This window comes from Stenella coeruleoalba (genome assembly GCF_951394435.1).
Source record: "Stenella coeruleoalba genome assembly, chromosome: 13".
NCBI classification, from domain to species: domain Eukaryota; kingdom Metazoa; phylum Chordata; class Mammalia; order Artiodactyla; family Delphinidae; genus Stenella; species Stenella coeruleoalba.
This window is the reverse complement of record NC_137159.1, coordinates 4,799,536-5,048,842: the sequence shown is the minus strand read 5'-3', so window position 1 is coordinate 5,048,842 and position 249,307 is coordinate 4,799,536. Positions and strand designations below refer to the sequence as shown.

Genomic DNA, 249,307 nt, shown 5'->3' with positions numbered 1-249,307 from the left:
CATGCCGCGGAGTGGCTGCGCCCGTGAGCCATGGCCGCTGAGCCTGCGCGTCCGGAGCCTGTGCTCCGCAACGGGAGAGGCCACGACAGTGAGAGGCCCGCGTACCGGAAAAAAAAAAAAAATCGGACACACATAACAAACTTATGGTTGCCAAAGAGGAATGTGGTGGGAGGGGATAAATTAGGAGTTTGGGATTAACATATACACACTACTATATATAAAATAGATAACCAGCAAGGACCTACAGTATAGCACAGGGAACTCTACTCAATACTCTGTAATAACCTATATGGAAAAGAATCTGAAAAAGAATAGATACACGTATATGAATAACTGAATCACTGAGCTGTACACCTGAAACTAACACAACATTGTAAATCAAATATACTCTAACGTAAAATTAAATTAAATTTCAAAAAGAGGAAAATGTTAAAAAAAAATCCTACAGCTCAAAAAAAAAAATCGGACAAACCTATTTCTATTGCTTGCCTGAATGGTCTTGGATTTCAGTGAATTCTGAAGTTGGGTAAAGAGGCATTTCCTTGTATTCATCCTATGCAGAGGCTTTCCACCTTAAAAGGGATTCCACATGTTTTCTGGTGTTTGGGATGTGGTAAATATCCTTATTTATCCTCCCCAAACCTGATGTGATGCCATGGGAGCGCTTCTGTCTTTATTCAACCTGGTAAACGAGAAACGTAGGCTGTAGAAGGGAGTCCGCCATGACAAAGTGCAGATCAGATTCTAGGTACTTTACTGTTCTCCCTTCATGCTTTTCTCTCTCTCATATCAGCCATATACTTCTGTGCTTCTCTTCTTGGAAGAAAATACAGGGTCACAGGCGTTAGAGCTGTAACGACCACCTGAGTTCAGTGATTAGAATGACCCTTCCTACCTAGGGGGTGAGTGCTGTGACGGGTGTGTGGCAAAGCTCAGGTCTTCAGCCTGCAGGGAGGCTTGCAGGATACTCTTCACCTACTCGGGTGCCTACCACTCAAATGATTTGGCTTTTTAAATCAATATAGTTAGTTCAGAGCTCTGGCTCTGAAGCCAGACCACTTTTAGCTGTGGGACCCTGGGCAACTTAATTATCTTCCCTAAGCTGAAATTTGCCAATTGATAAAATAAGGTAATAATTTTATCTACCTCCCAGAATGATCATGAGGATTAAATAAGATAATATCTGTAAAATGCTTAGCTCAGTGTTTGATCATAACGGCTATAATTATTTAGGCTAAAATATATGTGTTCATGAGAGAGGACATACATTGGTTTAATCACATGAAGAGTGATGACAGACATCTGAGACCTTTCTGAGAGGCAGTTTGATGGACATAACAAAGGATACTTCGGGGCACTGGGAAGAAGATGTGACAGAATTAGAGAGCATTGAAAACCATCATCACAGCTCGACCCGGTCGAGTCTCCAGCCATCCGTCAACCAACAGCACAACCAGAAATAAGGTCTGGGTATGCATTCATGTTTTTCAAGCAAAGCTCATTTATGTTTGTGTCATTACCTCAAAATGACTGCATTTCCTTGCTTTGGAGTTACCCTGGTGTCCAATTCTAATCATCGTTGATTCTCAGAAGTCAGTGAGTTGAGAAGCCCTGTCTCTGCATATTACGATAGGCACCCAGTGAGAAAGGGAAAACTCCTCTTTTTGGGGGAAACATCAATGGGCTTTCATTCTTCAACTTGGAATCTTTCCTATACGGGGATCTGTCCTCCAGAAAAGTGATTCCCTTAACTTATAAATATTAACTAGAGAGATAGGTGTTAAAGAATTTTAAGCACGGGGAAAAAAATACCTTCTAGTCATAACTTTCTAAAATTAGGAAAAGTTCGTTTTTAATAAATAAAATCAGTGAACGTATTGATGTTGTCTAAAGTTTTTGCAAGTATATTTTATCCAAGAATAATGCGGGTGGTTTCTTGTAGTTTTTAATTGTTCTTTCCTGACTAAACTCTGTCAAGTATCTTATTTCTAACTCTTCCTGAGAAAACCCAGCCATGCAGACAGAAAGCTCCCCTGTTAGAACATCAGTCACTGTTAATTGTTAATTGGGCCATAAGCCAAGGGGAATAAAAGAGATGCCTGCCTCAGTACTAGCTACTCCTCTAATTAGCAAGGGATATGTTGTTTCATCTGGCCACAGTATTTGATTTAATAAATTCTTTTTCTTTCTGAGACTCTAACCAGCTTCCAAGCCAGGGATGCTCAAGAAGTATGACAGGTGAGAGGTCACAATTTCCACCCCCCAGGCTTCTTACTCAACAAGGTAACTGGAACCATGTTGTAAAATGAACCAAGGGGGTCACTACTCTGTTTCCAGGCAGAGTAATACAGATCGCGAATCAAAATAGTTGGTCCTAAAATCAAGGTACATACTTCGTGTGCTAAGAAATCAGGCTTGACTAGAACAGTCATAACAGGCAGCATTTACAGAGCGCTTACTACACGTCGGGCACTATTCCAAATGCTTTTTATATATAAATGCAGCATCACCCCATCTTTGTTGTGTTGCTGTTGTTTGTTTGTTTTTTGGGCACACCGCGTGGCTGGCGGGATCTGAACCTGTGCCCCCTGCAGTGGAAGCTTGGAATCCTAACCACTGGACCCCCAGGGAATTCCCAGCATCAGCCCATCTTAAGTGAAAGGATACAGGTTTAGAGAGATGCAGTAATTTGTCCAAGGTTTCCCTGCTTCCAAGGAAGACCTTGGAAACCAGGTCTGTCTGGTTTATAGTCATTGACGTAAACTTTTTCCCTGAGAAGAATTGATAAGTGTCTCAAATCCACACATCATGATATTTCTCACTTGGGAAGGATTCAATGGGAAGAAACAGAAACTCCACCCTGCCAGAAAAGAACTTTGCTTTAAAATGGAAATAAATACAGTGGAAGATGATGTGATTTTGAAAATCTGTTTTTACAAATTTAATAGATGATCTAAAAATCAGATGACAAGCAAGATTGATCACTTGTGTCGTTAAGATTATTTTCTGAAGACAAATAAAATGTTTTTGAGTGATTTTAAATTGAGTCTCTTTTGAATATCAATTGTATGTTGTTTCCAAAGACCTTTGTTCTTGGTTCCCAAATGAGGTCCCCAACCAGACAATCTCCACAGCCCTGGGCGGCTCTGAACCACTGCAGTATGCTATTCACTTACGATGGAAATATAATCCGACAACCCACTGAAAGGATGGAAGACGGCAGGGAGAATGACTTTGACTGTATAATATTTAAAGAGGAACATATTCTTGGTAACTGTACCATTTATGGAAAGCGTACTTTGTGCCCTGCTTTTCACTAAGAACAGTACCTACACATTGTTAAACACTGAATTCTTAAAACAATCTTTAGAAGGGGTTATTATGATTGTTATCCCCACTTTGCAGAGAAGACACTCAGTCTCAGTTTTCACCGAGACACGGAGCTGGTCCAAGTTTTCATGGAAGACACACAAATGGCGGTATATCTACGTTGAGAGCTGTCTGCCTCCAGAGCCCCTCCCTCCATCCACTAAGCTGTAGTAACGGCCTCCTAGCTGTTGCAAAGGATACATTGAGTAACCTGAAAAGATGAATATGCCTTCTGCCACCACCATATGAATTCTTAAGATCACTTCACGAAATCAAGTAATAGTTTTGGTCTTGTTTATGGACTGGACTACTGCCACTTCCCCAAGGTTCCTTTCTGTCTTACATGACGCTGAGGTGCTAACTGAAACTGACAGTGGCTATAGCCAAATGATTGATTCGGGAGTCTGCATCTTGGATTCAGCACAGTGAAGTGGAAACGTGAATTATCCTTTAAGCAATTTTTTATTTCAATATTTTTATTCCTATTGGCATATTATCTTTGAACTAATGGAAACACTAGAAATAGAGCCAGTTAGAAACTTTAAAAATAAGGGGTCGGGGCTTCCCTGGTGGCGCAGTGGTTCAGAGTCCGCCTGCCGATGCAGGGGACTCGAGTTTGTGCCCCGGTCCGGGAAGATCCCACATGCCGCGGAGCGGCTGGGCCCGTGAGCCATGGCCGCTGAGCCTGCGCGTCCGGAGCCTGTGCTCCGCAGCGGGAGAGGCCACAGCAGTGAGAGGCCCGCGTACCGCAAAAAAAAAAAAAAAAAAAAAAGGGGTCACCTAGCACCATGGCCCTGGACCAGTTTAAAAGGAAGGAAGGCCTCACAGGGTTTCATTTATTTTGTTTCCTCACAGGAATTTTTCTGGGTAACTAAGAGCAAGTGAAACTCGGATTCTGGGTTTCGCTGGTATACTGTTTCACGGGTGAAGGCTGCCCTTGTTCTGAGTTTGTGCTTGTCCTGGACCTGGTTCAGGAAGCAGCCCTGTTATCTTACTATGCTATCTTCAAAAGGGGCTGTGTGTATGGGGAGGGGGGCGTCGCCAGAGTTATAAATGCAGAAGTTAAAAAAACCCACAACGAATCAGAAAGAGGAAAGGAGGGGAAAATTCTGTCCTCCAAAAAGGGGATATTCTTAAAACAAGAGGACAAAAGGACAGGTCCTCAGCCAGGGACCCACCCACGGGAAAGTCACACAGAGCAGGGCAGTACAAGCCAGCAGTCTTAAGAGCATGGGGTTTAGCAAACAATGCTTGCTGTTCTCCACCCACACCCCCGCAGCTGAATTTCAAGTTCTGAATGTAGACAATACCGCTGGAATTCCTGCAGTCTCACTGCACCACACACACGGGGCTTCAGGCAGCTCTCTGTTAGAAATATCTGGAAAGATTAGGGAGTTTGGGATTGACATGTACACACTGCTATATTTAAAATGGATAACCAACAAGGACCTACCATATAGCACAGGAAACTCTGCTCAATAGTATGTAACAATCTAAGGGGAAAAGAATTTTAAAAAAAGGCTGATTAGGTTGGTGAATAACAACATGTCAAACTTGAAAACACTGGAAATAAAGTCTAGAAAGAATATTCATTACATTTCATTCATTACAAGAATGAAAATGAATATTTTCAAAGTAAAATACATCTATGGTGAATTGAGGTAATTCTTCCAGGTAGAGTGAGAGAAAATAAGCTCTTCGAAGAGGACCTCACAGACAGGGGTTAGGAATCTCATAATGACTTGAGGAAGGAGGATGAATTTGTTGGAGGAGAAAATGTGTCATTGGGATTACATCTCATTAGAGTCTTCCTAGTGCTTAGGGTAGACTCAGGAAAACTTCATACCCAGAAAGAGAGTTTTACATTTGATAAATTATTTTCAAGGCCAGGGATGCTGCCCACTGTCTGCTTTTAGGTTATAAACTCTTTGAATGCCAGATATAAAGAAAGCCCTGGGGAAATGTTCCTGCATTAATGTCTTAATAAGTCCTAAGATCTTTATCCATTCCTCTGTTGATGGACACTTAGGTTGCTTCCATGTCCCGACTATTGTAAATAGTGCTGCAATGAACATTGTGGTACATGACTCTTTTTGAATTATGGTTTTCTCAGGGTATATATATGCCCAGGAGTAGGATTGTAGGATGATATGGTAGTTCTAGTTTTAGTTTTTTAGGGAATCTCCATACTGTTCTCCATAGTGGCTGCACCAATTTACATTCCCACCAACAGTGTACGAAGGTCCCTTTTTCTCCACACCCTCTCCAGCATTTATTATTTTGTAGACTTTTTGATGATGGCCATTCTGATCCATGTGAGGTGGTACCTCATTGTAGTTTTGATTTGCATTTCTCTGATAATTAATGATATTGAGCATCTTTTCATGGCCAAGACATGGAAGCAATCTAAATGTCCATCAACAGAGGAATGGATAAAGATGTGGTATATACATACAACGGGCTATTACTCTGTCATAAAAAAGACTGAAATAATGCAATTTGCAGCAACATGGATGGACCTAGAGATTATCATATTAAGTGAAGTAAGTCAGACAGAGAAAGACAAATACCATATGATATCACTTATATGTGGAATCTAAAATATGATACAAATGAACTTATTTACAGAATAGGAATAGACTCACAGACATTGAAAACAAACTTCTGGTTACCAAAGGAGATAAGGGGGGAGATAAATTAGGAGTTTGGGATTAACATATACACACTACTCTATATAAAATAGATAACCAACAAGGACCTACTGTATAGCACAGGGAACTCTACTCAATATCTTATAATAACCTATAATGGAAAAGAACCTGAATATATACATATGTGTGTGTATACATACATATCTGAATCACTTTGCTGTACACTTGAAACTAATACAACATTGTAAATCAGTTATACTTTAAAATTATACTTTAATTTAAAAAAAGGAAAAAAAATAGTCCTAAGAGCTAAGTGTCTTAGAGAAGTGGTCCAAGCTTGGCATAGCACTCCATGGTCAGTTCTTGCAGAGCTTCGGAACTCTCTCCAGGATGTCATTGAGTGTGGGTACCCGGCGGTAAACCCCTCCTCCCTGGCCTGTCTGGGGGTGACCCCACAGCCTTCTTTTCCAATGGAGCAGCATGGAAGAGTTCGGAATCAGAAGGTCCGGGCTGGAGAAGTAGCTTCATCACTTGGAGTTTGTGAGATGTTGACCGAGTACTTGAACCTCACGAGTTACTCCATGTAAGTAAATTGAGGGTGATGACATCTACTCTCCCTGCGCTCCGAAGGGCTTGTGACTTTGGAATGAGGCCAAGAGATTAGCAAACTCTGAAGTATAGAGCCTGCATCAGTCTTGAGCTAGCAGAAAATTTCTGTGGTTATGAAAGTACTTCAGGAATAAATATAACACAGCGGTTAACAGCTGGGGCCCAGGAGTAAAGCAAACCTGAATTTGAATCCTTTTTTGTGGCTTCGTAAAACTTTACTTGGGCAACTTGTTTTAACGTCTTCAAGCTTTTAGCAGAGCTATTGTGATCTACTCAGTGCACAGTAGACTTTGCCTATTACCACAGTGAAGGTGTTAGTATATTTTTGCAATTAGGGGTGGGCAAATGGAGTCAAACTGCTAGACCCTGTGAAAGGGTAAGGTTTTTTTTTTTTTTTAAGGTAAAATCATGACTCTCAGAAAAAAAGAAGAATTTGTTAAAGATTATATCTAACTTGTTAATTAATGAGGGAACCAATACGGTGTATCAAAAGAAAATTCAAAACCCTCCTCATTTATAGGCAATCAGAAATGCTGAAAAGAAATGACTGATAGATGTAAAATAAGCTTTCAGCACAGAGGAAGAGAAATCAATTGTCTCTCCCCCTGACGGAATCCACTTGCCTGTCTATGGACAAAGAATACTTGCAATGCTATTAGTTTTCTACAATTTAGCGTTGTAATTAGCCGAAAGACTAAAACAGCAGCGCTTATTAGCTGATTAAAGTTAATCTAGAAATAAGAGAAAGTGACCTTTTTGTACTCTAATGTTGTGAATTTAAATTCCCATTTGCTAAAAACCGATGGGAAATACTATAACCCAGAAAGTTTCTGTTTCTCTGGCAAAGGGGATAAACATCATTCAGATTACAACTATCTCTTGCTTTTAGAAAGTTTAAGCCATTTTGCTTTTATGAAAGACCTGTTTTATTAGGTCCTGTTTTAAACAGTCCTGTTTTATTAGGACCTGTTTTCGCTAACCGGAAGAAATCTGAAGAGGATTTTTGCTTTTATGAGAAAAACCATTAAGTGAAAACAGCTTTCAGCGTTGGTTTTGCAGCGATCCCATTACAGAGGCAGCGTGCACCCGGAACACCTTGGAAACACCAAGTTCCTTCCCCAAGAACCACACTCGGCATCTCAGCATCAAGCCCCCATGGCGTTGAACTGTATCTGATCATCTGTGCTTTATCTCGCTTTATTTTAAGCATCCGTTAGCAAGAAGTGTCCTAAGGTAATTGCTTCTTTGCTTTACACCATTTCGGCTTAGGAAAACTTCGTACTGAAGGCTCTATTTTCAGATACCAGGGGAAACCGGTATTGCCTACTCTTCAAATTTGCAACTAATTCTAATTTGACTCCTTTGTCTTTTCAGCAGACTTGACACTGTGATTTCAATAGATTTGATACTTAAAGAATCGATGTAGGACTTCCCTGCTGACGCAGTGGTTAAGAATCCACCTGCCAATGCAGGGGACACGGATTCAATCCCTGGTCAGGGAAGATCCCACATGCTGCGGAGCAACTAAGCCCGTGCACCACAGCTACTGAGCCCTCGCGCCACAACTACTGAAGCCCGTGCGCCTAGAGCCTGTGCTCCGCAACAAGAGAAGCCACTGCAATGAAAAGCCCGCGCACCGCAAAGAAGAGTAGCCCCCACTTGACACAACTAGAGAAAGCTCGCACGCAGCAACGAAGACCCAACGCAGCCAAAAATAAATAAGTAAATAAATAAATAAATTTATAAAATTAAAAAAAAAGAATCCATGTAGTGCACTGATCCAGCTGACCCTCAGATCAGCAGTGCCTTCGTTTGATTGTTGCTGACTTTGTCAGCAAATACCCTAGGATGCACTTCATTTTAGTTGTCTGTTTAAAACTCTTCCTTATCCTATGAATTGTGTTTACGTTTGTTTTTAAGCTACTCCCGACTTTCACAAAGCTGTCCTAAAAATACAAAGTTTTCTCTTATTCCATTATTCAGATTGTTCATTTCATTTGATGTATGGGGTGCAGCAGTGGTTTGGGGTGTAATTGACGTGGTATCAAATTACAGCTGTGTAACCTTCAAACTGTGGGAACTTAGACCAGTTACCATAACACTTTGAACCTTGTTTATTGATATATAAAATGAGAACAATACTATTACCACTAATGTGAGAAATAAATGAATTCATGCGTGTAAAACCCCAGGTAAGGTATCTATCAGGCCCTAATTGAAAACAAACAAACAAAAAAAAGTTACACTTATCCTCTATCCAGGAAGAATATGTGTGTGTGTTTGAGAGAGAAAGGGAGAGAGACAGAGAAGAAGACAGAGAAACTAAGGTACTAACGATGTTTTCTTTGTGTAACTGGTTTTGGGCACTCTGAGCTCTTCCTTGGACAAGAGTTCTGTGCACGCCCATTTGCCCTTTATGGACAATTTTCCCCACACTTCCTAAAGAGAGAGAGCTATTTAATTATTGACAACACTGATAAAACCGAATCAGTATTTTTCAATTTGTTTTTGTTAACTTTCAAAAATAAAAAAATAAAATAAAATATTTTGGTATAAGGCACCATATGACAACACTTAAATGGAACCATTGGCCTGGTGATGTTTGCCTGTGTATACTTTTCTTCTTGTGGTCACACGAGCTCCCAGCTCTGCATCATTTATTAGATGATTTTTTTTCTTTATGATTGGTTATAATTTCTTGTGTGGGTGCTGGGATTAAAAGAAAAAAGTCAAATATCATAAATTGTAATGTATATAGGAGTAGCTAGAAGATTCTGATTATCCCCCATGTGCCCATCACCAACTTCAACAAATACTAATTCATGGCCAAGCTTATTTCACTCTACCCATACATTGACACCACATCCACATCCATTTGATGGAAATTCTCACACATCAACTTATCTGTAAATATTTCAATATTTATTGCTAAAAAATAGTAACGGCAGTATTGTGAAAACAAAACTCTGTTAGCATTTTCTACAAAGATTAACTAGGATTTTATCAGAGTTAAGAAAATTTTAAAGATTAAAATAATAATTCTTATTTTTACTGTATAATAATGGATACATTAAAAATATCTGTAGCTCAATGTAAATTATTAAGCAAAACAGTAAAATAAATATAGATGAACCAACAACTCACTTGAAGAGCTAGAACAATCCTGATGTCATTGCATGTGTTCTTTCTTTATCCCAATCCCTGCCTCTCCACTCTGTCCTGTGGTGACCAATGTTCTAAATTTTACATTTATTTTTCTGTTTGTGGTTTTACCCCAGACGTTTGCCCTGCTGACACCTTGGTTTTAGCCTCATAAGACGTATTTCAGACATATCACCTCAAGTGTTATAAGAGAATAAATTTGTGTTGCTTGAAGTCACTACTTGTGAGATACTTTGTTGCAGCAGCAATAGTAATGTAATTGTTCATTTTTAAACTATAAAGTTGTGGTATAGCATATTATACTCTTTTGAAACTGACATTTGTTAACTATTAGATTTCTGAGTCCTCTAAATTATTGTAGCCAGCCACATTCATTGTTACTGATGCATAATTTTCCATTGTGAAAATATACTATGGTACGTCCACTATATATAAAACCTATCAAACATTCTCTAGGAAAAGCTCCTAAAAATACAATTGTTAAATCACAGAGTACGTTAATGGTAAAATTTAAAGATGTTGCCAAATAGTGTACCAATTTACACCACCACCAAAAGTGTTTTAAATGTTCTTGTTATTTCGTATTTATACCATTCTTTGGTATTATTGAACATTTTTTTCCTCTAAAAAAATAGTGTACAGACTATTTTGGAGAAAATTGTAAAATTTTTTGAGGTGATATTAATGAGGGCCCAGTTCAAGTGAGAGAATGGATTGGAAGACTCAACATACTAAATATATTAATTCTCCCTGAATGTGTCTGTATATTTAATGAAATCTAAATAGAAATATGAACATGTTTAATACAGGATTTGTCAATATTTAAAAACTTTAAGAGTAAAAGGAGACTTTAAAATTTATATGAAAGTGCAAAGTCTCAAGAATAGGCAAGGTGCAGAAGAAGAAGGAGGAGGGGGGGGAGGGAGAAGAGGGGGAAAGGAGGAGGGAAAACAGGGGAAAGGGAAGAGGAAGAAGATTTGGAGGACTAGTTAAATTAGATCTCAAGTCTTTTTATAAATCTACAGTAATTAAGACAGCACAGTCTTGGTGAAGGGGTAAATACATTGACAAATAGAACAATGCTGAAGACTCTAGAAATGGACTCACCCATCTATGTAAACATATTATCAATTAATGTTCATGAGAAAACTGGCTTCCATCAGAAAAAAAAATTGAATTGCCATCTTTCATCCTACATAAAAATCAATTCCTAATTATTTAATACATAAATATGGTAATATGGCAGACTTTTCATTATAAATAAGACCTTTAGGTCTTGTAAAGCCCAATATTAATGTGGTAGGTAGCATTCTAAGGTGGCTCCTGTGCTAGGCTGGCTGGATTGTGACCCCTAAAAGATGTTTATATGCTAATTCTAGGAACCTGTAAATGTGTTACCTTATAGGACAAATGGGATTTTGCAGGTATATTAGCTTAAGGATTTGGAGATGTAGAGGTGATCCTGGGTGACCTGGGTGGGTCCAATGTAATCGCAAGAGTCATTATAAAAGGAGGCAGCAGGGTGGAAGGCAGAGGAGAAGATGCTGTGATGAAGGATGTAGAGATTAGAGTGATATGGTCCTGAGCTAAGGAATGCCAGAGACCTCTAGAAGGCAGAAAAGACAAGGAACAGAGTCTCCCCTGGAGCCTCCGGAAGGAGCCAGCCCTGCTGACCCCTTGACTTTAACCTCATAAGACATATTTCAGATTTATCACCTCACATATTGATACTATAAGAGAATAAATTCGTGTTGTTTTAAGTCACTACATGTGAGATACTTTGTTACAGCAGCAACAGTAAAGCAATTCAATCCCTAAGATTTCCTATTAGTGTAATACCCTGAATAATCCATAGGACTGTGAATAGGTTAGATTTTACTTCTGGGATTTGATTATGTTATATGACACAATTGACTTTAGGAGATTATCTGGGTGGGGCTTATCTAATCATCTTTGAAAGCAGAGTTTTCTCAGTCCGGTCACAGAAAGGATGCAAGAGAGAGGCATTCAACTAGGGTGAAATTCTCCATTGCTGCCTTGATGGTGAAGGGGCCGTGGGATGAAGAAAACGTTGAGGTCCAGAAGCTGAGAGTGGCCCCTGGCTGACAGCTAGCAGGGGAACATGAACCTCTATCCTACAATGGCAAGGAGCTGGATTCTGAAAAATAATAATAATAAAAAATGATAATAGTGGGCTTGAATGCAAATTTTTCGCCAGAGTCTCTAGATGAGAATTCAACTTAGCATGTGTGTATATATATATATATATATATATATATATATATATATATATATATATATATATATATTTTTTTTCCATCCGCAAAGTGGACACCCAGGAAAGCCAATGGTACAGTTCCAGTCTGAGTCCAAAGGCCTAAGAACCAGGAATGCTGATGATGTAAGTCTCAGTCCAAGGGCAAAAGAAAATCAATATCTCAGCTCAAGCTGTCAGACAAAGAGAGAGAATTCAACTTTTCTCTGCCTTTCAGTTCTGTTCAAGCCATCAATGGATTGGATGATGTCCATCCACAGTGGGGAGGGCCATCTGTTTTACTCAGTCCACCAATTCAAATGCGAATGTCTTCCAGAAACAACACCACAAACACACCCAGAAATAATGTTTAGCCAGATATCTGGACATCCTATGGTCCAGTCAAGATGATACATAAAATTAACTATCATACTTCTGACCTCAAAAACTGTGAGATAATAAACTTGTGTTGTTTTAAGTTGCTATGATTGTGGTAATTTGTTACACAGAAGTTGAAAACTGATACACTCTATGTTCCAGTTCTATTTGATGGCTGAGTGCTGTTTGGCTTGGTGGTTCAGGTAAAACCCCATTTATGATGGGCAACTCAGACAGCATGGCCACCTGGTGTCCCATAAACAGGCACTCTCAAAAGAAATGCAGTTACTTGCTTAAAAGTTACTTGCATGGCTTAACTCCAAACTCTTAGGGGGTTCTCCTATGATTTTTCTACTAGGACTTGCCACAGGCTCTAAAGGGCTCTGATCTTTCATAATATTTTGAGCATCATTGAATCTGTGATAGCATAAGAGTCAAGAAGAAGAGCTGCTTGTTTTATAACCTTAATTATCTGAAGAGCCTTCTGTTTCTCTGTGCCTCACTCAAATTTGGCAGTTTTGTGACTCACCAGGTAAATATATCAGAGAAGCACTTAAAAATGCAGCATATGTTACCTCCACCTCCCAGGGTAAATATTATGATGAAGTCCTGGGCCAGCCTGATTGTAGTGTTGCAGAGTTGAAAATCCAGTTAAATGCTCAACCCTATAAGGTCACTTATGCTAAGAACAGAACAAGTGTAGAAACCTGAGGCCTGAGATGGCAAACTCTGGGTAGGCAAAAATGAATCTGAGAACTTGAAGCTGCAGAGCATCTTCTGCATCCATTAATAACAGAAGCAGTCTCTGTATTCTCACTACAAAGAGCCAGCTTTCCCCTGTATAAAAATATGTCAATAACTTTACCAATGTTTATGGTAAACAGAAAAGTGAGGCAGCCACAGCCTTAGAAGGGCATGGTGAGTAGTAACTCAAAGCCATCAGCGATGTGGTATGAGCCATCCCACCAGAAAAGCCACCTAGATGAGCAGAAATGATAGATGACAGTGAGGAGAATCCAGAATGAATAAGGCAGGAGGAAGGTGAGGGTATTAATTACAGCCCCAAGACCAGCTAGAGGGTTGGGGGCCACAGTTCATCCTACTAACCTTCTTCTTTTAAGATTCCCTTGGAATCCTGAATTCGCTGTCCCCAGATAGGGGCAACTTATTTTACAAGGCAAGTGGATTCAAGTGGTGTTAAGGGTGAACTATACTGGATCCTGTGTTAAACTGCCCAGATCCCCCTTCAAAATTTTGTACTCATACTGCCAGCTTTCAGGGGTGTTGCTCATTGATGGCTGAGTCATTCCCCAGAAACTATCCTCAGGTGAAGAGAGCTGCTTTGTGAAAATTTTCTCCCCCTCCATAGGGGCTGACTGCATCCAATGACTCATCTGTATGGAGATAAAAATGCCATCCCTCCTACATAATTCAGGACATTTCTGAATTTTTCAGCATCTGAACACCCTGTGACATCAGCTGAAACTTTGTTGCAACTACATTGAATTTAACTTCTCTCTGTGCCCCGAATGGCCTCCACCTGTTTCTCCAGACACCGCTCTCCAAAAAATTTTCTGCACACAAAGCTCCGTCTCAGAGATTGTTTCCTGAGGAACCTGACATAAGAAAATGGATCTGGGAAAGTAACAGTGGATTATTACAGGCTTAATCGTGTTGTGGCTTAAATTGCAGCTGCTGTTCCAGATCTGGTAGATTTACCGGAAGAAATTAACAGAAGCCCTGATATTTAGTATGCAGTTATGTAATTCAAAAATGCCTTTCTTCTCTATTCCAATAAATAGGGAACACCAGTGGCAGCTTTCTTTTACTTGGAAGGGGTAGTAGTATACTGTCATCATTTTGTTTTAGGTTATAACAACTTCAGTTCTATTCCATAAATTAGACTGTAAGGACTTTGGTTATTTTACCATCCCAGAGGACATGCTTGTCCACCACATTGATGACATTCTGATAAGGTTTGGTGACCAGGAAATAGCAAGGAGTAGTAATGTCTTGCTAAGACATATATGTAAGAAAATGGGTACTTCACTCAGTAAAAAAGCTAAAGGTCATCCAAGTAAGTCACAAGACAGTGATAGTTATAAAAAAGCAGGGTAGGTACACCAAAATAAATAGGCTTAATTTATTTACTTATTTATGTAATTATTGTTTGTTTCTTCTGTCTATAGTGTAAGTTTCATGAGTCCTAGGAGTATCATGTTCATGAATGTATCTTCTAGCCCTGGCTAGGACAGAGTCTAAACCATAATAAATACTCAGGAAATAGCTATTAAATGATTTAAGAAATAAATGAATAAATACCATCTAGCTGGGCTTCTTGATATATGGCCTGCTATGATGCACACCAATGAGTTCAAGGTTTACTATTGTTTTTTCTAGAGTCTAAAATTAGTGTTTGAAATATAGCAGGTACTCAATTAATGGTAATTATTCTTTTGAAGTAGAACAAATACTATCATTTTACTTTTAGGAAAATAACTTATCTGAGACTACCCAGTTAGTGAAAACATGTGATATTGGTGATAAAAATACAGATTCTGTAGTCAGAATATTTTTAGTTGAAAATATGTTTTCATCTCCTCCAGCAGGTGACCCTGAGCAAGTTACTCTACTTTTCTGTGGCTCATTTTCCTTATCTATGAAATGGGGGTAATAATAGTTAATATCTACTTTCTAAGATTGTGGAGAGTTTTTCAAATTCCACTTAAAGATCCTAAAACAATGTCTGCCACATGGTAGGCGGTAGGCATTCAACTGCTTTCTTTTTTTTTTTTTTTTTTTTTTTTTTTTTACAAATGGCCAATTCATTTGATCATATATGGAGATGTGGTTCCTGCAGTCATAGGGTCTCAGTCTGGAAGTCAGACTGGGTTTTCTTCTCTAGCCTTTCTCTCACCCCACACAGGAGTCTACTAACCAGTCTGCCACTGAATCATTCATTAGCTGCTTGAAGGCAATTACCAGGTTTTCTTTATCTTTATTTCTTCAAAGCCTAGTATGGTACCTAACACATTTAGCAAAATGATTTTCACCTCTACCTTACACAAACTCAGATAAAGGAGTCACACATATCAAGTTCTTACTTCAGCAGTGTTGTTTAAATATAACACTTTTGTAAGTTTTCTGAAAGAGTGTTTGGTTTGGTATGAGATAAGGAAATGAGCATGAGTTTCCCTGAAACCCTGAAATCTCATACAAAGGACAATATGGAAACCAAGAAATAAAAATTGTAAATATGACTCAGAAAGAGAGGTAAGGAATCATACTCAGAAAATGTAGCAATTCATCCCTGCACATACTGGTAACATGGAAAACAGGTTGAGCACAGGGTGGGGAAATATTTGTCAAAGGAGGTTGGAAAAAAACGAGACTGGTGCTTTTGATATGAACGTGATATTTAGAGCACTTGTGCCTCGGTATTTTGCCAATAATCCAATCACACACAACCTTTGTAGAATACAAATGGAGAGGACATTTGGTAGAATTTTATGAAAGCTTCCTCAAATACATATACTTCATGGCTGCTAAGGCTTATTTTAAAGTAGTATACCGAGTGGGGAATGAAACAAGAATTGCAAAGATCAAATGTGGGGGAAAATGCCAAGAAAAGGAGGCGTCAAAATGTTCATTTTGGGGGAGTTGATACCAGTGGTTAATTAAGAGTGTAGCTCTGGAGCTTGAATACCTGGTTTTTTATATAAGCTTTTATATTGATTGGTTTTATGATGTTGGGCAAGTAATCTTTGTTTTTCTCATCTCAAAAATGATGATAGTGGTCATGTGAGTTGGGAAATGAATACACTTCTTGGAAAGCATTCAAGATATTCATCAATAGTAACTGCTCAATCCATGTTAATTGCTATGATTATTTTCAAACAAAATATGAACCTCTTTCAAACTTCCTTTGGCCTGTCAATAATACTGATAAACTAGCACACTGTCATTTTTTAAAGTACACTTTAATCTAAACTAGAATGCAATTGACCCCTTTTCTCCAGGAGAATTATAGAACCTCTTCCAGTGAAAGTTGTGGTATCCTGAGCTAGGGAAGGCATCCTCTGTTGAACGAACTCAGAAAACCTTGGCTTTTCTTGCCTCCCTATCTTCCATCCATTACATGTAAAGACACAGTTGCTTGTCACTAAAACATTTTCACACCTACAAATCTCCAGTGCTTGCAGTTTGGGCACAGCTACCGAAAGTCTGCAGCTTTAAATTTTTAAGTCCAGCCATACAGATTCCACATTGACCTACCTGAACTTGAATAGATAAATCAAAAATCACTATGTATGTATGTGTGGGTCTGTACCTGGATCCTATAATGGAAAAGAATCTGAAAAAGAATGCACACACACACGCACACACACACACACACACACAAACATACAGTAAGTCCCTTACATACGAACATGTTCCATTCCGAGAGCGCGTCCGTAAGTCCAATTTATTCGTAAGTCCAGCAAAGTTAGCCTAGGTACCCAACTAACACAATTGGCTATATAGTACTGTACTATAATAGGTTTATAATACTTTTCACACAAATAATACATAAAAAACAAACACAAAAAATAAAGAAAACATTTTTAATCTCACAGTACAGTGCCTTGAAAAAGTACAATAGTACAGTACAGCAGCTGGCATCCAGGGGCTGACATCGAGTGAACAGGCAAGAAGAGCTACTGACGGAAGGAGGGAGAGGAGGTGGGAGATGGTAGAGCTGAAGGATTGTCAGCAAGAGGAGATGGAGGGTGAGCTGCCATTTCACTCACGCCCGACGCTGACGGCACAGGTTCTGGTTCCTTGCTGGATTCAAGTCTATCTACCCTCTTGAAAAATCAATCCAATGATGTCTGAGTAGTAGGTCATTCACATCTTTGAAAGTTCACGATTTGAAGTTTCGTATGTGGGGGACTTACTGTTTATGTAGAACTGAATCACTTTGCTGTACACCTGAAACTAACACAACATTGTAAATCAACTATACTTCAAAAAAAATGGCATGGAAAATTTGTTCATCTCTTAGCAAAGGAGCCCTCTAGTCTGTTGTCCACATATGTTCCAGTGAATGAGCCTGAAATAGCTCTCCAGCCAGGCTCTCAACGCTGCTCTCAACTTGATCTCAATGTTAACAGAACAACTGTGAAAACTGTGATCAAGTATTCAAACGAGTCATGAGAGGAGAGTCAAAATTCAAGCAGGTATTATTTGATATCAGTAAGAGAGAGGAAGTATTTGAAAAAAAAATGGAGATTCCATCAGGTCTAAAGAGCTTCAGGGTTAAATGAAAAAGTATTATGTATCTTCAGATCCAATTAAAACTTTGCATTATGGTGCAACTTCTGAGGCTCTTTCCCAAATAGTTAGTCCTTATATAATTAATTGTAAGTCTGGGACTATCTGATTGCTTCCTTTGAATATTGGATTCATGGACCCAGCCACCACATGTAGGGTCAGGTATAATCCATTAGCATCAGGGACAAGGATTGGTCATGTCCTGAATGAAATCTCTGGTCATTAAGAAACTCGCCAAGTTGAGAAGGCACTCCCTAAAATTGTATAAGAAAGTGACCCCCAAATTGTGTGAAATGCCATAATTTTTTCCTTAATGGATTAACACCTTTCAATGGTGGGAAAGCTTAACACTAAATATAGAAAATATTTGTGAGATCTAATCTGTGATATTGATATCTTGAATTAAGGAAACTGTGCATGTTTGCGACTATATATTTGCATGGTTTGAGATTTTGAATTGATAGAGACAACAGATTGGCCTTAAATTCCAATATAAAATGAATACTTGAGCACTTGAAACAGTCCCATGATTTTTAAATAGGCATCTTAGCAAGACTACAAATAGCAATGGAAAGTTTAAAAGGATTGAAGTTTCTCAGATTTCCCTGGTGGCTCAGTGGTTAAGAATCCGCCTGCCAATGCTAGGGGACACGGGTTCGAGCCCCGGTCCGGAAAGATCCCACATGCCGCGGAGCAACTAAGCCCATGCACCACAACTACTGAGACTGCGCTCTAGAGTCCGCAAGCCACAACTACTGAGCCCACGTGCCGCAACTACTGAACCCCGTGCGCCTAGAGCCGGTGCTCTACAACAAGAGAAGACACTGCAGTGAGAAGCCCGCGCACCACAATGAAGAGTAGCCCCCGCTCGCCACAACTAGAGAAAGCCCGCGCGCAGCAACGAAGACCCAACGCAGCCAAAAATAAACAAAATTTAAAAAAAAAATCTAATGGGTTTAAAAAAAAATGAGGATTGAAGTTTCTCAATAATTATAAGTTTGATTCGTCAGATGAAGGGCAACCTTAAATGTTTAGAGAAATAACTGTTTGAATTTGAAATGTGTAACTTTAGTAAATTTATTATCAACTTTTGAAAAGCAAAGTAAACCTCCAAATAGCTTTTGCATGTACAATACTGCCCTGCAGGGCACCAAAGCCCACATATTTAATATGAACTAATCTCTTGCAATGCTTTCTGCCTGTTTGGCTTTCCATTCGGCTGCTCTGCAGATCCTCCTAGAAAATGCCTTCAGGCTTAAGGATGGCTGTGTGGAGCTGAGGACAGAACCCGGTGACACATCCCAAGACCGCGAAGACTTACCAGGGGTCACCTAACCTGTACCCTAACCCTAACCCTAACCCCTACCCTAACCCTAACCCTAACCCCTACCCTAACCCTAACCCTAACCCCTACCCTAACCCCTACCCTAAACCCTACTCCTTACCAATAATTATTTTTTTGTGTGTGTATTTTAAAAAATATTTTTCTGAGGTTAAAAGAAATTAGCAGAACAACAAAATAAAACAGAAAGTAACCTGAGTGTCCCTCAAAAAGCTAAGTCTGAAATACTTGGTACTTCTGTTCTATGGACTGTTATGTAGCCTATAAAAAGTGTGAGAGCGAAATCTGTTTTTCTGCCGTGAGAAACATGATGTTCCAGATGTAAGGAACACCTGGATAAAATGAGAAAGCTACCCATTATGCTGGTCATTTCAGGGAGTGGGAAAGGATGGCAAGGGGTAAAATATTTTCTTTTCCTTTCATCTGTTTAAATTTCACTTGTTACAAAGAACTTGAATTATAATTGTGCTCAGCACTGTCAGGCTCTAAGCTGAAGAGAACCAGAGGAGGCTTTAGGAAACACTGGAAAGTTTTCAAGAGACTCCAGATGACCTCCGAGTTTTAGTTTGGAGAACACCAACGCGTATGCCTAAGTACGTGCTGTACTCTTCCACCAGAGGGACCCAGTGTTTGGTCTCGGTATCTTCCATGATAAGGGATTAAGGTTTCGAGTGTGTTTCTGAGATTACCTTTTGTTATTCCGTGCGTGTCGGGGTTTCGTCTTTCCCTGAGGGTGAATTCCCTGCATAATGGCCCACTCCCTTCTCTACGTGGATGCTTTCGCTGGCAAAAGAACTGAGGTTGAAACTTGAGATTGGCTTTATGGGTGAGGTTCCTGTTTGTTCAAAGCCACCTCCTATCTTTCCCCTCTGAAGCCACCAAAGAAAACTCAGAAGATCCTGAAGTGACCCTTAATTAGCTCAGCTTGGGGAGAAGGCCCAGAGGAGCTAAAAGAGAATGGCTTTCTTTTTCTGTATGGCAAATATAGTCTGGCTGAAAGGCTTTCAAGGATTAATCCGTTCTCCCCAGTTTGATCTATTATCTGGGTAAAGGGAAACAATCTTTCCTCTGTTCCTTTCAGACCAGGGGCCAGACTTGGAGTTAGTGGTTCCTTTAGCTCCGGTAGCTGTGCTTCTGGTAGTCCCAGACATCACCTTCAAATGGCTGGTCCCTTCCCTTTGGGGGAAAGAAGGGGAAACCAGCAGGGCTGGCCCCCGGGAAAATAAAGGGGGCGATTTTGTCTAAAGCGGTCCAGCCCATTGTTTCTGTGCAGGTCCTTCCGTCCTCTGGGCTTCACCCTGCCCCCTTCACTTTATCTAAATATTCCCTTCTCAGGAAGGCTCTGAATGTGCACCTTCCATTTTGGTGTGTTAGATGTCTCAGAGCCCTAGCATTTGAGCCTCGCTTGAGAAAAATGAATTTCAGGCATCAAAGTGGTTGAGAACAGGTACATCCCTGGCAGTCCAGTGGTTAAGACTCTACGTTCCCAATTCAGGGGGCACAGGTCCGATCCCTGGTCAGGGAACTAAGATCCTGTGTGCCACGTGGTGTGGCTAAAAAAAAAAAAAAAAAAAAAAATGGTTGAAAGGGGTTTTCAAGGGAAAGAGGGACTTCCTTCTCACTCTAAAAACAGCTTCTTAAAAAGAAATGTGATATGCTTAGATCTGTGTACAAATGCAAACCAAAGCAGTGATCTGAATCAGATCATTTGAACTGAACTGACTTGAAGTAACCACTTTAAACCCAATTTATTGCAATAAAAACTAGAAAGCACTTATGAGTCTCTTTAAGCTTAGTTGAAAAGAATATGAAAAGAAAAGAAAATGAAATTGTTTTGCCACACAATTTAAACTGCCTTTTTTTGTGGGGAGGTCTTTCAATAGAGCCAATTGGACAAGTTGAAAGTTTAAAGGTTATTTTCTGGACTTTGGACACAGGAAATATTTTCTTAAGAACAAGGGTAATTACATGTAAAAATAACGCTTGTCATACCAACATTTTATCTTAGTGATTCTCAGACTTTATTGTGCATGAGAGTCACCTGGGGAATGTGTTCAAAGCACAGGTATCTGCACACTCTCCCTCCCATCTCCCCTGAAATGACTCATTAGCTCTGTGCTGGGACCCAGGCATCTGCATTTTGAGAAATACACACAGTGTCGTCTCTTGGGCAAATCAGAGGGTGTCATTAACCTGCAGGGCCACAGAGCCCACCCTTTTTCCTGGCCTTCGCTGTGTGTGGGAGTCCCACAGCCCTTCCTTCTCCACTTGCCTGCTCTGCCCATTGCCCTCGGTGACCAAGCTCCATGCACCATGTATCGAATCCCTGGGCCTGGACCTTATAAGACTAAAATGGTACAGAAGTTTTCATATGAAGCAGAATAAATAGGTTAGCACCTGTTCATCTGGAAAGTCGAAAATTCCCCAGTAAGACCCCAGACTCAGAAGGGCAGAACCAGTTGGTACCATGGGGACGGTGGAGTGCTAGCCTGTTCCTTCAGAATCACTGAAAAAACATATGGGTAAAAGCAATACCACCTGGTCTTGACTCCTAAAGAAAACGTCCTATCACAGTTTGAGAAAGATAGTTTTAGGAAGATAAATGTATTACCCGACAAATGATGGATTAAATATAGACAACTTATTATCAGCAAATAAATCACGTACAAGATTTTAAGAACATTCTGGAGACATTTATGCATGTTGCAAACATGACGAAATACTTAAGGAAAATTAAGTATGTTCAGACTCTTCTCTAACATTCGAGAGAGACCTGTATCATCTCTCCCAAGAGGATTTCTTTTTTCTGTACTTAAAAAAAAAAATCCCTGGTTTGCTGAAAACAGACATTTCTTCTTCAACGAACAGGTGGAATGAAGCCTCAGCGCTCCTGTAAAGTAAGTGTCAATCTTGTAACAGGAAGCGTGGTGTGCAGCTCTCTGGAACATCCAGCATAGATGGGAGATCAAACACATTCATGAACGGAAAATAACCAGGCATGGCACAGCTAATAGCATGCGTTGTAGCTGGGGAGAAGGACCCAGCACTGTGAGAGGTAGAATCATCTACTTAGTCTCTAGCGATAAAAATCAGGATCTGGAGGCACTCTTCTTCATAGCTTTGTGCCTCAGTATCTTCGTCTATAACACAGAAATGATGTTGACAGTAGTCATACCTACTTCATAAGGTTATTCTAACATTTGATGAATGCACATAAAATGTATGACATCCAGTATAAGAGCTTAATAAATAAGAAGACCTTTATTGTCACTGTATCCTTCCTTATTTAATATTTGCTACCATTCCACACCTTCTCTTAACTTGACTAACTCTTAGTAACTCTTCAAAACCCTGCTTAAATCACACCTCCCTCAGGAATCTGGCCCTGATTCCCCCATTTGATTTTGGAGTGCACTCCCATCTGCGCCGATCACCCCATCCTTGGTCTCCTCCACGAGACCCCATGCTCTTCGTGGACAGAGAGCAAGACTTTCTTGACTGTGTCCCCAGGGCCTAAGAGGATGTCCAACATAGAATAAGTACCAAGCAACTATTTCTTCACTAAACGAAATGGCTTTTCTTAAATAAGGAAGAGGTGGGATTTTATCCTAAATCTCAAAACCCAGGTAGAATCCTAAAGGACAGAAATGGGAGGGGGAGAAAGTCTCACGAGTGAAAGACTACTGGCTTACACGCACATTCAAAAATGTTGTAAGGGCTTCCCTGGTGGCGCAGTGGTGGAGAGTGCGCCTGCCGACGCAGGGGACACGGGTTCGTGCCCCGGTCCGGGAAGATCCCACATGCCGCGGAGCGGCTGGGCCCGCGAGCCATGGCCGCTGAGCCTGCGTGTCCGGAGCCTGTGCTCCGCAACGGAAGAGGCCACAACAGTGAGAGGCCCGCGTACCGCAAAAAATAAAAAATAAAAAAATAAAAAATGTTGTAATCCCCTCTTCCTGCTGGTCCTTACCCTCTGGTTGGAAATTTACTTACAAGAGTGCAATTTTAGTTTGAGTGTTGATTTCTACATTGTTACCCTTTTGCCAAACTACAGAGGCCTGACACAGAATTTCCAATTCATAAGTTTATTATTGTCAGTAAATCTAATAATAACTCTTCGGAAGCATAGCCACCCAATACCAGTGTGTTGCACTTCTATTAATCTAACACTTCTTTTCTGTCTTATGCTTTGGAATATGTGCCCCCGGAATGCAGGGATGGTGTCTTCCTCACCACTATAACGTACACCAGGAAGTGTCTGGTCTAAGTAGCTTCTCAATAGACGTTGGCTGATTGAATGAATGAGTGAATTACTGGGTAAGAAGGTATGAATGTTTTTCTCAGCAAATGATTTATTTTCCCTTCCCCACCATGCCTTCTGCATTCGTGTATTTCTCCCTCTGCTTGATCGGCATTCTACAGATGGGTAACCTACTTTACCCAAATATCTGCTTGCTGGTACTGTCATTTTCAGTTTTATTTCAGATGCTCCCTTCTTCATTCTAAAGCCCTACTAAGGCTTTAGGTTGTCAATGTAAGTGACTGATTTAGATTGTCGATTGTAAATGATTTAGATTGTCAATTGTAAATGACTGGTAAGGCTTTCGATTGTCAATGTAAATGATTGTCTCTCCATCTCAAGTCCTGTAATAATGATCCCCTCTGTTATAGCAAAGAGCACATGCCGCTTGATTTTTCTCATCCTTATCCAGATCTTAAGCAACGCATCTTTGTACCTTGAGCTTGGAGTGGACTCATTCATGATCGTATATGTGAATGGCATGACCCTTTTTTATGTTGCTTCACAGGTAATTTTTAAATTATGAAACTAATGGCTTTAACATATTCAGCATATCAATAATACCTTGCATGCAGATTTATAATTCCTTACATAATGTATTGTTAGATATTTATATTGATTTATTTTCCAAATATCTTTATTTGTGAATATTTAAATAAATGTATACTCTTGTTCTATTTTCTGATTTTAATTTTAAGAAAAGGTACTGTTTTTGTGGGTTTCCTCTGCATTTACATTTGGTTCTGTAATTTTTAAACATTTAGTTTTCTTTCATAGTGTTTAAACATAATATTACATATATCATGTATTATATTAATATTACTTGGTTGTTATTACTTAGGATATGAATGTTTAAAGCTCTTAAAAAAGTATTTTCAAATTATTTTTCAAATGTTTTCTACCACTTTATGTGGTCTCCAGCAATGGACAGATACACCAGTTCCATTTATATCTTTACCAGTACTACACACTATAATTTTTTAAATAATTTCATACTGTAACTTCATTATTGCTTTCATTTGAGGTCTTCTACTATAAACGAAGTTGAACAATTTTCAATCGACTTACACTCTTCTTTACTTTCCCATACTTTGTCCATAATGTAGTGGAAAATATTTTAGCAATTTTTATGCATTAAAAATAATCTCCACAGATATCAATAAACTACATTTTCACACAACTTTTTTAACTAAAACCAATTCTCTTCATGCACTTTGCGTTCACATAGCTTAGAGCTCACGTTAATGAAAAGAGTAGTCATTTCACTTAAGGAAGAAGTAAAAATAAAGTTGTGTACCTTTCCCTGTTGGGATGAGAACCAGTGAATATGCTGGGTAGAAAGGTCTCTGTAATCAATGACAGAGCAGGGGCAGAAGCAGGAGGCCCAGTTTCCGTTTGAGACCAAACGAAGGGAAAGGGAACCCTCTTGTCTAGTGACACAAAGCCAGTCAAAATCGCTCCCTTCCCTCTTTTCCCTACCCCACGTTTGTTTGCTTATTTAACCAGGCGAAAGTACTTAACCACACAGAAAACACAGCTTCTACTCTACTGACGTAAATCTCATTTCACGTAACCCAGAGAGCGGTTGGCAGCCTTCGAAAAGGTACTGGCTCACAACCCCACCATTTCCTCCATTTTTGTGAAGTGGGCTTTTTCTTAAATCATTTATAAAATCTCATTTTCAGTGTTGGATGACAACACAATTTGATGACCGCAGCTGAAGCCATCCTTGGGCAGAAGCTGTCCACCCTGGCTGTGCACTGGACTCTCCCGGGGGCTGTAAAAGATACTAATACCCCCAACCTCACCCTCATGGTTCTGATGTAACTGGCCTGGGGATTTCTAAAGGACCCTCAACCAAGGTTGAGAACCCCTCAGCACTCTGGGGCGGGGGGGACGTGGGCATGGATAACGGATATGGGTTGACTGTTCCCCGATGTAGGGACCTCCATTCATAAAAGATGGGTAATAACATATGAGTTTATTTCTCAAAGGAAGAGATTCATGAGGATTATTTGGTCTGTTTACTTGCTTGTTTTGAAGAAATGCCTCCAAGGTATTTTGAAATATAGACAGGATTAAAATGATGCGACTTAATCAAGTCTTTTAAAAAGTAGTCCTTCCTGTTTGAGATGTTACATAAAGCTGTTAAACACAGTGCCTACCAAAGGCAAAGAGGTTATTTGTGCTTTTGCCAGTGATCTGGTCCAAATTCACAGGTTTAGCCTGTTTAACTGTATCCTCTTTTCCTCCTTCTCGACATACCCATGCGATCCAGACCACATCCTTTACCCACCTCTTTACCCCTACTGCCTGGCCATAGTGCCTGATTCCATCCAATACCTGGTTGTTGACTGACTGAGTGACTGCACTTTTCTATTGTTTTGGGAGCTGAAGAGACTGTTATTAGTAGTAGTGCCACAGTGACCTCTCTTGATGAAACCAGAAAGTGCAGTGAGAGAAACTCCAGAAAGGAGTCAAACTGAGGTTGAAATGTGAGCTATTTCCAATCTCAGACGGAAATGCTATCAGAGTTGAACGAGCTTAAGGCAAAAGGGGAGACTGGCACTGTGCTCTGCAGCCCAGCCCAGCATTTTTCTTAACAGCTTGTCTGATCCTGTCTCTCCGTGGCCACGTTCCAGAGGCACGAGCTTAACTTCACTCTTTTAAATGATTTTGCTAGTTTTTCATCATTTAAAGAATTAAATATTTCATACCATGTGTTGGTTTTTTATGAGCTACCCAAGGTATTCTAGTTAAGGAAGATTAAAAACTCCATGCCACATTTTTTAAAAGTCACGGTGCTTTAGAGTAGTTTTAGAAAACTCTTCTTTTAATTTTTATTTGTTCTCGTTGTGTACTGATGCGTGGAGCCATGTATCCAATTCCACATCTCCGACTCCCCCTAACTTCCCACATATTCCTATTACTTGATGTCAACCAAGAGAAAATGGAAATGGAAGAGACAGTCTCCCATGACAGGGTCAAGGTGATAGCTTTTATAAGCCATTTAAGAAATTCAATACAAACCAAGACATGGAAACAACCTAAATGTCCATTGACAGATGAATGGATAAAGATGATGTGGTACATATATACACTGGAAAATTACTCAGCCATAAAAAGAAATGAAATAATGCCATTTGCAGCAACATAGATGGACCTAGAGATTACCATACTAAGTGAAGTAAGTCAGAAAGAGGACAAACATGATATCACTTATATGTGGAATCTGAAATACGACACAAATGAACTTATCTACGAAACAGAAACAGACTCACAGACATAGAGAACAGACTTGTGGTTGCCAAGGCGGGGAGGGGTGAGGCAGGAATGGATTGGGAGTTTGGGATTAGCAGATACAGACTATTATATATAGAATGGATAAACCACAAGGTCCTACTGCATAGCACAGGGATCTATATTCACTATCCTGTGATAAACCATAGTGGAAAAGAATATGAAAAAGAATGTATATATATGTATAACTGAATCACTTTGCTGTAAGGCAGAAATTAGCACATTATAAATCAACTATACTTCAATAAAATAAATAAATATTATTTATTTATTTATTTTTTGCGGTACACGGGCCTGTCACTGTCGTGGCCTCTCCCGTTGCGGAGCACAGGCTCTGGACGCGCAGGCTTAGCGGCCGTGGCGCACGGGCCCAGCCGCTCCGATGCATGTGGGATCTTCCCGGACTGGGGCACGAACCCGTGTCCCCTGAATCGGCAGGCGGACTCTCAACCACTGCTCCACCAGGGAAGCCCTATTTATTTATTTTTAATACATTTTTATTGGTGTATATAGTTGCTTCACAATACTGTGTTAGTTTCTGTTGTACAAACAAAGTGAATCAGCCATATGCATACATATATCCCCATATCCCCTCCCTCTTGCATCTCCCTCCCACCCTCCCTATCCCACCCCTCTAGGTGGTCACAAAGCACCGAGCTGATCTCCCTGTGTTATGCAGCTGCTTCCCACGAGCTATTTTACATTCGGCAGTGTATATATGTTGATGCTACTCTCACTTCGCCCCAGCTTCTCCTCCCTCTGCCGCCCTGTCCTCAAGTCCATTCTCTGTGTCTATGTCTTTATTCCTGCCCCGCCACTAGGTTCATCAGCACCTTTTTTTTACATTCCATATATATAAATATTTTAAAAGAAATTAAATGTAAGACTTTTACTTTAAGCCAGTGAAAGAAGTAAAAACGGGAATGCAAATTATAAACACTTTGCTGTGGGAGATCAGTCAGCCAAGAGTTAACTTGGACTCTGGCTCTAAACTAAGTGCTCCGATTTTAACCTTTGCACTGACTGAATCCCTTAATTTTCTGCCCAATTAACTCGACTTTCAGATGGGACTACACACAAAGCATCCCATATGGACAGCCATCCTGTTTCCCCATCAACAAGGAGGTATAAAATGGCTTATCTGCATACTGATAACTTAGAGGTTAAAGAAAGAAACAGGAGGTCAGGTATTTATTTGGCTGGAAACGTGATATTAATACAAATGTTATTTGAACAAAATGATGATTTTAGAGGTGGTAATGAAGGAAAGAGTCTACAAAACACCGGGTGAAAAATTCAAACATTTTATTTCCTGAATGGAGAATGGAAACGCACTGGATCTTTACTCCATGGCCAACTTTGGGGCTTCAGCTGTGGGACCACCTTCAAAATGGACCAAGGTTGTCAACCTCCTCATAGCTATTCAGTAAATCTTTAGTCACAAAACCATTTTAGATGCAATTCAAAATAAAGCATTCCATGTCAAACTGTCAAACTATTTTTGTAATAAGACTGCAGGTTGAGTTTATTTTTCTTCACACACCCTGTCCCCAAGACTTTTGAAGAGTGCTAAAAATGATACAAAAACTGAGAAAATAACAATAACAAAGTAGAAGCAACAGAAGAAAGGAAACTCAAGATGGGGTCAGAAAATGGAGCCAGAAAAGAAGCTAAAAGTATGCATAAACATGGTACCCACGTGCTCTCTTACACTTGTATGGGCCACAAATGTGGCTCTAAGACTTTCAGAAGCCAGGGTGAAAACAGTAGACTGATCAAGGGCTCCTGTGCAGACCTTCTAAAATAAAAACAAATAGTTTCACAGAAGACAACCAAGGCTTCCTGGCATTAAGACCAGGAGGAAAAAAAAAACACAAACAAACAAACAAACAAAAACCTTATGTTTGGTCTCTGTGAAAAAGAAGCTACACAGTAGAATAAACGATGTCCACAGCAATATATTAATACAAAGTTTCATAGGACTTTTCCTTAAATTACTCCTCAGGGCCCAGTTTAACTTGAATTCCAGATAAACAATCGAGACATACTCTCACAAAACAATTATTCATTGTTTAACTGTGATACAAATTTAGCTGGCACCCAGTATATTATTTGTGAAATCTGGCAACCCTGGATAAAGGCCTCATATAGAAATGCAAATCCCTAGGTCTGTGCACGTTTACAGTATTGATCAAAATATAAAACAGCTTGCAGGAACTGGCAGCAGGAAGGTCAGTGCTATAGCTTAGTGATCTTGAGTATCCAGGGAAACAATATTCACACAAATTCAGAAATTAAAACACCTGATAGGAAAGCACTTTTTGGGGTAGTTGAGAATTAGAAGAGGTTTTATTTTAAAATGCACATAAATCTACTATATGGGCAGGTCATTACTGCTAGCCTACAGTTTGTGGAATACCAGTGTTTTCGCTTGTTTATTTTTTCTGTTTCTGGTACCATATAAAATGATTGGACACCAATGTAGATTAATTTCTTAAAATAGAGCTTCCGATCAATCTAGTGGAGCATGGGAACTTACATAATGGAGCGCGAGACCCTAGTAAGATGTTCCAGATGTATTTTAAAGCATGAATTGCTAACAAAAAGGCATTTGACAAAAATGACATTGCACAAGTTTTTAAAGTATTTTTAACTTTGAATGCATTAGAACTGGCTACATGTAAAATAAAGCTCAAAAATATTTCTAAACACTATTAAACTATTTAGTACCACATTTTAAAACTAAATGTAGATGCTTAGGAAGAATATGCTGTCATCAAAGCCATTTGAGCTCCTCCCCTTTTTTTTCTAGATAGATGGCCCCTATCATGGTTAGCTGTTGTTATCAAGAAGGATCAATGTAGCTCCTTGATTCATTTAATAACTTATTCTATTAATTTTAGTCTGAAAAAATTCAAGCATTGCTTGTTCTCAATGTAACTACTTAAACACATAATCAAGATGGGGGATTGAATTTTCTCTTTCTTCACGTTCAACTCACTAAATATGCTTAAATATAGTTTTCAAAATCTACCTTCTAAAACTTTGTATATGTAATAATAAAATGTACTCTCAGTACTTTAGAATTCAAAATGAATCACTGATTTTGACAATCCAGAATTTTATTGAATTCACAAAACAAAATTTTGAGTATCAAATTTCTTGACGTTTATTAATCTGTTGAGACACTGGTCCATGAAGGGGTCAGTTCTTTCAGGTGGATTACTGGCAGGTTTCTTTACGAAGCTATGTGAACATCAGTTCATCAATATTGAGGGAAACAACACAATTTATCCTAGTTAAGTTTGTATTGAATCTTTGGGAGAAAATAAATTTGCTCTCTCAGATCAGTCCTGTCTTGGGACAAAAAGGGGATTAGCAGTCTGATTAGGAATCTGCAAAGCCCATGAAAATTCTTGACCCACTTTCGCTGGTTCTGATGTTCCAATCACTTAACTTCTCTGATTCCCAGTTTTGGACAGGAAACTCCAACGTGGAGTTTCCTGTCAATAAACATTATATAGGTTATAAATTTTAATTTATATATGTAATATGAAGTACTTATGGTTATTATGGATTTTGCAACAATTTAGCTTTGCTTAAAGAATTTGACTATTCTTCTTTTACCAATTACTGCAGGTATTTCCTTCAGTAAAAGATAAATGTTGGATATTCAGCTTACAAACATATGCAATGTAAAATCCCTTTTATTTTTTAAAGTTAATTGAAAAAGTATTACAATATGTGTTTTAAAAACACTAAATAGCATTTACAATGAAAGGTTTCTTTCCTGCTCCAGACCTATTGTTCACTATCCAGAAGCAAAAGCGACTGAGAGTTTCTCGTGGATCCTTTAAGAAAATGGCCACGTATGTATATAAGCATCGATGTTGTATATGCCTTTCTTTTATCCACTCTTTTGTCTTTAACATATTTACTCTAACACGTGTCCATAGTATACGTGATGTCTTACAACTTGCTTTTTTTAACACAAGAGGTTCTTCGGAGATCTTTCCATATCTACCAAGTTTTTAAAAGCTGTATATTGTTTCATTGTTTGGAGGTCCCATCTTTTGCCTGACAATGTTTCTCTTGATGAACACAATTTAAATTGCTTCCTCTGTCCTCTGCTGTATCAACAATGTTGCCAAGATCACCCTCGTAAGTCCATTTTGCAGGTATGTGTTAGGAGAGCTGTAGGTGAAGCCTTACAAAGTCAACTGTGATTCAAAGAGATAACACAGTTTTAAATGTGTTAGACATTGCCACGCATCCTCTAAATAGATTAAATCCATTTACATGCCAACTCACAGAATAAGAGACTACTTTCCAGCGCTCTTAGTAACTCACTATGGGTGTTGTGGCCTCTCCCGTTGCGGAGCACAGGCTCCGGATGCACAGGCTCAGCGGCCATGGCTCACGGGCCCAGCCGCCCCGCGGCACTCCGGATCTTTCCGGACCGGGGCACGAATCCGCGTCCCCTGCATTGGCAGGCGGACTCTCAACCACTGCGCCACCAGGGAAGCCCACTATGGATATTTTAATCTTACGTGTCTTTTAGTCTTAATAGCTAAAAGAAATTACACCTCCATATTGAGTGGACTTGAAGTTCATCAGCTGTGGATGAAGTTGTAGTTGACGTTTGTCCATTTTGGGCCCGCTCAGCACCCCGCCCTCTTCGCCAGTCCTTTTTCACACGTCGCAGTCACTAAAGTGTCACTCTCTGGAGGACTGTGATTTCCTGTACCTTTGGCTTACGGGGTGGAGTCCAAATCTCCGGAACGTGTGGGGTCCAAATCATCCCTACTCACCATTCATCAAAGCAGGGGGTCCCAGGTAGGGGACAGTCCCTTGGACAGTCGGACCTTCTGGGGGCCTCTGATGCCGGAGAGAATGACCCAAGGGCGAGGGCGCTGGATGAAGCCACAGTCACTCCAGTGGCCGCTGCTGTCTGTGTGCGTGTCCTGTGCCTGCACATGACTTTGGTTGTCGTTCTTGCCACACAGTGCTCTGTGGACGTTATCTGGTTTGGAACATACGCTGTTACTGCTCTGAGCCCCAGATACCTTCCCAATGCATTCACTTCCTCTTTGAAAAACTGAACATATTCCTTCTTTTGTAACCAGGGACACTGCCACAATTCTATAGAGGTTCTGTATAATATTTCTCTAAATAGCAAGTCCTTTAAATAGAGCCTTTCCAGTGCATGAAAATGATTTGACGAATGATTCATACACAATTTCCTCAGAAATTCATCTATGGTATGAAGCAAAGAAAGTGTAAATAATAAAGGAAGAATGATCAGGGCGAACCCATCTGGAGGGCAGTGATATCAACTCTCATTAAGGATTGGGGCATTTTAAACAAAACTATCACACCGTAGTATAAACTGGGGCAGATGTGCGTGCACACACACGCGCGCATACACACGCGTGCGTACACACACACACACAAGGGTTCAGGATTTAGAACATGGAACAGAGTGATGAGAACTAAAGTCTGTGGATCTCTGGGTTCAAAGATTAGTAAACATAAGGACTTGGCCCTAATAGAAGTAGTTTCATTTCACTTCATTGGCTGGCGGAGAGGATCAGAAGGTACCATCCCCAGATATGCCACTTTGGCATATGGATTATTTTGAGCTGGCGGCAAAAGAGAATCAACAGATACAGAAAGAAGCTGTCCCAGAGCTTCTGTTATCTGAATAAAAGCAGCAACTTCTGAGAATGAGCACTGCCATCAGTCCCTCTCCCGGGGAAGCTTTGTGGCCGTAAAGAAGATAGCAAGCAGGCACCCGAATGGACCTTACCAGCCAACCTCGCTCAGATGCCCATTAGTTTCTCCTACATATTTACCTTCCTACAGTTTGCAGCCCCTAGAAACCTGAAAACCATTTTCTTTTGTCTTATCCCTTCCCTACACCTTTATTTCTCTTTGTTAAGATCCTGCATGGGTCCAAGTTCTAACCACCTCTGAGTTACTCATCACTGAGTTTCTTCCGCAGGTATGTGTACTGCGCGTGTTAATAAGCTCTGTTGTTCTCTGGTTAATCTGTCTTTTGTCAGTCTAATTTTCAGGCCCCAGCTGGAGAACGTAGAAGGGCAGGGGGAAAAGTCTTTTTTTCCTTCCTTACACTAACAAGCAGAGGCAAGGTTGCACCAGATAAAAATGCCCAGTAAGAAGATGCAGCTGCTCAGGGTCTGGTGTCTGGTCAGGTGCAGAGCCCTGGAGGAGCCATTCAATTCGAGGAAACTTGAAGTCCTGAGAGTTCTACCTGTGCTCTGCCAGGCAGAGAAGTGTCTGTCGACCTCAAGCCTCTCCCTGCCTCGTGCTACCTTGTACAGTTACGTCTTGTTGAGACAAAATTGTGTGCTACGTGTTGTTTTTCTTCTTGAGGCAATAGGTCTTTGGAAGATCACGCCGTGGCTCCCTCAGGACCATTTGAAGCATTCGCTCATTTCACAAATACCACGTGTACTCTGTAAAAAGTACTATTTCTTTTCGTTATTAAATTTTGTGCAGGGAGAGCACCTTCCCTTATCTTACGGTTCAACTTATGGTAACTATCACCTTGAAGTGTAGTTTTGAATTTCGATGATTTCTTTCTTTCTCCCTGTGTGCCTGTGTGCGTTTCTCTGTCTCTGTCTCTCTCTCTTTCCCATCTATCTGTATATTTTCCCTACCCTCTTTGGCCAGGACAAGCTTTATTGATGTAGGTATATAATTTAAATACAATAAATCATAGAACTTAAATATCGAGTCTAAAGAGTTTTGTCAATTGTATACACCCATTTAACCACCACCCACCAAAGATAGAAAACATTTCCAAAACCCCAGAAAACCCTCTCAAGCCCTTTTCTAGTCAGTTCTGTGCCCCTCCCCACCAAGAGAAAAACCACTACTTTAATTTCTATCACATAAATTCATTTTGCCTATATTGAACTTACATAAATTGAATCGTACTATTTATGGGTTTGTTTTTTTTTTTTTTTTTTGCTTCATATAGTGTTTTTGAAATTGATCCAAATTGTTATGTGTGTCAGGGGTTCATTTCTTTTTACTGAGAAGCATTGCACTAGGAGTATACAATTTGCTTATCCATTCATCTGTTAATGGACGTGTGGGCTGTTTCCAGATTAAGGTAATTATGAATAAGGCTGCAATAAGCATTCTTCTCTAAGTCTTTTTGTGGACAGATAGTCTTTACTTCTGTTGAGTAATACCTAGGAGTGAAAGTTTTGGGTCATGGGGTAAGTTTATCTTTATGAGAAGTGGCAAAGGAGCTCTCCAGTGTGGTCAGGCATTTCTGTACTCCTACCAGCAATAAATGAGTGTTTCAGTTTTTCACAGACTCCCCAACATTTGTTTTGTCAGGTTGTCCGGTTTTGGGGTAATAGCTGCACTAGTGTGTGTGAAGTAGTATCTCATTGTGGTTTTGATTTGCATTTCCCTGGTGGCTAATAGCGTGAGCACCTTTTCATGTGCTGATTGGCCATTTGTATTCCTTCTTTTGTGAAATGTCCCTCCCAGCATGAGGTGGGTTTTGTTTTTTGTGTGTTTTGTTTTGTTTTTGCCATTTTAAATTGTTTGTCTTTTTATTTTTGCTTGCTATGAGTTCTTTTTCTCTTCTCTCTCTCTCTCTTTTTTTTTTTTAATTTTGGCCATGCCTCACGGCTTCTGGGATCTTAGTTCCCCGACCAGGAATCGAACATGTGCCCCCTGCAGTGGAAGCGTGGAGTCCTAACCAGGAAATTCTTGATATATTCTGGATTTAACTCTTTAACGGACATTGTATTGTAAATATTTTTTCTACAACTTCATTATTTTTTAATGAACAACGGCAAGTATATATCATAACCATTCTCTGGAATAGCTGTACCCAAACATTCAAGTGACAGACATATCAGGAAGTTACTGCTGCAAGAATTGGTTGTTAAAAAAAACTACCCCAAAACTCAGTGGCTTAAATCCATAAGCCTTTATAGAGCAACAATGGGTCCAAGTCAGCTGAGGTCAGCTGAGCTAGGCTGGGGTTAGCTGAAGCATCCTGGCTGGGGGACCTCTGATCCATGGGTCTCTTATTCTCTTCTGGAATCAGTGGGTCTGCACAGCCGTATTCTCCTGGCTGAGGCCGAGGCACAAAAGGACCAGCAGAAACACTCAAGGTCTCTTGAGTCTTAGACGCAGAAGGACACAGCATCATCTTCACATCAATCTATTGACCAAAGCTCATGTTATTGTTGAAACCAAAGTCCAGAGGTAGGGAAATGTGCCCTGCCCACAGTTAGAGACCTGTGCAAAATTATGTGACCAATGACACCGATACTGGGAGGAATGGAGAATGAGAATAAATGGAATCTATCATAAACAAGTAAAAGTCATATGTTTATAATGCATTTTAAGAATTTATGGTAGAACATAGACATTAAAAATACTTTATAGACTATTTTGTCCTCATGCATCACTTTACTGAGTGAATGATTTTCTTCCCTCACCCCAACTTATTTCCATTTAGTCTTCAGCTAGTCCTAAAACGATTTGCTTATCTATGAATTCATGAATTTCTTTAAGAATTATTTGGAACATTCCCTCCATGCCAGGCGCTGTATGCCAGGTTCTAGAACCACAACAGTGAACAAGTCAGGCAAGGTTTCTGAAATTCAGAAGTGGATACAGACAACTAAGTAGGAAGTTTCAATTCAGTAGGATGCTACAGGAGCCCACTGGAAGGGCGGTTTACCCAGACTCATAGTGTGAAGGAATTTTTTACAAAGAAAATGACATCTTAGCTAAAGCCTAACCAATAAGTGTGAGTTAAAAAGGCAAAGGTAGAGGGGAATGTGTTAGCATGTGCAAAGGTGTTGGAGGACAGGATGACTTACAAGTTAAATCAGTTGGATGTAGCATAGTCGTTGAGTGGAAAGATCTCCATGGCCACAGAAGGGAGAGTAGATCTCAGACGTGGAAAAACAGGAGGCCGGGAGGCTATTGCAATATGTAGGCTAGAGGTAATGGTGGAACAAGCAGGCGGATGCAACAGGGATGCAGGGATATGAAAGGATTGCAGTGATACTTGGAGTCACAGTGAGAAGTGGTGGAGTTTGATTCTATGCAGGATTAAGGGGGAGTGAGAAATCAAGTAGAATGCCAAAATTTCTTGAGCCATCAACACATGGTTTTGCGTTTAATGAAACAAAGATTAGGGTCACATTGGACGGCTGGGAAGAAATGATAATAAATTTTATTCTAAAAATATTGTTACCTGTGTTAAAAGATAAACTGAGGCATATTAAATATTTTAAGGGTTCATTTGAGCAAAAATTGATTCGAATTAGGCAGCATCCCATCCAACAGAGAGAAAGGAGGTCTGAGGAGCTGTACAAAATGAAGGACTTCTATCCGCAGAAGGGAGCAGGAACAAGGAAGTTACACTGTTGAAGGCAAAACAAAAACAAAAACAAAAACGGATTGCTTATGGCAAGATTACTTTCCTTTAAGGGATAGCAAGGGTCTATCAGGCAGATGACCTCCCTCGTGCTGGTGAGGTGATTCCTGATTGACTGGTTTAAGATTCCATTTCTGGGAGAGCTGAAACTGTAATTAAGTTAAGTCTGGTTTTGCTGACTTGGGACTTAGATAAGTGACTCCATTTGGGGCTGTTTTCTTATCTTTAACAACTGTGAGATACCCTGGAGGCATTGTCCCACAGTAAATGTGAATTTGAGTTCTGTGGAGAATTTAGGGCTGGTGGTCGATTTACATATTACAAGTACTGGCAGATTTGAACACCAGGGGAGAAGGGGAAAATGTTCGTGGAAAATACAAGAATAAGAGGACGGAAGGATGAAGGATGTTGATCAACAGCTCAATAAATAAGGGGCAGGTAGATGAGGGGATCTTGCCAGTGGGGGGCTAGGAATGCGCCTCCAAAGCCACAGAAGGAAAGCTGTGGAGGAAGAGGGGACCCCTGCTTGTACAGAGGGAGGGACTAACTAGCCAAATGTCAGGGAAACACCAGGATAATAACTTCCTGACAAGACCCAAGAGAATGAGATTTGAAGAACAAAATTTAGGTAGGCATTGAGGCCCCCATCAGTAGGGAAAGAGAAGAATACGGGTATGAAAGCAAATAGATGGTTCATCTGGTGTAGGTGACAGAGTTCTTGCTTATGCTTTCTCTATCTTCTTTTTAAAGGAGGGCAGAGTGGTGAGGGGAGGAGGTGAATTACTATTCTTGAGAAAAGCAGAGCAGGTTTGAAAAGAATAAACACTACAAATTGGGTAAGAAAACCTAGCTGTTGTCCTGGCAGCATGAAGGGTCCAGGAGTGGGGGGAGATTGTGAACTGATCATGTCCCAGACCTTAATACCTGTGATGTTTTCCACTGGTGTTTGCGTGTATGTACAGAGAAGCCAGACGTCTGGCTTAATCAAGGTAGGAATTTGCCAAGTGCAGTGCCTGCCGGTAGGACAGTGCAGCACAGGATTTGCGGATGTTGGATTTGCTCAAAACTAACTTCTTATTTTTGTAAAGATTTTCTTAGAATTGATTGAAAAATTCAGAAGTTTAGTTACTTTTGATGCTTCTCAAAAATAATCAACTGTTTAGTCAATGGTAAAGAAATAAAAATGGGTTTTCCCACAATAATTCATGCGTACTTGTTCAATCTCTTGTTGATATTCTTATATTTCTTTTCAGGTGACTTCAGTGGACGCGATGAATTTGTTAGTTTTTCTTATTCTCTATGTCCAAATACCTCGGGACGAAGCCTATATAGTAATATGCTAATTTACCACGATACTTTCAAAATTTTTGAAAAACTTTACATGGATCAACATTTTACATGTTAATACATCTAACTAGAAAATATACCTTTAAATAGGCATCATTTCAACCACAGGCTTTCAGACCAAAGTACAACCATGCCTGATGAAGTATTTTCCCATTTCCAGGAGTATAAACACATCTCAGGATAGAAACACACTGAGATGTTGGTGGAAAACATGAGGATGCCATTACATTCAGAAATTGTGGTGAAGCGTCTTGTGATTAAGTCATGGGCTGCTTAAATGGGAACAATATATACAACAATTACAAAAGGTAGACTGCAGGTACTAGTAGGAGAATATAGGTCTATTTACAGAGACAAATACATAATCTAATAAAAAGATTGATACAAATAGGTTGTTGTCTTCTTGTTACAGCCTAATAGAGGAACTGGTTTTACAGCTTTGTTTGATGTCTGTGAATTAAACAACTGGTCTTAAGAACAGGTTTATAACTGGTTCTTAAATGCTAAGAACTGGATTGCACTGTAGGCATATTTTTCAAAAGTAAACTAACTCTTACCTTGAGTTGAATATACACAAGGTGGGTGAGCCAAATATCCCATATATTTTGGTTGTGTTCATAATCTATGACTCAGGCCGCGAGCCACACCGTTTGTTAAAAAGAACTCAAACGTAAGCCAAATAATTTGTTCTTGTGAATACGGCCTAACCACTATTTTTAGGTTAATGGACATATTCTTTTCTTTTTTTTCTTGAAGTTTAATTTCCAGGTTTTCCTGGTCATTTTACAAGCCTGAATTCTAGAGACCTTCTCTCTGAGACCATAGCAAATGATAGTAATGAAATGAAGAAGCTGAGAGTAATCATAGATCACTCTCTGACCAGCTGAAATATAGTAAAACCCTGGAAAAGGTTAGATTTAGACTGGATTATGAAGAAAAGGAAGCATGCTTCCTTGTTTCGATGTGGAAAAGTTATGGGGGTGGAGATAGATAGGTACATAGTTACATAGATAGATGGATAGATAGATAGGTAGATGATAGATGGATGGATACATAGGTAGATAGATAGATAAATAGATAGAGCAAGCTGGATATTAACATATTATCATCAGAGGAAATCATTTAATTCTCTATACATGGCTTCAAACTAGAGTATGTAAGTATGTATATATAGAGCATGTGTATGTGTGAAAGGAAAGAGAGGTAGAAGGAAGAGGAAAAGGAGAAGGGGGAGGATGGGGGAGCAATGTACAGACAAACCATGAGTAAAACGTGTGAAAAGGGCTTCCCTGGTGGCGCAGTGGTTGAGAGTCCGCCTGCTGATTCAGGGGACACGGGTTCGTGCCCCGGTCCGGGAAGATCCCACATGCCACGGAGCGGCTGGGCCCGTGAGCCATGGCCGCTGAGCCTGCGCGTCCGGAGCCTGTGCTCCGCAACGGGAGAGGCCACAGCAGTGAGAGGCCCGCGTACCGCAAAAAAAAAAAAGTGTGAAAAGCACAGGGCACAGTCCCTGTCCACCCTAAGGGATAATTTTAGTTTCCCTACCCTATTTTGTGAAAATACAAAGGGAAAGACAAAACACATAAACATACAGAAGTGATTTAAAAAATAAATAAATTTAAGAGTGTGTGATATGCATTTAAATGCAATTCATAATATGGACCATACACAGAATGAGAGAGTCATAGAGGAATGGGGAGTGACTGCCTTTGTTGGGGTTATACTGGAGATCAGTTCTTCATCAGAAAAACTACATGGAAAAGAGAACTAATTATACAGGTAATTTTTTTTGGGGGGGAAGTGTGTTAATTGGCATAACCATTTCTTTTCTTTTACTTCATTCATCCAGATAATTAAAATTTTTTCCACTTGTCAATAGACTGGAAGTTTGAAAAACAGTAAGGACATCATTAAGTGGGTAAGTACAGAGTGCGGGGAAAACTGGGTTGAGATTTCTTTTCTAATTTTGTTTCTTCCTCATCCACAGCTATGGAGATTCTTATCACAGCTGACCTTTGTCCCAAGCTTTACCACAGGGGAACTGTTCTGCTTAGTCACCAAAGGCTCCTCTCTGCAGCTGTTTCCCTAAGAGAGGCAGGCAAAGTTGTGGGCGTCTAGAAAATAGGGCACGAAAGGCAGCAGGTGCTGGTGTCAGTAAAGGCCCTGCTTGACTTTCCTGCTGAGAATCCAGGCCACCACCGAGCTAGGGGTGTGTGTGTGTGTGTGTGTGTGTGTTGCCGTATAAAGTTTCTTGAGTTTAGCTTGATTTGGTTTCAACTCCTGAGTGAGCTGTACTTTCATGGAAAATTAACAAGAACTTTCTACAATTCTTTCTTTTCTATAGGTCAGGAGGATGGACTAGGCTATTCTGCATACTGGGGGATCAGAAAATCATTTGCGTTTCTCTTCTCCTAAATCTCATTTACTCTGATAAACTCTTAGCTAATTCTTTCTTCCTAAATCTCATTTTCCTTGATAAACATATAATATTTCAAAATGATAATCTAGTACTGTGGAATCTCATTGTTTGCACAACTTCCATGATTATGCTCTATTCATATTCAAGTGGAAAATTCTCCAGCCAATTCCAGATAGATTCCTGGAAATGTTTAAGGTTCATTAACCTTCTTGGACCATCAACTATAAGGATTATTAAACTGAATGGCAAGAGACCAAGCTACCGAGTCAGGAGGTCAGAATTTCCTACTGGGATGTGGCGCTGATCTTGGATTAAGTCAGTGCATCTTTTAGGACCTTATTCATTCTCTTTGCCTGTAAATGCAAGTGTTGGAATGGAAAAGATTGTTCGTTTGTGTGTGTGCACGTGTGTAAGGGCTCCCCCGTAAGAGGAAGACCCAGCTCTTTTCTTTTCAGCTTCTTCTTTTTCAGTTGCTTCGAGATTAATTTATGAGAGGAGAGGCGTTGAACACGCTATTCCTTAGAACTGGTTTATAGACATTTTGCTTCCTTGTTTCTTCTACTGTTTCGTATTGTGGAGACTGTCACACCCCTCTGTACGTGCTGATGAAAAGGATTCTGAGCCCTTTCGGCTTCAGTGATTCATTGGGTGCTATTTTATAAGCCTGGATTATCTGGTCCCTGCCTGTGATGTAATCAACAAAGCATGAACATCTGGGAAAACAGGGTTCCAGGCCCAGTGTAACTCTTCCCTGGCGGCCCCCCTGATGGCTATAGCTCATATATTCTTAACAAATAGTTGTTGGAAGTCCTTTCTGATAGCCTTTAACGTCAGGGACTACACAGGGTTCCCGGATAATTGAACCATTAACTCCTTAGATTAGTAACTAGGTCAGAGTTTTCAAGTAGTTGGACATGAATCCAAATAAACATGAATTTAATCTAGAACTCAAAGCCTGAATTTAAACCTAAATAGACCTGAAATGAAGTCTAGTAGAACTAAAGTTAATTTTTTATTTGTATAGCCAATAGGGTTTAGCCATTCCTGATGGACAGTGTACCTACAGACTCAAAGGCAAATGGTGGATTGAGTCCATGATAAAGACTGGCGCTTTGGCCTATTATACCCTCCACCTTCATTATTTTTATTTCCATCTGATTGTTTCCATAGTGCCTACATAATTTAAAAAAATAGAAATAAATTACAAGTTAATTTTGAACCATTGACAATCTAAGTCCCTTGGATTCATAAAGGCAAAGAATTGCATTTCCTATTCACACTTGTGAAGGAGGTATATTTCTACCAGTGCAGACTGGCATCCCCTGAGTAAGTGGAATGAGACCTAGTCTGAAAATATATTCTTATGATTTTCTGGGATTCATAGAGGACCCAAGTGTTATTGACCAGTATGGATGGTCACTAGGCATTGCATCATGTGACACAGAGAATCTTGGGGCTGGCAGGGACCTCCAGGGGCCATGTAGGATAGACAGCCATATTCATTTAGTGTGTACTCTTTGCAGATCTGGGCCAGGTGCTTGTACATACATTTTCACAGTCAATCCTGACAGCAGCTCTCTACAGTAGACATTATTACTTCAATTTCATAAATGAAGAAATACAGAAATTGAGACCTGGGAAGCTGCAGAAATGTGCCCACCTAAGGATGCACGTAAGTATCGTGCACCTTCATGATAACTACCATGTCTTCCTTACCATTCATTCATCTGTACCTGTGTATCATTTTTTTCTCAACTAATTCTAGGATAAGAAAGATATTCACACTTATAAAGAACAATTCAAGACAAAAATATAATAAGTATAAAATTTAAGTTGAATCATCAAAGGGGCCGTAACAATAATATGCACTAATAAGTCTAATATTTGCTCAATTATTCCAGAAAAGGGAATATTTACAGAAGGGTCACTTTACTTCCTCAATAGAATTCTCAGAGAGCCTCACTGTATGATGGGAAATTTCATTCCTAGGGCCAGTGGTTGGGCATATTTGAGTTATTTACGTTGAAGATGCCATATTGCCTCTTATAAAGGAACCCTCTTTGGATATTTATAGCCTGTTTATTTTATTGGACATATAATTCTAAAATACAATAAGAGGGTAATATTATCATTCATATCATCATATTATCATCATTATTTCTAATACAGCAAACTAAATTATACTTATCAAAGCTACTGTAGTATTTTTCATAAAATTAAATCTGTATTTTAATCTAGAAGAACTTGAATATATTAAATGCATATCATAAAGCATGCATTTATAAGTAGTTTTAGGGAGTAAAACTTACTTGATATTTGCTTTTACAGCCAGAAGTTTCTTTGAGCTTGAGTTACCATGTAAGACTTATACCAACCCATGAGAAAATGAGTTAGGGGCAATTATAAGCAGCTATTGCAAAGTCTTAAAAAATTCAGTTGAATAATCATGTGTTGAATGAATATGAATATTGAATGAACAAATTTCAAAACTTATTTACATTAACCTTTTGTAACCCTTCTCTCATAAACCAAAGTATATATTAAAATAAATTCAGAAATAAATAAATTCAAACTGTAAACATTCCACTCTCTACTCCTCCTCTTTTTTTTTTTGCGGTATGCGAGCCTCTCACCGTTGTGGCCTCTCCTGTTGCGGAGCACAGGCTCCGGACGCGCAGCGTCAACGGCCCTGGACCACGGGCCCAGCCACTCCGCGGCATGTGGGATCTTCCCGGACCGGGGCACGAACCCGTGTTCTTTGCATCGGCAGGCGGACTCTCAACCGCTGTGCCACCAGGGAAGCCCTCACACGAATGCTTTTTAACAGTGACCTTTGGACAGATAAATGGAAACTCAGAAAGCTTTAAGGAATTACTCATGATTCAAGGAAGTGGGAAGTGGACAGAGATGCTTAGATGAAGATCAGTGTTTTAAACTCTGCTCCTTTTTATCCAGGTTTGGGTTTGGTCATATCTCTGTCTGTTTCCAATATGGTAGACATTGATTAAATTCTAGAACACTAATCAAAATATACATTTGCAAAGATATTCCTCATCTCCAACTCCTGTTTCTAGAAACATCTTTCCCATGATTCTGAAGGGTAGCAGAATATGCCGCCCCCAAATCTGCCACCTTGATATATTGATGATTTTGAGCTGTAGTCACTTGAAAAACAGCCAGTGCAGGGGGAGGCTTTCTCTGAACTTCCCTTTGCTGCCCAAGGACAGATCCTCTGAAAGGAACTCAACTGTCATAAATCTTCTCCCTGGACATTTCCTCAACCAGGAAATATTGGTCACAGGAGAGGAGACTAGAAGTTGACATCAGACAAACTGTGTCACCAACTGTCATATCTCCCATCTCTTCTTCTAAGGGCCCATTCATTTTTCCTGAAAATAATTTATTCTCCTCTAAAAGCCTGCATCCCCACTTCCCTTTCCCTACAAAGATGGTGTTTCATCCTGAATCTCACCCTGGAGAGAGATCATTTCTCCCTGGATATCTCTCATGTATACATGAGATACACATGTTAATAAACTTCTGTTTGTTTTTCCCTTGCTAACCTTTAGGGGTCTCAGCTAAACCCTCAGAAGGGTAGAGGGAAAATTACGTTTCCTCCCCCATAATCCCCTGAAGCGCTCTTACTTACTGGGCTTCCAAAGGTACCAAGAGACTTTTAGTTGCAGGTGCCCAGCAACTGCAGGGACTCTACAAATATATGTTGAATTGATGAATGAGTGTGCCTTAGGTGGAACAGTGGGATACTACTCAGACGGTCCTACGGGTTGTCTTTTTGCTTTCTGGCTGCGTTGCACATCAGAGTTCAGACACAACGTGGCAAAGCTTAAAGGATAGGGCATCTCTCCTCCCACAGGTGACACCAAGGTGCTTGAGGAGGGTGAGGAAGGATTTAGGTGTGTGTCCTCTTCACACAGATGTGTTGGATTCAAATTTTAGATCTGTAAAGTCTTTTATAAGGAAAGAAAGTTTCCTATTCCAAGTCTCTCATTTTGTGAAGGAAAACTGAGCCTCTGAAAAACTTCCTGGTTGAATATCTGAAAACAGAATCTCATCTTAAATAGACTAGGAGATTTTGATGTCAAAAGTGCCACTCATTTATAACCTTGAATTTGCAGAAAGTAGCTTTTCAGATAGTAAAACATTTCTCTGCTGAAATGAAACAAATACCTCTGGCTAAAACGAAAGAGAGAAAAGCATTTAATTCCACGAACAGCAATAAAAACCACCAATAAAAACCAATAAAATACCACTGCATGCTCCTCGATAGGGCTGCTCTCTAAGAAGAGGGCTCCAGCTTTTTGCTGAGGACTAAGTCTTAAAAAAAAAAAAAAAAAAAGGAAGCTAGTTCAGACTTTAAGACCTCAAATATAACCCCAAAAAATCAACAGTACTACAAGCGTCAACTTTTTACAGGCAAAGATTTTTGAATTGAAATATTATTATGAAACCAAGCGTTCGTGGTTGTGCAATGCAGATTTCAAAGAAGGGGGAGTTAAGGTGTGAATATTATAAAAATCTGTAAAGAATAAATAGTGTGGAATATCAGTTCTCACTATCACTAGGTACTCTCCTGACTATTATACTAGTACCCGACGATGGAGGCTTTCCCTGTCTCCTGGTTTCCCGATCAAGCTCACACACAGGGCTGGACGCTCTGGGGGCCGCTGACCCGCGGAGAGGGTGCTGGCGCCACGCAGTGGTGCAGGGGGGCCACTGCCACTTAGGAAGCCACTAACGATTTTAACTTAGTAGAGACGGGATCTTTCAGTCATGGGGCCCTTTGAAGAAATGGCTCAGCCAAGTCCTTGTCAGCAAGCGGGTGCAATTTAACTCTTTCTTATTTGCTTTAGGGGAGAAATGAAAAAAGTGTTTTTTAAACCAAGTTGTTCATCTTCCACGGATAAGAATAAATAAAAGAGCATTTTTCCAAGTGTAAGAAAAGGTTGATAACCTTTAACTGCACTAGCCTAGATTCATAAAGTTAAAGTGATACTGGAGTCTGTAGTCACTACAGCTACCATGGGCAGGGAGGTCCCAGAAACGTCGATTTGTCATTCATCTTCCTGGTTCTGAGGCACAATTATTCTTAAAAGTATTATGTGACCCAAACTTCTAGAAATTATTGTCTGAATGTGCCCTTGTCCTACCATTATTTCACTCGATGTGTAGAACTGGCCTGAGTCACTTACTGGAAATAAGGCTTTATTCTGCTATGGCTTTTGTGGATAATTCCTAAAATTTTCTCCACTATTCTATTTGAAAGCACCTGAGAAACTGACCTGCTCTTTTGGGGTAAATAGTCACAGGGTGGAGGGTGGGATGGAAGGAGTGTTACATGGACAGGCCTGGGCTTGAATTCCTTTTGGACCATTATTTGATCTGTAAACTTGGGTAAGTCTGTTTGCTTTTCTGATGGTTTTCAAACCTTTCTGCATCTATAATTCTTCACTTATAAAATGGGTACAAGAATGTCTATCTCTTTGGCTTTTATGATTAACAACAACAAGAAAAATACAAGCAAAACACCTTGCATAGAGCTTCCCATGTAGAGATGCACATTTTTTTTTAAAGCAGTTGTCATTTGCTGCTCCTTCCTTATGAGGAATGTGACTCTCACCTTTAATACAAATTTCCAGCAGAAAGTTTCCAATAGAGAAGAGGAGGCAGATTTTTGCATGGCTCCATGTTTTTTTGTTTTTAAGAGGATAGAACATCCTTACATTCTGTTCTGTTGCACTTTTGAAACAGTTATGCTTTATAAAGTATTACGTGAAGCGTTCTGTGCCAGCTCCTAGAATCCTCCCATTTTTATTCTGGACTTGTCTCTGCATTACTTTCAAGGTCCGAAGATGGCTGTTCCTTATATGGTTCTGTTTAGGTGGAGGATTATTAATTATTTTTTTTTTTCCTTGTACCTTCTGCTGACATTTCACAAATTCCCTGTGTTAGAACTTTGAAAAGAAAATCTGCTTTGAATGTTGAACTGCAGGGTGTGTAATAGCAGGACCTATGTTTGGACACATTTTAAAAAATGAGAAAAGAGAAGGATTTTATTTCCTAAATATCGAAGGGAAAATGGTTTCAGTTAATTGAGTGACAACTGGTCAGCTTTTAGGGTCCCTTCAGTTCCTGGTGATAAAGATGCTGGGACAGCAGATTGCAGGCAGGTCTAAGACGCCTTGTGCGAACCAGGAGGACGGGCTGCGCTGGCGGATGAGGCTCTTTCGGGTGCAGAAGAACCACGTTTCCTCCCCTCCCCTGCCCTGCCCTCAGACCGTCCTGTAATTAGCGGAGCCGGTCAATCTGAGCTCGGCAAATCACGGGCTTTCCACGAAATAATGGTGGTTCTGCTGCTCGCGGACATGGACACCTCGAAGCCTGAAAACAGAGAGGATGTTTTTCTTTTTCGTGACGGGGGCGGGGAGGAGAAAAGTGGAAGCGACAGGGGCCCGATGAGTGACACCCGTACACGGTGGAAAAGAAAGGGCTTCGATGGGAGCGTGGGAACCGGAGTTCTGCACGGGGAGCTTCAGCGCCCCGAGAGCGTACCCTGTGCGCGACCTGATTAAGCCCAGGAAGGGGAACGACAGGAGGCTTTTCTGAACCTTCCCTACGGGGCACGGAGCTCTGCGGGGCGCGGGCTGGGCCGGCGTCTCCTCCCGGCCCCGCGCCCCGGGTCCCCTGCGCGCGCCGCCTGGGTCGCGACGGCCCCTTCCCTGGATGGACTCCCGCCGCGGCCTCCGGGGCGGGGACAGCTCCGGCCACCGCGCGGCCCCTCCGCCCAGAGCTCGCAGGCTCCGAGGCTGGCGGGTTTCGGCGCGCGTCGTGAGGCCCCTGCGAGCGCGGCCGCCGCCCCCGCGGCTCCGGGCCCCGCGTCGCCCAAGGGCTCGGCCGGTGCGTCGTGCGCCCGCCCCGGGCCCGTCCTCCCGCCCCGCGGCCCCGGCGCCGCGCCCGCCCCGCCCCGCCCCCGCCCGCGGGCCGCGGCGGGCGGCGGACGGGACATGGGCCGGCGGCTGGCGGCGGAGGGCGGCTGAGGGCGCCGAGGCTCCGCGCCGTGGCCTCGCGTCCCGTGCGCCCCCACCAGGCGCCGCGCCCGCTCGCGGCGGGGACCCGGTCGGTGCGCTGCAGACCTCCGGCCCCGCGGCGGCGGCTCTTGCTGCCCGCTCCGTGCCGGGCCCGGCGGGCGGCCCTGCCCGCTCCGGGGCGATGCGCTGAGCGCGCCGAGGGCCGAGCTCGGGGACGACGGCAGTGGGGGGAGCCGAGCTCATGGAGCCGGCGGGTACCCGGCGGAGCCGGCGGACGCCGCCGCCGCCGCCTCAGCCGCTGCTGCTGCTGCTGCTGCTGTTGCTCCTGCAGGTGGCGGGGCCGGCGGGCGCCCTGGCCGAGACCCTGCTGGACGCGCCGCGGGTCATGGGCACCAGCTCCAGCCCGCCCAGCCCCGCGAGCGTGGTGGCTCCGGGCACGACGCCGTTCGAGGAGAGCCGACTGCCCGTGTTCACCCTGGATTACCCCCACGTGCAGATCCCCTTCGAGATCACCCTGTGGATCCTGCTGGCCTCCCTGGCCAAGATCGGTGAGCGAGCTGGACCCGCGGGGTGCGGCGGGGACCAAGGCCGGGAGGGTGCCCGGATCGGCGAGTTGACCTCTGGGTCGTGGCCGCCTCCCCGTGGACCAGGGCAGGGACGACAGAGCAGCTTCAATGAAAGGGACCCTGGGAGGGGCAGTTTCATGCTTTGGCTCTTGAGTGGACCTTGGCCTGGAAATAGCCCCGGAGTTTTAACCCGTACAAATTTAGCGATTTGCGGCTTGCTCTGCCTGGAACGCCGAGTGTGAGAGCCCTCTGCTGAGGCTGAGACCTCTTTACTGAGGAAGGAGGGCAGTGGGCTGAAGTTCATGGGTCTCACCTACTGGGAGAGGGGCGCCAGCAGCACCCAGGCTAGAACGGTGGAAGCCCTGGATGCTTGGGAGAGAGACGTGCCTTGGCAGGGACGCAGACGCTGCCGTGCACCTGACTAGTGAGGTGCCTGGAAGGGGACCAGGGACACCTGAGTGCCTGCAGCACGACGGGGACGCCCTGTCTCCTCCCTTCCTCTGGGCTGAGGCTGTCACTCTCCAGGAAGCATTTTCGTGGTGACTGAGGCCAGTGAAGCCAGATGCATGTTTGAAAGTAATTAACCCACGTTTCCAAACTACATTTTAGTCTCCTTTGGAAAGCAGGAGCCTCCGAATGGATCTTCTCATCTTCATTTATTTTCACCCCGCATAAACTTGTGTTAGGATCGTGGAGCTTGTACTTTATATTTTAAATACTTTTGAATTTAAAATACGGCAACTACTGTTGTTGTAATGATTTCAAAAAGTTATCAGATCGACAGAATTTATGCATTATTGCGTCTGTTTTATACATCTGCTCCTTGAGAGGTCCCATGCTCTAAGGTCTCCATAAAGGATGAAAAGAAACATTGCTGCACCTCCAAGCCTAGAGATTGGTGGGAAAGATGGCATACACCACAGCACTCGTAATCCAGGAAAGTGCTGGGTGGGATAAGACATTCAGAAAAGGTGATACATAGTGTAGGGAGAAGGGAAGCACTTCCTCATGCCGAGGATGCGTTTAAACTAGGTTTTCACGGATGAGCAGAAGATGGTCAATTGGAGATGAAATGGAACAACATTCCAGAGAGGAATAAGCAAAGGCCTAAATTGAGAGGGAAGCGCAAAGCAGGGATGGTTTATAGAAAGTGCAGGGTGCAGGAGGTAAGCCCGAAACAAACCTTCGATGTCAGATTAAATTAACTAGCTTCTGTTCATGGTGACCAAAGGAGGCATGTGCTATTTAAAGGCTTTGCAGCCGGTAATTGCCTGGTTTTGACGTGGCTCTACTAGTTGAGTGTTTTAATTTCGCCTGGGAAATGGGATAAGGGGGAAAGGATGTCCCTGTCTATTATGCACATTTGCATAAACTCATTGCCTGTCATAGTAAACGCAGGTGCCATCTCATGCGGTCCTCACAGCAGCCCTGCCAAGTAGGAAGGGCAGATATTAATACCCACTCGGTAGAGGTGGAAACTGAAACTCAGAGAGTTTGCCCGAGTTGCCCACGGACGCACAAAGCGCGGAGCCAAGCGCAGGCGCTGTCTACTCTTTCTCTCTCTGAGCCTCTGTCACCAAAGGGGTGATTTCATGCCCTGTTTCCATGACTACTTCTCTGTTGCCATTTCTATTCAATTATAGCTCTTTCTTCTGTTCCTCACTCGTGACTATTTTAATCTGATCAATCACACTAATAACAGCCGCTAGTAGTCACTTAAGTTCATTATCTCTAATTTTCACAACCACCCGGGACAGGTATGATGACCGCGTTTCAGATAGGAGGAAACTGAGAGCTAGGGAAGTTACCTTGCTGCCTGATGGTGAGCCAGAATTCCAGCCAGCTCTGCCCGATGTCTCATCTTCCTGTCTACCCTGGAGGCTTGTTTGGTGTCAGGGTTAAATGAGAAGAGATCTGTATACCCTTCTTAGGACAGTGCTGGGCCTGCAGTGAGTGCTGAATATTGTCACCATCAGGAGTGGTGGAAGAGTAGCAGGGCTTACTCCACCAGTTTTCTGGCACTGCGGTTCCTTTTCCCCTGGACTGGGCTGCCTCTTGCATTTTCCTGCTTCTGTTTTAGGCTCTGCCTTTTCCAAGCGTTCTTATTCTGAGCATTGCCTTTTTACACTTGCTTTTTTCCATCACAATCTATTCGTCTTACGTGACGCTATCGTGTTAATTGTATGGTATTTTATTAGAAGGCGTTCTTGCTTGTGTGAGCTCCTAGGTGTATTCATCTGCCTGTGGGCAGTTTTCTCATCCAGATGTGTTTCTGTTCCCTGGCATTTGCTGTCCTGCCTGTCTCTTTGCCTGTACCAAAAGTGGAGCTTCTCTGACTACTGTTTCCTCTTTCCTCCCTGCACCTGAGGTGGTGCCAAGATGGAAACAGACAGACGTTCGTATCTCCCAGCCAGAACGGTCTGAGTGGAGTGGAGACCGCCGTGGTGGGGTGAAGGCTACGGTTCTCAGAGAAATAAGTGTAGGCTTCCAGTACCAAAAGCTAGTGCTTGAGGGTCTTTTCTAGGTGCTGCCTTGATATAATCCAGCCCTGTCCTCCTGCTGCTGCGCTGTTCCTAGAGGAGCTGGGAAATGCCCAGGAATCCCCCCTCTACCTCCCCTAGGCCCTCAACTTTCTCTTTGGCTTTGGAGAAGACTGTGCTGGTACCAAGGGCACTTTTACAGCCCATTAAACTGTGGTCTGGCCATTAAATTCCATTTCAACTCTTGCACTGGAAAAACTGTTGCTTTGGCAGGACTCATATGACTTAATTGGCTCACGTTTGGGTAGGGTGATGAATCGAGCAGTGCAGGGGGATGTGAGGCTATGGGGTAACAGGAGTGTTAACACACGCAAAATGCCATGGTTTCTATTTGGGGTACTTTGATGCTGTGTACCTAATGGACCTGAGCTTACCTGCCCCAGAGAACATGGAGAAACGTTGCTAGTGATTAAGCTGAACGGGGATCACAGATTGCCCGCAACGGAGGCTCCTGATAGCATTTGTAGGAGGTTGAAATCATGCCCGAGGGTGAATTCGGAATCGTTTTCGAGATTGCTGCACAATATAAACTTAGAAATAACTACAGTCAGAAGTGAGAATATGCAATTTTGGCAGTGTATTGAATGATTCAGCTTTTCATTGTTTTACTTGATTATCAGGGGTAATCGACTTTCTAATTTGTTTGGTCAAAAAGAAAGTTCTGTAGAGAAGAAAGTTTCCTAAAATGATGACGATGGTGATGTTGTGTATGTGTGTGTGAAGTAGGTTAAATAAATAGAAGAACATAGCAAATTCAGCCCTCCTTTGAAAAGTTTTTTAAAAAAAATTTTGGCAAGAAACGTCTCCCAATTTGTTTTTCACTTAGATCCTCATGCATGTGAACTCTTATTGTTCTTTCATTTTGAATGTTTATATTTCGAACGAACTGTTGAATTTTTTTTTTTTTTTTTTTTTTTTTTGCGGTACGCGGGCCTCTCACTGTTGTGGCCTCTCCCGTTGCGGAGCACAGGCTCCTGACGCGCAGGCTCAGCGGCCATGGCTCACGGGCCTAGCCGCTCCGCGGCACGTGGGATCTTCCCAGACCGGGGCACGAACCCGTGTCCCCTGCATCGGCAGGCGGACTCTCAACCACTGCGCCACCAGGGAAGCCCTGAACTGTTGATTTTTTTAAGTTATAAATGCTCACTTTGCTTGGTAAATCCTGTATACAGGGATGGAGTTCTACAGCTTGGAATAATAGGTAGCCAAAGAATGAAGAAGAGAAAATTTTCCTAGAGTGTTCTAAGATTGTGTCCTCTGATTTCCTTGCCCATGACGTGGGTCAGTGGGATTTGTCCTAAACTGGGTAAACTTGGGCATGCATTCTACCTCTGTTCAGGGTGCTGGGACAAAGCAGTGGGTCCCCCTGCTGTTGAAAGTAACAAAGCCCCCTTCTGTGTCCTCAGTGGTTCCCCCAGACACTCCCTCATTTATCTTGCAGTCTTGGGAAGCTGGCCTGTTTGCCTCTTCCAGGTGTCAGCTCTCACCTGCCCTTTTCACTTCCTTTACCCTTGAACTTGGGCTTAGGATGCAGCATTTTCCACTTCTCTTCGTCCTGTTGTCTTGAATAAATAACTTGTGTTATTATTTTAAGGGAAAGACAAAGCAATTTGGTCCTCTGGGCTCCAGACTCTGCTGAATTTAAAATAGAAACCAGACTTTCTTTGGTTAATATCCACCTGGTTACTGAGATCCTGATCTCTGGAAAAACCTATCCTTGCCTTTGATCTGTTTCTTTTCGTCATATTTTGTTTTCCTGAAGCATATTTACTGGCTGGTTGGTCAGTGGATGAAGCTCATGGTCTTCACGTATTATTTGAACCACATCTCGCTTTGAACATACGTCTAAAGCCAGGTCCTCCTGATGGCCTGTGTTTGTTCCTAATAGAGCTCAAAGAAGACTTCTAATTTCTTACCGCCTCAAAACCTCCAACTCTTCCTATTGGGCCAACCATACATTTCCTGTTTTCTGTCCAAAGGATGACTTCAGTGGGTCTCTTTCTAAAGACTGTTTCAGGCGCCTTCTAGAATTATCACTGCACTCTACCAAAGACATATTTTGGTACCTTTTAAAATAATAGCAGGTGATTTTCTACCCAAAATATTAGTCTTTGTATCAACTTTAAGAATGAGAATAATATTTATCATTGATAAGATGGTTTATTTTTTACAGAATTCTTTCATATAGCTTGAAGCCCTAAAGAGGTGTACAAAGAACCTTTTGTGTAAACTTATTTGTTCCTTGTAGGGTTTTAAAAACTCACTATAAAACCAAGTGAATTGGATGGTTTGTATATGGGTAGATTTTCACCAATGATTTAATTGCTTTAAAGTTTATAGTTCTGTTTGGCTTATCTATGTCCTCTTAGGTCAGTTTCGGAATCTGTATTTTTATTTTTCTAGAAAGACATTATTTCATTTGTGTTTTTAAATTTATGGGAAGAAATTTATTTTTTATGATTAAAAAAATCTCCACTTTGTATTTAAGTTCTACTTTATTATTCCTAATATTGTTATTTTTATCTTTCTTTACTTTGATCAAAATTCATAGCAGTTTATGAATTTTTCTGGTTGGCTTCTTTTTCAAAGAATTAGATTCTGGTTGGCTTCTAATTTATCAATTTCTGAACTTTATTATTCAGTTACTCCTACTTTATTTGGGTGTATTTAAAATTTTTTTTTATTTTTTTATTTTTTGCGGTACGTGGGCCTTTCACTGTTGTGGCCTCTCCCGTTGTGGGCACAGGCTCCGGACGCGCAGGCTCAACGGCCATGGCTCACGGGCGCAGCCGCTCCGCGGCATGTGGGATCTTCCTGGACCGGGGCACGAACCCGTGTCCCCTGCATCGGCAGGCGGACTCTCAACCACTGCGCCACCAGGGAAGCCTGTATTTTGTTATTTTTTTTAAAAAATTGTTGAATTGCAAGCTTAGCTCATTAATTATTGAATTTACTTGCTTTCCAATATGTTGACCCCCACCTTACAAAGGTAATTAATCCCTGAAAAAACACTTACAGTTGAAAACATATTTAACATTGCTTTCAGTATTTTCAATGATAAATATTTTTATGAACTCATAAGCTCCACAGTTGGCATGGCTAAATGACATTAGTCTTATTAAAATGGACAAAGTTATTTCAGTAGTTTACTTTAGTTGTTATAACTTCTAATAAGCCATTTTCCCTTAATACATTTTTTCAAAATATGACTACTTGTTCTCATTAAATTCAAAGCAATGAAAAACTGACACTTGACTATGTTACAAACAAAACGTATTCGTGATACTCTAAGTTATGTAAATTTATCTTTATTGCAAATTATAATAATAACAATAAACAACATGGCAAAGACTAAAGAATTCAGGGAGATGATGCAACCATCTGTATTCTGAGGAGAACTTAACACAACATATTAGTGATAAAACTGAAAAGATGACTGCGTGATGTATCAGCCACCAATTTAAAGTCTATAAAATCCAATTTGGTCTCTATGAAGTCAAATAACTGCTTTATGAGATGAAATGAAACTCTTCTTAAATATGAATTCTCATGACCCAAATGGGTGTAACTTAGAGGAATGGCAATATATGTATTTAAGGCTAGAAGTATATCCTTCTGATCCTATTTTAGTTGCATTGCATAGATTTGATATAAAGAGTTTTCAGTGTTCAGTTTTCAGTATTTTTAAATTTTCTTGAGATTTTTTTTATTGTAGCCCAGTAATTATTTAGAATTGTAGTAGTTCATTAATAAACACATAGAGATGTGTGGTTATTTTTCATTTTACTCATATGTTAGTCCATTTTGGTTATATAGACCTGATTGATTTTTGATACTGATGGAGATATCCTCTGTGACTTAATAGGTGGCCATTTAAAAGTACATGTCAAGGCTTGCTTGAAAGATTGTGTATTCTCTGTTTATCGTCTGCAGGGACGATACAGGCACGTGTGTACATATACAGACACACATATATACATACCCACAGAGGACTAGATGAAATTTCAAATTACGGTGCTCAACTTTTTAATAGCGTTACTAATTTTGGGGCTACTTTATATCTTAGGTTCTGGGGTACATTAAAATCAACCTCTAAGACTGTGATGTCAGTTGCTGTTGTAATTTTCTCATTTTTTGCTTTCTATAGCAGTATTTTGACGCTATGTTATTAGGTAAATACTCGTTCAATATTGTTATATCTTCTGAGTGGATTCTTCCTTTACTTTTTAAGTTACGTATTAACTTCTCTATTTTAAATAATTTTCTTGTGGCGCAGAGTCTATTTTTTGTTATATTCCTACTGTTGTTCAAAATAAACTTCATTCTGCAAATGTATTTTTTTCTGTATCTATGTTTCTCACATCTATATTTTCCAGACATATCTTTTCCCTTACCATAACTATCAAATCAACTGGATCATTCTCCTTTAACTGTAGCTTATTAAACCACTTGTAGCTGATTTTGTATCTTTAATTTAAATTTTCAAATATCTGTAGTTTAAGGAGACATATAATTACATATATCGTGCGTAACGATATATTTGGACTTTGCTCTCTGTTTACTGTGCTTTTCCTTGGTGTCTTCAGTTTTCTTTTCTTGCCATGTTTTGGCTTAGTCAAATTTTTCCTTCATTTTTTTATACATTATCATACATTGTTTCTATTCCTTTTGTGGTTACACTTCAGTTTTAATATGATTACCTGCTTTAGCAGGAGCCAGGCCAGACTGCCTTGGCTCACATCCCAGGTACGTTTTCCTACATATTTTGCAGGAGTATGATTGTTGGCGCATAACTTAAATTCTGAGATGTTTTCTGGGATGTTTACTTGGTAGTGGTCTGTTTTCCTCATGTTGTGAAAGGTTCTTACAAATTGGTTTTGCGTGTTCTTGCTGGGACCCAGGGTTTCAATGATTGGTTTTTAGTGTTAGCTTGATTTTAGCTTGGTTCTCAGTTTGGCTTTCCTATATGACTCAAGAATTTGGTTTTCCTGAAAGACTCTAGGTAAATAGATCTTATATATATCTTATAAGGTGGGGTAGACCTTGAATTTTATAACTCACAGCTGAATTTTCCCTCTGCCCAAGGCCATAAAAAGTTGACATGTTTCCTACCATTTTTCCTGACTATAGGCCACTTTCACTATTTATTTTTTTATTTAGGACAAAGTAGCTCTTGGAACTCAGGAATTTATGCGTGAGTCCTTCCCTTACTGGTGTGAAGTCACATTTCTTGTCCTCATGTGGGTATTCAAACGCCAGAGCCTAGCACACAGGGCAGGCGTTTTGTCTGGAGTTCCCCCTGGTTCACTGTGGCTTGAAATCCTACTGACATCTCTCGTTTTGATTTCTGTCCTTATTCCTGGCTTCCTACCCATTTTCCTTTATTTTGAGTGTGGCTAGATATCAATATTATATGTTTGTAGTGAGAGGAGGCTCTGTGTCCACATTGTTGGATTACTCAGTGACATTTTACATGGTACTTTTAAAAAAAGTGCTTTCTATGTAATAGTTAAAGTCCATGGATATGTCCTGCTTATGGACTATCATAATGGGTTCTCTTTAATGTAAGGTGAAAATAGTATGCACTTTCCTAGTTTTTCAGTATGAAGGATTTGATTATTCTGCCTTTGTTTTATCTGCTATATTTCCATACTTGGGTAGAAGAGCAATAGCTCAGCAGTTGAAGAAGTGTTGGACCTACATTTTGGAAAAGATATCTCCAGATTAGAAGTAGGAAGACCCTGTTCAGCTCCACTTCTGCCATCAGCTTTGTGTTGTGATCCTGGCAAGTCTTCCCTGCTTGGTTCTTGCATTTAATTAGTAGAAGCAGGGATCTGTATCTGTGTCATCTGTTTAATATTTCCATGGGGATAATATGAGATACTCTGTAGGGAAGGAAAACATTTACAACTAAGATTTTACTTCTATAGCAAAAGAAACTTAGACCAAGAGAAACATGTGTTCGTTACATTAAAGTGTTGTGTGAACAATGGTGTCTTGTCATGCTAAATGAGACACGCACAGTTATAGTTACTCTCTTGCAGTTACATCTCTTAAATGTAATGAATCATAACTGACGTACTTCCTGCAACAATCCTGCACATTGTTCATACTGTCCAAGGGCTTTCTTCATCTTGACTTTTATAGTTTACTCCTGTTTGAAGATGTGTGTATTCCTCTCCCTCTTCAGTAGTTCCAGGGGAGGGCACAGGAATCTCTCTGAAGGCCTTCTTTGTGGTTGTGACAAAATCATATGTTTTAATTTCTTTTAATTTAATTTTTCGATTGGAGTCGAGTTGATTTCCAGTGTTGCGTTAGTTCCAGGTGTACAGCAAAGTGACTCAGTTATTCACATACATATATATGTGTGTGTGTGTATATATATATATATGTATATATATATATATATATATCCTTCGTCAGATTCTTTTCCCTTATAGCTTATTATAAAATATTGAGTATAATTCTCTGTGCTATACAGTTGGTGTAGCCACTGTGGAGGTTCCTTAAAAAACTAAATATAGAGCTACCATATCATCCTGCAATCCCACTCCTGGGCATACATCTGGAGAAAACTGTAATTCAAAAATATACACGTACCCCAGTGTTCATTGCAGCACTATTTATGATAACCAAGACATGGAAGCAACCTAAATGTCCATCAACAGAGGGATGGATAAAGGATATGTGATATATATATATACCACTCCCCCTCCCCTCTTCCTTCATATATATACATATATATGCGTGTATACGTATATGTATGCGTATATATGTGTATATATATATATATGTGTGTACACACACACACACACACACACACACACACAATGGAATATTACTCAGCCATGAAAAAGAATGAAATAATGCCATTTGGAGCAACATGGATGGACCTAGAGATGATCATACTAAGTGAAGTAAACTGGACAAAGGCAAATACCATATGATATTGCTTATATGTGGAATCTAAAAACAAATGATACAAATGAACTTATATACAAAACATAAGCAGACTCACAGACATAGAAAACAAACTTATGGTTACCAAAGGGGAAATCGGGGGAGGGATAAATTAGGAGTTTGGGGTTAACAGATACACACCACTATATATGAAATGGATAACCAGCAAGGACAAAGTCGTATTTTAAAGGTGAATTTCATGTCGTTCCGCAGTGTTGGCATACAAAGGCTCACGTGTTGAAAGACAGAAAAATCGAATTCACCATTACGTTTAGCAATCTCAACTGAAAATGAAAGAGTACACACGCCCACCCTGCATTGGAGGAACTCCTCTAAGGCAGCCTAAAGGTTTTGTTCACCATTGGATGCCCCTTACGGAGGCACAGGGCCGTGAAACACCCCGTTGCCATATTTCTGTGACTCTGCCACTGCCGTTTCTGCTGCTCCCGATTCCTGAGCTTGTTTCCTGTGATGCAAGGGCTGGGAAACCTGAGCGGTGCAATGCGCCCCAGCGCAGTCTTCTACTGTGGCATGGAGGGTGGAGACGGGTGAGGCTGGGTGATCCCTCTATGGTGGCTTCTTTCGTAGAATAACAATAGCAGACAAGGGTGGAGCCTTACTCCACGCCAGGTATTTGGGTCAGGTGCGTTACACCCATTATCTTATTTAATCCTCACAGCAACTCTGGGAGGCAGGCACCATTAGGACCTCCAGTTTTAAAAATTAGGTGAGGAAACAGGTTCAGAGAGCCTAGGTGTCACAGCTGTTAAGTGGAAGGGGTGGGTCCGCGGCAGGTGTACTCGGTCACTCCGCTGTGCCTCACCCTGTCACCCCGCCTTCCGTGGAGACGAATATGAAGTTCTAGACCTCCGTCCGTGGTCTCCAGAGCGCCTCGATGTGCCTTGTCTCGCTCGCCCTTAACCTGGACCCAGGGGCCTGCGCTCGAGTTTCCTGCTGAAGCCTTATTATGTCGTTTGGACCGTCTCAGATTTTCATTGTAAAGTGGGACAAAAATAACGTCCTGCCCGCTTCGTAGGGTCATTGTGTGGACCAACTGAAATAACATGTGAAAGCAAGCTGTGACTGCAGAGTTAAGGTGAGTGTGATCTCACGGTGACTGTGCACCGCGTAGGACAGAAAACGCTACAAGAAGGCAGAGTAACCTAAGTAGTATCAGAGCTAGAACGTGCATCTAGAATGCCTGAATCTTGGTCTGGCCTCTCCACCTCCCTAACTTAGGGAAGGTAGAATTCTAACGCTTTTGAAATATGTTTTTAGCATATTAAGGATTCATAGGTTAGAGGTTCAACCCGTTATAACTTGAGCTACCATGTAAATTTTAATAGGACAAAGTTCTATTTCAACAGATTTACAGGAGAAAAGATGTTAAATCTGTTTCACTGTTGCACATGCATACACACTTACTGAACTGCGCACACACACACTCACATGCACATACACACATATGCACACTTTAGGACGTAAGCTCCACGAAGGAAGGGAATTTATCTGTTTGACCCACTGTCTAGAACAGTGCCTGGCACGTAGTAGGTACTCAATAAACAATCATTGTGTAAATAAATAACTAGATAATGTTTAAAGATACTTTTTGTTTCATCTCACTTAAATCAGGTGGTAGCGAAGGTTACCATCCATCCTGGTTTGTCCATGGTGTTCATGGTTTACATTTCTTGTCCTAGCACATATCTTAATACTGTGCCCTTTCCCTCTGAAATATACTAACTTGTATGATAATTCACTCTGTCCCTTATCATGCATCTGCGTTTATTGCACATGCTTGGAGTGGTGACTTAGGCTCTGTTGCCCCAAAATCTGAGCTCACCCACTTACTAGCTGTGGATCCGGGGGTGAGATAATAAACCTCTATAACCGCAGTTATTTCATCTGTAGGATAATGACAGTCGCTTCCTGATAGGGTTGTTGGGAGGATACAGTTAATCCACTTAGAAAACTTGCTGCCTTACAGCCTTGGAGATTTGGTTAGCCCTTGCGTGAGAACAGATGTCCTGCTTCCTCCTCCAAAGCCTCAGAGCATTATGCCCCCCAGAGTCTCTCGTGTCCAGTGGTTCTGTAGCAAGTCGTCAGATTGTCTAGGTGCTCCTGTCTCCTGCTGTTATGCAAAGGTTTCTCTCTAAATCATGCATATTTCGGTTTCTGATGTTGCACATATTTAAAAATCATCATTCTGCTTTTGTAAGCTAATTTGCAATGGAAAAGAAAATGCTTCGTTTTATCCCAGGTTCCTGTCTTGAAACAGAAGACTCAGAGTCAGGTGAGCCCTTCTCTGCAGGGGCAGCCTCTCTTCCAGACCCTCATCCTGACACCACTGAGCTGCTGAGTCTACTCAGTGTCATTGGGGTCCCCAGACATGTCCACTCACACACAGGCAGGGGAAATGCACTTTTCAGTAGATTTCCAAGTTCCTTTGTGTACAAACGGGGCTCCTTTAGGAATCTGGATGGGAAAGAGTTTTAAAACAAATGCTACCCAAAGTCATTATTGCTATTTTAAAACTGTCCACCGACCTTCTCTATCACCAGTATCCTAAAGCAGCATTACATGTTGGCTGACTGTACATTTTCTTTAACAAAACACTGGAATGGTGAAGAGGAGGGATGATGAGAAATCACAGCCCCCCCTCTCCTATCTGATGGAAGTTTCCCTTCTGCAGGGTTGGGAGTGATACACTGTTGGTATCAGCTGGTCTCCTTAGGAGAATGTGCATCATTCTTTGTGCTTTCTCTGGTGAACTGTCTGGAAGGCCAGGAAGATGCCGCCTCTAGCTTGAGCTCACATTTTTAGGGGAATTAGAAAATACATATGCCTGCCTGCAACAGCTCCAGCCCCAGTCTCTCTGTGCCCTGTAGTCCCGGCCGGGTTTCTGTAGAGCTTTTATCACTATCTGACATGTGGTTGTTTGTTTATTATCCACTCTGTCCCTCCCTCCTCCTGTAGAGGTTTCCGGGATTGATACGTTGTATCTTTTGTGTTTGTCTTTCTCTGTGGAGCTTGGAACGCTGGGTGGTAAAACTACCACGTCTACATTCTCAATACTGTTTTATATTTTCAGTTGTCTGACATCTAGCATCAGTGTTACTTCTCACAGGAGTCTTTATTTTACTTTACCTCATCCTTAACCCGGCTTTTAAGTGCTAATGGTTTTGCCAAAGGTATTGGTTGATTCGATAGCTGATGTATGTATTTAACGACTTTACTCTCTGCAGTGATTTTTGTTTGTTTGTTTTGTATGTTTTTTTCTTTTCATTTGGTCTTGCTGTTTTCAACTTTGTGTTTTGAAGTCACGTGACATCAGGGGAGTTGTTACTTACTGATCCTAAATCTTTGGACAAATGTGCATCATTGGCAGGACTCCGGTCCTCCGTGTTTCCACTAAGTGCGTTAGTAAGTTTGACTATTATCTTGATGAAGCAATACTAAGTCTGATGAAGGTGGAGCCGTTAAGAATCTACATAACGATCCTTAAGATTCATACATTCTGATGTTCCTTGAAACCCTGGTGGTCTTTGCAGTGAAAGGCAAATGGTACGACACGTGGGTGTATGAAGACCACGGAGCTGGTGATCAGAAGCCAGAGAGGAAGCAAAGTGGACAAAAATGTTATGATTCTAGGACGTTTGGAAAGAGTGTCAATTTGCCAAATAGGGCGCATTCTTAGTTTAGCCCGGGGCCCCAGTATGCCCATAGGTCCCCACCATGTAAATCACTGCTGACTAGAGTTGAGTGCAAGCAACCACTTGATTGAAAAATAAAATCAGGTAGCAATTACCGGCAATTGTGGGTTCTTTTCCTATACTTTGATCTGCTTATTTGAAGCAAGTGGTCAATTTGTTTGGAAGGCAGGCTCTTCAAGGACTGAAAACCAAACAGAAAATAAAACTCTGGCACAAGGTGGTTGGGTGGATGGGGTAGGCTCCCTGGATAGCCTCGTACAACTTCACGATGACAGAGGGCAAACAGCAAAACCCAAATTGCCATAACTCATTTACCAACGCATGGGCTGAACGACAAATCCCAGGATTTAACATCTAACCCGGGGCAATAAAAGAAAAATTGCTTTCAACTGTTGCCCTGCATGGAGAATTTTGAATCTAGGTTACAGTTTTATCACCACTCCCCAGCTCAGAGCTTCCTCCCTCCCTGCCCGCCCCCATCTGCCAGCAGGCTCTGCAAAGGGTCTGTTCTGAAACAGTCACCAGAACTTGACTACTCCCTGGATTCTGTAATTCCCCCTAAACAATGCCTATACGCTGGAAAGTTTTTACCCTCTGAACGATCTCTTCCAAACCTAATCCTTTCTTGGTCAAACCCCTTCTGTCACTAAAATGGAAAATGAAGAAAAAAAAGGGGGGGGGGTGGTCTAGAGCCACAAGGAGATGAAACCCAGTAAAATTAAGGATGCTGAGGGCTGCAGGATTCGCTTCATAGTCGTACAATCTAAACCTGCAGTCCGGACGGATGCAGAACAAGTTCTGCGACAGTTCTGAGCTGCAATTTACGTGAAACACAAGCTGGAGACTTTTCTGAATAAGAATACTTAGCGTGGCCAGGGCCGGCGCTCAGCATTTTTCCAGCAAGGATCTTGTTTCCCACCTGGCTGTGTGAGAAACTCCCCCAGATCACTTTACTCCTCCAGATGAGATATGTGTTGGGAGGCACGTCTTTCACGCCCAGGTGTCATATATGCAGAAATACTTCGACAGCTGTCCAGGGTCATTGTTATTTCCTGAGGCAGAGCTGCTGCCTTGGTGAGCTTCGGGGGTGAGTTTTGCCAGGCTGTCTGTCTGGATGGTGTGGGATGTGTATCCCACCTCGGCTGCACTGTGCTCACGGAACATTTTGCAAAATTGATACGATACAAACCTCACGTCGTTCCTCTGTTGGCTGCCCTAGAATCTGAGTGTGCTGATAGCAAGAACTGAACATCCTGGGAACCCATCCCCCGTCCCCTTGCTCCTGTGGCTTCAGGAAGGAGAGTATGACCCGTTACCCGAGTCATCCAAGATGGTCTGTTTGGCAGGAAGTAGCCAAGGCGGTAAAGTACATAACTGGTTTTGGTTTTTTGAAAGCCAGCTAGTGGTAAACAACGGAATAGAAAATTCAAAACCATGAATAACTCTAAGGAAGACGTGAGAAATACGATTACAGAAGAGTACAGTGTGTTTGTTTACTTATTTACTGTTTCTTCACTGGTGTCCCTCAGACTTCAAGCACAGTTTCTTATCTTGGAAAGGAAGAGATTGATTTGCTTTTTACAAGATCGTTATGCAAAATAATTATCATACGTATACTTACATTGATGCTGACTAGCCAGCCCGTCTCTTGCATGTCAATCTCTTGGAAAATCCCTGGACAAATAGTGACCTTGTGGACCACGGACATAGCCCTCTAGTGAAGGGGGCCTGTGCTTGTCCTTCCACTGGAATAGATTTTAAAGAGATATCGGAGGGTTCTAGAAATTCCGTGAGGCACAAGGTGGGGGGCTGTATCAATGGGTTGTTTATCTTGCCATGTGTTCACTGGGCTCGCCGCCCTGGTTCAGCCTCTTTAACAGCCAGGAGAACTTTGCTCGTGACTGGCCTGCCGCGGATTGATTGGGGCAGCAGAAGCCTGGGAGCCCCCTGGGCCTGTCTGCTGGGCCCCAGGACCCCGTGGACCGAGGGATCCAGTGCCAGGAGCATCTTCCCAGACACCCTAGTCCTACTCAGAGCCTGGTTCCTCCCAAACACCTCCATGGGTGGGACCAAAGAACTCTGTCATTTGAAGGGAGAGCTTGTTATTTTTTCGATTTGTGACTTTTCTTGAAATCCAGAGAGATATAGTCTCCCCGCTCCATATGTATGTATGTATGTGTGTGTGTGTGTGTGTGTGTGTGTGTGTGTGTGTGTATATGTATGCATATATATAAAGCAGCATCTCCAGCTGCCTCTGCCTTTTGCCCCAGCAGATGTGTCCTTTTGTGACAGGAAACTCTCCGTCAGCTTTGGATACAGTATCTTACATGAAGCACCGTGAACCTGAAGGGCTTCATGGATGACTCTGTGTGTGTGTGTGTGTGTGTGTCCTTGTCTGCGTGTGTTATGCACACCGCCACACAGGCACACGCACACACACAACTTCTAAGTCTGTCATGAGGCTGCCAGTTAAAAACTAAATATGAAATTTCTAGCTATGGATGTTTGCAGAGTCTACTCAGCAAAAATACTTTTCCTGCTCATTAGATACAGGCTAATTCTTTGCGCCCAACTTCTTATACAGAGGAATATATAATACTGGGAATTGATCTCATCTGACTGATGGCCCAGGAAGAGAAATGACGAGTCTGAGATTGAAGGATGGGTTTAGTGCAGGTGGTGATGAGACCAGGGCGTGAGTCAAATCCGTGCCCAGCCCTGGCTCCAGGATTGGATCAGGATCTGACCTGCCTCCGGTGGACAGGAAACTCCCAGGCCAGTGGCAGTGTACCCTCAGATGTTACGTCCGCCTGCAGAAGTGAACGTCACCACCTCCATGCGCTGGCCGGCACGTGTCAGAGAACTCAGCCCATTGGCAGAAACCAGCCCAGCAGGGACAGGGAGGCCTCTGGCCCCTCACTCACTTGCTTAAGAGATGGGAAGCCACATGTTTAATTCAGGGAATCTCAGTTCCTGAGCTGGGATCTCATTGGCACAGCTGAGACTTGAAGTCAGGAGTCTAAAAAGACTAGTGAGGAGAAATAGAATGGAAGGTTCCCCAGTCTCCACTACAGTCTTAGTAGCACCTGAAGTTTGGCTTTTGGACTTGAGGTCTAGACAGGTAGCACACGGAGTGGGCCTAGTGGTGCGTGAGCAGGTCCCGTGAGATGCTTGTAGCGGGGCCAGGGTCGGGGAAGCAGGCAGGAGAGCTGGAGGACCAACCCTTGTCCTGGCTAAAGCTGGTTGCCCCCCTACACACATTGATATGGAGCGGGGGACAGAGGGCCCAATCTGCTGATTTTTTCAAGATAAACCAGACAAGAGAATTTGTATGTGCAAACTCTGTTTCCATATATTAGCTCAATATTTAAAAACACCAGATGAACACAACAAAACAGGCCTGCTCGCCATGACGGCCTGTGACCTGCCAGTTTGCTAACTCTGGTCCAGACTTTTTTTTTTTTTTTTGCGGTACGCGGGCCTTTCACTGTCGTGGCCTCTCCCGTTGCGGAGCACAGGCTCCGGATGCGCAGGTGCAGCGGCCATGGCTCATGGGCCCAGATGCTCCGTGGCATGTGGGATCCTCCCGGACCGGGGCACGAACCCGTGTCCCCTGCATCGGCAGGCGGACTCCCAACCACTGCGCCACCAGGGAAGCCCTCTGGTCCGGACATTTTCATGTTATTTGAAATTTTGCTTCTCGGATTTATACCTGGTTATACTGAAGGCAGCAGAGTCTGTTGTTTGGGACACTTACACACTCAGGATCACTTGGAATTTGTTACATAGTCCACTTAATAATAATCAAAATAAGTGCCATTCTCAGAGTGGGATCATGTTACGAAAAGAGAAATAAGTACATACAAATGGTGACATACTCTTACCGTTGATAAAAATGCGAAGGCTGTTATGGAATATCTAAGTGAGAGGCTTTCACGTTTTACACCTTGAATAAGGATCCCAGGTGTGGAAACAGCGCTGGGATGGCTGTTAGGAGGCTGGCGGGTCCTTCTCACGTTGCCTCTGATGTTCAGTTGAATCACACAGCAGCTTCATCATCTGTGAAAGGTAAATTCTGTGGGTAAATCAAATGTCACCCTGATAGTTATTCGTACCCTAAGTGAAAGTGTCACTTACCCTTGAGAAAACTTCCTTGTTTTGTCAGTTTAAATAAGAATATCTGTCACTTACATGTGGAATCTAAAATACGACACAAACGAACATAACTGTGAAAACAGAAACAGACTCACGGACATAGAGGACAGACTTGTGGTTGCTGAGGGGGAGGGGGAGGGGGAGGGGGAGGGATGGAGTGGGAGTTTGGGGTTAGCAGATGCAAACTATTATATATGGGATGGGTAAACAAGATCCCTGTAGCACAGGGAACTATATTCAATATCCTGTGATAAACCGTAAAGGAAAAGCATATGAAAAAGAATGTGTATATGTATAACTGAATCACTTTGCTATACAGCAGTAATTAACACAACATTGTAAATCAACTATACAGCAATAAGATTAAAAAAAAAAAAGAATATCTGGTCTTAGAGTCTCAGTAGATTCTCAGGTCCCATGTAAGCACTTTCCTTTAAAATATTTTGATGAATAAAATAAGTGAATTTAACAGTTTTCAAATATAATTAAAACAATATTGTAACTCTTCTCAGCTCAGACTTTGCACATTTTATATCACTGCTCCTAGAGTTGCCTTTCAAAGGCCCAGTTCAGAGGCTGGGGATCAGCTGACCAGTTAATATTTGGGGTGATATGCATGGCGACAGTGCCTATCAGCTGACATCAATTTTAGCAACATCATCTCTTCATGCTTATTTGTGTAGCAGTGCTTATGCAGTTCTGTCAAAATTTCATTTTACTTTGCCATAATTATTTAATAAAAATGAGTAGGAAAGTGAAAAATGAAAGTGAAGATTTTTTTCCATGGCAGTAAAATATATATAACGTAAAACTGACCATTTTAAGTGTACAGTTCAGCAATATTAAGTACATTCACAGTGTTGTGCAACCATCACCACTATCAATTTCCAGAACTTTTGCATCTGCTCAAGCAGAAACTCTGCCCATTAAACAGTAAGTCCCCACACCCCTCCTGCCAATCCCAGGTAACCTCTACTCTGCTTTCTATCTCCGTGAATTTGACTGCTTTAGGTATTTGACAGAAGAAGAATCATGCAATATTTGTTCTTTTGTGTTTGGTTAAAGTGAATATTTTACTTTTATAGTGTAGTTCTTACAACCTTATCAAAATCGAGACAAAGGTGCAAATTGCGAGCAGTGATAAACGCATAAACCTTTAGTGTAATCAGATATAAACCAGTTGGCTATGCATTCCATTGGGAAACAAAAGAACAAACTTAGAGATTAAAGAAGACAGCTAGAAAAGTTGGAAGTAGGAAAGCGAGGGACTATGATAAAAGGTGAGGCACACAGTTTTTAGCTTTCAGGAATCGGAACCTCCACAGAGAACACATGCAGCTCATCCCTTTTCCCTGTGTGTCTCTCCGTAGATGTGGAGTAAGATCCCCGGAAAAGAGCCAGGTCAAAGGCAGGGTCAAGTGCTCTAGTGCAAGAAAGCTCTTCTCAAGACTGTGGCACAGGGTCACTGAGGGCAGAGAGCCCCGTGGGCCAACACTGTCCTCTCAAAACACTTCGTCAATGTCTTGATTGAAAAGTGTACCTGTTTCCTCATATCCTTGACCATGTCGGGTGTTACTACTTCCCACTAGTTCGGGGGTAAATCCAGGCTGTGGACGACAAGGCCAGGACTGGTCATTCTCACCCTCTCTGTTGGATTTCTGGCAGCACCTCCTATGGACCACAGTCATGTCCACTCCAGAGAGTTTTGCATGTGCTGTTCCCGCTGCCGTGGGAGACCCTTCCACCCCTCTTGGCTTGGACAATTCCTGTTCCTCTTCATTTCTCAGGTGAAACTTTGTTTCTTTAAGAAGCCCCTCCCCCATGGGGCAGACAAGATAAGGGGCCCCAGGGACTTTCCCAAAGTGACCTCATTAACATAACAAAAGACACTTAGGAAATACCAAGGGTTTTAGGAGCTCTGTGCCAGGAACTGAGGGTCAAAGACCAAAAACATATTTCTTATTTTAAAATACAGTGTTTGCGGGGCTTCCCTGGTGGCGCAGTGGTTGAGAGTCTGCCTGCTGATGCAGGGGACATGGGTTCGTGCCTCGGTCCGGGAAGATCCCACATGCCGCGGAGCAGCTGGGCCCGTGAGCCGTGACCGCTGAGCCTGCGTGTCCGTAGCCTGTGCTCCGCAATGGGAGAGGCCGCAACACTGAGAGGCCCGCGTACCGCAAATAAATAAATAAATAAAATACAGTATTTGCAATACTCATAAAGGATATTGGTCTCTGGCTTTCCTTTTTGTCCTGTCTTTGGTTTTGATATCAGGGTAGTACTGGCTTCATAAGATGAATTGGGAAATCTTTCCTCCTCTGTTTTTTGGAAGAGATCCTGTAGAATTGGTGTTGTTTTGTAGAATTCACTAGTGAAACCATCTGAGCCAGGAGATTTTTTTCTTTTGATAGTTTTAAATTACAAATTCAATTTATTTTACAGGGCTGTTCAACTGATCTCCTTCATTTTGGGTGAGTTGTGGTTGTTTGTGTTTTTTAGGGAATTGGTCCATTTCATCTAAGGTGTCATATGCGTGTGTAGAGTTGTCCATAGTATTCCTTTGCCATCCTTTTGATGTCCGCCCGCTCTGTAGTGGTACCCTTTTAAATTCCCAATGTTGTCAATTTTTGTCTTCTCTTATCTTGGTAGTCTTTCTGGAGGTTTGTCGATTTCATCACCCTTTGAGAAGATCCAGCTTTTTATGCCACTGATTTCTTTTTTTTCTATTTTTCTGTTTTCGATTTCACTGATATCTGCTCTTATCTTTAGTTTCCTTCTTTCGGATTCTTTTGGGTTTGTTTTGCTCTTCTTTTTCTAGGTTCCTGAAGTGGAAGATTAGATTATTGACTTGAGACTTTTCCTCTTGTCTAATGAATGCATTAGTGCTATCCATTTCTCTCTCAGTGCTATTTTAGCTGTGTCCCACCTTTTGCTATGTTGCATTTTCATTTTCATCCGGTTCAATTTTTTGATTTCCCTTGAGACTTCCTCTTTGACCCATGGATTTTTTTGAATAGTATGATTGAGATGTAATTTACATAGCATGTATTTCACCCATTTAATGTACAACCTGATGGTCTTCAGGATATTCACAGACGTGCAACCATCACTACAATCAAATTTAGAATATTTTCACCACTGCCAAAAGAAATTCCGTATATTTTAGCTATGCCTGGGCCATTTCCCCATCCTGCCCCAGCCCTAGGAAGTCCCTGATCTACCTTGTCTCTGTAGATTTGCCTATTCTGAACATTTCCTATAAATGGAATCATACAGTATGTGGTTTTTTTGTGACTCTGTCTTTCACTTAGCACATTTTCAGGTTCATCCTTGAGGTAGCATGTGACAGTATGCCAGCCTTTTTATGGCCAAATCAGCTTCCATTGTACGGTTTTACCACATTTTGTTTATCCATTTGTCAGTTGATGGGCGTTTGGGTTGTTTTCGCCTTTTGGCTATTAGGAATAATGCTGCTACGGATGTCTGTGTACAGGTTTTTATGTGGCCAGGTTTTCATTTCTTCGGGATATACACCTAATAGTGAATTTCCTAGGTCAAGTGATAAGTCTTTAACTTTTTGAGGAGCTGCCAGACTGTTTTCCAAAATGGCTGCACGCTTCATATTCTCACCAGCCCATGAGGGTTCCGATTTCTCCACATCCACAAAAACATTCGTTATTATCTGTCTTTTTGATTACAGCCATCCTAGTGGGTGTGAAGACCCATAGATTATCTAGAAGTTGAGAGATTTTCCTGTTTTCTGTATGTGAACTGATTTCCAGTTTGACTCTGTTGAGATCAGAGAATGTACTCTGTATGATTCAGTTCTTTGAACTTTGTTGAGATTTGTTTTTATGGCCGAGGAGATGTTCTATCTTGGTATATAATCTGTGGCTTCTTGGAAAGAATGTGTATTCTGCTGTTGTTGGTTGGAGTCTTCTATAGAGTTAGATCCTGTTCGTTGCTGATCTACTTATTTATTTTACCAATTATTGAGAGAGGAGGTGTTGAAGTTTTTAACTGTAATTATGTATTTGCCTATTTCTCCTTTCAATTCTATCAGGTTTTTTTCCATATACTTTATAGTTCTGTTATTTGGCACATACACATTTGGGCTTGCCATAGTTTCTTGGTGGATTTGCCCTTTTATAATTATTTAAGGTCCCTCCCTGTCTCTGGTAATTTTCTTTGCTCTGAAGCTTACTTTATTGGATATTAATATAGCCAATCACACTTTCTTTTGATTAATATTTTAATGATGTAACTTTTTCCATTCTTTAATTTTCAACCTGCCTATATCATTGTATAGAGGTGACATTTTTTTAGACACCATATAGTTGGGTCATGCTTTGTAATCCATTCTACTAACAGCTGTCTTTTAATTGATGCATTTAGACACTTTACATTTTTTGTAACTATTGGTGTGTTTGCGGTGTTCGGGTTTAAATCTGCCACTTTTTCTTTTGTTTTCTGTTTTCTCCCTGTTTTTCATTTCTCTGTTTTCTTTTCCTGTGGGTTACTTGAACACTTTTCAGAACTCCATTTTCATTTATCAGTAGTGTTTTTGAGGGTATCTCTTTGTATAGCAGTTTTTAGTGTTTCCTCCAAGTATTACATCATCAGTATGTGTATATGTATGTGTGTGTGTATATATATATATACCCTCATGTGCTAGTTACATATATATACATATATGTAACTAATGGCAGTTTACTCATGTGGTCATTTACCAGTGTGAGTGAAGTAAAGGAACCTTTCCTCCCTTTATGTTTTTTTACCTTCTCCCACTTATAATATGGTCGTCTTAAAAACATTTTCTCTATGTACATTGAGAACCACATCAAACAGCGTTGTAATTTTGGCTTCAGTGGCCAAGCTTAATTTAGAAAATTCAAGGGAAGAAAGAAAATGTATTGAATTTCTTGTATTTTTACTTTTTTTCTTAATTCCTCATGTTCCAAGATTCCATTGCTTTCCATACTGAGAATTTCCTTTAGCCATTATTTTGGGGCAGGTCTGCTGGCAACACATTTTCTTAGTTTTCCTTCAAATGAGAATGTTTTGATTTCTTCTTCATTACTGAAGGCTGTTTTTGCTGGGTATAGAATTCTGGGTTGGCAGTTCTTTTTTTTCCTGCATGTGAACAATGTTGTGTCACTTATAGCCCCCATGATTTTCGAAGAGAAATCTGCTAAAATTCTGTTTTCTCGTCTGTAGATAAGGTGTCCTTTCTCTATCTGCTGTCAAGATTTTTTTCTTTTTCTGTATTTTCAAAAGTTTGAGTATAGCTCGTCTGGATGTGGATTTCTTTGCGCTTATCCTTTTTGGCGCTCATTCGTATTCTTCATTCTGTAGGTTTATATTTTTTGCAAAATTTTGGAAGTTTTTAGCCATTATTTCTTGAGTACTTTTCCAGCCCCACCCTCTTTCTTTTCTCTTTCTGGGACTCTGATGACATGAATGTTAGATCTTTCACTATAATTTTACAGGTCCCTCACGTTCTAAGCCTGTTTTGTCTCTGTCATTCAGATTGGTTAATTTCTACCATTCTGTCTTCTAATTTAGTAATTCTTTCCTGTTTACTAATTCATACTTCCAGTTTACTAATATTCTGCTGTTGAGCCAATACAATTGAATTTTTAAAACAATAAATTTATTTATTTATTTTTGGCTGTGTTGGATCTTCATTGCTGTGCACAGGCTTTCTCTAGTTGCAGTGAGCAGGGGCTACTCTTCATTGTGGTGCATGGGCTTCTCATTGTGGTGGCTTCTCTTGTCACAGAGCACGGGCTCTAGGCGCATGGGCTTCAGTAGTTGTGGTGTGCGGGCTCAGTAGTTGTGACTTGCAGGCTCTAGAGAACCAGCTCAGTAGTTGTGGTGCACGGGCTTAGTTGCTCCGTGGCATGTGGGATCTTCCCAGACCAGGGCTCGAACCTGTGTCCCCTGCATTGGCCGGTGGATTCTTAACCACCGCGCCACCAGGGAAGTCCCACAATTGAATTTTTAATTTCAGTTGTTGTATTCTTCAGTCCTAAAACTTCCATAGGGTTCTTCTTTGTAGCTTCTGTTTCTTTACTCAGGTTTTAAATTTCTTTGCTCAGGCTTCCTATTTTTTTATTTGTTTCAAGCATGCTGGTAATTGCCCATGAAACATTTTTATCATGGCAGTGTTAAAATTTCTGTTAGATAAATCTAACATCTCTGTCATCATGATGGTGATATCTATTGTGTTTTTATCATTCAGTTTGACATATTCTTGGTTCCTGGTAGGATGAGTGGTTTTCTATTGGAACATGGACATTTGGGGTATTATGTTATGAGACCATGGGTCTTATTTATACCTTCTGTTTTAGGTGACTTCTTATGATACCACTCTCGGGGGGTCGGGGTGGGGAGGAGCTGCCGTATCATTACTTACAGTGGGGTAGATTTTCAAGTTCTCCACTTTGTCTCCATTGCCCACCGAGGGTCTGCTCATTACTGCTATATGGCGATGGCTGTCCCTGGTCCTTACTAGGTCTGCACTGACACCTTGGCTGAGATGGGGTAGGAGTGCCGCCTTGCTGCTCTCCTGGTGGCCTCCACTGACAGCCAGGGGAGTGGTGTCCTCATTACCATCCGGTGGAAGAGGATGTCCTGACTCGCCACCAGGCCACCTCTGGTCCACCTCAGTGAGGAGGACGTGGGGTACCTCATCAATGCAAATTCCAGGTCCCCCATGTAGTGTTCACAGGCACTATGGGGGAGGGGGTGCTCATTTCTACCCGGTGGTGGAGAAAGTCCCACCGCCCTACTTTTTCCTTTCTGACACACCCTAGTAGGGAGGCTGGGGTGTTCCTTACAGTCTAGGAAGGGCGGGATCTAGAATCTCTGCTCGGTCTTTGCTCTGTGGGTTTGGCTGGAATAGAGCAGTTATTATCGAGAAGTATTACGTGTTGTGAGGCTGCCTCTTTCCTGGTCCATTGTCTGGATGGAGTGGGCTTTGTTGGGGCTCTTGCTCTCAGCACCCATGGGCATTTCCAGGTCGCTGGCTTCTTCAGCTCCAAGTCTGGGATACTGGAGGCAAAAAGGAAGCACAGGGAACTCCCTGCTGTATTGTTCTTCAGATCTCGAGGTCCCTAGCCGTCCTCCTTCGTCTCTCCAGCTTTCAGAGTCTCCTTGTGCTTGTTTTGTACATGATACCTAGGCTTTTTAAGTGTCCTAAGTGGGAGGAATAGAGAAGAATACATACTCCATCTTCCCAGAAGCAACAGTTGGATTTTTGTTTTTTTAATCTTCATTTTCTTACTTTTTTTTTTGCAGACTTTACAAAGGTGAATTCAGGCATACCTGGCTTTTATCTTAAAATTCTTTACTTTTTGGCCACTGATTATAATATATCACTTCTTTGTAAATGAGATGATTGCAGCATAGGATTTTTCTTGTTTTCATAGATTTTTAAAATTTTAAACTCTTTGATCTATATGGAATTTTCTACAGTTGTAGAAGCAAAAAAGAAACGTGTGTGTACGGGTGTGTGTATTTATGTGTGTGTGTGATTTCTCTTTATTTATGACCTCTGATACCTCTGATTAAATTATGCTTTCTTTCCCCATTGTTGTACCACTGTTTGACATTATTTGGACTTGCTGTTTCACCCCATTGTCCATTATGGGCTTAATAAGAACACAGGGCAGTATTTTTGACAGTGGTGTGTTATTCAATTAAAATAACATTGAGTATTGTTTTTTATTGTTTTTAATGAAAGTAGTATATGTATGGTATTAAAAAAAATTTTAAGTTATCCTAAAGAGCTTATAACAAATAACAGTTCCCCCAGTTCCTTAAGCCTAGACCTGCTTTTCAGAGGTAAGTGCTTTTAATTTCCTGACGAGTTTTTTGTTGCTGTATCAGTTTTAGCCAATATCTCTCAGTTCCCATTTTCAAAAAATGAGTATATTAAGAACTTTCTCTCTTCCATCCAGTTTTGACCAGATATACCTTTATTTTTATATTTTCAAGGTTGGTAAGACTTACATTCTGGCCTGTAACCATAGTTAACGTCTTTCATCTCTAAGCTGATACTGAAAGTTGAAAACTAATAAAGAGCATTTACAACGTTTTTTTAAAAAAAGAAGTAGCAGCTCATCGCTCATCTATGTTCTATAGAAATCGTCTGCCATTTCTTCTAGCTAGATCTTGCTGTCAACTTGTTAAGCTCCCTTGGGTGTCTTCCAAGGAGATTCTGGTTGGCATTTACAATCTCAATTTTTCTCCCCTGAAATCTCCTCTCTCCCTATTCTCATCTCAGTAAATAACCCCACTCTGTACCCAGATGTTTGAGCCGAAAGCCTTGGATTCACCTTTGATGCAGCTGTCTCACCGAAAGAAAACACACTCCCTGTTTTTCTCTCTTCACTCACAGAAGGCTTCTGGCCACCAAAACGTGCGTGGGTTTTCCACACCACGTAGTTCTCCATCCTCTGTGGACTGTAGCTGGGTGTCCTGCAGTTCAGTTCAGTTCTGATATTATCCCCCTGGACTTGGCATCGGATCCCACTCATCCCGGGCTCAGTCTCACAACACCGCCCCCATTGCTGCTGCCATCTGTGAGTCCCAGGTGGTCACCTGTGCTTCTTACTGGCTGACTATAAACTGGGGTTCTCATGATGCCTTCCATGGGCTCAATAATTTGCTAGCACAGCTCACAGAACTCAGGGAAACAGTTATGTTGACCGGGTTATTGTATAAGAAAGGATACGGATGAACAGCTAGATAGAGAGATACATGGAGTAAGGTCTGGAAGGGTCTTGAGTTCAGGAGCTTCTGTCCCTGTGCAGTTGGCATGTACCACCTTCCCAGTGGGTAGATTTGTTCATCAACCCAGGAGCTCTCTGAACCCCATAGTTGAGGGGCTTTTACTGAGGTTCCATCACATGGGCCAGATCGATTAGTAAGGCCACCGCCAGTGGTGGGGGAGGGGTGGAGCTGAACATTCCAAGCTTCTACTCATAGTTGGTCTTTCTGGTAACGTATCCAGGAGCCTACCAAGATTACAGCAAAAGATGCTCCTATCACCCAGAAAATTCCAAGGAAGTTAAGAACTCTGTGTTGAGACTTGAAGGCAAAGACCAAAGAGTAGAACAAAAGAGGCTCTTAGCACCTTTATCACTTAGGGAGTTAGCAAGGTTTTAGGAGCTCTGTCCAGGAGCTGGGGATGAAGAACAAAATAGCTTTTTTTTTTTTTTTATTATATCACAGTATCACACTCACATCCCTCATCCAGGCCAGCAACACATTCTGTTGGAGCAACTCTCAAAATATATCCAGCATCCAACCTCTTCTCACTCTCCCCACCACGTTCATGAAAGCCACCATCATCTCTTTCCCATGTTGCTGGAAGATTCTTGACTAGTCTTCCTGCTTCTCTTCTTCCACAGCAGCCAGAATGACCCTGTAAAACCGTGAATCTGATCGTGACACTCGTCTGTTCAGAAACCTTTGGTGGCCCCCTGTTGGTCTCAGAGAATGTCCAGAGTCTTTCCCATGGTGACAGGCTTGGCACGCTCTAGCATTTTGCTGCCTCTCTTTCATCATTTCCTACCATGTTCTCCTTACTTCCCGTGCTCCAGCCGCAGTAGCCACCTCGCTCAGGGTGCTCCCAACTCAGGGCCCTTGTTCCTCTCTGTTTTAGAAAGTTCCTCCACCATGTCCCACACCCTCACTTCATGTAGGGTTTTGTTCAGATGTCATCCATCAAAGAGGCTTTCCCTGCCCACACTGATGTCAGATTCTACCCCGTCCTGCCCTCCTGGATACTCTCACCCTTCTCTGCCTTTCTTTGTAGTGTTCATCAGCACCTGTCAACTGTGTATTTATTGTTTGATTTATATATTTTATTGCCCATCACTGAAGGCTTCCAGTGAAAAAAACTTCCTTTTATTCACCACTACATCCCTAGTGCTTTGATATGGTACCCAGCGCATAGTGGGGTCTCCATAAATGTCTATTGTATGAAAAAAAAGATGGAATGAGATGCATACTTTTTATTGCTTGCTTTTTCCCTGTCATATATAATGCTGCAATGTAGTTTTTTCTTTTGTTATATGTAACTGGTATTTTCTGTTTTTCATTGCTAGATAGTAGGATTCTGTCATTAACCCCTCCTTGTGCTGAGTGGCTCTCCTTACAGACAGGACTTTATGAGATCATGTATAGATCCCTTTGGAGTTTGGGCTGTTCTTACACTTTTCAGTCGCATGTTTGCATCAACTTTTTATTTATTTCTACCGATGGTTAATCACATACATCTAGTTTAAAACTCTAACTGGACGGCCTTGACCCTCTCATTTCCAAAGTCTGGTCTCTGGTTTCTTGGGAAGAGCTTGTCCGCTCCATGTGTGGAAGACAAGGATGGTTTGAGACACTCTCACTGGCTCCCCCTCCCCTTGCCCACAGAACAAAGGTGGGTTTTGAAGGATCAGCTCTCCAGGCCTTCTACAGTGTGGCTGCTGCCTGTTTGATGGCCCCTCTCCGTTGACCTGCCCTATACGCTTCATGTTCAGGCCAGCCCTGCCACCCTGTGCTCAGGATGCCCAGCCTTTCCTGCTGTCTTCCTTGTGCTTCATCCCCTCCGAATGGAAATATCCACATCCAGCTATCTCAATGCCACCTGCTCCAGTTCCTTCTTGAATTTCCTCATCTGAATTAATTTCCCTCCTCTCCTTACTTCCCTGGTACTTATTATACCTCTTCTTTTATAGCATGTATCACTTTCTATCTTGTACTATAATTACTTACAGTCTTATCTTATGGGCCAATATAAGCTCACTGAAGACATGGCCCATTTGTGATCCATCTCTGGGCCCCTCAGAGTCTTATACAGGGAAGGTACTCAACAAATACCCTCTTAAGGGTTTAACTCTGCTTGTTCCTTCTCAGGTTCTTCATGGAAAGACTAAACACGTATTGGTTTTCTCTTTTTTGTAAGTGGTCAAGTCATTTGGAAAAATTAAATACCATCTAAGTTCTGCTTTGGGATAATCCCAACAAAATTTTCATGTTTCCTTTATAATTTCATATTTTTCAATTAATCTATTATTATAAGTCCTTTGCAGATCTAATAAGTGGAGCATTTTTAAGACCTCTATCTTCACAGTTGTGCTACTTTTTGATGGAGAGAAATTAGATGTATGTTTCAATCCCAGCATGTGACTAAGTGTTGTGGGAAATCCGTATTCACAGGTTAATGTTACTGACATAGAGCAGTTAATTCTGCTCTATTTACTGACGTCTATTCTTTTTATGTATTTATTTGCTTAGCTTTTTATTAGTTGCTTGTATTATTTATTTACTCAATTTGATTCTACTTATTTTTAGAGTTAAATTTTCTTACTTGGTCTTTGTTGACTAGAGTTATCATGCAGTGATAGTTTGTTTTTATGTATCTGATCAGAGTGGTATTTCTTACTATTTTCTCTCTGCCTCTGTCAATTGCATGTTGCAATTCAATTTTTTTTTTTTTTTTTGCAGTACGTGGGCCTCTCACTGTTGTGGCCTCTGTATATTTGATTACTATGTGAATTGGGATACATAAAGTCAGCATTTTTAGACTTGAACACACTTGTTTATTTCTCTTAAAAACAAGTTTAATGTATTCCATAAATATTTACCTTTTGTTCTCCAACCAAATAGGCATAACTTTCTGAATATTCTTTAATTTAAATCCACAGTTTCCCAGAGTTGCTTCAAGAAGCACCAGCCGGGGAAGCTAGTTCTGGGTCTCACAGCCACAATGGCTGCCCTCACTGACCTTGTCCCCAGGGGTACTTGTCCCCTACTTAACACGGGCTTGGCAAACATTTGTGGATCTAATAAATATCATTATTTTTTTAGGCTCTCTTAAAACATGGAGCATGAGTTAGAACATGTGTGTCTGTATTCACCTCCAGTGAGGAGTTTCTCAACTGAAGGTGTTTCTCTCTTCTTACCTCTGCAGGTTTCCATTGCCCTTGCTGTTGTGCTGCTGGTTAATCAGAACTGTATTTTTTGGGAAACATTTTGTATTTTGTTGTTGGTGGTGGTGGTGGTGGAGGGGTGGTTTTCTCTGATGCAGATTTTTACATTGTTGCTCTTTTATAGATCCTACTGTCTGGAAGCTTCCTGTGTTATTGTTCACTTTGCTTTCTTTCCAGAATTTAACACATGGATTATTTTATGTGTAATGAGAAACTATAGTGAATTAATTGCATTGCACTCAGTTATACCTAGATCTTTAGTTTTTAAGTTCAGTTCATTCCAACACTTATATGCAAAGAGAAATGAAGATAGAGCCACTCGACTATGTATTTGGTATGAGATCCTAATTCTGTTCCCTTTCCCACGAAGTGAATTTCTGTTGCAATTAAAATAAAATAAATTTTAAAGCATCCATCCTCACAGACCTTTATGTTCCAGAAATAAAAAGTGAATGACACAAGTACAATGCCCCAGACAGTCTAAATAGAAGTTAGCAGGAAATACAAGGTACAAACTGAACCAAGGTAAGTAAACCACAGCCCAGGGGCCAGAGAGGGCCCCCAGCAGGGTTCTATATGGTCTGTGGGTCAAGAATGGCTTTGACATTTTTAAATGGTTAAACAAAATCAAAACAAGAATGATATTTGGTGACATATAAAATCGTACTCTAGTTTCAATGCCCATAAATAAACTTTGATCGGAATACACCCACACCGTTGCATTTAGATATTAACTCTGGCTACTTTTGTACTATAATAGCAAAGTATGGCCTGCAAGCTGAAAGCATTTACTATCAGGCCCTTTACAGAAAAGAAGTTAACTGACCCCTGGACTAAATAGTAGATAATCATCAAAAAGTTTTCTCCCGATAACTGATGTATTTGTCAATACTATTAGGTAGGATAATGACCCTGGTCTATTCAAGTTCGTTTTCTCTTCAAGAAATACTTGGTTGTGGCCAGGGGAGCCATAAATATATGCACATGTGTAAATGCTGATTTATTTGTTTTATTCTGTGAACAGTGAAATTTAAGAAGCCTTTATTTTGTTTGGTTTTGCCTAACTGCTTTGCTAGGAGGTTTGACTCCTGTGGTTGGTGCAAGAATAGACACTTCCGCATGGAACCGTTTTTGCCAGGAGGGAGGGTTATAAAATTCAGCGTCTCTGATTATGTTCCCCAAAAAGCACTGGACTCAGATCTCTTGTGACTAGGCTTCATCTCATCCCTTCTTGCCTGTGGAACAACTGGGCAGATTCAGTAACTGCTGTCCTATTTCAAGCAAGGGTCACACAGAGAGGTGCTGAATGGCCTAAGCATTCGGAAAAGAAAGGCGAACAGCCTTTTCGAAATATAAACACCTGTTTTCTTAAACAAGTGCGCTTGGCCTGTTGCCGCTCTCCTCTGATTTTGGCGACCACGGGATTTTCCCCTGCTCCCTCCCCTTCCTCCAGGCCTCCGTTAGCCCTCCATCCTGGTGGCCCTTCTGCCTGACTGCATCCTGGTTTCCCGCTCACCTGGGATCCTGGTCAGGATCAGTCACGTGGCAAGCACGGCAGCCGTTGGTCCCTCCCCGCGATGCATTTAAGCAGGCAGGGTTTCTTCCTTTCTCCCACCTACCTGGTCTCCCACGCTCCGTTCTTAGGAGTAAGGATCTCCTTTCAACACAGTGAAGGACGGCACCCCCGTGTGAGAGCACAGGGTACCAAGGCTGGGTGGCAGAACAGGGAAGAAAAAGGCAGAAGAGGAAGCAGGAGCCCGCCACAGCAGGCTTTGTCCAGTTTCCAGTTGGTCTGCAGAGATCCTGTTCCTTGCTTCTGGGCATTTCTTGAGAACCGTTTTCTCTTGCTTTTTCAAGTAGAAGAGAGACAGAAAACAAAATGTCCGGGCATACGTGACATTGCAGGCCAGTGGTTAGTTACTGTTACCACTCTTTATGGGAAAGGTGTGTGTGTCCCCATTTCACAGCTGAGCACACCTGGCCTGGGCCTGGTGGGAACGCCTCCGAGGCCACACGCAGGGAGGCGGGGAGCTGGATTCCAAGCCAGGGGGCAGCTGTTATGGCCCAGGGCACACAGGGCGCCCTCAGATTGGCCCTTTGTGCTCTGCATTCCACCAAGGAACAGATTGCACTGGACCCCAGGGGGCCGGGGAGGCTGTACCAGGACATCCTTATCTTACAGGGTAAGTTGGTACAGAAGCAGGAGTCAGCGTGCGGAGGGGTTGCAAAGATGTGGTTTTCAGTGGACATATTTTTTTTTTGCTGTACGCGGGCCTCTCACTGTTGTGGCCTCTCCCGTTGCGGAGCACAGGCTCCGGGCGCGCAGGCTCAGCGGCCATGGCTCACGGGCCCAGCCGCTCCGCGGCATGTGGGATCTTCCCGGACCGGGGCACGAACCCGCGTCCCCTGCATCGGCAGGCGGACTCTCAACCACTGCGCCACCAGGGAAGCCCTGTGGACATATTTTTTTTAACTTCTTTGTTTAACACAGAGAGGTCAACAGGCCAGAGGGTCAGGGGTCTGGCGTGGCTGCATCAGCTGAATGCGTTTATTCCCCAATGATGATTGGAGTCTGCTGTAACATGAGTAAGAAAATAATCCAAGCTGGAGGGATGAGTTGAATACCCAATATAAAGAGGTTCGCTTTATTACTTAGAAATTAATTCTTAAAGAAATTTAAAATTTCTTCAAATTATGTTACATTTTGGGGGGCCACACATATTTCATGCTATGACTTCAGTGTGGTTTGTAGGCTTCTAAGCGTTTACTTGTTAAACCTGCGGTGATTGTAAGTTTCTAAGGACTTACTCTGTCATTTTAATACCGTCTTCCTATAATTCAGATAATTTCCATTTGCTGCTTTAATTCTAAAAGGTATGAAATGCCTTCAGGATGGCCCGCTGTTGCCTTGCCAATAAGGGCTGGCCTCACGTAAGCCCTGCCAAGTGACCTCCGTGTGTGAAGTTGCTTCCTGTGTTGCCCACCTGCTGGTACCACCCGCATTTCCCTCCCGTTTCCCTGCTACGGGCCGTCCCCTAACATGGTGTCTGCATTGAAGCCACACTGGGCTCCACCATGAATTAGGAAAAGGTGTTTTCTTCCATTCCTTCACTTCTTAGGAGACTCTTCCTGCCTTCTCTATGTGATTAATGCAAGATGCTGCCTCATGCGTGCCATTCTCAGCAGATTTCCTCTTCTCTGTTCCCTTAGTGATTGACTGGGGCTTTACCATATGATGCCTTGTACTAGAGTAAGTCGTAAACACATCTGTTCCTGCCTTGATTAGAAACTCTGTGACATTGGAGATCATGGCGTGTTTATATGCTTCACTTTTCGGTAGTTATCTGATGGACCTTTGATGTTGATTTGGTTGTCTCCGAAGGAGCAGACATCTGAAAATTAAACGTATTCAGCGTTCCAAATGAAGGAATCTGAAATTAGAAATATAGATATTCAGGAAGTTACAAACTCTTCTCAGTACCAGAGGAGACAGCGGTGATCCAAAACCTGGCCTGTGATGTGGCCACGTTGGCACGACCCCGTATCTTTTTGAGCCTCAGTTTCCACTTAAATAAAAAAAGGGGTGAAAATGCCTCCTTGCTTTACTCCTTCGGGTTTTTATGAGGATGAAATGGTTTGGGACATCTGAAAATGTGTTGGGAATCACAAGATTGCTTCAAATGTAAAATTGCGTTGTCTTCTTTAAGAAAACAGGCATTTAGATGAAAGCTGTGCTGTTTAGGTATCGTGTTCCTATAGTATTCCACTTCTGATTTAAATTGGAATGTGTACCTGAATGTGCTTTGTGAATAGTTTTAAGGGGATCATCTGACTTTTGCATCGTAATATCTACAGCCCGTGTATAGCCAATTACGTTGACCTTGGGAGATTTTGAAACAGGACCTATTGGTTCTGTCAGAGAGAACCAGTTTGCCTTTTCCGTAATTCTCACGTAACCCAAATTTCATCTTTATTTATTTTTTCTTTCATAGGCTTCCATCTGTATCACAAATTACCCACCATAGTGCCTGAGAGCTGCCTTCTCATCATGGTTGGACTTCTGCTGGGTGGGATTATTTTCGGAGTGGATGAGAAATCCCCCCCGGCCATGAAGACGGATGTGTTTTTCCTGTACCTCCTCCCCCCCATCGTGCTGGACGCGGGCTATTTCATGCCCACCCGCCCGTTCTTTGAGAACATCGGCACCATCTTCTGGTACGCCGTGGTCGGGACGCTTTGGAATTCCATTGGCATCGGGGTGTCTCTGTTTGGGATCTGCCAGATCGAAGCCTTCGGCCTGAGTGACATCACTTTGCTCCAGAATCTGCTCTTCGGCAGCCTAATCTCGGCTGTGGACCCCGTGGCCGTGCTCGCTGTCTTCGAGAATATCCACGTCAACGAGCAGCTCTACATCCTGGTCTTTGGGGAGTCCCTGCTGAACGACGCCGTGACAGTGGTGAGTGACGGTTCACACGACATCGCTCTGCCGGGCCGGGGCCACCACCCACCGGCCGCCCAGGGGAGACCCTGTCTGCAGATGAGGCAGCTGAGCGGTCCCCGGCCCTGTGCTGGGAAGGGCCCCTCACTTGGTTCAAGGCTCTGTTCTCGCTGTCTTAAAGTTCTCAGTCAATTTATTATTTGTTATTTATCTGTGATTCTGCAAAGGGCCCCTCACTTCATTTTGCCTGGATCCTGCCAGCTACGTGGCTGGTCCCTGCTTGTACGGCTTTGCTGCTGCCAGAGAAGCATCACAGTGACTGTGACCTGTGTATCCCTGGGGGTTTCTCACTGTGACAGCTTCAGCAGTGATGGTTTTTGATCCGAATTCAAAGGACTCAAGGTCCCAGCGTTCTTTGTGGGAAGTGCTGCCCTCAGGATGTGGCGTGTATAGTACGGGTGAAAGGATCACGCCCACTGAGTTCTCCCTCTGGGAGGGTGTATTTTTTATTTCCAGATCGGAGGCAGATTTTTCGTCACACAACTCACTTCCTCTTCTTGCTCAGCCAGCAGACTCTGGGTCCTCACCATTTCCCCATAAATGGGTATTTATTCAGAAAATGCAAATTATTTTTAATTCTCACTAATTGCCGCATAATTAGAGTCAGAGGCTGTCATGAGCTTAACATTAGGAGGATTGAACTGCTTCCTGAGCTCAGGGGAGAAGCCTCTCCCCGCACCCACATGGCTGTCCAGACCTTCTCCACCAGCCAAGGACACTCAGGTGACCTTGGGCTGGTTAACCAGTCGGCGGGCACTGGTGTTGCTGTTTTTAGGTTAGCCGGGATTCTGTAGTAGTGATGGTGATAGGAATGGTAGCGAACGCATACCTTGTGCTCGGAGTTTCATAACAGCCTATGAAATAGGTATTCTTCCCATTTTGCAAATAAGAAAATTGAAGGAAATGTGAAGTAAAGTGTATTTAAGTAACTTAAGTAATTTATATTATCCCCTCTGTTAGTTAGTTCCTATTATTAAAATGGTATTCCTGATTCATTTAAAAGTTAACATAGATTTCAAGAAAAAAAAGAGTCAATTCGCTTCAGTTTTAGTGTGTATGTGTTACTTAAAGAATGCCTGATGAGGGTCCTTCCTTCGAAGTTGGAGAGAGGATTCTTTTTGTAATTTGTCACTTTTTTTAATTTTCATTTTTGAAAAATTTATTTATTTGGCTGTGCCGTGTCTTAGTTGCGGCACGCAGGATCTTCGTTGCAGCCTGCGGGCTTCTCTCTGTTGTGGCTCGCAGGCTTCAGAGCGTGCGGGCTCAGTAGTTGTGGCCCGCGGGCTTAGTTGCCCCACAGCATGTGGGATCTTAATTCCCCCACCAGGGATCGAACGTACGTCCCCTGCACTGGAAGGTGGATTCTTAACCACTGGACCACCAGGGCAAGTCCCCGAGAAGGTTCTTTGAATGATGTCTTTTCCAGTATGTGTAATGTCCTGTGTGTAGGTCATGGGGCATCTCATCCTTATCCAAAGATAGATTACTGTGATCAGCTTCAGAAACAAGCTTAGAATATCCTTTTAATAATTCAGTTAAACGTTACAATAATGTGACACACAAAAAACGAGTTAACGTAGAAACCAACATTATTCTCTGTTAGCCTGTATTCAGACCCCTGACCTGAATAAAATATCACCTTTAAGGATGTTCGTTAACTCCATGTGGATATTATTACACAAAAATAATTTACTGATAAGGAAATGCCATTTTTTAGTATAGCTAAGAGCTATTTTGAGACAGTGCAGTTACCTCACTCAAGTAACAAAATCCACTTCATTTATTCCATTATTCATTAACGGTACTTAGTCATTAACTCACCAGTATTAAATTTTAACTGGGAAACTGCCATAACAATGAAGATGTTTTATAAACTCATTCTCTTTTCCGGAGGCATGAAGTTTTCCATTGTGACTAATGTTTGATATGTACATTTTTACCTTGGTTCTAGGGAGACTGTGGGAATTTCAATGTGGGAATCTTGGGTCTATTTAGGGTATAGGAAACATTACAAAGAAATAATAGCACCCTGCTGCATTCCTCCTAGGGCAAGGTAGCAACATCAGGTCAGTTTCAGAAGGACCTGCTGTGTCTTTGCACTGCTTTCCCTTCTCTTCTGAGATTTCTCATTCAGTCGCCTCGGTGGTCCATTCTTTGAGCGTGTCAAGAATCAGATCTCAGCAAACGATCTGGCTAAACTACCCTTTAAAGCGTGCCTTCCAGAGGCACATCCTGTGCTTCCTGTCCAGAGGCTCGAAGCCATCAGATGTGGTTTTACGGTCGAGATGGAGGGCTGACCCAGAGAGGGCAGTGAGCCAGGTTGAGGGCCAGCCATTCCACGGCAGGAAATGGGCCAAGGACGGAGAAAGGGCATGGCTGCTCTTCAGATGTGGAGCCCTTGTTTCCAGGCCAAAGCCTGTGAGTCAGAAGGACTCTAGTGGTTTCAAATGAAAGAGGCTTCGTTGGTAGGTTCTTTACCCTGGGCCAAAAGCCATGTGGACCCTTAAAGCCACCTCCCACAGATACCAGGGCATGCTTGGGGGCTTTGCCCACCTAACACTGAAGAATAACCCACCAGGTATTTCCTTCACCAGACTGGCTGAATAGTGGGCTGAATTGCCCAGGTGTTAGGAACAATTAGAAAATGGTATAAAAAATTATAATTTTTGTCTCCTAGTCAGGTGTTCTCAAAGAATAGAGGTAGAGATGTTTTACAGAAGATTCTTTGATTCATTCATCTAGTCTTATCTCTAGGAGGGTTTAAGGAACTCATGGGTTAGGGAAAGGTATGAAAAACATAGACCCTGCTGCATACATGGAGAAGGCTGAGTTACTAAATGCTGCAACTAGAAGGGTAGAGATTAAACAGAGAGAAGTCAGGTTAAAAACATAGGCTGGGGCTTCCCTGGTGGCGCAGTGGTTGGGAGTCCGCCTGCCGATGCAGGGGACACGGGTTCGTGCCCCGGTCCGGGAAGATCCCACATGCCGCGGAGCGGCTGGGCCCGTGAGCCATGGCCGCTGAGCCTGTGCGTCTGGAGCCTGTGCTCCGCAACGGGAGAGGCCACAACAGTTAGAGGCCCGCGTACCGCAAAAAAACAAACAAACAAACAAAAAACATAGGCTGGAGGATGAGCAGAATTGTAGGTCAGGCAATTAACTGGGAAGTTCAATAGTGAGCTTAGAAGATTTGAAAGGGAGAAAATCTGCCATAAAAATGTCTCAAAGCAAAGGGAAATTGATAATATATAATATAAATTGAAGTCAAACTCTTTGTTCTGTGGTCTGGGGCTAGATTGGAATTAACTGGAAAAATGAGAGTCAAAAAAGAAAAAGCTAAGATTTTTAAATGGGATTTTTGTGCTTTCCCTTATAGGAAATATTTTAAGAAAACCTTTCAAACTTTCCCCTGTTGGGTAAAGATTGTTCAGGTTCTCAGCTATCTGAGAAGTACTGCTGTTTCCATTGTGGTCCATGATCGAATGAGTTAGGCTTACATGGTAATTTCTAGAAGGTGTGAAGGCAACCACTGAATATTCTGACACATTTTCCAAGAACACTTAAAGAGTTTCCTCAGTCTACCCTAACTAGAGTTGGTTAAGGAGAGCTGGCTCTTAAGTCAGAAGCTAGGGATACACACTAATGGCCCAGACATTATGTGCCGTGCAGTGGAATTTAACTCAGGAAGCTGGAGGGTAAAGAGGGACCACTTGGTACTTAATTTGGCTTTTGCAAATAGCAGAACAGATTTAAAATTACTTATGCAGAAATGCTTATCCTTTGTGTTTCATATCAGGAAAAGTGACCTGAAAACTTTTTCTGGAACAGAGCTGTGCTGTATTGTTTGCTTCCTTGCAGTACATGATTTCACTGCACTGTTGCACATTTTAAATCAAAGTTCAAAACAGATCCTATCTAATTTTAATATACACAAGTATTTTTTAAAAAAATAATAATGAATAGAAACACTTGAAAGTACTCAGCTGTCACATTAGCCTGTTATGTAGATGGAATCCAGCAAACAGTCACCCCTGGCTTTTCGGTTTGCTAAAGATACAGTTGTCACGTTGAGGTCAACTTTGCACAGACCAACTAGAGACATAATTGTAGCCACATACATAATACATATACATATACTACATATAAATTATAACTTCAGAAGCACCTTTCTATATAGATTCCCTTGTGGTAAAATTAAAGGATGTAACTGGCATGAACTAACTGTGGGGTTATGGCTGGTTGTAACTAAAAGAATTTTATCTTGTGCCCATCCCTAGGTATCAGGTTCAGTGTACAACGGGTGGGAGGTTATGGAAAGCTTTCTGGTTGTCAAGGTAACGTCTCTACCTAAGCTAGTTTCTCGTAAGGTGGCCCCAGCATCCGAGGAAGTGGAATGATGAAACTGGAGCTTCTGACAATGCACTGAAAGTGAAAAGCCAGTGACTCAGCTTTACTCTTTGCAAAGCCTAAAGGGATATTAAACACACAATGTACGTTGGAGAGACGCCATGGCTGGGGCTGCCTGGAAAGCAGCTTGGGAAAGATGACGGTGTATTCCCGTTGTTCCTTTGGAATGAGTGCCTGCGCCTCCTTTGGAGGCCTTATCAGTGTCTAGATGGGGTAGGGAGGGGAGCTGAAACAGAAAGAGGAGAAGACGTGGGTTCTGTGCACAGGGAATTTCTAATTCCTCGGAGGAAATGAGGTTGGCATTCAAGAGGCGACACCAGCGACACAGGATGGCGCGTCCCCAAATGCCGGCTGGTTTGGGGCATCATCTGTGTTGCAGGAGGGGCAGAGGGAAGGACAGCTCGCAGGCGCCGTAGGGATCCAGGAAGGCCGGAGAGGAACAGCGACTTGAGCGGCGCCATGGAAGACAGATAGAGTTTCCCTCGGTTTAGGGGCTGGGTTTCTATCAAGAGAAGCCGGGGACAGGGCTGAATACAAACGGTGTGCTTTGTAGAGCCGTGGTGAGACCCTGTCCTAGACCGCAGGGTGTCACAAAGCATTAAAAAAATGCATCAGGTGTACTGAGCCTTCTTCCCTAAGTCAGGCAGCCAACGATTTTCAACTTGGGAGTGAGGAATGGAATAAAGGAAAGTGAGTCTTGTAGTAGCTGCAGGGGGCACTCAACTGGTGCGGGCGGGAGGCAGGCAAGTGGAAACCAGGGGTCGGAACCCAGAGCCCGAGTGGCCCGGGGAGGCTATCTGTGCAGGGCAGGAGGCTGGAAAATCTGTCCCTCTCCCTGGGCAGCAGGTGATGGGTGACCGTCACCTTTTGGCCTGGGCTCTTTAGAGGCAAGGGGTAAATATAGAACATGTCCGATCCGCTCTCAGGAAGTGATCATGGCGTGTTGATGTGGATGAAACCTGACATGTGCAGCAGTCTCTGGATGCGAGGAAGCAGCACGACCTGAAGCCAGTTCTTTTCTGGCAAATGATGACCCTTCAGGATATTTAAGTCCTCAGGCTTGTGAGTTGCTTTTTTTCTTCTCTTAAACTCAAGTCATTTCTTGGAGGTCCAATACCAAATGCTCTCAACTGTTACACCAACAATCAAGAGAAGGGAAAAGCCCACTGCTTTCTAAGTAATAATCCACTGGTTTTTTTTGTTTTGTTTTTTGTCAAAACCAACAGACATTTATTGTCATCTACTAGGCAACATGGAAGAAGTAAATCATAGTAAGGCGAAATCCTTAATTACAAGGAGTTTATGATCCAGTAGAAAAGAGGAAAAAGTTCCCTGAAACCTGTAATGTGTAGGCTATAAAGGACTGTTAGTGAAGTAGAAAAGGATGAAATGGCTTTTGCCAGGACACACTCTGGTTAGCAGAGTGTCTGATTCATTCTCATGGTTAAAATTGAAGAACTGACCCAGAGGTAGGAGACCTGGATCCTGGTATCGCCTCTGACGTTTTCTGTGCCTGTGGATGGATGGGTTTAATTTTGAGTTTCTCAGAATCCCAAGGAGGGTGTAGCACGGCCTGTACTCCCAAGGTGTTCATCCCAGTGTCCCATTAGCCGGCTTCCCTGGAGATTCCCTCTGCAAATATCACAAGAAGCAGGGCATGTGCCTGACTGTATTTCACTTGCTGGCTTCGTGAAAAAATTACTCCGGAGGAAGGCATCACTTCCCATGCCATTTGCTCAGTGGTCCTTGGAAACATGTTTGAAAGCATCCTGCCCGGCAGGCGTGAATGCCTGACATTTTTGAAGACTTAATTAAACTATGTAAAAGACTGTGTAAATTTTTCAGAAACCAAGCAACAGTGTAGTCTCGTCATTTTAGAAGGACACATGTGCATGAAGTTATAGTAGACACACACACACACACACAAACACACACACACACACACACACTGGTTGCTGTCTCTTGGCTTGAAGAAAACCCCATCAGGTCTTGTGTTTCACCAGAGGTGCATGTGTGGGCGGGGCAAGGACCTCAGTGACCTGGGAGGAGGATGTCTTCAGGGAGGGGACCTGTATGGATGGGTGGGTCCCTTCCATGGTGCAACCCCACAACAGGGGCCTTGAAGTGTCCCTAAATTCACAGCCAGCACTGACAAGCTTTCTCTGTGACATACTCCTTCCCAAGCATCGGCAACGCAAGCAGGGTATGTTGAAGGGCAACCAAGCCGTTTAAAATAATCCTTTAGGATCCGAAAAGTGATGTTTTAGCAGTAGGTCAGGTAAATAACTTTGAAGTTTCCTCTCTCTCACGTCTAGAAATAGTTTTCTTGATGACACACTTTCATCAGTGCTTTTTGTTTGCAGCTATTAAATGCACTGTTAAAATGTGAGATAAAGACGGGCTTCCCTGGTGGCGCAGTGGTTGAGTCCGCCTGCCGATGCAGGGGACAAGGGTTCATGCCCCAGTCCGGGAAGATCCCACATGCCGCGGAGCGGCTGGGCCCGTGAGCCATGGCCGCTGAGCCTGCGCATCCGGAGCCTGTGCTCCGCAACAGGAGAGGCCACAGCAGTGAGAGGCCCGCGTACCGCAAAAAAAAAAAAAAAAAAAAGAGATGCCCAGTCACTTCCACTGATCGTCCACTTTGGGGCACAGAAGACACGCCCTTGTTAGGAGGCAGGAAGATTTCTGGGGCCGTGAGGATGTCGGGGAAGTTGGGGGGTCCTGACGTGCCCTCTGCCTCTCCCACAGGTCTTGTACAACCTGTTCAAGTCCTTCTGTCAGATGAAGACCATCGAGACCATCGACGTGTTTGCCGGAATCGCCAACTTCTTCGTCGTGGGGATCGGCGGCGTGCTGATCGGCGTCTTCCTGGGCTTCATCGCGGCGTTTACCACTCGCTTCACACACAACATCCGCGTGATCGAACCACTCTTCGTCTTCCTGTACAGCTACTTGTCCTACATCACAGCCGAGATGTTCCACCTGTCGGGCATCATGGCGTAAGTATCGAACTCCTTGTTAAAAGCACTTGGTGGCATTTCGTGGAATTCATGTATCCTAAGCTGCGATGTGAAAGTTGAATACGTTATGTAAAAGAGGAGATGTTCTTGAATTCTTTTAAGAAAAATTAAAAGTAGATTTTCGTTACTCTTTGTTTCAAAAAAATGAAAGTATGGATCAGCTAGATCCTAAAGCGGAACTTCCCTGGCGGTCCAGTGGTTGAGACTCCGCGCTTCCACTGCAGGGGGCCCGGGTTCGATGCCTGGTCCGGGAACTAAGATCTCGCATGCGGCCAAAAAAAAAAAAAAAAAGTGTAGGCAAGTGATCTGGTGCTAAAATGGAAGCCTTAAAAGTGACCTCTTGGATCTCATGAAATAAGACAATAAAGTGCTGGGGTGGATGGCCAGGCACCAAGAATTCTCTGAGTCTGATGCCCATTCAGTGTTGCTCAGGTCCACTAACTCCACCCAGGCTGTATCCCCCAAACTTCGTCTGGAATTCTGGAATTGCTTATGTTAGTTCCTTTGAACAATGTTAGTAGTAGAGAACCTTCGCTCTGTATGATAGATTTGATGTGAGATCATAGCTTTACATCATTCAAAGCAAAATTCAGTGAATAAGGCACGCCGTCGTGTACTTTGAGTTCAGCTTCTTAAAGAAAGAGGTATGGTTATAAAGCAAGAAGTAGATAAAGCAAGAAATTATTTATTAACGACACAGTTGTGTATCGTTCACTAACTGATTTGGAAGGATGTTCTCAAAATGTTCTACAAGTGGCCGGTAGCGTTTGGATCCAGTTTTAGCCATTGGAGGGTCACTTTGAAGGAGGGTACTTGTTGGGTGTGGATGTTTCTACAGCTTCCAAGAATAAGCCTGTCATATTATGGTCACACCTTGTATAGGGCCAGTGAGAAATGCTTACTAATGGAATGCCTTTCAAAGTTTTAATTTTGGGGAATTCCCTGGCAGTCCGGTGGCGAGGACTCCACACTTCCACTGTTGGGGGCCTGGGTTCGATCTCTGGTCAGGGAGCTAAGATCCCTCAAGCCTTGTGGCCAAAAAAAAAAAAAAAAGTTTTAATTTTGACAAATATTTATTTACAGCTTAATACATGTTAAGCTCTCCTGCTGGGGCCTGCTACGCTATTTAGAGTTTTGTGTTGTAAATGTAGGTCTAGTTCTTCCTGAAGATTTCTCTTGCGCCCTGATTTAGGTGACGCTTTGATTAAGGATTGCTTTGCTTTTGCCCCGCACCACCACTTTCATAGCAGAAGCAGATGAGGTTTGTCTCCCTCCACGAGGAGAGTGGAACCCACTGTAGTGAAAGCCATGTGTTAGAAGGTTGTGTGGTTTTCTGTATCCCAGGGAACCTAAATAAAGCACTGTATTAATCCAGTCTGACCCAGTAATGAAATGTGCAGTGCCTTCCTGGTGGCTATTCATATCATTTTTGTATGACCTCCAGTTTCCTCACTGTTCTTTGACTGGTGTCATTGAAAGTGTCCGACCAGCTGGTGACAAGGTCTCTGCAAAGATTACAGGGCAGGGACTTTGTGTCTAGTTTCCCAGCAGTATTGTAGCAATGGTTGGTGTAAGAACCTTGAATATATTTCAACCGAGTGCATATGTAAAAGTTCTAGAACCCTCACAGAGTTATCTAAATATGCTTGTCCAGAGTGTGGGGAGGACAGGTGAAGTGTTGGATGGGGTTGGCGTGCTGGGGTGTCTCTGCTTAGAAATGTCTGGGGGGGCCCAGAGTCCACAGAGCTCGTGATGCCTCACGTCCCCGACCTCCTGCAAAGACGGGATCAGGGCTTTCCTTGCTCTGGGAATTAGGACGTCAGGGACAAATGGGGCCACGTATTCCTGGGAAACTGCACGGGTAGTTCTCTACTGTGGTTTGTTGGCAGATGAAAAACCTCACTTTTGTCCACAACTTCAAAGTAAACATTTACCGTACAGCTTAGTGCACAGAAAAGTCCCTTATTGCATTGACACGAATACTGCCATAGCACACAGTGAGTGCACTAAAATTATGTTAACAATTACATGAAATATTCCAGGAGATTTAAACACTTTTGCATTTTACCATGTACCCCTGTTAATGCTGTGAGAGCGAACGAAGGGACAGATTTGCGTCGAAGTGTGTTTGTTCTCAGAAGTCACAACCTTGTTTCCTAGGGTGGGGTGATTAGCGTGGTCTTCAAAACCTGACCGTGTGTGTTGTCTCTGTGTGGGGTACATCACAGACGTGCATGTCCGCCCTTTGGAAAGTGCACTGTGTGCGCTTCCACGCTGTATTCACTGTCCTTGCTGGAGGATGTCGGTCCCGGGCATCGGTGTCCTGATGTAATTAACATTGCACATCCACGGACACCTCTTTTATAGAACTCGTCATTCTTCCGCATTTAACTTGTACCGAGTGTAGAAATTCCTATCGTACTTCACGCTGATGGCATCTTCTTTTACCGTTTAAAAGCAGGTGTTAAGGTTAATGGGAGTGAAGGCACCTGACTTCTGAGCATGCTCAGAAGAGTCTCTTTTTGTTTGTTTGTTTGTTTTTGCGGTACGCGGGCCTCTCCCTGCTGTGGCCTCTCCCATTGCGGAGCACAGGCTCTGGACGCGCAGGCTCAGCGGCCATGGCTCACGGGCCCAGCCGCTCCGCGGCATGTGGGATCTTCCCGGACCGGGGCACGAACCCACGTCCCCTGCATCGGCAGGCGAACGGAAGAGCCCCTTTTTGTTTAAGAGAAATGGGAGCCACAGGGAAAGGGAAGTCGGCAGAGGGGTCAGACAGCTGGGGAGCTGAGAGAAGGGTTGCAGCATGTCTCTCTGAATTTGTAAGAGTGTGGAGCGTGAAACCTGGTCCTCCCAGGGTTTGTCCTCCCCTCTCTCCCACTTCTCCATCCCTCTCGCCTTCTTCCTTCCTCTTCTTAATGCCTTTCCGATGCCCCTGTGCTTCAACTTTGTCCTGGGTGGACTCTTGGGCAGCCTGTCTTAGAATGAGATCATGTAATGAGCAGGTAGTTGATACAAAAGTCTGATGTAAAAGAAACATCTTTCTGTAGAGCAGAAGATGGGTCTGGGTTCAAAATGCAGTGTCGTGTTTTTGTGTGTGTGTGTGAAAGTTTACAGCAGCTTTATTCATAATCACCGAAACCTAGAAACAACTCAGATGTCTTTCATCTGGTGAATGAATAAATTAATTATGGTACATGTGTACAATGGAATCCCACTCAGCAATAAAAAGTAATGAACTATTAACATATGCAACAACATGGATAAATCTCAGATATATATTGCTCAGTGAGAGAACTCAGATTCCGAAGGATAAATTCAGTGTGATTCCAGTTATAAGATATTTTGAGAATGGCAGAACTATAGAGACAAAACAGATAAGTGATTTCCAGAGGATGGACATGAAGAGAAGGGTTGACTAGGAGGGGGCAGAATGAGAGAATTTGTGGGAGTGATAAAACTGTTCTATATCTTGATTGTAGTGAAGGTTCTACAACTGTATGCATTTATCTCACTTCACAGAACTCTATACCAAAGAAAAGTGAATTTTACTCTATGTAAATTAAAAAAAATTTATTGGAGTATAGTTGCTTTACAGTGTTGTGTTAGTTGTAGGTAGGAAAGCACTGGGCAGGATTCCAGCATTTTGATTTCTTTGGAAAGATGTTGGAAGCAGTGTATCCTGGCATCCACAAAGCCTGCTGTCACTGCTGTTGGTTTTTTGTCATGAACTTGTGATCTGATATGATCTTCACTGACAACAAGTAAATTAATAGGAGGTGGAGTTCCACCTGTCTTCTCGTTCTTTGTCTTAGAAGCTGTTTGGAGAGCTGGCTTCTGGACAGTCTTAGGTTTTCTTTCCCCTTTGTGGCCTCTCCTAATAGTTCAATTCTTAATTTAACGTTAAGGAATTATTTGTGTCCACGTGTTCCTGTGTGTTCAGGAGAGTTTTAGCTTCAAACACTAGGGGGTAGATGAAAGTTCCTGTTTTCTAATTTTCTAATATCTTTCTGCTCATTTCTATACTGGGATAAGTTGTTGTAGTAGGGAAAGTGTGTACGTGTGCATGTGTGTGTGTGCGTGTGCGTGCGTCAGAGTGCGTTTCCACAGCTCTAGAGCTAAAGTTAAGGGAAAGTCTCTAGTCTCTCAAACAAGACCCCTCACGCCTCAATAGCATTGGACCCTTCGAGTATCACAGCTCTATAGTTGGGGTTGGAGAGGGGACTCATAGCACTAATTTTAGAAATTTGTGTCTTGGTTCACGTGTTTTGAACTTTATGTTCAGAAAACTGTGCAGGGATAAAACAAAAATGATTCCCACCATCCCCCTTACCCAAGGACACTAACAGACGCCTAAGGGATTCCTAAGTTCAGATCCACACCGACATGAACTGAGCTGGGACTCTGTTCCCTCTTGTGGGCGTCAGGCACCTTTCTGGTCCTCACCTTGTTCATTGCCCTGGGATCCAGGCATGGGATGCTGAAAACCCACCGTCCTGAAGAGGGAGATGCTTGGTCCCCACAGCAGCCGGCAGCCTGCCGGGAAATACTGATTTCTCTTTGCTGTGCTCTACGAATTAAAAAAAAATGGCCACGTCCTCCTGATAGGGCAGCAGGCACCCAATATTCTTTAGTTTTGTTTTCATGGGTTGATAATTCCTTAGTCTTTCGTCTCTAGAGGGCACTTAAAATATTTTCGATTTGCTGTTTCAATTATTCTAGCAGCATTATTGCAAAGAAAGTAGGAAATGGTAATTACCAGTTCCATCTTATGAATGAGCAAAGTGACGCCCTGGTGGGCAAAAACCATGGCTGTAGGGTGAGGCCTGGGCCCTGGGTCTCCAGTTAACAGGCCCGTCCAGGATATGTCCCAGTATCCACTCTAACAATAAAAACAAGCACCGGGCTATTGTAAATAGAACTGCAATGAACATTTTGGTACATGACTCTTTTTGAATTATGGTTTTCTCAGGGTATATGCCCAGTAGTGGGATTGCTGGGTCATATGGTAGTTCTATTTGTAGTTTTTTAAGGAACCTCCATACTGTTCCCATAGTGGCTGTACCAATTCACATTCCCACCAGCAGTGCAAGAGGGTTCCCTTTTCTCCACACCTTCTCCAGCATTTATTGTTTCTAGATTTTTTGATGATGGCCATTCTGACTGGTGTGAGATGATATCTCATTGTACTTTTGATTTGCATTTCTCTAATGATTAATGATGTTGAGCATCCTTTCATGTGTTTGTTGGCAGTCTGTATATCTTCTTCGGAAAAATGTCTATAATGGAATATTACTCAGCCATAAAAAGAAACGAAATTGAGCTATTTGTAATGAGGTGGATAGACCTAGAGTCTGCCATACAGAGTGAAGTAAGTCAGAAAGAGAAAAACAAATACTGTATGCTAACACATATATATGTAATCTAAAAAACAAAAAGGTTCTGATGAGCCTAGGGGCAGGATAGGAATAAAGACACAGACGTAGAGAATGGACTTGAGGACATGGGAAGGGGGAGGGTAAGCTGTGACAAAGTGATAGAGTGGCATGGACATATATACACTACCAAACGTAAAATAGATAGCTAGTGGGAAGCAGCCGCATAGCACAGGGAGATCAGCTAGGTGGTTTGTGACCACCTAGAGGGGTGGGATAGGGAGGGTGGGAGGAAGGGAGATGCAAGAGGGAAGAGATATGGGAACATATGTATATGTATAACTGATTCACTTTGTTATAAAGCAGAAACTGGCACACCATTGTAAAGCAATTATACTCCAATAAAGATGTAAAAAAAATAAAAAAAATAAAGACAAGCACCTTTCAATGACATTTTAAAAATGAGACTTTCACAGGAATTTCCAGAATGCCGGGCTCAGGGATAAAGGAGCAGGGCTGCGCTCTCTGTTCGGAAGCGGTCACTGCTGAGGCTGTGAAGATCATGTCCCCTTTCTTTCCTGTCTTCCTGTGTAGGAATTGGTGATTGTCATCTGTTGAAAACTTTGAGAACAATAAGAAAGCATGCTTTTGCTGGCCATCTTGTAGCTTCTTCTTCTGGTTGCTCCTGGTTTGCCCACCAGGTGTAGCAGTTAGAAGACCATCTCTTCAAGATACAGTTGTACAAAACCAGAGCCCTACAGGCCACGATGACTAGTTCACGTTTACCGGTCTTCTCAAAATATGGGGGGAAAGAAAAGAGCACGTGACATTTCAAGACATTCATAAAACATGATCCAAAGCATGTTTGATCATTTGTTTATTTTGAGCGTAAGACAGGTGCCTTTTATTAATTTTCCCTAGGCTTTTCTCATGTTTACTGGGTGTTTTGCTCCGTGTGAGAAGGTGACCTGGAACTTTAACAAAGCAATCTGGATAACACAACCTGGATAAATGCTAGTCTGCACACAAGTCATCAGTCATCACCTAGTCTCTGGCCTGGCCTCCATGTAAATCGAATTAGTCTTAAAGCCTGAAAAAAACAGAGAGAGAGCAGGCCACATCATCTTATTTCTAGTTGGAGCTTTAAACTTCAAATTCACCCCTAACCTAACATCCACATCTTCCCCTGAAACAAAAAAAAATTTTCTTTTAGAAGAAATGGCTATTAAAGACTGAGTCAGTTGCATAAGAGTTGGCTTAATCCTGCAACCTGCGTGCAGAGTAGCTGTTGGCTTCACTGCAGGCCAGCTGGGGCTCTTGGAGCAGGACAGGTAGAGACGATGCTTTAGACCAGGGCTAAGTCCAGGTGCTGGGGGGTGGCTGTGTATGCCTGCACATCACGTAGAACAGCAGGGAGGTAGAGTTTGGAGGGAAAGGAGAGAGGGGACCATAACGCAGGCTTCCATCTATGGCTCTGGGTCTCGTGCTCTGTTCACCGTCTCTTTGTACCTTATATTGTCTTGACAAATAAAAGCTTTGTTTTTGATGATGCTGTATGCCTTCCCCGATGGCTCTCACTGGTCAGAACTGACCTCTTTAAAATCTTATATGGGGACGTCCCTGGTGATCCGGTGGTTAAGACTCTGTGCTTACACTGCAGGGGGCCCAGGTTTGATCCCTGGTTGGGGAACTAAGATCCTGCACCCCGCATGCTGTGTGGTGCAGCAAAACAACAAAAACAAAAACAAAAGAATGAGTTTTTACAGTGACCAATTCAGTTCTATTTAAGTTAAATCAAATTGTAAAATAACAAACCTATAAAAGTGGAAGAACAGTATGTATTTCAAAACTGCCAAAATAAAATATTTTAAAAAACCCTTATATGACCACCTCAAACACTAAATGGCACGGGGGCAGTGGGTAAGGGAGGAAGATAGTAAACTGAGGCAGGAAATTAGTTAAACAATAGAAAAAAGACAAATCGTATCTCCCTTAATTTTCCGGACACATTCAGGAAAAACGTGAAAAAGAAACAAACAAAACTGTATTATATTTTTAATGGTGACTCACCTATCTTTTGTTTTCTTTTGTATAATTTTGCCTCACCTGCAGGGCAAAACTAGAAAAGTCAGGAAGGAATTTTAAATTATAACCCTTTTTTTTCCCCTAGCTTTATTGAGATGTGATTGACACACCTCATTGTGCAAGTTTAAGGTGTAAAAACGTGATGATTAGATAATATATGTATATTGCAAAAGGATCACCGCCATAAAGTTAGCTGACACGTTCATCACCTCACGTAGCTACCCTTCTTTGTGTGTGTGTGGTGAGAACTTTCAAGTACACAATACAGTATTGTTAACTGCCTGTACTATCGAATGTACCATCACATCCAGGATTTTCCAGTCACCGTGCTGCCCCTTAGATCCCAGAACCTATTCATCTTATAATTGGAAGTTTGTAGCCTGTGACCACTGTTACCTGTTTCCCGTACAACCCCTGCAAGCCCCTGGCAACCACCAGTTGACTCTCTGTTTCTGTGACTTTGCTTTTTTTAGATACCAGATACGTGAGATCACACAGTATTTAACCAGATTAGTGTAAATGATTCGGGAACTTATTTTCATTTATTTTGATGGTTTAAACTTTTAATGAAATAGATTCAGCTGGTAAACTCCAGTATTTGCTTGGTTTTTTGAAGGAGGAACAAAACCGGTGGACGGCCACTTTTTTTGTTTTCCTGAGTGTAGTCCACTCTCGTGGTCATGTGCTACATGTGGCTTTTGAGCGCTTAAAGTGTGGCCAGTCTAACTTGAGGTGTGTTCTAAGTGTAAAATAGACATCAGATTTTTAAGATTTAGTAGGAAGAGATTGTAGAATATCTCACTAATGTTTTTTATATGGCTTGCATGTTGAGATGACAGTGTATTCGATCTGTTGCATTAAGTAAACATATTATGAAAGTTGCCTTCACCAGCATCTTTTTACATTTTTTAACCATGACTATTAGGAACTTGAAGATTACATATATGGCTTGTATCGTGCCTCTGTTAGCTTTGCTCCGTAGAGCTCACCATTCGTTTTTGCTGTTTGATTCTGCCATCACTTTGCTTTTCTGACTGTTTCTTGACTGGTCTTTGTCTTTATCTGAAAATGATTATATTACTGCTGGCCTGTGTTTCAAGCATACTGTAGAAAGTGATTTGATGATCAAGTCATCACTACATTGCTCTTGGTCTAGAGCTTACAATTTAAAGTGGCATGTTCATCTTTCAGACTCTGAAGGCTAAGCAATAATAAGGCTAAAGTTATTTTCTAGTTATATGTAGGCCAAGATGAAAAATAGGATTATAAACAGAAATGTAAATACGGTATAATTTCCAAGAATAATTCCCTTTTCTGGTTTTTTTTTTTTTTTTTTTTGCGGTACGCGGGCCTCTCACTGTGGCCTCTCCCATTGCAGAGCACAAGCTCCGGACGCGCAGGCTCGGCGGCCATGGCTCACGGGCCCAGCCGCCCAGCCGCTCCGCGGCACGTGGGATCCTCCCGGACCGGGGCACGAACCCACGTCCCCTGCATTGGCAGGCGGACTCTCAACCACTGCGCCACCAGGAAAGCCCCAGCTGGAAAACTTTAATTCCATCATCAAGATCTTGGCCCAGTCTTCCTGCCTCTCATGCCTTTGTCAACAGTCCCCAACTAGAGTCAGTGGATGCCGCGGGTCCCTTGATGTCTTGTGTTTCATCACACTTTTGACCCTGAGCTGTGATCTCTTATGTGTTCTTTCCACAAAACCATGCTTGCTTTAGGAGACAGGAAACGAGCTACAAACAGTAGTTGAATTGAAAGCATCTAAAGTAGAAAAAAACACGAGATGTGGAAAATCCATGAAATGGGCAAGACTGCATGAATAATCAAGCATCTATACTTATTTGAATTTATTTCATTTTGGTATTTTAAGAGAGGTTGTTCAGTTTTGGTGGTTGGATATTTCTTTGAAAAAGAATTTATAAAAAAATTTTCTCATATGTCAAACTCACTTTCTCTTGGTTGTCAGGTTTCCTGGAAGAGGCAATCCATTGTATAGTAAATTCGTGCCCTGGAATAATTAATTTACCTCACATGAGTGAGTACTTTATTCTGAGAACATACAGTGTACCCTGAGTCACCACAGACCTGGCTTTAATCAATACAGAGAAAGCTTTTTAATTGTTCTTCATCTTTGCTGATGCTTGGCACTGATTGGTAGAGTATGCTTCTAAGTTTGGCAAAGTCTTTATGGGGAATGTGCAACTGTTATTTGGGCTGTATTTTCCTGCAACTGAATCCATACTTTTTAAGATCACGCACAGGCATGGAGTAGGCATGAAAGAATTTTGCAACATTCTTTCTGTCGGCTCAGTTCTAATTCTTCACAGTTCAGATTACAGAACAGGTCTAACGTGGGAATCGAAATTAGAGAATTGACCACTCTTCAAAAAAATTAAAGTACTAGTATTTATAAACGGAATGAACCGAGTCGTGGCTACACCATAGGTAAGGGAACACAGACAAGGTATGTGTATGTTTTATCTTTACAACCAGAGCTCTGCCTTCACTGCCCGCCATCTTTATGGGTGCCGTTCCCTTTGGTCCTACAGATGCCGACTGCCTAGTGGAGGGCTGTGGATCTCCATTAAGCTGGACTCAGCCAGCATCAGGCGAACATACGCTTGGTACCGCTGCATGCAGGGAGCCATGCTACCTGTGGAAGAAGGGTAGCCCCTGCTCTCTCAGAGTGTGGGTTCTGGTGGAGAGGAAGCGAACATCATAGACGTGAACATCGATTCATTGGCTGCCGGGGTGGAGTCGTGGAGTACTATAGAAAAAAGTGTTAGCTGGAATTTTCTGTTCAGAAGATAGTCCAGTGACATATTATCTGCAGAGAAAGTCTGTTTCCCCCCTGGAAGACCGTTGAGACAGTATTAGCTGGCCTGAATTTTTTGTATGCTGCATTGAGAGTGATACAGTGATGAAGAAAAGCTCAATTGCCGGTGAATGTAAAAACCGCTAATTATAGTGCTTTAGCTTCTCTGTCTCTAAATTGGTGATAATCACCCTACATTTATGTTAAACCACCATGTGAGGCAAGATAATAACAAAGCAGAGGGCCCCAGTGCATTCTATATGAACCTTACCTCCACGTGGGCCCACGGAATGGAACCTAACACCTGTCCAAACATAGACCTTTTCTGGGAGGTTATACGGGCCAGGTGCTGCGATGGATTTTGAAAACCAAACGAAAAACCACTGCGGGAAACAAATTGACTCCAAGCTCTAGGTCTTTCCCCTCCAGATCTGTCCTCCACATGTCCTTCAGAGTTCTCTTTCTAGAATGCAAATCTGTCCATGACACACCACCGTTCCGATGAGTAATCCATCCCTAGATCCATGTCATCATCGATTCAAAACACATTAATGAGGTGCCAGGCACTGTCATAAGCACTGATGACACTTTTCCCCCCATGAAGCTTCCAGTTGGTTTGGGGAGATAAACATTAATTACTTGGTGGAAGATATAATCTCTCATTTTCCCCACCAGCCTATACAATCGACTCCTAAGCATAACACGTAAGAGTTATGTCACATGTCATTACCTGGCCCCTAACTTCCGTGTCCTCACCTGTTAACCTTCTCCTCCTCTCTCCCCCCTGCAGCAGAGTCAGTTCTTCAGGTCCCTGAATATACCAACCTGTTCATGGCTCTGAATGTGTCCTCTTCTTTTTCTGGATCATTTACTTCTTCTTCCTGCTCGGGGAGCTCTCACTTACCCATGAAGATTCTGCTCAAATGTCCCCTCTTTTGTGGCAGGAGCAATGACTTCCTTTCCTGTGCTCCCAAAGCATCCTTCCCCTTCTCCGTTTCTGGCGCTTGCCATGCTGTGTTACAATTACCTTTCCATGACTCTTTCTCCTCTTAGACCACGAACTCTTGGGAGTAGAAGTTGCCTCTTATTTGCTTCCGTCTTCCTAGATCCCAGCCCAGAACTTGACCCAGAGTAGATGCTAAGAAGATATTGCTTGATGTCCAGTTGTTATTCCTGATCATATGAACTAAATTGGAAGATTAGGACAGAGAGACCTACATGGAAAGCGGGGAGAAAGATGATTCAATGACGTGAGCTGTTAAAAGTAAGGTCAGACTGGGAATACTGAAGGCCAGTCGTTTTATGTTTGAAGGAGCTCTAGGGTTAAGAAATTCATCTAGAGTTTTCTAAAACGTCACGAGTTATTTTGGTTATTATTTTGGTGTGGATAGTATCACGCTGATGTTCAGAATGAGGAAGAGAGGCTGTGGGCTTCAGGTGTGAAAGTTTCATGAGTTCTCTTTGGTGGAGAAAGACATCTTCCCTCTCTGTACGTGCTTCAGTGCTACTGGGATTTGCTATGACGTGACTTCCTACCCAAGGCACTCCTGGCCACGAGCTCCAGACCCAGTAAGGCTCCAGTCTGCACCATTCCCCAGCTCCAGAAGCATCTCATAATTCTTTTAGAAAAATGAAGGAGAGTCAAGCTTATGGTGATGGTTAATACTATCAGCTATAGGTGATGATCCAGGAAAGGGGCAGTCTGTCTTCCAGGGAGACTGTAGTATTGTGTGTGCCTCCCTAATTGAAGGGAGACTAACTCATTTGTAGTTTTGTGTACATAGGATGTTACTGAAGGTGAGGTGCTTTGATGGAGGTTAGAGCATCCTACAGCAGAAAAGACCCCTCTTTGCAGTGAAACACCTCCTGGCCTCTGCTTGAGGGGCTGTGTGCACTGAGCTGTACATGACGGACCAGAACGCGACCTTTGAAACATTCGTCCCCAGCCTGTTCTGTGCATCCCCGTCATAGACACCCGCATTTCCTGAACAGGGCATTGCTGGGCTCGGGGGCCTCTGGTACCTGCTGAGGGTGTTTTTCCCCCGGAGGATCGCACCTGTGCTGTTCAGAGGTGGTGTTGAGTTACAGGGAGGTGTCTGGCAGACAGGAGTATCACTCTGGTGTCATGTTAAGGATACAAAGCAATGGAAAATGATCCCGTGAACAGTCATGTATAATTCATGTATTTTTTTATTCCTACATCAAAGCTATAGTTTTCAATAATTTCTGAATAGAAATTTTTGTTTAATCTCTCATTTAATGGGCTGAAGATTACGTTTTGCCTGTATGGTTTATATCTTTCCCAGTGAACGATGTGAACGTGATCTCAGGGGGAAATAATTAGCACATACGCAAAAGCAAGTTTCTTTAGCCCTTTAACGATCACTTTTTGAATGATAAACAAAAAATCCAAATCCAAGAGGGACAGAGGGAAATAGGGGCGATAGGAGAAATGTAGGGGTTTCAACTCTATAGCTGATGCTTTATTGTTAAAAGTAAACGTGATTGGAAAAAGCTGGGTGGTACGTACTTTGGTGTTTGTCATTCTCCATATTTGTCCTTAAGTTTAAATGCCTAATAGTCAAACCATTTTAGAACATCTTTTGCATGGGATAAGAGAATTCAAGAAAGAATGATGGCCCTCATTGGTTCTGTTACAGACGTTCAACTTGGCAACATTTAAGAAGGTTCATTAGTGTGTGCTGCTGTGTATATGTCTTTTCTTCATAAAACATAGTATGATTCAGATTCTTCTGGCTTTTGCCCTCATTACTTAGCATTGGGCAACTTTTACTTTTTAAAGTCTGATTAAAAAAGAATTGAGCCAAAATATGCAAGATGAAAATGTTCAGAAATGCCGTTAACGAGCGGTTTGTATTCAGGGGTGGCTGGCAGTGATGCACCTGCCACTCTGGTCCACAGTGTCTACTGCCCGCTGTACTGGGGGAGGGTCCAGGCTTTCATGTCAGGCCAGTGTGGCAGAGCTCCCGCTAGCTTCGGTCACCAGGCCCACGGGGGACGTGCCCTGGGTCGTGGCCACCACACAAGGGAGGTGAGTGCCAACGACACTGGCCGGCTGAGGGATGGCCCCCAAAAGTCTGAGTCCCCAGAACCTGGGGATATGTTACCCTGCACGGCAGAGGGGACTTCGCCCATGTGATCAAGTTAGGGTCTTGAGATGGGGAGAGAACAGTGGATTATCTGGGTGGGCTGGGTGAAATCACAAGGGTCCTTATGAGAGGAAGGCAGGAGGGTCAGAGTCAGAGGAGATGGGACCAGGCAGGCAGAGGTCAGCATGACAGGGCCACGAGCCACGGGATGTGAGCAGCCTCCAGAGGGTAGAAAAGGCAAGGAACTGATTCTCCCCTAGAGCCTCCTGAAGTAACACAGTCCTGTCGGCACCTTGACATTAGCCCCAGATCAAGAAGAGAATGAAAATGATCTTGGACTTATGACCTCTGGAAGTGTGAGGTGATAAACCTGTGTTATTGTTAAGCCACTAAGTAGGAAACCAGTGAAAGAGCTTGTGATTGGGAGCGGATGCACACGGCCGTGGCAGGGGGGAGGACCTCACTTTCATCAGGGATAATCGAGCCCCGGTCCGGGAAGATCCCACATGCCGCGGAGCGGCTGGGCCCGTGAGCCATGGCCGCTGAGCCTGCGCGTCCGGAGCCTGTGCTCCGCAGCGGGAGAGGCCACAACAGTGAGGGGCCCACGTACCGCAAAAAAAAAAAAAAAAAAAAAGAGCGGGAGTTAGGTCCCTAACAGCTCTGGCTTTGAGTCAGACTGCCTGGGTTAAAATCCTGGCACCACCATCAATTAGCTGTGTGACCGTGAGTCGCTGGACCTCTGTCTGCCTTTGTTCTCTCATCCGTAAAATGGGAACCATGACAGAACTTGCCTCAGAGGCTCCTAAGGAGGTTTGCTGACGTAACTCGTGCAGAGCGTTTGCACCGCCCCTGGCAGAGTGGAGGCTCTGTAGACGTGGACTCATTGGATGAGCCCTCCGCTCTTCGCAGGCTTTGCTGTGTGTTGGTGCTGCTGCATTTTACTGGCCCATTTAATAAGGTTCTCTTTGTTTGGGGAGCCACAGGAATTACGCATTCCTCACGCATATCCATCTGAAAGAAATACCTGCTCATTCTGTGGGCAGCGACGTTGAGGCCAAATGCATGGTCCTTGGGTTGCGGGGGGGGGGGGGGGGGGGGGGTCTTTGTTTTGTTTTCATAGGTGGCGCAGAATAGATATACGAGTTTTCTATGGAAGGAACAGGTCGGTTCCTTGCAATGAGATATATTCGCGGTCACCTGTTCAGGTCTCAACTCAGAAGGCCCTTAGATTTTCATTCTTCTACTTCTCCTCATGCTTAGAGTAGGAAGATTTTGGTAAAACATCAGACATCTCAGGGTAAGGGAGACTAAGTGCAGTGGTTGAAGGGGGTTGGGGGAAAGCTCGTAGGGTCATTGCGGCTCTAGAGCTCTGAGAAGGTGGGAAACTTCACAGATGATGACCAGCGATTAGCTCGTGGCGCAGTTATCGCTCAGTGGAAGGCGGGCAGCTCACTCAGATTCTGTCCTGTTTTATTCTGCAGCACCCTTGGATAATGATGCCTTTTTGGTAATTTCTAGTAACTGTGTCTCCTTAGATGGAGGCGGGTATGAGCTATCACCCAGCTCATACTAAATTTCCCCCTGTGGGTGGCCTTTGAGTTGGCCAGGGGTACATTCCAGCCAAGAAGACAGCACAGAGCAGGGCCCCTTTGGGAAATGACAGACCATTGAGCACGTGCTGGGTGCCCAATGGAGAGAGGGCCGGGGGTCGGGGCACCTGGAATTGTCACTGAGGGGAGAGTGTGAAGGGCTTCGGGCACCCAACCTAGGAGTCTGGGCTGCATCCTGAGCCCTTCCTTCCCCAGACTGTGCAGAGGTGTGGTATTATAATAGATGTGGTACATATAGACAATGGAATATTACCCAGCCATCAAAAAGAATGAAATAATGCCATTTGCAGCAACGTGAATGGACCTAGAGATTATCATACTGAGTGAAGTCAGACAGAAAAGGACAACTATCGTATGATATCGCTTATATGCAGAATCTGAAAAAAAATGATACAAATGAATTTATTTACAAAACAGAAACAGACTCAGAGAAGGAACTTATGGCTAGCAGCGGGGAAAGGTGGGGGAAGGGATAGTTAGGGAGTTTGGGATTGGCATGTACATACTACTATATTTATTTATTTTTTTATAGATTTATTTATTTTTGGCTGCGTTGGGTCTTCGTTGCTGCTTGCGGGCTTTTCTCTAGTTGCAGCGAGTGGGCTCTACTCTTCATTGTGGTGTGTGGGCTTCTCATTGTGGTGGCTTCTCCTGTTGTGGAGCATGGGCTCTAGGCGCACGGGCTTCAGTAGTTGTGGCACATGGGCTCAGTAGTTGCGGCTTGCGGGCTTTAGAGCGCAGGCTCAGTAGTTGTGGTGCATGGGCTTAGCTGCTCCGCGGCATGTGGGATCTTCCTGGACCAGGGCTCGAACCCGTGTCCCCTGCATTGGCAGGCGGATTCTTAACCACTGCACCACCAGGGAAGCTCACACACTACTATATTTAAAATAGATAACCAACAAGGACCTACTGTATAGCACAGGGAACTCTGCTCAATATTCTGTAACAACCTAAATGGGAAGAGAATTTGAAAAAGAATAGATACATATATATGTATAACTGAATCACTTTTCTGTACACCTGAAACTAACACAACATTGTTAATCAACTATGTTCCAATATAAAAGAAAAGTAAAAAAAGATAGATGTCAAGGGAAAGGGACATGAAGACCTCTGTGGTCCCAGAGTTTTGGAAGTGCTGGGAAAACAAGCAAAACCGTTTCTTTCCACTAGGAATTTTCAGAGCCTGTGAATACGTTTTGAATTTCCCAGAAGTGGATATCGTAGATAAGTAGAAATGAGACCCGGAACTAAGGCATCGGGGTAAAAAAGAGTGGGTGGGTCCAAGAGATCCAGGATGAGGGTTAGAAAACAATTGGTGACCAGTAAGATGGTGAGGGGGGCAGCAAGGAGATGCAGAGAGAATTCCAATGTGACCATAATTTCAAGCTTAGCATTTTAAGCGATAGCTTAGCATTTGGGGCCCTAGAGGAATAGAGGAGATGGAACTGGCTTTATAGGAAGATAATGGGTTTTGAATTTATTATGGACTCGTTTATCTATATTTGTGATACTGGCAGTATAGCTGATGATGCCAAAGTCCACATCTCCAGGCTAGAAAGCTGTGTAGAGCCGGGCACTTGGAGCCATGTGTATCGATGAAGACCTCTAGAGACAGTAGGGTTTCCAAGGATGCAAATCACGTTCACTTACCAAACTCAGTCAGTGGTGCTGTAGTCACGGGTGGAAGGGTGGAGTCACCAGTTAGCTAAGTGCTGAGTGTTCTGATTAGGACCCTTGCCCTGTTTAAATTGAGGCTGCCTCTCTTCTTGTAGAATCATAGCCTGTGCAATGACCATGAATAAGTACGTGGAAGAAAACGTGTCCCAGAAATCCTACACGACCATCAAGTATTTCATGAAGATGCTGAGCAGCGTCAGCGAGACCCTGATCTTCATCTTCATGGGCGTGTCCACCGTGGGGAGGAACCACGAGTGGAACTGGGCCTTCGTCTGCTTCACCCTGGCCTTCTGCCTGATCTGGAGGGCGCTGGGTAATGAGCACGTGTCCCCTGCGTGAGCGCTGGTGGTCGCGCGTGGAGAGATGGGCCCTTCCTCCTGCCCCTCCCCTTTGTGGCCGCTGCTGCTACTTCTTTTCTTCATCTTGAGCTCTTGTCTTTCTTATCTCCTTCCTCCACCCCCTCGCTCTCCACGGCCTCTCCCTTCTCCTGTTTCTCCTCCTCTCCCCTCATCCTGACATACTCTTTCCTCCCCGGAGTATTTTCATGCGTTTCCTTTAAGTGGAATTAACCTCTCCTGGCGTCTCTGATTCCAAGAGCCCAGTGATGCGAGGCAGGAGGAGGAATGCGGGCAGGATGGTAGGAAAGGGACCTGTTTGGAAATACTTTACCCTGAAACAGAAGCCCAGAAAATGTGCCTTTACGTTCCTGTGTCCTGGCCTCACACAGTCTGTTTCCTTTGGTTTTGTTTTTCTTCTCAGGTGTCTTTGTCCTGACCCAGGCCATTAACTGGTTCCGGACGATTCCTCTGACCTTCAAGGACCAGTTCATCATTGCCTACGGTGGGCTCCGCGGGGCCATCTGTTTCGCACTGGTGTTTCTCCTTCCTGCTGCCGTGTTTCCCCGGAAAAAGCTGTTCATCACGGCGGCAATAGTGGTCATATTCTTCACTGTCTTCATCCTGGTGAGTGGAGTTCGGTCTCCCGGCAAAGTCTCTCGCTTTATCAGGAGGAAACAAGGTCACTCAGGTGACCATCGCGAACTCCTTTTACATGATGCCAAGGTGCCTTGAGGCTTAGGTAGTTAGGACAGGAGGGAAAATGGTGTTTCCTCACGTCACTGGGGTGTGCAGGGGCCTGAGGGAGTCCAATTTGGTCACTTGGCTGACACAGAAGAATTGCTATTTAAGGAAACTCAGCTGTGTGAGCTGAGCTCTCGCCTGGAAATTTATGAGCTGCACTTGCTAACCCTCGGCATTTGTCTTCCTCTCTGACCTAGTAAGTGTGCTCATTAAATGCTGGTTGTGCGACGACCTCCCAGCAGCTCTTTGACATGGGTTCACTGCTGAGCTGTGCGTCCCTGGAAACGATGCGAGGGGTGACTGCACATTTAATATGGGGAGGTGGACAGCTGTGGTAGGAGGGCGTGGGTCTGGGTCAAGATCCTGACTTTGCAAGTTCATCAGCTCCTTTAAGTTAATTATCCGGCCCTTAGGAGATTCTGTTCTGCGGACAGTCATCTAGAAATTACGTCTGGGGCTCCTCTGCGAGCCAGACAGTGCTCTCGGTGCTTAGGGTCCAAGAGTGAGCAAAACCCAGAAATATCCCCGACCCTGCAAAGCTTCCATTCCAGTGAAAGTAAACAGAGTAAGTGAGGGAGTTAGAGTCTGTTAGAGGGTGAGAGACCCGGACAGCAGGAAGCTGTAGGGCTCAGGCCTGGTGAGGGTGAATGGAATGGATTAGTCGTGGAAGGCAATGGTGAAAAACATACTTGAGTAAAGGTTTGCAGGGGGGAAAAGGATTAGCTGAGCTGAAGAGCATTCCAGGCAAATGGGACTAAAGACAAAGGTCTGGAGGTGGTGTGCACGTAGCCCACGTGGCCGCTGGAGGGCAGTGTGGTTTAGGAGAGAGGAGGTGAGGGAGAGTCCGGAGTCTTAGGTCATGTGGGGCAGCGGGGGCAGTCAGGCCAGTGTCAGCACGTTGGCTCCTGTCCAGGTGAAACGGAAGCATCCAAGTTTGGGGAAGAAGCGTGACGTGTTTTACTTGGTAAAAGGAGCCCCTGGCCGCTGTGAGAAGAGGCTGTTAAGAGGAAAGGATACGAGTGGGAAAGGCAGTGTGGGACCCAGAGCAGTGATCAGGCAAGATGGTAAGAAGGGGCAGAGGCTGGTGAATGATGGAGGCTGGGGGTGAGCCCGGGACCCCGACTCCAGAGGCAAGCTCAGAACTGCAGGGAGCTCTGCTGACCGCCCCCCCGCCCCGCCGAGAGAGAAGACAGTATTACCCGGTTAAGGTTAGGGATAGTTCCAGTTAGAGGAACACATACTAGTTTGGTTCAGACATCCCAGGTTGGTTTGATTTTTCTCAACGCAGGGACACGGCGCCCCAGGGGTGGAGAGGAGAAGCAGACTCCCTGCTTTCATCTTTTCACTGTGTGTTTGCAGGAACCTTGGAACAAGCGTCCAATTAGCTAGTCTCACACGTCTGAGGCAGCGTTGTGAAGGGAATCCATTTTTTTTAACTTTTCATTTTATATTGGAGTAGAGTTGATGAACAATGTTGTGTTAGTTTCGGGTGTGCAGCAAAGTGATTCAGTTCTACACATACAAATATTCTTTATTTTTTTCAACCCAGTTTTTTTAAATTGTGGTAAAATACACATAACATAAAACTTGCCACTGTAACAGTTTTAAAGGGTACAATTCATTGACATTAAATACGTTTACAGTGTTGAGCAACCATCAGGACTATCTAACTCCAGAACTTTTTCATAACCCCAAATGGAAATCCCATACCCCTTAGGCAGTCACGCTCCTCCCTTCCCTTCGCCCAGCCCCTGGCAACCACTAATGTGCTTTTGCTCATTTGCCTGTTTTTCTTCTTCTTTTTGTATTTTTTTGACATTTTAGAAACTTTATTAAGGAAACTTTTCAAACATACATTAAGTGTAAAGAGGTTAGTATAACAAATGCCCTGCGTTAACGACACAAGTTGTTTTTCAAACTCTGCTCAATATTATGTAAAAACCCAACTGGGAAAGAATTCGAAAAAGAAAGTGAATCTATTTTGCCTTGAGCCCTTTAATGTCTCAGGAGCAGCCTGGGGCAGAGTGCTTGAGGGGGACAAGTCAGGCCTGGGAGTCACTCTCCAGCTCTTCCCAAGCTAGCTGTCCTGCCCTAACGCCCCACAGAAAGCCCTGCCCAGCCTGAGTCAATGCTCTGGACTCTTCTCCAGGCTCTCAGAAATCAAGGTGTCACATCTGAGCATCAAATACAAAAAGAGAACCATGGCAGTCTAGAGCACCTAAGAACCAGGTCATTTGGAGATGAATCTATCGGCCGTTATGTCTACACAAGTATCCATGGTGTAAAACCAGCCCCGTACCCCCAACCCCATGGGTCTCTGCCTCGTCATGTGAGATAAAAAAAGACTGAATAAGAAGATGTAATTCCAGAGAGGACACGCAAAAGGCAAGCTCGGGTGGTTTAGTTATTAGATTCGACAGACATAACATTGCACTTCTGCATTCAGAACAAACATCACATAGGAAAAAGAAAAATAGTACAATAAATGTATACTGTTGTTCATTGAACGTATGCGTACAGGTGGTCAATATGAGGTGTCATTTTTACACTCTTCGTATTTTGGCTTTTTGGAATCGTACCTCAGGCATAAGGTCTACGTGACGTTTTGAGTCCCCACATTAAAGGACTACACACCCACTTTGGATGAGCGCTGTGTAGATCAACAGTTGACATTGATTAAGAAAGTTTTTAATGTGACAGATTAACAACAGTAGTGGCAACAAACAAAACAGTTGTGTTGGCTCTGTTTGGTATTGTAAACGTAGCAAGTAAACCCTTCAGTGATGGAGATTTTGGGGGGGGGGTCCATATTCGGCATCTGCAAGCATGCCCCGTGGACAGTCTTCTGCTCTGATTAGGTTTAAGGATGACCCTGCGACACGCACTGTGACGCCCATAGGAAGAGGAATTGTGTGGTCCCACACCTCCTGTTCCCTTCCCTTCGCTGTGCTCTGCCCCATCCCCTCTCTCTGTGCAAAGACTGGAGACTAACGGCTATCACTTGGGTCCTTGACCTGACCCCTTTCCCTCCCATTTCCTATCCCCCCACTGGTCTTTAGGAGACGATGAACACACACGTGCACAAACACACAAATACACACATGCTGCCTTCAGAAAGGTTCTTTTTTCCAGAATACATCCATTATTAGGGGACTCAGGGAAAGGAGCCTGGGAGGAGAGACTTAGTGGGTTCCAAACATAGTAGAAACAACTAATTATCATCCATGCATACAATTTTGCCTTCTGATGAATAGCGATGCATTCTTCTCCAAATGACAACTTTTATGTTGATGGACCTATTATTAAACATTAAAATGCCTTGCCCTCTTATTTTAGTATTTCTTGTAGGAAGTATTTTAATACTTCCATCCTGATACTCTAGAGTTAGCACCATCTTCTAAAGCAGAATTTCCTGTGACGCGTGGCTTATTGTTTGATACTAAGATTTATAATAAGAATTTTAACGTTCCTTGAATCACGTTGATAATTAGAGAAAGTAGCCTCTTGATGAAGCCATTAACATCTTCCCGGAGAACAGTCTTGCTTGGAGAATAGTGAATGAGTAAACGATTCTGATTCCTTGGACGTGTACGTTCGTTTTCATATAAATAAGATTGGTAATGATATAGAAAATATAAGCTGTCTCTCTTGTTTTGAAATGATATTCAAGATTGAGGCAGGGTAGAATCCAGCAGTAGAAAGCACAGACATTGGAGTAGGCCGTTCTGGGCTAGTGTTCTGGCCCAGCTCTTCATAGGATCTGTGAGCCTCAGTTTGCTTTGCTCTAAGGTCTGAATCGTGGTACCTCCCTCCCAGGCAGTAGAGAGGAAACATGTATGAAAACACAATACCTGATGCAAGGTTTTAACCTGATGATTTGCTCTGTTTGCATTATAACATGAAGTAAAATGATAATAGGAGAAAGAAAAACTTAATTCCTTTCAATGTATTTCAGAGCCCAATAATTACTAGTCAGTCAGTCCCTATAATTATAGGGCAGATGGTCACAGTTCTGGAAATTCATTGAGTAGTTAAGGAGAAGTCCATCAAGGAGCACGGTTGACTGGAATTCCAAGGGCAGAGTCTCTTTTTGCCTCCATCATTGGATTAGTGTTGTGATCTGCTGTTAAGTCATTGTCCGAAACTGACGAGTCTGCATTTCACCCTACTTGCAAGGTAGCAAGCTCCTCCTTGAATACTTTTATGGTTCTCATCCCATTTACCCCATTCTAAAATAAACACTGTGTGTACAACCAGATTTACGATCTCTGTGGTCAAGTTTGGAATGTGAAAAAGCCTTATATAGGATAGCATAGCCACGACAGTAATATTTTTTAATGAATGAAAACAGTTTCTTCAAGTCTTTCTGGAAATTGCCTGCCTGTTAAATCAGCAAAGAAATATAAAGCCGTCCCCCACCCCCTGCCCTCAGCCCCGCTTTGTTTTTTGCAAAATTTAATTGCGAAAAAACAAAAACGAAAGAAAGCATTTTCTTCCAAAAGAACAGACCCAAAGATGCTCCTTCTTCAATCAGGCAGCAGTGCCTTTTACTTTCTCACTTTACTGGGAGCAGAAGGGTGAGGGTGGGCAGAAAGCAGAGATGGCGGAGGGAACAAATAAAGCTTACCTCGCTGTCATTCTTCCCGGGCTGCTGTGTAGCAGTTCCCCTCTGCCAGGCCTGACTCTGGGGTGTTGTGTTTATGGCGCTGAAGCCACATGAATGGGTGAAAATTTAACTTGTGCTTTGCAAATACGTTTTTCATTGGTTTGATGGAAAACTAAGCGGTTTCTTTATTTTTTCACCCACATGGATGGTAACAAGCTGTTTTTCTAAGCCTTGTCAGGCTGCTCCCCAGGTGACCAAAATGAGGAATTCTGCAACGTGGTAAAATAAGGTGCATTTTCAAAGGTATCCCTTTTTTTTTTTTTTTTTTTTTTTTTACTGTGTCCCCCAACCAGAGACCCAGGCTCTTAGAATATAACATCCAGCTTGGGGAACTTAATATGACATTCGGATGCCACGTCCCCTCCCTCCAAAATAGATGGATTGAGGAAGGAACGAACAAAGAGAGGGAGAGAAAGTAAGGCAGAACCTATCAAATAATTCCATTTGAGCACAGCATGACAACTGCCAATAATTCTAAGAGAGAATGGGGACTATTAAAAAGACACTGTTTAAACAAATACTTCTTTTTGGGGTTTAATTTAATTAATTAATTTTTTATCAGAGTATAGTGGCTTTGCAGTGTTGTGTTAGTTTGTGCTGTACGATGAAGTGAATCAGCTATGTGTATACCCTCCCTCTTGGACCTCTCTCCCCCCATCCCACCCATCTAGGTCACCACAGAGCACCGAGCCGAGCTCCCTGTGCTGTACAGCAGGTTCCCACTAGCTAGCTATTGTACACATGGTAGTGTATTTATGTCAAATCTAATCTCCCAATTCATCCCGCCCCTCCTTCCCCCCCCCCCGCCCCACCGTGTCTACACGTCCGTTCTCTCTGTCTGTGTCTCTGTTCCTGCCCAGCAAATAGGTTCATCTGTACAAATATGTATTTTTAAATGAGACGTGTCATTGCATCTCATCCACACTTTTATTAATTAGAAACTGAATTATGTTGTAGTTTTAGAAACTTGACTTGACCTGGGCGCTGAGCCACACTTGCTTCCTGTAGTAGATCAGTTTTGTTTTATTTATTCTAGGTTATCCGTCTAGTGGAAGAAATCAGCTTAGTGACTGGGGCAGGCCCCGTGTCCAATCTTTACCTTTATGTCCTATATTTACAAATATAAGGCACTCGCTTATTATTAACTGAATGAATACCTGGTAGAGAAAAGCATGTGAAACAACACTTAGTATCCTCAGAACACATTGTGTCATTTTATAAATAGCACTGACTTTGTTGGGTTTTTTTTTCCTGGAGCTATTATTAACCTAGAGGCTTCATGGAATCTGAAAGTGAAATCACCCATCCCTGTAAACCACATGTTGACACCTATTTTCATTTACATAAGTTAAAAATGACAGAATATGTGTTGATTGGAAAATGGTTATTACCTCCTATGTTATTTCAAAGTGGCAGACTGAACTACAAGTAGAACACAAGGTGCGTCACGCCAAACTTGCTCAAAATCATTCATGTTTTAGAAAGTGAAAGTGAAGCTGAAAAACGCCCAAAGCTGGACTGATGGAACAAAATTAATGACCTCCTTTACAAAATGTGTGTGTGTCACAGTTTACGTTACCAGAAACATTCTTAAAGACTTAAAGACATGCAGAGAGGTGAGCGAGGAACCAGTCGTGTCAGGGAGCATCTCACAACATATCCACCCCTCCCCGAAAATCCAGTAATGCCTCCTGGTCATGAATTCTTCATGCCGAGTGGTGGCAGCCATCGGCCAGCCAGGCAAGAGACTCGGGGATCTTCCTGGACCCCGCATTGGCCTATTTTAGTGCCCGTATCACATAATTTTAAACATAATAGCGATAGTTTGTTTTGGGATCTGTTAGTGCCCCATCATTCTCCTTTCTCTAAATTTTTCTGGTTCCATTTACTCTTCCAGATTAATTTTGAACATTTTCTCAACTTCTAAATATTCACGTTTCTTAAAAATCCTTTGGAATATGTTATCGAAATTGTATTGCACATATATTGAGGTAAAATGACCATCATAATACTGTTAACTAATCCCACCAAGGAACTTTGTGTGGTTTTTCAAACTCAAATCTTTTTAATATCCTTTAATTACATTTTACAGTTCTCTTTGTAAAGGCTTTCTGTGCATTTCATGATAGGATTATATACTGTATTATGTACTTCTGTAGAGAGTATGAAAGTGTGTGTGTGTGTGTGTGTGTGTGTGTGTGTGTATATATATATATATATATATAGTATCCATATAGTATAATATATAATATAGTAGTATAAAGTAGTATTAAGTATATTCTCTCCCGTTCTATCTCTCACTATACATGTGTGTTTCCTTGCTATTTTGTAGGTGTTTATTCTGGTTTTTTTTTTAAATTAGTATATGGGATGGATTTGTGTATGTTCTTTTTATGTTTAGTCACTTTACTAAACTTTCTTGTTACTTTTAAATGAAAAAAGATTGTTGTCGATTTTTTAGGACAAAAACTAGGTCATTCTTGAGCAACAAAACCCTTGTCACTCTATTTTCAGTATCTATGCTTTCCCCTCTGTCTCTTCCTATTTCATTGACCAGGACAAGCATTGTGGAACAGCAGGTCGGGAGTATCCTTGTGTTTTTCCTACTTCTAACGGAAATGCTTTTAATGTTTCATTATTAAGTCAGATGTTCACTAGAGATTTCTGGCAGATATTTTTTATTATATTAAGGATTTTTTTCTCTTCCTGGCTTACTAAATAGCTTATGTTTCTCTCCATTTCCCAAGTGCCCTGTGAACATGCCCAAACCCACACTGGTCCTTTCTCACGGCTGGTCCTATGCTCCTGTTAGGTCTCTGCTAGGTTCTGCTTCCAACAACTTGTAAGACTCTGATCCAGGGTTCCCTTTCTGCAGAGCCTTCCTTGACCCATTCCCTGTGTATCTCTCTCATTCCTCCTGTGCCTACTTTGTAACTGGTTTTGTGCATATCCTTCTCCTCATAAGACTATGAAGTCCTTAAGCTGAGGTCCTTAACTGTCCATCCCTGTGTCCCAAATGCCCGAGCCGCCGACATGTACGCCCTGAACGCTCAATTAAAATTGTTTAATAGATTAGTGAATGAATCATTGAGATGTTTTCTATGAATAATACAAGTAGGTGATTCCTCTGAACTGGATAATACTTTATTATTTTTTAGAATTACTCTCTTTTTCTATTTCTTAGAATTACATAGAATTACGTTTTCAATTCCTTGCATTCTGTCCACTGTTTTGCTTCTAGTAGCAGGTTTGGGGACATGGCCCTCTGAAAATATGCCAGCTGTTAGAGAGGAAGAAGAAAAGTAACAAAATGTTACATATGCTGTGTTAAGTCTTGGGGGCAGGGTATCTTTTGTCAGTTATCAAAGTTTAGGTGAATAGAAGTTATTCTTGAATTTGACAAGAAGTTTCCCCTCTCCTCCTTGTTTTTCTGTGCAGGGAATAACTATCCGACCGCTCGTGGAGTTCCTTGATGTTAAGAGGTCCAATAAGAAACAGCAAGCTGTCAGTGAGGAAATCCATTGTCGGGTAGGTGTTAATGTAACCATAGTGTAACAATTTAAATGGTCAAAGGGAAAATTATTGGATTAAGTCAGACTGCTTGACACCATGGTGCTCATTTCCTGAAGAGGTAACTGGCAGAGGGTGAGGGGGGTGGGGTAGGGTAGAGGGTGGATGGAGAAGGGCGTGAATTGGGGGTAGAATGAACACAGCCCCAAGGAGGCTATACTCCTTCAGGAATACAGGAGTATCACTTCCTTCAACCTGAAATGTTTCTACTGGAAAATTATTACCATATTTCATATTTTCCAAAATTATGAACAGGCTGTTTTATTTGTTTTTAACTTTTTATTTTATATTGTCGTATGTGCGATTAACGTTGTGATAGTTTCAGGTACACAGCAAAGCGACTCAGCCATACATATACATGATAAGAAAAATAATCTATGAATTGCCTGAGATTGATATGACAAACATCTCATCAACTTGTTCGAAGATGAATTGTTGTTTTATTGTTTATTCAAATAAACAAAAAGCAAAAACTGTCAGGGTCTTTGAAGTTTAAGCTTGATATTAAGAGAAATTTCTATAATTAGACTTTCTATAGATAAAATATTTACAACTATAAGTAGAAATAAGAATTAGAATTTCTGTAAATAGAAATTCCTAATTTTTATGAATAGAAATGGAAATGACTGACTTGAGGTAAAATTAATCAGCCTGCTTTTTCTGTTTTAGTTTTTTGATCACGTGAAGACCGGGATTGAAGATGTTTGTGGACACTGGGGTCACAACTTTTGGAGAGACAAGTAAGAAGGCCTTTTGCCATTATTTTATTACGTGGCTCTGAATCAGTCTGGAAGCAGGACCTTTTTTTTTTTTTTGGAACAGGAAAATCAATTCAACAAATATTTATTAAACACTTACTCAGTGCAAGCCATGGTCTGTATATTAAAAAGAAAAATGGTATGGCCTTGAGGTGGTGGAAAAACTATAACATGGTTCAACCAATTTGTAAGTGCCTGGGACAGTACAGGGAGCAAGTGAGGCTCCACAGGAAGCAGGGCATATTGACTTGTGTTATTTTTCAGAGTTTCAAATCTTTCCTGCTGTGCCATAGTATGTCCTTTAAGGTAAAGTTTAGCTGTAATAGAGACCTGGAACAATAGTAGCTTTAACAAGATAGAAGCTTATTTCTCTCTTACGTAAATATCAGGTAGGCAATGTACCTTTTTTTTTTTTTTTTTTTTTTCCGGCACGCAGGCCTCTCACTGCTGTGGCTTCTCCCGTTGCGGAGCACAGGCTCCGGACGCGCAGGCTCAGTGGCCATGGCTCACGGGCCCAGCCGCTCTGCGGCATGTGGGATCCTCCCGGACTGGGGCACAAACCCGCGTCCCCTGCATCGGCAGGCGGACTCTCACTGCTGTGGCTTCTCCCGTTGCGGAGCACAGGCTCCGGACGCGCAGGCTCAGTGGCCATGGCTCACGGGCCCAGCCGCTCCGCGGCATGTGGGATCCTCCCGGACTGGGGCACAAACCCGCGTCCCCTGCATCGGCAGGCGGACTCTCCACCACTGCGCCACCAGGGAAGCCCAGCAGTGTACCTTTAATAGATGAGCTACACTCCACAGATTACTCAGGGTTCCAGAACCCTTCCATCTAGTTGATTCCACCAAGAACCTCCATTTTCAAGGTTGCCTCTTAAACCAAAATGGCTGCTGCAGCATTAGCCATTGTGTACACATTCCAGGAATAAAGTCAATGAAGAGACAAAGAATATGTACTAGCTTCCTCCTAACCAAAGTTATCAGAAATTCCACACAATTTTTCCAGTTGAATCGCATGGCCTGGCCTTGTATGACCCGGACTAATTATATGGGCGGCTGAGGAATGCAGTCTGTTTGGTTAAAAACTGGGGGCTCCATTACTATTTGTTCTCCCATATATGTTGAGGGGCTTTGTCAAATGCAGAACTCCAGAGCACCTGAGGAGGTACATAGACTTGCCAAAATAACAAATATTTTTAAAGCTACACTTCTCTGGAAGATTATGTGCAGTTACATAGATGTGTTTCTCTCTCTCTCTCTATTTACATATGTGTATATATGTATGATAATTAAGATTCAGTGCCTCTCTTCAAGGATCTCATAGTTGAAATACAAGAGGTAGACAGGCCAGGCAGAATTAGGTGCACACTTTAATATATTCTGAAATACAGACTTATGGGATCAAGAAGTAAGGATGGATTCAGACAGCAGGGTTAGGGCCAGTGGGGTGCCGGAGGAGCCAGCTCGCATGGGCTGGTGGGAGCTGACTGTATGTATCTCCTCCCTGATCTAAGTCCAGTGCCATCTGCCTTGGTGGCTTGAATCAGCCATGGTGAGAGTGTGCCAGGTGACTGACAAATGCTGCAAATCAGGGCCTCTTTTTTTCTCAGAAAGTAATTTGTTAACATTCACCGGCACATCACTGGCTGGGAAAGCCTTCTGAAGGCGTGCATTTCAGCTGGTCCCTGAAGAGAGATGGACAGGCTCCAAAGGGTACTTGGTGGTCCTTATCACCCTCTTGTTTTTTCTTTTCTAACTTGCTAACAGATCTTCCCCACTGCTGAAGTTGACCAACCTACCAATTCACGTAATTGAACATAAGTGCATTTTTGAGGGCTTACATGTTCTGACATGATACTGGAGTACATGAAAAGTGCAAGCCATAGACTTGAGCCTTTAAAATTTTGCAATATAATAAAGGCAACAAAACAGTCACACAGGAAACAGGTGTGTGTGTGTGTGTGTGTGTGTGTGTGTGTGTGTGTGTGTGTGTGTGTGTGTGTGTGTGAGAGACATTGGTAAGTAATGAGTTGCAGAGACTATAAGGGAAGGCACAACCTTTGCAAGCCTGACCACATTGTTTACTAATGTAGAGAGGCCCCTTGGATCTAGCCTGACTTCATAACTGAAGGAAAAATATTTTGTATGTATGGACAGAGTACCCAGTTAGCCAGATGGGGGCACATGGTAATAAAATAAAGCAAACTGAATTCTCCATTGTAAAAGTATGAAACAAAAGGCCGTTTATCTTGGGCAGTATTCACTTTCTGGGAGGCAGGAGGTAGAGCAGAGAACCCTAGCTCTCTGCCTCATAACTTTCAATGTTACCCTGTTTTACGTCCCTGGGACCTTCCTTGTCTCCGCCAAGCCTGTGATACAGGCTTTTCTGCCTCTTGTTCTCCGTTGTTTTCACAGACAAGCGTTTATCCATCTTCCGTCTCCCTTTCAACCCAACTGCTTTTCTTTCTCTCGCATCCTGTCAGTCCTTTCCTGAAGTGGTAAGTGAGCATGGTAACCCAGAACAGTTTGTTCTTTTCCTGAGGGAAGATTGGACTAAGGATTTATCCCACTCCTTCTACCTCTACAGGGGAAACCGAGACGTGGTGTAAGAATCAGGTCCCCAGGCCCTGGGGCAGTGGTAGGTGATGGAAGAGGTGAATGCTGTGATCGTGTGGTTTGGTCTGGGACTCAGGTGAAGGACTGAATGTCAGAGAAAGTCCGGCTCCATCCTGTGTTCCCGGCAGAGACACTTTATATGTAAGTCTGTTCCAGGCAGACACCTACAGGCACCAGGCTAATTGGACTACGAATACTGGGTTGGCCAAAAAGTTTGTGTTTTTCCATATGGGAATACCCGAACGAACCTTTTGGCCAACCCAATACTAAATGTCTGAAAGGTAATATTGTTACATGCCTAACATTTTTCTCTGCAGTGTATGTACTTTATTCAGTAATTTTATAGACCCTTCCATATTTCCATGCATGAAGTTTTCCAGGTAAATTTCAAATAATTTCCTGGATTGTCAATCACACTGTATGTGGCAAGTAGAGAAGAGAAGTTACTATGGAGGGATTTGGTGCTGGTACAGGCCATTTTTAAAATCAGTTCTCCGATCTCATTTCTGGTCTGTACGTAACTGTTGATGTTACTAAAAATGGCATAAAAAACAAGTGATTGGTTTAGGTGTGTTGGGTATCTTTCCCTTTCCTCTGAAATCCTTTTATTTTGGATTTTTTTTTAAAAAATAAATTCATTTTATTTATTTATTTGGCTGCATTGGGTCCTGGTCTCTGTGCAAGGGCTTTCTCTGATTGCGGCGAGCAGGGTCCACTCTTCATCACGGTGCGCAGGCCTCTCACTGTCGCGGCCTCTCCTGTTGCGGAGCACAGGCTCCAGATGCGCAGGCTCAGTAGTTGTGGCTCATGGGCCCAGTTGCTCCGCGGCATGTGGGATCTTCCCAGACCAGGGCTCGACCCCGTGGCCCCTGCATTGGCAGGCGGACTCTCAACCACTGCTCCATCAGGGAAGCCCTATTGTGGATTTTTAATGGTCCTGCTAGAGAATTCTTGAGTCATTTGATCCTTTGAGAATGAAATGAAAGGGTCATGCAGTAGGGAAGTTTCTCACATTTGGCAAAAGTTGTCTAATGATAATGAAATAAGTCACCTATGTGTAGCTTGGCACACATGAAAGGTATGGAAATGAAGCAAAGAAAGAAAGTGTACTGGGCTTCCCTGGTGGCACACTGGTTAAGAATCTGCCTGCCAAGGCAGGGGACATGGATTCAAACCCTGGTCCGGGAAGATCCCACATGCCGCGGAGCAACTAAGCCCATGCGCCACAACTACCGAGCCCGTGCTCTAGAGCCCGCGAGCCACAACTACTGAAGCCTGTGCGCCTAGAGCCCAGACTCCGCAACAAGAGAAGCCACCACAATGAGAAGACCGCGCACCACAGTGAAGAGTAGACCCCGCTTGCCGCAACTAGAGAAAAGCCCGTGCACAGCAACAAAGACCCAAGGCAGCCAAGAATAAATAAATTAAATAAATAAATTTTTTTAAAAAGTGCACAATTCCTACACTACATAGATCAGATGTCATTGTCTTTAATGTTTATTCGTCCTTTTGTGGATCTCTAGTGAAAAGCTAAAACAATAATACTAATGATAATAATAATAATAAAAGTTTAAAAAGATGTTGTGTTGTTGCCAGGTGTCCTGGTTCAATGAGCTTCACATGAAATTCAAAATAAACGTAGAAAAAAGTAGACCCAGTGTTTCGTGCAGTGGCCAGTCAGTAGCAAAGCCCTTTCAGGACGAATCTGTAATTATTCTTAGCCCTCCGGTATTTGGAACAAAGGGCTAGCACCAAGGATGTGGGTTAACATTGCTTCCTTTCATAGCACAGGTGTGCCTGTAAACCTCTTTGGGCTTATGGGGATCACTCTGATACATTAATTTTTTTCTCAGCAAATACTTAACTGCATGCTGATTCACTTGAATATTGGCATAACAGTTATGTAACAAACCAACCCAATACTCAGCTGCTCAAAGGAACAGTCACTTGTTATTTAAGTACTTGAGTCAGGAGGCTGAGAGTCAGTTGATCTGGGCTGGGCTTGGCTGATCTGGCCTGGTCTTGCTCCTGCTTCAGAGGGTTGGCCAGTCATCAGCTGATCCCGGCTGGCCTTTTCTGGTGTAGGTGGGGTGACTTAACTCTGCTTCATGCGACATCCACCTTTGTCCTGCGGCTAAGGAGTCACTCTACGTACACATCCTTCTCATGGCGATGTGGCAGCACAAGAAGTGAGCGTCGATGAACAAGCCCATTAATAGCCTCTGGTCTCATCATCGTGTCTGCTAATAGCCCATTGACCAAAGCAGGTGACATTATTCAGCTCAGTGGCAGGAAGCTGGACAGAGCAGGGCACCTCGGCCACGGTGGAAGGACATTGCCAAGTAACTTGATATGTTACAGGGTGTGGATCCAGGGAGGAATTGGGACCAGATGATCCAGTCTGCCTACGTGCTTACGGTGCACCTGGCACTGTTCTAGGCACTGGTGAGACAGGAAAACAAACAAACAAAACAAAAAACTGCCCATATGGATCACTCTAGTGCTAGGAGACAGAAAATAAAATAAATGAGTACATTATATAGCCTGTTAGAAAGTGATGAGTGCTATGGAGAAAAATATGTCTGGGAAGTAGAATAGGGAGTTCTGGGAATGCAATTCTAATGGGATGGATAGGAAAGGCTCTTTTGAGAAAACGACTTTCAAGGAAAGACTTAAAGAAGGTCTGTGAACGAGCCCTGCAAGTGTGCGGGGAAGAGTGTTCTTAGTAGAAGGAATAGTAAGTATAGGGGCCTGGAGGCGGTAGCAGAGCTGGCACATTTCCAGGACAGGAACGACCTCAGAGAGGCTGGACCTGAGTTAGAGCAGCACAGGGCTGAGAGGGGCAGGTCCAAATGGTGCAGGGCCTCCAGGTCATTGTACTTTTACTCAAGTCAGGAGTTGCGTGGTTTGACTTACATTTTAACAGGATCACTCTGGCTTGTGTCGAGAATAGACCATAGGAACACAATGGTGGAAGCACGGAGACCAACTGGGTCCCTGTTGCAGGAACGCATTGAGAGATGATAATGCTGGGACCAGGGTGATGGCAGGAGAAATGGTGAGAAGTGGTTAGATTGTTGTGTGTATTTTAATGGTGGAACCAACAGAAATTGTTGATAGAATGGATGTGGGGTATTACTTTGCTAGAGCTGCTTATGACAAAGTACCACACGGTGGTGGTTTAAGTAGAAATTTATTTTCTCATAGTTCTGTGGGCTAGACGTCCAAGAGCAAAGTGTCAGTAGATTTGGTTCCTTCTAAGGCTGTGAGGGAAGGCTCTGCTCCAGGTCTCCTTCCTTGACTTGTAGTGTCTTTCTTTTTACTGCTTCTTCACATGGTCTTACCCCTGTACATGTCTGTGTTCGAATTTCCTCTTATAATACACACACCAGTCACATTAGATTTGGGCCCACTAATGGCCTCATTTTAACTTAATCGAAATACAGTCACATTCTGAGGTCCTGGGAACTAGGACTGTAACATATGAATTTTTAAGGGGACACAGTTCAGGCCATAACATGGAATAGGGGAGAAGCAGGAGAATCAAAGGTGACATCAGGGTTTTTTACCTGGTGGAGTCGTCACTAGCTGAGATGGGGAGGACTTGGGAGAAGATCCTTCTGAGCACGCCAGGTTTGAGACGCCTATGAGATGTCCAAGTGGAGATGCTGAGCAGGGAGCTGGACACTCATTTCAGGGGCTGGAGTTGCAGACACAAATTTGGGAATTTTGGGTATAGAGATGCTATTAAAATCCACGAGGGGGCTTCCCTGATGGCGCAGTGGTTGACAGTCCGCCTGCCGATGCAGGGGATGCGGGTTCGTGCCCCAGTCTGGGAAGATCCCACATGCCGCGGAGCGGCTGGGCCCGTGAGCCATGGCCGCTGAGCCTGTGCGTCCGGAGCCTGTGCTCCACAATGGGAGAGGCCATGACAGTGAGAGGCCCACGTACCACAAAAAAAAAAAAAAAAATCTACGAAGCTGGACAAGACAGGAGAGTGAGTGGAGGTGGAGAAGGGGACCAGGACTGCACCCACTCCGACATAAGAGGAGAGAAAGAAGGAACAGAACCAACGCAAGAGGCTGAGAAAGCAGTAGGAGGGAACCCAGGGGAGTGTGGTGTCCTGGAAGATACTGTTTTAAGCAGGACAGGTCAGGAAGGACTAGCAGTTGACCACTGGGTTTATTTCGTGGGGGTCACTGATGACCTCAGTATGAGTAGCTTCAATGGACAGTTAGAGGCAAAAGCCTGATCTGTGAATGTTCAAGAGAGAATCAGAGGAGAGCAATTGGAGAAAGGAAGTATTAACAACATTTTTGAATAATTTTGCTGAAGGGGGAAGCAGAGACATAGGAAATGTAGAAATATCTGCATTTTAATCTATAATTAGTGAATATTAGATACATGTATGTTGTGGCTATATACAGAAATATACTAATATGTGCTCTACATATCCATATATATTCAGGTATGCACATATAATGATCAGACTAACTCAACACTGCTATTAAATTTCTTCCCTGGGAGTAGTGGAAATGATTTTATTGGTAAAACCAGGTTTTTCTTCTTAATCCGTGGCATGTTAATTAATCAAAGCTTTGCTTTTGTTTATTTCTAGGTTTAAGAAGTTTGATGACAAGTACCTGCGAAGGCTTTTGATTCGGGAGAACCAACCCAAGTCAAGCATTGTGTCTTTATATAAAAAGCTTGAAATAAAACATGCCATTGAGATGGCAGAGACGGGAATGATAAGTACTGTCCCTTCTTTTGCATCTCTGAAGTAAGTCCTGTTTTGCAAATGAAAGTTAGTATTACTAAGTATGTCTTTATAGTTTTGTGAAACCAGTAATAACAGCAAATTTGACTTATCTCCTAACATGATTCCTTAAGATCTCACAGCAGCACAAGATCCTGGTTAAAACGTGAAAGCCTGGAAGTGTGTCCATTATGTTATGTTCTGTCATGTCACATCACACCATGTTGTGTTATTGCAGAGTGGACCAGTCAGAAAGTACTTTGTCATGTTTAGGATGATTATGCCTTTATGATATTTGCTTTGGGCAATTCAGTGTGTTCTGAAAGTAAAGCCTCTTTAGCAAGCATTTTGAAATGGAATATTTTAAGGTGTGTTATAATTTGCAATTATAAATATGCATGTAATTACAAAGCTATTTCCTCATGGATTATTTGCAGAGTCATAGTTTAAGTCTTGGAAAGATCATCAGTGATCATCTCATGCAGTGGTTCTCAACCCAGGCTGTACATTAGAAAAACTGTAGGAGCATTTCAACAATACGTATGCCTGCCCCCACCCCCGCCCAGACCAATAAAATCAGGATCTCTGGGGTTGAGGCCCAGGTATAGGTTTATTTATAAGTATATAATACGTGTATGGAAGTTTCTAATATGCATCCAGGATTGAGATGCATTGACCTAGTCTGTCTCCCTAATTTTAAAGATGAGGAAATGAAGACCCAGAATGTAGAGACTTAAACGTCTTACAGCAGACTCTTACAGCAAATCCATAGCAGGACAGTAAATACTGTTAGCAGATTAGCAAACGAGTTTATCATGTAAGCATCATTCCTCCTCTACACAAAAATGACAGATTACGGGTTCCACTGATTTCTTCTTTCACCGATGAGCCTGAATGAAGCTCCTTTAAGCTAAATGTCACCTAAATCAAAATGCTATCTATGGGACGGTTGAAATGAGAGAGGAAGCTCCAAATCACACCCGACCTTATAAATTGTGATTTTTACTAGGACTATAGTCCCCTGTAAAAACTGTGGTAGTTTACACAACCCAGAATAAAAAGAAGGTAGTGGTCAGGATGGCTCAGACATAAAGGCATTATACTGAATTGGAAATGGTGGTGCTTGAGCAGAATGACTGCTTTATAGTCCCAGCTCTGCAAGTTACTCACTGTGTGACCTTAAGCTGGTCCATCTGTTTCCCTGATGCTGAGTTTCTTCAAGTAGAAAATGGGGCTAGACTTGATCCTACAGTTTACTCTAGCTTTACAATTTACGATCTTTCTTATGCACTGTTCCTTTTGTGCTTGCAGCAAGCAATAATTCAACTATCCAGCTTCTCAAAAGGGAGCCATTGCCTTTGTGGTCATAGAAGAAGGAAATCTCACTTTTACCTCTGTTCACAGTTCATTTTGAAGCCAGTGGTAGAAGCCAGTAAAGGCAAACGTTTAGGGTTAGGGAAAGTAGGTAACAAAATTAATGGATAGCTACATAGCTGGGTAAATGATTGCCATATTGACCATTCCACCTCTCCTGAAATGTTTTCTTTAGAGGAAGATAGAAGCAAAAAAGGAAGGCAATAGGGAGTCATATTTCTGGCAATAATGAACCGAGGGCCAGACCAACTACCTTCTGAGAAAACTAGAGGTAAAAGGACAAAGTATGTTTCGTCCAAAGTATATTTTAAATATCTGCTTGAAAGCTGGAGAGTACCCTTACAGTGAGGAATTTCTTGGCCAAGAGTCAAAAAAGCGGGAAGTTCAAGAGGATAGAACTGGTATTTGTTGCCATTTTCTCTCTGGAATACAGAGAATGTATCTGAGACTCTAAAAAGCTAAAACAGAGGTTTTGACAGACTAATTGGTCTTAGAGAATAAAATGGGAATTCAGAACCTACGAAGAAGGAGGAGAATTTGTATGTCCTCAGCTCTAGGTTTTCCTTCAAAATCCTACACCTTAACCCTCAAAGGAAAGAAGTCCAGCCTAGAATTATCTCAATTCATGATTGTTTAAATCATCAGAGACTGAGATTGCCTCTATCTCAGCTGCTCAAGGGAAGTACATTTAAATCTTCTCTGGAGGAAATAATATTGTAAAGAGCGTTAAACTATCTTCATGATTTTTTTTATATATAATGTCTAGCACTCAATCCAAAATAACCAAGCATATGAGTAGACAAGGAAATGTGACTGAAAATATTGAGGAAAAGATCAACAAAACATAGAGTAATAATAGGCACAAAGGGGATTCAGATAATTGATTTATCAGACAGTGACTTTAAAATAGAAACAATAACATGTTTAAGGAAAGAAAATGGCATTGACACTTTTGGCATCCTCGTGGAGACTATATAAACAAAAAATATCTAAGTGGAATATTTGAGCTAAAAATAAAGTAACTAAATTTAGGATCTCATTTGGTAGGTAGAAAAACAGATTAGACACAGCTGAAGAGAGAAGTGATTAAATGGAAGATAGGACAGAAGGAAATAACCAGCATGAAGAAAAGATGAAAAAGAAATATATGGGATAATTTCATATATATATAGTGAAAAGTTCCAGAAGGAGATGAGAGAGAAATTGGTAGAAGCAATATTTTAAGAGATAATGACTGAGAACTTCCCCAAATAGATAAAGGATATGAACTGTGACAACCCCAAGCAGATTAGATAGGGAGAGAACCAAATGAGATACCTGCTAGTAAAACCACTAAAAGTAAAAAAATACAAAGAGAACCTCTTAAACATACTCAGAGGGAAAAAGAGACTTATTTTCTTCAAAAGAGAAAAAAACCCTGGCAACCGATTTTTCAGCAAAACCAGTGGACACCATTGGTAGCTTCAAAAATTCTGAAAAAGTGTAACTGAACTTAGAGCTCCATATCCTGCTAAAATATCCTTCAGAAAAAGTAGAGTTAAAACTTGGGAACTTCCTGCGCTTAGGAACACTAGACAGCACTTCAGAGCTATGCTTGGGGACCATTTAGAACAGCAAGATCACCCATAAAAAGCACAAAAATGTGAAAAACATGGCACTAAATAGGCTGTGAAAAGGACATTTTTTTTTACAGCATGAGAGCTGAGACAAGGGGGCAGATGAGTTTGACCTCATTTGGGAACGTGCATGCCCAGCGACTCAAGTTTTTCTCCACTTTGCACATGTCTGTGAATGACTAGGACAGTGCGATGAGTACTGATAATGTGTTTATAAATTTTAGCAAGTAGTTGAGCTTGCAGATACGGAATCCCTGAATAATGAGGATCAATTGTATGTACATACATATTATAAATGGTGTCTTTGTAAATGTTTCTAAGGAGGTATTTAAAAGAATAGACCATAATAGCAAAATGCAGCTAAAGTTTTTGTTGGGGAAAAAAATCCTATATTAATTTATGGAGTATTAGAAATAATAAAGTGATAGTATTGCAAGTTACTCTGGTCTTTCCTCCTTAAATAATTGCATGAATAGACCCTGAAAAAACTTGTGCATGATTAAACTTGTATGAATGATTTTGACACTGAAATCAATATTTTAGATTTTTGAATTACTTAAAAATATTGAATAATTCCTAAGTGTTATTCTTTAAGATCCTTCTTCTTTTTTAAAAAAATTAATTAATTAATATTTTATTTTTGGCTGCGTTGGGTCTTCGTTGCTGCGCGTGGGCTTTCTCTAGTTGCAGCGAGCAGGGGCTACTCTTCGTTGTGGTGTACGGGCTTCTCATTGCGGTGGCTTCTCTTGTTGCACAGCACGGGCTCTAGGCACATGGGCTCAGTAGTTATGGCTTGTGAGCTCTAGAACTCAGGCTCAGTAGTTGTGGCCAATGGGCTTAGTTTCTCTGCGGCACATGGGATCTTCCTGGACCAGGGCTCGAACCTGTGTCCCCTGCATTGGCAGGCAGATTCTGAACCACTGTGCCACCAGGGAAGTCCCAAGATTCTTCTTCTTAAATGATGATATTATATCTCTAAGAAAGAAAATTGATGAATTTGATACATGTTGCATAGTAAAATATTTTTTTCTAAACTTTCACAGTGACTGTCGTGAAGAAAAAATAAGGAAGCTCACACCTGGTGAAATGGATGAAATTCGAGAAATATTATCAAGAAATCTCTATCAGATCCGTCAGCGAGTAAGAATAATTTACTTAGCAAAATATGTATTTGCCTTTGGCTAAAAATATGCCTTCAGATTAGATGCTGTCCAGTTACAGTGGCTGTTGTCCCACCGTCATGCACCCTCAGCAGGTCCCACACCAGACACTTCCTTCCCTCAGACCCACCCCAGGGTCTGTCCTTTTAGGGTACTGCCCTCCTCCCAGACATCTTGGTCAAGGCTCTAGGCTGGAGACCCAGGGAGCTGGGAGTTCTGCTACCAAAGGATTGGAGATTAAAAAAAAAAAAAAAAAAAAAAAAAAGTGTGTTATCTAATGGTGAGGAAAGCAATTGATTGCTCTTTAAAAATTTTTTTAATGAAATAGCTTTATTGCTTAGAAGAAGCCTTTTAAAAATGTATTTAACCTTCTTTGTTGTTCATAAAGTGCGATCGTTTCTTCCTTACCTGTATTGTCTGAGTCACTTCCTTCAAACCATTTCCATTTTTAACACCTCGTTCTCATAGTTTGCTAATAATACAGTTAACAGTGCATACAGTTTGCCGAGCCCCATTTCTCTGCATCGCGTGTATTACCTCTTTTAATCCTCTAACAAGTGGTGTTATTATTGTCTCCATTTTACAGATAAAGAAACTGAGGCACAGTGAGGTGAAGTGGCACAGGGACACAGCAGTTGTCAGGGGTCCCAGTCACTCACATCAGGGTCATTTCCGTGGCTTCTTAGCTGGCCTCCCCACAGACCAGCCCGTTCCATCCGACATTACGGCTGCTCCATTCTTTTCCTCAAGCCCCTCTGAACGCAGCATCCTCCTATTTAAAATGAGACAAAGCAGTCGTGGCTTTCAGGCTAAACTAACTATTCTTTCAGCCTTTGGGATCTATTTTTAAGTTCCCCTTTCTACCTCTCCCTCAGCCACCCAGACACCCACGGAGGACAGGTCTGAATTCATTCCTTGGACTGTGTTGCTCTCCCCTGTGTCTCCACTTGGAATGTCCCACTTCTTCCTGTCAGTCCATCCATATTCTCCAATTTTTAAGGTTTCCCCAACGCCCTCTATGTTGTTCCCAGACCTGTCTTTGAATGGGATAATAGCACTTAGAGCTCCTACGTGCCACACAGTTCTAGTACCTCCTTTCGTGATTTAGTTATTATTTTCTTAGCTTTCAGTGCCCAACTAAGATAGCCAGTTCCTCAAGGCAGGAACTGAGTGCTGTTCTGCATTACTTCTGTTTATCTCTGCTAGGTCTGATATAGTTCTGGGGATAAGGGTATTCCCAAGAAGTACACATTATTTCTATCAGAAAATGAATTTAATTACTAAATACAACTTATTTTAGGAAGTGGATTTCTCTAGAGCTTGTAAAACTAAAAATATTATGCCCTGGACAGCCCTCGTTTATAAATTGTATGGCTTCAAATACCAGGACATGATGATTACTGAGGGAGCCAGCAGCTTTTCTCAACTTGAAAAGAAGAAATGTTCTTGACTTAATAGAGGGTCATGGCGCCACCAAGTGGCCCAAAGTGGTTGGTTTCTGTACTAGCAATTACTATTCAATAGGGAAGGTATGAGTTGACTTGTGTTTTTCCCCAGCCACTACTGATGGGTAAATATAGACAGGGTACTTCAAGGTAGTCGAAGGTGCTTGATGAATGCGATCATTTTCTCATTTATAAAGATCACACTTTTCAATGAAAAAAAAGTATTCACCGACTCTTATTAGAACATGAATTCTTCTTTTTTCTTAAGTAGAGGATTTTATTTGGTTGAATCAAATACATAGTTATTGAATACATGTGTGGATGTATGTATTGACTATATCTATGAGTAGAACAAAGCACTGTACTCCCTGCAGAAGATACAAACGAATAAAGTACAGCTCCTGCTCTGACACATTTAGACAAGACCACCACCATCACCATCTTCATCATAGCTAATAACAGTAGGTAATATCAATTGAGCACTTCTCTAAGTTCTAAGGGTTTCTGTGACACCGATATATCATATATCTCTACAAATAACTTGAAATTACTACCACTGTTACCCTTAAATTGAGATTTGGTAGAACATGAATTCGTTCAAAATTTGAAAGAATGTTAACTTCTATACTTCTTGTTTTTCCCCTCTGCACATTCATTGTTAAGTACCTATCAGAGGTACGAAGCCAAAGAAATGGAGTAAAGTTTTGGAATTTCCGGGCAGTGATCATCGTTTTTGTAATACGTTGCATGTGTTTTCATTTCAGACTTTGTCCTACAATCGACACAATCTGACTGCAGACACGAGTGAGAGGCAAGCCAAGGAGATCCTGATCCGTCGAAGGCACAGCCTTCGGGAGAGCGTTCGGAAGGACAGCAGCTTGAATCGGGAGCACAGGGTAAGGGGGCTTTGTGGCTCTGGGACGCAGAAGGCTCCCAACAGCAAAGCCAGGATGGCCCTGGGGGGCTGATTCACAGGAATCCTGGGATGGAGCTCATCATCACGTCTTTCCAGACGTTGCTCGGACACCTATCACCTTCCAGACACTGTCTAGGCACTTGGAATACGTTGGTGAACAAAATGACAGAGCTCTTTTCCCTTGTGGAATTCACATTCTAGTGGGGGAGAAGGCCACCGGGAATGGACAGAATAAGAAAAGTATCTGTTATGTTAGACGCAGTAAGTGCTGTGGACAAAATAAACCTAAAAGGGCTGAGGAAGGAGATTGGGAGGATGGAGAAGGGTCATACAGGGTACAGTTTTTTCCTTTTTTTAACATCTTTATTGGGGTATAATTGCTTTACAATGGTGTGTTAGTTTCTGCTCTATAACAAAGTGAATCAGTTATACATATATATATGTTCCCATATCTCTTCCCTCTTGCGTCTCCCTCCCTCCCACCCTCCCACCCTCCCTATCCCACCCCTCCAGGTGGTCACAAAGCACGGAGCTGATATCCCTGTCAGGGTACAGTTTTAAACTGAATGGAAGGGCCAGGCTTCATTTGGAGTCTTGACCTTTCCAGGGAGAGGGTGCAGCCTGAAGGGGGGCTGCCGTGCGTGCATGTGTGGAAACTTCTAGGAGGCCGTGTGTGTGTGTGTGTGTGTGTGTGTGCACGTGCGCATGTCAGGGGAGTTTCAGATGCTGTGTGCTCAGCATTCGACTTGGCCCAGGGCATTGCCATAGATAAGGAAGCCACTTTAAAAGGATATTCTGATTGATTGATAGGACATAGCAGGCAGCGCATCTCATTCTCAATAATGTTCTATACTGAGCTGTCAGAGACCAAAACGGTTATGTGTGAACAATATTATTTTTTTTTACATGTGAAATGTGGCAGCATCGATTAAAAGTTAAAGAAACTAGAGACTGTGGCTTTGGATGCCACAAGTGCCAGCACGTTGGCTATAGTAATACTTTCTGTTCTGTCATTTTCAAGACTTGTGAAAGTAAATACAACTTAAACATGCTACATTTTTCATGTATCTTCCTCCCTATCCATGTAGGTTCTAAGTCTTTTTTAGCAATGCTTTTATAAGTGGGTGTTTCTGTAGCTTTTCTTTAAGAAAAGCCGGTGGTTTTCATACCTTGTTCCTAAGGGTCCCACTTCATTTCTGTTTTCCTTAGTAGTACTGATTTCCATGATATTTTAGGAGAGGTTTTACCTATTTTAAATAAAAATGACTATTACTTGGAAATTTATTCCCCATCCCTACAGCTCCTCACCCAGTAGTTTCGGAATCTAGAGCTAACATTTTAATTTTTAACACCAAGGTTAGGTTTGACATAGAATTCTAAGCCCGTAACATACAATAAATGACATGTGTGTCATCTAAACAAGGTTTTCTATTTTTTTTTACAGGTTTCCACCTCAACCTCCCGATATTTATCCTTACCAAAAAATACAAAGCTTCCAGAAAAGCTACAAAAGAAAAAGAATATTTCTAATGCAGGTATTGAATACAGCTGGAGCAAAAAGACTTTAAACTTATTTATTAGTGTTTATAAAATAGAACATTTTTCCTTCTCTTTTAAGGACAATGAATGAGTTCAGTCGTTTGCAAATCTATAGTAATAATTTGGTGACCTTTTATTAGTGTTGCATCCTTTTGGAATGGCGTTATATGTAATTCAATCAGTTATTTGATTCTATTCGATGTAGCAAAAGCAGATGTCACTGTGTGCGGCTGATGAACAGGTAAACAGAAAGCTGTCAGTCTTCAAAGGTTTAAATTTAATTCTGTTACTCTTACAACATTTCTAACTTTAAATGTTCATAATAATTTTAATATATTTTCATAAAGGCAACTATATAATTGACTTCTGGCTGTAATTATTAAAGCTTTGACATGACGGCTAACATCTCTTCATTCGATGGTAATCTTTATGTAGATTGCAAGCCATATTGGTGTTCTGACCATTTTATGAAAATATAAAGGAAATAAAGCTGTGCATGAGATTGTACATCCTAGATCAAGACAAGAGTCTTCATAATAGCAGCTAATTACTGATCTGTTTACCGTGAGCCAGACACTGAACTGAGCCCCCTGGGGCCGTTCTGACAGGGCAGGTGAGCGCACAGCTGCCGCCAGGTGGTCTCAGTTTGACATCCAGCTCCACCACTTACTAATATCTTTTGAACCTCGGTTACTTCATATGTAAAGTGGGTGGTTATGAGGATTCAGTAGGTTAATGCATTTAAAAGCGCTTAGGACAGTGGCTGGCACATGGGAAGCTCTTCAGAATTAGCAAGAGTACACACTTGTGGACATGCGTGCTCATGGGACTTATGCACGCGCCCAGGACTCAGCTGGAGTCGGGGTGAGCCCTCTGGCCTCCCTGCCCGACCCCCAGAGCCCCAGGGAGGGCACAGCAGGTGCCAGACCCACAAATGTATTGGCCAGTCGCCTGTAACACCTTCTCCCTAAAAGGCCCGCCCACGCTGTCCTTCTTTTGCTCTCTGGCAGGTGGCAACAGCAGTGACTCAGACCCAGACGTCGGGACCACCGTCCTCAACCTGCAGCCCCGAGCCAGGCGCTTCTTGCCAGAACAGTTCTCAAAGAAAGCCCCCCAGGCCTATAAAATGGAATGGAAGAACGAGGCAGATGCTGATTCCAGGCAAGCGCAGCCCTGCAGCTCCCCAGCTGCCCACAGCAAAGAGGGGGGCCCCCAGGCCCCAGGCGTGCTCTGCCAGCCCCTCCTCTCCAAAGGCCACTTTAGCTCCATGCGGGGCGACCACATGAACGAAGGCATCCGACCCAAGGCGCCACCTAGGCTGGTCCGAAGGGCATCAGAACCTGGAAACCGGAAAGGTCGATTCGGGATTGAGAAGCCTTAATGGAAATGGCCAAAGCAGACCTGGGGGGACCGGCCCTGCCCAGCTGTGGCTGGTTACCCAGCAGCCTGACACAGCAAGGGAATCCACTTCCAACCCTCTATGCACCTAAATACTGTCCTTGGGCGGTAGAGCCATGCCTTTGATCCATGGGGCGAATGCTTATCCCAAGAAGCAGAAAATCAAAGAAACAAAAGCCCCATAACATGTCTCATAGGACCTGTTGCTAGCAGTTGTATTCTGTGCAAGCCTGAAGAAAAAAAAGCCACGTGTGCCTTTATTGAACTTGAAGGACAGAACTTGAAATTTTTAACACACCCTTGTTGGTGAAAGTTTTAATATATACATATATGCCTCAGATTTTATTTATGAAAAAATATGTATATCTGCAATTAGTTTTTCAGTGAACGGCACTGAAAATACTCAGAACACCTTTCCATGGCATCCAGGGCAGCTCCTAGAGGATGGGGGGCATCAGCTCAGGGTGGAGGTATTTCCTGATCCTGAGCTGACGCCAGTTGGTTAAGGAAGAGCACGGCACGGAGCAGAGACCCCTGAGGATGGCAACAGCCAGAGCATCTAGGCAGAACCTCGTGGCCTGGCTCCCAGACTGTAGCGCCTATGAAATGATGAGAGTCAGCTGGTTTTCAATTTGTTCCTCGTTCTACCGCGTGTTTTGGGTGACATCTAGATTCCATCTCCCCGTCGTGTTTAAATGGTACAAAGAGAAGGGCTGTGTGGGTGACACCAGCTTATGCCAGACTCAGAGCCAGCTTGTGACAAAGTCTGGCCTCACGTGGTGGGTGTGGAGATGACAGGGCAGCGCCTGCACAGCTGGCTGCCGGGTTTTCTCTTGTGCAATACTGGGAGGAGGATGCAGGAGACCCCCTGTCACGCCCACCTGCAGCCACCTGCTTTAGACCTTTTCTGTAGCACATTCTAGAACTTTGAATCCAGGACAGAGGCTCCAAGCAGACAAAGATAAAAGTAGGGATAAACAATATTCCAATGTTTAACCAATTGGTGAGAATTCAGGTTTTGAATTTTATGCAGGAAGCACTTTGGAGAATGTGGGAGTTCTCTTTTTTTTGCACTAGTCTGTAATTTCTTACCTCTCCCCCCTCAAGAAAGTAGTAGCTCAAATTCTTCATCTAAAAACGAATTCTACTCATCTGAGTACTTTTTAAAAGTACAGCAGAAAGACAAGAAGTGGAACATAATCATTAAAGATTAATATTGGAATCTCTCAGACAATAGATTTTATTGGCCTGTCACTCTTCCCAGAAAAACCCCCTCTTTAAAACTTGACTAGAACAAGACTCAAAATTTCTGGGTTTAGATATGAGATGAAGCCACTCATGTAGTCCCTTGGATTCACATTGGAGATACAGCAAAGGAGACAAGCGACCACCTACAATTGCTGGAAAAAGATGAATAAATTAAACAAAAAGATCCGGTACTTAGAAATCCTCAGCCGTAAATCTTATCCCTTCCTTCTTCCTCCACCAATGTGAAGTAAATCTTCTACCTTTTTTTCTCATGTTCTAAAATCTTGGAATACTGCTAGATTGTTGGGCATGAGACAGAGGGAAGGGTAAACACACAAGGTACAAGTTCAAAAAGTGCACGATTTGTTTCCCAAACTCTCCCAGGTTGATCAGTGGAAAGCAGTGTAGACGTAATTTGAAAACTGCAAGTTTAGGACCCTGTGCCAAAATTCTTAATTTTAAATGGAAATATTTATATATAAAAAATATATATGTATTTCATCTGCTGGAAATAAATTAAAACTGACTTTTAATTTAGAATTTTCATTATAGGACTATGATTCACCAAGAGATGTGATGTATATTTTTGAGAGTTTGAAGACTAAGTTACAGTTTATGAAATCTGAAAAGGAAGCTGAGATGTAAAATTATCTTAAAAATGAATTTCCTGATTTTTCTTGGTGTCCTAGATTAATAAATATTAGAAGGAGTCTAACGTTCTGGAACGGAAGGAGAAAAACATGGAAATGTTTATGATGATACTTCTTGTTAAGCACGTAGACCAAATTCAGCTTTCACCAATTAAAAGTCAGGTAAAACACTTGGATGACATTGTGTAAATTTCTAAAAAGGAACACTTATGTCATTTTATCTTTATTATCAGTTTAAATTTTTCCTTATCTGTGGAATGATAAAATCGATGAAAAAGAAATTTGACTTTAGTATTTTCTCTGTACCTTCTTTTTATGAAATTATTAATTTCTAGACACTACAGGAGGAGAGGGTATGGAGTTGAAACCCTTTAGCTAAATGTCACAACAATCTAAATTTCTGCAGTACAGAAACCTCCCTGCCCTTGTAAATAATTCCCTTGTTTCAAACAACACTTGATCCGGCCAGAGTTCCACTGTGATTGTGGAATTTTGATGGGTCTTTCATATTTGTTGTCAAAAAATTGATTTGAACTATTTACAAAGTCAGGGCTTATTTCTTTATATGTGATGCTAAGGCTGGTTATTGGGAGCAGTTCTGTCAGTTAGCAGGCGATTAGAAGTTGGCCCCAAGGTCTGACACTTTTTGGAAACATGTGTTTGCTGTATATGCCCCCAAATATTCAGGGTGAAACTCCCTTCGGCTTTTGCTAAGTTTTGGAGTCGGGGTGTACCGTTTTACCTGGCGGCGGGGGGCGGCATGTTTCTTTATATAAGAAGCGAGAAGCAGTTACTTATTACATGTCTCAGCACATTTTGCATCTGTTGCATTGCCCAAATCATGTTTATGTTAAAACTGGCATTTCACAAACAAGTATGAGAACTAATATTTTATTAGTTCCAAGTGCATACTTTACTCTTTCAAGGGTGATTGAAGGGTTTCTTTGTGCAGTTGATGTAGCTGTGACATTATCTGTTGAGGCCTGAACACTGAACATTGATTCCCTCCGTCAGCTTGAATAAGCCAGGCTCATGAATCAGAACTGTCTGGTGATCTGGGATTTTCTGGTTCGTTTTTTTTTCTCCACTCTTAGAGCAAAATGGGTAGTTTGCTGGGGTTTTTCTGTTTTTTTTTTTTTTTATGTGAACCAATTTTTTTCAGTCTTTATTGAATTTCTTACAATATTGCTTCTGTTTTATATTTTGGTTTTTTGGTGGCAAGGCATGTGGGATCTTAGCTCCCTGACCAGGGATTGAACCCGCACCCTCTGCGTTGGAAGGCAAAGTCTTAACCACAGGACCGCCAGGGAAGTCCCAGCTTGCTGGTACTTTATATCCCACATTTTAACCAGGTCCTTTCTTCAACCTACCTGCAAGGCAAGTGAGAGCCCCAGCTGGTAACTGCTGCCTGGCAGGGACCATAGCTCTCGTCCACGATAAATGACAAGAAATGACAGCTCCCTCTGGAATTTTTCCCAATGTCATTCACTCCCCACGTGGCTGACACCCTCAGACGGTCGGTCAGCAGATGGTGGCCAAATACCCAAATGGTTAGTTAGTTGTCGAGTGTTTTCAGTGTTCTGCTGGCACGTCATTTTCCAATCCCGTTTATATTTCTAGTTTTCTACAATTCTTTTTCAAATAAAATTCTACTTGACTACCTCTAAGAACAGTCAGTAAACCGTGGGTAGTTCTCATACCGGTCTGGTCAGGGAATGAGTTTTTCTGTGTGCAGAGTTAACCTAGCTGCTGTAAATGGACGGTCACGTTTCAACCCGCATGGCCTATTGATTCTTCTGGATGGCTCGGGACCTCTCAGTCTGTCACAGAGGTTTTATGGGGACCCGTCGTCCTCGTATTGTAGGGTGGAGAAAGTCCCTCCGTGAGATGCCCAGCCGACTTTAATGCTGGACATACTGGTGGTGACTTTTCTGATTTTCACTTCTGTAACGGAATACTTTGAATTAAATATTCAAATGTTTTTCCCCCTTTTTATTTCATTGGGTCCTGCTGAGTCATAAGTACTAGTGGTAACTGAATTTCTAATTTAAACGAGGCTTTTTTTCTACTTAAATTTCTAATTTAAATGAGGCCTCCAGTTACAGTATCTGCCAAACAAATTGTATGTGTGTACGCTGACAAAGGAGTGCTTCTCCTGGTTTCTGTGAAATGTCGTACAGAAGTTTAAAGTATTAAGTTACACGGAAATGTTTAATTAGTCACTATGGAGAAAATCATACATCACATGAAACTAGGAAAGCCCCAGAAATTCCAACTTTTATATTTATACATCAAAACCATTCTCATTTGTACTAAATGGGGTCATGAGAGCTGGAATTTGTGAAAGAAGAATTTTTAAGAGTATTAAAGTAGTTTCAGGGCCTTCCCTGCTGGCGCAGTGGTTGAGAATCTGCCTGCCAATGCAGGGGACACGGGTTCGAGCCCTGGTCTGGGAAGATCCCACATGCGGTGGAGAAACTAAGCCCGTGCGCCACAACTACTGAGCCTGTGCTCTAGAGCCCATGAGCCACTACTACTGAGCCTATGTGCCGCAACTACGGATGCCCACGCACCTACAGCCCGTGCTCCACAACAAGAGAAGCCACTGCAATGAGAAATCCGCGCACTGCAACGAAGAGTAGCCCCCGCTCTCCGCAACTAGAGAGAGCCCGTGCGCAGCAACGAACACCCAACACAGCCAAAAATAAACAAATAAATTCATTAACAAAAACAAATAATAAAATATATTTTACACATGAGCCACTCTTCGGGAACATAGTGTTGTATGTACATGGTGTTCACTCACTGTGAGACCAGCTATTTAGACCAAGGTCACAGCTGATCAATCCCTGGGACAAAACTGACCATTCTGTTTGTACTGCACGAATGACTGGACGCCGAGGCCTCAGGACCAGCATGGTGCACTGGAGGGCACACAGGAGCAGGAAAGAAGGGGCGCATCAGTGACAGGTTCTGAACTGCAAACTACTGTGTGGTGAGAAGTGGCAGTGGCGAGGTCAGCTCTGGATCTTTCTACCCCCTGCGGTCGGTGTACAACCCACCACTCCTAGTGGCTCCTCCGTCTATACACTTAAGTTTTATAATTGATAAGCCATGTAGTTCAAAAAGGCCCAACTTCAAATAGAATCCTAAGATCTGAATGGATTTGATGACTGTCAATTAATTGAAACAAACAAAACTGGTAATAACTTCTGTTTACATTCTTTTCTCCTAGTACAAATTTGGTAGGGAATCATGGGAAAAACATGTTACAATTTAAAAAGCAGGCTCTCATTCTGACTCAGCGAGTCCTTTCAGATCCAGCCACGCAATCTCTTCAGGCCTATGTCTTCTCAGAGGTCAACTGAGGGAGAGAGATGACCGAGGGATCCTTCTTGAAATAAGGGCACTGCCGGTCCTCACCATCTGCACACTTCCTTTTTGGTAAACCTCAACCCCCTATTTTACTACAGCCATGATGGGTGGCCTCAGAGGCGTAGGGTTATACTTTCAACATGTGTTGCCAGGTGGAAGAGGACTTACCACCAATGTGCTGGAAAAGAACTGCAAAACGCCGCAGGAGGAGCCTGTAAAAAACATAAGTGATATCTATAAAATCAGCTAGACCCATCACAAAAATGGATGAAATTAACAGAAAAACATTAGGGAAAAAAAGACCATTTTTAAAAAGTAAATTACCCCATAATAATTTTTCAGATGGAAGAGTAAATTAATATAATTTTTAGTAAAAGGCCTTCAGAATAAAATGGAGGGAAAGCAGGAGAGAGACTAGAGGCAAAGGTCACCCTTAGGGACCTTGAGAGAGTCCTTCTCACCCTGCATGAGGCGAGGAGTCATGACTTCTCCATGACTATAACATTAGGCTACAGGTTCCCGCAGGCAGGAGTCCATGCCTAACCAGCTCCCCGGAGAGGCTCAGTAAGTACCTGTGACGTCACAGGCGGTGTGGGGCATGGGGGTGATGCTATACCTGGAAACCTCTCTGAACATACGTAGTCTAGGAAAAGATGAACTACATTTGCTCCAGGGTTGTACTCTGAAATAGTCTGAAATTCATTTTATCCCCTTTTCAGTTCACCGTTGGATATTACTTAGCTAAAAGACTGATGTGTTTTCAGGTACTCAGTTCAGGGGGGTTGAAAATCAGTGCCCTGAAAATGTGCAGGATTGCTCACCTACTATTCCAGCAACTGCTGGACTCGCTCCAAAAGACTTGACACGAAGGCTCAGTAAAGGGATGACCGTGCTCACACCAAACAACTCCTAAGCAACAAAACGCTCATTAACGCAAATTGGAAACTGAGGCCTGGGTGTCTTTAAAGTGGTGATCCTAATTATAAACTGATTTAAAAAACCCCACAGTATCTAAAATTTTGAGCAAACAAGAACTCAAAATTGTATTCTACGGTAAGCTATACTCATCAAATTCAAGGAATCAAGGAATCCAAGTACAATGTGTAACAAGAGCTGCCACCTGTAAATGCCTGGATCGCCCTGAGAATCCATTTTAACTTTAGCTTCTTTGTCACTGATCCTTAATATTCAAGGAGCATGTACTCCATGCATTCCTCCAATTTAGAAAATGGGGAGTAATGAAATGAGCCAAGAGGGAGGGATAATGCGTAGTTCTGAGCAAAGCAGCACCTGTTAAATAATGTGAAATTCCTCCCGGAGTCAAGGAAGGAGACCCATGTGCCGTCTATAGCCTGACGAGGTAAGACCTGAAGGGAAAGTCTCAGTACAGCAGAAAGGAGAGAGAAGGCTGATGTACTAGGGGGTGGCCTGCCGTTCTTCACTAAGGCGCAGAAGGTGCATGGGCCCTGGGGTCAGAGGTTTTCAATTCCAGCTCCATCACTTACTAAGCGTGTGCCCTTGGAAAGTTATTTCATGTTACCAGCGTCGGTGCTGCCATCTGTAAAAAGTGGGGATGACAGTACCTGCGTGGTAGAAACGGGATGAACATTAAGAGACATGATGGCTGAGGGAGGTCTGACACAGCAGAAGTGGAAACGTGTTCTCTTTCCTTCAATTCTGGGGTAAGTACTGATCGTTTGGGCTAATACTCGAGTTAGTAGAAAGACATTTTTTCCTTTAAGTTTTGTTTTCCTTCCTCTGTCACTTGGTTACCTGCTACAACTGGTTCAGGAGAGGAAAAACACATCTTGCACACACACAGAGAGTTTTCTTTATATTCAACCCAAATTCCTTTTCCTGGAATCCTGGTTAAATAGAAATATCTTTTTTCTTCCACAATTAATCCTTTGCTTCCTTCTCTTGGTGGCTGTACATTAACCTAACATAGAAACACGAACTTCCAAATACGCTTCTTAGGGGCCCTTTTCCATGGTTACAGCTTTAGATGGCCATATACTTAATATCCAGTGACCTTAAATAGCTGACACGTTTATAATACCAGAACCATGGCTCATTATTTCAATTTTAAGACTACTTAAAATTTCCTCTGTTTCTGAGCCAGTTTCTTCTGGGCTTTACTATCAGCTTTGCCTCATCAGCCTGCTGATGATTTATAAGACTCAAAATACATCAGCTAGCTGTTGAATTTTCTGGCTTTTTCAGAAAAGGAAACTCAATTGTCCAACAAGATTCTTTTTCCCAAAAAAATTCCCAGTACCACTTGTCATTTATTTCGAATGATTATTCTAAATAAGAAGGGGAGGGGAAGCTGTAAGTAGTCAGGCTGAAATCTATAGGAGGTAAATATGAAAACGGCAACTCATAACAGACTTACTTTAACACTTAGCCTGAAAAATATTATCTTTCTCTAGCCGGCTGCTAGCTCTTTCCTCTCAGGAAGTTCTGTTTTAAAATTGACTTCTCCATGACTATAAAAGGCAGCTTCTCCCTTCTTCTGAAGCCATAGCTTCTTCAAAACCACCCTCTTTTGAGTGCACTTCAAATCTGGCAACTGGTCATGTGCTTATAACCATTTATAAGGAAATCAGGTGAGAGGGGACCACTTAAACCCTTCTCGGGGTACATCTACCTCTCTCAGTGATATCTGATGAACACATTCTAAAGTTTTAGGACCCTTTTCAGGGTAGGAACCCAAATATTTCTTGATTAGTAGATTATCTTTTTTTTAAAAAAGAATTATCACCTGACTAAAGCTGATTAAATGGAATCTAAATCTCTCCGGGTATCTGGAGGAAAGAAAGGACCGCAATCATAGATCTTAGCATCATCTTAGGATGCTAATCAAAAAGTACCTAGAGGGTCATCTTAGTCTTCCTTCCTGAACAAACTAAAACCTGGAAACACAGATAAGAGCTAAAAACAAAACATTTTGGCAAATGCTTTCATCTTATTCCTTTCCTCTTCCAATTGGAAACCATCTTCCTAAAAGTCTTAGGGGTCTTTACATCCCTAGGTATATTAAAAATAACAACTAAATTATGTATAACATTCCTTAGATGTTAGCTAACAAAGAGCCTTTAGATTCTTCAAGGATACCCAAAGTGGCATATATTTTAATTGTTTACAACGTTTTCCATTAAAAAATTCCCTATTCTCTTTTAACTCTGGGAAATCTTACATTTTCTCCTTAAGATATTAGAGACCTAATGCTTCTTTCTAATTATTAAAATTATTAAAACTTTCCATCAGGCTTGCTAGATTAGGCTGTGCCATGTGCACAGCATGTAGCCAACATACGAGAAGCTTGGAATATTTAAATCTGTATCGGAAGGTCATAGTGAATGATCTGCAAATTTATTTTAAAAATCTCACACTATTTTGCCTTCTCGTCATGTTGGTCTCCAAAACTCTCTGAACCCTGGTCTGGACTTTCCAGGTGAGGGTCCTTTTCATCTGGCAGAGCCAGATTCCAGTACCATCTGAGTTAGGGTGGTCCCCATCCCCTACCAGAGCATGGATGACACAGAACTCCCTTTCCAAATTTGAAGAACCACCCACAGGGGACGGTTCTGAATTCTGGGTGACTGGATTGGAAGGCTGAAGAGGCACCACATCCTGAGACTGAACTAAGATTAAAGAAATGGGATCAGAAGGAGAGCCAGGCTCTGAACCCAAGCACTGAGCCTGGGGTGGGGTCTGCCACGGTAACTGGAGACAGAGAGCCTGGTGCAAACGCTGCCCTCCCTGGGTGTCTCATGGTTCTGTGTCTAAGGGATTTGATGAACATGCTTTCATCGTTGTCTTAACAACTACTAGCTCAACATTAAACTTTACAGACTGTTGAACACCTTGCACTGAGGATGGGGAAGGAGGCTGTCTCCCCACTCCTCTCCTAGCTAAGCACAGCTCAGCATCCTAACTCGAGTCAGGCATCAGACTGGGGAGTCGTGATCTTCACCTGCATCTGGGCAGCAAACAGTAATTCCTCTTTGCCAGGACCCAGTGCCCTTGGGGACCATCTTCAAGGCCTCAGAAGGCAGCCTCCTCCCATTGACACTTAAAACTGACCAGCTCCTTTTGTCTTCAAGATGAAGTCCCAGGCCCAGCAAAGAGGAAATCCTCCTGGGTCCTTGTCCCAAGGCTGCCCTAACCCGGATTAGCTCACAACCAGGGCAACTGAACCAGGCCTAGACTTGGGGAAAGAGGGGTGAAGAGGCAGATGTAGGGTTCCCGCATATAATGGCACAGGAATTACCAACACAAGCTCAGTTAGTAATACTGCAGGGTCTTCCCGGTTGGGAATGTGTATTACAGTGCCTGGAGCTCCATGACCCCTACCCCGTAACAGGTTTTCATAAATTCCATGAATAAATGGAGGGCCAGCTGGCTGGATGGCTTACCCTACCATACACTCAGTTTTCTAATCTTCCCATTCTACATGGGAAATTAATAATTGTCCTTATTAAACCAGGACGTGCACACAAGTCGTAACAAAACTGAACCTGCCTTGTGCAATATATGAAGTTTGTGGAAAGGCAGATGTGTATAATTCACTGTGATTTGCATTTTTAAGCATTCCAGTCTACCAGGAACCCTAAGGAAAATGTACCTAATTCTGCCCAAGCGGGGTGACCAACAGAACTTCCCCAGCTGGCCTGGTAAGAAGGACCTGTGTGTTCCTACCGCTCCCCTAGCTACTGCACGGCTGGGCTTCCCCAAGCTTGCCCCGAGCGCCCCTGCTGTCCAGGCTGCAGGTGATGCACCTGCCACAGGATCTAACACCCAGGGTCACCCTCGAGCGCGACTCGGTCACCGAGTCACACCTGAAGCTGGTGCTGGAGCGTCTTAAACGGCGGGGCTGCGGTTGGGGGGCGCGAACTGGACCCAGTGCAGGCGCGATGGGCAGGCCTCATTTGTGGTCAGGTGCAGAGGTAAGGGGGTTACGCGGCAAGAGTGGGACTGAGAGGTAGGGAGGCATCACCAGGCAGACCGCTGCAAGGAAAAGCACCCTTGATCGGGTTCCAGGTCGCGGACGCAGCCGGCACTTCGCGTCCAGCCCCGCACGCACTCACCAGGAATCCCACCAGGTAGAGACAAAGCAGGAAGCGGCAGGCTCCGACGGTACCGGGGCCGGGAGCCCCCGCCTGGGTCCCTGTCCTGGGCTTCTCCCGCGGCCACGGTGTCGCCGAGGCCAGGCCCCGGTCCGGAGCCAAGCCGCCACAGCCCCAGCGTTCCGTAGGCTCACACGCGCTGGGGGCTGAGCTCACCTGACAGGCCCGCGGCGCTGGCCCCGCCCCCAGGCGGAAGCGAGCGGCTGCGCCTGCGCAGAGCTGAACGCCGCGGGCTTGCCTTCTTGGGCTGTGCTTCCTAAGCAGACGCGGCGGGGGGAGTCTGCACGGGTTCCCGCTGGTTCGCGTCCCGCCCGGGGAGTGGACGTGTGTGCACGACGCGCTGGTTTTATGACGGTGATAATGAAGCTCTGCGTATCCTGGGGATAAAGAGCCCGCCGCCCATGCTATTGGAGGACTGGAGGTAATTGAGATAATGAGCTTCACCTGAGGAGTGGTAGGGGTGGGCCTAGGTGGTAGCGCCGGCTTCGGTGGGAAGATGCGCAGACCTAGGGCTCTAGTTGGCTGTGACTGACCTGGAGAAAGTTCCTTTGGCCCCTCCCGGTTTCGGTTTGCCCCCTTGAAACACAGGAGGACATAGTGTGGACCAGCCTCCTGGAGTTGTGAGGATTCTACAAAAGCCGCGAGCGCTTTCTCTGGGGCCCGCGACGGGAACTCACATCTGGAACATTCGCTGTCCTTTAGGCAAGTTGGAGCCGCCTGGTTTTGAGGTTTTCCATCGCAAGAGGGCAGGGCTTCCACCAGGGGCGTAACAAAGGTGCTACTGAGAGGAGAGGAGGCCGTCATATGGACGTTTGGGCCTCCAGGTGCTACCAACCCGTTAGGAAGCAAAAGGGGTACCTCTCCTGGCTGGAGTTATGGAGCCTGGTTAGCGAGGAGAAATTGGGTGATGTACAGTGGAGTGAGGAAGGACTTTATGTGGAAAATTCCAGAAACATAGAAACAAAAGCAGATAGAACTCTGGAAAATCAGTTCCTGAACTCGCGAAGGAAGAGTTTCATCCTTACATGGAGTAAAGACCCCTGCTTATGTTTAGGCTGAGGGCAAGTGAAGGAAGAAATAAGTAGGAAAAAAAAAAAAGAAAAATCTCAGTTTTGGAATCAGTGTCTCTTGTTATTCCTATAATAGCTGTTTCCAGGAATAAATTGGTTAAGGGACACTTAGTTTCAAGCTTCATTTATAGATATGAAATTTTATATGTTAATTGTCATGCTGTTGTCAATTTGAATTAGGTCATTAACATTACTACTGTTTCTGAAATCTCTAGAAAAGTTTTCTCCTTTAGATAAAGAACCTTGGCAAAAAAAAAAAAAAAAAAAAAAAAAGAAATAGGTAGCAAAAGAAGGAAGCCATAGATATCAGCTAGGACCTTGGGCCCGGGCCCAGTACAGAAGTGAGGACTTGTAGAAGCTTTGCATATTTTCTGTCTGTTATACATGTGGGTGTTCGCGTATGCTAATCTTCTTCTGTCTTCTTCCAAGTGTAATTTTACATACAAGCAGTTGGAGCCTAACTTTACAATTTAGTCTTTAGGTAACAGAAAATGTAGTAAGACTGACTGAATTTGAGGAGTAATTGAGTAACGTATAGAGCCAGAATGGGTGCAACGACCGTTGAGACTTTTTTTCTTGTGTTAGGTGGAAAAATAGAGTTGTTTTATGAAAATTGAAATGTGAACAGAAGGGTGCATTTGGAAGCTGAGTACCGAAGAATGGACCATGCCCGTTTTCAGTTTATTGCTCTTAGCTCCAGATACACGCCTTATTGCCTTGCTGTGTGACCCTGGAGCTGGACCCTGTAAACATATCTCCTTTGCTAGGTGGCTTGATGTTAAACTCTGGCAATAGACCGTGCTGAGGGACACTGCATGGGGAAGGAGCTTCTCTTCCAGACTAGTGTGCTGTGTGTGGTAGCCATGAGAATGTGAGATACTTAGTGTTCCTTAGCCCCCAGCAAGGTTCAGTGGCACCCATACAGGTGGCAAGTTCAGTGGGCATCCCAGCTGCTTTCCAGGGGAACCTCCCAGGTGCCCCAGCAAGTAACTTCCTGGCCATTTCCATAGGCACCCCTCTGGTGGCTTCCCAGTGAGTTTCATCAGTTTCCCAGCTGAATGCAGTAGGCAAGCACAAGATATAAAAGACATCTGTATTTGACAGAAAGATATAAAATTGTCCCTATTCATAAGCCACATGGTCATCTATGTAGAAAACACTAAGGAATCTACGAAAAAATGTACTAGAACTAGATCCCAATGGAGTTAAACTAGATAACAGAAAAATAGCTGAAACACTCAGAAATATCTGGAGATTAACAACACAGTTCTAAATAACGCATAGTCAAAGATACACTCTTAAGATAAATTTAAAAAAATATTTTCAACCAAATGAAAGTGAAAATACAACTTATCAAACTTGGCAGATGCAACAAATGTGGCACTTGGAAATTTATAGCGTTGAATGCATATGTTAGAAAAAAGATCTAAAATCAATAATCCAGGATTCCACTGTAGGAAACTAGAAGGAGAGCAATTTTACTTTCTTTGTTTAGAACCAACTTTCTGATCTATATCACATTCCTTCTTCCTGAAGAACTTCTTTTAACATTTCTTATCTTATGTGCTGGCAATGAATTCCCCCTGTTTTTATTGTATGACTAGGCTTGTTTTTTCCTTTACTTTTAAAGGGTATAGAATTCTAGAGTGAGATGTGGGTTTTTTCTTCATTCAGTCCTTAAAAGATTTCACTCTATTGTTTTCATCCTTGTATATTATCTGATGATACCTCTGCTGTGTTCTTCTGTAGGTAATTTGCTTTTTCCCTCTGGCTGCCTCTAAGATTTTATCTTTTTCTTTGATATTCAGCAGTTTGAATATGATAGGCCTACTTGTGTGCTTTTTCTATTTCGGTATTAATCCTGCTTTATACTGTCTGAGTTTCTTTGATCTGTTATTTGCTGTGTTTCTCATTTAGGAACATTTTCAGCCATATTTCTTCAGATATTCCTCTGCCCCATTTTCTGCCTTGTACTTCCGGGACTCCAGTGATGCAGTAGCATGACCTAATGCTATTACCCATTAGACCTTGAATGATGTGTTCTGTTTAGTTTTTTCTTTCACTCTTTTTTTCTTTTCATATTTCAGCTGGGATAATTTCTTTTGATCTATCTTCAAGTTCACTGATTCTTCCCTTGTCTGTGTTTAGTCTGCTGATGAAATTGTCGAAGACAATCACCATCTCTGTTATTGTGTTTTGATATCTAGAATTTGCATTTGATTTTTTCTTACAGTTTACATCTCTGCTGAAGATGCCTATCTGGTCTTAAATATTGTCTACCTTTTCCAACATAATCTTTAACATATTTATCATAATTATTTTAGTTTCATTGTGTGATAATTTCAACATCTGTGTCATATCTGGGTTTGGTTATGACGATTGCTTTGTCTCTTCAGACTGTGTTTTTTCTTTCTTTTTTTTTAAACAACATTACTGAGATATAATTCACATACTACACAATCAACCTGTTTAACATGTGTAATTCAATAACTTTTAAAATATTTACAGAATTGTGCAACCATCACAAAAATCAATTTTCAAATATCTTAATCACTCCAAAAAGAAAACCTGCACATCTTAAGCATAACCCTCCAAACCCCCAGCCCTCCAAAGCTTAGGTAACCACTAATGTACTTTCTGACTCTATATTTGCTTATTCTGGATATTTCAGAATGCATGGAATTTTATAATACGTGTTCCTTTGTGACTTTTTTTTCTCTTAGTATAATGATTTCATAGTTCATCCATATGGTAGCATGGATGCTAAATAACATTCATTGCATGGTTATACCACATATTATTTATTCCTTCATTAGTTGATGGACGTTTGGGTTGTTTCCAATTTTTGGATATTATGAATAATGCTGCTGTGAACATTTGTGTACAAGTTTTTGTGGAGATATGTGTTTTCATTTCTCTCACAGTGGAGCTTCTAGGTCATTTGGTAACTTTACGTTTAAACGTGGAGGAACTGTCAAACTGTTTTCTACCGGCAATATATGAGTGTTCTAATTTCTCGACATCCTCATCAACACTTGTTATCTAATGATTGTGGATTTACATTTCCCTGATGGGCGATAATATTGAGCATCTTTTCATGTGCTAATGGGTCATTTGCATATCTTCTTTGAAGAAATGTCTGTTCAGACACTTTGCCCATTTCTAAACTGGTTGTTTGTCTTTTTATTATTGAGTTGTAAGAGTTCTTTATATATTCTAGATATGAGTCCTTTATCAGATATATATACTTTGCAAATATTTCTCCCAGTCTGAGGGTTATTTTTTCACCTACTTGATAGTGTCCATTAATGAACAAAAGTTTATTTTGATAATGTCCAGTTTATCTAATTTTTGTATTGCTTGTGCTTTTGCTGTGACATATAAGAAATCATTGCCTAATTAATGGTCATGAATATTTATACCCGTGTTTTCTACTAAGAGTTATATGGTTTTAGCTCTTACATTTAGGCCTGTAGTCTATTGTGAATTACTATTTTTTGTAAATTTTGCGAGATAAGGAGGGAGTGGGCCATGGCTAAAATGTCAAGGACTCTTGCTGTTCTTGTCAAAATTTAAGTAGATTTTTTTGAATAAAGGTTTCTTCATTTGCTCTTTGCTTTTAGGACAATTTTCTTAGACTTTAAATGGTCAGATGTTTTAAATAGATTTCACGAGTTATACTAGTTTCACTGGGGAATGGATCCGTGGAACTGCCCTGACTGTCATTCTGGAAGTAGAACTCAGACTGGTTTTTCTTGCTTTTCACGTTCCTGTAATATTTTGTTGAAAGCTTGGCATGTTGTATAGGACAGTAATAGTGAAATTATACTAGTACGTATATATACACACACTTTTCCTCCTGCCAGTCCTTCAGTGTGAGGGTGTGTGTTAATCTGGTCGAGAGTGGTCTGAGACTGTAGTTTGTTGTTGCCGTGGTTGCCCTCCAGACACCATACTCTTGACCTTTCTCTAGTGCAGTGTTTCTCAAGTACGGTGATTTTGCCTCCTGGGGACATTTGGCGCTGCCTGGGACATCTTTGAATTTGGGGTGTGCTACTGGCGTCTAGTGAATAGAGACTAGAGATACTGATGAATAGCCTACAACTCATAGGGCAGCACCCCACCCTCCACAACAGAGTTATCCAGTACCTAATGCCTGCAGTGCCAAATTTCTGTTACAGTTCTAGGTGTATTCCAGTGTTTTTTGTACTTGACGTTGGCATGTTGGTGGCCGGCAGGGGAGGGGAGCATTCTCCGATAACTGTGTCTCAGCCAGGCTCTGTCTTAGACGGGCCCTGCGAACCTGAGTCTTGGGGGTGCAGCCTTCACAAATGCTCCCATCCCTCTTTCAGCTGTAGTGCTGGGCCTGGCATCACATATTCCAGCTCCTCTCTTAGGGACAGAGGTTTTTTTTTGGTTGTTTTCTTTTTAGTAGACTTTATTATTTAGATCAGTTTTAGGTTCACAGAAAAATGGAGCATGAAATACAGAGAGTTCCCATATATCCTCTGTATCCACACACACAAACCCAGCCTCCCTGATTGTCAGCGTCCTGCACCACAGTGGTATTTTTCTTATAGTCAGTGAACCTACACTGACTGGTAGTTATATCCCCCAGAGTCCCTCGTTTACTTAAGGGTTCACTCGCGGTGTTACATGTTCTATGGGTTTGGACAAATGTATCAGGATCTGTATCCACCATTATGGATTCATACAGAGTAGTTTCTGTACAATTCTGCATGCTCTGTGCATAGTCCTGCTTCTCTCTCAGGGGGAGAAAGTTCCTCCTCCCTCCCTTCTTTCCTTCCTTTCTTTCTCTCTCTATCCCTTTCTTTCTTGTTTTATTAACCTCTTGTCTCACTCAGCTACAGAGGGTTTCCACCAGTGCCCTAATGTGACAATTTTGTTGCTCTTCCCCATGCAGATTAAGGCTTTTGTTCCATAGGGGAGGGAGGTCAGTGGTTTGGCAGTGCTTGCTTTTCTGCTCTCCCAGCCAATACCGAGATGGGAAAGGATCTCAAGGATTGTTGAGGAAAAGTAAGCTCATCAAATCCTCCTTTATTGGGACCTGCAGGGTCTTCATGCTGACCACACTTGGCCTGTATTGATTCATTAGACCTTTTTTTTTTAAAAATAGATCTTTATTGGAGTACAACTGCTTCACAATACCGTGTTAGTTTCTGTTGTACAACAAAGTGAATCAGCTATATGCATACACATATCCCCTCCCTCTTGAGCCTCCCTCCCACCCTCCCTATCCCACCCCTCTAGGTGGTCACAAAGCACCGAGCCGATCTCCCTGTGCTATGCAGCTGCTTCCCACCAGCCAACTATTGTACATTCGGTAGTGTATATATGTCGATGCTACTGTCACTTTGCCCCAGCTTCACCTTCCCACCCCATGTCCTCAAGTCCATTCTCTGTGTCTGCCTCTATATTCCTGCCCTGCGACTAGGTTCATCAGTACCTTTTTTTTTTTTTTTAGATTCCATTTATATGCGTTAGCGTACGGTATTTGTTTTTCTCTTTCTGACTTACTTCACTCTGTATGACAGACTCTAGGTCCATCCACCTCACTACAAATAACTCAATTTCGTTTCTTTTTATGGCTGAGTAATATTCCAAAATGGGACTTACTTACTCTTAAAAGCCTTTGCAGAGCAAAGGAAACCATAAACAAGACAAAAAGACAACCCTCAGAATGGGAGAAAATATTTGCAAATGAAACAACAGACAAAGGATTAATCTCCAAAATATACAAACAGCTCATGGAGCTCAATATCAAAAAAACAAGCAATCCAGTTAAAAAATGGGTGGAAGACCTAAATAGACATTTCACCAAGGAAGACAGACAGATGGCCAAGAGGCACATGAGAAGATGCTCAACATCACTAATTATTAGAGAAATGCAAATCATTAGAACTTTTTAGCTGAATATTCTTAGGAACTTACATGCTTGCCATTCTGCATTTCCCCAAAGCTTGGGTCCCTTTTCTTCCCACAGAAGAAAGACAAGTTTTCCTCAGAAACACAAGTTGTTTGATTGTTTACCTGAGACCTTGATTCTCCCATGGGTTCAAGAAAAGTCATGCATTTGAAGTTAGTCTCACCTTTTACTTGCGGAGAAGGTGGCAGAATGCTCTTCCCAGTTCTCTATAAACTCCAGGATGGAAATGGAAGCCTTATTGCTTTTTCCACATTGTAGTATTTCTTTGACAACTGATGCTGAACTGAGATCTGCCTAGAGCATCTAACTCTTGACTTTATCTCCGTGTTCTGGGGTGACACGTTAAGGCCTCACCCTTACAACCTCATTTAACCGGAATTACCTCCTCATGGGTCCTGATTCATATGTAGTCACAGTGGTGGTCAGGGATTCAACAGATGAATTTGGGGACGAGTAACAAATCAGTCCGCAATAACGAACTCTGCCATAGAGAGATTCAGAGTTGCCTTGATTTTCTCGATGATGAAACGGGGGAAACCACAGCACTTATCACAGTGGGTTATTGTGGAGGGTAAATGGCCTAATAAGCCCAAAGCTCTTAGACTAATGCTCAGGACAAAGTGAGTGCTGGGTGTTATTATTTTGTCGCTGTTGTCTTTTTTATTATTTAGCTTTTGTGCTATTTGAGTATGCTGATAAGTCCTCCCTTAACCCCTTACCACACGTGTAATTAAATTAAATAGAACTTAAGGGACTTGGCTGAGCGGGACATGAAGGGAAGTCTGTAGCACCTGCAGCGATCAGACCCTCTGCCTGCATTCTGACTGTAATTTCACACCAATGCAACACCAGCTACTTTCCCCCCGACGAGACCCTCAGGGGGCACTAAGGTCACCCGGGTGTGTCTCTCCCTGCCTCCCACACTCTCTCATGAATTGGATTGTCTTTCCTTTGGGGTCGACCTGTGCTGGCTCACAGACCTGGGGCTCATTTGAGCTTTTCACAAATCCCTTCTTGGAAAAGTCTTAGGAATGGAAATGTAAAAGTCCATCTTCATCTTTACAAATAAAGAAAGATCCAGTGGCAAAGGTATTTAAGGGGAAGGCAACATCCCCAGAGCCAAGGATAAATAAAAGTGTCTTTCTCTAGATTAAGACTCAAGTCATGTGTGCAAGATTCATGCAAAGCACTTTGACAGCCAGGAGACCAGAGAGGGGAACCTTTTCATTCACAGGCTTCTGGTATATGGAATATACGTGTACCCTCAGAAAGAAATACAACGAGACAAAGGGATGAGTAAATTAAATCAAAATTATAATCGTTAAATGTGTATTTGTTTATATAATACATTCCTATGGTTACATAATTTTCATTTCTATTTTTATGTATCAGAAAATTTCCCCTTTGTCCTCAGTTTTGTTTCTGAAATGTTTTTTGGTGTGTTGATTGCAATTGAAGGCAGGTTTTTAAAAAAATAAGTTCCAAGTTTTTTGTGCCTTTCAAGAGTTAATGCACTTAAGTGCACTAAGAGTTCTTTATGGGAATTGAACTTGGAGCTAGGCGTCGGACACTTTTACAAAGTGAAAGATATTTTTGTAATAGAACTCCCTTTGTTTGAGTTACTTGTGTAAGTAGCTCTTAATTTGGTGGAGTGTAAATTGCCCACATTAATGAAGTGAATGAGCCTGTGGATCCTGATACAGTTGTGTTCAGCATAAGTATTTATCAGGGCCTTGGTGCTTTGATGGCATCATCTTAGTTAAGGCTGTTCAGCATCATATCCTGTGAAAATAGGAAATCCTTGCACTACAGTATTTGTGTGATATAAAAATCCCAATAGCAAATCCTTGCTCTACAATATTTGCATTATATAAAAATCCCAGTGGACCATAGTGTACCATGGAATGCAATTTTTTACTGTGGCCAGCAGATGGCAATGTTCAACCCAATTTAATTCAACTCAGTAAGATTGCTGCTTGGTCAGCTAAGTTTTTACTGAGCACGTACATAAAGCATTGTGCTACGTGTTAGGGATGTAGCAGTAAACAAAAACAGAACCTCTTATCACCCCCATAGAGTTTATATGTTGTTCCTGTACTCTGTGTAAGATGAGAAGGCTTGTGAAAATAATCTCTTAAAATTCCAGATTGTGGTCCTATTGTCATATTGTTGGATGGGGGAGGTAGCAGGGAGGATGACACACAAGAACCCAGAACCGTAACACAGAACAGATTTACAAAGGTCATTAGAGTCACAGAGACATATAGTAATGGTTCATGGGCAGGAAAAATCTGTTTCAATCGTGATCACAGGGAAAACAATTAATTTTAGGGTCATCATTTAGTCTATTGCCTTGTGTCTAGGACTGTGGGGCCACTATCCCTTATATGTAACCTTGAGGGCCTTATATGTAACCTTATACGTAACCTTGAGGGCCAGGTGTATTTAGAACTCAGAATTTTGAGGATTTTGAAAAAGTAGCAACATGCATATACCGTACATTACTTAACACCCCCCGTGGAACCTGGCGAGCCCTGTAATCAAACACATTCATGCTTGTGAAGTCAAATATGTAAGAATTCACACGATAGCTTATGTGCACCCTCATGCCAATCAGGTTTGCTTTGCTAAAGCTTTTGGTGTTCAGAAATTTTGCATGTTGGAATGGCAGATAAGTATTGTGGTTCTGCAATATATTATTCCAAGACAAAAAAGAATCTACCCGAAAATCTCCAAAAAACCACTCCAGTTTTCTGAAAGTTTGATTTGTATATTTGTTTACACATTTGTTCAGTACTTTTGGATGGTGAGCCATTCTTGCATTTGTTTTAAACTAAAGTGAACCAGAATTAATTTTTCTGGAGAATGTTTAGATAGTTTCATGAGATATTTTGAGATAATTAAGACTATTACAATATCAGGATTAGAAATTATGACCTTAGAAAAAAATATTTTGCTCCTTGTCACTCACAAATTAAGCATGGCTTGGGATTTCTGCTAAGTTTTAGTGTATTTATCGATAAAAAACACAGTTAACTAAATAAAAAGACATTTAATCAAAATAGGCAAAGCCTTCTATTGTCTATGGTCATCTAGCCTTTGGTTGTCAAGTTTTATTTAATCTGTTAAAAAAAAATTTACCACACCGCCTTGGAATGCTAATGATCTTTGTATCCTCAAGATTTTAAAAGGTTGACTATAGATTTTTTAGATTGAAAAATTAAAAACATTTTTGCCATAATTTCTCTCAATGACAAGAGACTCTAAAGGGGATGCTATTTCCAGGAAGTCGGGAGGATTGCCAAGTGAAATTATGACAGTAGAAATAATCAGAATGACGGGAAAAAAGGCAGGGATGAACAGAGAATTCAAGGATCTTTCAGAATGGAAAAACGCAGCTGATACATGGTGACTTCTCATATCTGATTTCACAAAGTGTCTATGTTTGTTTGCTTCACTGTTTAGTCTTTATGTTGTTCTCAAAAGTATTTGAAGCTGCTTACATAAACACATACAAAATAATAGGTTAAAAACATGTGTGAGAGAGAGAGAAAGTCAGGGGCACACAGAAAGGAAACTGAGGAAGTCGGGGTAGGGGAGGGAAGCAGGAAGCTGGGACATCACCTTTTGCACATTTGCCCCCGAGCTTTCCAGGTACCAAAACGAAGAAAAGTACTCTCAGTGCCATGAGAATTAAGCTCGTTGAGGGTAGAGAGCACATTTTATTCACTGTCACGGTTCTAGGACACAGCACCCTGTCTTAGAACAGGCAAGTCATATGCATTTGTCAAATGAATCAAGTATAGTGTCTCTAAGATGACAAATAACAGTAGTGCTCTGTGGAAACACAACATTTTTTTAGCATCCAGAAATTTCCTCCAGGTCTTCATAATGGGACACTGTAGATGTTGGGACCAGTGTCCCCAGTAACATCTTGAAGGATAATGGGGCAGATTGTCCATGGGACATTTGTTCATTCATTATTAATTTATTCATTGAACAAAATTTCTTGACCCAGTTTTTTTCAAGACACAGGAATTGACAACTGTCTAGAAGGGCAGGAGTGTAGTTAAATATATGGGAAAGTGGTATAGGGTGTATAATGCAGTCTCCTTGGAGAGTGCGGATGGTAACTCAACACTTAGAAGAACATATTGCACACCGCAGCATAATGGTGAATGTTTGTGGAATGGATTAATGAAGAGTTCATCAGCCAGGAGGAAGAGAAGGGACTTCTCATCTGAGGGGAGCAGAATGGGCAGGGATTTGGGGAACTGCTGGTGACCTAGGAGGGAGGATGGTGTGTATGGATGAGAGGAGGGCTGGGAGCCCTTGGTGAGAAGTTAGCCTGTGGGAATAAACCTGAGTCAGATCTGGGATGCTAGCATAGGGAGTTTTCTTTTCTTTTCTTTTTAAAAATATATTTTTTTCATCAAGAATGATCCCCAGCTAAAGGCAGGATAGAAGAGAAGCCTAATGTGTGTGGTGCACCAGCCCCTCTGATGCACGTCCTCTGACTTGATACCCCCAATCATCTTCCGAAGCGTTGTTCCCATTTTCTGTATTAAAAAAACTCAGAGAAACCTGTCCTAAATACCTCCCTGTTCATTCATTAAGACAACACTCAGTGAATGGTAACCACGTGCCAGCCCCACCTCCTGCCTAGGCAACCCTGGGCAGGGGCGTATGTCACTGCGCCTCGGTCTCCTGGCTTGTACACTGGGAGTCGTGAGAATGAACAGGTTAACAGACATAATGTCTCAGAAGAGTGCCATCCTTAGGGATGGTGGGAGGGAGGGAGACGCAAGAGGGAGGGGATATAGGGATATATGTATATGTATAGCTGATTCACTTTGTTATAAAGCAGAAACTAACATACCATTGTAAAGCAATTATACTCCAATAAAAAAAAAAAAAAACCTCAGAGACTCAGAGTTGAACCGTTTGCCCAGTATCAGTCATCTGTGAAAGGAAAGTCCGCCTCTTCTTAATTCAATGAAATACTCGTTCTGAAATACCAGTAACAAGGGAGAACGTGGGAATGAGAGCTGGTCCCTGCAGTTCCTGTTCTTGTCCCAGGTTCACCGGATCCTAGAGGGTCATTTCCTGGTCCTCAGTCAGCCACGTTGCCTTCTCATGGAGCCTCAGGGATCCAGAGGACAGACTGAAAGTTATAAACAAATTATTGTGAATTGCCTTTGGCAGTGGGACCCCATGCAGAGCTCTCTTTGCTTACCTCTGGCCTTCTACATGCGACCAGGAACATCTTTAACTCCTACCAAGAAGACCTTTAGATGCTGAAATTCCCACCCAAGACATGGATTATTTCATATTCTACCTACTGAAGACTTACTTGTACTCAAGGCATCTAATATGCTTGGGATGGTGTCTGCACACAGTAGATGCTCATGAGTATTAGTTATTATCATTCTCCTCCATTTACATTTCTGACCATCAAGGTCTCCCACAGGATTGAACCTGAGACACCATGCTTATGCTTGTGCTCTTGCAGATTCACTGTGACAATCATATCAGCGTAAAACAGATTCAGTATTCACTAAAGGAGTGGGCACGTACAGTAGCCATGGAGTTGTTCTATTATAGGATTACTGTGAGTTGAGGTTGGTGCTAAGGTATGTCTGTCTCCCCTCATCACCTGGTCTAGAAAAGAGGCTGAAAGGGAAAAGATCCAACGTCTGAATTTGTAAAGAGATCATGAGGACACAGCAGCTGTTTAACAATCACCCTGGAGTATAGACAGTTTTTTAAGCTGCCGAGAGAACCTGGGGAAGAGATACTGAATGATTGCTGGGAGCATTTTAGGAATCATGGTAAATTAGGAGTTTCAAATGGTAGACAAATGGTCCAGTTTTCTAAAGAAGAAAGATACTTTTTGACCCCTGGATAGTTCTATTTTATTTCTAAATAAGAGTCTACTATGGATTCTTTTTTTTTTTTACATCTTTATTGGAGTATAATTGCTTTACAATGGTGTGTTAGTTTCTGCTTTATAACAAAGTGAATCAGTTATACATATACATGTGTTCCCATATCTCTTCCCTCTTGCGTCTCCCTCCCTCCCATCCTCCCTATCCCACCCCTCTAGGTGGTCGCAAAGCACTGAGCTGATCTCCCTGTGCTATGCGGCTGCTTCCCACTAGCTATCTATTTTACGTTTGGTAGTGTATATGTGTCCATGCCAATCTCTCACTTTGTCACAGCTTACCCTTCCCCCTCCCCATATGCTCAAGTCCATTCTCTAGTAGGTCTGTGTCTTTATTCCCGTCTTACCCCTAGGTTCTTCATGACTTTTTTTTTTCTTAGATTCCATATATATGTGTTAGCATACGGTATTTGTCTTTCTCTTTCTGACTTACTTTACTCTGTATGACAGACTCTAGGTCTATCCACCTCACTACAAATAACTCAATTTTGTTTCTTTTTATGGCTGAGTAATATTCCATTGTATATATGTGTCACATCTTCTTTATCCATTCATCCGATGATGGACACTTAGGTTGCTTCCATCTCCTGGCTATTGTAAATAGAGCTGCAATGAACATTTTGGTACGTGACTCTTTTTGAATTCTGGTTTTCTCAGGGTATATGCCCAGTAGTGGGATTGCTGGGTCATATGGTAGCTCTATTTGTAGTTTTTTAAGTAACCTCCATACTCTTCTCCATAGTGGCTGTACCAATTCACATTCCCACCAGCAGTGCAAGAGTGTTCCCTTTTCTCCACAGCCTCTCCAGCATTTATTGTTTCTAGATTTTTTGATGATGGCCATTCTGACCAGTGTGAGATGATATCTCATTGTAGTTTTTTTGTTTTTTTTGTTTTTGTTTTTTTTTGCGGTACATGGGCCTCTCACTGTTGTGGCCTCTCCCGTTGTGGAGCACAGGCTCCGGACGCACAGGCTCAGCGGCCGTGGCTCACAGGCCCAGCCGCTCCGTGGCATATGGGATCTTCCCAGACCAGGGCACGAACCTGTGTCCCCTGCATTGGCAGGCGGACTCTCAACCACTGCGCCACCAGGAAGCCCCTCATTGTAGTTTTGATTTGCATTTCTCTAATGATTAATGATGTTGAGCATTCTTTCATGTGTTTGTTGGCAATCTGTATATCTTCTTTGGAGAAATGTCTATTTAGGTCTTCTGCCCATTTTTGGATTGGGTTGTTTGTTTTTTTGTTATTGAGCTGCATGAGCTGCTTGTAAATTTTGTAGATTAATCCTTTGTCAGTTGCTTCATTTACAAATATTTTCTCGTATTCTGAGGGTTGTCTTTTGGTCTTATTTATGGTTTCTTTTGCTGTGCAAAAGCTTTGAAGTTTCATTAGGTCCCATTTGTTTATTTTTGTTTTTATTTCCATTTCTCTAGGAGGTGGGTCAGAAAGGATCTTGCTGTGATTTATGTCATAGAGTGTTCTGCCTATGTTTTCCTCTAAGAGTTTGATAGTTTCTAGCCTTACATTTAGGTCTTTAATCCATTTTGAGCTTATCTTTGTGTATGGTGTTAGGGAGTGTTCTAATCTCATACTTTTACATGTACCTGTCCAGTTTTCCCAGCACCACTTATTGAAGAGGCTGTCCTTTCTCCACTGTACATTCCTGCCTCCTTTATCAAAGATAAGGTGACCATATGTGCGTGGGTTTATCTCTGGGCTTTCTATCCTGTTCCATTGATCTATCTTTCTGTTTTTGTGCCAGTACCATACTGTCTTGATTACTGTAGCTTTGTAGTATAGTGTGACGTCAGGGATCCTGATTCCTCCAGCTCCGTTTTTCTTCCTCAAGATTGCTTTGGCTATTCGGAGTCTTTTGTGTTTCCATACAAATTGTGAAATTTTTTGTTCTAGTTCTGTGAAAAATGCCAGTGGTAGTTTGATAGGGAGGTTATCTACAGAGGAAGCACAGACCCTGCTAAAATCCACTTCTCCAAGTTTCACAAACAGCAGGCCAGATCAGAGCCATTTCTTCTTGATGGATTACCAGTTGGCTAGCTCAGGAAGCTACGTATTTGTATCACAGCCAAGAGTCCTAATACAAATGGATTTTTCTTTTTATCTTAGTGCCCCTTGTGTGTCAAGCACTGTGAGAAGCACTGAGGATAACTGAGCTAAAGAAGTTCAGTTTGATGATGTCGGAAGTAGTCTATGATATCTTTCTCAAATGGATGCCCACGAACGAATGGTTGGAAACAATTAGATTGGTTACATTAGTAGCTGCTTTGATAAATATACGTTTTGATAATGATGCGTATACCTTTTTGGATACACCAAAACATGGTGAAAAAATATTAGTTGATAGATCTCATCCAGAAAGACGATTTTTTGTTTGTGACCGAAACCAAAATTGAGATGAACTGTAGCAATAATAGATCCTGCACTCTTTCTACTTATTTTAAAAATCCAGTTGTTTGTGTATGTGTTTGTGAATGTGTGTGTGTTAAAGATTTAGTATTAATGCATGGATTTTTACATGTCATTACAATATAAATAAAATAAATAAAACCTTCCTAAAAGGATTCCTCTTCCTCTGCAAACAACAGCATTGTCACCTACAGTAAAGCTGCAAAACCACAACCACAGTCGTCTTGGGAGGGGGTGTGGCTGAGCAGGAGGCTGTGACTGGGGCGGCCAGAAGCTTATTACAACCTTAGGCACCTCATTCTGAAGAATCTTTTTTTCTCACTAGCTCATGAACTCCTCAAGGTCAGGCCCTGCGTATCTGATAAAATGCCTGGACCCTCGCAAGTTCTCAGTAAGCACTTCTTGAAGATGCATTCCCCCCCCAAAAACCCCCTTAATTTGATCTTATATTGTATTAATTATAGAACAGCATCTTTGTTAGTTTCCTATTGCTGCTGTAACAGTGTAACAAATTAACACAAAGTCAGTGGCTTAAAAACAACTCAGATTTACTATCCTGCAGTTCCAGAGGTCAGAAATCCCCAAAGTCAAGGTGTTGGTAGGGCAACAGTCCTTCCTGGAGGCTCTTGGAGAGAATCTGTTTTATTCCCTCTTCCATCCTCTAGAAGCTGCCCACAATCCTTGGCGTGTGGTCTCTTTCCCACATTTTTAAACCAGCGACTCTCCAACCCTTTTTCTGTGGTCACATTTCTTTCTCTGAGTACTGTCAGGAAAGAGTCTCTGCTTTTCTTTTAAGGATTTGTGTGATTAGATTGGGTCAACCTGGATAATCCAGGATATTGCTATGTAAGGTAACACATTCACAGGTTACGTGATTATATTTAGGATTAGGGTATGGATATCTTTGGGAACCCATTATTCTGCTCATCACAGCATCCAAATAAGAAAGGTGGTGATATTAACTTTGTTAGATTCTACCCGGAATATTTCGCTATGCCTCACGTCAATCAAGTACTTGCAGATTGTAGCAAAGAATCAGAACAGCAAGGAGATTGGGAGTTGTTCCAGTCTAAGGGATGTTTAAAGGAATGGGATGTTTAGCTTAGAAAAATGAAGACCTATATTAAGGGGTGGAGTGGGGTTGGAGGGAGGCACGAAATGATTGCTTCTTCAAAATATCAGAAAGCTCTGTCATACGACAGAGTTTAAACATGCTGTACAGCCTTGGGGGACAGGATACGATTAAGACTGGAACCTTTAGGGGAGGAGTTTGGGGCAGAAATTAAGGCAGAGCTATGGACATTATTGATGTCCTTAAATGAAACGGCTGAAAATGGCATGGCTTGTTGATCTGCAGAATCTTATAAAGGAGATTTGAGCATTAGATGAGAGATCAGCACAGATGTACTCTCAAATTCCATTTAACCCTCACAGTCACTGATTCTATGACTTAGTGAAGTAAGTCAGAAAGAGAAAAACAAATATCGTATATTAACACATATATGTGGAATCTAGAAATATGGTACAGATGAACGGGTTTGCAAGGCGGAAACAGAGACACAGATGTAGAGAACAAACGTATGGACACCAAGGGGGGAAAGTGTGTGGGGTGGTGGTGGTGGGATGAACTGGGAGAGATTGGGATGGACATACATACACTAATATGTATAAAATAGATAACTAATAAGAACGTGCTGTATAAAAAAATGAAATAAAATTCAAGAAAAAAAGATTCTATGACTTAGAATTCCATTCATGACTCTTGGGCACTTCTGATTGCATATAGCTGGAGCTGGTCAAGGCCCTACATCCTTACTAAGGAGTTGTCTTTTTGCCCTTGCTAATTTCATTATCTAAGGATCTATCCCATGTCAAACAGAAGTGGTGAAGGAAGTCAGTAGAGTTCAGATGCCTCTTGAAAAGATGCAGTGACCTGTGTTACAACTGGGATTATAAAAACCAATAGCTATAGAGACTGAAAGTTTTAAAATATTACACAAATACTTAAAAAAATGCTCTCGGGCATAGTTAGACATGGAACAAAAACAAAGAAGTGAGCTATAGAGGATAGACATGAAGAAAGTATAGATTCATTGCTATTTGGTGACTTGTATGGGTATCAGGTAAGATCCATATTTTGAGGAGGTTGAATATTTAAAATGAAGGAAACAAAAAGTAGACCACATTCTTTCATCCTAATCCAGAAAGTAATATATTTTTGAGACTTTTTTTTCATTAGTGCACTTTTGAGATGATTATTTGGAATAACTTGTGCAAGATCTGGGAGCTGCTATATAAAGTGCTGTTTTTATGTCATAGTGTATGCTACATAAAAGTATTTTTTTCTACTTTAAGTAGGTTATGTTACCATATTCTTGATCTTTTAAATACACTTATGAATGTATAGGTTAAAATCTGAATTGTACTTGCTGTTACGTTAGATCTGTCAACCCACTAATTATGTCATATCCCACAAATATCCAAAAAGGATTAAGATACTAATTACAACCTCAGTTATATCCAAGAGAGGTCTTTGTGGTTCTTTATAGCTGCGGTTTATATATCTTCAAAGAGAGTCTTCAGTGTCTTTGGGTTTGTAATGGTCATTCTGGATTAAGAGGAGCTTGTTCAGACACTTAAGACTTTGGGCCAGTGCCGTCAATGACCTCATACCATTCCGTCTTCTTTCCACTTCTATGGATTACCCAGCAGCAGTAACGATGATTCTGGCCAGCTCCTGATACTGCCCTCCACAGTCAGGGGAAGGTCAGTTATTTTTTGATCCCCATGGGAGAGAGACAGCTCCTCAATCAGTATCCTAAAATAGTCAGCCATTCTCAGCTGCTGGGCTGGAGTCCCTCCAGGGCAGAGCAAAGGCAATACAAATCCACCGGCTGGGTGCGAGTGCGAAGCCACCGAAACAGAAGCTAAGAGACACTTCTCAAGAAGATTCTGCCTGTTCAAAAATCTTTGTTCTTTTTGGTTGAGGAGCTAGGTGTTAGCTATTTTTTATTTTCTTATTTTATTTAAAGGGAAGCCAGTGAATTGAAAATGAGACTAAACATTGCCATCTTCTTTGGGGCTCTCTTTGGTGCTTTGGGGGTTTTACTCTTTTTGGTGGCTTTTGGATCAGATTATTGGCTTCTTGCGACTGAAGTGGGAAAGTGTTCAGGTGAACAGAATGTGCGTTTCTTCTTCAAAATATTGTTGTACTCGATAGTAACGAGCATAGCTTTATGTATCCTCTTGAAATCCGAAAATGGTAGTGGAATGTCTCTTTCTTCATAGAAGAGATATGTAGAAAGCTACTGATCATCATTACTTGGGAAAAAATACATTGCTTAAAAAATTTCCTGGAGGTAACTGTTTAGATTATGTTCCTTGTGTTGATGGCAAGTTACTTCATTTGCGTTCTGTACAGATAGAAAACGTCACTTTCCACCATGAAGGATTCTTCTGGAGATGTTGGTTTAATGGGATTGTGGAAGAGAATGATTCCAATATCTGGCAGTTCTGGTACAGTAAGTGGAATTCAGCTTTATTTTCCCCCTTGGCTTTAAAATAAAAATGAACAGTTTCTCATTTGGTGCATGTCACTTATAAAATAGGATTGGATTCTTAGTTGTAGAATCTCAGTAGGATATCTTCCAAATGTTCATAAAGTGATTCCTTTTTATTAAGTAGAAATGGCTATAGGAATAATTATTTTATTTTCTAACATGAAATTGGAGTCTGAATACTTATGGCAGAATTGAATAATCCGCTGTTTCCTCGCTCAAGTTTAAAATACACCAGCCCTAACAAACAAAACAGATATTATCTATAGTATTTTTTTCGAGTGTCTATTATTGCTATGTTGCAAATAAATGCTTTTATTTCTTTTGGCTATTTTGGGGGGCTTGAAATCCCAAGTTTAAAAATCCAGAATTAAAGATGTATTATTTTATATTAATAGCTTCAAAGTTTAAAAAAATCTTCTTTATAACAAAACAGTGATCAGCAGTGGCAGATGAAAGCTTGCTCTGTTTGGGCTTAAACCAAGTTTGTGGGCAATATTCAGAAATGCTTTGCTTTTGATGTTTCCATTCTCTCATAGAAACTTTAAAGTTCTTTTTTGAAGTAGAATAGCTCCTTAAAAATATGATGCATTCTTTCAACTGCTTTTTCTATATTGTGTTAATCTTTGAAAATCAATTCACTGAAAATAGCTAGCCTTTATCTTATTGCATCCAGCAATGAAAGAACTGTTTATTACCCTCAGACTTATTGTGGGTTGAAATTATCAGTCTTCTTATCAAAATACTCCTGTGATAAATCAAAGTATGGTATTTAAACAATAGTCAAGATCATGGAATATAACATACAAATATGAGATCACAGAAGACGAGTCAACGGTAAATGGCATATGTAAAAGGAACAAAGTAATGATGAAATGGCATTTTGAGAGAAATATTTCATAGAGTTTCTGATTGTCATTTGGGGGAGGAGAATAAGCCTGTGATCTGCCAGTGAAGATTATTTAGACTTTGGTAAAGTGGAGTAGGTCAGACTTTGCAAGAGGAAGAGTTTGCCAAGACTTAGAGAAGGGAAGAGTATTTTACTCCTAAGAGGGTATATGATGAAATCTTCAAGATTTCAAACAACATTAAAGTTCTTTCTTGTGGTTTCTTCAAATGCTAAAAATGTACTTGAATTATTAACTTGTATGGTCTATCATTTACATCTTTTCCCTGAAAATAGAATATAGAAGAAATTTTCTATTAATTAGAACCAATAAAGGTTAAATCGAAATTTATTAGATTTTTAAATGACTGTTTTTGGAATACCTACTATGTGCTGGGCATTATGTTAGGAATTGGAGAATATAGTTGTGAAAACGAATGAAATCTGGTGCTTTCAATCTTGGGGTGATATTAAGGGCGTTCTCTCCCTTGAATTAGGTCATGCGCCAGATGTTTTAAATGAATCCACTTGCCAGGTCCCCTGTGCTTTATTTACCATATGAGGTTTTTAAGGAAGTTTCCTCCCTTACTCAATAATTCTCTGAATTTGTCGATCTAACCTATAGTTTTATTTTGCTTGTGTACCCCCAGATCCTGTATTTCTCTTCTGTTAGGAACAAACCTTCACTCAGCTTCTCAGTAACAAATGCCTTTGTTTTGTTCTCCTTCCTAGCCAATCAGCCACCACTGAAGAACTGCATGCATGCTTACCTGTCGCCATATCCCTTCATGAGAGGAGAGCACAACTCGACCTCCTATGACTCTGCAGTTAGTAAGTACCTCTTTCCTCAAGGCCCCTGAGAGGGGCCTTTCTTTCTGAAAGATGCCCACCACAGCATTTCTGTGGGCGATTAAAAAATAATTTAACATTTTTAATTTCAACATGTTTTTTGATATCAGTCTGTTATATATAAAATAATAAGATGCCGTTTTTAAAACACCATTTATAATCTTAATAAAATACAACTTTGGTCTAAAATTAAAGCCATTGTAATTTGCTTTCTACTTATAAAGATAATTTTTTTTAAAGTGTGTTTTCTGATATGAAAAGTAGTGGTGTACATCAAGAAGAACTGCTCCTTAAGATGTAAAACTGGTCTGACAATGGAAAATATTGTAATATACACCCTGATTTTAAAACATTTTTTTGCAGTTGTTACACATAAGATTATGATTATGCTACTGTATTTCTACAAAATGACTGAACTTTGCTGTGTGTTGTATCCCATAGAAGAAGTAGAGTCTGATGTCATTAACTGGGAGTCATGATTACCTGAATTCTTTCATGTTTTCATACTATTTTTTCTATAGAAAATATAAACTAAGTTTCTATAGAAAGTACACAATATATATTTGTGTACACAAATCTAATTTTAGAAAGTACATAAGCTCAATATGTCAACTTTATTCTCAGCTGGTTTCATGAAGTTTTTAATATTGTTTATCCAAACCTTAAAACTAGGGTTGGCACAGAATTTACCAATGTCATAAACAAAGCCAAAAAATATGTTTTTCAAAGAAGATACTAAATATATTTAACATTCTGAATAAATGTGTATTAGTCAGGATTCTCCGGACAGTCAGTAGGGGATTGTGTGTGTGTGTGTGTGTGTGTGTGTGTGTGTGTGTTTGTGTGTGTGTGTACAGAGAGAGAGATTGAGGTTGATTGATTGATTGATTGATTGATGGGGAAATTTTAAGAATTGGCTCATGCTATTGTGGAGGCTGGCAAGTCTGAAATCTGGGGCAAGCCCGCAGCTGGAGATTCAGATAAGACTTGATGTTGTGGTCTTGAGTCTGAACACTGGAAACTCGGGTAGAATATCTGTGGTGCAGTCTTGGGGAGAGTTCCTTCTTCTTCAGGAAACCTGTCTTTGTTCTTAAGTCCTTCAGCTGATTGGATGAGGCCGACCCCCTCATTCTGGAGGATAATCTACTTTACTTATAGTCTGCTGATAGTAAATGCTCATCACATCTAAAAAAATACCTTTATAGAAGCATCTAGACTACTGTTTGATCAAGCAGCTGGGCACCATAGTCTAACTAAGTGGACACATAAAATTAACCATCACAGAACTTAATGAATTTTTACATCATTCATCCATTTTTTCATCTTTATGTAAAATTTGTATTTCCACACATTATAATTTTGTTCTGAGTTTGTCAAAGGATGTAGCATCTGCTTATATCACAGCATTAACATGACGTTTTCTGGAGCGGGTGTGGGTCCGGATAGGAAAAGGGGTGAGGACGCAGCTGTGCTTGTCCACCAGGCTTGCGTGTGCTCAGAGGGTCTGTGGCTGTCGGCCTTGAAGCATGTGCAGCAGAGATGCTTTTCCCATTGAAAACCTCATGAGGCACCTCATTTACACTAGCCAGACCCTCTTACATCGTGGATGACACGGACCCTCTCACTGACGAGAGAACAGATGGCACGGGAAGAGCAGGATAAACCATTTTTTAAAAAAAATTTATTTATTTATTTATTTATGGCTGCATTGGGTCTTCATTGCTGCGCGCGGGCTTTCTCTAGTTGCGGCGAGCGGGGGCTGCTCTTTGTTGCACTGCGCGGGCTTCTCATTGCAGTGGCTTCTCTTGTTGCAGAGCACAGGCTCTAGATGCGTGGGTTTCAGTAGTTGTGGCACGTGGGCCCAGTAGTTGTGGCTCGCGGGCTCTAGAGCACAGGCTCAGTAGTTGTGGTGCACGGGCTTAGTTGCTCCACAGCATGTGGGGTCTTCCCAGACCAGGGCTCAAACCTGTGTCCCCTGCATTGGCAGGCGGATTCTTAACCACTGCGCCACCAGGGAAGTCCCAAACCATTCTATCATATACTACAAAAAGTTACAAAAAAGTTACATTACAAAAAATTATGAAAATGGTACCCCTTCCTTGTCATTCTTTCTGGAACATTAGGTATTTGCATAAATATTAGTATTGCTGTTGTTGATACTCATATGTTGAGGTCCTGTGATAAGATAGGTATTGTAAGTACCATGTATTTAAAAATGAATCTACATATTTGAAAAGTTTGCACCTCAAGGAGATAGTGGAGAACTTGAAAAACAAGGTAACGTTATCTGTGCATAATAATTACGATGGAGAAGGATAGTAAATGCATGTCAGAAAAATTACACTGCAATTACATTCGGATTATTATGTGGCATTACATATAATTACTGTGTCATTTTTTGAATCTACTGACAAAACCGTATTCCATTTTGTTTAAATTGTCAAACTCCTCTTTGGCACACATATTGTAACTCCTTATTCACTTTAAGCAACTTTATCAAACACTCTAAGTAAAAATGACTGAGGTGGGAAGAGGTATGTCCTACAGCAGAAATACTATATGCAAGTTTCATTTATCTTCATAATACTGTACAGTGATATGTGACATTATATTTGGGTGATTATTTTATTGTTTCCTTTATCCAAGAGAAGGACATAGATTTCATCAAAAAGATTCCACCTGATTGAAAGTGTGTGCTTCCCGTTTAATGAGGCCACATAGACTTCACTAGACTCCAGAACTACTCTTTGGCTGCATAGCTTCTTAATTATCAGACATTATACATTTGCCAGCTTATCTTAGGAAAATTCAGATTATTGTTTGTGAAATCTGATGTATCGTGGCCTGGCAAATTATTGGTAAAATGTCTTTGTATTCTCCTGATTTTTTACAGTTACAATTAGCCAATATTTGAAATCAGTGAAAATGATACAGTGGTGGATGGTTTTTCTGGAAAGTCTATTTTAGAATTATTGGATATTACTGATGAAATTATTCTTTTTCATGATAAGGAGGCTGAGACTCAGAGAAACCATGTGATTCTGTCTTCACACAGCTGATCACTGGCAGAACTAATGTAAGGTCCAAGTCTCTGGGTGTTTATTGATAATCTTATAAACTACAGTGAATGAAAAGGCTGATTTTAGTTCTTAGTATTAAATCTTTTTAAGTGTAAGTCTTTTAGTTGGATCTCAATAAAAGAACAAAGTAAACTTATGTTGGCTTTTTCTGCCTTGCTGTCTGATCCTGACTTGTGTATACAGTCTGGTCTAATTCATTGTTTCCTTTATTTTTGTCTTAATCTCAAATGCATACAATCATGGATCAAATCTAGTCATTTGGATGGTTGACCAAGCTTAGAGGGGGTGATCTAATTCTCACAATTATTTTCTGAGCTAGGACTGTGTGCTTCAAAGACCATTAAACAATTTCATTACTTTTTGATATGTCAGAATTTAGATTTTCTGGTTTGTTTCATGCTTAAATTCAGTCATAGTTCATTAATTTGGTAACATTTGGTGATGATATACTGAATGTGGATTAATTTTCAGGGTAACTCAATCCTTGAGTGACTCAATCATTTCTTTTCGGTGTCCCCATAGCCTTTGATCACACCCATTGGAGTGCTCCTTGTACTTAACTGTAGTTGTTTGTTTACTGGGCTTCTTAGTTATTTATTGCAACTCCCCAAAGGCACAGAATGTAACCTACTCAAATTTATCTCAGCAGAGCTTAGTGTAGCGCCTGGTCCCCCTGTCCCCACTAATACTTGGACTAGACCAGGTTCTCCTTTATAAAAACCATGCTTTAATTTGATAATTTGTAGCACAGATTTTAATCATTTACTTGCATAATTATTTTGTTCATGTATTCCTTCCCGATTCAACTCTAAGCTCCACTGCTGTGACGTCTTTTATGTTTGACTCACCATTGTATCCACTGTAGACTGAATATTTTTGTAGAATTAATATTTCTTGAGAGTCTCCACTAACTGTGCTATACTCTGGTGCTGGTACTGATGCCCTGAGTAACTAATGATGTGTGTAGGAATTTTTTAAACCTTACTAAATGGACTGTGGTTACTCTTAAAAAATTTTTTTTCATACTTTTTGTAATTTTTTAGGTCTTCAACATTGTTTCACGTGTCAGCTGTCCTTTACTTTTATTGTCAATATTTATTTATTTACTTTTCCTTTCTGGTCTGTTCATCCTTCACTCATAAAAATTATAGGGTGATGTGAGTGATGTAAGACTAGAAGCAGGAAAGCAGCTAGGCAAGATATTAGTCAGCAGCACATCAAGCTGGAGTAGCAGAAAACAAACAGCAACTAAAACATAAGGGCTATTTTTCTCCCACAATAAGAAGTTCAGAAGCAGCTGCTATAATGATGCTGTCAGGGACCCAGGCCCTTTCAACCTTTTCTTCCACCATCCTTGGCAGGTGGATAGCCCCTGTCATGTTCTTCCATGTTCAGAAGAGCAAACATGTCCCTAGAATTCTCCAGTAGATTTCTACCAATGCTTTCTTCATTGGAACCATGTCACATGGCTTTGTTGGGCTGGGATGTGGAGTTGTTTACTTTCTAGCCTCTGTGGCAGAGGAGGAGAAGGGAGAAGGGCTGGGAGTGTTGATGGATCAACCTAGAGGAGCCTCCTCAGGGGACCAGCATCGTAATCCTGCCTGGAAGTTATCAGGGCAGGACAAGGGTGAGGCAGCAAAGATGAAAAGGGAGTGATGGATAGCAGTGATATTTAAAGAGTTAAATGTAAAACTTGGTAGCCAAACAAAAGAAAGCTGGAGGAATCTAGGACGATGAAGGAATTGCCTTTTGAACAAGATGTAATTCAGTTTAAACAACATACAATCAAGGTAATATGGTCACTTTCCTCCAGACAATAAATATTATTTTAGTGTATTTCTTTCCAGTCTTTTTTACGTGCGTATTGTACATTGTTTCAATCATTATAAATGCAAATGTATGTCACTTTTCTGTTTTTACGTCAGCACATATGTCTCCATATTTGTGCCTAATAGTTTCTCAGATTTTAAATGCTAGTTGCTACCTCCACATTAAATATAATTTTATGTGTGTTATGTTTGTCATAATTTGTTTTGGTTCTTCGGATTATGTTTTCATAAATGTGAATGGTGGTGAATCAAAAGATAGGAATAAAATTGCATTATCGTTATTGTGCCAAGGTACCAAATTGCTTGCCAACCAGCACTGAACTGTGAATTATTTCAAGAAAATTTGGTAGGGAGGATAGAAATGTGAGAATCAGGAGGAGGTGGCATGTTTTGAAGTGGAGGATGGGGATTTAGTTTGGATTTAGACACAGTAAATTTGGGTTGATGGTGGAATACCAGTTTGAAATAGTTCAACAAGTAGCTTGATGTGCAGAACTGATGATTAATTTAAAAAACATTAACTAGCACAACTGATAATGATCAGGAATTGCAGACATGGTTTTTGATATCAGATATAATCTTCAAGAAAAAATGTCATAGGAGAGAAGATGGTAAAATACCAGTTATACGTAGGAGAAGGAAAGAAGCGAGGACAGTCCAGAAAGGAGAAGCAGAAAGAGGTATTGAGAAGCAAGCCAGTGGGCAGGCTGGTGTGTCGTCAGAGGGGCCTACGCAGGTGAGTCTTGGGAAAGACGTGGTGGTCCTCAGTGCAGGTGTAGAGTGAATGAGAATGAGAAGGGGGCAAAGAGGAATTGGATAGCATGCTGATAATGAAAAAGTTCTGGTGGCCCCTGGTAGCTCCCTCCCCACCAAGGACCCATAAAGAGGCCAATAAAGTCAGCTCCTTTGAAATATATACCCACAGGCCCTGCTGGTTTGGCCTGAGACTTCCAGACCTTCTGCTCTGTGTCCCACTTCTGTGCACGGCCCATCCCCTTGGGTGGAGCCCGAGGGCCCTGCTCTCTCTTCGTGGCAATGCCTTTCCCCTCCATTTTCCTGTGCGTTCTGTCACCTGATCCTCCTGAGAGCCAAGCCCTACCGCAGGCTTCCTCCTCTTCTCCCAGGAGACGTCAGAAGGCTGCGATCCCCCTAAAGGCGGGCAGAGCAGCTTGATGATAGGAATGTGAAACCTCACACTGGGTGTCCACGGGGGGCGAGAAGTGAGGAAGCGAGACCTTTGCAATTAGCCAACACTGGGACTTGGAATAGCAACCAGAAGAGCACAGCCTTGCAGCGAGCACCAGGTGCTCGCAAAACCATCCCGCGCTTCACTCTACAAGGCGAAATAAACCGTAAAAATGAGTGCCCTTATACACCACAGCGTTAAGCAGCAGATAAATGAATTGAGATTTGAGTCAACAGTTAATGTAAATTCTTAAATAATTGCAGAGACACATCAGCATGTCATAGGAATCTAATCACGTCGGGATCCCCGCGTCCCAACTCTACTTACAAATCAATTATGCTAGTGTAGCTGGATCTTATGTTGCAATTTTTTTTGTGTTCGTATATGGTGATTCTGGACATTGTTGTAAATGCACCAAATAGTTTTAAATACTTCTGCTCTGCCTTAGTTGTGTAGGAAAAAAGCATACTCTGCAAAGTTTAATGGAAAATACAATTCGTCTTTTTTTTTTTTGTCACAAGTGTCAAGTACCTAGATATTTGGAAATGCCTTAACATTCACTTAATTTCCTACTGTTCATTCAGACATTTGGGATCATGCAGCCATGATCACAGACACAGAGTGATATTTCAGGGGGGCTGTACTTCCTGGTTTCCTGCTGACTTTTCATCTGTGGCCCCAGTGTGGGCTCTCTTTGCGTTCAGGTTAAAGTGCTGCCCACAGGGCAGCTCGCTCAGGCTTCCCAGGCTGCAGCTCCTGAGGGTACAGTTGGCTTTTCAGTTCCAGGGCCCAGCATCAAAGCTGTAATTAAAAATCACTTTTTCAGAGAGCGCTATTTTGCGTTCTCTACAATTTAGTCACGGGCATCTAAGGATTGGTTGGCAGTTTATGTAAATCCCTCCAATAATGGGGACAATTGCTTTCTATAAACAAGACTGGTTATTTACAACGGTGTGGGTCTGCTTCCCTTCACAGAGGACAGGCTGCAGCCTTGACAGAAGCTTCTGGTAACATCTGTGGAGCTGTCAGCCACACTCAGAAGTAGAAATCCCCTCGAATGATAGGGCACCTCCTGGTGCTTCGACCAGGGTTTCTCAGCCTCAGCATGTCGACATTTGGGGCCAGATGATTGCTGTGGGAGGGATGGTCCTGTGTGTTGTAGGGTGTTCACCAGGAGCCTTGGCCTCCACCCACTAGATGCTGGTGGCATCCCTCAGTGTGACCACCAAAAATGTCTCCAGATGTCCTGGGGTATCTGGATGGGCACAGAATCACCTCTGATGGGAACCACTGGGACGTTCTAGACATTCATCCCCAACACTTCTAACCCAGGGCCCAAGCTCCTCTTCAGAATTATATTATCCACACACTGTGCCGAACTCCAATTCTGGACCCCAAAGCACATAAATAATGGTTAGTTTCCTTCTGCCTTCTTTTACATTGAATGTTTAAACCCAAAGGGAGCAAGGAGACCATCTTGGCCTCGCTTATCTTTAAACAGCATTGCTTCTGCTTCAGACCCTTTTTTAGAAGACAGTATTAACTAGATTTGATGAAAAAAATAGTGTCTGTTGTATGTTGGGCACTGTTCTGGGTGCTCCAGAGTCAGCCCTAAATTCTGACCCTCATGGGGCTTTCACTGTAGTGGGCAGCAGAAGATAAACAAGGCAGTCATGTGCTTGGAGAGGAATAAAAGGAGAAGGAGTGTGTGTGGAGGGAACCTCAGTATTAAATAGGGTGACGGGGAGGCCTTATAGAGAAGGTGACGTTTGTTTTGAGTTGACAGCCCTGGGTTGAATGGGGCTCTGCCACCCAGCTAAGCTGTCCAGTTTCCTGATCCCTCTTTTGGGGACTGGATAGTTGCTGTTCAGAGTGCTTAGCACAGGGACTGGCTCTTGGTAAGGGTTCTATGGGCGTTACAAGCTGGCCTTTCAGTCAGCGGGTCTGCGTGCACTATCTCGAAACATGACTTCCTGTCTCTAGTCTCCCCTCAGATTTACTGCAAAAGGAAGATAAGCTTAGTATCAACCTCATGCGGTTGTTAAAATGAAAGGAGAATACTACAAATGCTTAGCATAGTGGTTGCCATCTAGTTGGTATTCAATAAATGTCAGTTATTCTTAGGATGCTGTACCAATTTAGAACACCAAAAATAAGTCATCCTCAAGGCACATCAATTCATCCTAGCTTCTCCCTAGTGAAATGCTTCCTGCTCTCTGAGTGTGTGTGTGTGTGTGTGTGTGTGTGTGTGTGTGGTGTATGCCCACATCAAGCATTTGGCACAGTTTCTGGCAAAGAGTAGGGGCTTTATAAATAATGCTCACTATTATTATCATGATCCCATCATCCTAGTACATGATACTTAATATCACCATCTGTACTGGCAAAGATTTTCTACTGTTTATGTGATAATATTGATTAAAATTTACTCAATAAATACTGTGTGCTATTCCCTGTTCTAGGTTCTGGGGAACAGCAGTGAACAAAACAGTTGGAAATCCCTGCCCTTGTGGAGCTGCCATTCTAGTGAGGGGAGGCAGACAAAACAACATAAAATAAGCCAATTATATACTACATTGGAAAATGACAAGTGCCCAGAGAAACGTAAAACATGGAAAGAGGCTGGAAACTAAGGGGCCTGGGGTAGCAGAGGCGGGGGAGATATGAGCTCTATTATGTGAGGTGTCTGTTAAGTAAGGTCTTTGGACCATTTTTTAACAATTGAGTTGTTTGTTTTCTTATTGTTGAGTTTTAATAGTTCCTTGTATCCTTTGAATCAGTGTTTTATCAGATGTGTCTTTTGCAGATATTTTCTTCCAGGCTGTAGCTTGTCTTTTCATTCTCTTGACATTGTCTCTTGCAGAGCAGAAGTTTTTAATTTTAATGAAGTCCAGCTTATCAATTATTTCTTTCATGGATTGTTCCTCTGGGGTTGTATCTAAAACGTCATCATCATACCCAAGGTTTTCCCTACATTATTTTTTATAGTTTTACAGTTTACTTTTAAGGCTATGATCCATTTTTTGTTAATTTTTGTGAAGAGTGTAAGGTTGTATCTAGTTTCATTTTCTTTGCACGCAGATGTCCACTTGTTTCAGCAGAATTTTCTTTGCTCCATTTTATTGTCTTTGCTCCTTTGTCAAATATCAGTTGATTATATTTTTGTGGGCCTATTTCTGGGCTCTCTATTCTGTGCCATTGATCTATATATGTCTGCTCTTTTGCCAATACCACACTATCTTGATTACTCTAGCTTTATGGTAAGTCTTTAAGCCAGGTAGTATCAGTCCTCCAACTTTGATTTTCTTCAATATTGTATTAGCTATTCTGGGTCATTTGCTTCTCCGTATAAACTTTAGAATCAGTTTGTTTATATCTACAAAATTACTTGCTGGAATTGTTTTTGGAATTGCATTGAATGTATAGATCAAGTTAAGAAGAACTGACAGCTTGACAATATTAAGTCTTGCTACTCTAGACATGGAACATCTCTCCATTTATTTAATTCTTTGATTTTGTTTATCAGATTTGTAGTTTTCCTCATATAAATCTTGTACATATTTTGTTAGATTTATACCTAAATATTTCTTTCAGGGGGCTCTAATGTAAATGGCATTTGTTTTTAATTTCAAGTTCCACTTGTTTATTGCTGGTATAGAGGAAATCGATTGCCTTTTCTATATTACCCTTGTGTCCTGCAACCTTGTTATAATAACTCATTAGTTCCACGAGTCTTTAATGGATTCTTTCAGAGTTTCTTCCTAGATGATCATGTCATCTACAGACAAAAACAGCTTTATTTCTTCCTTCTCAATATATATAACTTTTATTTCTTTTTCTTATCTAATTGCGTAATTAAGATTTCCGGTGTGGTTGGAAGGGAGTGGTGAGAGGCAACATCCTTGTGTTATTTCTGATGTTAGTGGGAAAGACTTCAAGTTTCTCACCATTAAGAATGGTATTAGCTGTAGGGTTTTTGTAAATATGCATTACCAACTTGAGGAGTTTCCCCTTTATTCTTAGTTTACTGAGAGTTTCTATCCTGAATGGGTGTTGGATTTTGTCAAATGTTTGTTCTACATCTACTGATATATGATCATGTGATTTTTTGTTTTTAGCCTGTTGGTATGATGGTTTATATAAACTGATTTTTGTATGTTGAAGCAGCCATGCATACCTGGGATAAATTCTACTTGATCATGGTGTATAATTCTTTTTATACATTGTTGGAATCAATTAGCTAATATTTTGTTGATGATTTCTGCATCTATGTTCATGAGTGATATTGATTGTAGTTTTCTTTCCTTGTAATGTCTGGTTTTGATATTAGGATAACACTGACCTCATAGGATGAGTTAGGAAATATGACCTCTGCTTCTTTTCCTCTGGGATATTGTAGAGAATTGGTATAATTCCTTCCTTAAATGTTTGATAGAAATTAACAGTAAACCCATCTGGGCCTACTGCTTTCGGTTTAGGAAGTTGATTAATTACTGATTCAGTTTCTGTAATGTATATATGTTAATTCAGATTGTCTGTTTCTTCTTGTTTGAGTTTTGGCAGATTGTGTCTTTCAAGGGATTAGTCCATTTCAACTACATTGTCAGATTTTGGGGCATAGAGCTGTTCACAGTATTCCTTTATTACCTCTTTAATGTCTACAGGGCCTACAGGGCCTGTGATGTCATCTCTTTCATTTCTGATGTTAGCAGTTTGTGTCCTTTCTGTTTTTTCCTTAGAGAGCCTGGCTAGAGACATTGATTTTATTGATCTTTTCAAAGAACTATCTTCTGGTTTTGTTGATTTTCTCTATTGATTTTCTACAGATTCTTGATTTCTGCTCTAATTCATATTATTTCTTTGCTTCTGCTTATTTTGGATTTAATTTACTCTGCTTTTTCTAGTTTCTTAAGGTAGAAACTTAGATTATAGATTTTAGATCTTTCTTCTCTTCTAATATAGGAATTCAGTGCTATAAATTTCCCCCTAAGCACTGCTTTCCCTGCATCCCACATATTTTGATAAATTGTGTTTTCATTTTCATTTAGTTGAAACTATTTTTTAAATTTCTTTTGAGATTTCTTCTTTGATCGATGTGTTATTTAGAAGTGTGTTGTATAATCACTGCGTATTTGGGGATTTATCTGTTATCTTTCTGTTATTTATTTCTAATTTAATTCTGTTGTGGTCTGAGAGCAGACTTTGTTTGATTTCTATTCTTTTAAGTTTGTTACGTTATTTTTTATGGCCCAGAATGTTGTCTATCTTAGTGAATATTTCATGTGAGTTTGAAAAAAAAATGTGTATTCTGCTTTTGTTGGGTGAAGTACTCTATAGATATTTATTACAGTTGTCCCTGGGTATCTGCTGGAGATTGTTTCCAGGATCCACCAGGTATACCAAAATCCATAGATGCTCAAGTCCCACAGTTGGTACTCTGCACCTGCAGGATACACGTCTGTGGATTCAACCATCTGTGGATTGCAAACCTAATACATGATCTGAGGTTAGTCGAATCCATGGATGTGGCCTGGTGGCTACAAAGGGGCAACCATATATTTTTTGAGAAAATTCCACGTTAGTGGACCCATGCAGTTCAAACCTGTGTCATCCAGAGTCGCAACTGTATATCCAGTTGATGGTGTTGTTGAGTCTAGCTATGTCCTTACTGATTTTCTGCCTGATGGATCTGTCCATTCTGATAGAGAGGTGTTGAAGTCTCCCACTGTAATAGTGGATTCATCCTTTTCTCCTTTCAGTTCTATCAGTTTTTGCCTCATGTAGTTTGATACTCTGTTGTTAGCTACATGTACATTAAGGCAAAGTGGACTTTTAATTAGTGTATTGTACCATTTATACTTAATGTTATTATTGATATGTTGGGCCTCAACCCTGCCATTTTAATTTTTGTTTTCTATTTATTCTGCCTGTTTTTCATTTTTGTTTTCTTTATCCTGTCTTTCTATGGGTTACTTGAATTTTTAAAAATTCCATTCCAGGCCATTCCGTTTGATTTATCTAAAGTGTTTTAGAGTATATCTCCTCTCTCTACACTGTTTAGATCATCCACTCAGTTTTTATTTTGGGCTACTATATTTTTCATTTCTAAAATTTCCTTTTATTTCTTCTTTATATCTTTTATTTATTTGCCAGTAACTTTTATTTTCTCTTCAATTTGGGTCAAGCATGTACGTATTTACTCTTTGAGACGTTTTTATCATGATTCACTCAAAATCATTCTTAGATAATTCTAACATCTGTATTCTGTATTGGCATCTATTGAGTGATCTTTTTCATTGAAGTTGAGATTTTTCTGCTTCTTGGATGACTCATCATCTTTTAAAATTAAAACCAGGAATTAGGATGTATTATGTTATGAGACTCTAGATCTTCTGTTTTGGTTGGCTTTTTTTGATACTGCTCCTGCAGGAGAAGGGGTGGGCATTGCCTCAATAAAATCAGGTGGGGTGGAATTCCAGGCTCCCCATTTAGTCTGTGTTGACATAAGGGGAACTCTTCTTGGTACTGCTGGGCAGTAGTGAAAGTTCTGGCTTCCCACTATGTTTCCACTGATACCATCCTGACCAGGAGGGGCAGGATTGAATCATTACAACTTTAACCATGGTTGGCATTGACATGGTAGGTATGCAAAGGTAACCTAATTACCACTGGGTGGTGATGAAAGTCCTGAATCTCCACTAAGCCTCCTCTGATACCACCCCAGGGGGAAAGGATGTCTAATCCACCTTGTAGGGGTGAAAGTCCAGGTTCCCCACATGGTCCCCACTGTCACTGTGAATGGTGGCCTTATTACCCTGCAGAGATCAAAGTCCTGACTCCATATTCAGCTTTCTCTGATCCATCCATGTGTGTGTGTGGAGTTGGGAGAGGGCACCTTACCACAGTCTATCAAGAGTCAAAGACTAGGTTCCCCTCTTGGTCTTTGCCGATCACAGTGGGGTTGGGGCCAACGTTTTATTCTGCAGCCTTTGGTGTCAGGTGGTTATTTTCTAAAAGTTTCCTGCTTTAATAGGTAGCCCCTTACCTGGTTCTTTGGACAAACAGCTTTTGTTGGGAATTTTTTTGACTGTGATTGTTGGCATTTCTGGGTTGCTTGCTTTTCCATCCCCACTGACACCACAGGATGGGAGCTGACCATTACCACCTGTGGTGGTAAAAGTCTCACCTCCCTCCCTTCTCTGGCATTTCCCTAGCAGGGGGGTTGGGCCTGCTGTTGTCTGTGTCCATTGCCATTTCCTAGTTATTGGCTCCCCTAGCTCTAGGTATAGGATGAGTGAGCAAAAACAAAACCCAGGGAACTCACCATCACATCATTCCTTGGGTTCCAAGTTTCCTAGTTGGTCTTCTTCTCTCCCTTCTTTCTGAATCTTCTTCTGTTTGTTTCATAGATAATCGGTAGGGATTTTAGTTGTGATTAAAAGAAACAATAGGGAAAAAGTATGTTTGCTTCATCTTCCTGGAAGCAGAAGCTCAGTTTATCTAGTTACATTCTGAAGGAACAGCTGACCAGATTTGCTGATGGTTCATTGTGAGGTGTAGGGAAAGAGCAGAGTTAATGATGACACTTTTTGTCCTTAGCAACTGGAGGGATGAAGTTGTTATTTTTAGAGATGGGGAAAGCTGAGGTAGAGTTGATTGTTAAGGGGAAGCTTTGGAGTTTTCAGACATGTTAAGTTGAGGACACCTAGTAGAGATGTTATGTAGGCTTTTGGATCGCAGAGTCTAGAGGTAAAGGTTGCTTTTTGAGCAGAAACCGTGCACTTGGCAGTCATTGCATGGAGGTACATTTAAACCATGGGGCAAGATGAGAGCATTTGGAGAGTGAGTGTAGAGAGAAAGGAGGTCAGACCAGGCACAGAGCCCTAGGCTGCTCTGTTGTTCAGAGGTCAGGAAGAAGAGGAGAGACCCACAAAGGAGACTGAGGATGGGCAGCTAGGGAAGCGGGAAGCAAACCAGGAGAGTATGGTGTTCTGGAAACCAGAAAGAGAAAGCTTTTCTCAGAGAAGGGAGTGATAAGCTTGGCCAAATGCTGCTAAGAAGTAGAGTAGGGCGTGGACTGGGATTTGACCCTTGAATTTAGCAAGCTGTCCACAGCAATTTGACTTAGTGTTTTGCAACCTGGATTTCTTTCTTCTTGGGCTCACTACCACTATTTCCCCTTTGACAGATCACATTTTGTGTAATCTCTTTTTTCTCTCTTTTACTTTTAAATGATAATATATGAATTATATTTTAAACATAAGTACTGCTTGATAAATTTCAGTGCTGGCATGAGGGATGAGATCCAGTGAGTTTATGAATAATTGGAACCATTAATTGCACAAAGGCACCATCCTAATTTCTTCAGAGTTGTTCATTTATATCCTTATTTCTTGTTTCTGCGTGTTGAAACCCACTAATCTATTGACAAATATATAAAAAAAGAAAAAATGTTATTTATTTTATAAAAATCATTAATATCACAAGAAAATGACTTATTTTATTTCTTATGATAAGCTCCTATTGTGTGCAGTCATTGGGCTAGCCCACCTACTTTTTATTTTACAAAGATTGCCTCCTTGGGTCTTGATGACAGTGCTGTGAGGTAGAGTTCATTGCTGCCATTTCAAGGCCAAGGAAACTTAGAGCATTTGGGTTTCTCAACTCAAAGTACATGCTCTGCAGTGAGCTGCCTCCGTTTCCATAATCAGCTTCTTGATAACATTGTAAAGGAGATTATGTTTCATCTTTCTAACAAGGAGTATATAGTTTAAAACAAAATCTATAATTAATTAGGGGAGAATTGGTGAGTTCTATTATATTACTTCTTAGTTTTTGTATGGTGACTCGATATGAGTCTTTCTTTTACTATTTATTACTCTTTACAAGCAAATTTGGGGCTATAGAAATAAAATAAAAGTGATTTTTATATATAGTTTTTAAAAAATATGATTGATTTTTATAAAGCACTTTTTCTAGGACTCAAATTCATTGCTTCAAGTCTGCAAGTGGCCGTGGCAATTATTCACATCCACAGAGTGTTGATTTAGTATCGTTAAGGGAAGGGACGCGTTGTACGGAAAGCGAAGCGTTAACTTGTTTCCAGAGCCACAGCTGTTATTACACAATATGAAGGGCATTTGCTCCAACAGCTTGCTATGTTGATTAGCTAGAGAGTGAAGTCTTCCCAAGATGTATCTTATCACTGCAAATAAATAAATACAACCAAATCCCCCACTAGACTGTGTGTAGAGTAGCTATGGGAATGCTACGTTTGATCTTTTCAATGATTTTCTGCTTAAACATGCAGTTTCAGAAGGCTGGTCTTTTCGAGTGGAGACTTGAAGTTCAGTCTATGCAATTCACTATCAAAGGGAAATATTGACTATTCACTTGTTGGGACTCTAACCAGAAGAGTTGGAAGTGACTTCTGAGACTGATAGTCTACCTTTTTATCAAGAACAAGCAGAAAACCAGGGAGGCTGGACAAGTGACCCACTTCTGAAGAACACACAGCAACTAGCGGACAAGTCAGTGAAGACTGAAGGCTGCCGATAGGCATTTCTACCCCATTCCTTCAGATTGAGCCCTGGAAGAGGCCAAGTCAGTGAGAGATGCCCAAGAGGGGTTTAGGTCCTTGGTGAATGCTGACTTTGAACAGCAAAGATCGTGTTTCCTGCTCATTGGAGAAAATGTGACTCTGTTTGTGAATAAGCAAAGTGTGAATGTTTGTTCTGGAGTAAATGAGGCGTGCTTGCCCTGCCAGGGATGGCAGCTATGTCTCAGCTGTCTTGTCTGTCCCCAGGGGATGCTCATTTCACACCGGCTGTGCTAGTACTCCTTGCGTGTGTGGTTCACATCCCAAAGTACGCAGGTCCAGATTCTAAGCTGGCTGAGTATTTTTCCAAGGCATTTGCTGGCTGGGACAGGCCACTGCTTATTGCCTGCACAACCCTCTCACCCCAGCAGCCAATGGTTACTCCCAGCTCTATACCTTTATTTTGTTGCTAGAAACTTTTTAACTTCCTTTCTTTTGTTATTACAATTCCTTGATAAGGTCTCTTGCCCATTTCATTTTACTCACAAGAGAGGCTAGTTTCCATGAAGTACCGCTAGATTTTTTGGTACCTTTATCTCTAAGTATTTTACCCCTAAGAAAAAAATATCAAGAAAATATAAATGCCTGTAATAAAGAAAAGGGAGTAGGTGTTTTACTGCCTTTTTTCCCCCCTCTTTCGCACTGAAAACACCTCCCCGCGCCTCACAAAACCAGACTGCAAACCTTTTGCCTATGGTTTGATTATTAATAGATTGAAGCTCCATGTGGACAAAACACCTATTTTAATTTAAGTTGTTCAGTGATTTTTCATATCGTTTGGAGGGAAAGTTTCATGTAACGTGGGCCAAAATGCTCCCCTGCTAAATGACCATATTCTACAAGGACCGTCATGATGTGCCTCGTACCTTCTCTCTCTCGCCACTTCCCCAGCACCAAAGCTTTCCTCCTCTGTGCCTTCACACTAGGCTGCTTGCACACACCCGCCTTCTTTCTTGTTCATACTTTCTGCTCTCTGCCTTCATTTCCTGCATTACTGCTCTCCTGTTTAAGAATCACCTCCTCCAAAGACTGGGATTGACACATACACCCTCCTATATATAAAATAGATAACTAATAAGGACCTACTGTAGAGCACAGGGAACTCTACTCAGTACTCTGTAATGGCCTATATGGGAAAAGACTCTAAACAAGATTAGATACATGTGTTTGTATAACTGATTCACTTTGCTGTACAGCAGAAACTAACACAACACTGTAAATCAACTGTACTCCAATAAAAATTAAAAAAAAAAGAGAATCAGCTCCTCCAAGACGCCTTCTGCAAATATGCCAAGACTGGGTCAACTACCCTTCCTCTATTCCCGTGTGATACACCTTAGAGTTCTCCCCTTGCCCTTGGTGTAGCTGACAGTCATCTGATGGTGTGTTTCTCTCCCGTTAGACTGCTTGATAGCACATGCTGGACTTTTTTTCATGGCGTATCACCAGTATGTACTTATCTAGCACAGCACCTGATACAAGATAGATTTTTCAATCAATGTTTGAGCATGGGTAAATGAAAGAGTGGGATTCAATTCAGTTGTTTATCACTTCTTTTGTTGATGTTTTATGATCAAAATAGAGGGGACATATCAAATCATCTTAGTGCTATGCAATTCTCAAACTAACTTTTCTGATAAAGAAATATAGAAACTACTTTTGAGCTACATCCCTTAGAGAAAGATTCCTGGATGTATGGTTGCAATGAAAGACCATAAATTCCTCAGAGAAGTGTGATTTCTAAGGTGTTAGAGATTTGTGGAGGCAAATCATCTGAAAGATATGAAAATGAAGGCTCAGGAGTCCTAGAAAACTTACAATCAAGTAAGCAAGGCTTTGCTATAATTATTTTCAATTGTCTGCCAAAAGCTTTGGGTAAACAGGTTCATAGTCAATGTTTAAAAAAAGTATATGAATAAAGGGATCCTAAAAATGTTCCTTTCATGGCTCAGTATAAAAGACAGCAAGTCTTCTCAGGAATAGATCTGATTTTTTAAGAGGGAATCAGTTAATGAGGAAATTTGCCTCTCTTCTGGCAGTTTTAGAGTTGGGCAGGAACATTTACAGAAGTTCCCAATGTTCTTGATTCTTGATTTCTATGTACTGGGTATTCAGCAGCCTGGAAAGGATGGTTACATAGTCCTCGGTAGTCTTACTTAGTATCCAGGTGTTAACATCTCATCACTTGATTCCTCAACTCTTCTCTTTCGAGTGCCTGTTTCTCCCTAGTAGGGATTTAAGTGATCCCTAGCCATTGTGATTATAGGCCAAGACCATCAATTCATTTCCATTTTGAATGAGTTAGCTTCATTCTGTCCCATGGCCATTAAATATCTCACTAACCTTAACTGTATACATTGAGATTTCAGTGGAGACTGAGTGATAAGTTATTGATTATTCACTTATTCATATTTTATTGAGCATCTATTACATGCCAGCCATAAAGATTCCCCTGGGGTTAGAAAGATGGACAAGACTGAGTTTTTGCCCTGCAGGAATGCACAGGCAAGAAGTGGAGGTGGAAATGTAAAGACAGAAGCACAACGCAGAGTGCTGTCTGGTGACGGACATGTGTCAAGACCCTGATGAAGTGCAGAGGCAAGGCACTGCTCAGGGCTGACTCACAGTAACTCTTCCAGTCCTCTTAAGGGCACTATAGGATGGGTATCTTTTTTTTTTTTTTTTTTTTCGGTATGTGGGCCTCTCACTGTTGTGGCCTCTCCCGTTGCGGAGCACAGGCTCCGGACCCTCAGGCTCAGCGGCCATGGCTCACGGGCCCAGCCACTCCGCGGCATGTGGGATCTTCCCGGACCGGGGCACAAACCCGTGTCCCCTGCATTGGCAGACAGACTCTCAACCACTGTGCCACCAGGGAAGCCCTAGGATGGGTATCTTTATCATCACATCTTAGGGAAGGAGAGTGAGGCATGGAGAGCTAAGTAACTTACCCAAGGTCACACAACTGGTAAGAGATATTCCAGCTCTTGAGTCTGATTCTACTCTCTCCTGCCTTTTGGTGGAGATGAGGACATAACTCCACTATGTCCTTTTGGGGCGGGTCGGGGAGGATGTTTGATTGGATCTCAAAGGACAAGTTGGAAAGCTGTGTATTCTAGCTGACAGAGGCAGTATTATGAAAGCCTACAGGTGTGATAACAGCATTTCCCCACCGGAAACTTCCGTATAATTTCAGCATTTCTGGAGGATAAGGTACGAGGAGCCAGAGTGGGAGGATTTGAGCCTAGAAGCCTTAGATGGATCAGTGACAATTTATTGGAAATAAACACCACAGACATTGAGGCTAATGGTGTCTGAGACTGAGCTCAGATAGCCCTGAGTTCAAATCTTGACCTTGTCATTTACTGGCTGTTTCATTTTGGGGACTTTACTTAACCTCTCTGAGCCTCATCTGTAAATCACAAAATAGGGATTTTTGTGATGACAGAGGAGAGAATACCTGCAAAGGCTGAGCAGCACCTTCTCAGTAAAATTCGCAGCTCCAGAGAGACTCAGCAGTCCAGTGGTTCTCATCCTGGCTGTACATCCCACTCTGCTAGGGGGCTTTTAAAAATATGGTCGCTGTGCTCACCCTCAGAGATTCTCACTCAGTTGGTGTGGTTTGGAATCCTAGCTTGGGTATGATGTTAAAACCCTCCAGGGTGGCTCTGGAAGCTGAGCGGGGAGGGGAGCCATCAGTCCAGGCCCCTCAGGCAGCAGGGGTCAGAGGAAGACCCTGGAACTGGGGCTTTACTCTGGATGCTCACCTGGCCCCCTGTGCGAGGATCTGAGTGGCTTTGTACACAGTGCCCCCACAGGGAAGGAAGAAACATTTTCCTCTACCCCCTTAGGTTCAGTAACTGGGCCCTGCAAATTAGGTGATAAAAATGGACATTGACATAGGAGAGGTTTATGATCATGTGTGCATACGGAGGCCTTCATAGAAACGTGAAGACCCAAAGAAGCAGATAGGCCTGGGAACTTACATACCTTTTAGCCAAGAACGATGAACGTGGAGATGCGACAAGACAAGGGAAGAAGAGGTTTGGGCTCGGTGGTAAACTGTGGCAAAGTGACCAGGAAAAGTGTAGGAGAGAAAGCAATGGAACATATGGCTTGTATTTGTAGCTTTGTTTAAAGACCCATGTTGGTGTTGACTTGCTGTCTTTATCGTGGCCATAAAAGTCCCCTGGAAGTCCTCATTTCTCAGAAGTTTCTCCTCCGAGTTAGATAAGGAAAACTCCTAAGAGGTTTCCTTCTGCATTCATTGATTCTCATTTGCTCCCAGCTCAAAATAATCCTTATACCAAACTGGCATATGTGAGGGTGGCCTGTTCTGGTCCCCTTCACCTCACTGCCGAGCGCCTGGGTTCCCTCCCTACTGCGACCTTGAGGGTGCTGCCACCACTCGTACCTGCATTCCTGCAGCGCCCCTCTGCCCAGCTCCCCGGCAAGCCTCCCTTCCGGCCGCTCCCTCCCCGAGACTCTCAGGAAGAGAAACTTGAGAATGATTTCTGGGCCTTTCCCAAGGTCACAGCCAGTGTGGGTGGTGAGGGCCCCGCCCCTCCTTCCTGAGGCGCTTTCTCCCTCTCAGCTCTTCCTTCACTGCCAAGTTTACAAGAGGGAAGTCAATACTCCGTCAGGTCTTTCAGTGTTCTTTTTGTCCTGAAAAATCAGTGGCCCGAGCAGAGCATGTGGCTTGGCTTGGCACGTCCCGGCCTGTGGAGCTCCGACACGGCCGCTCTGTACAGCCTGTCCTTCTGCTCTGGTGCGGGCATTGCTGTATTTTTAGACCCGCCCGACATCGCCAAGACAAGTAGTACGTGGAGATGCAGGACAGGCCTGCTGGCCTGTGTAGCAGAAGCGTCTTGCCTGAAGCTACGGCGACATATGCTGGGGGCTCTCGTTTGCTGCCGAGGATGGTGGAGGGGGTGATGTGTTTTGTTTTGGCTTCATTTAGACCGTTTTACAGCACTTCGCGCCGTGTGTGCTTGAGGATGTGTCGGAATACAGGATTAGCTCTCTGAACTAGCTTTGTGAGGTGTCTGAGGCAAGATAGCAAGTTTTGAAAAATGAATAACACTTAAGTTTATCTTTAAACTGCAAATACAATATTTACATTTTTATATACCCAACAAAATAATTTATCAAAACACTACGAATTTGGAATTGTGATCATTTGGATTGACTTTCCCCCTATGCTCTGTATGAAAGAGGGTTTGTCGTGTAAGTTGAAATGTTACAAAATCAAGACGAGATTTCTTAGTATCTCAACAGAACAAACTGTTTTGATATATAAATGAAATCCATGAAGACAGCCTTTATCTTGCTGGTTTCTCACTACCTGTAACAACAGAATCACTGAAGCTCGTTTCACCTCTCCCCCAACTGCCCGGCATCAGTCCCCACTCGGGGACTGTGATAACTACATAACTTGTTTTCCCTGTTCTGTCTTTTTCCTGCCAGTTCATTCTCTATCCAGTTACAGGAATGATACTCTCATACACATGTGGCCACCAGCTCGGATCACTGACTTCAGGGGCTTCCTAGGACCAGTATGATAAAGCGTCAGCCCTCGAGTGGCATGTGGTTCCTCATTGTCGTTCCCCTCATCCACCTGGGTGGCAGCTTAGGGAAGCTGCTTTCCCTTCCCCCGTCACCTTCCTCCTGCCTTCTGCCTACTGAAATCCTCGGCAAACGTCAAGACCCAGTTCAACTATACCCAGTACAGTAGGCCTTCTCTTACTACCATCCAGCCCTGAAACAGTGGCCTCTCTGTGCAGGAGTCATCTGGCTTCGTGATATTCTGTGCACCCCTCGGCTAGGGCACTTAGCACACAGTGCTAACTGCTTTTCCCTCACTGGACTGAACTCGTGAGGGCAAGGGTTCTGTCTTGCTCTAGCGGCTTTTGGTGCCTGGCACCTGAAGAGCTGTCCAAATACGTTTGCCAAATTAAGTGGCTTCTGGTTACAGCAGCGTGCCCGTTTACCAGGCAAACTTGGCAGGGCCCTGCTCAGAGGTCCCTTGTGAGACATCAGTTTGGAATATTGGATGGATGTGAATGACTTGGAATGGGACTTATTCTAAAATAAATCCACAGTTAAAACTTCAGGTTGCTTTTGCCCATCGTCTAAACTAATGAGGTTTCTGTACGTTTTTATTACATTTTTAGTGGAAAAGAAGTACTGTAGGGTTTTATTTTTTTAACCCCTTACATGGAATTTGGAACAGATGCCACTTCTGCCATTGACTTCCTGTCTGTGGTAATCTGCACAAGCGCACACACACACACACGCACAGTTACATATACATGCGCACATGCACACACACGCACACATATTGATGTGTATAATTAAAAGTCCACTTTATTTCATGGTCTTCACTGTTCTGTCGTTTGGGGTGATTTGTATGTTTCCTACCTGAAGGATTCTTAACAGATGTCTCCCTACACTTCCTAGGTGTGTCACTTGGAATTAGGCCTTTTGGGTACTTTCTGGGACATGAGATCGTTTAGTATTTGTTTGAATCTGAAATTTGAATTTGCAGTACAGTTAAGACTCTTTATGTTATGCAATTTTTTATGAATGAACTGAGACATCATGAATATAGTTTTGCATTCATATACACTCTTAGTTAACAAACTAGACAGTCTCTAATGATTTGATGTCTCTTTTCTCTCATAAAAACAACAGGATAATACTGTAAAGGTAAAAGTTTAATTGATTTAGGAAAATGAACTGAGTACTTCAGGAGAACCATTTCTATAACGTCTGTTGTTAGACTAATTATTCATCATCTTCCTCATTACGACACCCGACCAAGGATCACTTTGTTAGGTCAGTTCACCAATTTATCTAGAATTGACAGAACTTCATTTCTTTGAAAACAGTAGTTAATTTTGGCCTTTCACAGATTCAGATGAAGCTTTCTTTAATTAATCCAAATTGGGATGATATAGATTACATGTAAATCTGTTTACACTGTAAATCTTGCTTCATGTTCTAAGGAATTAATAGAAATTCAGTATTGTTTAAGTTGAGCTTTAAATTGTATTAAATGGTCGAATTGGATTTTTAGAGATGTTTTCACCTGGTACAGTCCAAAGCTTTCAAAGACAAAGCTTTGCAGTTTTTATGGGCCCATATTAAGAACAAGGAAACAAATTAAGTATTCTCAGAGATACATTCAAGATCTAGGAGTCTTAAACAGTATAAACCACTAACCAAACAAGAACATCCTTTAAACCAAACAAGAACATCCTTTAAAATTTTTAAAGTGTCTATATACTAGAACTGAAAGCTTGTCCCCATCCTAAATCCATGAGATAAATAGATATCTTTTAAGTGTCAAGCACATTGTTGACAAGAGTATTTTATTACAAGGCATGTAAAAATAATAGTAATAGCAAATACATTTGATTCCTTACTGCATGCAGCTACTTTTCATATATGTTCTCAATCCTTCCTATAAACTTATTTGAAGGATATTGTGCTTTATGTTAGAAAACTGTGGTCTCTCAGAGTCACCCAGTTAGTAATATCTCAAAACATTCATTTTATTTTGAAAATTCTCTGATTGCCTCAGTTTTACTTCAGACAGTGAAAGAACTACCCAGTTCCAGGAGCTGATTCTTCGTTACAACTGAACATTTCAATTCTGGAATCAAAGTGTGCCACATATGCAAACTAGGTAATATAATTAGCTAAGAAACAGGAAATTCCAAGAAATTTTGAAATAGGCTTAAAGTTGCGCACTTTGGAATGTTGAAGCACAGGCAGAAGATGAAGCCTGTGGTGACTGCAGGAAGGAATTTCACTTGGAAGCTATGTCTGTATGGTCACGACTCTCCAGGCAGCCAGGTGCCCCCTCCTTTAAGTACAGATCTGTTGCTCCTGCCTTTCACTGGGGACTCAGAACCAAAAGTCAGGCTGCTCTGCTAGGGCAGACCAAGGGCAGGAAGCAGCAGGTCTCAGGAACAGCAGTTCTGGGGAGCACTTATCCCCCATTTCCATCTGGCTGTCTTTCTCTCTCACCCTCACCCGGTGTTTTCTCTTTCTGGCAGTCCCCCCGCTTCTGTCTGTGGAGAGGCTCCTCTGCTTTTTCTGCCCTCCCTATGGCCTGAGTCATAATTCCTGCCCTCTTGCTTGGCTATGGCCGTGGCTCACCACAGCTCTTCTGGATCAGCTACCAGTGCTTCCTTGTAGCTTCAACTCTGCTGTGAATCCTCTCCCTTTTGCAGTGTTCCCGTTCTCAAGGGGTCACACTGATTAGCTCAGCTCATCTCTGCATGGGTCAGAGGCCACCATGTTTCGGTCTTTGTGTCAGGTATCTGACCCCGTTTGTTTGTATTTGGGGTAATTAAGAGTAGAGCCGTGTGGTATGAAACGTGGCCAGTGCCTTCTTAGTGGACAGGGAAACTTCCCATGGAAGATAGTGTGAAAGCTCTGTGGAACTGTGTGTATTGGCAAACACAACCTGTACTGTAATCTAAAGGGATTTCCTAATGTCAATGATACATAAGAAACACTGTGCAAGGCTCTCTGGGGGAAGTAATCCACTTTCCTATTACTGACCATAATACCCTCTGCTGTGTCATGTTAATGAAATTTTAACATGCAATAAAAGCAGCCACAAAATAAGTGGCATTCATTGGTCTCTTGTGATATGCCACACACTTCAAATACACTGTTAGTAATTCTTCCAAGAACTCTAAAGGATGGACACAAACATTCTTATTTTACAGAAGTGAAGGTTCAGAAAGCATTCCTATTTTACAGGTTCATAAGTTTAGTAAGTGGTCCAAGGTTACATTGCAGGTAAGAGTGCATACTCAGATCACTCTGATTCTGAAACCTACATTTCTTTACTGTATTATGCTATATATATATATATAACTTTCAACAGTCAAATATATTTTAAAGAAATTAAGATGAGAAAAATAATCTACTATATTTACACAGATATCCACCTTTTCTGTTTTTCTTCCTTCACTTCTGAAATTTCAAAGAAACCCTGGTGTCATTTCCCTTCAGCCTAAAGAAATTTCTTTAGGATTTCTTTGTAGAGCAGGTCTACTGATGACAAAGTCTATATTTTCCTCCTTGAGAAATGCCTTTCTTTTCCCTTCATCCCTCAAAGATATTTTCACTGGAGGCAGAATTTTAGGTTGACAGGTCTTTTTCTGGGGCACTTTTAAGATACTGTTTAACTGTCTTCTGGCCTCAGTCATTTCTTTTTCTGTTTGTTTCTTTGCCATGACTTTTACTGTTGTGTACTTACTCAGGGTCCCCAACCTGAAAGTGGAAGCTGTCAGACCTCCTCTGCCTTCTACTCACACAGGACTGCTCTGTCCCCAGCACGCCCTCAGTCCTCGAGCAGCCCCTCTGATCGAAGGTACACCCTGTGGTCATGAAAGGGGACCACCCAAGTCAGCATCTTTGCCAGCAACCCTTTTCCTCTACTTTGCGGTGATTGTGACAACATGCCCACAGCTCACAATGTCCACTCTGACTTGGGCAGTGGCCTCAGTCACTTCTGATGAGAGACTTGCCATCCGTGGAATTACTGTTCCCGTCCATCTAATGGGTCATCTCCACCCCCACACCCCCAGCTGCTTTCAAGACTTTGCCTGTGGTTTTCAGTAATTTTCTTATTACGTGTCTAGGCTGATTTCTTTGAGTGTGCCCTCTTTGAAGGTTGCTGAGTTTCTTGTATCTGTAAATTTGTCTTTCACCCAGTTTAAGAAGTTTGAAGGCATTATTTCTATAAATGTTCTCTCTGCACCAATATCTTTTCCCTCTGCTTTAGGGACTCCAGTGACACAAATGTGAGATCTTCTGATATTGTCCCACAAGTACCTGAGATTCTAGTCATTTTTCTTTTCAGTCTCTTTTCCTTCTGTGGTTCGGACTAGATAATTCTTACTGTTCTCTCTTCAAGTTTGTTGCTCTTTCCTCTCTCCTCCCTGTTCTCTAGTGAGCCCATGTAAGGGAGTTTTTATTTCACATATTGTATTTTTCAACTCTAAAAGTTCAGCCTAGTTCTCTTTTTTATAGATACTACTTCTATTTTGAGAATTTCTATCTTTCTGTTCATTTCAGGAGTGTTCACCTTAGTTCATAGAAGCTGGTTCTAAAAGCTACTTCAAAGTCTGCCTGCTAACTCACATGTCTGGATGGTGTTTGTGTTGGCATCTACTGATCGCTTGGTCCTTTGAGAATTGGTCAGATTTTCATGGTTGTTGGTATATCAAGAAATTTTGGATTGTATCCTGGACATTTTGAATATTTTGTTGTCAGTCTCCGCATATTGTTAAAATCCTCTGGAGAATACTGATTTGTTGTTTGAATAGGCAACTGGCTGGCATGGTTCTGTCCTTTTCCTCTGTGATGGTAGCTGCATTGTCAATTCGGTTCTCTATGCTATTTGGGTCTGCCTGGGGCATCACTGCTCCGGGCTTGCTCTGGTACTCGGGTGGTTTTTATACTGTAATTCAGTTCTCAGAGCCTTTGCTATACGTCTCTGGGTGTTTTCTGCATGTGTGCAACGTGGAGAGTGAGCCCAATACTTGTACAGATTCAAACACAGAACTGGAGATTCTCTTGTCCAGCCCTCTCTCATCTGTGGGATTTTCTGCCGTGTACACCCTCTGGCTTCCACGGCCCCTTTTTCCCAGTTTCTCTGGGTAGAAAGATGGGGCTCCTTCAGAGTTTTGGTCTCCTGTGCTGTGGCAGAGTTCCCTGCAGCGGCACCAGTGCAGACCAGCAAGAGAAAAGGTGATTCCCCCACTCTTTGAGCAATTGGGTTTCTTTTTCTGATTCTTCTATCCTAAGAGTTGGATCATCTTTGGGATGTTAAACGTCCACTCCCCCATGGGGGTCGCAGTGCAGATCTATGTTTGAAGCTGGCTGTGAAGCAGGGCGAGGAGAATAAAAACATGAGTTCTCCCCATACTCTGGCTTGCAGAGCCCCTCTTCTGCTTCTCTAGCCAGCATGACGGCCTTCTCTAGGGATATTGTGCTCTTTGAACCTTTTTACACAGTTCCCAATTTGGCTTGCCTTGAGGCCAAATCCTGGATGAAAAAAATAGAAAAAACCCAGAAAACCCCTTGCAGCTGAGTTGATCTTTCATTAAGGTTTTACTTCCCTCCTTAATCCACTTGCTGTTGTTTACTTTCCAAACTCCTGTTGTTTGCCGTTTTGTCTAGTCTTAGTTGTGATTGGAGGGTGATCAGAGGGTGATTGGAGAGGTGATAGAAGGGCCCCTTTTCCCCGGACCACCTCTTACGAATGTTTATACCCCAGCACTTGCCACAGCACGACCGCGTGATAGTGCAATAAATGAAGTGAACGAAAGTGTAACATGTGAGGCTCACCAGTTATCTAGCAAACTCTGGGAGGACAGGGATGGCCGACGTTTGGCTCAAAGCCTTTCACTCTCACTTCCCGCACTGAGAGCTGATCAGTGCTTTCCTGCCCTGTGCCTTGAGGAGCCTGAGTACAGCCACAGAATACTTCCTCACCAGCAAGCCTGGCAGCCACTGCCAGATGGATGGCATTGGCCTGTGAGGTGGAAGCCTGCCTTTTGTTTCTGTCTTCAAAACCGAGTTATTCACGCGGAAATGTAAGCCTTCTTTTCTCATTTAACTGCGGTGGTTCCTCTCCTCGATTTTCCATCCTCCCATTCTCTTTTCTCTTAAAGATTCCAGTTGATTGATATATTTCTTCCTCTGCCAGGTGGCTTGTTGAGAAAAATCGTTCTTTGCTTTCTTATAAAGTTTCTGTATTTTTGTAAAAAACTGTAATTTCATGAATGTGTTTCAGTGAGCTTTCCCTCATTTACACACGTAGGAATTTATTTTTGTGTTTGAGCCTTTGGGAAATGATGAATTTGTTTAAGAGATCGGTAATTATCCCACTCAAAAATGCACATTAGAATTCTTCTTTATTTGATCACTGTATGTCACTAAATCCACAATTTATTTATCACCAGCTGCATCCATTAATTCAGACTTACTGGTCCTTGACTAAGAGACCGCTATAGCTTCTCATTTTAAATCTTTCTAGGAACAAATATTAATAGAAAGTAGTAAGCCTTAAATATATCTGATCTTAAATCTCAGTCTGTACAAACCCTTTTTTTTTTCCGCTTTGCTTGTCGTTTTTATTACCTTAAGACTATTTTCCAGTAGAGTCACAATCTAAATAGAAGTGTACTTTTTTGTTAGGAGATTGGGGGGACCATTACCAGCTTCTAAGGGATCACTGTGGTATAAGCTTTATCTTGGCAGGAATGAAGAGGCAGCATTTGTGAACATGAATACCTTTTTATGTCCTTGTCCTCTTGGTGTGAACACCTATGTGTGACCTATCTGGGAACTTTCTCAAGAGGAGTCTTTATAGAACGTTAGGTGTTCCCACTTCTAACATGGATAATCTGGTTAGAAAAATGAGCTCCCAGAGTATATATTAAGCACATATGTGGTGTAAATACCAAGCGCTTGTTGATAGAAGTTCGGCATCATTGAGTCCAAAGTCGTCTGGTGAGGCTTCCTTTTAAAGAGAACTCAGGACCACAGCCTGGGATTCTGTCCAGCAGTGCTGGGGCTGAAATTAGAAAACTGCAGAGAGAAACTTACTGTGTGACAGTCTGCTGCGTTCACAATCTAAGTGTGCCTTTCTCTTGTCCTTTTCTCCGGGGTCTGCAGTTTACCGTGGCTTCTGGGCGGTCCTGATGCTTCTTGGGGTAGTTTCTGTGGTGACTGCGAGCTTTTTGATCATCTGCGCAGCCCCCTTCGCCAGCCATCTTCTCTATAAAGCCGGGGGAGGCTCCTACATCGCCGCAGGTACGTCCATTGTGAAGGGTATGATTTCCAGCTGTGGTTTTCCCCCATATCTTCATATTTTCCACTTCTAGTTTCAGGGGTGAGGCTTCCAGTAGTAATAATATGTTAATATTCACGTACAATATTTCCTGAGTGCTACCTATATGTCACACGCTTTGCCAGGGACTTCCCGTTTTCCATTTGCTCATTGTATCCACATTATATGAATGAAGACAGTAGACAGGAAAGCTCTGCTGTAAGAGCCCTTTAATCTCTCTTATCCTGTTAATTTTCTACCTGTAAAAGGGGGTTATAACACGTCTCTCTGTAACATCTGGGCGTAGGTGAAGCTTTTTGTGTGCTCTTAAGAAGATAGCCCCATTATGATATTACAAACCCTCATGATTTGTTTATTGTAGGTACAAAGCATCTTTTTCTATATCGTCATCCTTCCATTTTAATTGTGGTTCATGTGCATTATCTAAACACCTTCTCTTCTTTGTAAAACCTGTATCTTTTTTAGTCAGCTTTCTAACTAGTCTAATTCCTGCTAAAAGGATCATAGTACAAATAGAAAAATAATTGAATAGGTGAGTCTTGTGAATTTTAAGACTTTTAAATTTAATAAGGAAATAAAAGCCAGAGCACTAACCTGAAAACATAAGCACAAGGATTTTTGTAACATAAACGTTCTGGGAATTTAGACAAACTACACTACGACTAAGACCAAACTGTACCTGAGTTGGGTCTATTGCAGCATCCCATAAAAGGGACCAGTTGTCTCACCTGGGATTGTAGTGACCGTGAAGGAAAGGGACAGAGTGGGGAGCTCTACTGTCTTTCTAATCACTGCAAAGATGGCTCATGCTGTTGCCCAAAATCATGTAATCAATAATCAATTAACAAATAGTTCCTTTAAACACTATTTTTGCATAATATTGCGCTTAATTTTTTTGCAGAGGGAATAAAAGAATAATCACATAAATGCTCTGCTCAGAGAGCTTAAAAACACAAAACAGGGCTTCCCTGGTGGCGCAGTGGTTGAGAGTCCGCCTGCCGATGCAGGGGACACGGGTTCGTGCCCCGGTCCGGGAGGATCCCACATGCCGCGGAGCGGCTGGGCCCGTGAGCCACGGCCGCTGAGCCTGCGCGTCCGGAGGCTGTTGCTCCGCAACGGGAGAGGCCACAGCAGTGAGAAGCCCGCGTACAGCAAAAAAACAAACAAAAAAAACAAAAAAAAAACCCCACAAAACAATAACACTGTGGGAACCAGGGCCCTCTATTTAACTTATTCTGTCTTTATTTTTGTCTTTTATTTAAAACTCTTTTCTTTACTGAGTTTTCAAGGACCCAGATTTAGCCATTTGAGCTCATAATTAAAGAAATAACTTTAACAATTGAGATATAATTCACATACTACAAAATTTACCATTTTAAATGTATATAATGCAGTGTTTTTTGATATATTCCCAGAGTTGGGCAAGGATTACCACTGTCTGATTCCAGAATATTTTTATCACGCCACAAAGAAACCTCATGCTCTGCTCCTGCGCGCCTCCCAGTCCTGAGAGCCACAGACCTGCTTTCTGTCTCTGTGGGTTTCCTGTTCTGGACATTTCATGTATGTGGAGTCACACAATACATGGCCTTTTGTGTCTGGCTTCTTTCACTTAGATCTCGTAATTGATAATCTCTCTTCTTTACTTCATAATGCCATAAGACCAAACCCCTTATATGCCTTAAAACTGAGCATCTTCTTCACCAAATATTTCTTCTCCCCCAAATCACATTCTACTCTCGGTTTATCCAAAGGTCTAGTTAAGGTGTATATTTTTGAATGGTCTTCCCAGAAACAATAGCACTCCACTAAAATGTGTAAATATTAGTTTCTTCTTCTTCTTTGCTTTTTAATCTTTTAAAATCTTTGTCAATAAAGGGAATATGTACTAGCAGTAATTTAGTACTAACATTATGGGCAACATAATTGTTTTAAACTCAGAAATGCTCTGATCCTGAGTTTGGTCTTATTAGAGAATTGTGTGTTTCTGTATGTGTGTGTGTGTGTGTGTGTGTGTAGTGCTTTTGAAAAAAATTGTTGGTCATTTTTTCCATTTTATACTTGTTTTGAGAAAGTAGCAGATCTACATAATTATTTTGGCTGAGGACTCTGAAGGGAGATTAAGCGTCTGACTTGCACCCATGTGCCTCTGACCACTGGATTCCCTTTTTCCAGTGACTCTTTGGCTGCAGTGGGTGTGGGTCTGAAGTCCTCTCGGCTCAGGTCTTTATGCAGAAACGCCTTGGGAGGGGTCCACCGTGTTCTGGGAGCCCATCCTGAAAGCCACTCAACCAGACGATTACGAGGATACTTCTTTTTAAATCTGACTTTTAATTTCCTTCATGGCACTATTCTTTATTGTTTTTATAGGACTGTTTATTTCCCAAGAACAAAGAGATATCCTGTTGGATGAGATTAAAAAATTACTGTTTATTTTTTATCAGTTTGGGCAGTAAAAGTGGTGTTCTCAGGAATAACTAAAATTTACTGTCAGGTAGCAATTTCTACCACGAGACACATCTTTTAAAGCAGTTATGGGGCAAATAAATCATCCTCAGATCTGAGTGTTATTGACAGAAGAATTTTCAAAACCTTCCAATTGTCTATTATTAACATCCCCAGATTTGTTAATAGGCAGCTAATCCTTTCAGATGTGGAGATGGAAACTTACATACTATTCTGTATGGACACTAGGAAAATAATGTGCTAAACACTAGGTTTTTGGGGCAGGCAGCCAAGAGTTTTCTGTACTACGTTTAACATGGAACTGTGCGTGTAGTCTTTCACTGAGTTAGACTGGATTGAATTTGTCATGCTTTCTTTGGTTAGATGTTATGTTTTCAAAGCGAAGACCTCTCTTTCCATGGAACTAGTATTCCAAAATCTCCCCCTTTTAGGGCTTGCCTTGTCATTCCCTGCCTCGCGGTCTTCCTTTGCCAGCACTCTGTGCTCAGCCGGCAGCTGGGAACAGGTGCAGCCTGGGCCCCCAGTTTCTGTGACTACTTTATCAGTGCCACAAACAAGGCTGGACACTCTCTCTTTATTTGGACAGATGGCCTTAACAGAGGGCAGAACCAAATTCCAAGTGGCCATTGCTGGGTGTGTGCACACAGAAAGACTCTTTGGCATCAGCAAGAAGACTATTTTGGGGCATTCCACACATGGCCGTGGCATGCTGATGTCACAGCTGTCCGTGTGAGCAAGGGGTGGGGTCCGTGTTTTTCGTCTTGTTCTGTCAGTGGCTCAAAGGTCTGAAGGCCATATGTTGCCACTCCCTGCACTTGGGCAGATGCCTCCTCAGCTCGGGCCATGTGTCCCCCACGGGAGGTCGGTTCTGGACCAAGCACACGGTAATTGTCAGGACGTTATGACACCCGCGTGTGTTTCAGTGAGTCTCATCCCAATGCCTAAACAGTTGCTGAATTTTCTTTCAACGTGGACTCCAGGAGTACTCAGATGCAAAGGGCCGACTCGTGTTTTCTCCTAACCCTGTGATATTGGATGTGTTAGGAAAGATGCAAGGAGGCGTGACATTACAAAACATTTGAATTATGTGGAGAAGATTACTGTACAGCTGCATATTCCTAATGCCTGGGCAAAGCGACATCCATACAGGAATTGCTACATGGGAGTAAGATCCCTGCGTACACAAGTGAGAATGAGGACGGGGTCTGGATGTTCTGGGACACTGATATTGGGTGAAAAGACATAAAAAAGCTAGATGTTAGTATTTTACCAGCATATCAGGGTAGAAAGATTCTTCTTCCATAATTGAAATCCCCTTTACCTGAATGACAACCTGGGGTTACATTTTTCTGCTGGATGGAGAGCTAGACAGAGTCTCACCTGAGTAGAGGGGCCTGGGAAGCTTCTGGATCTTGGCTAAATTCCTTGTTAGAGTCTCACGTTGGGGAGACTACACAGATGTCTTGTAAGTCGGAGGAACATGGAAGCCCACGCTCCAGGCCCAGGGTGTGTTAGCCGAAGGAAAGGACACCTTTGCTGTGTAATTAGTCCTTTGGAAGGTTGATGGAGGTAAAGTTGTGGCCTGACTCCTGCCCCATTCTGTGACCACAGGGTATGTTTCTTGCCCAGACAGCTGTTTCACCAGCTGTCTCCCCAACCAAGCTGCCGTTGGTCACCAGGAATGTGAGCGGTGTGAGCCGGAGTGAGTTGTATAAACCCTCTGCCAGGTGGGACAAACAGCCTGAGCACGTCCTTGTGGGGCTCCAACCTGCTCCCCTCTGGTCTGGAGGACAGTGCTTTCTAAGAGTGTAGGGATATGAACTCCCTTCAAAACACACTATAGGGAAGGTAAGGGGATACGAAGGGGATATAACATTCTTACATGTAGAGGGCAAAACTGACTCAGAAGTAAACTGGATTTGCGGTTTGTTTTTTTGTTTCTTTAAAAAAGATCCGTGGAGTTTGTATATCTCATGGTAAACATGACTCATTTCTACCTGAGATAAGATAGATGCGATGGATGCATAATACAAGAGACTTTTTTGCCTTCATCCTAGAAAAAATAGCTCACAAAAGCCAAGGGACTTGTTTCAGACGCTCATTTTCCTTCGGCAGCGACTGAACACGTGGCTCACAGGAGGCACTGAGGGTCGTGTCTTGCTCCTCACGTCTCCCTCCAGACAAAGCAGAACACGGCGGCAGTCAGGGCAGGAGAAGAGTATGTGGAGGAAACAGCCCCAAAGCAGGAAGGGATTAGGGGAGAGCTGCTGACAGCCTAGAGGCAGGCATTCTAAACTTACGGGAAGCACACTCATCTCCCCGCTTACACCTGCTGTCCCCATGTCTGTATGCTGAACAATCAGCCTGTAAACAGCTGCTGATCCCCGAGAGGCAAAGGGGGCCTCCTGTGTGAGGGGAACGGGCCAGGAGGGCCAGTGAGTGCTTGCCAGCTTTGCTAAAGCTTCCGTCTTTCTTAGCACGCAAGAAGTAGGCTCTCAGGGGAAAATCAAAAGCATCACTTCCCAGTGCGGAACTGAGTATTTCACCACAGTCCAGGACTTCGGCATTTTATTCAGAGCTCTGGTTTGTTGGAGGTGGGTGGGGGAAAGAAATAGTGATTAATAAAAACTGTGTATTACTGATATCAGCCAGATGTACTTTTGTCGTAGAATTAGTGTCTCTGATTTTCACGAACTGCAGAAGGGCTGCTCGGATTTCCCTTTTGCTCAGGCCAAAGGTTTGGGTATACAGATCTGCTTTCCAAGTAGGAACAGAAGACCCAGTCACTCTTATGTTTCTAAAACTACCTGCTTTATACACTTGCTTTCTGCCTTCAGTTGTCATATTTGGGACTTTATTTGGATAGTATCAGTATCCAACAAAAATTATTGTGTTGGATACTGATACTATTATCATGTGGAATTTTAATGTCCTTGATCTGACATTTTTTATAGATGTCAAGTGCTAGAACAAGTCAACCTTGGTTAATATTAAATAGGAAAGCGCTTAGAAGAGCTTTTATTTACAAAAATACTTTAAAGCCTTATTTTCTTTCTCAGATAGTTCTTTGAGCATTTATTTCTCTCCGTGTTGCTTATTGGTTGAAATATGTGTAACAGGCTGTTAGAATCAGACTTGTCCAGACTTGGTTTTGAATAGGAACCAATATGGTAAGCACAGGTACACCTTGGAGATACTGTGCGTTTGCTTCCAGACCCACTATGCTGTAATTGATTAGTGTGCAATAGCGTTGTCTAAAAAATGTACGGACCTTAATTAAAAAAGACTTCATTGTTAAACAGTGCTAACCATCATCTGAGTCTTCAGCAAGTTGTAATCTTTTTGTAATAGTAACATCAAAGATTACTGATTCCAGATCACCCTAACAAGTATAATAATGAAAAAGGTTGAAATAGTGTGAGGATTACCAAAGTGTGACACAGAGACATGAAATGAACAAATGCTGTTGGGAAATGACACCAACAGACTTGCTTGAAAGCAGGGTTGCCACAAACCTTCAATTTATTAAAAAGTGCAGCATCTGAGAAGCGCAATAAAGCAAAATGCGATAAAACACGGTCTGCCTGTATGTGGCACTAAAGTGAGGACACAAGTTCCCAGAGGAAGAATTCAAAAGGGACACGTCACACCCAGTCCCGTGAGTTTCCAGTGTCTCAACCAGATGAAGGCTGTGGGAAGGAGGGGGAGTGCGAGGGGAGAGAGGAGAGCCACAGCTGGCTCGTTCCTGTGAGTCCCCACCCTAGCCTGAGCTTGTTACACCGTCCTTGCTGGAGACAGTCTGGTTCCTGGTTGACTCCTACCCAGATGAGTCGAGGTGTGAGAGGCTCGCTCAGTAATAGCTTTGGTGGAACTTTTCTGAAGACTTGACTAAATGCTCCCCACCCCCTTTAACAATGTATCTGAGCTGTTTTTCTTTTCTTTTTTAAAAAATTTTATTTATTTATTTTTGGCTGCGTTGGGTCTTCGTTGCTGCGCACGGGCTTTCTCTAGTTGCGGCGAGCGGGGGCTACTCTTCATTGCAGTGCATGGGCTTCACATTGCACTGGCTTCTCTTGTTGCGGAGCACGGGCTCTAGGCACTCGGGCTTCAGTAGTTGTGGTACGTGGGCTCAGTAGTTGTGGCTCATGGGCTCTAGAGCACAGGCTCAGTAGTTGTGGTGCACGGGCTTAGTTGCTCCGCGGCACATGGGATCTTCCCGGACCAGGGCTTGAGCCCGTGTCCCCTGCATTGGCAGGCGGATTCTTAACCACTGAGCCACCAGGGAAGCCCTGAGCTGTTTTTCTGAGAGCTAGAGCAACAGGCCTGGCAAATGAATGCTTTCACTCACATGACATATTACTACGGGGGATAATTAATCTCCACCCTGAAAGGGAGTCTTCAGACGTGTTAGGTGACCAGACTTTCTGGCCTATTTATAGGATCTCTGGTTTGGAATTAATTTGCCGTGGTGGAAGGGCAGAATGAGCTTCCATCTGCTTCATTCTCCTTTTCCAAAGTACGTGTATCATTAACATCTACTATTTACCCAGTACTGTTAAGGCATTTAGTTTGTTTGCAAATATTCTGTTTCATTCCTCACCCTTCCCTCAAACTGTCACTTTGCTCTTTGTTTCCTTTACTAGATTATGTTATGCATTTTCTGAGGCCTTTTTTTTCTCTATACTTTCTCGTGTAGAAGAGAAGCACACGGAGTACAGATTCATCTGAATGATCAGATCAACATAGGCTGGGTTTGTCCTAGGAAGAATTTTTGCTTCCTGTAACGCAGGGGCTGTCGAGGAAGGGCGGGAGGTTTGCTTGACTGGGCAGTGGAAAAAGAAAACGTCCTTAATATGAATAAGCCCCAGTTTGGGTTCACCTGATGTTCTTTCCAGAACGTGCCCTAGTGGGGCTGTGAGGTGGCGTGTGCCACCTGGTGGAGAATTCCAGCGAGACACTGGCAGACACATGTGAAGCGACCTTTCCTTCAGAACGGGAAGGCCCCGTGGCAAGTTTATTCTCTTGCCTCTTGGCCAGCCCTGAAATAGCCTAGTCACATGAGAAGCTCTGACGCTTTAGAAGATTTCAGAGAACAACATTTCTAGCCGTAGCAAGAGCTCATGCCAAAGCCTAACAGTGAAAGTAGCCAGTGCTCGTTATGCGCTAGCCCTGTTCCACGCATCTTGCTGAGTACTTCACCTCCGTTAATTCCTCGTGACTGCTCTCTGCGGTGGGCACTTGAATTATCTCTGTTTTACCAATGAAGAAACGGAGACAAAGAGAAGTAAAAAACTTGCTCAGTGGTACTCAGCTGGTAAAGTTTAAAGTTTTCTGGACAGTAAACCTAGAAGCAGGGCAGACAGATTCCACACCTGTGGTCTTCAACCACTAAATACTTCCTGAAACTCAGTTACCATCAGTAGACACTTCCTTGGCATTAAATGAAACTGCTTTTCAGATTAAGCCCCTAACTATTTGTAGGGATGGATATAACCTCATGATCATTCTCTGTCAATAATTGTTTCTCAAGAGAGTGCAGAGTATTGAATATATAGGATGTTTAATGCCTAAAATTATTATACCAATCTAAGAAAGTAATAAATACTTGAAAAATCTGATATATGATAGATATTACGTAGGTTTGGTTGACTAAATAAAACATGAGGCCAGAAAATGAAAGGGAAGAAGCAACTCATGTATTTGGGAAGTAGTATGAGGAGGTGAGGGCAGCAATGAATATTTGGAAATCAGATAGATGTAATGAAAATGTATAGTCGTGAAGTTATAACTGTTTAAGTTATTCAGGCCATCTCAGAAAATTGGGGAAAAATCAGTGGAAAGTGAGTCAGAAAATGAAGAGTGGAGATAAGCAAAGAATGTTGACGGTTGACCATTGTGCATTGGTAGTTTTACAATTTCTGAAATATGATATGTAAAAGCGAGCATAATTGAATTATAAGAGAAGGCAATGTGTATTAATTTAAAGAAGAACAAGCTGTTACACAAATACAATTTAAATTATTTTTAAGAACTTCTAGTTTATTTTATCAGAAAAGCTAATTTTTTAATGAATGAAATATGTACTATATGCAAGACTGCTTTGGAAGTATATTACAATATAATAACAAGTATTACTCTTTAGAAAATGTAGAATTGGTAAATTTTCCTTTCCCCATTATATAATGATTAGAAAAAAAAAACAGGTATACATTTAGACTTTGGATGGACCTGTGAGAGTAGATTCAGCCTGCACTAATGCTCGTGTTTCCTCCTCTGGAATGACATATAGGGCTTCTTAGAAGTTGAGAAACGCCTCAAACACTGCAATTTTTAAGATTCCTAACATATTAAAAGTTAACACATGTCAAGATTCATTTTCATATATTGTGGAATTTTTAAAATGTTTACATTTGATAAGTCAACGCTCCATGCTTTTAAAATACATACATAAAGGTAGTGGCCCTACACATGACAATTTTCAGATATTATCCAAAGTCTTGTATGAGAGTTGGGCTCAAATCAGATAATCCTAATGGACCCCAACGTCATCCATATCGTGAGGGGGCACATGATTCCATCCCCAAAGGTCAAATCCCTTGCCAGTTCTCAAGGGAGATATCTAAATTTTATCCACTGACTTAGAGCCCAGAGATTCTCTTTAAATATCTGAGGAGCAACTCTCTTTCCAAAGGAGTCCCAGAAAAAACCAGTTCATGGACGGTAGTCTGGTTCCTAGGTTGGGGACCACTTCACAGGGGTTCATTTTATAATGAAACTTCATAACATTCATTTTTATGTCGTATTTTATATGTTTCAAACAATACATCATGAAAGTTTTAAAAAATTAGGGGATTGAAAACAACCGGTTACAGAAAAGTCCTGTGCTTTAAGGCACCTGGAGAGCTTAGACTCTTCGTGAGCACTAGCGCATGACTGTCGAAAGTTTTGTTGGAAAAATTGATGTTTGAGGAGGAGAATGTCAGAAAAACAACTGTGCCCTCGGTAGGGCTTCGTGGGCCTGCTCGGGGTGTGGGGGGAGTCTGGGCAGCTGCGCTCTAGGTCACCGCTGGAACATCGGTAAGCCCGGCGCCATTTTCTCTCTTGGGAAGAAGATCATGTTTTGTAAAAAGGTGGTTTTTTTGCCGATTTTTTTTCAAAACCATTTGCCTAAGGAAATGCTATTCGTCCTTGCAAAACTCAATGTTATTTTCATAGGAGCTTAATTCATAATAGCCAAAACCTAGAAAGAGTCCAAATGTTCGCCAATAGATGAGTGGATACCACGGGATGAATTGGTAGGTTCATACGGTGGAATCCCGCTCAGCCATAAGGAGTAAACTGCTAACACAAGCAACAACATGGATGGATTCTCAGTCATTATGTTGGGAAAAAACAGCCAGAGACAAAAGATGGCACGCTGCTATGATGTCATTTCTATCAAGTTCTAAGGGCAACACTACGCTATAGTGATAGATGCTTTCGGTGGGTGGGTGGTGCATGAAGACCCTCTCTGGAGGGACAGCGATGCATACGTTCTATTTTTAACGGGTTGTGGCTACACTGATGTTTAGATTTACCAAAACTCATCAAACTATACACTTAAAATCCATACATTTTGCTCTATTTAACTTATACCTCAATTAAAAGGCTGAGAAATAATGAGAAACACTAAACAATAAATACATGGAATGCTTTTTACCCATTAGAAAAACCTTCAGACCATTGGAGCTTAACATTATACCTTCAGACATTAGTACGGGCTAATGTAAGAAATGTTTGTATGAAGACTGTTGGTGTCTCTTCCTCAAAAACTCCTTGTGGGGATGTTGTCAGTTATGTCCTTCAGTGTTCCTATGCAGATCTGCAGACTGCATTTTTTATATATTTCTTCATGAATTGCTATGATTCCTTTTAGAAAATGATAGTAAATACATAGCTTATCAAGTGTCCTTTTTGTTCTTTCTTCTGAGCACGTCAGATCTAGGCTTACCATTCCATGAATGCTGCTGTCCTTAGCATTCTTACCCACACTCCAGATTTTTTTTCTTTACTTCTATACTTAGGATGAACTCTTGCCCTGCCTTCCAGGCAGCTCCACCTGGAGAAGTAACCTAGTCTCCTGCTGCCTCCTTGGAATAGTTTCCATATTGTAGGATATTTTGGAATGTCTTCAACCTAATGTGTCACACCTGCTATCAGGGTTTCAGTTTGAGTTATGCCACAGGCTAAACTTTTGATCTCGGTAGACAATTAACTACTGCAGACCTCATTTCCATCCTCTGAAAATAGACACGATGAGTAAGCTGGTGTTATCATCCCTAAAATGTTATGAAGCTTACTTTCTAGTTCTATATAGATGCCCTTGCTGAAAATTGCCCTGTCTCCCCAGTGTGTATGTCCTCTGAACAGAGAAAAGATGAGTTATCCTGATTCTAATTTAGTATTCACTATAACTTCCTTCATGAAGCATTTTTTTTTGACTGTGGAATTCCGCAGCCTTTCCTATGGCCACTGAAAGCCAAAATGAGTTTCCACTGAATATGTGTGGAGGCAAAGAGGCCAGTGAATCATCTGGAATTTATGATTCTTCCCCAAGTAACCAATAACTGTCCATAATTCAATCTGTTTAAGTACATTTCAAAGGCAATTCAGTTACATCTAAGCAGCTAAAGATCAAGTTTATTGTTTTTCAGTAACTCCAAAAGGCTTTTTTTTTTTTTTTTTTAAATATAGGTATATGTACTTCTAGGCAAGAATATAGGGGTTTGGCATTTGCCTGTCTTTTGAAGAAGAAAGTTTTCATTTCTGTGGCTAGCTTTTCCCTAGGAATGCATTTTAAAATCCAGTTTTTATAATACAGTATAAAAGATCTTTCTAGGGAAATCCCTAGATTTCCCTGGCTGTCCAGTAGTTAAGACTCCACGCTTCCAGTGCAGGCGGCATGGGCTCCATCCCTGGTCTGGGCACTAAGGATCCCGCAGGCCCTGTGGCAGCGGCCAATAAATAAATAAATAAATAAATAAATAAATGATCTTTCTAGTATGCTTTCTTTTCTGTTCTTGTATCTGGAATATTGAAGACGTGCAGTTTTATTTCTCAGTCTGTGACTTGGCGTTGGGGAAATCCTTTTGGTTTTATTTCCATGTTTTTTATCATTAGCAATTGCGTCCCTAATTTGTGACTGAATTTTATGTGATCTTTGTTTCAAAAAATGTTTTCCAAATTGAATGTATGACATTTGTGAGAGAAACTGTGCAAAAATCATAAGCTTGAATGGCTCTTCCCCACACTGCCAATAAAAGAGACCCAGCATGTTCTTGATGTGGCAATTATTCGTCCATTGTTTCATTGTGATCACAACTCTCCGTGGGCTTTGGGATCATATCATATTTTGATTATGCCTCCATTGAGCAATTTTATGAATTTTTGTTGGACTTCAAAAGATATAAATTTATAAAATTCAATAGGAAATAAATTATGCTTTTAAAATGTGTGACCTAATTTAAATATAACTTCATTTAAAACAAATTACTACCTGAATATTAGCAATATTTTCTATTCCTGCTAAAATCACCATGGCAAGTGGGTTTGAAATGTAACTCACTTGTCACTCAAGACAGTTACTGCTTATGTTTTTATGAATGAAGGTCTTAAGATATCAAGGGAAAAACATGAAGATTTTTCCATAGTATTGGTATTGCCCCAGAGGAGACTCTTCACTTGGTAGGTGGACCAAATCAATAATACTACTTTTCATTAATAGTCACGATATTCCACAGAAAGGAGATGTGTCTTTCTGGGTGTGTGAAAGAAACACACGCATACTCTCCTCCCACCGCAACATATACACTCTCCAACACACGCAGCCACAGACTTCCCCCACACGTTTTTTTTTTTTGAGTAATTCATTTTGTTTCTTGTTTTGAAATATTTTCAGACTTACACAGAAATTGTAAGTTCCTTCACCCAGAGACTCCATTCAAATTTTGCTAATTTTCCCAATAATGTCTTTAATAGCAAAAGAATCCAGTCCTGGAACATGCTTTGCATTTAGATGTGTCATGTGAGTATCCATCAAACCAGAATAAATCCTTCCTTGACCTTCATGAGCTTGGCTCTTTTGAAGAGTACAGGCCTGTGATTTTCTAGAATGTTCCTGAATTGATTTGTCAGATGCTTCCTCATGATTGGATTTAGGCTCTTCATTTTTTCGCTGCAGTATCATAGCAGTGATGCTGTGTTCTCATTGAATCTCATGAGGTGGTGAGTGACATCAGTTTGTCATGTCCTTGGTGATATTAACTTTGATCACTTGAGTAAGGTGAGATTTGCCAGGTTTCTTTAATGTGAAGTTACTATTTTTTCTTTATGACTAATATGTGTTTTGTGGGAAAAGACTTTGAGCCTGTGTAAATATTTATTTCTCATCTAAATTTCATCCACTAGTTTTAGTATCTGTTTTTGCTTCTTGCCTGAATTAATTATGACTTAAATGATTGCCAAATGGTGGTTTCTAATTCAGCTATTCCTTCTACATTTATAAGTTAGCATTCTGAATGAAAGGCATTCCCTTCTCCCCACTTATTTATTCACTCGCTTATTTATGTCTGTGTGAGCTCATGTATTCCTGTTTCATTTGATGAGATGTAATGGGCCTCTATCACTATTTGTTTGATAATCAAATGTTCTCAGAATTGGCTAGCAGAAGCCCCATGATCTGGCTTCTGAAATGCCCACATTATTCTCTGAGCACATCTGTACTTTTTGGTATAACATGATGTTCCAGATTCGTGGGGTACTTCCTGTCCCAGCCTGGACTCAACTATTCCTTAGAGATGTCCTAATTCCTGGTATTTAGAAGCCAAGGTCTGGACACTTGGTGTCCTCCATGCTACTGGGGATTTGTTGCTCCCAGACCCTCTCAGGAAGCAGAGCCAGAAAATACATCTAGGTACATACACGCACAGAGGTATATTTTAAAACAAACATATACTTTTACTTCTATATTCATTCATTTATCTATCTAAAGCCATAAATTCACACTGATATATTCAATTCTAAAAAAAACACCATAAAGTTCATTCTAGCTTTCCCCCTTTTCAAATTTGTAACTCCCTTTTCAGGCAGTGAAGAACTTGACTCCAATTAACCTCAATATATGTATGTATTTGAATGGTCTAGCTATAAGTACCAGTCTCCTGACTCTTAGCCCCTTACTTCATGCAGGCCCCCATCATCCACTTTTGCTGCCGTAGTAGCTGAACCATTGGCCTTTGGTATAGTTTCTCCATGTTTGTTAGTTCATTTTCCTTCTGTTAATCTGTCAGTCTTTACCTACACACACACACACACACACACACACACACACACACACACACAAACACACACAAACACACATGTATACATATAAAACGCTGGCAATTTAACGGGTAGGGAAAGTAGGGAAGTAACTGTTTTACTCCATGGGTATAATCATAGGCTGATCTGATAGGAATTAAATGGACTATATCTCCAACTAGTGAACAAGTTAAAAAGTTGTAGTGATAGAAACAACTATTATTCATTGCTTTCAGGCTGTAATTGCTCTTCAAGTAACAGCAATAATTAAATATAAGTTAATTCTTCCTTATTAAGAATCATCTACATGATGTCCTGCAATACTTTCAAAAAATACTCTAAATTCAGTAATGGGTTTTACAATTTTTGAAGAAAAGGTGTAGAAATCTACTGGTTTTTCACAAAGTAAATTTTTAAAAATGAAAATACCTGAAAGCACAAGAGATTCACATGATGTAAGGAAGATTAAAAAGAACAGGAGGCTTCCCTGGTGGCGCAGTGGTTGAGAATCTGTCTGCCAATGCAGGGGACACGGGTTCGAGCTGTGGTCTGGGAAGATCCCACATGCCGTGGAGCAGCTAGGCCCGTGAGCCACAACTACTGAGCCTGCGCGTCTGGAGCCTGTGCTCCGCAACGAGAGAGGCCGTGATAGTAAGAGGCCTGCGCACCACAATGAAGAGCGGTCCCCTGCTTGCCACAACTAGAGAAAGCCCTCTCACAGAAACGAAGACCCAACACAGCCAAAACTAAAAATAAATTAATTAATTTAAAAATAAAACATATCAACAAATAATAGAAAAGGTTCGCAATGTGTTGGCATAAGGCAAATGGTATGCAAATAACCAAGCCAAACCTTTACATTAGCAGAGCATACTGTCTGTATATTTTCTGAAAAAATGTTTTGAAATGCTCAGAGTTGCTAGACAACACATGGCCTCACCATATTGTTGTCAAAATCTGAGGCACGGCTCGGCTCTGTGAGGAGTTTGCTCGCGGGCTATGGCTTTACTATGTTTCTGTGATGCAGTTGTCGTTCAGTGGTTAAATTGCTCTATTCTGTGCTCCGGTATTTGCATTTACATTACAGACAACAGAGTGAAGGATGGTTCTTATTAGTGAAGCATCTACAATTGATTCTTCACAGCTTTGTAGTTTGTATCATGATTAGGAGAAAGTTTCAGCTCTGATGCTGACATACTTCAACATACGTATGGGCCCTTCTTCCGTGTTTACTTGTCAAGATTCTTTATGAAATTGATGACGCAAGAGGGAGAGGACATCCTAAATGCTGTAGGAGCACAGTTAACCCCAGAAGAGTGATTGATGGCTAGGTTTGTAAAAGCAACTCCCCCCTGCCCACGTTCCCCAGCCTCTGCTTCTGATCACAGGCTGGTGTTTGCCTTCTAGACAGAATATCAATTAGGATATGGAGATTTTATACCTGATGGTTCAGTTAGTTAATTCAGAGAGTACAGTAGATCCTTGACGAGTTTGGATTGAACTTTTGGACAAATTGCAAGTGTCCTTAAGCATATGTTGCTTTGGGGCAAATTCGTGTGCGGGGACCTCACTCACTAGTGGATCAGCTTAGCAGGCTCTTCTGAATCTGCAGCTCAGTGCAGTGGTATCGCCTCCTTCTGTTGCTACAATAACAGTCACATGGAAAAGCATATGCTTAGTAGTATTCTCAAATTTTAGCATTCATAAAGCCCTTCTGTCATATTGCTTGTTAAGGTCAAGGGTCCAACACCGTGGTACTTCTCTACCCTTATAATTCCAACAATATTTTTGAATAGGTAGATTGCAGTTACATTGAAATGGTTGATAAATTATCTTGCCTTCTAGTTAGTGGTTAAGCATTTTCCATCCCTCCCTCCCTCCTTCCCTCCTTTCTTTTGTTTAATAAGCCTCTTGATCTCAAACCTGAGGTTTTATATTCCACAGAATGTTTCTTAAAGAGTCATGTATATTCTTTTACATTAGTTCAGTGCTTCCATCTCTGTTCTGGTCTGGTACTTACCTTGGCTTCTATTTTCATTGCCACATGTAACTGCCACACCAGTTAGCTGTGTTATAATAATATAACAAAAGTCAGAAAGACCTGAACTGAAAATCAGCTATGAAAACTACCAGCTGAGTCTGCATATACTTAAAACTGTGGGTTAATAGTACCTGTTTCACAAGTTTATTGTACATGTTGAAAGAAATAATGTATAACAGTGCTTGTCACAAACGAGGCATACAGTAAAAATGGATAAATGTTAGAAAATAAATTCCGCTAGGCAGGGATCACAAGCACCTAATACAGTACCTGGCACACAGTAAGCACTCGGTAAATACATGTCATCTGTTGCCATTTTTCTTCTGCAACTATAGCCCTCACCACAGTGCTCTGAAAACTAAAGATCAATGATGTGCCTATAAAGCATACAATAAAAGGTCTGACACGAAGTAGGTGAGTTAGTTAGAATTACATTTTTATAGTTATATCATCAGGCATATGATTGGTCTGATGTAGCATTCTTGGGCAGACGTCTTCAGAAAGGCTAAAGGTCTTTTGTTTTGTCCTTCTCAGGCATCCTGTTTTCCTTGGTGGTGATGCTGTATGTCATCTGGGTCCAGGCAGTGGCTGACATGGAAAGCTACAAAAACACGAAAATGAAAGACTGCTTGGATTTCACCCCTTCTGTGCTGTACGGCTGGTCATTTTTTCTGGCCCCAGCGGGGATATTTTTTTCTTTGCTAGCTGGATTACTATTTCTAGTAGTTGCACGGCATATTCAGTTACATCACTAATCAAACTGTTGCCACCAGTATTTTCTTGAGAGATTTTAAAACAGAGCATTTTTTTTTTTAATTTTGTCTCTGTGATCCTGGCATAGAATGAGTTGATGTAACTTTTTAGTTGCTATGTGAATTATCCATTTTACTTGGGATCTTCTCTAATAAGAGGGTCCTAGAATCTCTCCAGACTCCATCTTGCTTCCATCTTATCTAAGTGCTCTCAAGAATCTAGTTTTTTAGGGAACAGGTAACATGGGCCTTCCCTTCACTGCACTTGTTAGAGTTTGCGGGTAACAAAGGCCTGGCAGTAGCAGAAAACAGTCACCAGGGGCAAATCATGATTTGGGTTAAGCGTCCTCCTTGGCATTCACTTCTGCTGCTCTTAAAAAAATCCTTTGGAATCCCATATCTGATAAGAGGTTAATATCCAGAATATATTAAGAACTCCTACAGCTTAACAACAGTAACAGCAACAACAACAAAGCAAATACCAGATTTAAAAAGGGGCAAAGGACCCGAGCGGATGTTTCTCCAAAGATGATGCGCAAATGGCCAAAAAAAAAAGTCCTTTGGAGATTAATTAAGAACAACAAACACATGTTGTCAGAGAATTTACTCCATTTCTTCTCCACACACATAAATATCCACATACACATGTACTGACACCTGTGAGCAGATTATTCATTATTTAAAAATAGACAGCAGTTGTTCTCGTAGCAGGGGCTGCGTGAACTCACCAGTTACAACGGGTCACAACAAAAACAACATGTACTTATTCCACTTTCTTATGAAAAACAAGTTTGGTCATGTAACGTATTCACTTAATTGTGCATGCTTACATAAATCTTAAACTATATTTAAAAGAAGCAAATGTGTACACCAAATCACATACAATGAAGATTGGATTTTTATGAACTTAAAGTGGGTTAATTGTATATGTAATATGGTTGAAAACATGTAAAAACCAAGCGCCTTCACTTTGTACATAATTCTATTCGATATTTTTAGATTTCATTTAAAAATTATATTGCTAATATGTTCAGCATGTGAAAATTTATTGATGAAATGTGCTTTTAATATGCACTCAGCTATAAACTTTCGAAATAGTTCCAGATGAGGATGATAACAGCCTTGCTTTATTAAAGACCGTGAAATGTGAACTTTTCCCAATATCTTACGGGTTATAGTTCTGATCATTTGATTCCCTTAACGGTCGTCTCTCCCTGTCTTCAGCTTTACAGCAGGTATGTTAACATTTACAGATCTGCTATTTCCTTTAACCTCTTGGAAGATAACGTTTTGGGGATGGTTGTGGGAATTATTCTTTATTATTCACTAGAGTAGACATTTTGCATATCAAAGATTTTTGTTTGGCACTAATTTTGATTGAAATCAAATCCATCTGAGAAGCCTAGGTCGTATTTGCATTTTGGAAGCCTCCTGACAGAGGAGTTCCCTGTTAGTGAAGGAACAGAGGCCCTGCGTGGTGTGCGGCCTGTGTTTCAGGCACAGCATTTTACTCCGCAGCTGTTTGAATACCGAGGGCCTGACTCGGAGGCACATTAAAGGATGACCACCTAGAAGCCGCTGTAGGATAGAGGCGTGTGGCTTTCACTCCGGGCTCCCATGATGGGGAGATTGCCTGAATCTTCTCTGCACATCTTGTACTTTCCATTAAACCTTGTTTCAGTGAGAGGGCGCTCTGGGGGAAGAGCGAAGATCTGAGGTATCTGCAGATCACCAGGGCATTTTAGGGGTTAGTGACAGGGCTTGCGTGTTTAAAAAAAAAAAAAAAAAAGACTTCAGGGCCTTAACTGGTCTCTCAAGCCGTTTCAGTTTTATCATAAACGTTTTCCTGGTCCTTTCCTTTGTCTTTTTCTGTTTCATTTTTATATTGCTTCGTTTATTTCTTTGCTTTTGGCTTGATTATTACAAAAATAATTATGGGTTCTGTTATTCACATTGACTGTGATATTAAGTTGTGGCATGCTATTAAGTTTTCCAGACGATGCTAGATGTATTTGCTTAGTTCATGTCATCTGTAAATACAATTCCTTTTTGTAGAACTTTGGAATGGAGCCTTTTTCTATGTATTATACATCATTTAAATTTCACATGCAAGCTGCTTTTAGTAAAGGTTTGAATATTTGTAGTTTTCAGATGGTTACTCTTACTTTCTAATACTTATGCGACTACCGTTTATTTATCTTAAGGCAATTGGCTGAATATCTGATGTACATGACACTTTCACACAGATCAACACTTTGGAAGTGTTTCATAGGTGTAATGCATCGGTCACACGAGTTCAAACACATTTCCTGACCTATTTCACCAGCAATCCACGGAAGAAAGGAAGGTGAATTGTATTTGCTGTGTCAATGAGTAAAATATACTTTAAAAAAGCAGATATGTTCTCGTTACAGCCTTCTATCTCATTTGGGGTAATATGTTTCCTTTTATTTCTCTATTTGGCGTATTGATTTATTTTCAGAAGCTTTCAAATGAACTGTTAAAAATCTTTTTAAGAGGATTGATTTTGCATCATAAAGTTTCAGTTCAACAAATAAGATATCTTTTTGGTGACACTTCTAGAAAGAGTGAGGAGAGAGGGCAGTGAGTTATGTGCTTGGACTTTGGTGAAGGCTGTGATCTCTCCACACTGTGTTTGCCCAGGGAGTGTAGTTCAGTCATGTGGCAGGGAGCACAGGAAGCTGGCTAGAAAAACCCTCCAGAGACAATGAATGAAGATGTTCCATTTGGGGTTGAGTGTAGGACTTTAAATAATACTGTTAGGTGTGCTCTTACTGGTCACTGGCTGCTTTTATGACTAATCTATGAAATGTATTTACTGAATTTGAAGATTAAATCCACTTATAAGAGTATATTTATATGATGGAAGAGGTGTCAGTGTTTGGTAATTATCTAACTATCATCAACTTTGTGTGTGTGTGTATGTGTGTGTTACATGTATAAGTTTGGATAGAGTTAAAGTGAATAGTGGAAATCAGTACATTTGAGTAGCACATTTTTAAAAAATTCAGTTTCTCAGGGACAGTAACATAGTTGTTTCCCTGGTGGGCTCTACCAGGAATGGCATCTCATACAAAAGAGATGAAATAGAAACTAAATTTGTATGGATTGTCTGAAGGAGTTAAATATATGGAGACATTTTTTCGGTGACGATCAAATATAGGCAGAGAAACTCCAACAAAACCCTAGGAATAAGGTATGTTAGATACGTTAAAAACCAAGGAGGGTGGGGAAATAGTTAGCATCATACATATTATAATAAGCATAAACTAAACAAAGGAACATTTAATCTGATTAGCAGGGAAAGAGGAAAGAAAGAAAGAAAAAGTTAGAGCTTAGAGCTTCTGAACTAGCCACAGCTTAGGCAAGTGGTAGGAGCTCTACCCTCAGGACCGTTACGGTCAGCCTGGGCTGGCTGTGGACGTGGGAGTATTAGAGAGAACAAGTCGGAAATGACAGAGGAGTACAAGAGGCCCCCTCTGGCTTTCGAAGGGTCATTTTTTCCCCTCACTTGCAAAATTGAAGGGGCAATTGGATGGTTGAACTTTGTAAAATGATCCACCTCTGGTTGTAAAGAATCATATGGTATAGCTAGTAATTCTATTGCACATGTATATGTATATATATATGTGTGAGATTGTGTGTGTGTGTGTGTGTGTGTGTGTGTGTGTGTGTATGGAGAGAGGGAGTGTGTGGAGAGAGAGAGAGTGCGTTTTCCCTCAGTACCTCCGTATCCATGGGGGACTGGTTCCAGGACCCCTGCAGATACCAAAATACACGGATGCTCAGTCCCTTATATAAAATGGCATTGTATTTGCATATAACCTATGTATATCCTCCTCTATACTTTAAATCATCTCTAGATTACTTTTAATATCTAATACAATGTAGATGCTATATAAATAGATCCCAGCATGGCAAATTCACGTTTTGTTTTTTGGAACTTCCTGACATTTTTTTCTAGCATTTTAAATCCACAGTTGAATTTGTGGGTGTGGAACTGGTGGATATAGAGGGGAGGGCTGATTACACATCAGGTATCTATAAGTAGCTACAAGGTATCTATAAGTAAGTAAATTAGAATGATTTTTAATTCTTGAAGTGATGATTTTTCTGGTTCACACAAGTGACAGCGATAGTCTAACCTGGCTGTGTGAAGTAAGTATGGTTGGAGCCATTGGCATCCTGCACTGGTCCTGAGCATTGTGCAGGTGATTTAGGGGGGAGAAGGCTCACTGCAATAAAATAAAAACTTTCAATATTCCATTCTTCTGGGAATCCAGGAGTTAATGGTTCTCCCTTTATATGGCAACTCTTTTTTTTTCTTTCCTTAGCACTTCTTTATCCACTAATTCTAACAAGAGACTCTGCCACTGTTAAAAGATTCACCAGTGCGTGCAGACAGCACTGCTATTGCAGACTCTCTAAACAAGTAGATATTTAAACAATGCAGCTTAGAGAAGAGTACAGTACGGCTTAAAGAGTAATGCTTGTTGCCTCATATTTTGCTGTGGGATATGCAAGACACTGTAAGAAATACTGGCATATTGTCTTCACCCCCCAAAAATACAAGAGACATTTTTTTCTCAAGATTTTTATGGGTATGTGTAAATATCTGGAGGGTTGTCAAACAGAAAGTTGGATTAATCTCTGTGTGTGTGTGTTTATGTGTATATACATATGTGGTATGTATGCATATGTATTTGGATACAGATTTGGAGAAAACTGTATATTTGTCAGTAGGTATACGTCTGAATACACGTGTACCTATATACATAATATATGTGTATTTATAAAAATATTTTTACATCTATAATGTATACATGTATATATATATATAAGAAATGCCTACATTTACATCATTGTTTGTGGATTTCCACATAGCTATCCGTCTCAGGCATTCCCAGGCTCTTAAGGTTTGCTGAACAGGAGGACACATGTCATCTTCATGCTATTGCATGCCTGTCCCCATGGAGGGTGAGGGGTATCGGGGAGACTCAGTGAGTGGCGTCATGGCCTCTCTCTCTTGGATCCAGGGCCTATGTGGGGATGCATGTGCAGTGGACTATTCACTCTTACCCTGTGAAGGCCCAAGGGCAGTGACCCTGTCTTGAACATCTTCTAGCAACTGATACCTAGCAATTGATAGCTGTTGGTGAATGTTTAACAGTTATAAACTTTGCTGGATAAAAGGATTCCTTTATAAAGCAGCATGCCTTGCTGATACATTCACTCAGTCCCCCTGCAGAAAATTAAGCCTGGTTGAGCCCCCCATGGATTCTTTATTTGGTTCACCTTAGGGAGAAGCTGATGGTGTGGTGGGGAAGGTGATACATCTGCATCTGGAGACCTGCACTCCGATTCTGGATTTTAAACTTTTGGTTTGGGAAGTTATTCCACCTCATTTTGGTGAGTTCTTCATCTAAAATACTTACTAGTTTATTCAACAGATACACACTCATTGTGTGTACACCCATAATTGTGTACACACTGTACGTGACAAATGGTGCTAGATGTTGGGTATCACTAAACAAAGCAGACATTTAATTGTCACTCTTCAAACTGGGATTCAAGGAAGAAATATAGACAACAAACAAGTGAACAAAAAATAACTATGAATTTATAAATTGTGATAAATCCTCTAAAGAAAAATACACAAGACGTAATGACAGATAAAACCATGACTGTTGGATAGTCCGGGAATTTCTCTCTAAGAAGAGAATTCTGAGTATTCTGATACATAAAAGACGGAGCATCCATCTGGGTGAAAAGCAGCAGTGAAAGGATTTCAGGGAGGGGAACTAGGGGGAGAAAAGGCCTGCAAGTGGAAAAGAGCTTGGCATGTTCTAGGAACAGCAAGGTGGGCTGTGTGGCTGGCATGGAAGGGAGGGTTTGTGATATAGCTGGAGAAGTAGGAAAGGCCCCATGCTTCAGAACCCTTGAGCCAGAGTATAGTCTGAAGGGTAAAACCCAGAGTATAGTCTGAAGGGTAAAACTGAAAAAACTTGCCGGTGGGTTGGCTATGGGTTGAGATAGGGGCAAATTAAGAATCGCTTTCAGATTTCTAGCTTCAGTGAGTGAGTAGATGGAAGAGACTGGAACTGGGAAGACAGGAAGGCAAAGGCTTGGGGGAGAAAGGAATCCCTTGCTCGTTGTGATGCTGTAATAGTTGATAAGCCTGTGAAGGGTGCAAGTTGAGACGGTGGTGGATAATTGGATGTGGCCATCAGGAGCTCAGAGGAACAATCTGTGCTGGAGGCTTACATTTGAGAGTCACCAGGTTGAAAGCCATGGGAAAGGTGAGACCACCAGGGAGGACGGCTAAAGAGAGTGACTCTCTGTGCCCTGGGAACCCAACATCTAGAGACTGAGCCAAAGACTGAGCCTGAAGAGAGGCCAGAAATAGACATGGAAGGATTGGTGGGAAACGTGATACTGAGGAAGCCCAGAGGGGTGACTGTTCTGAGAAGGGACTGCTGAGAAGATGACTAAGACGAGGAAAGAAAGGTGACCTTAGGCTGTGGAAGCATGGAGGTTGTTTGTGACAGGGACAGCAGAAGTCGTGGCATGGTGGTCAGAACAGAAGCCAGATTTGATTGGTAAGAGGAGTTAATGAGAGGTGAGGAAGTAGAGAAAGCTTGTTGTGCAACTTCTAAGAGAAGGTGGTCTTTGAAGGAGAGCAGTCACGGATCTGGGTGGAAGAGGGTATGAGGACCAGAGAAAGCATTCTGAAGACCTGGGAGAATGAGAGCAAGTCTGTGTGTTTTGAAAATTATCCCGTCCAAAGGGAAAGTTGATGATGTGGGAAGGCGTGGTGGCCGGAGTCAAGGAGCTGCCAGTGTGTGTGGAGGGGCAGTGCTACCTGCCGCCCCTCAGAGGGGGTCCATATCTAAAAACACCCAGAATGTGGAGAGCACTCATTCCATTAAATTTGACAAAAACAAACAAACAAAGATCCGGCTGTGCATTTACCACGTCCTTGTTCCAGCATTAGGTGTTGGGGTTACAGAGAGTTTGGCAAGTCCCTTGTCTAGGTCAGATGTGATACTCTTCATTGCTGGTCAGCCAGGCGTGTACAGAGGACCCCAGGGAGTCAACAGCAACGACAGCAGATTCAGTGTCTCAGTATGGATCCGTCAGGATCTTACTGCCTATCTAGACGATTCCATCTTGCTAGTGAAGCTGTAAAGCTCAATACTCCCTGACGTCTCCAGACAAGTGTTTGAGAAGGAGATTTCTTGCTTCCATCTAATGGCATTAGTTTTATTCCTTTCTTGAAGAATCCGGTGACTGTCAGAAAGCCATTCACTGGTGTGGTGGGAATACTCAGCTTTCTCTTTAAGGACAGTCAGAAGACACACCAGATAGTGCACTAGAGCCCTGGATCTGTATTTTTGATCTGGAAAAATACCCTAAGATAAAAGGAAAAGTACAGTATATGGAAGAGGGGTGATCAAATAAAACTATCAGAAAAAGGCTCAGTTTGGATTCTGAGAAATTCTTATATTTCTTAATTCATCAGTAGTAAAATTAGAGGAGTTTATTTTTAAAACAGAATATGTAGAAGAGTTGTGTTCTTGTCTTTTTTTTACTCCTCTCTCTCTCTGCTTGGCCTGACTGACTACGAGCACAATCAGTGGACCAACTCAAGGCTGCTGGGGTACATCTTATGCTCATAGATACTGTAGTTTTTGATTGATCAATAGCGTTATCAATACAGTTTATGATTTCTAATACTTTTGCCTGTCCACATGATAGCACGATGTTTCTCATTAATGTGGTTGTTTCATGACGTTGTTGTTTCAATCATAAAGTGTGAACCCCAAAGCCTACAATTTCACCAACTACCCAGCTTTCAGAAAAATAGTTTCTAAGTTCTGTTACTTCCTATTCACAGACACAATAGGACAGAAAAAAGATATTAAAAATACTGTTTAATTCTCCAAACTGTTTTTCTTTACAAAAGCAATACATATTCATTAAACAATTCAGAAAGTACAAATGAGCAGAAAGAGAGAAATTTCACCCATAATTCGCCCACTAGAGTCAAGCAATATATAAATGGTTCTAATAGGTAACTAAAAGGGTCATACAGAAAAATGTTTTGTAAACTTAGATTTTTACTTAATATGACAGCTTTAACATTTTTGTGTCATTAAATATTTCAAAGATTGTCTACACTCTTTCACTATGAGCCAGGCCAGCACATCTCAGACACAGGCCAGCCTGGTCTGTGTTGGAGTCTCTGACTCTGGAGAGTCTCCTGTTTTTGAGTCACTTTGTTGTTCTCCACGTGGACATATTTTAAAATGGAGGAATGATAGGGAAAGTCCACCCTAGGTTATTGTGAGTTAAATAATTGTGGACAGTTGCAAATCGTATCACAAGAATAATAGATTTCCACTCTAGATTTCCACTGAGTGAAAGTCCAGACAAGATCAACAGTGGGCTGACTCTGATTCTTGAGCGCCTCCTGTGTACCAGTAGCCTTTCATACGTTGTTTGGTGGTGGCATTCCCATAGGGAGTTGAGGGCACTGAAACTGGGGGGGTGTGGAAATTGCCCAAGGCCATGCAGCTAGGAAGGATTGGAGATGGTTTTCTAGCTGTTTGAATCTCCATGCTCTTTCTGTGATACCACTTGGCTTCTCCCTAATAGTGGAGGGAAAATATTTTGAACATATTTCAGTAAAAACAGAACGATTTCTGTGAATGATTAGGGCTACAGCTTGGATTAGTTGCATGAATGAAAAACCACAAATTGAGCTACTTTTAGATCCTCCACTGACTACTCCCTCTACTGCAGTCTTTGGGCTTCAGGCATTAAATGGGATGGTGCAGATGTCAAGGTCCCTATGGCACACTCAGTGACATCAGTCACCTAAGATCTGCTATGAGTCTGAAGCCACTTGAATGGCTTATGCCCCTTGAGTGCAAAACAGAAAGCCCACTATTTAGAAAGCAGATACCGCCTTGCAGGAGTGTCTTCCTTGCCATATTATTGGAGGCCATTGCTCGCAGTGTTGGAGAGCACCTCCAGCTATGTGTAGGGAAAGGCAGTGGACTTGGGTCCCTTAGGCGGGTCACTGAGCCTCTTTACTTTTCTCCAAACGATATCATTGGGCAAAGCCCCCAGAACAGTGTCCAGTCTGTGGTTGGCTCGGAACAGATTTCCCACTGAGCACCAATTAGCAGGGGTGAAGGCCTTCCAGTTAAGAGAGAAGGCCCTGGAGAGAGAGAGAGAGTGAGCGCCAGGCTTGGAATGTGAGTTCAACTATTAGCAGTGTGATTTTGAGCAACTATATATCTTCCCTCTGCCTCAATCTCCTTGTCCACAAAGTAAGGACAGCAAAAATGGTCGTGCAAAGTGTTTAGAACAGTGCCTGCCACAGAGTAATCGCTTAATACATGCTCTCTATCATTGCTATTCATTTTTATTTTATTCTAGTTTTGAATTACCATGTTTCTATAATTTCTGATCCAAGACTTCTTACCTTACTCTTCAAAGATTGTGGATATAATTTTTCTAGGACCAATTCTTTTTCCTCATTCTTGCGCTCATTTTAGGAACATCTTACATCCCACTGACTCTGTGTGTATAAGATTGCCCAGGAGTGTGATGAGAGCTAGAAGAACTTGTGGGGAGGGGGACAACAGTAATATTAGGTCCCTTTTATAGAAAATAGACTGCCAAAGAAAAGTTATCTCAGAAGTTCCTGGGACGGGTTTCCATATGTGGTTGGCTAACCAAAAAAAAAAAAAAAAAAAAATCCAAATTGAATTAGTGCCTTTTAAATGGGGAATACATTTAAGTATATATAAAAAGGAAGGCACAGAAAGGCAATGAAGAACGGCCCCCCGCACACCAGCCCTCCTTGCGCCCTCGTTACGTGGCTTCACTTTGAACCAGATCGCTCTCCAGCCTGCTGCCAGCCACCACGTGGCTGCTGGGCAGTTAGTTAAAGCCCAGCTCATATTACTGCAATGCAGGGCTGGGCACCCGTGTCCCAACTGGTACACAACTGATCTACACAGAAATCAACTTCAGGTCTTCTCTGAAATTAAGTGTGAAGGCGTGATTCCTGTGATCCTCTTTTTCCTTTCTTTTGCTTTATTTCTTTTTGGAACCGTGCCTCTCTTGCACCACAGAGGAACTTCAGTTAGGTTGTCAGTCTGATAGACTGCGTTATCAGATACGTTAGCTTTCCTCCCTCTTCCGCTGGCTTAAGAGCTTCGAAACACAAAGAATAAAAAGTGCTAAATGGGATGAAATGACCTGTCCAGGGTAGACTCAGCATCTGTGAACGACTCAGAAACCCCGCAGCTTCAAGGCCCTCCAGTCTGAGTTGCTTTTTACTTGGCTTTCCTCTCTTCTTCTCTTTTCGAACTGAAGTACTTTGTACATCATTGATCTTGGAAGATTGTTTCTTGAAACGAAACCGTTTTTCCCCAGCCCAAGGAGCCTCAGACCAGATTTGGAAGTGCGGTTGAGTGTTGAGCCTTAGAAGAGGAGATTTAAGCCTCACCTTCATTATGATACAATATTTATATTTCACAGAATGTTCAAGAAAGACAAGCAAGCAACTTCCAAACAGATTTGGCCAATACATACAATGGATAGCAGTGACCTGTGGTTTTAGGATTAGAGAAACAAAAATGTTTTAGAATGTGACTTGGTTAGAAGATACAGCTCTGTGCAGCTGTTAACCAGAGAGGAGGAATCCAGTCCCTGCCCCGTGAATGATCAAAGGGTATTAAACAAGTCTCAGGTCACACGTAATAGAAAGTTATCCCTGGTGGAACAAATTAATAGAATTGCTAGCATTTATGGGAAAGTGGGAGTGAAGACACTGCTTCTACTCATGGCTGTTGTAGGTTGTGATCTCAGGAAAGACATTGCTTATTTTTTCTATCTGTGAAATTGAAAGAGTCATTCTTTGAAAGAGCTTGGAAAAGAAGGTCGCCAGCTCATGTCCCAGGTTGTCACATGTTATCTTTGCAAAAGAGCCATCAGGAAAACTGGTTATGATTTCTTTTTTTTAATTAATTAATTTATTTTGGCTGTGTTGGGTCTTCGTTTCTGTGTGGGGGCTTTCTCTAGTTGTGGCAAGCGGGGGCCACTCTTCATCGCGGTGCCCGGGCCTCTCACTATCGCGGCCTCTCGTAGCGGAGCACAGGCTCCAGACGCGCAGGCTCAGTAGTTGTGGCTCACGGGCCCAGTTGCTCCGCGGCATGTGGGATCTTCCCGGACCGGGGCACGAATCCGTGTCCCCTGCATCGGCAGGCGGACTCTCAACCACTGCGCCACCAGGGAAGCCCCTGGTTATGATTTTGACATCCCTCCTGGTTCTGGTGCAAGATTACCGTCCGTCATAGTAGTTAACTCTCCCCAGCGATGGCCCAGCTAAGGGGTGTTGCTGATATAACCCCTCTGTGATGGAGTCTCCACAGTAGGTACTGAGTAAACACCGCCTGGATGAATGAAGGACTGAGTGAGTGAAGGGAAGTGGTCAGGGTGAGGCGAGCCCAGAGCAAGGTCACTTTTATTGATGACTTAGAAGAAACAGAAGCAGCGTATAAATGTTTATATTAAACAAATATTCTGTGGCTTATTTATGTTCATTTAGGAAAATGAAAGTCATTCTTTAAAGAGTTGGAACAGAGCAGAAGTTAGCAAATATTCTGGATTCTGTCTTTCTCTTTTAATGCGTACTAATTAGCAGGAGGAGTTTAAGTGCAGCTAAAGTTAGGGGTGGCTTACTCAGCAACCAGGTCCTGCTTGCTCTTCACCTATACCAAGCACGACTGCATTAAGAATATCCTATTTCCTTGGAGCACTTTGTTGAAACATACTTCATAAGAAAAGGTAGTAATAATGTCACAGAACTGGCTCCTGTTTTACTTTCTAGGGACCAGGCCCCTAGTTTATGCCACAAAACCAGAACAGGTAGTTGTGTCAAGATGTGGCTCCTGGCCCCAGGACAGCCAGTCCATAGTCTATCCAACTGCTCGTGACTTAGGACCGTAGCCCGGGACAAAAGTTGGGCAGTTGGGTTCTTCTCCTTCTCCCCTTCCTCTTTCTCTCTTCTCCCCCAGCTGCTGCTCTCCCAGAAACTTATACTGGGGACATATGCAGAGGTGTAAGTGAAGCCGGATCTAGCCTTTGTACCCCAACACCAAATTAATTCTCGGAGACAGAGTTTCGGGTGAAGTAGAAAAGAATGGCTTTATTGCTTTGCCAGGCAAAGGGGGCCACAGCGGGCTAATGCCCTCAGAACTCTGTGTCCCAACCTGGAGGGGTCGTGAGGTGTTTCATAGTAATGGTTCCATGATAGCATGTTGGCTCATGGACACTCTTCTGATTGGCTGGTGGTGAGGTCATCGGGAGTCTGCATCATCAACCTTCTGGTTCCAGCAGGTCTGGGGTCTCTGTGCTCCTGGGCAGCAGACAGTTAACTTCTCCCGCCTGGAGGGGGTTTCAGTACCTGCAAAACAGCTCAAAGGTATTGTTCTGTGCATCCCTCGAGGGGGAACCAGGACCCTGCCCCAAGGCTGCACTGTTGTGTCCTGACTGCTCCTCCCTTGTCTCTGCATCCTCTCCCTTCCCTGATTAGTAACTGTTTGAACCTGCTTGTTGGAACTCAGGGTAGGTCCTGGAGGCTGAATGAAGCCTATTTCCTGTAATCAAGAAATGGATGGGGGACACAGAAAGGCTTTCGTGCCCAGGAGCCAGCCCTACAGGGCTCTGCTCGGTATCATAAGGAAGTAGTAGAGACAGAAGCCAGCAGTCGTCATGGGAACAGTCAGAAGGCTTAGGGGGATGGAGACATTAGAAAGCACATGAAGCTTTTTGCCAGCGGGTCAGGAAGTCACCCACATGAGAGTGTAGAGGGGCCCCATGAATACCAGATGGCTGTCGTGAGGTCCGGAAGCTTTTGCTGCTGTGGCCGTTGGTGCCCCCTGGCCTCCAACTCAAGGATCCAGTCAGCCTAGGCCCTTTTGTGTCCTGTTCTTGGCTTCTTGTGAGACTTTCTCTTCTTGTACCATCTGTTTTGGTCGAATATTCCCCTCCCCCATGTACACTAGCTGAGGGAGTCCACATTCTTGGCAACCCAAAGAGCCAAACCAAAACTGGAAAGGAAAATATAGGGGCAGTCGCCCCACGATAGGTCAGTTCGTGTTACCTGTAAGAGTAACAGGGCGAGAGGAGCAGGCAGTGTGTTCGTGTTGCTTACGTACCGTGGAGGGAATCAAGAAGTCTGTATCAGTGGAGGATTGATTATTCACCCAGTTCTATCTCAGGGTTTATGTCTTCTGCAGAGTATTTGGTTTCTAATCTGCCCCCATTCATTGTTATAGTCATATAAATGTCTTATTACTCTTGCTAATTTCAACATCTGAAACTTTACCTATTATTTTTAATACCATGATCCTCAGATTCCATGAGCAATCGATTTTTGACAACCATTCCATACAAATGACCCTTCTTATCCTGTAGACTCAGGATTCAGGATTCAGAAGTGCTGGATTGCTGGCATTAAGCCCTGGTGCTCTATGAATGAATAGGTCTTGAAGCACTTAGGTTTAAAGCATTCTGTGTATAGAGGTGGGCAAGTTCATGATACCAGCTCTGATAAGGAGGCTTTTGTGAGCTACCCTGGGAAGTAGGCTATTGTTTACAACACTGGAGCTTTGGGAGAATGCATTCTAAGTTTCAACCAACTGGCCGACCGTTTATAAACAGGGGCCCATCTGCATACATTTTCCATGCAGTCATGTTAAAAGAAGAGTGATGAAGAATTTCAAACACAGAACTCTGGTTCTTGGGATACGCTTCATATGTGAGTTTCCACCGTGACTTATGACAGACGTGATGTACCCAGCTAACATGGTACTTGTAAAGAAAGGCCAGGCGTGGTTTTTGCTATAATGCTCCTTTTTTCCCATAGTACACAGACCTACATTTTCTTCCATATTATATGTTTAAAGGTGAAATATATGTGCCAAGTAGAGAAAACTCAAGAAAAATGGAAAATATTGACATAATTCATGTTTCTGTGCCCATTTCTGCGTGCCCAGCATGCAAGAGTGGTTGTGATGGACACAGTGGTCACATTTTTCACTGGACTGCATCCACCTTCATCCTTTATTCTGCCAGGTTTCCACTTTGTACATCATCGAAACATAGCCCAAGGATGTATTTCGGAATTAACCCTTAGGTTTCAATGATTCTCTTCAATCTTCCTCCAAGTTCTATCCAATGAAAATACTTCCTGCTTTTGTTATCATAGTTGCTGTTGCCCTTTTCTGCTGGATTTATATGTCCATGTGTACATTTCACGATTGTGATTGGAAAAGGCCACACCCAACTTGATAAGGTACAGACACTTAAGTATCATTCTTTGAAGGTCCTTAGAGCGTTTTGTTGTAGCATTCATTCCTGGGGAATGTTGACACTGGCGCTAGGAGTTCTGAGCCAATGGCAGCCTTACATACAACTGTGTTCAAGTCCAGCACTTAAACATAAGCCAGAAGAAGTTGGAACTATGGCAAACCGCATTTATAATATTGTTTGAGGGACAGCTGGGGTCAGGGCTAAATTTTAATTTATCAGATGCAGAGAGGCAACTCTTGCATAACAATAAGCACAGGCTATCTCACTGAATGGAAAATAACCACATTTTCACCTTGGAAAATATATTCTAAATAGGACAGTAATTGTTTTTAGGAAGCTATTCATGACTTCCTTTTTTCCCCCTCTACTTTCAAGAATCATCCAGGAATAAGGTAAACTTTTTATCATAATTTATACAATGTGGTAATTTTTTGAATAGTTTAGAATTTTTATAGCCTGATGACAGACCTGCCAAATTCCACACAGCCATTGTGCACTGGCAGGGAGATGGGCTGGGATGACCTGCTGGGTCCTCCACATCTCTGACGTCTGAGAGTCTTTGAAATACATCCCAGAGCTTAATTATGACAGCGGTCTTTATTATTCTGAGCCCCTAACGGCATACTTCATGGGAATAATGTAAGGAGAGAAGAGCTGGTGCCTTAGCAGTGGTCGACACAAGAATTGGAGCAGGCGATTTCAGGGAGGAACTTCCCTTTTGCAGGCGGGTGGGAGGTCGGAGGAGGAGTGGTGGGTTAGGGAATAAGAGGGTTGCTGGCAGGAACTTATCAAACTAATTCTCAATCATTTGTCCACAGTCTGCCATAAACTAATTATGGATATACTTTTTGTAGAAATAACAACCATGTTCATTTTGACCCTTTGCATCGATCTAAGCAGGGTAGATGTCATTCCCATCCTGCACCACATGCAATCCCAGTCCCAGTATCTCCTCGGAATTGTTGTGCATGGGGACTGGAACATCAAGCACCAAGCTATTTTCAAAACTTTTTATTTTTAAATAAATGTAAACTTACAGAGCAGTTGCAACTATAGACAGAGAAACCACAGGACAACTCTTAAGAAATTCGCTCTGGTACAATACCTCTAACTAAAACTGCACACTCTTTTCCGTCTCACCAGCCTTTCCTCCAATGTCCTTCACTGTTCCAGGATCCAGTGCAGGTGCCACACTGCATTTAGTTGCAGGGTCTCCATAGCCTCCTCCCATCTGTGACCTTCCCTCGGTCTTTCCTTGTTGTTCACGACCTTGACACTTTTGAAGGGTACCGGTCAATTACCTTGTCAGGTGTCTCTCATTTTGGGATTGTGTGATGTTTTGACAAGTTGGAGCTATGGCTTTTGGGAGAGAATATCACAGAGATGGTGTAGCCTTCCTGGTGCATCGTATCCTGAGATGCAGGGCATCAGTGTCCCACTACTGGTGATGTCACCTTAATCAGGGTGGGGTCTGCTAAGTCAGCAACATAGAACGTATTCCACTTCTGTGAATGGGGCCTGGGTTAGCAAAAGAACTTAGCTAAACTCGTGTTAACTATTAGTTTAGAAGACATACAGTTTAAACTGCATGTATGGGCCTTGAGTAAGTATTCAGTGCTTTGAATCATTGGTTGGGCTTGTGAGATTCATTTCAGTGCTCTGTGATTTGCGGCCAGCATGGTGGATATAGGTCTGAACACATCTCTGGTAATGCTGTGGCTGTGTGTAGCCATCAGTGAGTCAAGCCCTGACCTCCCTTTGCCTTGGTCTTAACTCTGAGGCTGAAGGATAGTCCATTGGTGAGCACTACACACAACAGCCCCCCTAAAGGAAGGAGCACTGATCCAGTTACCACCTCAGGAGTTGTCTTTTTTATCTGCCTGTGCCACATTTATCTTCTTTTCCCCTTAACCCTGCGAGATAGGAAAATCAGAAAGAGTGTCATCTTCATTCCATAAATTGAAAACAAAACCAAACCCACCCAAAACTGATGAACCGATGCTGAGAAAAGTTCAAGGACTTGCCAGGGTTCTGTGGCCGTGGCAGTGCAGCATCAGTGATGGGACCCAGGTTCTCTGATGCTTAGTCCACTGACCTGCCCGGACACTCAGTGCACTCCAGCAGGAGAGGCTGGGCTGCTGCAGGTCCAGAGCCGTCCAGCACATACGCAGGTGGCTCCAACTCTGAATTTGTTACCAAGTTATTATGAAAGCCAAGGAACGTTAGTTAATCACTCGTTTCTCCACTTGGTGATTGTTATTTCAGGAATAAAATATTCCTGGGGTTTACTTCTAATTTAATGCCAAGATGCAAATTGTGCCTCACCTGTTTCACCTGAGGTGTTATTTATGCCCAAATTACACCTCCTAGATGAGGACCCATTGTGCATGTTTCCTCCTTTGGAAATTAAATATAATAATAGTAATCAGCTGCATACAAAGCAATTGTAGGGGGTGGGAAAGGCTCAAAATTTGTAACAGCTCAGGAAAAACCATCATCAGGGAAAAGCGCTATGGAAATGCTCAATGCAGACGTAAGAATTATGACATCTCTGCCAATTCACCACCAGAGGCCAGGGTAACACAAATGCATGGTAAACGTGAACTTCGTTCAACAAATATATATTGGCTACATGTAACGTCAGAGTCTAAAGCTAGAGGGGGTTTTATATAACAATAACCGCAGCTAAAACTTTTGAATAGACAATTTTTTAAGAACAGCTTTAGGTTTATAGCCATATTGAGCAGCAGGTACAGAAATTTCCCGTATGTCCTCTGCCCGCACCCTGATCCCAGCAGCCTCCCGCGTTATCAGCATCCTTCACTAGAGTAGTACATCTGCTGGAACTGATGAGCCTACACTGACGTGTCATCATCACCGGTGGGTTACGTTAGAATTCACTCTTGGTGTGCGTTCTGTGGGTTTGAACAAATGTATAATGACATGCAGCCGCCATTATAGTATCATCCAGAGTCCTTTCACTGCCCTAAATATCCTCTGCTCTGTCTGTTCATCCCTCACTCCCCTAACTCCTGGCCATCACGGGTCTTCTTACTGTCACCACGCTTTTACCTTTTCCAGAACGTCATATCGTTGGAATTACACAGTGTGCAGCCTTTTCACATTGGCTTCTTTCGCTTAGTGATACCCATTTACATTTCTTCTATGTCTTTTCATGGCTTGATAGCTTATTTCCTTTTAGCACTAAATAATATTCCATTATGTGAGTGAACCACAGTTTTTCTTTTTTTAAAAATCTATTCACCTACTGAAGGACATCTTAGCTACTTGCAGATTTCGGCAATTATGAATAAAGCTGTTATAAACCTTCGTGTGCAGGTTTTGTGTGGACATAAGTTTTCAACTCCTTTGGGTAAACACCAGGGAGTGTGACTGCTGAATCGTATGTTAAGAGAACATCCAGCTTCGTAGAAATAGCCAAAGTGTCTCCCACTTTGTGTACCCCCCCAGCAATAAATGAGCGTTCCTGTTGCTCTAATCCTCTCTAGCATTTGGTGCTGTCAGTACTCTGGACTGCGGCCATTCTAATATGTGTGCAGTGGTATCTCATTTTGCTAGAAGCTCTTGAGGGCTTACTATGTACCGGACACTGGACCAAGCACGATAAATGAGGATCTCATTTAATCCTTGCAAAAATCCTAAGAAGTGAGTGCTATGATTTCGTCTTTCCCCCTTACAGAGAAGTAAGGAGAAGCTCAGAGAGGCTACATAACTTACCCATGGTCCCATAAACAGCGAGCACAAAGCCACGTGGGCCGAGGAGCTCCTGTGGAATGTGCAGCAGCTGATCTTGGACAGTGCAGTTCCTCCACACGCCCCTTTTACAAGGACCTTGACTCCAGATCTCTGAAGGGCTCCCTGGAAGTCACAGCTGATTAGGGGCAGGAAGAGAACCGATCTTTGTCTGCCCTGCCCAACTTCTTAGCCATCAGTCATGTGGAGACTGGCCTCCGATATAATGTGTGCAGTTCAGGATACTGATGAATCTTGATATATGACAGCTATTCCAAGGTTCTCAAACCCAGTGCTTATTTTGAATGTATTTAATTTAATGCTCAGATGAGAGACGGAAGACCTCTCTTGACTGCAACATAAACTTAGCATCGCCTTGCTATCTGCTTGCAATATGCTTTCTGCCCCGCACACGAACACCAGGCACAGATGAGCCTCTGTGTTATTACGGGACCTCCCTCCAATGCTAACTGTTTTCTTAGGTAGTTTCCATTCCCAGCTCTATGGTACCCGTGGTGTTTCTGATTTTTTTCATACGTGATAGAGAATTCTTAGAACATCAGTTCCAAGCCAGTTCAATTTTGTAAACAAATGTTAGACATAAGAAGGTGACGTTTGTGGATTTTTTTCAGTTGAGGTGGCTGTAATTCCAAAAATGTCAAGAATCATAGAGTTGCTCATTCAAATAAGGAAAATCATTTGTTTCTAACTTGAATTAGAGAATACTAGAAAAGCACCAACTGACTGACTTCTACAGATTTCCTGTAGAATGCCTTGCTGTTGTCAATAGGATGGAGATTCTGTTCTTGGAAAGAGGAGAACGTGTAAAACTGACGGCAGAGTCAGGGTGAAAGAGGCCAGTGCAGGCCGTTATACTCTTTACGTGCGGAGGTGCTGTGAGCAGGCTCTGTGGGACTCTGGAGCCCTGTGATGCCATCCTGCTGGGACCACTGAACCCCCCGTGCAGCACGGTTCACAGAACAGGGGTGGAGCTGGAGCAGGCGGGGGATGGGCTGGTGCAGGGGCTGAGGGGGGTCGGGGAGGGGTGTGAGCCTCACTCCACCAGGCGGTAGAGGTGGGGCTGACGGGCCCTTAGCACCTCCTGTGGACTTGCTTTAGCTGCATTCTCCTGTTTTCTGTTCATGGGCTACAAACGCCTTCACAGTGACCTTAGTAAGAAATACTCTCCCACAACATTGTAAAGCAACTATATTCCAGTAAAAATTAATTTAAAAAAAGAAATACTGATTCATATTTTTAGATGACCATTTACAAATTCACAAAGCCTTATTCCCTTTACCTTGATGAACTAAATTATCCACTTCCACCCCCATAAATGGTGTTGTATTTCTATTTCCCTACTTTGGGTTAGGTTTCGTGAGTCTTAAATTTCACAACAGAAAACCATGAAGCTCAGTCCTCACTTTCGACAGAAAGCTCAAGTTTGAACCGAGGACCTAACTTTGTTGGTTCAGAAACGTACTGTTTTTTCTCTTAGTTCCACCACTGGGTACAGTGGACCGCAAACACCCTGGACATGGTCCTCCTCTCAAGGGCTCATGTGTTCACGGGGTGTAAAGCACATAACTATGTGGTAAGTGTGTATGACGTGTTAGGATGTGCAGGGGACGGAGGGCTTCATTTACCTGCAGGTGGTTGGGGAAGGTTTTCCGGAGGAAACTACCACGTACTGTCCCTATCTCTCCCCAGCGCCCCCTGGTGATTCACAAGTCACCTTTGTCGTTTCCCGCATGGAGGCCCCTTCTCACTTGTCAGTAGTAACATCCTGAGGCATCAATATCCTCAGCACACTTTGGACACTGGTGCAAAGGACAAGGAGGTCACCGATGGCATTTGCAGTGGGAATGAGATCCGGGGCGCATTTTAGAAACGGGGCTCCGTGGAGAACGGATGCTGGGGCCTGGAGTGAAATGACCGTGAGCGCTTGAACCCATGAGGGTGTCACAGCTGCTCAGGCAGAGAGCCCTGAGAACTCAGCCAAGCCTCTGGCACAGGAGGGGCAGCGAGGGGGTGGATTCAGATACATCTTGGACGTGAGAAGTGAAGGAGAGAAGTCAGGGATGGCTTGTCTCTTACAAGGTGCGTGAACCAAGTCCTGGATTCCATCCGAGGGAACCGCAGGCCTTCTCGTTGGGACCACTCTGTAGAGCATGGAGTAACCCGCAGCGATCGTGCTTGTGTTTAATATTTCTGATGGGCTCAGCTTCCCGGTTGACTTCCACCTGTTTATTTTGCTCTCTTCTTCATTTGACCACAAGCACTTTGGTCACCAGGAGTTTTCTTTTTGCCTTTGTACTTATGTTTGTTTTACATGGCGTAAACAATGGGTGCTAAATACAAGCGACCTGCCATTTTCTGATTGGTCAGGATCCCGAAAAGGACATCAAAGCTGTCCTCTTAAGAGGCTCTGTGGATTTAGTCTGTTGATTTAAATGCTTTAGAAGGAGGGAGAGCAATTTCCGAAAGCCGCAGGACCCATCTGAGTTAGCACTGATTTCAGATTTATTTGCTTTTAGCGGCTTCACGTCATACCCAGCACCCTATCCTAGATAGTCGAAATGTGCCTTTTCCGTTTTTTTTTTGAGACTAGAACAGCACAAGTGTAGGTGTTAGATATGACTGACATGGCAGATGGTGTGACTTTGGGGGTCAATATTGAAACACCTTGAAACTCAAATGCACTGCAGCTGTAGCTCGTGGCCAAACTGTTCAGAGAGAAGTGTTTGCTTACACACTGCCAGTGTGGTGTCATTCTCAGCATGTGGCTCGTGAAGTCAGGAGGCCAGCAATTCTACAGCAGAGAAGGGCACGGGGACGGAGAATCCCAGACTGATGGGTAAGAATGAGTTGCACAGATTACAATGGACAGAAGGAAAGTTTCTCAGGGATGCTGCAAACTGGGGAAAGGAGTGTAGAATTCTTCTGGGGAAAAAAAGTAACAAGGAATGGAAGTCACATCAATTCCTAGTGAGAACCAGCTCTGAGTGTGTCATTAGAAGAAAGAAGAAACTGAACCCACCTCCTCACAAATCGTAAAATAGAGGTTGTAACTTGCAAAATCGCCACTAGAGGGCTTGCTTCATCTATAAAGAAAATTTTCCCTTGGAAACCCGGGGAATTTTCCAAAAGGCTCTTGAGCACATCTCAAAGGGTGGCGGGGATTAGGGTGGCGGGGGGAGGGGAAGAAAAGGGCAGCCTGAGATAAGAGGCTTCTATCCTTGGGTAACAACTGGGGGAGGTGTGGGTCTCAGCATGAAGTCACTGCGGCTTACGAGGCTGGTTTTTCCTGATTGTTGTGGCCTCAGTATACACAGCACATATTCCAGGGACAAATTCAAGACTACTTACTCCAACCTAAGTCTTCTATGGGGGGACACAGATCTGGCGAACGCTCCACTGTGCTCCACAGGGCCTGTCCACCTAAGACGGGGCAGGAACCACAGTGGATACAGGCGTCTTCCTGGGTCGGGAAACTGCTCTTCGGGCACAGAGAATAGGGGGCCACAGAGTTCGTGTCTGGCCAACTCAACATCATAGAGAGGCTAAAATAGAGACCTGAGGGATAAAAGCAAAAATGGAGAGAGATGATTAAAAAAAGAACATTTGACAGACAATGTAAAATTCCAGCTTCTTCCACAGAAAGCAAAATATTCCCAGAAAGGAGCAAATTCCCAGCGATAGGGGGAGTCGGAACTCAAATAAGAGCTGCAATTGTAGGCATTCTTTGTTGGTAATCCCTCCATTCTTATAACATTTTCCAGATCTGCCATTGCATGAACTACGTAACTGACAAATCTTCAACTCACATTATATTTAAGTGGTTTCCCCCATCACTTCTCACAGTTAAAAATACATCACATAAATTACTATCCTGCCTAGTGAAATATGCAATGACTCTGTTGTCTGCCGTTTATTTCTAAAACATTTTGGCACTCTCCGCGGAAGTCTTCTTCTCAGTTACGGCAGGGGACTTTTTTTCAGTTTTACTTTGTTATTAAGTACAGCATCACAGAGACCCACGGATGGTATCATGGCTGGGGTGTGATGGAGGGGACTGATGGCTACATGCAGAGGCAGGAGAGGAAGCTGGGCCAGTCACACAGTGACAACGAGATGTAGGCTTGTCCCCTTCACTTGCCAGTCCCTGGGGATTTTGCTGCTTTGGGACCTGGCTGGAACTCACCCAGCTCAGAGGGCCCCAGAATCTGGGTAGGAATCATCCTGAAGAGCTCCGCACTCACCCGATGAGAAGCAGCAGCTGCTGTAGGAAGGCAGGGGAGAACCTGCCGCCCCCCACCGTCCCTGCCCAGGATCCCCCAGTGAGGACGGGGCTGAGCAGTGCTTTCTTCCCAGCAGGTGTCACTGTGGAATTATTAAAATAGGGAGAAGAAAAGGAGCTGCGTGTTAGCTAGCTGAGCCGCAAATCAAAGACCTTGAACCAAAATTGTACCCAGGCTACGTAGCAATGACACGGAGGAATCAGAAACACTCCCTCCGCTGACTCCGAGGCTGAGAATCTGCAGTGACTGTTGTCTTTGATCTCTTTAGTTCACCTGGCTTTTCAAGTTTTAAGAAACACAATCGTCCATACGGACATTAACAAGGTAGATATCTACATTTCACAGTGTCAGTAACCATATAAGTGTTTCTCCCATTTGCTGGCTGTCTGGAGAGGTGTTTTGTTTGTTTCTTAATGAGGAGGGGTAAGATGTTATAGAAAGAACTCAGGAATCTAAAGCTCTCGGTTCAGATTCTTGCTTCTCCACCCCATGTGTGTGTTACTTTGGACAATTTACATAATTTAGAGCTTTCAAGCTCAGTTCCATGACAGGGTAATTGCGAAGGTTAAATAAAATAATATTCATGAAAGCACCTCTTATGGTTAGTTAAATCTGAATCCAGATGCATCACTGAAATACTCTTTAGATTTCATTATTATCTTAATATTTTAATTTCATTTTGAATAGATTCTGTTCATACATTATTACCCATGTACAAATTATAACCTCTAGGAAGATAACCTGCTTTTCTCATCTGGGTTCCAATGCCTACTGACCGTCTCTGCTCAGACATCCTGCTTGGACACAAATGCAAAATCATTATCTGTATGGTCCAGTGTCCTTTCTGCTCTCTTTATTCCATTTGCTGGTGCTGTCCCCTTTCCCTGGCCTTGAACTGTTGGGATCACCTCAACTTGTCCTTAATCACGGTCCTCCATTTCCAAACAGGTCCCTGAACTGGCAATATCGTTTTCAAAGGCTGCACCATCTCCTTTGTCTGCTGCTTTTTCGCATTGCTTGTTGGCAGGATTACTAGTCTGGTTTCCTATCTCAGTGGCTCTTGAGTAGCTGGGGAGGTCTCCCCAGACAACAATTCCAACCCCCCCGGATCCATGTCTTCAGAGTTGTAGAGTGTAGGGGCCCAGGAGGACATGGCTTTGACATACACTCCGGATTTTGTTGGGGACCATGGTCACATACACCTCTGACTTCAAGTCAGTTCTACCTTTAAATCCAAAAGGCACTCACTCGTAGAATGCTCTTCTTAAAGACATATTTTTATTTTGTTCTTTCCCTGCTATGCACCTTCGGGTTTCCCATTTCATAGAGAATGGGCTTAATGTCATAGTCAGGGGACATCACTATGTAGCAAAGTGCCTGGCACCTGGTGTGAGTTTACTTACAATAGACACCTCTCCGTGGTCGCCTGGATCACAACCAGTTCCCCTTCTCCGGGGACGGTCTTGATACATAGGAGGGCTACTGGCACTGCCCCTTGGCCACAGCTGTTGATGCAGAGGGAAGGCTTCTGATCCAATGGGTGTGGAAAGATGCTATTGCCAAGGAAAGGAGATCTGTAACGCAGAGACACTGGGATCTGAAGTCATGGACACTGGGTCCCGTGAATGGCAATCCCTCCCCTTAAGAACCCTGGCTGGCACGGCTCCTGGACTCAGCCGGGTTCTGCCCACTAGGTCGGCCCCTCAGGATATCCTAACATTCCCTCAATTACCGTGACATCTCCCAATAACTAGTCTTTTTTTTTTTTTTCCTAAGTCACCCAGAGTCAATCTCTCTTGTTAGGAAATGACAGATATAATCTGATACATTATTGGAGATTTAATCTGTTCATGATATAGTGCCAATCATGTTATTTCTCACAATTCCTTGAGAAAGTTCTTCTCTAAAACCCAACAGTTCTCCTATAAATGTCACTTTTCTATGTGGAATTTCCTCTCCTCCCTGTTACTCATCTCTCAAAGCCTTTCTGTCCCAGCTCCTTCCTGAAACTTCTTTAGTGGTCAATGGTCTCTCATTCCTCTGAGCTCTTACACCACTGCTGGTACAAACCATTCGCTGAACATGCATCACACCTGGGTGTAGATTGCCATTTATCTTTTCACTTGTAAATGATGCATCTTCCCAATTAGTTGCAAGCCACTTGGAAGCAGGGAACAAATCTTGAATTTGTTTTAAAATGTTTTTCTCTTTAATGCTTACATGCTTCTATGCTACTTTTATTCCTAATGCTTATTGTTTAAATGTTCCTCCTGTACCATATCATGTCTTATAAATATTTATTGAATTAATGGAGGAAATGTATACCTGTTTAAACTTATAATGAAAGAGAGCTGGGGATAATAGTATTTGTTTTTCCAAAAATGCTTCCAATTATCCATTCCCTCATCAGTTCACATGCAGCAGGGAAATGCAACAGTCCCTTTGTAGCACGTCTGCTCCGTAATTGCTCCTGTCAGGGTGATTAATGGATAGGGCTTTGTGACCAGGAACCTCTATGGTGACCCAGTGGTCAGCAGAGGCCACTTGTCTCTGATATTTCTATCCCTGCATGAGGTTTTTTTAAAAAACGAAGTTATGGCTTTGGAAAGTAACTAAGGTTGCATTATGGTACATTTGCATACATATTCCCAGAGCCTGTCCGTAGCTAATTGCATCCAGGCAGGAGGCTTGATTTGCTTCCCAGGCCCTTCTGACTGGGACTTGAGCCAGTCCCTCCAGGCTGAAGGCAGGCCACTGCCTGGGGCCAAAGGTCTTTTCTTCCTTGGGGCTGCCCTCTGCGTGGGCCCGCCTGGCCTGCTGACATCTCAGGCTGAGGCTCTGCTCTGGTCCTGCAGGGCAAGGCTGGACAGGGCTGGGGATGGGAGGCTGCAGAGGCTGATGGGAATCGGGGTCCCCCACTCCACCAGCATTGACTTAAGGTCCAGTCACCCAAGGTTAAAGGGCTCTCCCCCCTGACATGTACACCCTTCATATTGCTGCTGTGAGTGACCTTGTTTCTCTTCTTCCGAGACCCTAAAGTTGCTCTAGGCTACAACTGCCCCCTGGTGACTTGATGGAAAGTAACAGCTCTTCCCCAAGGAGGAAAATAGCAGTGGCTGGAGCTAAGGGTGGAAGGCTATCTGAGTTCTGGGAGCAGAGAAGGTGTGGCTTTGGAGGGTGACACTCGGAGACTGTGCTCCCTGGGAAAGCCTGAGGGCTGTCAGCCGATGCTCTTCCTGTTCCACCTGCCAGTCAGGGTTCCAGGTCCCTGGGAGCTGCTGGTGTACTGGTCCTAGCAAAGCGGTATTAGTGTACCAGGTGCATAACTCAGTGATGCTGTGCGGGGTTATACATATTCAGTGGATGTTCCCACTTAATCCTCACAACAACCACACAAGGCAGGGACTCTTATTAATCCCATTTTGCAGTGGCAGAAACTAAGGCACAGAGAAGTTAAGTAACTTGTCCAAAGTTGCACAGCTCCTATTCTTATAATAAGTATTCTTATAAGAATAACAAGAATTCTTATAAGAATAATGAATACTCCTGTAGGTACTCTTCCTAGTTAACTCTTTCCTAGTAATCATAGAAACCTTGCAGTTATATTTCAGGATTCAATTTAGCAATATTGGGTAAAAGCCTTCTACTTGATCATTTAACAGTTATTTATTGAGCACCTATTAACCTGTAGCCTCGTTCTACAGGTTGAAAAAAATACCAAAAAAACCCAAAAAATGATAAACACTGACAACGATACAGTTTAGGAGAAAAGAACTTTTTCTCCCCATGCCTGCCTTGTTATGTATGGCTCTGGCTGTAGGCATAGCTGCATACAGGTGTCTACGTGGATGCAGGCACCGTTAGCGGAGCCAGGCTGGGCAGCAGGGCAGTGGTCAGGAGGGCAGCGCCCAGCTTGTCCATGAGAGGCTCTATTGCCCACTAGCTACATGACCTTGAACATTCATTTAACTTCCCCATATCTCAATTGTCTCATCTGTAAAGTGGGAATAATCATAACTCCTAATTCTGCGGGAGGGCGGTGAGAATTAGAATTTGTATGTGATGAGGGCTTAGAATAGTGCTGGACACGTTGTGAACATCAACTGCAGCTACCGTTTTCCTTGTCTTTCTGCATCTCTGTGCGTATCTAATTTAGAAGAACCACTTCCTCTTGGAAGCCCCTCTAACCCCTGCCCCCGCCTCCCCAGCACCTTCCCACAGGATGGGTTGGCTGTCCCTTGGGCAGATTTCTGTAAAATCCTGTGTGTTCTGCATGGACTGCACATTCCTGTCATGCATGTTTAGTCTGGACCTACCATGTGCCAAGCACACAGGAGGAGCAGTGAGCAGACAGGCAATCCTTCTCTGCTGGAACTTAGCCTGGCGGGAGTGGTGTTTAGTTGTGAAACCACCAATAAATATCGAAAGCCCAGGAATCATAAGGAGATGGTCAGGGGACTTCACCTTCTCAGAAGCAGAGGTTAACTGGAGGTGAAGAAACGCTTCTGGGAGGGTTGACGTTGAAGGCGAAACCCGAAGGAGATGCAGGAGTTGGCACGGGTCGGGGGGGCAGGGCAGGGAGAGGATGTCTAGGCAGAGGGAACAGGAGGTGCGGAGCCTAGAATCATGAGCCTCCGCCGGGAGGCAGGCAGAAGCTCAGGACCCCAGGAGTGCCTGCACGTGGGCCGGGCCCCTCGGGGAGCTGGGTGGGTGCTCTGCCCCGTTATTCTCCCCTGAGCTCTCTGATGGTGTCGACTTGCCTGGATCCTCACGTCAACGGTGTGATGTACGCCCAGTTTAAAACTGGGGAAACCGAGAGATGAAATAACTTGCCGCGCTCAGCACCATGGTGAAGGGCAGAGCTGGGACCTGAGCCCAGGCTGCGGAGCAGAGCCCTGCCCTCTGGGTGATGCCAGATCAGCTTCACGCACACACAGGAGACCAGTTACCAAGGGAGTGCTCAAGCCTCTCCGGTAAGTTTATGATCAGAGACGGAGACTTCTGTGGAAGCTGTGAAGCAAAACAAATCCTCTCTCTTGAATCGATGGAAATGGCAATTTGGGGAAGGTTGAAATATATCCAATGACTTTTTGGCATCTTTTAATCACCTGAAGTGATCTTCTTGATTCAGAAACATAAGATGCATTATTAACAAGGAGGGTTACTATTGCCCTGGTCGTATTGGTATGTTTTCTGATATCCCACCCCGCTATCCCCAAGCAAAAAAACAAAAATGAAAACCACCAAAACTAAGTGTTTTTGGTGAGAAATATTTTTATAGCTATTTTTAAGTGAAATTTTTAAAAATTCAGTGTAGGGCTTCCCTGGTGGCGCAGTGGTTGAGAGTCCGCCTGCCGATGCAGGGGACGCGGGTTCGTGCCCCGGTCCAGGAGGATCCCACATGCCGCGGAGCGACTGGGCCCGTGAGCCATGGCCGCTGAGCCTGCGCGTCTGGAGCCTGTGCTCCGCAACGGGAGAGGCCACGACAGTGAGAGGCCCGCGTACCACAAAAAAAAAAAAAAAAAAAAAAAAAAAAAAAAATTCAGTGTAAAAACTATCTTCGTTATCTTTACCTGTTTGGAAAACTTTCCTCCTCCTTCATAACTCTAACCTTTTGTAAACCAATGGTTGCTCTATGTTGTATGAAATGTTCTTATGAAATGCAAACCAGAAGAATCCAAGCTGACTGGCGCCCAGTTTTATGAGTGTGCTCTGAGTTGTACTTCCTGGAGGATTCAGTGGGGCCTTATTGTGAGTGTTCAACAACAAGGAAGTTGACTACGAAAGGGAATTTGAATACAAAATGTTAATTTGACTTTGAGTTCAGATACTGTTAATATTATTATCAAAGTAGGTTAGGTTTTTTCCCCCAAGTCCTGGAGGACTATATTAAGATGTGTTCAAGGAGTGAGTTTTTTAAAAAGAGAAATGGACATCTCATATGCTTGTTTTCTAACCTTCCACGTCATAGAACTGAATGAACAGGGAAACATATACCTTACAGAGTTTAACGTGTCTTACTGAGAAAAGCCTTTAACTGGAGAAGACAAAATGGACTCCTAAGATGTTTAGACCTTTACAGAGGAATTGTGGCTGCTTTGCTTAATCAAAGTTGTTTCAAAAGCCAACTTTCCTTTGTAGGATCTGATGTACAGTGTTGACAACAGCACATGTGTCATGGAAGAGTAACTGAGGTGGCAACTATCTGTACCTGTGTGTGTGAAGAGAATTAGCCACAGGACAGATTAAAAAGATATATGTACATAGATATACACACATATTTAACTCAGAATTATCAATAATTTCCCCTGTAAATTAGCAGGTTTTTGAAACAAATTGTTATTGAAGGTATTTTCAAACATGCAAGTATAAAGAACAGTATAATAACCCCATGTGTTCATTCCCTGGATTCCACAGGTATCAACAGTCTCCCAGCCTCCTCTCATCTACCCCCAGCCGTGCTCTTTTTTTGATCTAGTTTAAAACAAATCCTCCATACTATATTATTTCACCAGTGGATACTATATTAGTTAAAGTGCCCTTCTTTTACAAATAAACCTCAATAGTATTATCAGCAAAAGTAGTCATGATTCTGTAATATCACCTGACACCCAGCCTATATCCGGTTGTCCCCAGTTGGCTCAAAAATGGCTTGTTACAGTTGATGTGCTTGACTCGGGATCCGAATGAGATGTACATACCCAGTGCATTTCATTGGTGTATCTAAGTGCCCTTTAAGGTAGCTTCCCTCCCCTCCCTGCCTCTAGCTCCCTTTCCTTCTTTTTTTCTTCCCGCCATTAATGTGTTGAAGAAAAAGTGGGTTATTTGTCCTGAAGACTCAGGGTTCTGCATTTGGCTGATTGAATCCTCCATTTGGCTGTGAACTGATGATAGATCTGAGACTTGGTTAGATTCTGATCATTAGCAGGAAAAGCTCCGCGGTTTTTGTTTTATTTAAATGTCTCTCCCAGGAACGACCACCTGGTGGCAGTGTTAGGCACAACATCTCCTTCTTGGGTGCGCCTCCACATTGGAGGCGACCTTGCCCCGCCTCTGCCTTGATTCCCTGCCTTTTCCGGGTGCCTGCCAGCCACAGTAGAGCACGCACAAGCAAAATGAATGGCTTCAGGCTGAATGGCAGCCCATCTTGTTCAAAGCCCCTCTCCTTGGGGTCCGCTCAGTGCCTGTGCCTATAATGAGGGTGGCTGACAAGATCTGCCCGGCTTGGTTTGCCTGCCTTGTCGTAGAAATCACTGGCTCTCCTCCAGATTTTAGTTCGTTTGAAAGTGTAAGAAAGTTTTTTGGTTGGAGACTGAAGGTTTTTAATTTGAGTTAAAATAAGCAATGAGGCATCAAGGGTGTTTAGCTAATTTGATAGAAAATAGAGGCAGCCCACGGTGTTTATTCGTCATGATCCCCTAACCCAACTCCAGCGTTTTCCCAAAAAGAGAACAATCAACTTTGTCGGTTTCACCTTCAGTTACTAGACAGCTTCAGGGAAACAAGAAGTGCTCATTTTTTCATCCTCATGTCAGACACCTCCTGGGTGGATCAAGTACATCTTTCCAAAATTGCTTCATCAGAGACCTGGAACAGAAACAGGCACAGCACAGGGAATGACAGTGTTGACCTGGAAGGGGTTCTACATTAAGGCTCTGGCACCAGATTACTGACATATACTTAACCTCGGTTTATTCGTCCGTAGAGTGTGAACCCCTATCCGTAAGTGACATTAAATGAGTTAATTTGTGTACCTGTTAAGTAGTTGCTGTCAACTTATATTAACACACAAGCAAGCAAACTCAACTTTATTACATTGGGTCTTCAGAGTGGGAGTTGGGTGAATTCTGGACCATTTTAAAATTTGCAGGGCAGAAATAGAGACACAGATGAGAGAACAAACATATGGACACCAAGGGGGGAAAGTGGCGGGGAGTGGTGGTAGTGGGATGAATTGGGAGATTGGGATTGACATGTATACACTGATGTGTGTAAAATAGACAACTAATAAAAACCTGCTGTATAAAAAATAAATAAAATTCAAAAAAATTTTGAATGATCATGCTGAATGAGAGGCCTGACGTTTGGGTGACACAGCAGGGTAGTGCTTGAACTATGGCAAAATTAACAAATGAGGAGAAAGTAATTCACTAATAGGTGACTAATGCACACTCAGCCTCTGCACCGGATATCCACACTTGATTTGTTAGTTACAATTGGCTAAGAGCTGTTTTACCTAGAGTATTTCCTTCCTTGTAATTTAAAATTAAACCTTCAGCCAAGGCAAGTAACTTTAATCTGAAAGAATTTCAGACTCTGCTCCTGAGACTCTGATTTCTCTCTGCGACTTTCTGGCTGCACAGTCATCATGCATCAGAGCTGCCGAGGTCAGCTCACTAAAGCGATTTATTTTCTTAACGATTTTGAGTGTATTATTTAGAGCATTTAAACTGCTTTTAGGGAAATTACTGACAAGTGTATATAAACCCAGACCCAGGTCACTGTAAAGAAGAGAAAGAGGAAGAAGAAAAACACCCTTGTTCGACATCCAAAAACCATAATTATGGTCATAAATAATCATGTGCTACTCTAATAAATTATGGGATGTTAAGCCAATATAACTTGTACAAGATTATTTAAAACATTTCCTGAATTTAAAAAAAATTAATCATATGGTTCTTTCTGTAACATCTTGGGTTTTAACTGATTTATTTGATGATATACCAATGATGAGAAGAAAACAGGAATATTTAAGGAATTAATGATAGAGTGCCATGAGAACGCTGCCAACCACTTACAAAAAGAAGCCAAAATATTAGCGGTATAAAATATGTTTATATACATTCAGAATTTTAATGAGATTCCTTTGATATGTTATAAATTAATTGCCAAATTGATCTGTGTTTAAGCAGATCATACAGGTATTAAAAATAATTTAGGTAATATGTATAGGTGCAGATTTAAAATTTCATATTTAGGAATTTTAGTAAAAATGCATTCCTCAGCTTGAATTGGTAAAATCCTTAGAGATTATTCTATTTGTATCCACTGAAAAACAAAAGTTAAGAAATTTTATGGTTAGCTGAGAAAAGCTGTGGTATTTTTTCTATAGATTCCTCCCCCCCCCCCCCATTTAGACTGTTGCTGGATGATTCTCATTTCTACACTGTAATTTCCAGCTTATCCTAAATATAGACGCTGGATTTGAGCCATCCTAATTAAACTGTGAAGTTCTTTTGTAGTGAACACTGATGCTTCTGAAATCAATTTCAAGGCTTACACAAGCAGTGTATGTCACCTTCCTGGTTTTCTTTCACTTTATGAATTTATCTAGAAATGATAAATTGCAAATAATACTTTAGTGGCAAATTTGTACCTTTTTTCATCCAGGCTGTATTTTATTTTAAAAATATCTATAAACTTTCTTCTGTGCTGTAGAGATTGAATTCCTTTTTTCAAAAGTTTCCCACCCTGATGCAACTCCCTTCTTTCTACACAAAGTTTAAGTCTTTATATAATAAGTGAAGAAAGCAAGCTAAAACGGTTTTGCCTGAGGCTACCTAGAAAAACAAGTTTGGTATCCTTCTGTTGTTACACAAAATTCCTGTCTTTTCTTGACACACAGCTGTTAGAGATAATGGGATTTTCACGAAGGGAATAATAGAAGGTGAGAATCAAACACAAAATTTCCACGCAAACCAACTCACAGAGTAAGGCTGCGGTATAGACTCTGGGGTGCTGGCTCAGGAGTGCCTGTGGTTTCGAAGCCTTGCTGGAAGCTGGCCCCCAGCCCCCTGGAGCTGTATGGAGCTGGAGAGTTCACGTTCTGGGTTACCTCGGGGGGAGTCTCCATCTACCTTGGAGAGCTCCAGGCTGCAGTCTTTGAGCTGGGATTGTGGGAGACCAAGTTTGCTCTGACTACAGCGTGGGGCAGGGAATACAAGAGGCAATAACAATTCCATAAGAAAATTGCAAACCAAAAAATTTTTAATGAAACCTAAAACCCTGTATCTGTTGGAGGTGCAGTTTGAGAGTAATTTTAAATGGACTCTGATTTGTCCTTTGACTTCAACTTCCAGAACATAATTTTACTAGAACTTTTCCTGATGGTTGTGAGGTATTGGTAGTGGTGGTTGCTCTTTAAATTTCCTTTGAAAGGCAGAAACACACGAAATAGTGTGTTTGCCCCAGGGCTTACAGGGTCGAAGAGCAAAAAGCAAGCACTCTGTGAGCTAAAGTTGGCCTCAAAGTGTTTCTCAACCCTAGCTACACGTTAGAATAGTATCTCGGGGCTATTGAAATAGACAGAACCTAGTCCCACCCCTACACCAACTAAATCAGTTTCTTTGTGGGGTGGGGGCAATGCATGAGTATATTTTAAAAGCTTCCCAGGTGATTCTAACTTGCACCCAGGGTTCTGATCAGAGTGGGGTTTCCGAATCTGGATGTCCTCAGCATCCCAGAGAGTGTCCTGTGGATTGCCTGAAGAGTTGCGAAAGTCTAAAAATTAGTTTTAATATGCTTTATTTAAAACAAAGTTATAATTTTAGATAGCTATCTTAGAAGGAAGAGCAAGCAGGAAGGATGCAATGAGGGGTAAAATAAATAAATTACACAGCAGTATGGTCCCAGGTTTAGTTTTCTCTGTGTTGGTCTAAGTTATGAAGAACCAAAATAAAGGAAAATGGGGGTTAAAATATAGAAATCATGACAAATTTGATATGCAGCATTTCTTTTTTCAGTTGATCTGGTACTTGGCAGAAATGTTATATTTTAGCTATGAGATTATATACCATTATAATAGTGTCAGGTGAACATCATGAATATCACTGAAGAAAGGGTCCATCCTTGAGCTGAGGTTCTAGCATACAGTTACACTTGGAAAAGGAAGCAGCTTTTCCAGTTCTAATTCAGCTTAAAGCAGTGGTTCTCAGACTTGCATGCAGGAGAATCATCTGTAAGCCTTGTTAAAACAGATTGCTGGGTCCCATTCCCAGGGTTTCTGACCTATTTGCTCTGAAGTGGGACCTGAGAGTTTACATTTCTAGCAATTTCACAAATGATGCTGCTCTGGGGCCCATGCTTTGAGAACCACTGGTCTAACGCATTAGAAAAGCATTTCACAAGTTCATTTTACATAATATATGTCCTGGCCTAGGTTCTCTAGAAACAGAACCTGAGGCTAAAGCTTATATGCTAATAGTTTACCGGGGTGTAGGGTCCCTGGGAAGCTGGTATGAGGGAGACGAAAAACAGGAAGCAGGGAAGGAGGGAAGACCCATATGAGGTGTGTGCTGCTGCGTTGCAGGCGGCCCTCACATTGTAACAAGCCAGCTCATTGCCTGGAGAGAGCAAGGAGGGGAATTTATCTACCAACTCTCTCTAGTCTTTCATCAACAACTGAATAATGCTGCCCCAGGACGTTCCCCCCACTTCTGGGTCGTGTCATTTTCCTGACCAGGTGGCCACTGGAACATCCAGCCTCCATGGACATAAGCCTGCCAGAGGGCAGGCGTGGCAGCTGGCACCATGCACAGGCTCCTAGGTCCAGAGGCTCCCAGCATGAGTGACCAGTCCAAGATTCAGCTGTTGCTAGGATGACTCCCGTCAGGGGAAAGCAAGGGAACCAACCCAGAGTAGCACATAAATGGACACTAGTCAATGATCAGTGCTTCTCAAATTATTTGCTGTGAAAGACACTTTTAAAAATTTTCCATTGGTTCATGGGCTCCTGTCCTACCGAGTCCTGCTGTGCCAGGCTGACACGTGCCCTGTCACATGTGATTCAGAGTCTGAGCTCAGCCGCTCCCAGATACAGCCAAACCCCGTCCAAGCAGAGGAGACCCTGGTCACACAGCTGGAGGTCATGGCCATGCCAAATTGCTGTACAGGTCTCTGGATGTTTGCTCTCAACTTTCTTTCTGTCCTTCTCTCCCTGTGAACTGGTCGAAGGGTCTAGGAAAGGGTCTTTGAAGTCAGGTAAACTTGGTATATAAATTCTGTTTCTGCCATTTTCTGACTGTAATCCTAGGCAAGTCATTCATCACTATGAATCTTGGGGTTATGTATGTAAAAATAGGGACAAAAGAATGACCTTCTTAAAGTGATGCTTAAATGGGTTGTCATATAGTAAACATATGGCACTTAGAAGTTGTTCACAAATGTTAGTTCTGGCCCGTTGCCTCTGTATGATCCAGCGAGCCTCCTAGTAATGTTTTAGTAATGACCTAATCAACTGTATTGTGGTTTGAGATTAAAGGGAGGGCAGAGGTCCAAACAACTGATGCTGGTTTTTGACCATCTTTTCTCCAAAAGATAACTAATGGTTGATAAGGGAGAAGCTGAGAGAGGGAGAGACTGGACATTGCTTTTGACAATATCTAGGGCCTAAGACAGCAAGGATTGTTATCTAGGACCTGTTAAAACAGGATGAAACACCTCAGCTTAGGGCTGGAGCTCCTAAGTGCTACAACTGAGGAGAACTAGCTCTGTGAGGACGGCACCTCAGTCACTAAAATTGGAGTGAATCTTGGAGTATGAGTGTCCCCACGTAGCTGGCCAAGCAAACATCAGATATCTGTGAAGGCCTAGACTTATTTCTACATGTAATTTTGCAAATATAATACCTAGAAAACGGTACAAATCTGACTAATTTAGCTGATTGAAACTTATCTGATTGAGATCTGATTGATGTAAGACAGCCTGACATAAAACCAAAGAAAGAAAGCCAGATCAGGGGTCAGGATATTGGAGATATCAGTGACAGATGGACATTCTGGAATTTAAAAATATAATAACTGAAATGGAAAATTTAGTGGAGAGTTTTATGACTAGATTAGACACAGCTAAAGAGAGAAGGAATGAATTGGGTGATAACTCACAAGAAAGCATTCAAATCAAAGCACAGAAAGAAAACATATTAGAAAAATTAGAAAAGAGGGTAAGAGGCATACAGTGAAGTTTTAATAAATGTTTAATTGGAATCCTACAGGTTTCCCAACACAGTCTTCCCTCTGGCCTCCTATGAGTCCTTCCCCTCTAACCAACAAAATACATCCACACCCTCTCAAGGCCCACAAAAGTTTCATCCCATTCTAAACTCAGCTCAAAGTTCTGAATGGCATTATTTCAATCAGGTCCAGGTATGGATGAGGTGCCTCAGGTATAGTTCTTAAGTACAACTCTGATGGAGAGCACATTTCTATCTGTAAATCTGTAAAACTAAGAAGAGAATTTATATGCCCCCACATATACGTACAATGGTGGGACAGATATGGGATAATTGAGACATTCTTGTTCAAAATGAAAATCGGGGGCCAAAAAAAGAAGTCATTGGTCCATAGCAATTTTGAAATCTTGTTGGGAAAAATATTGGAAGTTTGTTGATTAGGTCTGAAGGCCTGGAAAAAAGTCTCCATGACTCTTGATTCCTCAAAGTCATCCGTCTTTTTCATGAAATGTAGCACTTGTTTGCAACTGAGTAGTTTTCTTGACCTGCCTCCCGCCAATAGAATCTGGGGGGGTCCAAATGGCTCTTTTCATTGTGTACTGATTCTGATTATTTCATTCCAGGTTGATCATATTTCTCCTAACAAAATTCTCTCAGAAACTTTGTGGGCCTCCTTAGAATCTCTTTGTGGTTCACGTTGTGGTTCACTCCATTAAACAAAGCCATATCTCCGGATCCCTTTCTAGTGAGAACTTAAGCTTTTCAGAGGTCCTCTTGTTCAATTGAGAGGATCTGTGAAGTACACACTTACTTTTTTTTTTTATATATATACATCCCCATATCCGCTCCCTCTTGCATCTCTCTCCCACCCTCCCTATCCCACCCCTCTAGGTGGTCACAAAGCACTGAGTTGATCTCCCTGTGCTATGTGGCTGCTTCCCACGAGCTATCTATTTTACATTTGGTAGTGTATATATGTCCATGCTAATCTCCCAATTCATTGCTATGAACATGGGTATACAGATATCTCTTTGAGACCTTGCTTTCAGTTTTGGGGGGTGTATACTCATAAGTGGAATTGCTGGATCGTATGATAATTCAAGTTTTAATTTTAATTTCCCTTTCTCTTCTTGGTTCGCACAGCTCCTGGGGTTCAGCTTGGGTCTTGGCCCCATCTCTGTGTGTAAGTCACCCCCAGGCATCTGTTCCCGCCCAGACAGGACGGGGTTAAAGCAGCTGCTGATTAGGGGGCTCTGGCTCATTCGGGCCGGGGGAAGGGAGGGGTATGGTGTTTTTGGAATGCGGGGCGAGCCTGCAGTGGCAGAGGCCAGCATGACGTTGCACCAGCCTGAGGCGCGCCATGTGTTCTCCTAGGGAAGTTGTCCCTGGATCCCAGGACCCTGGCAGTGGCGGGCTGCACAGGTTCCCGGGGGGATGCGGGGGGTGGGGTGTGGACAGTGAGCTGTGCTCGCACACAGGATTCTTGGTGGCGGCAGCAACAGCATTAGTGTTTCCTGCCCGTCTCTGGTGTCTGCGCTGATAGCCACGGCTCAGGCCCGTCTCTGGAGCTCATTTAGGCGGTGCTCTGAATCCCCTCTCCTCGCGCACCCCGAAACAATGGTCTCTTGCCTCTCCGGCAGGTCCAGACTTTTTCCTGGGCTCTCTCCCAGCTAGCCATGATGCACTAACCCCCTGCAGGCTGTGTTCACACCGCCAACCCCAGTCCTCTCCCTGCGCTCCGAACGAAGCCCGAGCCTCAGCTCCCAGCCCCGCCCACCCCGGCGGGTGAGCAGACAAGCCTCTCGGGCTGGTGAGTGCCGATCGGCCCTGATCTTCTGTGCGGGAATCTCTCTGTTTTCCCCTCCGCACCCCTGTGGCTGCGCTCTCCTCCGCGGCGCCGAAGCTTTCCCCCTCCGCCCCCCCCCCCCCCCCCCCCCCCCGCAGTCTTCGCCCGCGAAGGGGCTTCCTAGTGTGTGGGAACCTTTCCTCCTTCACAGCTCCCTCCCACTGGTGCACGTCCCGTCCCTATCCTTTTGTCTCTGTTTTTTCTTTTGCCCTACCCAGTACGTGGGGAGTTTCTTGCCTTTGGGGAAGTCTGAGGTCTTCTGCCAGCGTTCAGTAGGTGTTCTGTAGGAGTTGTTCCACGTGTAGATGTATTTCTGATGTATCTGTGGAGAGGAAGGTGATCTCCGTGTCTTACTCCTCCACCATCTTGAAGGTCCCCCCAACCCTTACTTTTTAAAGGACCGTTTTTGTGTGACTGAATAGTACTCTGGAGCATCAGCTTTGATCGTTCGGAAGATTTAACAGAAGACTTTATATCCCCACCCTCAGCTTCCTCTCTAGACCATATTTTGCTGAGAGTGCCCTGGATTTGACCTTTACTTGGAAGCCGTTTCTCAACTTTGGAAATAACCATTTGTCATCTTGAGGGTCTGAGAACTTTCAAATCCAGCAAGTCCTGGCTCCTTTGTGATTAACAGTCCTTCCCACAATTTATGTCTCTCCTTTTGCATGTACTATAAGCAGCAAAAAGAAACCATTTGGTACCTTCAACAACTTGCTTGGAAATCTCCTTAGTTCATTTGACATATGTTCTACTTTCCATGTTACTGCAGGTGATAATGCTGTGAACCTTTCCCCCACCATAGAACCAAGATCCCCCTTCCTCCAGTTTCCAAAAATATATTTGTCATTTCCTTGTAAGTCCTCACTCAGAGTCCTCAAAACCTAGAGTGCTACTAACAGTCTGTTCAAGGAAATTTATGCTTCTCTAACATTTCCTAAAAATCCTTCCAGCTTCCACCAACTGTCTTGTTCAAAGCTACTCTCACATTTTAAGGTATCTTTTCATGGTAACACCTCATTTCCAGGTACCAAAATATGTATTATTTAGCTATTGCTACATAATGTTACCCCAAAACGTAGTGTCTTAAATCAAAAAACGTATATTATTTCATAGTTTCTGTGGGTCAAGGATTTAGGAGTGGCTGTGCAGGGTAGTTCTGGCTCAGGGAATCTCATGAGGCTGCAGTCAAGATATTTTCTGGGCCTGCAACCATCCCAAGTCTCAACTGGGGCTACAGAATCCACTTCTTAGCTCACTTATGCGCCTGGCTTAGATCTGCTTCCAAGCTCACTTATGTAGCTGCTGGCAGGCCTCAGGTCCTTGCCATATGGGTCTCTGCATAGGCTGCCCGGGTGTTGTCATGATGTGGCGGCTGCTGATGTGTGTGTGAGAAAGAGAGAGAGAGGGAGAACCAGAGGACAGGAGAAGGTGGCCACCGTGGAAGCCGTGGTCCTTTTGTAACCCAATCTCAGAACTGATATCTCATCACATTTGCTGCATTCTATTCCAGGAAACAAGTCTTTAATTCTCAAGGTGAGGGATTACATAAGCGTATGGATTCCAGGAGGTAGAGGTCCTGGAGAGCTATCCTCACATCTGCCCACCACACTAGAGTATGCTATAGTCACAAATGACCCCAAATAGCATTAAGAATGCTTCTGGTTCTTCTCCATGTCTTCATTATATGACTCAAGATAGCACAGTTGACTCTATCTGAGACCCTGTCTATGTTTTGGCAGAGGAAAAAGAGATTTCAGAGGTATCTCATGTCACTTCCACTTAGACTTTGTTGGGCAAAGCAAGTTTCATGGCTTAAGATTGATGTTAGGGTGTAAGAGTACAACTCTACTGCAGAGCGGAGCATCAGAAGAAGGGGTAGCACATGTTTTGGGCAATAACGCAGTCTTCCACAGCTAGCCTCAGGAATTTCAGGAGATTGATATCAAGCAACATATATTTTTGACTATAATGCATTTAAGCTAGAAAATAATAACAAAGTCTGAATAACCTATGTATGTATCAAAGCAAAAGAATCACAATTAAAATTAAATAATGAATAACAAAATTACTATATATATCAAATTTGTGGAATACAACTAAAGCCACACTTAAAAATTTATAGCAGTAAGTGCCTATGATAGAAAAGAAGATTTGAAAGTACATGAACTGGACTTCCCTGGTGGTGCAGTGGTTAAGAATCCTCCTGCCAGTGTAGGGGGCACGAGTTCAAGCCCTGGTCTGGGAAGATCCCACATGCAACGGAGCAACTAAGCCCGTGCTCCACAACTACTGAGCCTGCACTCTAGAGCCTGCGTGCCACAACTACTGAAGCCTATGCGTCTAGAGCCTATGCTCCGCAACAAGAGAAGCCACTGCAATGAAAAGCCTGCGCACCACAACAAAGAGTAGCCCCTGCTCGCTGCAACTAGAGGAAGCCCATGCGCAGCAACGAAGACCCAACACAGCCAAAAATAAATAAATAAACAAATAAATAAATAAAATTAAATTAAAAAAAGAAAGAAAATACATAAACTAAACATTCAAGTCAAACATTTGATAAAATAATAACAAAGTAAACTCAAATAAAGTGGGGGAGACGAAAAATCAGAAAATATAAAAAAGAAAAATAGGATAATTAATACTTAATTGAAGTAGTAATAAATAATTGGAAAAGGGTTTGTAACTTTAATAACACCTATAAAATAGATGGCAGAGATAAGCAATATTTATTTGCTTAGCGACAACAGGAATGCCAAAGGATGCTTCAGTAAAGATCCTATAGTCATTAAGATATCATGGCAGAATATCATAAGCAAATTTATTTTAATATGCTTGAAAATTTTTATGAAATTGTAGGAAAGCATAAGTTACCAAAATGACTAAGGCTGGAATGTAAAACCTTACTGATCCTTTCACTTTTAAAGAAATTGAAGAGTAATTATAAACCTTCCCACAAATAAACTCCAGGTCCAAGTGACTTACAAGTGGATTTTACCAAGTATTGAAAGAATAAATATTATCAGTATTTCACAAATTCGTATAGAGAATGAAGGAAAAAAGAGAGAATATTCCACAACTAGTTTTAAGATGCCAGTGTAACCTTGATATCAAAATTTGGCAAGAACACTATAAGAAAGGAAAGTTACAGGTCATTCCTACTCATGAAAATAGATGTAAACTTCTAAACAGAATAATATTAAACCTAATCCTGACAATTATAGACAGGACAATACATTATGACAGGTTGGGTGTATTCCAGGAAAGTAAAGTGGATTTAACATTTGAAGATCAATCCATGTATTTCATCATATTAACGGGATAAAGGAGAAAACATACATGCAGACATTTTTAAATAAATTTGACATGCATTCATAATTTTAGAAAAACTCAGCAAACTGGCAGTAGAATAAAACTCTCTTAACTTGAAAAAGATCT

General features: G+C 42.2%; 3 protein-coding genes across 4 annotated transcripts; 2 read left to right on the top strand and 1 right to left on the bottom strand.

The window, feature by feature from the left end:
- Positions 1 to 46,692: 46,692 nt before the first annotated feature.
- Positions 46,693 to 134,635, top strand: SLC9A2 (solute carrier family 9 member A2). Its single transcript, XM_079940831.1, has 12 exons — positions 46,693 to 47,480; positions 80,852 to 81,315; positions 88,510 to 88,760; positions 105,555 to 105,772; positions 106,219 to 106,421; positions 114,643 to 114,732; positions 115,444 to 115,514; positions 122,766 to 122,927; positions 126,937 to 127,033; positions 129,263 to 129,394; positions 130,859 to 130,949; positions 131,964 to 134,635. Exons 1-12 carry the CDS (start codon positions 47,174 to 47,176, stop codon positions 132,332 to 132,334), a joined length of 2,457 nt encoding a protein of 818 aa, XP_079796957.1. The 5' UTR covers positions 46,693 to 47,173; the 3' UTR covers positions 132,335 to 134,635.
- Positions 134,636 to 134,850: 215 nt separating this feature from the next.
- On the bottom strand, positions 134,851 to 143,560 carry MFSD9 (major facilitator superfamily domain containing 9; the record flags this gene model as incomplete). The annotated part of the gene is made up of 4 exons (XM_079941601.1): positions 134,851 to 137,173; positions 137,793 to 137,836; positions 138,446 to 138,533; positions 142,718 to 143,560. 4 exons carry the CDS (start codon positions 143,558 to 143,560, stop codon positions 137,048 to 137,050), a joined length of 1,101 nt encoding a protein of 366 aa, XP_079797727.1. The 3' UTR covers positions 134,851 to 137,047.
- On the top strand, positions 143,070 to 210,949 carry TMEM182 (transmembrane protein 182). 2 transcript variants are annotated; one of them, XM_079940832.1, is made up of 5 exons: positions 143,070 to 143,177; positions 161,566 to 161,665; positions 163,320 to 163,418; positions 191,835 to 191,972; positions 208,388 to 210,949. In XM_079940832.1, the coding sequence occupies exons 3-5, from the start codon at positions 163,346 to 163,348 to the stop codon at positions 208,606 to 208,608; spliced, it is 432 nt and encodes a 143-aa protein (XP_079796958.1). In that variant the 5' UTR covers positions 143,070 to 143,177; positions 161,566 to 161,665; positions 163,320 to 163,345; the 3' UTR covers positions 208,609 to 210,949. The 2 variants fall into 2 exon arrangements, with proteins under 2 accessions (XP_079796958.1, XP_079796959.1); XM_079940833.1 differs by lacking the exon at positions 191,835 to 191,972.
- Positions 210,950 to 249,307: the final 38,358 nt, after the last annotated feature.

Coding starts and splice junctions, on each gene's coding strand:
- SLC9A2 (XM_079940831.1), top strand. CDS start 47,174: ATGGAGCCGGCGGGTACCCGGCGGAGCCGGCGGACGCCGCCGCCGCCG. Junction 81,316..88,509: donor TGAACGACGCCGTGACAGTG/GTGAGTGACGGT, acceptor CCTCTCCCACAG/GTCTTGTACAACCTGTTCAA. Junction 106,422..114,642: donor TCTTCACTGTCTTCATCCTG/GTGAGTGGAGTT, acceptor TTTTCTGTGCAG/GGAATAACTATCCGACCGCT.
- TMEM182 (XM_079940832.1), top strand. CDS start 163,346: ATGCATGCTTACCTGTCGCCATATCCCTTCATGAGAGGAGAGCACAAC. Junction 163,419..191,834: donor CTCCTATGACTCTGCAGTTA/GTAAGTACCTCT, acceptor CGGGGTCTGCAG/TTTACCGTGGCTTCTGGGCG. Junction 191,973..208,387: donor AGGCTCCTACATCGCCGCAG/GTACGTCCATTG, acceptor TGTCCTTCTCAG/GCATCCTGTTTTCCTTGGTG.